General features: G+C 40.0%; 8 protein-coding genes across 17 annotated transcripts; 4 read left to right on the top strand and 4 right to left on the bottom strand.

Moving 5' to 3' along the window:
- The first annotated feature begins 24,927 nt into the window (after positions 1-24,927).
- LOC129764946 (WD repeat-containing protein 43) lies at positions 24,928-27,292 on the top strand. Its single transcript, XM_055764620.1, has 5 exons — positions 24,928-25,898; positions 25,960-26,311; positions 26,369-26,622; positions 26,687-26,836; positions 26,897-27,292. Exons 1-5 carry the CDS (start codon positions 25,075-25,077, stop codon positions 27,246-27,248), a joined length of 1,932 nt encoding a protein of 643 aa, XP_055620595.1. The 5' UTR covers positions 24,928-25,074; the 3' UTR covers positions 27,249-27,292.
- A 13,115-nt stretch (positions 27,293-40,407) lies between these two features.
- LOC129764945 (SWI/SNF-related matrix-associated actin-dependent regulator of chromatin subfamily A member 5-like) lies at positions 40,408-54,993 on the bottom strand. 2 transcript variants are annotated; one of them, XM_055764619.1, is made up of 4 exons: positions 54,731-54,993; positions 54,413-54,494; positions 53,785-54,242; positions 40,408-42,411 (listed from the first exon to the last, which is right to left on the bottom strand). In XM_055764619.1, exons 2-4 carry the CDS (start codon positions 54,443-54,445, stop codon positions 40,866-40,868), a joined length of 2,037 nt encoding a protein of 678 aa, XP_055620594.1. In that variant the 5' UTR covers positions 54,446-54,494; positions 54,731-54,993; the 3' UTR covers positions 40,408-40,865. The 2 variants fall into 2 exon arrangements, with proteins under 2 accessions (XP_055620594.1, XP_055620593.1); XM_055764618.1 differs by lacking the exon at positions 54,413-54,494 and having other exon boundaries at positions 40,411-42,411.
- Positions 54,994-68,137: 13,144 nt separating this feature from the next.
- Positions 68,138-93,105, top strand: LOC129764944 (chromatin-remodeling complex ATPase chain Iswi). Its single transcript, XM_055764617.1, has 4 exons — positions 68,138-68,302; positions 68,451-68,680; positions 68,746-71,122; positions 92,280-93,105. The coding sequence occupies exons 1-4, from the start codon at positions 68,252-68,254 to the stop codon at positions 92,688-92,690; spliced, it is 3,069 nt and encodes a 1,022-aa protein (XP_055620592.1). The 5' UTR covers positions 68,138-68,251; the 3' UTR covers positions 92,691-93,105.
- Positions 93,106-97,250: 4,145 nt separating this feature from the next.
- On the bottom strand, positions 97,251-104,846 carry LOC129764949 (uncharacterized). 4 transcript variants are annotated; one of them, XR_008741304.1, is made up of 3 exons: positions 104,607-104,846; positions 102,015-102,791; positions 97,251-101,950 (listed from the first exon to the last, which is right to left on the bottom strand). XR_008741304.1 is itself a non-coding variant. In XM_055764633.1 (3 exons), exon 1 carries the CDS (start codon positions 103,891-103,893, stop codon positions 102,715-102,717), a length of 1,179 nt encoding a protein of 392 aa, XP_055620608.1. In that variant the 5' UTR covers positions 103,894-104,598; the 3' UTR covers positions 97,251-101,950; positions 102,015-102,223; positions 102,350-102,714. The 4 variants fall into 4 exon arrangements, 3 of the variants coding, with proteins under 3 accessions (XP_055620608.1, XP_055620609.1, XP_055620607.1); XM_055764633.1 differs by lacking the exon at positions 104,607-104,846 and having other exon boundaries at positions 102,015-102,223; positions 102,350-104,598; XM_055764634.1 differs by lacking the exon at positions 104,607-104,846 and having other exon boundaries at positions 102,015-102,558; positions 102,685-104,598.
- A 1,981-nt stretch (positions 104,847-106,827) lies between these two features.
- Positions 106,828-116,417, top strand: LOC129770830 (proton-coupled amino acid transporter-like protein pathetic). Of its 4 annotated transcripts, none has more exons than XM_055773933.1 (7): positions 106,828-107,071; positions 107,272-107,325; positions 107,381-107,531; positions 114,454-114,575; positions 114,634-114,960; positions 115,014-115,226; positions 115,287-116,417. In XM_055773933.1, the coding sequence occupies exons 1-7, from the start codon at positions 107,019-107,021 to the stop codon at positions 115,696-115,698; spliced, it is 1,332 nt and encodes a 443-aa protein (XP_055629908.1). In that variant the 5' UTR covers positions 106,828-107,018; the 3' UTR covers positions 115,699-116,417. The 4 variants fall into 4 exon arrangements, with proteins under 4 accessions (XP_055629908.1, XP_055629906.1, XP_055629907.1 ...); XM_055773931.1 differs by having other exon boundaries at positions 107,245-107,325; XM_055773932.1 differs by having other exon boundaries at positions 106,829-107,071; positions 107,254-107,325.
- Positions 116,418-127,917: 11,500 nt separating this feature from the next.
- LOC129767665 (proton-coupled amino acid transporter-like protein pathetic) lies at positions 127,918-199,426 on the bottom strand. 2 transcript variants are annotated; one of them, XM_055768785.1, is made up of 9 exons: positions 199,318-199,426; positions 198,886-199,182; positions 159,470-159,582; positions 140,803-140,868; positions 140,577-140,727; positions 138,781-138,902; positions 129,022-129,348; positions 128,749-128,961; positions 127,918-128,679 (listed from the first exon to the last, which is right to left on the bottom strand). In XM_055768785.1, exons 3-9 carry the CDS (start codon positions 159,541-159,543, stop codon positions 128,250-128,252), a joined length of 1,383 nt encoding a protein of 460 aa, XP_055624760.1. In that variant the 5' UTR covers positions 159,544-159,582; positions 198,886-199,182; positions 199,318-199,426; the 3' UTR covers positions 127,918-128,249. The 2 variants fall into 2 exon arrangements, with proteins under 2 accessions (XP_055624760.1, XP_055624761.1); XM_055768786.1 differs by lacking the exons at positions 198,886-199,182; positions 199,318-199,426 and adding an exon at positions 160,974-161,081.
- Positions 199,427-215,907: 16,481 nt separating this feature from the next.
- LOC129770566 (proton-coupled zinc antiporter SLC30A9, mitochondrial) lies at positions 215,908-222,494 on the top strand. 2 transcript variants are annotated; one of them, XM_055773486.1, is made up of 8 exons: positions 215,908-216,067; positions 216,144-216,368; positions 216,427-217,129; positions 217,197-217,323; positions 220,981-221,387; positions 221,437-221,765; positions 221,822-222,010; positions 222,077-222,494. In XM_055773486.1, the coding sequence occupies exons 2-8, from the start codon at positions 216,276-216,278 to the stop codon at positions 222,119-222,121; spliced, it is 1,893 nt and encodes a 630-aa protein (XP_055629461.1). In that variant the 5' UTR covers positions 215,908-216,067; positions 216,144-216,275; the 3' UTR covers positions 222,122-222,494. The 2 variants fall into 2 exon arrangements, with proteins under 2 accessions (XP_055629461.1, XP_055629462.1); XM_055773487.1 differs by having other exon boundaries at positions 215,916-216,067; positions 216,163-216,368.
- Positions 222,495-234,992: 12,498 nt separating this feature from the next.
- On the bottom strand, positions 234,993-242,602 carry LOC129767347 (arylsulfatase B). Its single transcript, XM_055768101.1, has 6 exons — positions 242,428-242,602; positions 242,141-242,334; positions 241,737-242,067; positions 236,040-236,428; positions 235,673-235,979; positions 234,993-235,614 (listed from the first exon to the last, which is right to left on the bottom strand). Exons 2-6 carry the CDS (start codon positions 242,172-242,174, stop codon positions 235,020-235,022), a joined length of 1,656 nt encoding a protein of 551 aa, XP_055624076.1. The 5' UTR covers positions 242,175-242,334; positions 242,428-242,602; the 3' UTR covers positions 234,993-235,019.
- Positions 242,603-255,792: the final 13,190 nt, after the last annotated feature.

The following is a 255,792-nucleotide window of genomic DNA, read 5'->3' as shown; positions in this document are numbered from 1 at the left end:
TCTTGTAAAGAAAAGAGATGGTGATAGACCTGACGTCGTAAAAAACAGAGAAGATCTCAGTAAACTAATAACGCGATATTTAAACGTGGCCAAGACTCCCTCGCCCAAAAGGAAAAGACTAGACAACAATGTTCCTTAATCTTTTTCAGGTCTATTTACCTCGTTTCTTGTTTCATATAAATTGTTTTATTTTTATCAATGACTAATACAAATATTACTAACTTTTTCCATGACGATATAAACGATTTTAACATTAGTTGGAATAATATAAACGGTGACTATTTGAGAATTCTTCAATGGAATGTTCGTGGAATAAATGACTTGGAAAAATTTGACCAGATAATTTTATTTATTAATCAGTGTGGTGTGTCCATAGATGTCATTGTAATTGGCGAGACATGGCTTAAAGCTGACATTTGCTCAATTTACAATATAAATGGATATAAAGCGATCTTCTCTTGTCGTGACGTATCTGCTGGAGGTTTGGCTGTATTCGTTAAAAATTCAATTCAACTTAAAATCATTGACAATCAAAATTTAGATGGATTTCATTTCATACATATAGAGCTGTCACTTAATAGTCAGATTTTCGATGTAATAGGTGTTTATCGTCCCCCCTCTTTTGACTTTAACAGATTTTATGATTTTCTGGAGAATACATTAAATCGTTCAAAATCAAGACCATACTTCATTGTAGGTGATGTGAATGTTCCTGTAAATTTGTCTAGAAATAATATTGTAGTACGTTATAGTAATCTGTTACAATCATTAGGTTATATATGTTGCAACACATTCACCACACGTAATGCGAGTAATAATATACTGGATCATGTTATATGTAGAATCATAGATGTGGAAAATACTCGGAATGATACTGTGTTCTCAAATCTTAGCGATCACTCATTGATTGTATCTTCATTAAGACTACACGGACGCAAAGTCAAAACCAGAATAAAAAAGACGATCATAAATTACAACATACTGAACTCTCGCTTCTCGAATTTCTTGGAAACGGTGAATTGTGACCAAGGCGTTGAATTTTGTTTAACAAATATCTCGTCGACATACAATTCGATATTGGCGCAATGTTCCAGAACCATTTCTGTTGAGGTCAACACCAAAGGAAACGCTTGTCCTTGGATGTCGTATGATCTCTGGAAATTATTGAAAATAAAGAGTAAATATCTGAAAAAGGCCAAAAGTCGACCTAATGATTCACATCTACAAGAAATGTTCAACTTTATTTCAAAAAAAGTTCAAGTAGAGAAAAGACAATCTAAAAGAGCATATTTCGAACAAATACTTAACAATACGAATCAATCACGAATGTGGAAAACACTGAATTTAATTTTAGGACGCTCAAAGGAAAAAACCCAAATTGGTCTGACTCATAATGGTGTGGAATGTACAAATGACGAAGAAGTGTGTGAAATTTTTAACGAATACTTTTCAAGTATCGGAACCCAGTTATCAAACGAAATTCCTAAACGTAATGATGGTAACCCATTAATGTACTCCCATCATGTCCCAAACTCCATTTTTTTGTATCCGTCAAATCAAGCGGAGGTGCTTAGGATCATCCAAGATCTGAACAGTAAAAAAGGTTGCGGATCCGATAATATTCCAGCGAATGCTATAAAAACGAACGCAGTTGCCTTTTCCAGAATTTGTTCGGAAATGTTCAATATATTGCTGTCTACAGGAAGATACCCAAACTGTTTGAAGATTGCTAGAATTGTGCCAATTTTCAAATCCGGTGATTGCACGAACCCTAGCAACTATCGACCGATTTCAACACTATCAGTATTCAATAAAATATTTGAGAAACTTCTCATTGTAAGATTACTCAATTTTTTAAATGAAAACAATGTATTTTACAAGCTTCAGTATGGGTTTCGACGTGGCAGCAGCACTATAACTGCCATCACTGAGCTCGTGGATGAGTTGATAGATGGTATCGATCGTAAATTGATAGTTGGTGCTCTTTTTCTGGACCTTAAAAAGGCTTTCGATACAATTGATCATGACATATTATTGAAAAAATTGAATACTTATGGAATCCGAGGAATTGCCAGCGACCTCGTACATAGCTATCTCACCGGTAGACAGCAATATGTTGCATTGAATAATGCCAAAAGTGCCCTGCGTTCAATAAACATTGGTGTACCACAGGGCAGCAATATTGGACCTCTGTTGTTTCTGTTGTACATCAATGATATCGGTAATCTGCCATTGATAGGAACTGCTAGACTGTTTGCTGACGACACAGCATTGTTTTATCCATGCTCTGACTCCAGAACCGTCGTAACAAATATAGAAAATGATCTGACTGTTCTTTGTAGGTATTTTCAACAAAATCTGTTGTCACTAAATTTGTCAAAAACTAAATACATGTTCTTCCATTCACCAAGGAAAAAAATCTTCGCTTGTCCCGACCCAAAGTTTGAGAATGTCTCGATTGACAAGGTGAACCATTTTAAATACCTTGGAATACATTTAGATACAGGTTTATCATGGACACAACAAATAAATTCTTTAGAAAGAAAAATCTCCTCACTTTGTGGTATATTGAAAAGAGTATCCTACTTTGTATCACAGAGACCGTTGAAAAATTTTTATTTTGCATGTATTCACTCATTACTGCAATATGGAATAGTGGTTTGGGGACACGCATGTAAAACGAAACTTAAAAAACTACAAGTGTTGCAAAATAGGTGTCTGAAAATAATATACAAACTACCAATCCTCCATCCAACGTTAGACTTATATTCCGACGATTCTCATAAAATACTGCCTCTTCTTGGACTACGCGAATTTCAGACTATCAAACTTATCCACAGCGTTATTAATGACAATGATATTCACCATAACTTGACAATACCTATAGTAAATCATCAACACATCACACGACAAGCACAAAATTTAATGCGAAGTAGAGCAACAACTAATGTTGGTCAGCAACGCATTCTGTTTTATGGACCATCTCGTTTTAATGCCTTGCCATCTGAAATTCGAACTATCACACGTTCTGATAATTTTAAAAAGAAATTAAAACAATATCTCAAATCAATGACCAATGTTTTCGTATTATAGATCGATCAACCACAATAATCCATGTATCGTTGTATGCTTGCCAGTACCCTATTTTGAGAAATTAATGTTCCATGTTTTGTTTTTTTTTGGCAGACTTATCTCACTTCTTAACTAGGCGAACCTAGCCAGAATTTTCACCTGCCCCCGGGCTTCTGAATGCCAAAGGGGGACTAGGCTCTGCGGAATGCACGTATCTGCATGCTCGTGCTGTTTTAGTCCTGACCGAGGAATTGTCGGACAATCGCGCAGGTGCTAAGGATGACCGACTTTTGGATGCCGGCCAATTCCTTCTCGATGTTCAACACCTTTAGCGCTTCCAGAAGTGTCTTCGGGATAATTCCAGTTCCAGAGAGAACGACTGGAACAATTCTTGGGACCTCCCTTAGCCCCCACAGTTCCTTGAGCTCCACGGCCAATGGTCGGTACTTGCAGATTTTGCGACCGTGGGTCTCCTCCAGATTCTGGTTCAGTGGAATAGCGACATCGATGATGGTGACTTTGCGGTCGCTCTTGTCGTAAACCATTATATCTGGGCGGTTGTGGTGGATCGAGAGGTCGGTCAGAACAGTGCGATCCCAGTACAGCTTGAAACGGTCATTTTCCAGGACAGGTGCAGGCAGGTACCGGTAGTTCGGTACGTTGTCTTCCAGTAGAGCACATTGGAGCGCCAGTTGTCGATGAACAATACGGGCCACGTTGTTGTGGCGCTCGGTGTAGGCTGCGTTGGCCAAAACGGGACAGCCTCCCATAATGTGCTCTATGTTTTCACCTGGTTGATGGCACATCCGGCAAATGTCATCAACGTCTTGATGCCAGACGTACCGCCTGCAGTTTCTCGTCGGCATTATCCTGTCCTGGATGGCTATCATGTCGGCTTCTACTACTGAAGAGAGTTCACCACGCGTTAACCACAGATTAGATGCGGCCTTGTCGACGTGTGGCCGGTCCAGTTGATGGGGGTGGGCACCATGCACTGCCTTCTGCTTCCAAGCTGCAATCTTCTCCTCCACTGTCTGCAGATTGCAGTTGAGTTGGTACTCCGCTTGCGCCAAGTGCAGAGCGCTGTATCCTCTGTCGGCGGCGCAGACAGCCCGGTATAGCGCGTTTTGGTTGGCGCGTTCTGCGAAGTACTCGCGCAGTTGTCGTACCTGGGCAACACACAGTGCAGAAATGTCGACGATTCCAAGTCCCCCTTCTTTGCGTGGTAGTGAAACTCTCTCCAGTGCCGATTGAGGATGGTGCATTCCGGCCTCTTTGAATGCTTTCCTCATCCTCCTCTCAAGGTCCTCTAGGTTAGTTTTGCTCCATTTGACTACACCAAAACTGAAGGTCAGCAGGGGAACCGCGAATGTGTTGATCGCGCGTACCTTGTTCCCCGCGTTGAGGAAAGTCCTCAGGACACAGTTCACTCGACTCAAGAACTTGTCTCGCAGCTCCGTCTTGATGTCGGAGTGGCGAATCCCGGTGAGCTGTCGGAATCCAAGATATTTATAGGATTCGCCACGAACCATGTCTCTTATAAACTCGCCGTCATAGACCTCGTAGCCTCCGGATTCGGTAAGTTGTCCTTTCAGCAGGTGGACACAGCGACACTTGTCGAGGCCGAACTCCATACAGATGTCCCTGCTTATGTCTTCGACAACCCGGATAGCTACACCTAGACGCTGACGTGAATCAGCGTAGACCTTGAGATCGTCCATGTAAAAGGTATGGGTCACTTCTTCGTGGGCGCCGTCGCCATACCTTATTTTATAGCCATGACCGTTTCTATTGAGCGTCCTACTGAGGGGGTTCAGTGCCAGACAAAACCAAAGCGGGCTGAAAGAGTCGCCTTGGAATATCCCCCTCTTTATCTGCAGCGTTCTAGACTGCAACACATTTTCCCCATCACTGAGGTGCAGAGACGTACTCCACTGCCTCATCGCATGCTGCAGGAACCTAACGACGACGGGATCAATTTTGTAGAGCTCCAATACCCGGACGAGAAACGAGTGAGGTATGGAGTCATAAGCCTTCCTGTAATCGATGTAGGCCATACTTAGGTTCCGCTGGTTATATACCGCCTGGCCGACTATGGCTGCGTCGATGATGGCCTGGTCTTTGCAGCCATGCGTATTTTTCCTGCATCCTTTCTGCTCTTCTGCGATGATGTGATGCTGTTCGCAGTGAGCAGAAACTTTGGCGGTAATTATGCTGCTCAGTATTTTGTACAGACTCGATAGGCACGTTATCGGTCTGTACTTTGATGGGTTCAATGTGTTGCTGTCTTTCGGGAGGAGGAAGGTGACGCCACGGGTGGCGAATTCAGGAAGGTTGTGTGGGTCACGTAGCACCTTGTTGAAGCACTCAGCTATCTTTGGATGTGCGACGGTCAGCTTCTTGTGCCAAAAGTTCTGGACACCATCGGGGCCCGGTGCTGCCCAGTTCCTCAGGTACCGCGAGGCTTCGCGGACATCGTTCTCTCCGACGATGATAGCTGGCATCTCTCCAATTTCACCACAACTCTCCTCCTCCCGTCTTAACCACATTTGCCCGTCGCGATGTTCTACTGGGGTCTCCCAAATACCAGCCCAGAAGTTCGTCACATCGCTAATATCTGGCAAACCTTCGCGGTAGTCGGGCTTCTCGTCGTTAATGTGGTCGTAGAACGCTTTTTCGTTATCTCTGAACATCCGATTTTGTTCCTGGCGCTTTGCAGAGTCAGAGTAACGTTTCAGCCGTTTAGTTAGGACGCTCAATTGCTGTACCAGTGTGTCGAGTTTTTCCGTCAGCTGGTGAGCTCCCAGCTGGCGAAGTTCAGTAGGCCGCACGATCACAGCAACTTGGCGACATAATTTCGCCGATCTGCTGCCTCTTTTGTACGCCATCAGTCTTCCAATTGCGGCGCGCTTGTTTAGGATCCGTTGCTCCAATCTCCTTCGCCATGGAGGCTCACGCCTTTCACGGAGATGTTGGAGCAGTCCGCCTCTTGGCCTAATACGGTATCCTAAACTTTTGGCGGTCGCCACAGCAGCACAGTAAACTTTCAGTTGCAGCTCCTCCATGTTCTCAGCATCAACCAAGTGCAGCGGAAGAACGTGCTCGTTCATGAGCTTTACTGCACTTGTCAGCCTGCGGGAATGCTGCAACTTCGGGATCCTGGGGCGCGACAAAGGGTCCGTGTCGCGGAACTGTGAGATCGCCTCGTCGTAATGGAAGACCAGATCGCGTAGTAGTTGTTGATCTGGCTGTGGATCTTCCGGCTCAGGGGGTTGTTGTACTGTGGCCTCCACTGGTGCTGATTCGCGTGCCCCACTCGCGAATGAATTGCTCAGCCGTACTGAACTTCGTCTCGACACATCGCTTGCTCTGCTTGTTCTGGAGCTTAGTTCTCTCTGCACCTGCTGCTTGATCTCGTCGACTTGCGTTTGGGAGAGCATATTGTTGCGTACAATCGCTCTACGCCTCGCGTTCATCGCGTTTTGGTCAAGCCTCCCGACGAACTCTGGATACGCTTCCTCGAACATTGCGAGTATTCGAGGGCGACCGCTCATGTCCGTCTCCAAAGCAGTGCAGATGTAATAGGCGCGGATCACGAATTCATTCATTTCATGTGTCCACATGATCCGTCGCCTAGTAGTACCCACAAGTGTGGACGACTGTCGTCTGACAGTCGCAACACGCCTCGTAGGCGCAGCGTTTCGTTGGTGATGTCGATGGCTGCTGTTTCCGTGTGGCGGTAGCTCTTCGGGTTGAACCCGGCTGGTGGCCCGCTCTTGCACATCGCCCTCCAGCCGCTGGCCGCTCGCTCTTACGCCCGTTCCAGGACCAGCTCCAGTTCGGGGACCCTCCTCGGGCGATCGCATTCTGAGTATTCTTCGTGAACGTAGCTCCATTTTCTGGGTGTATCTCCTTTGCCCGGGAGACAGCGGGTTGGCAAGGCCTCCATGACCCGGGAGGCCTTCCCCGGGAGAGATATAGCGCTCTGACTCGCTCGCACCCCCTCACTTAGCCACTTTCGACACCCGTTCTCGGAGCCAAGACCAGGTGTGTGTTTCCAGTTCACGCCCGATCTAAAAATGTCGTCATATGATCTTCGTGGAGGCGTGAGATAGGAACATTTGAGACCAACAGGTAGGCTCCTACCCTAGTGTTGATCCCCATTTGAGAACCCGTTTTTTTTTTTTTTTTTTTTTTTTTTCTCTATTTTATGTTTCTCCTCTTATATGGATCCCTTAAAAGAAAAATTTTTTTTTTTTCACTGGGGTCCATACATTTTTGTTCTTCATGTTTTTGTCCACTCACCTCGTTACTAAATGTTTGTTTATGTCCTTTTTTTTTTTTTAATAAATGGAGCCCAACTCTAGGATCCTCAAGTCAGAGTATCTTCGAGATGGGGGTGAGTGGAGGGTATATTTATAAAAAAAAAAAAAAAAAAAAAAAAAAAAAAAAAAAAAAAAAAATGGTTCTCAAATGGGGATCAACATAGGGTAGGAGCCTGCCTGTTGGTCTCAAATGTTCCTCTATCTCACGCCTCCACGAAGATCATATGACGACATTTTTAGATCGGGCGTGAACTGGAAACACACACCTGGTCTTGGCTCCGAGAACGGGTGTCGAAAGTGGCTAAGTGAGGGGGTGCGAGCGAGTCAGAGCGCTATATCTCTCCCGGGGAAGGCCTCCCGGGTCATGGAGGCCTTGCCAACCCGCTGTCTCCCGGGCAAAGGAGATACACCCAATAAAATGGAGCTACGATCACGAAGAATAATTAGAATGCGATCACCCGAGGAGGGTCCCCGAACTGGAGCTGGTCCTGGAACGGGCGTAAGAGCGAGCGGCCAGCGGCTGGAGGGCGATGTGCAAGAGCGGGCCACCAGCCGGGTTCAACCCGAAGAGCTACCGCCACACGGAAACAGCAGCCATCGACATCACCCAAGAAACGCTGCGCCTACGAGACGTGTTGCGACTGCCAGACGACAGTCGTCCACACTTGTGGGTACCACTAGGCGCCGGATCATGTGGACACACGAAATGAATGAATTCGTGATCCGCGCCTATTACATCTGCACTGCTTTGGAGACGGACATGAGCGGTCGCCCTCGAATACTAACAATGTTCGAGGAAGCGTATCCAGAGTTCGTCGGGAGGCTTGATCAGAACGCGATGAACGCGAGGCGTAGAGCGATAGTACGCAACAACATGCTCTCCCAAACGCAAATCGACGAGATCAAGCAGCAGGTGCAGAGAGAAATAAGCTCCAGGAACAACAGAGCAAGCGATGTGTCGAGACGAAGTTCAGTACGGCTGAGCAATTCATTCGCGAGTGGGGCACGCGAATCAGCACCAGTGGAGGCCACAGTACTACAACCCCCTGAGCCGGAAGACCCACAGCCAGATCAACAACTACTACGCGATCTGGTCTTCCACTACGACGAGGCGATCTCACAGTTCCGCGACACAGACCCATTGTCGCGCCCCAGGATCCCGAAGTTGCAGCATTCCCGCAGGCTGACAAGTGCAGTAAAGCTCATGAACGAGCACGTTCTTCCGCTGCACTTGGTTGATGCTGAGAACATGGAGGAGCTGCAACTGAAAGTTTACTGTGCTGCTGTGGCGACCGCCAAAAGTTTAGGATACCGTATTAGGCCAAGAGGCGGACTGCTCCAACATCTCCGTGAAAGGCGTGAGCCTCCATGGCGAAGGAGATTGGAGCAACGGATCCTAAACAAGCGCGCCGCAATTGGAAGACTGATGGCGTACAAAAGAGGCAGCAGATCGGCGAAATTATGTCGCCAAGTTGCTGTGATCGTGCGGCCTACTGAACTTCGCCAGCTGGGAGCTCACCAGCTGACGGAAAAACTCGACACACTGGTACAGCAATTGAGCGTCCTAACTAAACGGCTGAAACGTTACTCTGACTCTGCAAAGCGCCAGGAACAAAATCGGATGTTCAGAGATAACGAAAAAGCGTTCTACGACCACATTAGCGACGAGAAGCCCGACTACCGCGAAGGTTTGCCAGATATTAGCGATGTGACGAACTTCTGGGCTGGTATTTGGGAGACCCCAGTACAACATCGCGACGGGCAAATGTGGTTAAGACGGGAGGAGGAGAGTTGTGGTGAAATTGGAGAGATGCCAGCTATCATCGTCGAAGAGAACGATGTCCGCGAAGCCTCGCGGTACCTGAGGAACTGGGCAGCACCGGGCCCCGATGGTGTTCAGAACTTCTGGCACAAGAAGCTGACCGTCGCACATCAAAAGATAGCTGAGTGCTTCAACAAGGTGCTACGTGACCCACACAACCTCCCTGAATTCGCCACCCGTGGCGTCACATTCCTCCTCCCGAAAGACAGCAACACATTGAACCCATCAAAGTACAGGCCGATAACGTGCCTATCGAGTCTGTACAAGATATTAAGCAGCATCATAACCGCCAAAGTTTCTGCCCACTGCGAACAACACCATATCATCGCAGAAGAGCAGAAAGGATGCAGAAAAAATACGCATGGCTGCAAAGACCAGGCCATCATCGACGCAACCATAGTCGGCCAGGCGGTTTATAATCAGCGGAACCTAAGCATGGCCTATATCGATTACAGGAAGGCTTATGACTCCATACCTCACTCGTTTCTCGTCCGGGTATTGGAGCTCTACAAAATTGATCCCGTCGTCGTTAGGTTCCTGCAGCATGCGATGAGGCAGTGGAGCACGTCTCTGCACCTTAGTGATGGGGAAAATGTGTTGCAGTCTAGAACGCTGCAGATAAAGAGGGGGATATTCCAAGGCGACTCTTTCAGCCCGCTTTGGTTTTGTCTGGCACTGAACCCCCTCAGTAGGACGCTCAATAGAAACGGTCATGGCTATAAAATAAGGTATGGCGACGGCGCCCACGAAGAAGTGACCCATACCTTTTACATGGACGATCTCAAGGTCTACGCTGATTCACGTCAGCGTCTAGGTGTAGCTATCCGGGTTGTCGAAGACATAAGCAGGGACATCTGTATGGAGTTCGGCCTCGACAAGTGTCGCTGTGTCCACCTGCTGAAAGGACAACTTACCGAATCCGGAGGCTACGAGGTCTATGACGGCGAGTTTATAAGAGACATGGTTCGTGGCGAATCCTATAAATATCTTGGATTCCGACAGCTCACCGGGATTCGCCACTCCGACATCAAGACGGAGCTGCGAGACAAGTTCTTGAGTCGAGTGAACTGTGTCCTGAGGACTTTCCTCAACGCGGGGAACAAGGTACGCGCGATCAACACATTCGCGGTTCCCCTGCTGACCTTCAGTTTTGGTGTAGTCAAATGGAGCAAAACTGACCTAGAGGACCTTGAGAGGAGGATGAGGAAAGCATTCAAAGAGGCCGGAATGCACCATCCTCAATCGGCACTGGAGAGAGTTTCACTACCACGCAAAGAAGGGGGACTTGGAATCGTCGACATTTCTGCACTGTGTGTTGCCCAGGTACGACAACTGCGCGAGTACTTCGCAGAACGCGCCAACCAAAACGCGCTATACCGGGCTGTCTGCGCCGCCGACAGAGGATACAGCGCTCTGCACTTGGCGCAAGCGGAGTACCAACTCAACTGCAATCTGCAGACAGTGGAGGAGAAGATTGCAGCTTGGAAGCAGAAGGCAGTGCATGGTGCCCACCCCCATCAACTGGATCGGCCACACGTCGACAAGGCCGCATCTAATCTGTGGCTAACGCGTGGTGAACTCTCTTCAGTAGTAGAAGCCGACATGATAGCCATCCAGGACAGGATAATGCCGACGAGAAACTGCAGGCGGTACGTCTGGCATCAAGACGTTGATGACATTTGCCGGATGTGCCATCAACCAGGTGAAAACATAGAACACATTATGGGAGGCTGTCCCGTTTTGGCCAACGCAGCCTACACCGAGCGCCACAACAACGTGGCCCGTATTGTTCATCGACAACTGGCGCTCCAATGTGCTCTACTGGAAGACAACGTACCAAACTACCGGTACCTGCCTGCACCTGTCCTGGAAAATGACCGTTTCAAGCTGTACTGGGATCGCACTGTTCTGACCGACCTCTCGATCCACCACAACCGCCCAGATATAATGGTTTACGACAAGAGCGACCGCAAAGTCACCATCATCGATGTCGCTATTCCACTGAACCAGAATCTGGAGGAGACCCACGGTCGCAAAATCTGCAAGTACCGACCATTGGCCGTGGAGCTCAAGGAACTGTGGGGGCTAAGGGAGGTCCCAAGAATTGTTCCAGTCGTTCTCTCTGGAACTGGAATTGTCCCGAAGACACTTCTGGAAGCGCTAAAGGTGTTGAATATGGAGAAGGAATTGGCCGGCATCCAAAAGTCGGTCATCCTTAGCACCTGCGCGATTGTCCGACAATTTCTCGGTCAGGACTGAAACAGCACGAGCATGCAGATACGTGCATTCCGCAGAGCCTAGTCCCCCTTTGGCATTCAGAAGCCCGGGGGCAGGTGAAAATTCTGGCTAGGTTCGCCTAGTTAAGAAGTGAGATAAGTCTGCCAAAAAAAAAAAAAATTTTTCCGTGCTGTGGTTCTCAAATGGGGATCAACACTAGGGTAGGAGCCTACCTGTTGGTCTCAAATGTTCCTATCTCACGCCTCCACGAAGATCATATGACGACATTTTTAGATCGGGCGTGAACTGGAAACACACACCTGGTCTTGGCTCCGAGAACGGGTGTCGAAAGTGGCTAAGTGAGGGGGTGCGAGCGAGTCAGAGCGCTATATCTCTCCCGGGGAAGGCCTCCCGGGTCATGGAGGCCTTGCCAACCCGCTGTCTCCCGGGCAAAGGAGATACACCCAGACAATGGAGCTAAGGTCAAGACGAATACTACGAATGCGATCACCCGAGGAGGGTCCCCGAACTGGAGCTGGTCCTGGAACGGGCGTAAGAGCGAGCGGCCAGCGGCTGGAGGGCGATGTGCAAGAGCGGGCCACCAGCCGGGTTCAACCCGAAGAGCTACCGCCACACGGAAACAGCAGCCATCGACATCACCAACGAAACGCTGCGCCTACGAGGCGTGTTGCGACTGTCAGACGACAGTCGTCCACACTTGTGGGTACTACTAGGCGACGGATCATGTGGACACACGAAATGAACGAATTCGTGATCCGCGCCTATTACATCTGCACTGCTTTGGAGACGGACATGAGCGGTCGCCCTCGAATACTCGCAATGTTCGAGGAAGCGTATCCAGAGTTCGTCGGGAGGCTTGACCAAAACGCGATGAACGCGAGGCGTAGAGCGATTGTACGCAACAATATGCTCTCCCAAACGCAAGTCGACGAGATCAAGCAGCAGGTGCAGAGAGAACTAAGCTCCAGAACAAGCAGAGCAAGCGATGTGTCGAGACGAAGTTCAGTACGGCTGAGCAATTCATTCGCGAGTGGGGCACGCGAATCAGCACCAGTGGAGGCCACAGTACAACAACCCCCTGAGCCGGAAGATCCACAGCCAGATCAACAACTACTACGCGATCTGGTCTTCCATTACGACGAGGCGATCTCACAGTTCCGCGACACGGACCCTTTGTCGCGCCCCAGGATCCCGAAGTTGCAGCATTCCCGCAGGCTGACAAGTGCAGTAAAGCTCATGAACGAGCACGTTCTTCCGCTGCACTTGGTTGATGCTGAGAACATGGAGGAGCTGCAACTGAAAGTTTACTGTGCTGCTGTGGCGACCGCCAAAAGTTTAGGATACCGTATTAGGCCAAGAGGCGGACTGCTCCAACATCTCCGTGAAAGGCGTGAGCCTCCATGGCGAAGGAGATTGGAGCAACGGATCCTAAACAAGCGCGCCGCAATTGGAAGACTGATGGCGTACAAAAGAGGCAGCAGATCGGTGAAATTATGTCGCCAAGTTGCTGTGATCGTGCGGCCTACTGAACTTCGCCAGCTGGGAGCTCACCAGCTGACGGAAAAACTCGACACACTGGTACAGCAATTGAGCGTCCTAACTAAACGGCTGAAACGTTACTCTGACTCTGCAAAGCGCCAGGAACAAAATCGGATGTTCAGAGATAACGAGAAAGCGTTCTACGACCACATTAGCGACGAGAAGCCCGACTACCGCGAAGGTTTGCCAGATATTAGCGATGTGACGAACTTCTGGGCTGGTATTTGGGAGACCCCAGTAGAACATCGCGACGGGCAAATGTGGTTAAGACGGGAGGAGGAGAGTTGTGGTGAAATTGGAGAGATGCCAGCTATCATCGTCGGAGAGAACGATGTCCGCGAAGCCTCGCGGTACCTGAGGAACTGGGCAGCACCGGGCCCCGATGGTGTCCAGAACTTTTGGCACAAGAAGCTGACCGTCGCACATCCAAAGATAGCTGAGTGCTTCAACAAGGTGCTACGTGACCCATACAACCTTCCTGAATTCGCCACCCGTGGCGTCACCTTCCTCCTCCCGAAAGACAGCAACACATTGAACCCATCAAAGTACAGACCGATAACGTGCCTATCGAGTCTGTACAAAATACTGAGCAGCATAATTACCGCCAAAGTTTCTGCTCACTGCGAACAGCATCACATCATCGCAGAAGAGCAGAAAGGATGCAGGAAAAATACGCATGGCTGCAAAGACCAGGCCATCATCGACGCAGCCATAGTCGGCCAGGCGGTATATAACCAGCGGAACCTAAGTATGGCCTACATCGATTACAGGAAGGCTTATGACTCCATACCTCACTCGTTTCTCGTCCGGGTATTGGAGCTCTACAAAATTGATCCCGTCGTCGTTAGGTTCCTGCAGCATGCGATGAGGCAGTGGAGTACGTCTCTGCACCTCAGTGATGGGGAAAATGTGTTGCAGTCTAGAACGCTGCAGATAAAGAGGGGGATATTCCAAGGCGACTCTTTCAGCCCGCTTTGGTTTTGTCTGGCACTGAACCCCCTCAGTAGGACGCTCAATAGAAACGGTCATGGCTATAAAATAAGGTATGGCGACGGCGCCCACGAAGAAGTGACCCATACCTTCTACATGGATGATCTCAAGGTCTACGCTGATTCACGTCAGCGTCTAGGTGTAGCTATCCGGGTTGTCGAAGACATAAGCAGGGACATCTGCATGGAGTTCGGCCTTGACAAGTGCCGCTGTGTCCATCTGCTGAAAGGGCAGCTTACCGAATCCGGAGGTTACGAGGTCTATGACGGCGAGTTCATAAGAGACATGGTTCGTGGCGAATCCTATAAATATCTTGGATTCCGACAGCTCACCGGGATTCGCCACTCCGACATCAAGACGGAGCTGCGAGACAAGTTCTTGAGTCGAGTGAACTGTGTCCTGAGGACTTTCCTCAACGCGGGGAACAAGGTACGCGCGATCAACACATTCGCGGTTCCCCTGCTGACCTTCAGTTTTGGTGTAGTCAAATGGAGCAAAACTGACCTAGAGGACCTTGAGAGGAGGATGAGGAAAGCATTTAAAGAGGCCGGAATGCACCATCCTCAATCGGCACTGGAGAGAGTTTCACTGCCACGCAAAGAAGGGGGACTTGGAATAGTCGACATATCTGCACTGTGTGTTGCCCAGGTACGACAACTGCGCGAGTACTTCGCAGAACGCGCCAACCAAAACGCGCTATACCGGGCTGTCTGCGCCGCCGACAGAGGATACAGCGCTCTGCACTTGGCGCAAGCGGAGTACCAACTCAACTGCAATCTGCAGACAGTGGAGGAGAAGATTGCAGCTTGGAAGCAGAAGGCAGTGCATGGTGCCCACCCCCATCAACTGGATCGGCCACACGTCGACAAGGCCGCATCTAATCTGTGGCTAACGCGTGGTGAACTCTCTTCAGTAGTAGAAGCCGACATGATAGCCATCCAGGACAGGATAATGCCGACGAGAAACTGCAGGCGGTACGTCTGGCATCAAGACGTTGATGACATTTGCCGGATGTGCCATCAACCAGGTGAAAACATAGAGCACATTATGGGAGGCTGTCCCGTTTTGGCCAACGCAGCCTACACCGAGCGCCACAACAACGTGGCCCGTATTGTTCATCGACAACTGGCGCTCCAATGTGCTCTACTGGAAGACAACGTACCAAACTACCGGTACCTGCCTGCACCTGTCCTGGAAAATGACCGTTTCAAGCTGTACTGGGATCGCACTGTTCTGACCGACCTCTCGATCCACCACAACCGGCCAGATATAATGGTTTACGACAAGAGCGACCGCAAAGTCACCATCATCGATGTCGCTATTCCACTGAACCAGAATCTGGAGGAGACCCACGGTCGCAAAATCTGCAAGTACCGACCATTGGCCGTGGAGCTTAAGGAACTGTGGGGGCTAAGGGAGGTCCCAAGAATTGTTCCAGTCGTTCTCTCTGGAACTGGAATTGTCCCGAAGACACTTCTGGAAGCGCTAAAGGTGTTGAATATGGAGAAGGAATTGGCCGGCATCCAAAAGTCGGTCATCCTTAGCACCTGCGCGATTGTCCGACAATTTCTCGGTCAGGACTGAAACAGCACGAGCATGCAGATACGTGCATTCCGCAGAGCCTAGTCCCCCTTTGGCATTCAGAAGCCCGGGGGCAGGTGAAAATTCTGGCTAGGTTCGCCTAGTTAAGAAGTGAGATAAGTCTGCAAAAAAAAAAAAAAAAAAAAATCTCATGTTCTCAAATGGGGATCAACACTAGGGTAGGAGCCTGCCCGTTGGTCTCAAATGTTCCTATCTCACGCCTCCACGAAGATCATATGACGACATTTTTAGATCGGGCGTGAACTGGAAACACACACCTGGTCTTGGCTCCGAGAACGGGTGTCGAAAGTGGCTAAGTGAGGGGGTGCGAGCGAGTCAGAGCGCTATATCTCTCCCGGGGAAGGCCTCCCGGGTCATGGAGGCCTTGCATACCCGCTGTCTCCCGGGCAAAGGAGATACACCCAGAAAATGGAGCTACGTTCACGAAGAATACTTAGAATGCGATCGCCCGAGGAGGGTCCCCGAACTGGAGCTGGTCCTGGAACGGGCGTAAGAGCGAGCGGCCAGCGGCTGGAGGGCGATGTGCAAGAGCGGGCCACCAGCCGGGTTCAACCCGAAGAGCTACCGCCACACGGAAACAGCAGCCATCGACATCACCCAAGAAACGCTGCGCCTACGAGACGTGTTGCGACTGCCAGACGACAGTCGTCCACACTTGTGGGTACAACTAGGCGCCGGATCATGTGGACACACGAAATGAACGAATTCGTGATCCGCGCCTATTACATCTGCACTGCTTTGGAGACGGACATGAGCGGTCGCCCTCGAATACTAACAATGTTCGAGGAAGCGTATCCAGAGTTCGTCGGGAGGCTTGATCAGAACGCGATGAACGCGAGGCGTAGAGCGATAGTACGCAACAACATGCTCTCCCAAACGCAAATCGACGAGATCAAGCAGCAGGTGCAGAGAGAAATAAGCTCCAGGAACAACAGAGCAAGCGATGTGTCGAGACGAAGTTCAGTACGGCTGAGCAATTCATTCGCGAGTGGGGCACGCGAATCAGCACCAGTGGAGGCCACAGTACTACAACCCCCTGAGCCGGAAGACCCACAGCCAGATCAACAACTACTACGCGATCTGGTCTTCCACTACGACGAGGCGATCTCACAGTTCCGCGACACAGACCCATTGTCGCGCCCCAGGATCCCGAAGTTGCAGCATTCCCGCAGGCTGACAAGTGCAGTAAAGCTCATGAACGAGCACGTTCTTCCGCTGCACTTGGTTGATGCTGAGAACATGGAGGAGCTGCAACTGAAAGTTTACTGTGCTGCTGTGGCGACCGCCAAAAGTTTAGGATACCGTATTAGGCCAAGAGGCGGACTGCTCCAACATCTCCGTGAAAGGCGTGAGCCTCCATGGCGAAGGAGATTGGAGCAACGGATCCTAAACAAGCGCGCCGCAATTGGAAGACTGATGGCGTACAAAAGAGGCAGCAGATCGGCGAAATTATGTCGCCAAGTTGCTGTGATCGTGCGGCCTACTGAACTTCGCCAGCTGGGAGCTCACCAGCTGACGGAAAAACTCGACACACTGGTACAGCAATTGAGCGTCCTAACTAAACGGCTGAAACGTTACTCTGACTCTGCAAAGCGCCAGGAACAAAATCGGATGTTCAGAGATAACGAAAAAGCGTTCTACGACCACATTAGCGACGAGAAGCCCGACTACCGCGAAGGTTTGCCAGATATTAGCGATGTGACGAACTTCTGGGCTGGTATTTGGGAGACCCCAGTACAACATCGCGACGGGCAAATGTGGTTAAGACGGGAGGAGGAGAGTTGTGGTGAAATTGGAGAGATGCCAGCTATCATCGTCGAAGAGAACGATGTCCGCGAAGCCTCGCGGTACCTGAGGAACTGGGCAGCACCGGGCCCCGATGGTGTCCAGAACTTTTGGCACAAGAAGCTGACCGTCGCACATCCAAAGATAGCTGAGTGCTTCAACAAGGTGCTACGTGACCCACACAACCTTCCTGAATTCGCCACCCGTGGCGTCACCTTCCTCCTCCCGAAAGACAGCAACACATTGAACCCATCAAAGTACAGACCGATAACGTGCCTATCGAGTCTGTACAAAATACTGAGCAGCATAATTACCGCCAAAGTTTCTGCTCACTGCGAACAGCATCACATCATCGCAGAAGAGCAGAAAGGATGCAGGAAAAATACGCATGGCTGCAAAGACCAGGCCATCATCGACGCAGCCATAGTCGGCCAGGCGGTATATAACCAGCGGAACCTAAGTATGGCCTACATCGATTACAGGAAGGCTTATGACTCCATACCTCACTCGTTTCTCGTCCGGGTATTGGAGCTCTACAAAATTGATCCCGTCGTCGTTAGGTTCCTGCAGCATGCGATGAGGCAGTGGAGCACGTCTCTGCACCTTAGTGATGGGGAAAATGTGTTGCAGTCTAGAACGCTGCAGATAAAGAGGGGGATATTCCAAGGCGACTCTTTCAGCCCGCTTTGGTTTTGTCTGGCACTGAACCCCCTCAGTAGGACGCTCAATAGAAACGGTCATGGCTATAAAATAAGGTATGGCGACGGCGCCCACGAAGAAGTGACCCATACCTTTTACATGGACGATCTCAAGGTCTACGCTGATTCACGTCAGCGTCTAGGTGTAGCTATCCGGGTTGTCGAAGACATAAGCAGGGACATCTGTATGGAGTTCGGCCTCGACAAGTGTCGCTGTGTCCACCTGCTGAAAGGACAACTTACCGAATCCGGAGGCTACGAGGTCTATGACGGCGAGTTTATAAGAGACATGGTTCGTGGCGAATCCTATAAATATCTTGGATTCCGACAGCTCACCGGGATTCGCCACTCCGACATCAAGACGGAGCTGCGAGACAAGTTCTTGAGTCGAGTGAACTGTGTCCTGAGGACTTTCCTCAACGCGGGGAACAAGGTACGCGCGATCAACACATTCGCGGTTCCCCTGCTGACCTTCAGTTTTGGTGTAGTCAAATGGAGCAAAACTGACCTAGAGGACCTTGAGAGGAGGATGAGGAAAGCATTCAAAGAGGCCGGAATGCACCATCCTCAATCGGCACTGGAGAGAGTTTCACTACCACGCAACGAAGGGGGACTTGGAATCGTCGATATTTCTGCACTGTGTGTTGCCCAGGTACGACAACTGCGCGAATACTTCGCAGAACGCGCCAACCAAAACGCGCTATACCGGGCTGTCTGCGCCGCTGACAGAGGATACAGCGCTCTGCACTTGGCGCAAGCGGAGTACCAACTAAATTGCAATCTGCAGACAGTGGAGGAGAAGATTGCAGCTTGGAAGCAGAAGGCAGTGCATGGTGCCCACCCCCATCAACTGGACCGGCCACACGTCGACAAGGCCGCATCTAATCTGTGGCTAACGCGTGGTGAACTCTCTTCAGTAGTAGAAGCCGACATGATAGCCATCCAGGACAGGATAATGCTGACGAGAAACTGCAGGCGGTACGTCTGGCATCAAGACGTTGATGACATTTGCCGGATGTGCCATCAACCAGGTGAAAACATAGAACACATTATGGGAGGCTGTCCCGTTTTGGCCAACGCAGCCTACACCGAGCGCCACAACAACGTGGCCCGTATTGTTCATCGACAACTGGCGCTCCAATGTGCTCTACTGGAAGACAACGTACCAAACTACCGGTACCTGCCTGCACCTGTCCTGGAAAATGACCGTTTCAAGCTGTACTGGGATCGCACTGTTCTGACCGACCTCTCGATCCACCACAACCGCCCAGATATAATGGTTTACGACAAGAGCGACCGCAAAGTCACCATCATCGATGTCGCTATTCCACTGAACCAGAATCTGGAGGAGACCCACGGTCGCAAAATCTGCAAGTACCGACCATTGGCCGTGGAGCTCAAGGAACTGTGGGGGCTAAGGGAGGTCCCAAGAATTGTTCCAGTCGTTCTCTCTGGAACTGGAATTATCCCGAAGACACTTCTGGAAGCGCTAAAGGTGTTGAACATCGAGAAGGAATTGGCCGGCATCCAAAAGTCGGTCATCCTTAGCACCTGCGCGATTGTCCGACAATTCCTCGGTCAGGACTAAAACAGCACGAGCATGCAGATACGTGCATTCCGCAGAGCCTAGTCCCCCTTTGGCATTCAGAAGCCCGGGGGCAGGTGAAAATTCTGGCTAGGTTCGCCTAGTTAAGAAGTGAGATAAGTCTGCCAAAAAAAAAAAAAAAAGTCAGGACTAAAACAGCACGAGCATGCAGATACGTGCATTCCGCAGAGCCTAGTCCCCCTTTGGCATTCAGAAGCCCGGGGGCAGGTGAAAATTCTGGCTAGGTTCGCCTAGTTAAGAAGTGAGATAAGTCTGCCAAAAAAAAAAAAAAAAACGCCACATGTGCCTTAATAAAATATATATTTTGGAAAAAAAAAATAAACATTCCCACCTTTCATCCTTCATTAAACACCTCGTAGTAGAAATCTGTCAGTATGCATACACTGTTCTACGAAACATAGTGAAAAAAAATATATTCGTCGATGTAAACAAGCAGTGAAAAAGGAGACACTTTTCGACGAGTGATTTGTATGAAGTTCCACTGCCGTGCATCTATGCTTAAACTTTTTTAGACCAATTTGTCAAACAATGTACTGATGTACGTTAACTATTTCAATCATTTTTTTTTGTATCTTTGATGTTTGGCATTGTTTGTCAATGTTGATAATTGAATAAAGGCAAACTAAGTGGCAAGTGGCAAATAAAACTGCCAAAAGCGATGCCAGATCTTTTTATTTTAACTCATTGTTGAAGAATCTGTGATAATCTGTGTATCGTGTATTTTCTACCTAAATTACTCAGCTGAGATTGTAATTCCTCTAATTCCATCTACCCCATTGAAATTAATCAATGAATGTTTGGCCTAAGAAATATTAATTTTTTGCAGCACATATTATTCTGTATACCTGGCATTCATGCCCGATAGTAAACATTAGTTCTACATTTCGCAATATGGCAGGAAGGTATGTTCGTAATTTTCTCTATAAGTATATTTTCTAATTCAAGATTAACTTCTCGTTAGTGGATGCGATCGAGAAGTCCATTGAAAAGGGCAATCGAACCGAACAAGCGTGGGCTGCACGTATTATGTTGGTGATTCAGCTCGAGGATGTCAATGATATTAACGAGCTGATCAAGGTGCTTAAGCCGGTTCTGTTAGCGGTCGCACACGATACGCCGCCTAGCAGGATGCGCGGACCAAGTGCTGTATGGTTTTGGGTTTGCTCAATTTCCATGGTTCGGATGATATTGAAGACTTGCTGCACCTGGTGAAAAGCTTATCCGACAGCTATTTCAAAAGAAACGTTCGAACGGTTCCAGTTACGCTCTCAGCGCTTGGGTCCTACTCCTCATGCTAGTTCCCTCGGGAGAATGCTACAGAGTTCCCATCTTGACGTAAGAATAACTGCCGGGGAAACCATCGCACTCATCCTGGATAGTAGCAGCTCTCACGAAGACGGCTTCCTTCACGAGGAACTTTCCGATTTGATCGAAGCCACAAAGAAGTTGGCCACCGATGGCCAAGTTTGTGTGTCGTATGAGCGTATAATTTAAATCGATTTACTGTAGTAAATCGTGTTGCATGCTGAAGAAAATCATGAAACAGTAAATCATATTAGATCCTAATAAAGAACATATTACATCATATTGAAATGTCAATGAAATGCTGTTGCACTCGAAAGTTTTAACCGCTGTTGAATTAAATTTCAGATAGCCGCACGAGATAGCTGGTGGATTATAATCCAGACGACCGGAGTTCAAACCCACATCGGAGCAGTTTTCACCAAACATCAATCTGTGCCATTTTAAACATTCATATTCCACTCCCAACACAAGTCAATCAAATAATTATTATTTCTACAAGCATAAATACTCATACAGTAATTTACATTTAATGCGACATTTTTTAATTGGACATACCTGTAATACGACACGTTTAATTGGACATGTTTACATCTAATTGGACAAAGATAAATCCGCACTGACAGTGGTTAGTGCCGACGTCTGGTGGCGACTTTCAATTCGGGACAAAACTCAATAGTGTAATCTATATTTTTAAATAATATATAGTTTTAAAATAATAAAATTTGAATGAAAATTTCTACATCATGTTAATAAATTTCTTGAAACACGTATTTTTGACTCTTATTTAATCGATTGTCTATACATTTCTGATATTTTGACTGAAGTCTTTCATTATATATAATATAAAATTGTCTTCAAACACGATTTTCGTATGACATTTTTTTACCCCCTGTAAAAAAAGTGTATTTCATATAAATAGAATACTAATTTGATACGAATAAGTTAATTTTTTATTCATAATTTTAATTTTGAAAACGTGTTCATTCCGCCTGAAAATTAATTACTGTCTTTGACGATCTCAAAACCATGAAACGAAGCTCAGTGTCGTCAACGCGAATATCAACAAACACAGCACAAACGAAAAACAAGTTAGAACCAGAGAAAAAAAACATCAAAATGGACTCAGAATAACATTTTGATAAATCGTGGTGAGAGTGTTCTACAAGTGGCTGGCGAAACGAGCCTCCCACGGTCGACAGTTTACGGAATTGAGAAGCAAGAAATAGCATTGCGGTATTGCAAGGCGTTGGTCGACTAAACTATCCACTGATTTCGAGATAATAATGGGAAATATAAAGGTAGAGAAAACAGATGCCGAAATCGACACAACTATCGTTAAGGAAGGATACGATGTGAAACTTAAAAATACGAATACAATCGCTCAGCCCATGGCGCCGAAGAAATTAACCGAGAACATTCATAAACTTATCAAAAAATGTTCAGATGGATATTTTAATGTTATTTCCGCATGTTCTTATCTATATTAATTAATTGCAGCCTCAGAACACAAATCTTATTTACGATATGGATTAGGTTGTTCAAGTGCGTCCGCGGAATAATGAAACAGGTAAGCAATGTGTGTATTGTGTGTTGAAATGGAGGTTGCAATTTACAAAAAAGTCTAATAAAGTCAAATATCTAATCGGAAGTCTCTAATTCGCATCTCAATTTTTACAGGATTGTTATTTTCGCTGCATAAAAGTGGAAATCATGTGTTACTTGCCAACTGTTTGTGAGAAACGCAATATCCCATATTGCTATACGCCGAGTCGGAAGACTTGGGAGCAGCAGTGGGTGTAAAATGAGGCACAGCCACAATGCTAATCCGAGAGCAGCCCGATTATCAAGAACAGTTCGATAAACTAAAAGTGAAAAATCAATGACGTCAACACGAATATACCATTGTGCGAGTTTTTACAACACGATGAATTTTTAGGAGGGTTTTCAACCATTTTTCCAATCAAAACAATTTATGGTGTTACAATCAACCATTTAGTATTTTTGTTATCATGCCATATACTTAATTACAATTCACTATTGTTATTCATCTAGGAGGCGAATAATTTCATTTTCATATTCGTTTTTCCATTTTTCGACTTCCACTAATTTATGGTCATCACCAACAGCAATAAGAACATTTTTGAGTACATCCATGATGCTGATAGCCTTCATGTAATCATTGCGTTTTTCGGATTGACTGCTCCCAGAGTACACATAACCCGAAGTACTAAGATCATCCTCAGCACTTTCGTTAGCATCGCAATCTTGCTCTTCATGGTCAGTCTCGAAATATACTGGGCTAATTGCTCGTCGGTATATATTTGCGTTACATCTATGTTGTCTATGTGGTCAATGCAATTTCTTGCTTCTTGATTCCGTAAACCGTCGACCGTGGAAGGCCCGTTTCGTCAGCCACTTGTAGAACAGTCTTACCACAATTTAGCAAGTCCAACACTATGTTCTTATCTTTGATCATGTAGAAATTTTCATTTCAATTTTACCATTTGAAAACTGCATTCGTGCCTTCTAATCTAATAGAGATTATACTATCTAGTTCGGGACCCGAATTAAGTCGCCCACCAGACGTCGACACTGACCACTGTCAGCCCGAATGTCCAATTACAGGTCACAATCTGCGACACTGAGTGGTGCCTAGGCATGTCGCATTAAATGTAAATTACTGTATATAAAAATGGCGATTCGTGAGACTATAATAAACATTTCACGAAAATAGTTTGCGCCATTTGTTTTATTTATATGTCTGTAATAAATCGTATATGAGTATGACAAAAGTCGTATTTGGTGCACTTCGTTTTACTACATGTTTCGTTAGAAGGGATGTTTGCCGTTGTCACTTTCATCGAATGTCAGCAATTTCGAGTGCTGATATTTTTGTAAATCCATAAAAAATCTATGGTTTCCTGTAATAGATTCAAATTAAACACGTTTTATGAAACCATTAAAAATTAAAAATAAATTACCATCATCAATGAAGTCATTGAATTGCTCTATTCCTGCAGTCAAATCAAAATCCAAATTGTTTTGTTTTGGTGATTCATTCAACATTCCATTTTCATCTGTTAATTGATTATGAATTTCGCTCATATTTGTTTCGATCAGTTTAGCTCCTCTCCAGCGGTTGCGATGTTTTGTGAGTAATCGACTGTAAGAGCCACTTTTTTTTTAAATTAATTATTTTATTCTTCCGTATGTGTTCACACATTGCTTTTATGAAATGAAACTTGTAAATATTAAAGCATTTCATTGACATTTCAATATGATGTAATATGTTCTTTATTAAGATCTAATATGATTTACTGTTTCATGATTTTCTTCAGCATGTAACACGATTTACTACAGTACTGAATCGATTTAAATTATACGCTTATACGACACACAAATTGCATCAGCTTAATATACGCATATGATGCGGATTAAATATATTTTTTGACAATGTACATCATGTTTATTATACCGAATTGCGACTTAATTTGATAATGATATATAAAATCGAGTTTTTACATTTTATGCGATTTCAAATATACAAGATACATACTTTGATTGATATTATATGCGACTATGATTCATTCTGATTTCATGTAAGACTTAGCACATGCAAAATTATACGATCTAATGTTTGCTGGGAATGATCGTTCGCTTAGTAGCGGACACGCAACCAATGTCGCTACGAAGACTCTTTGGTTTTGTTTACGTGTCTTCACAGAAAGTGATATTTTATGACACAATATATGTAGCATTTGTGGAACAAAAGAAGTTCAACAATGATTTATGCTACAACTCAAACTACAGCAATGGTTTCGTTCCAGTTGCCCCGTTACGAACACAGTCGTCTCCCCAAATCGTCTTTTATGCATGATGTTGAATACAAGTTCCTGTGAGCGCACTCCACATTTGACACTTCAAGTCGAAACAGCTCTCCGTTTCAAAACACGCGATTCGGCTGACAGCAATCGGAACGATTTGTTCGAATTGCTAAACACGCTGTTTTGTGTGGTTGGCGCATTATTTTTGAATTTAGCACTATTTGATAGTTTAATGAAAAATATATAATTATATTAAGCCTGAAGCGAAATGTTTGTGTCAGGTGCGCGTAAGTTTTCTGCCGGTGGCAAATATTTTGCCTTCATCAACGGTCAGGGGAAGTTTATCATATACGAAACCGAAACGAGCAATGTAGCTCAAGTGTATACCCCAAATCTGCATCTGAACGTTCCGTGCACTTGTTTCACGTGGTTGGAAATCGGGGCTGCTCCGAGTCAGAGTGCGAAAAAGAAAAAGAAACGAGTCAGCAGCCAGAGCGAGCCGCAGACGTTCGTAGCGTTCGGAACTAGTAAAGGAGGAGTGGCGCTGTATAGTTTGGCCTTGGCCAAGATAGAGAAGGTGCTGAAAGGGGCTGGTCATTCCGGACCGATCGTGGCCATATCCGCTGATTTGTACGGTGATTCGTTGTACACAGCCGGGGCTGATGGCAAAGTGATCGAATGGAGCTTGAGCGAATGCGAGCAGAAAAGCGTCCACAATTTGGGGGTCGAGAAATTGAGCTGTTTGGCAATAGCCGAACAAGGGAAGCTTGTACTGTCGGGTTCTAAGCAACTGAAGGTGTGGAATACTACTGAAGGAAGGGTAGTTAAAACTCTGGTTGGTCATACTTCAAACACGATACTGGTGGAAAATCTCATCGGTCCAGATGAGAATGTCTATGTTCTGACGGGTTCTATCAATGACCGAAATGTGTCGCTATGGTCATTGGTAGGGGACGGGAGAACTGCGGTTGGATTATTTGCGTTGGACGACGCGCCGGAGTATTTTTCAACAAGAATAATTGGCTCTAAACTTCACTTAGTTGCAGTCTCGAGAACTGGAGTGGCACATTACTACATCAAAGATTTGAACAAGTAAGCATTCAGCTAACTTAATGTCCTTCCCAACTGTACCTAATATTATACTTAACTTTAGAATCAATGCAAGTAAACCGGTCAAAGCAAATCACACATACGAAGTAGCACTAGATGCAACCGCCGCTAGTTCAAAGGCTGTTGATCGTTTACCAATCTTCACCGCAAGCATCGAGTTCTCATCCAATCAAGACCATTTGTTGGTGGCATATGGAACCGATCTTAGTCTCAAATTCGAGCAGGTTACCATTGACAAGAGCCTCAAGCACAACGTGATAATACGGACACAGCCAGCTTCGATTAACCGCAAGGGACAGGATGATAAAGAACTTAAGGCGAAAACTCCATTCGTGGACAACGCGAGCGCAGAATTTTTGAATCCGGTGAATGCCGGGAAGAAGTCACTCAAAACGGTGTGTATTATGCTAGAGCATTCCTCAATTAGCCACAAACTAATGAGCACTTTTTAGGTTGAAATCCCGATGGAAGCACGATTGGAAAACTTAGCATTGTCGGCAGATGGGGACACAAGTAGGACGAGTCAGAAGAATATGGCCCATTTGCTCATTCAAGGTTTACATAGCAAGGATGCGGCGATCCTGCGTAGCGTATTCAGTCGAAATGAGCCGGAACTCATCCAGCGAACAGCCGAAAGGATACCGGCGCAATATATTAGCGTTTTGTTGGATGAAATTTCCTCTCTAATGCAGAAAAAGACGGTTCAGTGAGTAGCTGCCAGCACGAGCTCCCCCCCTAACAGATCAATAATTATATGTGAATTTTTTTAGTGTTGCAACGGCTGTTTCTTGGTTGAAAGCAATCATTCATAGCCATGCAAGTCAATTGATGGCACTGGGCGCGGACCATCTTCTATCGAATTTGGGTACATGCTTAGGAATACTGGAATATCGGGTGGAGCACGCCAATTCGCTGTCAAAGTAAACATTTTTACCCACGAATAACCTATACGACATTTTGATATAATCTCGGATTTGTAGACTTAGCGGACGGTTAGAGCTGCTGGTCGGCCAAATTGATCGGACGGAGCGTTTGGCGAAGAACCCGGATGCGATAGCGAATAATAGTCATGTCTTGGTACACCAGGAAGATGACGATTCGGAAGTGGATTCTGTAATTGGGAAGGAACGCGACTCTAACGAGTCTTCCGAGGATGACTTTAACGGTATGATCGACGATGCTGACGATGACGACCAGGAAGAGGATGAAGCGGCTGGAAGTTTTGTGCGGTTAAGGAACGGAAACATCGGCCAAGAAAACGGATCAACTGCCAGCGATGATGATGATGATGAAGAAGAGGACGAAGACGAAGAAATGAGCGTTTCCGACTAGTTAGTGTATGTTTTCGAAATATAGATTGTTAAATATGGATCATATGAACAGCGATTTTTTTTAATTTTTATTGTTTTTTCACTTTGGAATACAGTTACGTCTCGATTATATCACCGGGCGTTTTTATCACGTCTCGTTTTTATCACTCTCGAATTAATCACTGAACTGATTTCGCTTTTATCACGTTTTTCGAAAAATGAGAAATTACATTGAAGTCGCTTTTTACGCGATTTTTTATACGCAGTTTTATTTCACGCGGCTTTTTTACGCGGATTTCGGAATTTACGTGGCATGCATTAACCTCGTAAAATTCAATGTGCTAATTGATGCGACTTTTCCCGAAATAATTTAGTATTGTATCACTGATTAGTAACTGAAAAATAGAAGAAGATACAGGTAGCACAATTGTAGCATGCAAAAAATTCAGGTAATCAGTTGTTAGAATATGGGTTACATTTTAAACTAATAATTCACTGTTCGTTAGATTTTAACACGGATTTTGAAAATTACCCGTTTTATTTTTACGCGGATTTTGGAATTTACGCAGTTTTTTTTCACGGATTTTGGAATTTACGCGGATTTCGGAATTTACGCGGCACGCGTAAAACAATGCCGACAATGCCGCGTAAAAAATGACTCCAGTGTATATGAAAAGTTCAATCTGCCGTAAAATTATTGAACAAAAAAAGACGGGTGGGTAATATCGGGGACATAACCGGAGTGACGTAGGACTATACAAAGGGGACAGCTTTTGTTAAATATATATTTTAAATATATTGTTTTATTTTCTTCTTCTACGTGAATACCTACCTATCTACCTGAAAAATGGATTAGTTTACTGTTTACTCTTTATGAATATGTTGATGGTTCTGAAAAGAACCTTTGGTGTTGTGTTTTTGTTATCACTCGATATTCCCATCTTGTTCGGTTAAACCTTCCTGTTTAGCTATTGCGTTTGCCATTCGCCACAGCTTTCACAGTTGGAAAATTTCTTCCCATCCAGCTTGTGACATGTTGTTCAGTAAATTACATTTAATGCGACGTGCCGGAGAAACACTTTGCCACTCACTGAAACTAATTGTTGCCTTGATGAGCGCCGAACCGAAGCTGCTCTGTTCTTGATGCGGGTTTTCTGATTGTCGTGAGCAGCTTTGCAAGCCAACTCGAGCACTCCGACGGCCGAAACTCTATAATCGCTGTTAGGTATACTGGTGCTCCGGCACCAATCCGTTCGGCCTAGTTACCCTTGCGGAGCAATCAGTGAATGCGACCAACAGGGAACTGGAGACCTGCACGGTTCGAGTGAGACTTTGCCTTTCCCTTAACTTGTCCTCCTTTGTTACGTCCACGATGCCGATGCCGTACAACCACACGGGTTTACGGTTTGAAAGAAAATAAGATATTTTTTTGGGGTCCGCGTGTCTGGTGGTGGTTTTTATTTTCAGCTGGTGTTTGATCCTGGATTGCAGAGTGGTGGTGTACCCACACTACGGATTCTCCGGTGCGCACAACATCACAACATCACCAAAGTGAGAGTTGACCAAGGCATATCCTACAAGGAAGCCAAACTAAGTTACCTGGCAAAGGTAAATGGATCCTCTTACGCAAGCAAAGTCCAAGAGAGACTTAATGTAGCCCAAAGCACAGGATGCAATCGCTGCAAGTGCAACATTTGAATCCTCTCTTGTGAGAGTGAATAACTGGTTGCATGATACATGCCGAACCACTCTTCCAACGATTGTACCAATTCTCATTATTAACCTTCGACCATGGTATAAACGGGAACCTCAGATTGATTGGTCAATTAAAAACTCTGTGCGAGCTGGTGAAAACAGCAGCATAGTTTTGGCCATTTTCAACAACCACATCCACAGTAAAAACTTTTTTCACCACAAGATCTTTACAGATGGATCCTTTGATGGTTTATAAGTAGGTATCGGCATTTTTGCAAATAACCTGCAAGTTAAGTTTCTACTCCCAAGTATTTGTTCGGTATTTTCAGCTGAATTAGCGGCACTTCTTATCGCTACATCAAAGTGCGAACACAACAGAAAGACGAATTCGCTGATGAGTTTGTCAAGAGCGACCGCCTTCACCACCAGCGGAGGGAGCTTGATTTTGGTTGCTGCATGGGCGTTTACATTTTCGACCGACGCGCCGAAATCGCCTACTTCGCTGTTGTTCGGTGCGGTGTCACATTCGCGAAGGCTCGGTTCAGTGCGAGCGCTTTTCACTGCACCAACACCGCGTGCATCATTAGATGACGCTTACCTCGAAATCGTTCGTTTTTTGCAGGGCTCGAGCCTGCCTTCCTCTTCTTCTTGCTCATCGCACACTACGCGAAGCGTCCAATTTATGACGCGGAAAGAAGAACACACGATACGAATAACGCGAAAAACGAACAGAAAAATTAAACGATGATTTCCAAGTTGGATTACCACTGCTGGGGTCCAATCTTAGATCGAAGCGCAGCGAAAGCAAAGTGAACTGGATTACTCAACAGTCCGATGCCGAATGAAAGTTTGCCTCAGCGAGATCCACTGTTTATACTCTAGGCAAGTATTCCTCTTCATTCTTCTTCTTTTCCTTTGTTCACGGAGACTTTAAATCCTACGATTTCCCCTCCGTTGGTCGTCGATAAGTTGCTCGTTATTGATAGCTCTGTTCGGGAAAGCACTCAAATGGACAGAACAAAGGTATGGGAAAATAGAAACACTTAAAGTTTTCATGAATTTAAACCATTTACTAACAAGGGGATTCTAATGTATTTCATATTAAACAAATCTTACGGAATTTCCGATTTAACTTGGATAACTTGGAGGAGGACAAATTACTGCATTTCCTGAAGGAGACGGATCTTTTGGAGCTCATTTAACCACTATACGATTATATGTTATATGTAATCGATTTAATCACATCATACATACTAACACCTAATGCCGGTGAGCTAATATATGTGTTACCAACGTATTACATATGTTAGGTCACACACATTTTTATTTATAAAAAAAAATTAAAAATATTATTCTTCCGCTGCACTTGGTTGATGCTGAGAACATGGAGGAGCTGCAACTGAAAGTTTACTGTGCTGCTGTGGCGACCGCCAAAAGTTTAGGATACCGTATTAAGCCAAGAGGCAGACTGCTCCAACATCTCCGTGAAAGGCGTGAGCCTCCATGGCGAAGGAGATTGGAGCAACGGATCCTAAACATGCGCGCCGCAATTGGAAGACTGATGGCGTACAAAAGAGGCAGCAGATCGGCGAAATTATGTCGCCAAGTCGCTGTGATCGTGCGGCCTACTGAACTTCGCCAGCTGGGAGCTCACCAGCTGACGGAAAAACTCGACACACTGGTACAGCAATTGAGCGTCCTTACAAAACGGCTGAAACGTTACTCTGACTCTGCAAAGCGCCAGGAACAAAATCGGATGTTCAGAGATAACGAGAAAGCGTTCTACGACCACATTAGCGACGAGAAGCTCGACTACCGCGAAGGTTTGCCAGATATTAGCGATGTGACGAACTTCTGGGCTGGTATTTGGGAGACCCCAGTACAACATCGCGACGGGCAAATGTGGTTAAGACGGGAGGAGGAGAGTTGTGGTGAAATTGGAGAGATGCCAGCTATCATCGTCGGAGAGAACGATGTCCGCGAAGCCTCGCGGTACCTGAGGAACTGGGCAGCACCGGGCCCCGATGGTGTCCAGAACTTTTGGCACAAGAAGCTGACCGTCGCACATCCAAAGATAGCTGAGTGCTTCAACAAGGTGCTACGTGACCCACACAACCTTCCTGAATTCGCCACCCGTGGCGTCACCTTCCTCCTCCCGAAAGACAGCAACACATTGAACCCATCAAAGTACAGACCGATAACGTGCCTATCGAGTCTGTACAAAATACTGAGCAGCATAATTACCGCCAAAGTTTCTGCTCACTGCGAACAGCATCACATCATCGCAGAAGAGCAGAAAGGATGCAGGAAAAATACGCATGGCTGCAAAGACCAGGCCATCATCGACGCAGCCATAGTCGGCCAGGCGGTATATAACCAGCGGAACCTAAGTATGGCCTACATCGATTACAGGAAGGCTTATGACTCCATACCTCACTCGTTTCTCGTCCGGGTATTGGAGCTCTACAAAATTGATCCCGTCGTCGTTAGGTTCCTGCAGCATGCGATGAGGCAGTGGAGCACGTCTCTGAACCTCAGTGATGGGGAAAATGTGTTGCAGTCTAGAACGCTGCAGATAAAGAGGGGGATATTCCATGGCGACTCTTTCAGCCCGCTTTGGTTTTGTCTGGCACTGAACCCCCTCAGTAGGACGCTCAATAGAAACGGTCATGGCTATAAAATAAGGTATGGCGACGGCGCCCACGAAGAAGTGACCCATACCTTCTACATGGATGATCTCAAGGTCTACGCTGATTCACGTCAGCGTCTAGGTGTAGCTATCCGGGTTGTCGAAGACATAAGCAGGGACATCTGCATGGAGTTCGGCCTCGACAAGTGCCGCTGTGTCCATCTGCTGAAAGGGCAGCTTACCGAATCCGGAGGTTATGAGGTCTATGACGGCGAGTTCATAAGAGACATGGTTCGTGGTGAATCCTATAAATATCTTGGATTCCGACAGCTCACCGGGATTCGCCACTCCGACATCAAGACGGAGCTGCGAGACAAGTTCTTGAGTCGAGTGAACTGTGTCCTGAGGACTTTCCTCAACGCGGGGAACAAGGTACGCGCGATCAACACATTCGCGGTTCCCCTGCTGACCTTCAGTTTTGGTGTAGTCAAATGGAGCAAAACTGACCTAGAGGACCTTGAGAGGATGATGAGGAAAGCATTTAAAGAGGCCGGAATGCACCATCCTCAATCGGCACTGGAGAGAGTTTCACTGCCACGCAAAGAAGGGGGACTTGGAATAGTCGACATATCTGCACTGTGTGTGTGTTGCCCAGGTACGACAACTGCGCGAGTACTTCGCAGAACGCGCCAACCAAAACGCGCTATACCGGGCTGTCTGCGCCGCCGACAGAGGATACAGCGTTCTGCAAGCGGAGTACCAACTCAACTGCAATCTGCAGACAGTGGAGGAGAAGATTGCAGCTTGGAAGCAGAAGGCAGTGCATGGTGCCCACCCCCATCAACTGGACCGGCCACACGTCGACAAGGCCGCATCTAATCTGTGGCTAACGCGTGGTGAACTCTCTTCAGTAGTAGAAGCCGACATGATAGCCATCCAGGACAGGATAATGCCGACGAGAAACTGCAGGCGGTACGTCTGGCATCAAGACGTTGATGACATTTGCCGGATGTGCCATCAACCAGGTGAAAACATAGAGCACATTATGGGAGGCTGTCCCGTTTTGGCCAACGCAGCCTACACCGAGCGCCACAACAACGTGGCCCGTATTGTTCATCGACAACTGGCGCTCCAATGTGCTCTACTGGAAGACAACGTACCAAACTACCGGTACCTGCCTGCACCTGTCCTGGAAAATGACCGTTTCAAGCTGTACTGGGATCGCACTGTTCTGACCGACCTCTCGATCCACCACAACCGGCCAGATATAATGGTTTACGACAAGAGCGACCGCAAAGTCACCATCATCGATGTCGCTATTCCACTGAATCAGAATCTGGAGGAGACCCATCTGCAAGTACCGACCATTAGCCGTGGAGCTCAAGGAACTGTGGGGGCTAAGGGAGGTCCCAAGAATTGTTCCAGTCGTTCTCTCTGGAACTGGAATTATCCCGAAGACACTTCTGGAAGCGCTAAAGGTGTTGAACATGGAGAAGGAATTGGCCGGCATCCAAAAGTCGGTCATCCTTAGCACCTGCGCGATTGTCCGACAATTTCTCGGTCAAGACTGAAACAGCACGAGCATGCAGATACGTGCATTCCGCAGAGCCTAGTCTCCCTTTGGCATTCAGAAGCCCGGGGGCAGGTGAAAATTCTGGCTAGGTTCGCCTAGTTAAGAAGTGAGATAAGTCTGCCATTAAAAAAAAACAAAAAAATTAGTTAGATATGTAGTTAGATATCACAAATCAAACACACCCACACACACACTTAGACACACACTCACAACAACATACACAGATGTTGATTTTTTGAAAAAAAAGGCTCCGATATTCGAATACAATTTTTGCGTGGATGGCACACAAGTCTATTAATATCTTTTATGACCATATAATTCTCTTTCAGCTTCCTGGGCTAGACATCTTTTCTCATTTTATTTTCTTTCAGCGTGTTTGATATAATTACTTCGCATTTCTACTACCAGGTGACCAAATACGCCTATATACATGATTTAACGGAAACGAGAGCAGAGGAAGCATGCGCGAAATTAGATAAAAAAAAAACCAAGGCCTTTCTCAAGGCTAGAGGCGAATGAACTAAAAAGTTTAAAGCCTCTTTAATCCAACATCATCATCATCACACTCACAGGATAGAGACAAATCGGCAGACTCAGCCAGAGGGGCGAGTCCAACGAGACGAACGAATGAGCGTTAAAAGGGAGCGATGCCAAAAAAATACATTCATTACGATTTATTCGCTCGTTGGATTTACATGAAGGCTAAAAAGGGTCCTTTTCAGGATCACAAAATTATCTTCAATCTAAAGAGTTTATTGTTTTGTTATCACTCGATATTCCCATCTTGTTCGGCTAAACCTTCCTGTTTAGCGATTTGTTGCCACTTGCCACAGCTTTCACAGTTGGAAAATTTCTTCCCATCCAGCTTTGTGACATGTTGTACAGTAAATTACATTCAATGCGACGTGCCGAAGCGCCACTCAGTGTTGCATTGGAGGCGATCTTAACCTGTAATTGAACATTTGCGATGACAGTGGTACAGTGTCGACTTTCAATGTGGGGTCATAATTGGATCTCTATGTTTACAAAAATGTCCAACTAAATAAGTCGCATTACATGTCCGTCCAATTAGCTAAATGTCGAACTAATTGTAAATTACTGTACTTTCAATCTGGAAACAATTTAAGAATAGGTGAAAATTGAATTATCAGGAAAGTCCCCAACTATCAATAAGCTCAGAACAACTGCCAAATTCACATACTCATCAGATCCTGGCAAACAAATGATGAAAAAATTAATTTGTGTTTTATTATTATTTTGGATAATGTTTTAGAAAGCATTGAACTGTAATTCCTAAACTCTTTTTTGGAAGGTTTAATGGCCCTGAAAAGCGCCTTGTTTTATGGAATGGTTCCAATTTAGAAAACTTAGTACTCGTGGTTTTGAAAAAAACCATTTCGAACGCCCTCGATGCCGCCTTGTTCTGGATTTGCCACCAAAGCAGATTGTGTAAAGAACAAACTTTTTTCTTCTGCTACCTGCTGCCGTTTTGCGATTGCGTTTGCCACTCGCCACTCGCTGCAACTGCCTGTTGTCTTGATGTCCACCGAACCGAATGTGTTCTGTTCCGAATGCGGGTTTTATTATCGTCGCGAGCAGCTTTGCCAGCTAACTCGATAACATCGGCGGCCGAAACTATATGTCGCCTGCTAGGCGAACCGATGTGGTGTACGGTTTGAATGAGAATGATCGTTACGGCAGCGGAGCGGGGATTTTTAAGCTGACTGGATGGCTCGAGAATTACGCATGTGTGAGACTGCGACCAATGTTTCGTTCATTTTTTCTTTTTCCTTTCCAATCGTGCTTCATTCTATTTCGCTGCTACTCTGGTTGCCCGTTTTGGTCGGTACGATTTGAGGAGCACAAAATGGACCAATCAAAAATGGGCACATAGTGCATTTTGACAATGCTTGATATTTCACAATTATTCAATTATTTATCTCAAGAAAAATGAAATGTTATTCGCTATGATAGATGCGTAGATATATTTCCTATCAATTGATGCAAAAACCTTTGCGATCTATTGAGAAATGCTCGAGTTATAAGCGTTCCAAATCTTGCATTTTTTCCTACTTGTTCAGTGTCTAGATTTCCATTTCATCCCCTATATCTTCCGGTTAGACGTAGTCCTACGTCAAAATGAAATTTAAGCAGAAAACATATTTTTGAGCATTCATGCCGCCTATCGTGATTTGTCGTATTTATGGAGAAATTTCATACTGATGGTTTGTAGCGTATACTACTTATTCCTTTGAAAGCTTGAAAGCATATTCTTTTCATAAGCTCAGAATCAAAACCCATGAAAAATTCTGAGCAGCTTTCTCTTCGATTGTTTGAAATGAGATGCACAACCTATGCCGCTTCCCAGTTTGACCCGTGGAAGAGACAATCATATTTTTTGACGTAGGACTACGTCTTTCATTTCTATACTGGGGTGTAAAATCAAAGTTTCGAAAACAAAAGCGTCACGCCGGAGACCGAGATTTTGAGCGTTAATAGCTCCTAAACAACTGAACGAAATGGTATGATAAACACTTCATTCGAAAGATAAAATGTCTACGCGTTCTATACTTGTTACTTTCTGATCCAAAAACTTGTTTCAATAGTCTTAAAATTGCTTTCAAAACAGGCTATTGAAATCACCAATCGGTATATAAGCAAGCGCCGCTCGGAAATCCACTCAGTCATAATTGAACAGCGATTGGAGCATGTTGTCGCTGTTGTGGTGAAGCTTTTCGTTTATCATGATGATGAACGGTGTCACCAAGAGCCTGTTTGTGCACCTTAGGCCAGAAGAAAATCCATCAGGAGGAGAGTGATGCCACAAACGGTTCCCCGGGAAGAGATCGGAGCAGCCGCCACACATACACGCGCGGAACTCTTCGTTTGGATGCCATTCAGCATCGAGAAAATTCCGGAAAGATTCAATCGTTGTTCAATAATCTGCCAGTTCCCCTAGGAACTGAAAAATACATTTATGCGAAAGAGTTCATTTTAATGTTTTCTAACCATATAACACAGCGACTAAATACATTTGATTTTGTTATTTTTCAATCAAGTGTAATTAGCAGGAAAGCTTCTGAAAATTATTCTTCCCCCCATCAGTAGGATATTTTCGTATCCAATATTATATGCGCGCGCAAGGGAAAATATTTCGCATCGCGAAAATTATATAATTTTCAATCGATTATTGGTCAGTCGCCGAAAGTTTCAAACTCAGAGAGTTCATTCCCCTCTAGTTTGCCTTCCAAGGTGCCATCGTAAACCACACCTTCTCTCGATTCAATCACGCACAAAAAGCATACTTAAGCGATATTCTGGTAGTGAAACGCGTTTCTAAATCTCCCCGACTTGTACCGGCTGATGATGTCAAAGTCAGACTTAGTGGTACTGCGGTGGAATGGTCTAGTGAGGTCACTTACCTCGGCCTCACCATGGACAGCAAGCTGCTCTTTGGCACGCATGTTGATAAAATTAACACCAAGTGCAATGCACTGATAAGATCATTGTACCCCCTAATAAATCGCAACTCGACTCTGTCACTGAAGAACAAGCTTGCTATTTACAAACAAGTCATCTTTCCAGTGATTGTATATGGCGTGCCAATCTGGAAGAGCTGTGCAAATAGTCATAAACTAAGATTACAGAGAATTCAGAACAAGATCCTTCGTATGATCTTAAAGAGTCCACCTAGGACACGAAACACTGAGATACACGAGTTGGCTAATATCCTGCCGTTGGGTAAAAAAATTGAACTGTTGGTAGAAAGATTCAGGGGTTGCTGCCATGCCTCCAACAATCCAATCATAAGAAATCTGTACAGCTAGATTATGGTTTAGGTTAAAATTAGTTTAAGTAGGTAGGGTTATATTTTAATAATTAAAATATACAAAACATATTGAAACGTTTAAAATAGAAATAGGATGAGTCAAAACTCATCATTAACAATAATAAATACATAAAAAAATAATAACAAAGATGTAGTGCTAGAAGTAAGGCAGATCACTTATAATGTTAAAACTTTGTATAATCAAAATCCATGGAAAATAAAGAAAATTTAAGTCAAAAAAAAAAAAAAGAAGTGAAACGCGTTCATTTTTCGTGAGGACATCAACAAGGCAACATCATGATTGAACGAGTGGAACGTGCTCGACGAGCTGGACGGCGAGGGATCGAGGGATTCATTACCTGGTCTGACCTGACCTGAAAGAGATGCAGTTTGTTTGGAACTGTGAGGGAGGGCAGAAAAGCCGAGCCATCAGAAGGAGAAGTAAAGGTGACCAAGAGAGTATCAGCATCGAAAAACTGTTCCCCGGGAAGACATCGAAGCAGCCGACACACACACACATACACGCGCGGAATTTATTTCGTTTGGATGCCATTCAGCATCAAGAAAATTCCGGAAAGATCTAATCGCTGCTGAAAAATAATCAGCCAGTTCCCCTTGTAATTGAAAATTACATTCAACAAAAGAGTTTATTTTAATGTTTTCTGTCCATATAATACTGCGACCAAATACATTTAGTTCTGTGATTTTTCAATCAAGTGCAATTAGCAGGATAGCTTCTGAAGTTTATTCTTCCCCATCAGTAGTTTTCGTATCCAATATTGGATGCATAAAACCTTGTGCCTGCAACGTAACGCTCTCGTTTTTGAAGTCCCCCAAATATTCATTTATTCATTCATTCAGAATGAATTCAGATTCAACTTCAAACAAATGATCACTAAATCAACGATAGTCCTACGTCGCCATTGTGGTTATACCATAGATATAACCCATTTCCTGTTTTTTATAATAGATTTATTCTTGCGTAGTGATAATAAGGCGATATAAGCTAATGGAAAAAAAATCAAATCACAAATCACTCAACAATTCGGAATACACCGTACGACAATCACAAGAATGCTAAAGTAGAAAGATTAATTTGTGAAACTTTATGTTTTGACTATAAGCTATATAATAAAATTTAAATATGCTGCTGAAGATAGAATTGTTTTAATGTTTAATTTAATTGAGGGAAGATATTCTATACATACTTTAAGGGAAAATACAGCAAGCTAGAAACGGCTGTATAGGCTGTATACGTCTGTGGTGATTGATAGTATCTGCGATTCTTGTGTTAATTTTAAAGTTTGTACAATTGATAATTTCAATGAACTATTATTTGAAGACTTATGATTTGACCATTGACCAGGTATATAATAGCAACGAATCTGTTTTATTTTTCAAAACTAAAGGCGTCACATGAATCAAAAACTGGAAAGGCGTCGCATGAATCAGAACTGACAAAAACCGGATAGTTTTCATGTTGAAATGTTTCTGGTACTCATAAACATCCATTGGGAAAGATGAAGATGAAGAAAAAAAAGAATAGTTACAGTAATCAACCGGAAATAGCAGCTCTGAGAAACAGAAGCTGAAACTTTGCACAGATCATTTTTTTGGGCAAATAAACGAAATGTACATGGTCGGTTTTTGAAATTCGATGATGAATTTTTTTTCATACATCCATTGCCACCCTAATATATATAGAGGAACCGCGGGTAATACGGACAGTGGGGGTAATATGGACAGGTGGTTGATTTATATAGTTACATTTTGAATTTCAGATTTCTGTTAATGAGGACACCTTCTACATGTTATTCTATAATATTTAAGCCATCCTATGGCAATGAATAATGATCAAAAATGGAAAAAGGAAACTAAAACCGAAAATCATACATGATTCCGCGTGTGTATGTAATTTTAGCTGCTTCGATATTAAGCATTTTGAGTGGTTAAATATCAAAATTTCATTCGCTGATGGTTATATTTCGGTTTGTGAGTTAACAGAGAAGTGATATTAGGTATGTACGGAAAATTAAATTAATTTTTGAGTGAAAAATTTAAATTATTGAAATAATTGTACTGGTGGGATAAAACGGACAGTTGCCAGTGGGAGTGAGATGGACTGTGAAAAGTCTGTTTAATCTGTTCCTAAGGAATGCCCTGCGCCTATAAATGGAAATCAAATTGCCAAATGTGGACTGTTTAGGGCAATTTAATTTATTTTTCAAATTTTTTTTTCAATTTTTTTTTCAATTTTTATTATAGTACAATACACTAAATTAAGATTTCTACTCTTAAGCAATGGACCGTTTGAAGCATGCAATTGACATGCATATTGTCCGAACCTGGCACCAAGCGATTACCACCTTTTCTTTGCATTGTAAAATTTTCTGGGTGATAAGAAATTGAGATGAAGAGAAGATGGTAAAAATCTATTGCTACAATTTTTGAACGGTTTTATTCAGCTTGCCCTGTAATTATAATTATCCCCTCAATATCGATATCGAATGAAATGATTTGACTAATAGAATACAGTACATCATTGTGGAGGCGATCTGGCGTAGTGGTAACATCTGTTGAGATACGATCTACTTTGTACGCCTTTCGCGCTTATGACATGCATGCATGCAAAAATACACAGAAAAGGGATCACCCCGCACTCACCAATAGTTTCCTCTCGTGGTTGTCATCCCTTGACCAATGCCGGATGAGGTAGCGTGTTGTCCGGATGCCACTCCTACTAGCAGCAAATTGTGGGGTGTTGCCGCTCTCTTCCTTCTCGTGGCGGCCGCAAACGCCTACGTCCGCTACCGGTGCTCGCGTGGATTAGTTCCACTTACACAATGCGCTCCAGCGTGCACTGTTCGCCGAATTTCCCGTCCGGCTGCTTCGGCAAACACCGCGCTGCGTGCCCGTCCGGATGGCCTCTTCCAGCAGTCCAATCCACCGAGTCGTTCGGCGTCACCACGTCCTCCACCGACTTGACTGCACCGCCAAAGGAAACCGCTCAGCGACACAACAATATTTGTCCGAATTGGACCACCAAACTCAGCGCTACTAATCCTGTCGGTCTTGCACGACCAACGGCAGATAAGTACACCACCAAAAAACAAAACGGACACTCGGCGCATCAGCGCCCAAAGAAAGAAGCACGTCCGACTCAGACGATGTGTAGTCCCGAAGAGACAAAATTTCTGCCGGTTTCTTTTTACCTCTGTGACAGTTGTGGTGGGTGCGATAGTGCAGGGGTGTACTGCATGCATGCAAGAACTGAATGTCTGATTCAGACGCCCAAAACGTTACACATCCATACCTCTCACACAGAGATCACGAGTTCAATTCTCACTCTCGACATTCTTCCAAAAATGCAAGTAAAAGTGACGAACCAGCCGAAAGTATTCCAAAAAAAAATTAGGTAAAAAATAAAAATTATAAAAAAAAGTTGAATGGTTTTATTGTAATCATACAGATGTGTACTACAAACTAGAAAATAAAAAAAAAGTAAAAGAAAACTTTTTAAGTTAAACGGTTTAATGTACTAAAAGCTAGAAAATAGTTAGGCAGGTTGCAGTTAGTAGTTATCACATCGCTTCTTAAATTAATCTATGGCAATGATGAGACAAAACTAAAATCGTGGGCATGTCGAATTTCCATTATCCACGGTTAGTTCGTTCATCATATGCCCCGCGATTTTATTTTAGTCTCATAAACGTTGAAATAAAGTAAATGACAATGTCTTGTAATGTTTTATTGGTGAGGGAATGTTTGGTTTAACAGAATAACATATTAGAATAAAAATACTCAAATAGTTCAGTAGTGGAAATAACACCTATTCTCGATATGGCAATGTATTCACGGTCAACAAAACAAAAATTTAAACGTAAAAGCAAAAAAATGGGAATGTCACACGTTCTTATTCGCGCTTTGGTTTCTTCGCACTTCGGGATCGATAAACATAACCCGAGCTATTCATATCCTCTTCAACAATATCTTCCTGTTTGATAGGGACACCCTCGAGTATACGCTCTTCCGACCGAGATCGCTTTGAACGAGACTTAAGGTAAACTTTCTTGAAAATAGATCCATTTGCTACGGTTCTTCCACCATTATCAACTTCATTGAAAATATCATCCAGCTGTTGGTCGACCGATTCAATATGGAGACTGTTGTTTCCTTCGAGCCTTTCACGGTGTAGCTTTATAGCGGCGTTTACATCGAAATGACCCGCACTTTTCTTTATAATGGCTGCATCTAGCGCTATTTTGCGCATTGAGTATTCGTACAAATGTTCATCGACCGTACCAAGAACTATGAAGCGAAACACGTGGACCTGTTTGAGCTGCCCAATCCGATGAGCGCGGTCTTCGGCCTGGAAATCCTGCTGTGGATTTGCATCGATATCGAAAAAAATGACCGTATCCGCGGTGGGCAGATTAATACCCACACCTCCGGCCCGGGTGGTGAGCATAAAAATAAATTTGTCCGAACCAGGAGCGTTAAATTCGTCCAGTGAAGCTTGTCTCTCGTCCTGCCTGGTATAGCCACTCAAGCGGCAGTAATTGTATCCCCTCCACACGAGATAGTCTTCAAGGATGTTCAACAGCATACTGAACTGAGAGAAGATCAACACTCGTGAGCCACGTTTCTTCAGTTTATGCAAAAGTTTGTCTAAAACGATCATTCTCGAGCTTGCATTCACGAGGTGTTGGCCCATTTGATGTGGTTCTGGCTCAGCCCCAGGCATCAAATAAGGATGCAGCGTCACTTCCCGTAGATACGGATATAGGTTGCACATCGAAAAGTGCGCCATAGACCCGTTCCCCTTCACAATCTGGACATCTTTGGTTAACACTTTTTTGGACCAGAGCATCATCTCTTTGGTTTGTGGCATAAATATCGTGGTTGTAATTTTTGGCGGTATTGTCAGTTCTACATCCGCTTTGATTCGACGCAGCATAATTGGTTTGAGAATGTTTTTTAGCCTTAGAGCCCGTTCGTTATTTGGATCAATGCAGTCTTCAACTTTGAACCACGAATCGAAATCATCCGCCTCGCGGAATATCTCCGGCAGCAGTACATTTAGCAATGCCCACAGTTCGTGCAAATTATTGTTGATAGGTGTGCCGGAAAGAAATAATATACTGCGGTATGTCGTACTTCGCAATGCTTTGGCGAGGAGAGTTTTCTCATTCTTGCAACGCTGAGCCTCGTCAACGACTACGTAGTGATAATTCTGTTTTCTGAAGTAGCCACCTTCGGACACAAAAAATTGGTAACTGGTTACGACAACATCCCAGGAACGTCGGGTAGCGGCCAAGACTTCGTGCATTTGCTTTTTCTCGTTTCTGTAGCAATGCCCTTGGAGAACTTTTATATCTGGAGCGAAACGCTTTAGCTCACGACACCAGTTTCCTATTGTCGACAGTGGGACAATTATCAAATGAGGTCCCTTGATGTCCCTGAAACAAGATCAATTTTCAATCAAAAAAATATTATGTTTGCATTGGAGGCATCCCACCAATCAACACGAAATCATTTCAATTTCATATTTTTGATTTTGCTGAAACTTTGCCAACTTGTTCGGCACTAGGTACGATGCCATATTATGGTATTAGTTTTCTCAATACGATCACGACTATTTTTTTAAAAGTGTTTATGCAAAAATGGTATCATTTCAAAAAATAAACTATAACGCCAAAACGGGTTATCTGATCAAAATGGTGTCTGAGGTAAAGTTATAGATTATAATTCTGCGACTCTGGAAATAAAACCCATTTGAACGAGAAAAAATGAAAATAAAGTTGAAAAATGAATTGTTTCAAAAACTACATTTTTTGAAAATCTAAATTTTCTACACAATAAAGCCCATATTATCTCCTACAACTGATATAAATTTTATCCTGGGTAAATGAAAAATGAAGGTAGTCTTCGTAGCTACATTGGTTGCGCGTTCGCTTACTAAACGATCGATCGCGAGTTCAAAACTCAGGGCACTGAATTGACCATCATTTGTGTTGTTATAGAATAACTACGTCCACGCAGCAATCATCATGCAAGCTCTGCTATTGGGGAAGCTCTGCTTGCAATAAGGAAAACAAACATCGGGCTGTCTCGATCCCACGGAAGGACGAATAGTTGAATGGCTACTAGGCAAAGCAAAAACTGGATTTCCCGTGGACACAAAGAGATTACTGTCAAGCGTAGCACATTATGTGCGAAAATCAGCTCGTTCCAATCCATTCGGAAACCACCCTTCTGCTCGTAAATGGATCAAATGGGTTCATTAAACGGCATCCAGAAATATCAAGACGGGTACCAAGCGTATTGCCAAAGCATTGTGCGGCCGTTTCCGAGCAACAAATCAGGTAAGATGGGTTCACGAAATTCGTGAGTATTTCGAGGAAAAGGCGCTGTCCAATGTTTTGAATTTCTGAAACAGATATTCAATTTGGACGAAACAGCGATACGTACAATACCTACAAAAGAATTGACTTCAGCTGGTTGCGGCCAAAAATACGTTCACGCAAACCGTAGGTAACACCAATAGAGGATCTTACACCGCACTGTTTTGTGGAAACGCAGCCGGGCAGTTAGCGCCAACGTTGATGCTATATCCGAACAAATCCAGGATGCTAAAAGAGATCTGGCAGAGATTACCCGAATGCTGGGCCACTGCAAGAACAGAATCGGGTTAGATGAACCGGGATATTCTTTACCTGTTTCTCAAGGATGTTTTTTTATCCTTGGCTTGTCCAGCAGAAAATACCGGACATAAGTCACATGTCTCATATGAATCGTTGCAGCTATGCACGGAAAAAAACATAATCCTGGTTTGTCTTTCTACCAAAATCCACTCAAATCACTCAGCCGCTGGACGTCAGCTTTTTCCGACCACTATCAAACTTTTGGAATCATGTTGTAGTAGAATGAAGGATCGACAATAACGGTGAAATACTTCCGAAGAAATCAATTGTACCTCTTTTGAAACAAGCTGTGGATAGAATGGCGAAACTACAATCGACATTGATCAACGGTTTCCGGCGATGTGGATTGTATCCGTTAGATCCTGTCTGATTGGGAAATCCAGCGAAGCATCATTCGTATTGGCAATGGCAATGAATGAAACACAGGAAGTTGATGATGAGTGCAACAACAAATCGTTTGTGAAGTACCTCGAATCGTTCTTATCATCGGATCAGTTGAGTATTTTCGAAAGTTGTCGTTCCATTGTTCCATTGGGCTGTAGTAGATACAAATCTATATCATGTGTGGGTAAAAGCCAAAGGAGTCATAGCAGTTTCAGTTGAATCACTAGTTTAAGGATTTGATGACATATTTTCAGGAGATTATTCTAAATTTTCTGTAAGTTTGTTTTTGTATACTATAACGTCCACATTTTCAGAAACTAAAAATGTAACATTCATAAAGATGAAATCTTCGATGAGAAGTAACCCGGAGAAAGAAGATCTCATATCACATCATACATTTAATGATTCATTTAGTATGCCTTCTGTATCTACAAACATTCCGACTGAACGTTGTCTTACAAAGCCAGCTGTAGCTGCCATAGTTACCAGTCAGGCTTATCGTTTGTATATGAAAAACCTCGAAGAGGTCAAGCAAAACATTGAAAAGGAAAAACAAAAAAGAGATGAAAGACAAAGAAAAAAAAGAGAAATTTTTGAAAAGTTTTGTTATTTGCAAGTGAATCAAGAATCTTGAGTGAAATTGATTGTTATTGATTGAACATCTATTTATAATATAATGCCGAGTTCTGGTAGAATATGAAAATTATAATAAAAAGAAATTGTAAAGGGCCAATTAGAGGATCAATTATAGGCGAGTTCTGCTACTGAACCCACGAACGTTCGTTTAGTAAAAAAAACGTGAATGTTCGAAAGAATTCATATCAAAAAAATAATTTTGGGCGGGACTAAGTTCGCCGTCAGCTAGTATATAAAAGAAGGTTTTTCCCACGTACGTGTAACTCATCATCACAGGAGAACGGCTGGTCAGATCTGCGTTGTCTATATATTTTGTGAGGTTGTCTTCACCCAAATTAGAATGACAAAATACTTTGGAGGATATTTTAGATAAATAGGACAATTCCAAAAAATGACTATGCATATCTTATATATACATTCGCTATCCAACTCTTGACGAGTAAAGTTCAGTGTCGGTATTGTGCGTTGCCACTTTTGCTATTGTACTATTGGTACGAGTGTATCGTGTACGAGTGAAGGTCATTGCTGTCCGCGACCTGACCTTTTGTGAAGTGGAACGAAGGAACAAAGGAAGCAGCGCTCTTGCAGCGAGCCGGATTGCGGCTGTTGAACTGATTCGACATAACGGGATCGCCATCGCGTGACTGTCGCAAACGGGATTCATCATCACGTGGCTGCGTAAGCTATTCTTGCGCTATTGTGTTGTCTCCGTAGCGCGTAGCCTCTGTCTCTCCCTGATTAGGGCAGTAGAGCGCATTATTGGAACAACTTATATATTAAGGTACACATATTTATTATTAATATTATTATTCAATTCATTTGTTCATTGTTTGATATTATTATCATAATTTTTTTTTTTTGCTATTTTTTTTTTAAGATTATTGTTAAAATCAATAATAATTTAGAAATAAGACAGAAATTTTTGTAAAATGGAGAATAGTGGAGGATCTCCAGAGATGGAGATCTCCGATAATGAATCTCATATAAGATCTGGGAAAAAACATAAACGAGTCCCTCATAAGGAAGATAATTCTTCTGGGGACGAATCCGCTCATCCTACCAAGCCCCCCTCTAAGAAAATTGCAAGCCTCCCTTCTCAACCCACTGTTACTTCCACTCCCCCTCTCCCATCATCGATTTCGCTTCCCCCTTCTGATGCTTCCGATCCAACCCAATCCTCGTCCTCGTCCTCATCCTCATCCTCGTCCTCGTCCTCGTCTTCCCCCTCTGTTGTCTCCGCTCCACGTGTCAGAGTTTATCCAGAAGATGCACCTGGAACTGGCCCTTGGATTGTTTTCCTCCGGCCAAAACCGAAAGGAAAAAACTTTAACGTGATTCAGATCATGAAAGATCTGGCCAGATACACTTCTGTATCTGAAATTCGCAGGGTTAGACCGAACAAATTGCGAGTTGTCGTGAATGAACGGAAACACGCAAACGAGATTGTTGCTGATCAACATTTCACTCTCGAATATCGAACATTTATACCCTCCCATAACGTAGAAATTGAGGGGGTGATAACTGAAACGGGTCTGACGAGCGAACAAATAAAAGCAGAAGGAAAAGGCAAGTTCAAGAAGCTCCCCTCAATGGAAGTGAAAATCTTGGACTGTCGCCAACTCGGGAAACTTTCCCATAATGGGGACCAAACTAAATTTACGCCGTCCGACTCGTTTCGAGTCACCTTTGCTGGTGCCGCCCTCCCTGACTACGTTATGGTGGACAAATTGAGACTACCTGTGCGACTCTTCGTGCCAAAGCCCATGACTTGCAACAAATGCAAGTCAGTTGGTCACACTTCGGATTATTGTGCCAACAAGGAGCGCTGTGCCACTTGCGGAGAGCAACATGAGGGGAAATCCTGCAGTGCGACTGAGCATAAATGTCCATATTGCGGGGGATCCCCACACGAGCTCTCAGTTTGTGAAAATTACAAGAGTCGCTGGGAGAAACAGAAGCGCTCTTTGAAGGAACGCTCGAAACGCACTTTTGCGGATATTTTAAAGGGCGCTTCTCCACTGGCCCAACAACAACAACCAATCAACACACAAAATGTCTTCGCCACGTTGCCCGTTGACGAAATAGAAGCGGACACAGCTATCGGGGGCACACCGTTCATTTTCCAAGGGAATTCCCGGCGCAAAAATGTGACCACTCCCAAAGTTCAAGGACAAGCCCCTCCGGTGATACCCCCTGTTAGCATGCCTAAAAAATCGAGTGCAGCGGACAAGCAAAATCAGGTTCCTCCTGGTTTCCGTGGGAATAATTCACCTTCGAATGGCCCAGCACTCGAGGGGACATCAAAAACCCCAACTGTCCCTGTTATTCCGTCCAGTTCAACTTCCCAATCGGGATTTATAAAGTTGTCTGACCTTTTGGACCAAATCTTCAAGTGTTTTAATGTTTCTGACTCCATCAGAACCCTTGTCATCTCAATGCTTCCAGTATTAAAGACAATTTTGCAACAATTGATGCAAACATGGCCCCTCCTTGCAATGATTATCTCTCTTGATGTCTAATTCAAATAGAGAGGTCGGAGATATCACTGTTTTACAGTGGAATTGTCGTAGTCTTATCCCTAAATTGGATACATTCAAATTTTTAATTCATAACTTCAATTGTGATGTTTTTGCTCTGTCCGAAACTTGGCTTTCTTCGCGAGATGATATCTCTTTCCACGATTTTAATATTATACGCTTGGACCGTGATGATAGATACGGAGGGGTGCTTTTGGGGATCAATAAGTGCCACTCATTTTTTAGAATTGACCTTCCACCTATTGGAGGGATCGAAGCTGTTGCTTGTCATGCAAACATCAGAGGCAAAGACCTCTGTATTTTCAGCTTGTATTGGCCTCCGAGAGCTGCGGTTAGCCGCAAACAACTTGATGACATGTGCTCACTCCTTCCTGAGCCACGATTGATCTTGGGAGACTTCAACTCTCACGGAACTGCCTGGGGGGAACAGTACGACGACAATCGTTCATTGTTGATATATAACCTTTGTAACAGCTTCAATATGACCGTTTTGAACACTGGGGAAACAACACGTGTACCTAAACCTCCTGCTAACCCAAGAGCTCTTGACCACTCGCTTTGCTCGAATTCACTATCGTTAGATTGCAAGTGGAATGTAATCCAGAACCCCAACGGTAGTGATCACTTGCCAATCAAAATTTCCATCACCATTGGGTTGAATTCTTCTGAATCTATAAACATGGCATACGACCTCACAAGACACATTGACTGGAAAAAATATGCGGACGCGATTGCTCTAGCCATCAATTCCAGAGATGGTTTACCTCCATTGGAGGAGTATAACTTCCTTTCTCGTTTGATCTATGACAGCGCGGTTCGCGCTCAAACGAAACCCATCCCAGGTTCCACCATTTCCCGAAGGCTTCCCAATCTATGGTGGGATAGCCAATGTTCCAAGCTTTATGTAGAAAAATTTAAAGCTTTTCGGAAACGTGGAACCCCTGAAAATTTTCAAACGTATTTAGCCCTTGAAGATCAATTTAAAAACTTAATCAAAGGGAAAAAACGTGCTTATTGGCGAAATTTCGTGGGAGGTTTGTCACGAGAAACGTCAAGGAAAAAATTATGGAAAGTGGCTCGAAACATGAGAAATCGCTCTTCAACGAATGAAAGCGAAGAATATTCACATCGATGGATTTTTAATTTTGCACGGAAGGTTTGTCCTGATTCCGCTCCTGTGGAAAAAATTGTTCGAGATATACCACAAAGTAGGTGCGATCTTGATTCCGAGTTTTCGATGGTAGAATTCTCTCTTGCTCTCTTTTTATGTAACAATTCTGCTCCGGGATCGGATAGAATTAAGTTCAACTTGTTGAAAAACCTCCCTGATGTGGCGAAACATCGCTTGTTGAATTTATTCAATCGGTTTCTGGAGCATAATATTGTTCCAAATGATTGGAGACAAGTACGAGTTATAGCTATTCAAAAACCCGGAAAACCCGCGTCCGACTTCAATTCGTACCGCCCAATAGCAATGCTGTCTTGTATACGGAAATTGTTGGAGAAAATGATCTTATTTCGCCTTGATCGATGGGTTGAAACGAATGGCCTACTCTCAGATACACAATATGGGTTCCGCAGGGGCAAGGGGACGAATGATTGTCTTGCGTTGCTTTCTTCAGAAATTCAAATGGCTTACGCCGAAAAAAAACAAATGGCTTCAGTATTCTTGGACATAAAGGGGGCCTTCGATTCTGTTTCAATAGAGGTTTCGGACAAATTACACTCTCGGGGTCTGCCGCCTCTATTGAATAATATGTTATATAACTTGCTTTGTGAGAAACATTTGAACTTTTCTCACGGAGATTCGGCAGTAAGTCGGGTCTCTTACATGGGCCTCCCCCAGGGCTCATGTTTAAGCCCCCTTTTGTACAACTTCTATGTAAGCTACATCGACAATTGCCTTACACAAAATTGCAGCCTAAGACAACTTGCAGATGATGGAGTGGTGTCTGTCGTAGGACCAAACGAATCCGACCTGCAAGGACCCTTACAAAATACTTTGAACAATTTTTCAACCTGGGCCATTGGGCTAGGGATCGAATTCTCCACGGAGAAAACAGAGATGGTGGTTTTTTCTAGGAAGCATAGACCAGCAAAACCAAAGCTTCAACTTTTGGGTAAACCGATCACTCATGCTATGTCATTCAAGTAACTTGGGGTCTGGTTCGACTCCAAATGTACTTGGGGGGCCCATATTAGGTATCTGAGTAAAAAATGCCAACAAAGAATAAACTTTCTCCGTACAATTACCGGCACCTGGTGGGGAGCCCATCCCGAAGATCTTATAATGTTGTATTGAACAACTATTCTCTCAGTGATGGAGTATGGCAGTTTCTGTTTTCAATCAGCTGCCAAAACACACCTCATTAAACTCGAGCGAATTCAGTATCTTTGTCTCCGTATCGCGTTGGGATGTATGCCCTCAACGCATACCATGAGTCTCGAGGTTTTGGCAGGCCTACTCCCACTAAAAGATCGCTTCAATTTATTATCTCTTCGGTTCTTCATCCGGTGTAAGGTCATGAACCCATTGGTGATCGGAAATTTTGAGCAGCTGATCGAGCTAAATTTTCACTCCGGATTCATGAGTTCATATCATGAATTCATCTCCATGCAGGTTGATCCTTCTTCGTATATTCCCAACCGTGTTTGTTTCCCTGACTACATCAATTCCTCTGTGCATTTTGATCTGTCCATGAAGCAAGATATCCATGGATATTCAGATTACCAACGATCGAGGATCGCTCCAACGATCTTCGATGAAAAGTATGGGGGTATCAATTGCGATAATATGTACTTTACTGATGGGTCCACTATAAACGAGTCCACAGGATTTGGAGTGTTCAACGAATTTTTTAGCACCTCACACAGTCTTCAGAATCCTTGCTCAGTGTATATTGCTGAATTGGCAGCAATTCATTGGGCGCTGGACAGCGTCGCCTCACGACCTGTTGAACACTATTACATTGTAACGGATAGTCTTAGCTCTGTCGAAGCTATCCGTACAGTGAGGCCGGAAAAGCACTCGCCGTACTTCCTTGAGAGAATACGAGAAATTTTGAGTGCTTTATCCAGACGCTGTTATGTCATTACCTTTATCTGGGTCCCTTCACATTGCTCCATTCCGGGTAATGAGAGGGCTGACTCATTAGCAAAGGTAGGTGCAATTGAAGGCGATATTTATCAGCGTCAAATCGCCTTCAATGAATTTTATTCTTTAGTCCGCAAAAATACCATCGCTAACTGGCAACGCAAGTGGAATGAAGATGAATTGGGCCGGTGGTTTCACTCGATTATCCCTAAGGTTAGCCTCAAACCGTGGTTCAAAAGTCTAGACTTGAGTCGGGACTTTATCCGCACCTTCTCCCGAGTCATGTCCAATCACTGTTCGTTAGATGCACTACTCTTTCGTTTCAATCTTGCCGATGGCAATATCTGTGCTTGTGGCCAAGGTTACCACGACATCGAACACGTTGTTTGGTCGTGCGAGGTGTATCTGGTCGCCAGATCGAATTTAAAAAACTCCCTTCGGGCCCGAGGAAGACAGCCCAATGTGCCGGTGAGAGATGTGTTGGCTCGGTTAGACCTTGATTACATGTCCCATATATATGTTTTCCTTAAAGCTATAGATCTTCGTGTGTGATTGCCCCTACATCCTTATACCCTCCTTTCCTTCCTTTGCGGGTAATTCGTCCCCTTGCTATAAATAGTAGAATAAGTTGAAATGTAAATACACTATAGATATACGAATAGATTTATAAATTGAGTGTTCATCAACATTGTTACAATTTCCTTATATCCCATCCTTCTCCTAAAAATATGTCACCCTTCTAAACTCGAGTACACCGCGAGTAATCGGTTTTCCACCTTACTAACCATAGATGTAAGAAAATTGTTTATATATATATAGTTTTAAAATTATATTTAAGAATTCGGCTCCTTTAAACTTAAGTAACTGAGCCTGTAAAAATAAACGAATTAAAAAAAAATCTTATATATAGAACAAGAATATATATATATATATAAATACAAATGTAAGGCAAAATCTGTTGGTAAGCGGAAAACCCGAAGAAGGGATGGTCCGATTTTAGCCTCCTGTATTTAGTTGTATTGGTCTCTTCCTGTAGATCAATATAATGAAGAGAAAATTCCGAAAATTGAATTCCCACATGTTCGAAAATTACATCATAATAAGCGTTGTTAGTTCATTCGATATTTGCGCTATCGAAATTGATATTTGTTCGTAAGTGGAAATGGATTTTCAGGCGAAATAACGCATTTCAATATCATATATCTATAAAAAACTGGAAGGCCAAATGTGTTGGTAAGCGCAAAACCCGACGAAGGAATGGTTCAATTTGAGTCATCTATATTTCGTTGTATTCGTCTCTTCCCGTAGATCAATATAGCGGAGAGAAAAATCGTGAAATTCGGAAAATTGAATTCCCATATGTTCTACAATTAGCTAAGCGTAGTCCATTTGATGTTGGCGCTAATGAAATTGATTTTTGAGAAGGAAGAAGATTTTTGAGAAGGATTTTCAGACGGAATAACGCATTCCTATATCTTCTATCTATATTAACAAAAATGGAAGGCCAAATGTGTTGGTGTGCCCTAAACCCGAGGAAGGAATGGTCCAATTTGAGCTGTCTTTACTTTGTAATATTCTCTGTATCAAACATGTATTCCATGCAACGGAGAAGCATGTTATGTCCAAATGCTTGAAGAATCTTGAACGCGAATTGTGTCTGAAAATAATTTTATATTATACAAAAGTAACACAAATTTCAGCATAAATCGAGAATTAATCAAGCAAACGAACCCGAAATTGGCATTTGGAGGTCAGGGGAGATTCTTCAGAACTCGAGAATCAATGAATAATAATAATATAAGGGGCAATAAATGTTTCTTTAATGGTTTGACACTCGCATAACTCGAGAATCAATCAAGAAAACGGAACCAAAATTGGCATGTGGTGGCACGAAATGTTTCTATGGTGGTTCGACACTCCTCTCCCCTCTCTAAGGGGAAAAGGGCTGCCATACAAATGAAACACAAACTTCTGCATAACTTGAGAACTAATCAAGCAAATCGAGCCAAATTTTTGATGTGAGGGTTTTTGGGTACGAGAAATCCTTCTATAAAACCTCTCCTTCCTCTGGAATGGAGAGGGGGTCCCATAAAAATATTACATATATTTCAACCAAACATGACAATTGAAAATTTTCGGAAAATTCAATTCAATATGTTCTATAATTACATAGTAACAAGCGCTCTTAGTCCATTTGATATTTGCGCCAACGAAATTGATTTTTGTTGGAAAGTGGAAATGGGTTTTAATGTGATAAAACGCACTCCTATATCTACTTCTATCTATATAAATAAAAATGGATCGCCGAATGTGTTGATAAGAGCAAAACTCGAAGAAGGAATTATCTAATTTAGGGCTATCTTCATTCCATCAATGTTTGGAGGTATTGATAACAGAAAAATAAATTTTGGGTCGGACGAAGTTTGCCGGGTCAGCTAGTAAAATATAAAAATGATAAATGTTTTCCCGATTTTCTTCATCAGTCAAATCCGTGCAAGAAAATCAATGCTAAAATTAGTGATTATTATAGCTAAATTTCTGCTGATTTCGTTTTCTTCTGGTGGGAACGAAGAGTTCATTGCATCCAACAATGAACGAGAATTTCTCATTTGAGCTTTGAGTTTGTGTATCTACGAATGAACGAACTACGAACGTCGATAGTTGATGAAATAAATAGCAATATTTTGGGGAAACACATTCCAGCGATCGCACACGAGCGGGCACCCACTTTAATACAGATTTGTGTGATTTCAAGTGATTTTGTTTTCAAAGCAATTTTTAATCTATTGAAAGAAGCTTTCGGTTCAATATGTAACAAGCATATAACTCTTAGGGTGGGTTTAGACTAGTGATAAATTCATGTGAAGAAATATGATGAGATTTATAGAAATCGCATCAACCGTTTACACTAGCGTGAACTTCTATAATGAATATATTCATATCTTAGGTGAATTTATTCACCTGAAGTAGAACTGCATCCAATTTTAGTGATTTCTCACCAGTGAGAAGTTCACAAGCGTTTACATATGCTGAATTTATTCAAGTTATATATACCTCGAATAAGTGCATCATATTTATTCTCACCCGTTTACACCTATTTTCACGTGAATAAATCCATCTATAGCTATAGATCTCCCTAATGTAAACCCGCCATTATACATTTTATCTTGAAGTGATTATCATACCACTCCGTTCATCCTGCTAATAGGTATTAATGTTAAAAACCTTGCACTTCAAATGTAATGCCCTCTTTTTCAAAACTTTAAACTTACACACTGGTACAAAAATGAAAGGCGTAGTCTTACGTAAAAATTAGTCTTGATCGTATTTAAAAAAAACTTATACCATAAAATGGAATCGTACCTAGTGCCGAACAAGAAGGCAAAGCTAAATAAAAAATAAGAAATTGATTGCCCTTTCCAAAATTCGTATCGATTGGGGGAATGCCTCATTGCTTCCACTGGTAATTGCACTTACTTGTAGTGTTTCAGAAAACCTAACATCGAGATAGCTTGAACGGTTTTTCCCAAACCCATTTCATCCGCAAGGATGCCATTCATGCCGTTCTCGTAAAGCGATATCAACCAGTTCAATCCATCCACTTGGTAGTCACGCATGGTTCCCCTGATGAATGACGGAGAATCGGTAAACTGGATTACCTCATCATTTTTCAATTGGACTTTCTGTTGACGTTTCCTTCCTTTAGGAGTTGTACTCTTGTGGGCATTCTTCTGTTTGCCCCTAGGCAGTCCAGCCTCACGGTCCAACATACGTTGCTGAGTGAAACTTTTGAACTGAGATAGTTTTTGCTCAATGAATTCCAAACGGCGCAAACGGACTCTCGATATTTCTTCGCTGTATTCCGTAATACTGCTGGAACCATCCGATGCGTTACTTTGCTCCAGAACATCACTGGGCGTAGGTGAGTGCTGGCTCTGAAAAATATTTCCATGCTATAATTAAAACTGACTTAAGGTTATTGTTTTAGTGCTTTCTGTGTAAATAAGTTTTATATTTACAAACAATTATCGGCAAAGCGGAAATCCAAGCGCATTTTCGAAGAAGAAACCACCCGGGTGGAACGACTCATTGATCTCAGACTTACCACCCGAAATGCAGCCGGGCTCGAATTGCTCATCGCAAGCACTGATATATTTCGGAGTAACAATAACTCAAATAAAATTGTGCTAAAAAAAATTGTGAAAAAAAAACCCAAAGAAAAAAAAAGGATCTGTCAAAACTATTTGATGTGCTGTATATCTAAATAGGCCATGGAATTTCAATTATCAACGATATTACTATGCTGCTATGTTATTCAATACACAATGTGAAAAATAGTACCTGGCGCATTTAATTTCAATTTCATCATAACAATTTGGCACAATAAGAACTGGACCAAAAAAATACAGGAATTTCGTCTCACCCTCTTTTCGGCAGCAGGATCAAATGCTGAACTTTCCGTTTGTTGTTGAGCAAGGATTTCCATTGTGAACACCTGACAAATTTGTGGTTTCGGCTTTTCCGGTTCTGATTATCAACTGGCGACGAATGAAACAATTAAAGTAAACGAAACTACATCGAACAACTGAAACATGTATCAACAAGTAGCTTTCCAGCTAAATAACGTCAGCCTTGGGAAAAATGCGCGCAGTTCGCACGCTGCTCGGTTGCTATGGTTACGTAGAGGGTGGCAAGGCGCCTAGAAGTATATACTAAGGTGGGCCAACTTGCTAAAACCACTCTTCAGCCATCTTGGAAGTCTACTGTGTTTTGTTTGTAAACAAAACACAATACGCTATCCGCGTTGACGGCATTGAGCTTCGTATTACGAAATGGGGGAGCAGGCATGACAATATGGGTTTGCAAAAGACATAAACGTGCTTTTAAAATAAAAATTATGAATGAAAATTATTTTTACCAAACCAAATTAGTACTCTAGGTAAACTAAAATCACTTTTGCTTGCAAGTAGTAAAAAAATATCATACACAAATTGTGTTTAAAGATAATTTTGTATTATAATGGCAAGTTTTGGTGAGAATATCTGAAAATTGATAGAAAATAGTTTAAATTGGGGTCAGAACAGCGTACTTATAGAAGGCAAATAACGCAAAGAAAAAAATTTCATTCAAATTTTAGCAATTTAAAACTGCCTTAGGGTCGACTAATCTGATAGAGAATAGTTGACCTCATACAAACTAATATCGTATCCAGATGTCGACACCATTCCGCCGTCAACGCGAATTGCCGAAGCTCGCTCGTGATCAGTCTGTCTCTTTCACGCTACAAGCAAATAATTCCCCTTCTACTTTCTTCCGTGCTGTTTTCATATACCGCTCCCCTAACCAACTTAGTGACGAAACGGCCTCACCTAGTACCATAGACCCGTCTTGGAGGGTGGTACACTTTGGACTTGTGTAAGATGTAGGATGTCAATGACTATATATCTAGGTGGAGTAAAAGGCGAAGTATACTCGTATTAATTAATAACAAAATTGGTGTTATAATCCGCGTTGACGGCATCGAGCTTCGTATTACGAAATGGGGGAGTAGGCATGACAACATGGGTTTGCAGAAGAAATGAACACACTTTTAAAATTAAAATTATGAATGAAAATTATTTTTCCCAAATGAAATTAGTACACCATGTAAATTAAAATCTTATTTGCTTGCAAATAGTGAAAAAATATCATACAAAAATTATGTCTAAAGATAATTTGGTAAGTTGTGGAGAGAATATCTGAAAAATAATAGAAAATAGTTTAAATGAGGGTCAGAACAACGTACTTCTAGTAGATAAATAACACCAAGAAAAAAAATTTCATACAAATTTTAGCAATTCAAAACTGCCTCAGGGCCGACTAATCTGATAGAGAATAGTTGGCCTCATGCAAACTAATGTCGTATCCAGATGTCGACACCATTCCGCCGTCAACGCAAATTATTTGCATTCAATATGAAGTGTATAAGGTAATTCAAACCCGAAATCGTACGCCACCATGCAGATTTCTTTTCCCTTCTTTTGAAAATCGAAAACAAGTTTTTTAAACATTCTATTTAGATAAAGTCATAGTGTCATATGAGAGTGAAAAGGTTTGCGAGTGTACGAAAATTGCCTCAAACTCATATTCGTAAGGTGGTTAAAATTTCTACTCGATTTCAATGGCATTGAACAATTTCAGAATTACATCAATAGTATGTTTTGTACCGCGGAACCCTGGACCTGCACTGGGATAATATCACGACAGGACCCAACAAACATTAAATCGTATAACTTTGCACATGATAAGTTACATATAATTTCGTATCAAATCACAATCGCATAAAATATGAATCAAAATATCGATCATATATATCTAAAATCGCATAAAATGCAAAAACACGATTTTCCATGTCATCGATGGATTGAGTGGTAACGTTATTGTATCAAATCGCATATCAGTCCAAAAAGCATCGCATATCGTTATATACGGCTTTATATGCGTACAAAACATGGCATATACGTATATCGCCTCCACTTTTGTGTGTATATGCAAGTTATCTGCATCATATATCATACAAATGTGTCTTGGTTGTATGTATATCGCCTCCAATTATAGCTATTCATACGACTTAATGTTTGCTGGGGATTATCGAAACGCGCACGGTACAATTAATAAAAAGTTACTTTATTCACGACATAACTAAAACGATACATTTGGTGATGGACGATAAACGATTGACTCTATCCACAACAATAACAATGTAAACAACAACAAGTGACAACCACATTAAAAATACATATATGCGCATCTCCTGCATCGCTCAGTGACAGTCATCCTGTCGCACGCGAGCCCTGCGGTTTGAGCTGCGTCGGATGAATAACGTATACGAGCGCGGCAAAATAGGGTTGTCCACAACATCCACAATGCGTCGACGTGGACGCGTTGCCACGGAGCGGTCGATTTGGACCACGGCACCGGTGGAGAGTGAGGAGGTGATCGAGCTACAGACGCACACTGCTGGCATACCTTGACGAAGCTGACGATGTCGGCATCCAACGTAGGCCACGGTGCAGCTGTTCGAGGCACCGTTTCCGATGCAGCGACGGGATGATCGTTCGGCAAACAAAATACACCCATCCACCACAGAGAGCGACTCCTGCCTTGATTGGAACCGGCGAAGTTCTGACCCATCGAGTGTTGACTGGGGCCAGCCGTTCTGAACGTAGCGGTGGACCTGACGGAGCAGTGGATCTGCTTGGGAGCTTTGCGCGACGGCTCTGAAATTGAGAGGCAACACTTTAACCGTATTGGTTACTACTGACCCAATATCCTCTTCTAGATTGAGACTCGCGATGACGTAGTCCTCTTCAGGCTTTATGTGCTGGCCGATCAACCGGGAGAGCAGGTCTGCGTTGCCGAACTTCTCAGTGGACACGTACTCAATCTCAAAGTCGTAGAGCAGCAAGTTGAGGGCGAAGCGTTGCAGGCGATTCGCAGTGTACACTGGAATTCCCTTCTTAGAACCGAAGATACGAAGCAGCGGGCGATGATCGGTTTGCAAACGGAAGTGCCGTCCGAAGAGCATTTTGTGGAACTTCGTAACGGCGAAGATGATGGCTAGACCTTCGCGATCGGGCTGACTGTAGCCCTGTTCTGCCTTCATGAGCGCCCTGGATGCATGTTGGATCACCTTGATGGTTCCATCGGGGAACCTATGGCTGATGGTAGCTCCAAGTCCAACGGATGAAGCGTCAGCAGAAACGATGATTTCCCGCTTCGGATCGTAGTGCATGAGAAGAATATCTGACGAGAGAATCTGCTTGAACCGGTCGAGCGCTTTCTGGCACTCCGGACTCCAGCTGAACTTCGTCTCCGCCTTGAGGAGAGTGTCGAGCGGGTAACGTAGCATGCGTATTTTGGGGACGAACTTGCCGTAGTAATTGATCGCCCCAAGAACGATCGCACACCTGATACATCGGCAGCTTGGTGATCACCTCGATTTTTGCCGGATCTGGTCGCAACCCGCGATTGTCGACGATGTGACCCAAGTATCGGATTTGCTGCTTGCGAAACGAACACTTGTCCACTCGAATCGTGAACCCAAAATCTTGGATACGCTTCAAGACTTCTCGCAGATTGCGCTCTTGCCTCTCTTCCGTATCTCCGCCGACTATGACGTCATCGAGGTAGCCAGAAGTGCCCTTCAGTTCGGCAAACACTGCGTCGTTGAGCTGCTGAAATGCGCCAGGTGCGACCATCAAACCCGGCGGCAGGCGGTTGTAGAGGTAGATACCACGATGTGTGTTGATCGTCAGCAAACTATGGTACTGCTCGTCAACTTCCACCTGAAAGAAGGCGTCGGAAAAATCTATCTGGCTGAAGATCCTGCACTTAGCCAGCTTGGCGAAGATGTCGTTGGGAAGTGGAAGTGGATACTGCTGTGGTTGAAGAGCTGCATTCAGTTCCGTTGAGTAGTCTCCGCAAACCCTGATGGAGCCATTGGATTTGCGGATCACGACGATCGGAGCGGCCCACTCCGAATCGCGATCAACGGTATCATACATAGCGTGAGCATCCGGACGCTTCGGATAGAAGACGGTCGAACGTTTTCTTTCAACTCCAACTTCATTTTTGTTCTGGTGCACAAGCCGAGCTGAAGACCTCTGGAAAAGACGACTTGAGTGCACCTGTCGACACTGGCGTTCCAGACACGTGGCAGCAGAAGGTGTCCATAGGGACGGACCAAAGGTTGAAACTGTCGACCAAATCGGATCCGAGTAACTGCAGCTGCTTCTCGGGGCCACGAATGAGCTCACGTCGTGTACTGCTTCCGATGGTGACGTCGCATTTTTTTTATTCTTTATTTGAGAGGCTTTCAGCCTTCTGGGCTGGTTCGCCTCTGTAGTGACGGCAGTAAATATTGCCGCAAGGAACAACAACTTACATAAAATGTACATAAAACATTAACGTAAAATGACTACATAGACTGGACCTTGAAATGACGACGAAAGAAGTACGCATTAAAACATTTTTAAATAAATTGAACAAAAAATAATAGTTATTCTCCAATTGCTGCTTGCTTGCTGGACCAGATGGTAAGGATGTCCTCGGACCATGGCTCCAGCCCAGTGGAGAGGAAGCCGTACCGTTGAAGATGCCGAGAAGTTCTTATTCCCCTTCATCGTGGAGGGGAAGGAACAAGGATCATCGTGGCTGATCCATTGTTCACGCGTTAGACTCTGAAGAATAGTTCGGCATCTTTTAAGTAGCAGAAAAGCGCTGCTACTTTCGCATGTTCGTCGCTTAAGATATCTCGCACGCTCCCGCTGATTCCATAAAGATTTCGCAGATCGTCGTATTTTGGGCAACCACACAGGAAATGTTCGACAGAGTTGTGGATTTGGCAGTGATCGCAGAGTAGTCGGAAAGGTCCTCCTTTGAAGCCATGCGAAACCGAGCAATGACCGGTCCTCAGTCTAGACAGGATATGTTATTCTCGCATCCTTTTTACGTCCTCGAACCCTGCAATCGAACCCTTTACCTTTCTGAGGAACAGCCCTCTCTCTGCCAGCCACATTTCAGACCAAAAGGAGCGGAAGGAATTGGTTATCCACAACTTCGTGTCGTCAAGTGGCACCTCCCGAGTGAAAAACGGTCTGGTGTGACCGATACCGGCAAATCGATCGGCCGCTTCCCTGCAATGCCGCTGTGTCCGGGAACCCACATGTACACAGTGTCGGGCAATAGGTACTTCCTGACGGCCTGTACCCATGGGTGTTTGGACCTAGCGGCACCGATGGCATCAATGGCACTTGCCGAATCGGAGACGACCAGCAGCGGCTTAGAGGATGGGATTGTGGTTGCCTCTAAAATGCCGGCCACCTCTGCCGAGAAGACCTGGCAGATGTCCGCCACTTTTTTGCTGGAAATCAGCCTGTTATTACCGTCGCTTACCCCAAATCCAACTCCTGATGGTCCTTTTGAGCCGTCCGTAAACCTGATTTCGTGGAGGCGGTATTTTTTTTGCTATGATGGCCTTGAAATGTTCTGGCAGACCGGCTGAGCTCACCTCGGCGTTTCCAGATACCGTTCTCCACGAGAGTCGTTGGGAACCTCCAATCGTTCGCCCCAAACCAGGATTGTTTTGCCACCGCGGGAAGGTTGGAATGCACCACCCGCTGCAGGATCGTGTTGCTAAGGGCGGTCAGGTGAGTCTCCCCCCTACCGCTGGTTTTCGACAAAGAACTGCCAGTCCTAGATACGATGGCCAAGTCGATGATTAGGTCGAAAGGGGGTTCCCCAATTTCAACGCAGACAGAGGCAGCTGGTGTTGATGGCAAGAGGCCGGAGACAGTCCGTAGTGCCTTATTACAAATCGGTGCCAGAGTTTTTGGGAGCTTGTCTCTGGCCAAACACGTCAGCTCGAGGCCATAGGTGAGGCGGCTGCTGATGATAGCTTTGGCCACCCGTAACCAGATCTTCCTGTTGTTGCTCCGGTGCGGTTTGGAAATGGTTTTCAGAAGGTTCAACCGGGTGGCACAGCTCTTCTTAACTTCCTCGAAATGGCGGAGGAAGCTAAGTTTGTGGTTAACCAGCACTCCGAGGATCTTTAATGTTTTTCGACGAGGAATGTATTCTTTGTATAGATGGTTCCTGAAGTGGGACCCTGATGTCTGTGGCTGCATATCACCATATGGGCGCTCGTCTGCGCTGGAAGTTTGAATCCTCTCCCGGCTGCCCACCGGCCGATGGCATTGGTAGCTGCCTGTATCCTGATGCGTGGAATCCTGTGGGTATCACCCACTGCTATCAGAAGAATGTCGTCCGCGTAGACGAACAAGAAGACACCCCTAGGCAGGACCTGGAACAGGTTATTCATGGCGACGAGAAAGAGGGTGACGGCTAGAACGGAACCTTGAGGTACTCCTGTCTCCTCGTGGAAAACTCGGGAGCTGGTGTTCCCAATTTTGACTTCAAAGGTTCGGCGTGTGGCGAAGTTCTTGATGAATTGAAGTAGTTTACCGTCAACACCCCAGTCTGCCAGAGTTTTCAGCACTAACGGGATCCATGTTCTGTTGTACGCCTTTTCCAGGTACAGTACTACCATCTCCATGTGCTGACGGTTCCTGTTGGCTTCGGCTATCACGTCTCCGAGGGTCGCGAAGTAGATGTTGGTACCCATACCTGGCCGGAAGGCGAACTGCCGATAGTCCAATTTCCTGTTTACGGACAGAAAGGTAACCAGGCGTCTGTTCGCCATTCTTTCCAGGATCTTGGATACACAGGAGGTTAGGAAAATTGGACGGTAGCCTTTGACGTTGTGCTGCTTTGGCCGACCTTAGGTATGGGTATTACTAGGCTGTGCCTCCAACCCTCGGTCGACGGATAAAATCGGGGTCATATTCGGAGATGGAGGACTGAGGGTTTTACCGTCCACTTGAAGAATAGGGTTTTGTAGTCTCCTCTTTCCATTCAGCGCGTTAACTCTGCGCCAAAGATCCGCCGAGGACTGGTTCTCGTTGATGGACTCAAGAAAACGAGTCGAACTGTCTAGTTTCGCCTTCCGGATTAATCGACGTACCCTGATGTGTTGCGCTCGATATTTGTTCATGGCAGCTTCCTTCATAGGGTCTCCGAGTGGTAGTCGTTTGGTCGCGCGGAGGAACTTCCTTCGCCTCCTGACCTCCCCTTTGATGTCCTCGGACCACTAATGCAACGCTTTTTTGCCCGGAGTGGTCTTCGTTTTTGGAATAGAGGCTTCGGCTGCCTTCATTATGATTTTGTTGAAAGTGGCGATGGTGGTCGGGTTGTCCCTAGTTAGCAGGAAGTCGGAGGTTGTTTGGTAAGCTGCCCAGTCAGCCCTTTCGAAGATCCATCTGGGTTTTCGAGTCATTAGCGGCGGCGGGCTGTTGAAGCTAATGGTTAACGGGTGGTGGTCGCTATCCACCAAGTTAAGACTGGCTGCTGAAACATCAATGGCTGTGTTGATGATTCCCTACGAAAAGTATACGAGCCGTCGTTTAGTACCGAGAGCTCCTGCTCCTCCAGGAGGTCGGCAATGATATTCCCCCTGACGTCTGGTGTTTGCATACCCCAATTGCGGTGATGAGCGTTGGAGTCCCCCAGAATGACTATGGGGTCCTCCAAGCCCTCTAATGCCTCAAGCAGCCTGGTATGGGCTTCCAGTGGAATTGTTGTGGCGACCTGACGGCGAGGCGAGCGGATCTTCGGCGGATTGGGACGTCAACTGTGGATGGTGCTGGGTCAGCAGCTTGAAGGACGGCAGTGGCTCCGATGGGCGGTGTTGTCAAACGAGACAGCGGTACGCGGCAACTGGGAGTAGAAGTCTCAACCAGCGTTCGCTCACTTGACCCAACGGCGGGAAAAAACGGTTCGGCGTCACTGCAATCCTCTGTGCTACTTTGTGGCTTGGTGGTGAATACTTCGGTGATGACAGTACAGGGTAGCGGGAGTCGAAAAATGTCGGTAGAAGAAACTCCAGTGAAATCAATCGGCGAACGAGTGTTTCCACGCAGTCCTTCGGGGAACAGACGTTACCACCCTTGTGCGTCCCGATTTCTGTTACTGGTCCCACGTGGTCCTTCGGGGAACAGGTGCTGCCACCCTTGTGCGTCCCGAGTTCAGGTACAATTCCTACATAGTTCGTCGGGGAACAGGTGTTGCCACCCTTGTGCGTCCCGAAAGCTGGATCGTTGAATGCTGCATCTCCCTGGTGCCGGGGGTAGTCCGCCAGTACCGGTGGGGGTATAGCGGCCGCACTGACGGGGCCTCGACTACCAGGGAATATCACTGGGTTTCGTTCTTCATCGACGTTGGTTTGTTTCTTCGTCCGCAGGCTGCAAAGGTTGTCCAGCAGTTCCGGTGGGGATGTAACGTCCGCAATGCTGGGGCCCTGCATACCTGGGGCGCTACTGCTTCGGTCAGCGACAGTTCGCGGCGAGGGATGCCGGAGGTTGTCATCGATTCCGGTGGGGCTGTAGCGTCCGCATCTACGGTGCCCCAACTATCCCTACCGGAGAGCTGATTGGTGGAGTGGTGGCTGGCGACAGGTGAGGTTGGATTTGGACGAGACACTATTTGGGCTGACGATCCTTTCCATCGGTCGGCAGCGAGTATGGAGAGTCTGATCGCTGATTGGGTCGAGGGGTATTTGGAGGCAATGCGGTTTGCTTGCCTACTGTAAGCGATCTCTGACGGATGTCCTTCGGTGGTTGGATAAGTGGAGACTCTGGTTTTATTTTATTCGAGGGCGTTGCATTTGTAGTGGTTCGATTTCCGGGCTGGACGATTTCCGGGTGTAGACGGAGAGGGTGTTTTCGTAAGCGTGTCATCTAGTTCGTTGAATTCTATGTCGGAGTCGGAAGAAATTACCAAGCTGGAATTTTGTGGTGATAAATTTGTTTTTTCCTTCGGTGTTTTTGGAGATAAAGTGGATTTGACCGGTCGGGAGGATGTAGGAGTATTTATCAAGGAGGAGTGGCTGGAATGAGTGACTTGTGTTACCCCGGATTTTTCAACACTTTTTGTTTGTGGCAATGATGACCTGGCTTTATTTCTTTCTGTTGAAGATTTATGATTTTATTCTTCTGGGCTAGTCGTTGCTCCATGGCCGCTAGTGAGTTGGCCATCTGGTTGATTTTATCCACCAGAGACTTGATCATTTGCGTGTTATTCAACGCCTTGACGCGGCCATGTTCGCGATGGTAAGGTCTTATTCGCCTATTTTTTTTACCAGGTCATTTAGCCTTCGATCCGGGGCTGCCTCCTTGTTTGGTGTGTGGTCAGGAGCTCGGTCATCTCTGACAGCTTGGGCATAGCTTACTGACCGACCATTTTCTGCCTCAAAGTTCAATCTTGCCATTTTATAGTCGACGTCCCGGTCTACTTTAATCTTTTGGATTGTATTCTCCTTTCGGTATTCCGGACAGGAACGGGAGGCAAGGTTGTGGTCTGCGGATTTGCATCGGCTGCAGAACGAAGGCTGCTGACATTTGAGATCTTCAGCCGGGATCACATGGTTAACGGAACAATTTCCACAGGTTGGCGTGTTTTGTCTGCACCTTATTTTTGTGTGACCGAACGCCCAGCATTGGAAGCACTGCATGGGCGACGGGTAATACGGCCTTGTTCTGACTTGAAGATATCCGAAATAAATAAATTCAGATGTACATGTGCCATTTACTGTCAGGATTAACGCAGGGGTGTTTTCTACCGTGTCTGGACCGGTCCGCCGCTTGAGTCTTCTGGCCGCTGTCACTTTTTGATCTTTGAGGTAGTCCACAATGTCCTCCTCCGACATATTTATTGTCTGTGCGCAGCTGACCACACACTTGGTACTGTTCAAGTGTTTATGGTAGGTGATTTTAACGTTAGTTCCTTCTGAAAGTTGTGTCAATTGTAACAAAGCCTCCGCTTTTTTTATTTCTAACTTTAAGAGCATAAGCCGCACCATTGCTCTCAGGGAAAGCACCCTCTATTTCGCCAACACAGTTCTCAACAGACTTGCGAATGAGAAAGGGAGCGGGGGGAGGTCTTTATCTTTACCGTCATCGCCTACACCAGAAATACGCAATATGATAAGCTCACCGTGTTCACCAGTCGGATCCATATATCTTGGTAGTGTTGCCCCCGAATAACTGCCTCCAATCTTGCGGTGGTTTCCACCGCCTTTATGGCCCCACAACGTTAGTGCGGGGCCGGGGTCGCCCACCATAGCGGCGGCCCAACGGCTACTCAAACTCTGGCAGACACCACTAGATGTTTTCGTTAGCGCGCACTACGGGGGAAGCCTGACCCCTATCCGACGACCGGTACGGCTCCTATGTCCACAAAGAGCAATAAAATTGTTTATTTTACACAATTAAAAAATAATACAATTTATCCACAAAAAAATTAACACACTCGAAACGTCCAAAAACTTGTGTGCGGCGCTGTAACCACACCGGCGCTAGATACACAACAGACGTAAACAATTGTTCACAATGCCACCGGTACAAACGATATTCGCGACGAATAAATGGACAATACGGACACAAATAACGACGGTAAAATCACTTCCACTGCCTGCGTGGTGCCCCGAGAGGTTTACACGTACAATGAGATACAACGATAAACAATATAAACGTTAACAACGATTATTCGCAGCGGGAGAAAAAAACAATGTCTACTCCCTTGCGATATAACAAATGGTGACGTCGCACTTGAACTCCCCATCGAGCGATAGTATGCTGCTCCGCCTGCTAATGACGGTGATGTCTGAGGCGGTGTCGAGTTGCAGGCGAATTTTTGTTCAGGAAAAGCCCACGGATGGATATCTGCGTCGTTGCTGCACACTGCACACATCGACGACCACCACCTTGGCGCTAAGAGGTAAGAAAATAACATGTTATATATGAAATTGCGCAGAATTAAATTTCTTCCAAACTCATCGCAATCAAATAATCGTTTATGTTTATAATACGGTGGAACCTCAATTATCGATTATGAACCGCAGTGCGGATTATCCGCGAAAGCGAGTTTCATAGTAATTCTCGTGACCTTCTCGAAATTCGTCAGTGAGTGGTAGGCTCTTGCTCTTTTGATTTGGTGCTGCCTTTCATATCATCTGAACGCTGGTGTACACGAGCTTATAGATGGATACTCCAATGATTTCTGTATTGATATAACACAGTTTTCATACTGAAATATCTTTTTTTGTGTTTGAACCTCATTTTTATTGCGTTATCCGCGATTTTCGTTATCGCCAGACTATTCCGCGGATAATTGGGGTTCTACTGTATTGTAATTTATAGAAAGAACTACAAATCTTCTATTCGCGTCATCGAAGGTACGGTGTTGCTACCTATGAATGTTTCGCGTGTGAGTGAAAAATATGTAAACAAACCGCTGCATATTTTCTCTGTAATTAATATACTGATTTCACGAAAACTTGTACCGTGTTTATCTTACAATTAGTGGAAATTGTTGAAAAATAGTTTTTCTTAGCTGTTTCGATGCTCCGAACTGAAATTTATTGTCATTTAGTAGTGAAAAAAAGCCGTTGAAGTACACCCTCTGTCAATCTACCTGCGAGAGAGGTAAACCGAATTAATGAAATTTTATATAAAAATATCCGCTTAGTGTTCATAAAATACCTAAAATACAAAGATCTGGCTTCTATTCAATCAGTACTCTAATATTTTTCAAAATATTTTCCTTAGAACGTGTGAAATATGGACGTCAAAAGCTGCGCAAATTACCCGGAGAACATGCAAGTCGGACGAAATTTGCTTGAAGCTGACTCCGACCAATCTGCAAAATTCAAAAGCCGTATCGTTTGTGTCGTCCCCGGATGTAAGCAGAGATATCGCCCCGGAATTTCAAGAGAAATGCTCGAATCTATTGTCAAAGCAGTGACTCTCGTGAAGCAGTATCGTCAAAAGCCTAAATCTACAGTGAAGCTAGAAGAGGAAATACCGGATTCCTGCACAATAGACATGTTAAGAATATATTTTTTTAAATAAATAGGCCTTTACTAAAGTGTTTCTTCCCTGAAACTACCTTTATTAAACAAGTCGTTTATTAGTAGCCTCTTGATGAGTTCAAAGTAATTCCTTAAGCACAGAGGCGAATTAATTACTTATGATTCAAAACACGTTATTGCGCATTTTGCACCAAGTTGGACTGTTTCGGCCTTTTCCATAAGTGCGAAAATACGAATAAAAGTGCGCTCTAACATCGAATCATGTTGGTGTCTTCAGCGCACTTATTCTTCGATTGATAACGAATAAGTGCGCTGAAGACAGCAAATCGATTTGATGCAAGGTCGCACTTTTATTCACATTTTCGCACTTTTGAAAAAGTGTGAAACAGTCCAACTTGGTGCAAAATGTGCAATAATAAAGAAATAAAATAAAACATACTTAAGCAAATGATACAAAACAGCCATTACGTGTTTGCACTTCCCTTTGCCAGCTTTACAGGAACACGAAAACAACCATTTGGAGAAGGAGTTTTTCGTACGAAGTTTTATTGTATGGGGTTCCGAGCTTGGAGATGATGACTGGAGGCAGGACGAGAAAATACTGAAGCCTTCATCGTGAACTTCTTCAACACCAACTATTAAAAGATGTCCAGCTTTGAATACTCTTTCCCCTTCGACGACTAAACGGCTTCCACCCGCAGCGTAATCGAACACATCCGCAAACTCCACAGCCACGTAGCAGGTTTCACTTTCTCCGACTGATGGCTCCTGATAATGCATGAAACAAGGTCACAGAAAAACACTTATAAGTTAAATTCAGCTTAAGCTACGGCAAAGTTTTTTTTCACTGCATAAGGAAAACTCATTTTCCAACCGTTTGGAAGATAAATTTTGCACACAATTATTAATTTTTATTGAAATTTAGTATCCTGAAAGTTTGTTTACTTTTTCACAAGTCCACAGTGTCCTTTGGAAGCGGTAAGAAAACGTTTTCCCCTGCAGTAAATTTATGTGATTTAACTAAATTAGCATCCTAGAGGATAGTTCTTTCGATACATACTCACCATTACGAAATTTTCTGCAAAAAACGTTAAAAACGGTGCGTTTAAAAATCACATTCTTTTTGCAATTCTTTGTTGACATTCGCTTCACGCACACAAGCTGTCAAATTCAGCTTCGTAGTCGCGAATAAACTCACATTGCAAAATTTAAAACCCTCATCACTTTCACCGCAGCACAGCGACGTTAGATCGCCAATAGAGAATTATATTATCGCAACTGGCAACCCTTCCTGGATCATTTTACTTTTCAATCTGAACGGTTGGTAGCTTTGACATTTCAATTTAGTTAATTTTTTCTTCTAGTGCACATACGGCAATCGGCGCTCTTTTCCTGAGGCTGTACAGTGTTTGTTGAGAGATTGAAACAGTTTTATTTCGGTTTTTAATACTTGTGTAGCGCTCAAAATCAACCGAAACCATGTCCAAAGAGGAGGAGAATGTGGAGACCGGCGATACGAATGAAAATTCGGTGAGTTTTAGGCAAATTAGTCTGTTTAGGTTTACAATCGCGAAACATCTATCGTGCGAAAAAAGGACGCTTTGCCGTTCTGAGCTCGGAGAAAAAAAGTGACAGCTGATTAAGTCTTACCTTTTTGTTTTTTCTGACTCCAAATTAGAACGAGTCCACTTCGGATACTACTTCATCCCACACGAAGGAACCTGACTACGATGCAACGCTGGAAACAGACCGCAGCAAACGATTTGAGTTTTTGCTTAAGCAGACGGAGATTTTTGCTCACTTCATGCAAGCAGCTCCGACGAAGAATGCAAGCAGTCCCCCGGCAAAGCCCAAAGGAAAGCCGAAAAAGGCGGAGAAAGCACCAGCGGCAGTTGATGATCCTGGAGAGTAGGTTTAGATCAGTAGAAAAAAAACATGAGCGAGATAATAAAAAAAACATGTTTTGATTTCAGTCACCGGCATCGTAAGACCGAACAGGAAGAAGATGAGGAATTGTTGGCGGAAACCAACGTAAAATCGAAAACTGTTTTTCGCTTCGAGTCGTCCCCACCGTACATTCCGGCCAAAACCGGTGAGATGCGTGACTATCAGGTTCGTGGTCTCAACTGGATGATTTCGCTGTACGAGAACGGAATCAACGGGATACTGGCCGACGAAATGGGTCTCGGTAAAACGCTGCAAACCATTTCGCTGTTGGGTTATTTGAAGAACTTTCGGAATAATCCGGGGCCACATATCGTTATTGTGCCGAAGTCGACGCTGCAAAATTGGGTGAATGAATTTGGCCGATGGTGTCCATCGTTGAGGGCCGTTTGTTTGATTGGTGACCAGGAAACGAGAAATGTTTTCATTCGCGATGTGCTTATGCCTGGCGAGTGGGACGTTTGTATCACTTCGTATGAAATGTGTATCCGAGAGAAGGCGGTTTTTAAGAAATTCAACTGGAGATATATGGTCATTGATGAAGCGCATCGTATTAAGAACGAGAAGTCGAAACTGTCGGAAATATTGAGAGAGTTCAAAACGGCCAACCGTCTTCTGCTCACGGGAACACCGCTACAAAATAATTTACACGAACTGTGGGCTCTGTTGAACTTTTTGCTGCCGGATATATTCAACAGTGCGGATGATTTCGACTCGTGGTTCGATGCAAACGAATGCATTGGCGATAATAAGCTGATTGAGCGTTTGCATGCGGTGTTGAAACCTTTTCTGCTGCGTAGATTGAAGTCGGAAGTCGAGAAACGTCTTCTTCCCAAGAAGGAAGTGAAAATCTTTGTGGGCTTGTCGAAAATGCAACGCGAGTGGTATACCAAGATTCTCATGAAGGATATCGACATTGTGAATGGAGCGGGTAAAATGGAGAAGATGCGTCTGCAAAATATCCTGATGCAGCTGCGAAAATGTACCAACCATCCGTATCTGTTCGATGGAGCCGAACCTGGACCTCCCTATACAACCGATTATCATCTTCTGGAAAACAGCGGAAAGATGATCGTTTTGGATAAGCTCCTCCTGAAGCTCCAAGAACAAGGTTCTCGAGTGCTCATTTTCAGTCAAATGACGCGCATGCTGGATATTCTGGAGGATTATTGCCACTGGAGAGGATACCACTATTGTCGTTTGGATGGTCAAACTCCACATGAAGATCGTACCAAAATGATTGACGAATACAATGCGGAGAACAGTTTGAAGTTCATCTTTATGTTGTCCACCCGTGCTGGTGGATTGGGCATCAATTTAGCAACTGCTGACGTTGTTATCATATACGATTCTGACTGGAATCCCCAGATGGATTTACAGGCCATGGACCGTGCCCATCGAATTGGCCAAAAAAAGCAAGTTCGCGTTTTCCGTTTGATCACTGAGAATACGGTTGAGGAGAAGATTGTGGAGCGTGCTGAAATCAAGTTGAAATTGGATAAGCTTGTCATTCAGCAAGGCCGTCTCGTGGACAATAAAACCACCCAACTCAATAAGGACGAAATGTTGAACATTATTCGCTTCGGTGCAAATCATGTTTTCCAGTCGAAGGATTCCGAAATCACCGACGAAGACATCGATAACATTCTGCAGAAGGGCGAAGAAAAAACTCAGGAACAAAATGCTAAGCTGGAAAAACTGGGTGAATCATCGCTTCGTAGTTTCACTTTGGATACTGAGAATTTGGAAAATCGTTCCGTCTATCAGTTCGAAGGTGAAGACTATCGTGAGAAGCAGAAGCTTCACGCTCTGGGCTCCTGGATTGAGCCTCCAAAGCGTGAGCGCAAGGCAAACTATGCGGTGGATGCGTACTTCAAAGAAGCACTTCGAGTGGCCGAACCGAAGGCTCCGAAAGCGCCTCGCCCTCCAAAGCAACCCATCGTGCAGGACTTTCAGTTCTTCCCGCCGAGGCTGTTCGAGCTGCTCGATCAGGAAATCTACCACTATCGGAAAACGGTCAACTATAAGGTACCGAAAAATCCCGACCTCGGCCCGGAGGCGAACAAAGTTCAGCGCGAAGAGCAGCGCAAGATCGATGAGGCTGAACCGCTGACCGAGGAAGAGATGGCTGAAAAAGATTCCCTACTGACGCAGGGTTTTACCAATTGGAACAAACGAGATTTCAATCAGTTTATCAAGGCGAATGAGAAGTACGGTCGAGATGATATCGAGAATATTGCTAAGGAGGTCGAAGGGAAATCATCGGAAGAGGTCATGGAATATAGTGCAGTGTTTTGGGAACGTTGTCACGAGTTACAGGACATTGAACGATTGATGGGTCAAATTGAGCGAGGCGAGGCGAAGATTCAGCGAAGAGTTTCGATTAAAAAGGCACTCGATGGAAAGGTAGGTTTTTTTTTTGTTTGTTTCTGCAATTACTAACTGGATTGTCTTGCGAAGATGGTAGCTTGTGTGCAAATTAAACTCCGTGCGTTATAATATTTTGTCTATGTGACATTGTGCAAAAAAATGAGTTCAACGTTTAATTGACTCGGTGATCCAGATAAGTATAAGTGCATGCTTACATGCTTACATTAGGATTAGGCGATCTTGGATCGATTTTCAGAAGATCGATCATTTCCATTTCGATTTCCGATTTTTTGGATCGATTCATTGTACCCGAAAAAATCGTGAAGATCGATCTTTTTCCTACGATATTAGAGTTTTTTTTCCGGTGTACATCAATTTTTTTTTTCGCTTTCTTTCCGATTTTTTTGATCGTAGAAAAAAATTGAAAATTTGTTTTCAGTCAACATTGATTCACTTGACAAATTTCATGGACATTGCATCTCTTCAAGGTCGTCAAATTAGTGGTCGTTAATTTACGAGAAGCAGTTTTGTAGGTTGAATCATTACAAAGCAAGTGATCACATGTTATATTTACACCATCTCAGTCCATGAAAATTGGGATGGTGACATCGGGTCCAGCTGAAGCATTCTTTTCTAGAACTGGGAGTACTACCAGGACTTCGATTAAATGCCAGACGTATGATACGATTGGATTCAACGGGAATCTTGTCACCGGAGTTCTGGATGAATATCAGTTTTTGAATTTCTAATAATAATTTTCAATTAATTTAAACTCCTTGACGGTTCAAGATAAATGTCCTGGAAAATGCATTTTTCCTTGGCTTTCAAGTTTTTTTTGTGACTTCCATTCTGAGAATCAAACTTAAATTCTATCGATGTTTGAAAAGAAATGAGAAATGTTTATTTCATGTTAAAGAGAAAAGACAATACTAATATAGAACAAGTAAATAAATGGGCAAAGAGATTTTAATCAGTTTATCAAGGCGAATTAGAAGTACGGTCTAGATGATATTGAGAATATTGCTAAGGAGGTCGAAGGGAAATCATCGGAAGAGGTCATGGAATATAGTGCAGTATTTTGGGAATGTTGTCACGAGTTACAGGACATTGAACGACTGATGGGGCAAATTGAGCGAGGCGAAGATCCAGCGAAGAGTTTCGATTAAAAAATCTCGATTCAGCAAAGATCGGTTCTTCGGTACTGATTTTATCAGTCAATCGATCATTGCGCTGTATAGAAAATCGATCCACAAAGATCGATCTTTTTCTAAAGATCGCCAACTCATAGCTTACATGCAAACTTTTCTATTGATACAAAGGAGAACAACAATGGATGATATGTTAAAAAGATCTGTATCTTTTTCCCTTGTAGCGGGTGATTCTAGTTATTCTTGTTAGCTAAGCTGGTTCATTTTCAATCTCGATTTTCGATACAATATATACAACGGTGTCCCAGTCCAGCTACGTTATCACAGCTGGTGGTTGTTTTCAAAGCAATACAAATTTTTGCTGGTAGTTGGCAGATATGTATGCGTAAGCAAAAAGTTACGTTAGAGTCATGATTTTTTTTGGCATTCTTTTCCAACTGGTAACTGAAGCGAAAGTATGGATTTTTGGCAATTTTCATAGTCAATTTTGAAGTTATACATTATCGTTCGTTTCTACGAGTCTTTGAACAAGTCTACAAAGAGTTTGCAAATAGATCTGAATGTCAGATTTTGAGATGAAGAGAAGAAAGGAAGCCTGGACTTTCAAAATGGAGAAGCAAAGCTTTTGAATTTAGGTGCAATACACAATACTTCACATGGTGCAACCAATGATGGATGGATACAAAAAACTCGTCAACATTTTATGACAGACAAATCCTGTAATTTCGTCTGATATGCGAAGGGATGTTACTGGTTTGCGTCATTGATTCCGATAAAAAAATGACTGGGAAACTCTGGCTGGATCCCGATATTCTCATTCTCTTTATCTAAAAGACAAGGAATGTTGGTGAAAAGAAGGTTTTGCAGTATCGTGAAATTGATCAGACAGACCTTCGAAATTTTCTTCGTTTAAGCTAACAAAATGTTCTAAAAACTATAAGTACAGAACTAGTAGAAAATTTGATTGCTGGTAGGCATCTGGATTTTTTTCTGAAAAACTACTGGAAAATCAGGGAATATCAGGGATTTTTTTTTTGGTTTTGAGTCGACACCCTGGTTAAATCACACGTAATTCACACAAGAGGTGGAGGAACAAATATAGCCTGGGGGTTTAGTTGTAGTGTCTGGTTTTCTGACACCACTGCTCGAAGAAGATTGTGACAGGATCATGTAGTTTCAAGATAGAAGTAGTGAGGAGTTGATAGAGAGCGGTCGAATATACGCTGTGTTGTAGTGCGCAGAATAAACGTTATTACTATTTTAAGTTCTCCTGATGTTTCTGTTTACTACAGCAGTGTGTGTCAAGAACAAAGGTACATCACGTGCATTGGCAATAGAGATACGAAAACTTCGGCATATAGCCATCTTGTGTATTGTTCTCGCAAGAACAATAAGAAATCATGAATCAAAAAATTTTCAGGCGATTCCATAAAACCACGCATACTATCGGTCCTTCTCAAAACATCAATACATTCCACTAAAGAGATTTTATTTAAAGTTTGATGTTTGAAATTGTTTTTTTTTGCTGGGAGAGAGCTTGTGTGAATTTGGGAGTATGTTCGGATTTCTTGGTGACTTGTTCCGATCGCTCAGTTAGTTTTTGTGAATTCCATAATTACAGATTGATTGGTTTGTTTTCAAATATAGTCTTTAAATTATAATGTTCCCTCACATCTAGCATTGGAATATGCTGATTAAGAGATACTCAATGGAATGACAGAGATTGTTGTAACGACCATTCGCATAGATAATTTTGTCATATTAACAATTATACCACTATGCACATAAAACAGAACAAAGAAAACACGAAAGTGGACTTTGGATACTTTGCACCAAACAACAGACCTTAGAACAGTGATTGCCTTGAAATTGACACGGGCGAATACCTGCAATGGAGCAGAATCAAATACATATTGAAAAAAATAATTTTAAAAATATTAAATTTATTTTAAAAATATTAAAGTAATTTTTTGAACAAAAATTTAAACAAAATAATTTAATGGACTTAAATTAACATATTTTAAAAAATCTTCGGAAATGCTCTCTGCTCTCATGGATTCGCTTGCATGATCTGCTGCAGTAATTTTGGTATCTCATCTGTGAGAAATGAATAATAATGTTACAAATTTGCAAATCATATTACTCTGGAATAAACACTCACGACATATTTCGTCAGTGATATAGGCAATCCAGTGGGTCAAAACTATGTACAGGATATTCGCCTTGGAAGCTCGTAAATACGCAAAAAATGCAAGAAAAAATAATTATAAAGTTATCAACAAAAAAACAATACAATAAAATAGTATAAAGTATGAATCAAGAACATTATTATCATCAAATGGGTTATTGTAAATATTCCATGAAATATATAACGAAAATGGCATCGCAACATTCAATAACAATGTAAAGTTTAACAATACACAGAAAACGATAACAGAACAAATAATGAAAAACACTACAATGAAAACAAAAACGAAAATAAATCAACTAAAACCATAATGTAGAACTATAAGTAAAAAAACATAATAAAAGCAGAGGTTACAAAAACAAACATCACTACAACGAATCAATCAAAATCAACAAAGGAAAAATCTAAAACCGCAATACAGAAATCTGAATTAAAAAACTGCAACAGAATACAGAAATATATTAAAACTAAACGAACAAAAATAAACGAAACAACTCACAACAATAACCAAAAACCATAACATAATATTGATTCCGCTACCTCGCCTATCATTAATAGTAAGGATTCAATACGACAAGAATTGATAAAACTTACCCCTTTTGTTGCTTTCAGTCGTTGATTTTCCTGCCGCAGTTTGATATTCTCTGCTTGCGCTTTCCGAAGATCTCTCTCAATCTTCATTCTCTGGAACACCGCCATCTCCATCTCCGTTGCATCCAATGGCTCCCAGTCGAATAAATCCTCGTCATCATCAACGAGAATTACTTCACTGGGAACCAGAGGTGGAGGCGTTTCATCTTCAATCATCCTCTCGTTCCACTGCTGCATCTGGTTTGGCTTTGAAATTGGCTGCAAAAAAAGAGTTTTGTTAGTACCATACAACACACTCATTAATGATTTTTGTTACCTTGATGACGGAGCGTTTTCCACTCGATTCTCCATGCTCTCCGGGTTCCCGGTTGGCCCAAGAGCGTTTTGGGACCATTGACCCGGTGGGAATCCTCGACGTGAATGCCGCTCGCTGCATATTGAATGGTGATGGGATTTATACTTGCTTCAATCTTCAAAGTATAAACCTCAGTGAGAAAACGTATTACACAAACAAAAAGCTTGCTTAGATTGAATTAGAAATTAGGAAATGAAATCGGGTCTTCATTGTTTTTTCGTCACCATGACATTGTATCTTATGTCATGTTTAAGATGATTTTGTTTTGATTCTGGTGATGGTATGCAAATTAAGTTATTTAATAACTAGTTTAAAGCTTTTAATATAATTTCTTGCAGGTTTATTGAGCATGGTGGAATTCATCTCCAATGGGAAATTGAAATGAACATAGCAAGAATCTTCATTGAAACTGCCGAACCCAGTGAAACCATATTGATTATGTCGCGCGTGCTCTGGTGTTCAATCCGGAAACCGGATTGCTCTTTCGATAGTGTTCCGATACCAGGGTGTCGACTATCTTGATAAACCTTGAAAATCAGAGAATATCAGACAATTTCGTTACCAATCAGGAAAAAATGAAATTCCACCAATTACAATTTTGATTATTGCAGCAATTAGAAACATAATGATACATAACAATTGTATTTGACTAGTTTGACTCTTTCTATGTTTTTCAGTATATGTTTGATTTTCCCTGTAGGTGAACTTAGTCATTCAGAAGGGTAAACAACGCAAAACTAGACGGGTTTCACATTCGCGCTGTTTTTGTTGCCATTTGGCATCAGTCCTGTAGCTCAGCTACAACCGATTCCCTTCCTTTCTTATTCTTCGAAAACTATCGATAAATTCATGCTTGAAAACCATACTATCAAAGTTTAGATCCTGTGGGGTCTGGAAACAGTTATGTGTCACAACTTCTGAAAAAGTTGTGGTTGTATTGGAAAGAATGGTTCACGACAGCCAGAAAGCTGAAAAAAACTAACTAGAGCGTGATAAAATGAGCTTTAGGCCTTGTTCTCACTGCAGCGGGGCGACAGAGTGGCTTGGGCGGGGCGTGTGACGCTTACGATTAATCGTGTGTGTTCTCACCGATGTGTTCACACCAGGCTGACGTGTCGTGAGCGTGGTTTTGACGTGTCGTGAGCGTGGTTTTGACGTGTAACTGGCGTGCAAACGAAAACACTTCACTCCGGCGATATTGGTACTTCTCCGCTTCTCTCTAGCATATGTTTGTTTGTAGTGGTGACATAATTTAATTTTTTTAATTTTGTACGTTTTTCACCCTCCGAGTTTTTAGCCGAATACGTCCAACGATGTATTGAAAACTAAACCAGTTTTCATTCTTTCATTCGAAAACACACATTGACAATTTTCATAACACGTCGCTGGCACGGTGCAATGTGAGTGAATTAGAATAGCGTGGCGAGAAGTGAACACGCCCCGCTCACACCACGTTGACGTCCCGTTGATTGCCCGAATTCTGAATCTAACCTCGATGAAACTTTGCAAGCGTTGGTTTCGACGAGTCGTTGAACAAGACTATGAAGAGGCTGCAGATGGATCTCAGATGTCAGGTATCGGGATGAAGAAGAGAAGGAGGTGGTTTTCTGTCTCTCGTGTGGAAACTCCAACGTTGAGTTTTCCATTAAAAGCGAATGGTTTTATGAAAACATGTCGAAGGAAATGGTTGTGCTATGTGACTAGTTTATGATGCTATACTTCACTTTGGAAGGATGGCATCAATAAAAATGTTGCGCTAGTTAATTCAACTAGTTCGAAAATCTCATCTTCTTTATCTAGAAGACACGGAAATTCAGAAGGAATATGCGTTGTATGATTTTTTTTTCAGTTTAATTTAAATTTATTTTAATCATTTTGTTTGAAGATTCAGTGAGACATATACAAGTGATTCAATTTACATTTTTCAATCTTTTGCTCCTAATTTAACATCCTTGATGTATTCGCAGTTCTCGTTGTGGCATAAATTCTTTTTCCGATACTTATATATCGTTGGTAATTTTAATTTGATAACCTAACTAAAAATAAATATTCAAAAAATCCTAGTTTACTATCGCTCGAATAAGCGGAAATTCTGAATGAGTGGCACTAATTATAAAATTTTCTTTCGAGGTTACAATGCGCTCTTGGACTGTTTTATATTCAGCAGCTTGGTGTAAATCGCTGATTCTGGTGTCGAATGGGGCATCACATATTGTTCTGAGTATCCGATTTTGGGCCACTTGTAGTTTCTTTATGTGGGTTGTAGCACACGTTCCCCACACCGGCTTAGCATAATTCACAACTGGACCGATTGTCTTGATTGTCTTGATCACAGCTAGTTTATTTCGTCTTGATAGGCGGGATCTTCTGCATATGTGTGGGTACAGGGATTTTAGCAGTCCAATACTCCAGTTGTTTACGGTCGATAGAAACGCCAAGGTAAGTGACCTGATTCTGCCATTCGATTGGACGACCGTTCAATTTGATGACGCAGTCTGGTGGTGGAAGCAGCTTCGGGGATAATCTGTGCCGGAAAAGGATCGCTTGACTTTTTGTCTCGTTAACTTAGATTTTCCAGCTGGTCAAGTATCAGACATACGTCGTAACGCTTCGCTGGAGTTTCGATCGATATTCTTTAGGTTGACGGCCTCTAGCTATTATTGCATTGTCGCTATGATTGCAGCTATTATTGCAGCATACAGCGCCAGATTACACCCAGTAGGAAACTGCCGAACATCTGATGTGTATATCACGTATAATATTGGACCTAATAAACTTTCCTGTGGTACGCCAGCGGAGATTATTTTCAGCTCGGAGAAGGCACCAGAAAGATGTATTCTGAATGTCCTATCTGATAAATAACTTTTTAATATGCTTGTGAGGTATAGTGGAATGTTTGCTTGCATCAACTTGTGGATAAGTCCTTTGTGCCAGACGTTGTCAAAGCTTTCTCAACGTCGAGGAAAGCTATCGCTGTATTTGCGGAGAGTGCATTGTTCCTCTGAATAATGTTCTTTACCCTGACCAGTTGGTGGACGGTATAGTGCCCCTTCCGGAAGCCGAATTGCACTGCAACTATTAATTCACGCTCTTCGATTTGCGTCATTAGACGCTGAAGAAAAAGCCGCTCGAAAACCTTACTAATAGCCGACAGGAGCGTAATAGGTCTGTAATTTCTTGACGAAGTTGGATCCTTTCCTCGTTTCAGGATGGGGATGATTTTCCCTGTCTTCCATCTAACCGGAAAATGGTTGAGTTGGAAGCATCGTGTAAAAATTTGTGCGAGGAAGCGATATACTTTACCAGGGAGTTTTTTCAGGATCAGATTTACAATACCATCATTACCAGGCGCCTTCAAATTTTTACCTCTCTTGACTGCAGTACGCACCTCATCCTCAGTGACTTGGCCTGTGAACCCAGTATCGTATACCTGCTCATTTAGTAGTTCAATAGAGCGTTACACCACATGTTCATGGGGGCTCATTATGCTAGCACCGATGTTGTGCGCCTCGACGATAATGTTGGCGATAGCATTTGACTTATCGGCAGGGGATACTGAGATGTCACCCGAGTTTTCTTTCTTCAGTGGCGGGATCATCGTGGGTCGTTTTTTGAGTATTTTTGCCACCTTCCAAAATGGCCTCGAATGATCTTCCATTTGTTCAATGCTGTTGGCAAAACACTCGTTCCTTATCTCCAGGTGACTTCTTGCTTCTGCCAATGATATCCAGTTCGTTGGTATTGGCTCCTGATGGTATTACGCTGTTGGATTAGCCGACGAGTGGGTAGATCTATTGCAATGAACTGATTTCTGATCGTAACCCAGTGAACAAAGGAATCTTCTGCAGCATGAATGACTTCTTCTATAACGCTGAGATTATTCTCGATGGATGATAAATCTGTAGTATCAGGGAGGCGGGATTCCACAAGGCGACTGAATGCAATCCAGTTCACTCTCGTCTCTTTGCAACCGGTGCTGACGCGGGATGAAGTTGTAGCTGAGATATAACCGGATAATGATCAGAGCTCAGGTCGAGATGGCTAACGGGCTTAAAAGGTTCATGTCCGAGAGGAAAACATCCAGAGTTGATGTTGAACGGTTGGAGAGAGGAACGTTGGATCATCAGGATAGTAGATGTTGCATGTCACTTAGATGGTCTGCAAGAATGTTTCCATTCTTGTTTGACCTATGATTACGCCATAGGATGTGTCGAGCGTTGAGATCGCCAGCTATCGCGAAGCCAGATTGGTTATCAGTGAGTATTTGTGAGTTATTCGCAAACAATGCACACCTAGGAGTTTCGGTAGGAACTGGATTATGAGCAAGAGCCGGAAAATTTTGCTCTGTGAGGGCTGGAGCAGCTGGAGCTTTTGTATTTCTATCCGGCTGGTTCACTGACGTTGCTTTTTGTCGTATTTGTATATATTCGGCTCGTTTCGGGCAGCTACGGTCCGTTGTATGAATTGTTATGAAACGGCTACGGGAAGCAGAAGCGAAATCTCTGGAGGTGAAACGAAGAAAATTTTTGAAAAACGCACAGAAGGTAGCTGATAGATTTTTTTTTTGTTAAAAACAGGAAGTGGGTTATATCTATGGTATAACCGCAAGGGTGACGTAGGACTATCGTTGATTCAGAGATCATTTGTATGAAGTTGAATCTGAATTCATTCTGAATGAATGAATATTTGGAGAACTTCGAAAACGAGAGCGTTATGTTGGAGGCACAAGGTTTTATGCATCCAATATTGGATACGGAAATATCCTACTGATGGGGAAGAATAATCTTCAGAAGCTATCCTGTTGATTGCGATTGATTGAAAAATCACAAAACCTAATGTATTTGGTCACAGTGTTACATGGATAGAAAACATTAAAATAAACTCTTTCATATGAATGTAATTTTAAATTCCCAGAGGAACTGGCAGATTATTTTCAGTAACGATTAGATATTTCCACATTTTCCTCGATACTGGAATCCCACCAGTGGTTAATGCTAACTCGATAACCATCTGTTAATAGCACTTGATTGAAACATATTTGGTCACAGTGTTACATGGATAGAAAACAACCAAATAAACTCTTTCACATGAATGCATTTTTAAATTCCTAGAGGAACTGGCAGATTATTTTCCGGATCTTTCTCGATCCAAACGGAAAGAATTCCGTGCGTGTATGTGTGTGTGTGTAGCGGCTGCTTCGAGATCTTCCCGGGGAACCGTTTGTAGCATCACTCTCCTCCTGATGGATTCCCTTCTGGCCTAAGGTGCACAAACAGGCTCTTGGTGACACCGTTCATCCGCGCTTTCATGATAAATGAAGAGCTTCACCACAACAGCGACAACATGCTCCAATCGCTGTTCAATTATAACTGAGTGGATTTCCGAGCGGCGCTCGCTTATATACCGATTGGTGATTTCAATAGCCTATTTTGAAAGCAAATTTAAGACTATTGAAACAAGTTTTTGGATCAAAAAGTAACAAGTATAGAACGCGTAGACATTTTATCTTTCGAATGAAGGGTTTATCATACCATTTCGTTCAGTTGTTTAGGAGCTATTAACACTCAAAATCTCGGTCTCCGGCGTAACGCTTTCGTTTTCGAAACTTTGATTTTACACCCCGGTATAGAAATGAAAGACGTAGTCCTACGTCAATATAGTTTATTTATTACAAGTATTATTTACATCACAGATTTTAAGATATAATTAATTATTCAAATCCAAATTGAATTCTAATTCGTTAACATCGATTTCGTTGTTGTTATTAATATAATTAGTGTATTCAATGAAAAGCTTCAATATTTTAATTCTTTGTTCTGGTGCTATGTTATCTAGCGTCGGTCGTAAAAGTTCCTCAAACGTTAGTTTTCGCCAACCGTTGAGTGCGGTTGTAATTTTTGGTGGATGTGACTCCACGCTGCCATCACTCTAGTACACTCAGATAACTTATGTTTAAGCGTCTCGATTTGCGTCAGACAGTGCTGACAATGTTGGTCGTTAGCTCTTTCGATGATGATCAATAATCTACGATGTTCTGTTTTTTGGTTCACTAGAAGGTAAAGGTGACTACACTGATTCGACGACATTTTTTTTTATTGAAATGTTTCCCCAAATCTGTTTCCAGTTCAGGGCCGGTTGGTTGCGTTCAACTCTCGGTTGCTCAATTTGATTAAGATAAAACCAGTGTATTTGGTCGCTCGTCGGATTTTGTCTTACGTGGTGCGGCAGCAAAGAAATTTGTTGACACAACATTTTCAAACACGGACGTTCAACAGGAGGAGGGTAACTCTGAAATACGCAAGACTGGTAAAATGGCATAGAATTTATCTCTTTCAGGCGACGGTTAATCAGAAGCGCTTTACATTTTATAGCTGGTAACTGCAGTCCGCCTTGCTCTTTCTTTCGCGCTAGCTGTTGCATTGGCACACGTGCTGGTAGGAATCTTCCCATCATCGCAGTCAATTTAGCAATGTGTTTTTTTTTGGGTGGTATTATCGATGTGACATACCACACTTTCGATGTGATGAACGTATTCAGAAATACTACCTTCTGCTCCAAATTTAGAGATAGCATACTATGTAACCACATAATTTGGGCGATTCTGGACAGTAATTTGTCCCAGTTGTACTTTGCCATCAGTGGCACTGAATTGGAAAGATTGTAAAATATAGCATTTCGTTAAAACCGTAACAGTTTCATGAAATTGATCCGAATCAAAATGAACATGACTCATTCTGTACAAGTGTTTAAGACTTTTTCAAGATAACTTTGAACTTTTTTATTCTAGTGTAGAGACACGATTTTCGGGCGTTTGTTCGAGCTACGTCAAAAGTAAACGAAGTATATTTTCAATTTCCATTATATCATTATTTGTACATCTATCTTTTCAAAATAAAAAAAAACGAACGGAGTAAAAATAACTAAAATTTAGAACAGTTACAAGCTGGTGAAGTGAGGGAGTTAAAAAAAAAAGTTGTGCCATGACATACACGATTCTAGCCTTTCTGGTTATCTGAAACAAAAAAAAATCGAACAGATTCTGAATCAGTAAAGATGCCGCTATCGCATGAACCTCGGACAAGTCAAAAACATCTTTTTTGACAAAATGGCGGCCGTTTGAAAAACAACATGATTTTTCTTATGTTCACCGATTTTTGAAAAATAGTAAAATTTAAAAAATATTATTTTTCAGAGGTTCATGTGATAGAGAGATGCATGCAGATTGTATTCATATAAATTCGACATAAATCGGTTCAGCAGAACTTGAGATATGTACGCCTGTTTGAAAAAACTAGTTTCGAAAAAACGCGTTTAAAATTCATTGTTATGGCCGTGTACCAGATTGGATACCGCTTCACTAAAATGGCTAAACTTGGTAAATAATAGGATTATCGATAAGTCCTTTCTAGAGTATATTCCCGAATGTCTAAACTACAGAAATCAAAAGGAAACAATTTTTGGTTTCTTTCAAATTTCAAGACTAGAATACTGCCTTAATAAATCCATTTTTCAAAATCTTTGACTCAGTCGTCGTCTAGGTCAAATAAAAATCACAAACAATCCATTTATTGGAGGTTATCGATAGACGTCATAAATGTCATTGTTTAAGCTAACTAAATGTTTTAGAAACTACAACTAAAGTACTAGTGGAGAATTCCAGAACTAATCTACATCTGGATTTTTTTCTGGCAAACCACGTCTGACATGTTCGCTCAATGGGAGCATGATCACCATGAACTTCAACCAAAATGCGATGACTTTCCACAGCTTTTTTTCTTCATATTGAAGTAATGAAGTAACACTCCCCCCAAAAACACTCGTTGGTGCGAAATTCGACATGTTTGAAGAGGCAAAAAACTATGGTGTTTACGCTTCAACTTTTTGACATATACTGAAAAAGACGCCCAATGACAGTAGTTTTCCAACGAATGTCTGGAAATTTGATTCACTGAAATAATAATCAAGTTATGCCATCTGTTGTAAAACTGAAGAAACTTACAGGTACACCTAATAATAACCGACATTTTTTCAGAAGACGCTTTGTATGACGCCCGCTTAATATGACGCGTTTGTCAATTCCTTTCGATGTCATTATAAACGGATTCCACTGTAAATGGCTGTCTCCACCCTCTGCGATTTTTTTTAAATTTTAAACATACTAGAATCTAGAACTTATTCAAATTATAAATTTAAATTTTATTTTTGAGTTATATGATCAATTCTAATGATCTTTTTTTATATATGTGCGCGTCATTGATTGTCGATATTGACCTTTTGAAAAAATCAATTTGTATGCGATATTTGACAATGTTTTTGGAAAATCAAGGAGTTCTATAGGAAAAATATACGTTGTTGAGGAATTTACTCAAAATTGAATTTAATATCAAAAGTTTTAATGTCTCAAAACGACGATTTTTGTTGTTGTTATAGGTAATAGGGGAATGGGGGTATGCCCGACCCCCTAAGGAAAAGTATTGTTTTGTGAGATCTGCGGGTACATATTTATATGTTTTCTCCACAGAATCATTGTCTAGTTTATTTGCCATGAGATATAGGGAATATCAGTAAATTTAAACGGTAATTTTCTCAAGTAATAGTCAATTTAAAAAACTGCCATAAAAATGAAGCTCATCAACCAGTGCGGGTGAAACCGGCACCCCATGGGGGTAACACCGGTACCCTATGGGGTAAGACCGTCATCTCAATTTCTCAATATATATACTTGGCAACAGATGAACCAGTTTGAATGTGACAGTCAGCAAATAGAAGGTATTCTAATTCTAAATGTCGCTGTCGAGTATAGTTCGAATCGCTCAACCGATTCCGGAGATATGGTCGGAACAAGTTCCGATGAACATGGAATATGGAGAAGAAATCCCAAACCACACCACAATTCAATTACAAGTTTAATGGAATCTAGGACCACATTGAACACTTATCGATGGTCAGTTTTTCTTCTTACTTGAATCAATATCCGTCATACGACGCTTTTAATCACACTAGGATTCGACTTGAAATCACAGAGAAGAATGAGTTCATGACTGTAGGTAATTTTTTCAGGTTTTTGTGATTATGATGGCAATAACAATGATTAAATTATGTTTAGTTGTCATTAGTTTATTATTTTTTTTGTTTTCGTAGCCATTATTTTTCGTTCAATGATGAAGTTCATTTAATTTTATCGAACAGCTTAAATCCAACATTAAATTTACATCAGTAGTTCAAAAGTCGTGGAAGCACGTTTGATAGAAACTCCACTAACAATAGCCTCTTTGGCAAGGGTGAGGTTCTCCTGGGACCAACTCCCTCGATTCGTTTTCCTTTGGTAGCTGCGAGGCATCTGAAATTGATGGAAAATATGTCTTAGAAACCTTCAACTAAACGCAAACCATGCCGGGATCCCCCACTCAAAGGGTGACGGACTTATCCCGACAGCACACATTTTTCAAGAGAACTATTTCTATTAACTTATTGCTTTAACTTACCTCAACTCGAATCCCAGTGATTGCTAACAATCCAGGGGACAAACTGTAGAGCAACGGAAAAGAATTTGAAACCGCGTTCAACAATAAAAGCTTAAACTTCACTGACGGAAAATTACATCCGGCTACATATCATCGGCACGCGCGTTTGTTTTGATTTATATTCGGACAGTTGACGGATCACGATGGGTTCGATGTGATTGAAAATGTCTAAAATAATAAATACTAACATGTAGAGTATTCAAAAACGTAGTTAATCAGAGTTTTCTAGTAAAACTCAGGGGGTGACGGTCTTATCCTCAGTGGCGGGCTTACCCTCCCTTCCCCTACTGGCTCAATTTTCGAAAGTAAGTGTCCAGTAATGGCTAATAGTGAAAAAGGTAAATATAATTGTGTTAAAATTGATGAAATTTTAATATTGTTAAATACAGCGCGGACTCGATTATATACAGTCTCCGATTTCTTTACGCTGTATATAATCGAATCCTGTGTATACAGGTAAACTTCGATATAACGTACATTTCACTTTCAAAATTGTACGTTGTATCGAATTGTACGTTACATCGAAGCATAATATTCCCTTCGTACTGTTGATTAAAGCTTGATTCATTTAGAATCCGCAATCACAAAACCAGCTGTATTTCGGGATTGATCGAAGGTAGAAAACTTGTTTTAGCATCACAATACAGGTAATTCATTGTTCTATCAGAAAAAAAATTGAAAAAAAAATTCCTTTACACTTTGGAAATGTGTACGTTATATCGAGGTAAAATGTACGTTATATCGAGTGACGTTATATCGAGGGTACGTTATATCGAAGTTTCCCTGTAATGGAGTCAAAAAACAAATTTTTATTTGTTTTTTTATGCATATATTTTTCGTTTATAGAAGAAATAGAAGAATTTAATTTTTGATTCATCCCCTTAAAGTCAGAAAACACCCTTCTCACATGAACAAAGCATTTTTTCCAGAATCTCTCAGGAGATGTGATAGATGATCATATTTGATGGAAAAAACCCTTCTACGCATATGCTCGAATTTCAACAATGACAGGGTTATAAATTTTTTTTTGTTTCTGACTCTGTTGCCTCAAACTGGCTCTACACTGAAAAGTACGCTACGTAAGCCAATTCTGTTGCCTTCATTTAAAAAGTGAGACAATTTAGTAAGGATATAGTAGTGGAACATCTAAATTATTGTATTTAAATAACATTTTGGAAGTAAAAATTTTAAAAGTTAATGTGAATTCCAAATCCGTTTTCGATTCAAATAAAATGTTGGTAGTAATGTTTAAAAGCGGTAATTTTGATGTGAGCGATGTGAAAAATCACCAAAAGTGTTTGAAGACGCTGAATTGCACACTTTATTAGACGAAGACGATGGTCAAACTCAATACCAGTTTGCAGAACAATTGAGTATTGAGCCAATCAACCGTTTGTCGTTTGAAAGCCATGGCAAAGATCCTGGAGGTTGCAAGATGATTTGATCGACAGACAGTAAGAAAATTTAAAAAAAATTACGAAAATTTTCTTTCCAAATACAAAGACACACGAGGGTAACGTCCAAATTGAACCTCTATTGAGCTTGAGATTTTCCTAATGATCTTAGCAACTTCTTCACTGGAGTGGGTGGGTGGAGCTGACAGTACGAACTTTTTCTTTCATACGTTAATTAAGTTCAAAATTAGTGGGTTTGGTTATTTTTTTCCCAGAAAATCTGATTGTCCTGATTAACATAATAAATACTTGGGGATTATTTTATTACCCCTTTTTTAACGGCAAACTGCTATATCTTTTACTTCCGCTGCAATTTCATAATTTCATTCAAAGCATGTATTAAAAGCTGTTTTTTTAGTTTCATGATATGTTTAGAGCAATAGTGGCCAAGTATAGGCATGATGCGGGCTGAATCAGAATTTTCAACATAGCCGCGGGCCGCAGTCGTTTTTCCGCTAATGTTCATAACAAAATGTGTAATATATAGATTGAACTGATACTTTCTATGACTCTCTACATAGTGACTTTCAACACATTTTGGCTGGTTCGTCACTTTTACTTCCATTTTTGGAAGAATGTCGGGAGTGAGAATTGAACTCGTGATCTCTGCGTGAGAGGTATAGAGTATAGGTATAGACTGCGCCTCCACGCTTTCTATGACTCACTACATCATTTCAATTAGAAAACATTCAAAAAAATCCTGAATTACGAACAAACTTCAATACATACTATTCGAAGCAATTTTCCAAATGATCATAATCATAATGGAAAACATTTGCTCACAAATATATTTGAAACCAAACAATGAGCGAAAATAAAGCTTCCTATTCGTTTTTCGAACAACATGAGTTACGAAGGTTTTGATTTGATTGAGTTACGTAAGATATTGGTTCACAACATACTAATTTACGTCTATTTTTCAGGTCCAAGTTAAATCATTCAGTTGGCTTGTGGTGTCATCAGTAAAGCTAGACTTCTCGTTTTTGGAATTCTCATCTGGTTTTCTTTACTTTCCATGCATTTCGCAATTTCTCTCCGTCTAAAGCTCTTTGCAATACTTTCCCTCTACTATGCCGTCATACGTCAGTAAAATATACCATACTGTGCATTCAAATCTTCAAGAAAAGCTTAGAAACCATGAGGGTTCAGTGCGTGTGATCTGATGTAATTGACGATTTTCATGAAACCCTTCATGACATCCTTCAATTCTACATTTTTGGCGCAGATATTCTCCTGATGTTGTATGATCCAATGATAAAACATGATTTGCTTCGACCCTTCTAGTTGTTTTCGAAGATTAGCAATAGCACCTTTGTTCTTTCCTAAGGTAGAAAGTTAATATCAACTTACCACCCATAGTAAGAGCTCCGTCAACAACTGCACCGGACATGTTATTCAACGAACGCAGAACATCGATGATATCGATGCCATTTATCGTTCCTTTCATAGGAAAAAGGCAAGTCAATTCCTCAGTTACTTCAAAATCCTTGGATATACCTCGAGAAAATATAGCTAATTATAACTGTAGATATTTTCACTCTCATCTATCGCCACCGAATAGAATACAAAGGCAGCTGCTAATTTTGTTCAACATTTTAAACCTCAAAACAAATTTTCTGCTACGTCCTCAGCCCACCTCGTGATGGTTTTCCGAGATAAGCTAACTTGTGTAGAAATACAATTTCTTCAGGGCATATCGTTTGAGACACAGTCTTCTTCACAACTCCATCAATCCTTCACAAACTCAAATTTTGAAAACGTCTTTGATTGAGCAGCTTTTTTTCTACAATGGAGCTTGCCATGCACAATACGTTTTCTTGTTCCGGTTTTACAATAAAAAGTTTTACTGACTACTTAATTTTCATCTTAAATCAGTAAATTTATATATATATATATATATTTGATATTTGTTTATCATTGCATGAATCGGCTGATATCGACAATGTCAATGCGAAAGTGATACAAGAATTGAATTCATGTTGTTCGCTACGGAACGGGTGATATCCGATCGCGGCTCCTTGCACGCGATGGTACGGTGAAGAAATCCCGTCGGTGGGTCAGCGACACAGGCTGAAACAAATACTGGATGTTGCTGGGAATTTCCTCAGGTGGGGGCAGTAGAACTACTGCAACGGTAACCAGTGGACTGTAGAAAACTTTACTATTTACTCTTTAGTCTTAAAAAAGACTTTTGTGGCGAGAAAGGCCTGGCAAGCTACACAATAGAAACACGTGTGTGACAATTCAACTATTATATATATTTCGATGTTCACTTTACAGAGTTTGGATGTGGAATGAATTGTTCTCGATTGCGCTCCTCTATTTATACCAATTTGTGTTGGGGGGATTTATTTCGTCGATGATCGGATGTGATGTCTGTGTTGGGGAGATGGATCGGCTGGCTGTTGGTTGGTTCATTCCATCTATATTGCGTTGTACGCAACACATGTTATTGTACACGAATTGCTGGGTTTGATATCTTGTGAGACCGCACTAAACCTGGTGGTGGCAAAGTGGAAAGAGAATGTCGAGGCTAAATAAACTATTTTTGTGGTGTTCTTGGATTTAAAACAATTTCTAGGGCCTTATTGTTGCAAACGTTGAAGTGCATTGGAATTGAAGGGAGACCATACAAATGGTTTTGTAGCTACTTGTGGGATAAAACTCATCCGAACAATTTTATTTCTGTTCCCATCGGTAACACACTTGGTGTACCATAGGGAAGTATGTTAAGGCCCATTTTATTCATATTATACAATAATTCTATGCGGTGGGTTTTACGTTTTTGTGATGTCAACTTGTTCGCAGATTACATTGTTCTGTTCATCGCAGCTAAGGAGTTAAATGAAATCGCGGAGCACTCAAACGAAGATCTTCATTCTCTCGCTCGGTGGTTGAAATTCAAACAATTGAAGTTAAATGTTAGTAATACTAAATACATGCTCATTTCTTCAGCAAACTCCAATCGATGGTAACATTACTGAACGTGTTAAAGAAATCAAATATCAGGGAGTCATTCGGCCTTATTCTGCGTGGCGTGTGAGGTGAGATGACAATTGTCACTTATGTCACGCGATTCCACCAGGCGTATGCCGTGAGAAATCTCACTTGAATGAACTCTCACTTTATTCCCGCTCTCAAATATACGTGACGATTGTCACATGAACTGGGATTTCTAGGTGACAATCGTCGACATGTCTTGAGGTGTCGACAGTGCATGAAAACAAATGAAAAAAGGAAGAGGAATAATAAGTGTTTTTTTGGGTCGTATAGAATCGATAGTAATGGTATTATATGTATCAATAAATTCAATTTATCTTCAATTTTCACAGTACGAAAGACAAATTGCAAGTAGTTTGTTTTTTTTGTGAAAGCGGTAGTGAGTCTGTTATTCCTCAATTGGACGAATAAGCACACCGAAATTATTTTCATTTCATGAAATCTATTTATTTTCTCTAAAATATATCTATCATATGGGTCTTGTGTTTCATCTATCTATCCGCGAGTCATCGTCACCGAACTGCATATCCATTTCAGAAGCCGTGGTATATGCCCGAGCCGGAGCCAGAGCAACAATTTAACACTGAGAGTGCAGAGAGCAGCAGCAACTACGACCAAAACAAACAAAAATGCTAAACTTTACAGGATGCAATCAACTGTTTCACCAAATCTAAATCAAATACCTGCAAATTCGGCAGAATGTCCTGATACACTAACAACAGGCCAGGTTAAATCAGATCTATAGATACGGTACTGACTGCAGCAAAACAAATATCTGACCTCTCTGAGCGAAACAAATAAAATTCTGGGATGCCAGATGTTTTTTCTCAAATATATGCGATAAAAATCTGAAATATTTGTAAATATGTGCTAATGTCTGACATACTGACCAGCTTCGTTTATCAATATGGAATCAATAATGTTTTGTCACTATTTTAAATAGCCTGCAGCAGGAATAAAAGGTTATGATAAAAGTTAAATGTCTACAAATTCGTGAACACATGTGCGAATGTGGCATCTCTGATCAGATTTGGCAACCAGCAGAATGAACGCCTTGTCACTTGCTGTTCATCCTCTCACATACATCAAATGAACCTCTCACGGCATCCAAAACGACTGTAGGAATAGAGTGAGGAGAGTTGCGTGATGGTGATGTGACAATTGTCATCTCACCTCACACGCCGCGTAGAATCAGGCCGATTGATGAGAGAATATAGTGTGAACATATTGATAGTGTCATCAAAAAGGCGTCATGTGCCGTTTGAAGAACGAGTTAAGTGCGCTACACATACAGCGTCAGCGTCACCGTCCCTTCAACTATTTTCTTGGACTTATTTTGCCGACGTCAAAGTTGCCGGTGATTGTGTATGTGAATGCTACCATGCGATTTCCATGGGAGAATATTTGACATTTCATTCCTTTACGTTGACTTCACGGTGACGGGACGGTGTATGTGTAGCGCACTTTAAACGCAACTGGTAAAGTCAAACTGTAAAAATTACTTGGCTCACCACATATACGGCCTGATTCTACGCGGCGTGTGAGGTGAGATGACAATTGTCACATCACCATCACGCAACTCTCCTCACTCTATTCCTACAGTCGTTTCGGATGCCGTGAGAGGTTCATTTGATGTATGTGAGAGGATGAACAGCAAGTGACAAGGCGTTCATTCTGCTGGTTGCCAAATCTGATCAAAGATGCCACATTCGCACATGTGTTCACGAATTTGCAGACATTTAACTTTTATCACAACCTTTTATTCCTGCTGCAGGCTATTTAAAATAGTGACAAAACATTATTGATTCCATATGATAAACGAAGCTGGTCAGTATGTCAGACATTAGCACATATTTACAAATATTTCAAATTTTTATCGCATATATTTGAGAAAAAACATCTGGCATCCCAGAATTTTATTTGTTTCGCTCAGAGAGGTCAGATATTTGTTTTGCTGCAGTCAGTACCGTATCTATAGATCTGATTTAACCTGGCCTGTTGTTAGTGTATCAGGACATTCTGCCGAATTTGCAGGTATTTGATTTAGATTTGGTGAAACAGTTGATTGCATCCTGTAAAGTTTAGCATTTTTGTTTGTTTTGGTCGTAGTTGCTGCTGCTCTCTGCACTCTCAGTGTTAAATTGTTGCTCTGGCTCCGGCTCGGGCATATACCACGGCTTCTGAAATGGATATGCAGTTCGGTGACGATGACTCGCGGATAGATAGATGAAACACAAGATCCATGTGATAGATACATTTTAGAGAAAATAAATAGATTTCATGAAATGAAAATAATTTCGGTGTGCTTATTCGTCCAATTGAGGAATAACAGACTCACTACCGCTTTCACAACAAAAAAAAACAAACTACTTGCAATTTGTCTCTCGTACTGTGAAAATTGAAGATAAATTGAATTTATTGATACATATAATACCATTACTATCGATTCTATACGACCCAAAAAAACACTTATTATTCCTCTTCCTTTTTTCATTTGTTTTCATGCACTGTCGACACCTCAAGACATGTCGACGATTGTCACCTAGAAATCCCAGTTCATGTGACAATCGTCACGTATATTTGAGAGCGGGAATAAAGTGAGAGTTCATTCAAGTGAGATTTCTCACGGCATACGCCTGGTGGAATCGCGTGACATAAGTGACAATTGTCATCTCACCTCACACGCCACGCAGAATAAGGCCGATAGACGTCTGTTCATCCATCTTGTTCCTTGCTAATAATACACAACTATTGAGATTGCCTATTGTTTCCTATCGTCTATCGTTCAATATTCTTATGATAGTCGATGTATGTCTGCAACAAAACCATGTGCATTTTGAAATTTTAAAAATTATAATTATAAATCGTTCTGTTCAAACCATCATCCTTTTTTGTTCGATAATTAGCATCCAATTTTTATATTTCTTCCTCAGATGGCTCGTTATCGGGCCCCGTTCCATCAGCTGCGCATTTCCTACGGTAACAACAAAGGCAAAAACTACACTGAAGAGGAGGACCGTTTTCTGGTGTGTATGTTACACAAGCTGGGCTTCGACAAGGAGAATGTGTACGAAGAGCTTCGTGCGGCGGTACGTTCGGATCCGCATTTTCGCTTCGATTGGTTCCTCAAGTCTCGGACGGCTCTCGAGTTGCAACGCCGTTGCAACACCCTGATTACGCTTATTGAGCGTGAGAATCAGGAATTGGAGGAAAAAGAACGACTGGAGAAGAAGAAAAAGACCGGCGCATCTGGAGGAACACAGAAAGCCGCCACCGGTAAACGAAAGGCAGAGACGGCAACGACGCCTAGTGATAAGAATACGAAGAAGAAAAAGAAAACATAGGCGTCATAAGTTATCTTTTCTTTTCACGACTGGACTATAAAGTCAAGAAATCATCCATAGTTTTTAGGGATAATAGCTCGGATAGTGTTTTTAACATTCAGTTATGCTAAGAACTCTTTTATAACTCAAACAATGGTTCTCATACGGAAGAAATATTTGCACAGAAATTAGTTTGTGGCTTACAATAGCGATTAATTTATTTCGAGTATTATTGTGTACGCTAGTTTAGCAAGTTGACACTGGTGAAGTATATGTACAATTAACAACATGTGTATTGATATTGACATACATGACTATAATACTGCATATTCTATGATATAATTGAGGCAGATTTGTGTCTAGTTAACCATAAACTTGAGAGTGTAATCAATGAGCATCATGAAACAGGAGCTGACATGCAATGATATAAATGCGATCCTCATGGTCATATTCTTTTGTGAAATCCTTGTTTTTTGTTGAACAGATTTTTTTTTATTTCATTAAGACCTTGACTCGCTTCCGGAAACGAAATTGTCGCCCGATAAATTCAAGATGCCAAAATCAAATCGTCCTTTTGATCTCCCGGGGCAACCCTTTATAAGGCCGTTGAAACTATGCAAGGAATCGACTCACACTTCAGTAAAACAAATTACTTACGTGAAGAAGAACACATATTTACATTAAATGAAAACTATTCAAACAGTTGAAGAAATTGTGACAATATAGTTCCCACTGCCCGTTAACTGCCCTCAGAATGGATTTAGATTCAACTTCAAACAAATGATTTCTAAATCAACGATAGTCCTACGTCACCCTTGCGGTTATACCATAGATATAACCCACTTCCTGTTTTTTTAGAGTCTTCCCGACTTGGCGAAGCAGCGTTTGCAAAAATTGTTTCTGGAGCTGAATATTGTCCCGCAAGACTGGAGACAAGTGAGAATGATAACCATACGAAAACCCAACAAGTCGGCTTGCAATCACAATTCGTATATACCGAATGCAATGTTATCTTGTATTCGTAGATTGTTAGAGAAAATGAGTAAAGAAAATTTCGAGAAAATGGTAGAGAAAATTTGATTAAGTGGGTATGAACGATCAATTTTCTGTCAAATACGTAGTTTGGCTTCCGCCGAGGTAAATGGCGCTATCTTCTGAAATCCAAATTGCATTTGCTCGCAAAGAACAAATGGCTTCTGTTTTTCTTGATATCAAAGGGGCATTTGATTCAGTTTAAATTTAAATACTTTCGGAGAAGCTTCATAATCGTGGGCTTAAGCCAATCCTGAATAATTTTCTCCCATGGCAGCTAGAAATCTTCTCGATACACGGCCTTATTCTGCGTGGCGTGTGAGGTGAGATGACAATTGTCACTTATGTCACGCGATTCCACCAGGCGTATGCCGTGAGAAATCTCACTTGAATGAACTCTCACTTTATTCCCGCTCTCAAATATACGTGACGATTGTCACATGAACTGAGATTTCTAGGTGACAATCGTCGACATGTCTTGAGGTGTCGACAGTGCATGAAAACAAATGAAAAAAGGAAGAGGAATAATAAGTGTTTTTTTGGGTCGTATAGAATCGATAGTAATGGTATTATATGTATCAATAAATTCAATTTATCTTCAATTTTCACAGTACGAAAGACAAATTGCAAGTAGTTTGTTTTTTTTGTGAAAGCGGTAGTGAGTCTGTTATTCCTCAATTGGACGAATAAGCACACCGAAATTATTTTCATTTCATGAAATCTATTTATTTTCTCTAAAATATATCTATCATATGGGTCTTGTGTTTCATCTATCTATCCGCGAGTCATCGTCACCGAACTGCATATCCATTTCAGAAGCCGTGGTATATGCCCGAGCCGGAGCCAGAGCAACAATTTAACACTGAGAGTGCAGAGAGCAGCAGCAACTACGACCAAAACAAACAAAAATGCTAAACTTTACAGGATGCAATCAACTGTTTCACCAAATCTAAATCAAATACCTGCAAATTCGGCAGAATGTCCTGATACACTAACAACAGGCCAGGTTAAATCAGATCTATAGATACGGTACTGACTGCAGCAAAACAAATATCTGACCTCTCTGAGCGAAACAAATAAAATTCTGGGATGCTAGATGTTTTTTCTCAAATATATGCGATAAAAATCTGAAATATTTGTAAATAGTGCTAATGTCTGACATACTGACCAGCTTCGTTTATCATATGGAATCAATAATGTTTTGTCACTATTTTAAATAGCCTGCAGCAGGAATAAAAGGTTATGATAAAAGTTAAATGTCTACAAATTCGTGAACACATGTGCGAATGTGGCATCTCTGATCAGATTTGGCAACCAGCAGAATGAACGCCTTGTCACTTGCTGTTCATCCTCTCACATACATCAAATGAACCTCTCACGGCATCCGAAACGACTGTAGGAATAGAGTGAGGAGAGTTGCGTGATGGTGATGTGACAATTGTCATCTCACCTCACACGCCGCGTAGAATCAGGCCGACAGTTGCCCATACCACAAGGTTCCTGTCTAAGCCCCTCTTGTACAGTTTTTGAGTGAATGATATGATATGGATGGTTGTCTAACTAGAGACTGCACGCTGAGACAACTTGCATACGATGGAGTTATTTCCATCACAGGTACTAATCCCGTCGTTTTGTAAAAGTCGTTGCAAGACACCCTGAACAACCTGTTCACATGGGCTCTCAAGCTGGGTATCGAATTCTCTATGGAGAAAACCGGAATGGTCGTTTTTTCTAGGGAGCATGAACCTGTTCGATTCCAGCTTCAACTATCCGTCAAAACGACCAGACACTGTTTTTGATGTTTTTGAAATATCTGGGTGTATATTTTGATTCTAAATGTACCAGCAAAGGATCAATTTTCTACAAACAACCGGAACATGGAGGGGTGCCCATCCATGAGACCTCATTAAGCAGTTCCACATTCCTCGCAGGAACACACTCGTAAGTTGGCAGCGCATGTGGAGCGAAGATGAGTTCGGTCGTTGGTTACACACGATTATCTCTAAGGTCTCGACGAGTGCATGGCTCAAGGGATTGATTGTAGGTCGTTAGTTCATTCGCGTGATATTTCGGCTTATGTTCTAAATCTATAACCTAAACGCAGCACCACGCTAGATACAGTAAGCAAAAAAAGTTTATCCACCCCCAGTGAAAAATTAGATTTCTTCCAAAAACTCATCAGAAAATTAAAACACGGTTAATTGTTGTTCACTTTATTAATATTTATGTAATAACAAAACCAATTCATGCGAGTTCAAAATAAAAGGTTATGTTAAAAAAATGCTCCATCGTATTAAGGTCATAAAACTGTGCTGGCCACTTCATAACCTTGATACGCTTTCCCTTGAACCACTGCGAAACCAGCTTTAAGGTGTGCTTCGAATCTCCGTCTTGTATGCTGCATGTAGTTGGGACGCGTATATCAGCGTCCCAACTTTAGCTTTTGTGCAGACGCTGGGAGTTTTGTGGTTTGTGGGTTTTGTGGTTTTGGAAAAACTTTTTTTTTCATACTGTATGTGGTACAGACGGGGGGATTGCTGATTAATGATCAGCTGAATCCCAATAGGAAGTGTCCCGTGTCGGACATACGTACAGAGCATTCGAGACTGCCACATCCCAGTAATGAGAACACATTCCCCTTTATTCTGCACGGTAAATGACGTGAGATGGTTAAAGTCATGGTGTTCCCGTAGGTGAAAGGCATGACTATAGTTTGTCACTTAGTTGAGATCTGAAGTCTTGTCCTCATATGTACCAACTCAAATATCAAATAGGAGCTGAACAGTAAAAAAGCGAGAAACTTTGCTATGATCACTTTGCTATCGTTCACCGCACGAAATCAAGGGGATTGTAATACTGACCTCGAGCCAATCGCGATTAATCGGTTACATACTACTAACATAGCTGATAAGAAAAACTGTCGAAATATTGAACTCCCGGCCCCGGCAGGCTAGCGCCATAAGGGCCTTAATGAAAATATAAATATTTTGGGAAAAACACTACTGTACGCAATGTATGTTTTCAACTGCAACCATTAAATACAATTTAGTAATTGTAATATTTAACAGATTTTCAAATGGGCCTCTTCCAAACAACACAACCAAATCTAAAGATTGAACTCATATCCAGGGATGCTAGATGACTCTTGAATATATTAACACGGCACGAAAAGGGTCTTCACATATTGAACGAAAATGAGTAATTCAAAACAACTATTTTATTAGAAATACATATATATATATATATATATATATATATATATATATATATATATATATATATATATGTAGGGGACACTTTTTCCAGTGTCGTCCCTTTCTTCGGGAGGTCCAGATTACTGAACTTCACACACTCCATTCACCGCACTCCAACTTCACTTTTGCCGGATCAAAAACGGCTTCCGGTTCAGTTTACTGTTCTAGAAACCGCTAACACAAACGGGAACACTCCTCGATTCTTGGAACCGAATTCTCTGGAAACTATCCGGGCGGTCGGAAAAATATATTCAAAAAGAAAAACAATGTTTTAGAATGACTGTCTTCGACCGTGTCTATTTTATTACTCTCCCTGTTAACAACTTTCATCTTACCAACTAATTATTCGTACAAATCCCTATGGGAGGTGCTTGGAGTCGTTTTTCGAGAGAGAAAATGCAATTAACTAATTGCAATCGAATTGGCTATATATAATCGTAAACTGTAATTTGTTTACGCGGAATTTTCGTCGCGTGAACAATGAACTGTCGCCACGAGCCACATAGAAACCCGAGCTTATTTTTTTATACTCGCGACACTGGAGTTCGTGTTGGAAAAAAAGTTAAACCTGGTCAGCGACACTGGCTGACGAACAAGATTGTAATATGAGATAAATCGAAGAGGTGGATGTACTCGCGGGCTTGAAATTGGCTGGCGCTTCAGAAAATATAAAAATGTAAGGAATGTAACTTCCAAGCACCTTTACACAATGTTTGATGATCAGGGGCGCTTCATCCCCCCTTACTTACAGAGCTTGAAATAATCTTGAAGAGGTTATTGCAAGCAGATTATACAATAATGTAATAATTAGATAAATGTATTTGATTTTTTGATTTTTACTTTTCAGTCATAGGAACTTAAATGATTTTTTTTCGGTTGTAATTAAAATAAAGCATCCCTCAACTCTGTAATTCCCCAATTCTAAATGGAAACAAAAATGGTCATATCTCCTTAAAGCTTCCCCGAAAGTCTTATCGATCATTATTGATGAGCTTCATTAAAAAAATTCTTGGTACATATTGCATTATTTTCATCATTCTTGCTGAATATATTTCCTTCTCATTAATTCTTTAATCTTTCATATTCTTTTAATCTTTAATCTTTCATCTTCTTCAATATTTAGTTTTCTTCATTTCAATCTTTATTGTTGGAGGTAAATTCTTCTCCCATGATTCTTCTTCGCTTTTATAGCGCTACTTTGTTTACATTTTTATTCTCGATAATCCCACATTTCAGTTACTCATGAACTGTTAAGTAAGTATTGGGGCATACATGTCCTTACAGGAATTCATTCCTGGTTTTCCAGCCCTTCGGTACATTCAAAAGCTATTATTGCGATTGATGGACACATTCTTGTTATAAATTGGCTGTAGACAAATATGCCTCAACATTTTACATTTTGTTAAAATCCCACTTCAAAGTGTGTATGTAAAGTTTAGAATCACACCTATTCAAATTATCGATAAGTACATTTCCCCATTCTTCCCTGTCCATACAATTAAAGTACGGGAGATATGATTGTGTCTTTCTAAACAGAATAAGCAGTCTTCCCAGAATTGACGGAATATTGTTAAATAATAATTATCCCTTCTTTGATTCATATTTTGATGCCGGGTTCAAATTTCTCTGCTAAATTAATTCAGTCTGTGAATTACATTCTTGAAGCATGAGAAGAATTAGATCGTACTACTTTCTTCTAGGTGAATAATTTCCTTTCACACACATTTTATCGCCCTTATTCTAAAAATCTCCTAATTTATTTAAAAATTGATTATCCTTCCAACAGTCGATTTGAATTGATTAGGAAAAGGCTTTTCGGCTTCACCTTTTTTTTAAATTTGGTTGTTTTGAGAGGAAGAAAAAATAATTGGTCATATTCATTTTCTCACTGCTGTCCTAATTTTTTACAATGAAATAGTTTGCAGTCGCCAACAACTGTTTTTTTTGTTTATAGTAGTCTAGCTTTTATATAAATTTTTCATATATTAGGCTGTCAAAAAAGTCCTGCGGTATTTTTTTTTAATTTTCATTTGTTCATAAAATTAGTTACAATCATCTGTTTTATGTCAAATATGCGCCGTTTTGTTCGATGACTTGTTCCCAACGAGATGCCAGCTTCATAATACCCCTGTTACAGAAGCTCGCTTCCTTATTGGCAAAAAACTCGGATAGCCAATTTTCACAGGCCTCTTTTGTGGCTAACTTCTGACTACCTAGCTCGTTCGCCATGGACAAAAACAGGTGGTAGTCACTTGGTACAAGGTCCGGACTATACGGCGGATGCAAAAGAACCTCCCATCCGAGCTTCCGGAGCTTCTGGCGCGTCACCAAAGAAGTGTGTGGCCTGGCGTTGATCTGATGGAAGACAATGCGGCCTCTGTTTATCAAAGATGGCCTCTTCTTCATGAGTGCTACCTTCAAGCGGTCCAGTTGTTGGCAGTACAGGTCCGAATTGAGCGTTTGGCCATAGGGAAGCAGCTCATAATAGATTATTCCTTGACAATCCCACCAAACACACAGCAGAACCTTCCTGGCCGTTAATGAGGGCTTGGCCACCGTCTGAGCCGCTTCAGCGGGCTTCGACCATGACCGTATGCGCTTCACGTTGTCGTAAGTGACCCACTTTTCATCGCCAGTCACCATCCGCTTCAGAAACGGGTCGATTTTGTTGCGATTCACATGCGTCGATACGGTCAAAGATGTTTTTTTGCGTCAACGTGTGTGGCACCCATACATCGAGCTTCTTTGTGAATCCAAGCTTCTTCAAATGGTTAATAACGGTTTGATGACTTATCCCCAGCTCTTTGCCGATGCTACGGCTGCTACTATGCCGGTGTTTCTCGGCTAACTCAGCGATTTTGTCGCAGTTTTCGACGACAGGCCTTCCGGAGTGTGGCGCATCTTCGACGACCTCTACACCAGAACGAAAACGTTCAAACCATCGTTGTGCGGTGGAAATGGAAACTGCATCGGGTCCATAAACTGCACAAATTTTATTGGCAGCTTAAGATGCATTTTTGCCTTTGTCATAGTAGTACTGTAAAATATGTCGGATTTACTCTTTATTTTGCTCCATATTTGCGACACTATAACTCACGAACGACTTCACCAAACAAAACACTGTGAATACAACTAGAACTACGCGCTTACAACGACACTTCGCGGAAATACCGCAGGACTTTTTTGACAGCCTAATATTATATCTGTTTTTTCCACTTTGAACCAATGATTTGCAAGGTTTAAATCGGTCTCACATTTGCTCTTCCGAGAACTGACGTTTGTTCCTGTCTTCCTCCTTTGACCAACGGATAGTTTACCACATTCGATCCGATGTAGATAGACATCTCGGGGCCACAGTCCAGTGAAAACATCGATCGTGAATCAAGCTTCTCAGCAGACAACGATGGCTCAACCAAATGACCTTCTCCATCGGTTGTCTTCCGGGAATCACTGAGAAACAACTCGTCAAGCCCATGAAAATCCGGATAAATGTAACGTATCAGCTGTTCCAGCGGCATGGTTTTCATCTCACTCATAGCGAATACGCGTTCACCCAAACTTGCTTTTATTGTTTTCATTCTGCCTCCACACAGTATCACAAAAAAATTGCGTTTAAACACTATTCCAACCGCACTGCATACTAAAGCAGACATGATTCGTCTCCTCCGTTGTTGTGGTATTGCGCTTCTGTTTGTGTTCCTCCAGTTTCCATCTTCATCGGTTTGTTTAGGATTCCTGCATTCTCGCTTTCGTCATGGGAGTCCTTATCGCTGCTGCTTAGATTGTTGTTGGCTATTTGCAATCTTTGGCCTATCTCATGATCCTTGTCATGAATGCGTTGAGAGCATGCATCTTCTAATGTTCCCATTCTTTGTTAACAGCCAGATGTTTCCTTAACTTCTCCCTTCTCCGAGTCTGAAACGTCCCGTTTCAGTAGGGTTTTGACTGCGTTTTCATCATTTTTTGACTGCGAAGTGTTATGCCTCTTTAATACAAACAAGTTCAAGTCGGACTCAATATAAATCCATGGCAGAATGTCCGGTACAATCATCAGCTCGTGTAGAGTAGTCCTGAGCGGTACAATCATCGGCTCTAGTTGATGAGTTAGGGAAACACTCGTTCTTGGTGAAATCTTCAAGACGGTTCTTATCGGATATGCGGCTACACTTCTTAGTGGGAAAATTCGTCCGGTTTTGTTGATGATGGCGATGGTGGCGGGCATTTTTAGTGTTGTGTTTCTCACTTGTAAAGGTTTAACAAAAAATATATAATAACTCGTACTATCTAATTGTAGAATCGATACAATGCGAAAAATTTCCATATGATCGTGAAATGCTGATGGATTTAGATTTGAGAACTCATAGATTTGATCTAAATTTGTTAGAAAAAAAAAATTTTTTTTTTTACTTTACTTGTTACGAAATTCAGTTTTTTTATGGGAAAAATTGTCAGGTAAATCGAAGTTTAACTAATTATATGTTTGGAAGATATGCTGTACGACTCTAGGAATACTCAATTGAAAATAATTTAAATAATTCAGTCAAATTTAATAATTCAAATTCGGCAAAAAAATCAGCCCTTTTTCTGCTTCTTTTTGTTTCATGCTTATAGGAATAATTTTAAACCTAACTTACTCATTGTTTTTCAGAAGACTTTCAGTCTGTTAGACTATTTATGATTTCGCTAAAATTATTGTTATCTAGATGTTTTATTATTTCTTCAGTTTATGATCTTATACAATTCGGTGATTTTGATCTTGTTCTATTTTTGGCAATAGAATGTGAATTGAAACATGGATGTTTTTTTTTTAAATTTGCCGTTCTATTTTTATTTTATAAGGTACTAGAAGAGTTTTTTTAGTCGATTTTAGGGCACATTTTATTGACTTATATCGCTGGGGCTTTTTTTATGATTAGTAGACCAGAATTTCTACTAGAATCATTGGATTGTATGGATATAGTTGATAGGAGCGGGCAGAAAGAATTTTAGAATTTCCTGGAAAGGGAAAGAATATGATTATTGTTATGGTTGTTTTACTTTGAGATTTGTCTTATTTTACCACAACATTCATATCGCATTCGTTTCGATATCAAAATAATTTTGCCAAGTTGAATGATTTTTCTTCACTATCCTTGATATCGTAAGGAGCTTCTAGACGCTTGAAATCTGGGGGAGATAATATTGTATTATTATGTAATAAAGATGATTTTATCATTGGATTGTATGGATATAGTTGATAGGAGCGGGCAGAAAGAATTTTAGAATTTCCTGGAAAGGGAAAGAATATGATTATTGTTATGGTAGAAGTAATGTTTGGTTCATTTAACATTTTAGATGTGTTCGGTTCGCATTTATTGTGATGGTTGTTTTACTTTGAGATTTGTCTTATTTTACCACAACATTCATATCGCATTCGTTTCGATATCAAAATAATTTTGCCAAGTTGAATGATTTTTCTTCACTATCCTTGATATCGTAAGGAGCTTCTAGACGCTTGAAATCTGGGGGAGATAATATTGTATTATTATGTAATAAAGATGATTTTATCATTGGATTGTATGGATATAGTTGATAGGAGCGGGCAGAAAGAATTTTAGAATTTCCTGGAAAGGGAAAGAATATGATTATTGTTATGGTAGAAGTAATGTTTGGTTCATTTAACATTTTAGATGTGTTCGGTTCGCATTTATTGTGATGGTTGTTTTACTTTGAGATTTGTCTTATTTTACCACAACATTCATATCGCATTCGTTTCGATATCAAAATAATTTTGCCAAGTTGAATGATTTTTCTTCACTATCCTTGATATCGTAAGGAGCTTCTAGACGCTTGAAATCTGGGGGAGATAATATTGTATTATTATGTAATATAGATGATTTTAAAAACATTTCATTAGTTGTCAATTTTCCGAATTTGTGTCTGTAGCAACGAGATATTTCGTTGCTTGTTGAGCGGAACCTTTCAACGGTTCCATCGCTTCCGTTGTTTTTATCAAGTTTATGTGAGGGTTGCTGAGTTCTGGATTTCGTATAAGTAAAATTTTCGATAATTTCTGTGTGATTTTGATTGATTCCCGTTTGTACTGTTCTATTTATTCGCTCTTTCCTATAATTATGCTCTTGTTTGTTTTGGAGATTTGTTCGATTGCTTGAATACATTTTGTTGTGTAAGTCAGTTTCTAGAATAACTGGATTACTACTCGGGTTGAATAATGAAACATTTTTCGTATTAATTATGCTTGGATCGATTTGAACATTGTGATCAGTATAAGAATTTTGTGTTTTGTTCGATATTAGTGTTTTTCCGCCATGAATATTATTGATCTGAAAGTTCGTTTCAGTTCCGTTAAAAGTTTTTCTGTTCATAGGAATTCTCAAACTTCCTATTAGTAGCTCGTTGGATACGGTATCGATGATAGCGCCCAATGATTTTAAAGATTCGTATCCGATTAGACCATCAAAAAATTTATGAAATCGAAATAAAAGAAATTTCTGCCTTGGTAGTGATTTATAGTTGAAGAAAATATTGAGTTCACTAAATTTGTCTATATTATGCGATCCGGAAATGTTTTTAATTAGATGAGGTACGCAATTAATTTTCATTGTGGGGTGAATATGCTCTGGTGAAATATAGTTTTTATTAGAGCCAGTGTCGACAAGAAATTTTAGATTTCCAATTTGTGTTTTAATATTCAGATATGGGAGAAAACTGAAAGGTTTTTTGTGCATGAAATATGATTGCTGCTGTGATTGTTCTCTAAATGAATTGTTTTTCGTAAAAGGGACCATTCTTTGTGGAAAACTTTCACGTCGTCTTTGTATGGCGTTGTATTGATCTAAAGCACTTTCGTAGGCTTTTAAAAGACTATCAGGTCGATAAATGCGAGTTAATGACGATAAATTCGCATGTAAGCCATCTATGAAAGCATTTGTAATCATGCTCTCGTATGTTTTTATAAGAACTACAGCGCATACTTTTGTCTAGTCGTTCAACAAAATTTTCGCCTTTATATCAGCTAATAAGTTTCGGCACTCTTCATAATACGAAGTTAAATCTTTTGAACCTTGTTTCAAGTAAGGGATACTTGTACAAAGTGTGGAAAGATCTCTTTTGTCGCCAAAAGAATCTTTTAAAGCAGATTTAATTGCCGACCAGACTATTTACAAGAGCGTCATTAGCTTTATCTATAATTTTGTCTCTGATGATGCTCACCCACAAAGGCATTACATCATTAATCAATTGTTCATTGTTAATTATGTTCTTGATGAGTTGGATTTTTTGATCCACCGATTCTAGCCATGAAACTAGCATTTTCGGCTCTCCCGCGAAATTTGGGATCATTTTAATAGGATCAGGGATCCTTAATTTATCAAAGTTATTAACCGCGTTCTGGGAGTGATTACCCACTAATGGTAATTCCAAATTCGAAAGTCGCATATGCTGTTTTTCAAGCAAAAGGATTATTTCCTTTATTTGTTTTTGGATTGATTTCGCCATTTTGCGAGTAATCATCCGTTTATTAAGCTAGTTCTATTTGTATAAAAAAAAAGCATAAAACTTTAAGACTGAATACGCAATAAATGCGGTAAATTGGATCACGTTTTTATTGGTCTTAGTAGTAAATAGTAGAAATATATAAAATATTACTTACTTGGTGCTCCGGCGAAGGCGAAAGATGTGTTTTCCTCACTATATCACACTCGTTTTACACGTTTAATGTTTAACACACACCACAGTTCAATCAGTTCTTAAAGTTCATCGGTATTCCCCCGATAAAAAACACACTTAAACGTTTCGCGGCCGGAACTACCGACTGCGCCAGTTAAAGACCCGATCCGGGCTTTCGGATTTAAAGAGTACTCTACTCTACGACATTAGGACTAAGACTAATTTATTTACAGATTTGCTACAACGTTCAACCTTTTCTTCTCTTGCCACGCCAACATGCTTATCTCCGTCTTCTCCGTTGTTGTGGTATTGCGCTTCTGTTTGTGTTCCTCCAGTTTCCATCTTCATCGGTTTGTTTAGGATTCCTGCATTCTCGCTTTCGTCGTGGGAGTCCTTATCGCTGCTGCTTAGATTGTTGTTGGCTATTTGCAATCTTTGGCCTATCTCATGATCCTTGTCATGAATGCGTTGAGAGCATGCATCTTCTACCAAATAAAACATTTCAATGAAACTCGTGTACTGGAATGGGATGTTTTGCTCGTCTCGACAGTGACTGAAACCGAGACGAGACGAGACGAATTGCTCGTCTGCGTATCTTCATTCAAAAGACTGGCCATTTGTACTTTATTGTTGTGTTCAGGCGTGAAATATTCAAAAAACTAAAATTCCAATGCTTCATAACTATAGAACCAGATGGAAAAACTCTGCCTCCTTTACAAAATTATCGTCAATTTCACATGAATTACAATGTGTTTCGAATTCGTAGATAATCTTTAGTTCTCAATCAGTTCAAATAACCCTTTCGGGGTTGTTCCGACCGTGCTGCGCGATGTTGTAGTGTGTATCTCGTTCTACGCAGAGGATACTGCTCGTTTAATCTCTTCAAATGACTCATACTGCTTGTAAGCTGCATCTACTATTCGTCCTATCACTCCTCATAAGTTCCTGATAGGGTCTTGATTTGGTAAACATGTTGACCAGCATATAATCTGAAGCTCCTATTCATTAAACCATGCCCAACTCAAGGTGCATTCATGATAATTTTTATGTTTCTTCCAGATACAAAAAATAATTAATTTTAATTATGATAATTTCGCAAGGGTTGCACATTAAGCACGTTATAGTTATCTGTAACCTATAAATAATACCTCCTACTCTTGTCACACTTGATCTAAAATACAACGACCTTGATATGTAGCACAATTTTGCCGGAAACAATCATCTTCTAAAAGCCTAGATTCACTAGTCACTTCATGTGACCATCTCACCCTTAGTGGTGGCCAACTTAACCCGTCATGATTTTAGTAGCACCTTTTTCATACCTTTTTTAATTTATCATATAACATTATGAAATAAAAAAACATTTGGAAGTCGACGTGATTGCGGAAAACATCCTAAAGATCGATGCTGACATAATGAAATGCCTCAATTTTGTATGCATTGTGTTTAATTGTACTCTATACTTACGGTGGCCGTCTTACCCCGTCCTCCCCTACTTATCCTGTTCGAAATTCAAGAATGAGCAAGAGGCAAAAAAGTCCCTTTGTACACTCTTGCTGTTGCTTATGTGATAAAACTGATAATACTAGCTATGCACGGTTAACAACACAATCTTCTCTGGTGTTAAGGATATTTCTGAACTCAGGTGGGTTGGAAACATATAAGGCAGATTACCGTAGTAGTGTTAACGCAGCGTATTTTAGAGAGAAATAATGTACTGTAACATGTTTTACAATGTTTTGCAATGTCTCTAACTTATACTAGGATCCCTTGGACGTTCAACGTTCTTGGCATAGAGACATATTTTCGTTCGAATTTCTCCCCTTCAAACCACGCGATATGATGGATTGACTCTGTAAACATATATACTTCCCAAATACGAGATCAGATATGCGAGATAACAATTTGCAGTATAACTGCCTGATTTTCGCGCTTATCTCGTGAAACAACGAAGTAGTTATCTTCAGATATAATAATTAGAATATTTGATACAAATCGGCCGGGAAGTAGCAGCCAAATATTCCGAACAATTAACTCCGAGGTACCTTATCAGCGCCAGTGAAGTGTCGAATAGACATTGATGACATGATTGTGCCGTCAACTATCTCGCGCACGAGACACTGCTACGCCTCACCGCTGTGTGCACTTCACCATGAGAGAATAGATAAGCACCAGACGCTCGCACATGTTCTCTCACCGCAGACTCTCACTGCCATCCATCGAAGTTGCAGATATGAAATGAAACGTGCGGCGGCAGTATACCTTTGTTTTTGTTGCGTTGCTGACTTACTGCGGAGGAACGGGTAATTTCTATTGATCCACGTTTGAATCGTGGGTCACCTCCGATGTGGACACATTGCAGTCGCTTTAAATCGGCATTGTTGTGCGTTTCGCCATGAGTCCGGGTCAGGAGACACTTTCAAAACTCGACGTTGCAGCCGGCGAAATGTAAGTAACAGAACGTGATCAGTCGCTATATATCGTGAAGAATTAACTGAGAATGATAGCACCGTTCTGGGAATGCTTGTTTACGGTGATTTACATGGTTTCATTAGCATTAGGAAAAACCAACAGAGTTACCCTTATGTCTCAAACGTAGCTGCACACATTTAATAATGCAGGTTTCTTAGAGGTCCTAACATTTGCAGTGAGGATGTTGACTACAATCCATTCGAAAACCGTCAAATGCGAAAGGCTAACTCGTAAGTGTGTTCTCCCTGATGATGAACAAATCTGAGAGAATTTTTATTACAACAGATCGCTCGGAACGCTGATACATCTCATCAAAGGGTCGCTCGGAACGGGAATACTTGCGATGCCGGTGGCGTTCAAGAACGGTGGATTAGCATTTGGAATACTGGGAACTGCACTCGTGGCTATTATCTATACACATTGTGTTCATTTGCTGGTGAGTTGCCTTTTGTTTTTAGCGGAGCTGAGCTTCTTTTCGGTGTATCGACAATTTCTTTCGAGAGCGCAGTTACTTCGCTGTTGTTGCTCGCAGATGTCGTGCTCATAATGATAAAACTAAACCTCAAAACTAATGTCCATAGAAAAATGCTTCTAATCTTATTCGAGTTATAAAAATAGATTGCGATAGTCACTGGCAGCATGCGTGTTCGCTTCTCTACGCGCCGAACGACGTCTGATTATATTTGACTACTGACGATTTTAATATGATTGATATGAGATTTTACTCTCTAAAGAATCATTACCGGCAATATTGAATTTTGCGTCAGTAATTCACAGGGGATAGACAAGAAAAATAGCACTAGCAAAATTTTGCCAATAATCAAACGGTTAAAGCTATTTGAAAAAAAATGTACTGACATAGACGCAACTAGATGTTTTGATGGGAAAATTTTTCTAGTTTCATAATGCTGTTTCTCACTTTGGGGTTAACCAGTGCCAGATGGAAACTATGGTTGTTGCCGTACATTCTGTAAATCATGGAGACGAGCTGCGGAGGAATATAGTTTGCCCAGGAGAACATTGGCCAAATATGTACAGAAGTTAGGCCGTTTTAAAACTGTGTTTTCTAAACAACAGGAGGAGTAACTCGTGAGTCACATCCTTAATATGCAGAAGTTATTAAATTATGGGCTGACAACACACGACATCCTGAACCTAGGGTATGAAATCGCAGAGTGAAATAATTTAGATCACTCTTTCGACAAAACATCCAAATTGACCGGAGAAGATTAGCTTGCCGGTTTTCGTGAACGCCACAAGAATTTGAGTTGACGTTCTTTGGAATCACCGTGAATTTCACAGTGCTTTTTTCATCAACAATTATATTTTAATAAGATTGGCACTCTTGCCCCGTACTGGAAAAATACAAGCCAAAAACATAATTTTTGTAAATGAAACATTTTCATAGTAAACATAACTTTTGAACAATTTGATGCATAGCTACACCTAAGTATGAGTATAAATGAACAAACCAGCAAAAAAAAAGGAAAAAATATAACAAAAGAGCATGTTAACTTAAGGTGGCACTCTTGCCCCGGGTTCCCCTACCCTCTAGAAAATACGAAACATCTCTGGTGTACACTAATAACCCTACAGTCATAAGTAGGCTCCTAATACAAGATTAATTTTCTTGAGAAATGAAACCAGTTGCATCTATCTCTTCTAGCGTGATATGTGCGAGTGACCACAAACATAGCCACAGGTCACCACTTTACCTCCTCACTAAAAAAATGTTTGATAATAAAAATAATAAAAACCGCTTACTATCTTGAACTACAATAAGTTGAGCTACAATATTCTTCGAGGAACGGGAATTTTAGTGATATGTGGACACAGGAAATGGGCTTGTTCCTTAGGGTGACCACATTACTCCCAGTTCCCCTATATTGATCAATTAATATTGGTAAAATATCAAGCATTATCTAAACGCGATAAAATCCACGTTTCGATTGGTCCAATTTGTACTCCTCAAATTGTACCGACCAAAGGAGCAACTAGAATAATAGGGGAATGCAATTTGAAAAGAAACATAGCTTTCCACCGTGCACAACATTCTTTTCAAAGGGAATAGGGAATAACACAACGAAGCCAGCTTATGCACAAGCTAGCGAGCTGTTGTCTGGTTTCGTATCCTTTCTCAATGCTGCTGGCTCGATACAGTAGTGAGAAGCAAACACTGCATCGCAAACTCCACCCATATTTGATTCTTCAGCCAGTCAATACGGATAAATTTTGCTCCGAAGCGATCATTCGTTTTCTAACCGGGAAAGAGTTCACGTCAGGAGAAGCGGTAGCATGGCATCAACAGACAACCTTAACAGTAGCAGCACTAATATCGTCAGCAGCAGCAGCAGTAGAGTTTCAATTTCTCTGCACAATCTGAATCATCCGCCTCGTTCCTGTCACAAACACATCATCACGATTTCGGAGTCATTTAGCTAGGAACCAGACGAGGGCGTCCAAAAGGCCATTCTTCAGGGGCGTGAGTTTAGAATAAGTTTTCTGAATTGACCTTTTTCGAGACTAGAGACGAAAGAACTGCAAAAGTCAAACTCACCCCGAAGCGATTATTCATGTTCTGGCCGGGAAGCAGTGTACATTAGCAACAGAAGTGGTAGCAAAGCAGCAACAATATTCAGGAGCAGTAGTAGCAGCAGCAAACGAGATTCAATTTTCCATGCATCCAGAGCTGAACCGTGACCAGTGTTTGGATATCGATCAATATCGAATGATACACAATGTATCATACAAGTAACCTCTCACGAACATATAACCAAACATGAGTGGATCATTCCGATACTTGTATGAATGACAGTAATCACTTGTGTTACACTAAACTATTAAATAAAGAGAGGAACGAAGACTGTTGATTGCATATCCGAGCTGTACCAAACATCGCACACCATTTTCGTTCTCTTTTGTGTCGTGATTTGTAGCACGTAAAAGCAAAAGAATGTCACTGGGGGAAATGATTTCTGTAAGATCATATTTGCACGAACGAAAGTGATTTATTCATTACAATTATCAATCGGCAAACACTGACCGTGACCCATCGCTCTCGTGTTTATCAATCCATCAGCGACATGTGGAGAAAGCCTAATGAATGAATCAATACAATAAACTCAAGCAGTGATAAATGCAACATCTTTTTGAATTTTTTTTCATTTAAAAATAGTGAGTTCAAAAACCGGACAAACCATGATCATTTTTCGGACAAACCATGATCAAAATTTCTCTTTGAATAAAACATTAATAAACATAAAAAATGAACAATTTGAACACCTTATGGTATTATTAGCAACTAGAGACTCAACAAACCCAAACTCGTCTTGATTGCATGTGATTTTCATGAAGAAAAATCGATTTGCTAGTTGCGTGAAACACCCAAAATCGGACAAACCGACATCATTTACCTGAATATCCTTAATAATAAAAGGCAAAATGACAAACAATGTCGGGAGCAGGGATGCCAACTATAATTTTTTAAAATCAGGAAGAATGAAATTGGAAATCAGGAAGAAATAAGAATAGCCTTAAACGAAAGCATAATTTTTATAGACAGATAAATGTACAATTTTGCCCCACAATCATTTGTCAACTTTCAAGTAACTTAGAAACTCTATCCTCCCATAAAATGTTTGCCTTTGCATCGAAAACATTTACATTGTTACCCTGATGGAACACGACGTCTATCACATTGACTTATTATGGATTTTGTTTCTGGATCGCTGCCTTTAAGTTGTCCAGTTGTGAGCAGTTTTATTCTATTTACTATGACTCTACATCCCATTGACATAAGATCCTATTCACTACTTTTCGCTAATAAACCCGGCCCATGGCTGCAGTTCTCCAACTCCCGGCTGCACCGATTCTTGCCAAGTCCTGCTCCATCTGGTCCAACCACCTCGCTCGCTGGGCTTCTCTCCTTCTTGTTCCTATCGTATTCGATGCGAACACCATCTTTGCAGGGCTGCTGTCCGGTAATCTTGCAACATGCCGGGGTCGGTATTGGAAGTTGTGCTGGAAGAAGGTGCTACGTATGGCCATGTTCTTGGAGGCAGCAAAGTCGGTAAGTATGAAGCCGTTTTCGTTGGTTCGCTGATGGGCGCTGAACCTACCAATTACCGGTCTGAACTCCTCCTCTTGGCCGACCTGAGCGCTTAAATCACAGATGCCGATTTTGATGTCGTGTTTTGGGCAGCGATCGTATTCACGTTCTAGCTACGTGTAGAATTCTTCTTTATCATCATCGGTGCCAGCTAGATGGGGGTTGTGGACATTGATAATGCTGATGTTCAAAAGTAGCCTCGCAACTTCAATCTGCACATTCTTTCATTGATCGGCCACCAGCCTATCACCCGTTTTTGCATCTCACCCATCAATATGAAAGCTGTACCCAGCTCGTGTGTGTTGCCGCAGCTCTGGTAGATGGTATACCTACCTTGGAACGATCGCACCATCGATCCTTTCCAGCACACCTCCTGCAGCGCTACGATGTTGAAATTGCGGACTCTCAATATATTCGAAAGAATTCGGGTACTCACAAGGAAGTTGAGAGACTTGCAGTTCCATGCTCCGAGTTTCCAATCTCTAGTCCGTGTTCTTTGCGTGAGTCTAGTCCAATTGTCCAGTCTCGAACTTCTTTGTGAATTTTCCTGTGCGTTTCATTTTTACTGGTGGCTTGCAGGGCCTGCACCAATCTCCTGTCTCTCCGGAGGACCGGCGTGCACAGCTCATTTTAGAGTCCCCACTGACACGAATACAGTAATCAGCCGCACCTGACATGGGGATCAGACATTGTTTTAAGCCGCACCTCCATGGTGAACAGACGCTCGGATAGGCCCTCTTCCCTGTCAGCATACGACCAAGATCCCACCGGGGTTGGTTACCCGATCTTCACTATGGTTACTCGTACCCGGCACCGGCACCACGGGGAGGTAGGGATAGGAATTACTGAACAGGAAGCTGAAGACCACGAATGGGGTTTATTTTATGCCTGCAGGTATGCGAAGTACCGATGGTACGCTTAGTCCAGTCATTTGCCAACCATCGAACAGTACTTGTGCCTATGTATCGACTGGTTGCATTGTATGACTTTCTTTGGGTGAAGATTGGCTTTGGGATAGCTAGTTATTTCGCTTCCTACAAGTTTTCAGCTGCTCAGCACTGTTGTAAATGACCCATTTTCATCACCTGTCATGATTTGCTTCAAAACGGCACTTTCGTTGAGTTCTTGAAGAGCTACAGCTAACTTGTTCCGATATGACAGTTGTGAGTATTATCGGATACAGAAATTTAAGTAGTCCGATGTGCCTAGCCATGCATTAGGTTGTCATTGTGGGAGCGACATAGCAGCTTGACATCGATGGTGATGCCAAGGTAGACAACTTCGTTCGACTAGTTGATGTGGCAACCGTTTACATTGATGAAGCATTCGGCAGGCGAAAGCAGTTTCTGTAAAAGGCGCTGAACAAACAGGAACGAAACGGCTTGGTGTTTCGCCTCATCAACTTTTATCTTACAGTTCGTCAAGTAGAGACGAACGTTGAAATTTCACATTGGGGCCTTGACCGGTAGTGCTTTGGGAGGCGCACATTCGCTACGATTGCGTTATCGACTGCATACAGCGCAAGCTTGCAGTCAGCAGAGTGTGGCGGGTCTTCTGATGTGTGCAAATTCTACAGAATATAGCCTAGAATACTACCTTGTGGTATTCTATTTGGGACCCCTTTGAACTTCAAAAGCTATCAGAAAGCTATGGACCGATCGATAAGATCCGTAGTGCCAGACGTTGTCAAAGGCCTTTTCAATACCCAAAAGGACCATGGCTGTATTGGCAGACAGTGCTATTTCACATTGAACGATACTCTTTACAGAAATTAGTAGGTGGATTGTTGAGTGTCTTTTCGGAATCCAAATTGCTCCAGTGCGATGAAATTGTGTTCCAAAATGTATTGTAAAATAAACAATTTAGTCAATTCGAAACGTCTATAAGAACCTGATGTTATTCTTATTTTTCGATACATGAATGGATGAACTAAGCTTTTATCCGTGTTAACGAATGTTTCATCTTTATCACTTCCCGCGAGACCTTTCTGAAGAGGTGTTGGCAACGATCGCTTCATTCAACTGCCTGAAGCTCTCCATATAGATATCTCAATTTGCATGTTGGTATTATGATTTTGAGAACCCTGACTTATAACTAGGTCTGGAACCCTGGCAGCAATTGTCTACGGACCTGTTTATATGTTGGAAAAAGTTTCTTTCTTCGAATAATCCACAGTGAACGCCATCAGCCTAACACTGTATTTTAAAATACTATTTGCTTAAGGTAAATGATTTTGGTTTGCTCGATTTAGGGTGTTTTCACGCAACTAGTAAATGCAAATCGTTTTCTCTTTATGAAAATCCGATATAATAAAGACGAGTTTTGGATTGTTTAAAAGGCCCAAGTCTTTAGTTGCAAATAATACCATAAGGCGTTCGAATTATCCATTTTTTTTTACAATATTTATAAGTGTTGTAATCCAGAAAAGGTCTGAATACGTGCCAAATAATCATCTGGTGATCGATTAAAAGTTAGCTCGAATGAGGGGCGCATTGACACAAATAGAAGGTGTATTTTATAATCCCTTAAAACATGTGATTTCGTAAAAATATACTATCAAACTACTATAAATCATGTGAAAGGCAATTTCATTTATATGTTTCGAAACATTCGAAAGCCTTATTTGACACAGGAGCGCTGAATTAGAGCATTCAAAAAAGTGGACAAACCATGATTATATTTTCGACGGGACAAACCAAGATCATTTACCCTACGCACGAAGGACAACATAAACAAACTACAGCGCGCCAAGCGGCTGCTATAGTAAAAATGTGGACAAACCAACATCAGCGCATTGAACAAACCATGATCAGAATTGTGTTCATCGAGATGCCTTAATTACATGATTTATATGTTTAAATCTGATCTAAATGGTGTGCAAGCATAATGTTCACAATATTTGGAAGTGTTATAATCCAGAAAAGGTCTGAATACGTACCAAATAATTATCTGGTGGTTGATTAAAACTTAGCTCAATTTAGGGGCGCTTTGACACCAATAGAAGGTGGACTTTATAAACCTTAAAACACGCGAATCCGTAAAAATTTCCTATATAACTACTATGAAGCATTTGAATACCTGATTTGACACAGGTGCGCTGAACTAGAGCATTCAAAAAAGTGGACAAACCATGATCATATTTTTGACTGGACACCAATACACCTTATATTAGACTGTGCGCTCCTGTCTCAACCTGTACTAGCTCTAGGTTTGATCAATCAGTTCTGTACTCGCTCGGTTCTCATTCTAGGTCGGTACTTCTCAAAAAGCTTGCAAACGAAGTAAGATCCCTCTGCTCGGGTTCTCGGAGACTGCCGAGAATGTTTGTGCGAATGGTCCCCGGGGCGCCCGGAAGTTCGCCACCTTTGCAAAGTAAGATTTTCGTAATAATTCCGTAGCGAAGTGATACTAGTTTTGTTATTTTTCTCAGGGCTTACATCGATTACATGCTTCTGGTGGTGAGCTTCTTCTCGGTTTGCGTATACTTGGTGTTTATCTCTACGACGCTACGGGATGTGCTCAATCATGAGCTGGGTATTGATTGGTCCATCCGAATCTACATCCTACTTATGGCGGTGCTGACAGCCATTATCACACAGGTCCGCGAGCTGAAATACTTAGTGCCGTTTTCGCTGATCGCGAACACTTCCATTTTCGTAGTGTTCGTCATTACGCTGTATTATATCTTTAAGGAACCGGTGCAATTTCAAGGTTGTCATTTCTGGCCAGAACTGAAAACATTACCTTCATTTTTTGGGTAGTATCATTCAAATTTCGTGATAAGTTGGTGTTCACTCGATATCTTTTTAGGACAGTGGTTTACGCGATCGAAGGAATGGGTATTGTACTGCCAGTGGAGAACAAAATGAAACATCCCCAGCATTTTTTACATCCTTTTGGGGTCATTAACATTGCGATCAGTTTCATTTCCACAATGTACATTATAACGGGTTTCTTTGGGTACGCGCGTTACGGACCTGACACCAAAGGATCCGTTACGTTGAATCTACCCAATGATGAAATGTGATTATTTTGGTCGATCTCGGCTGCGATTTATTCTGATTTAGTTTATTTTATCCACAGCTTAGCAAAATCGACACAGTTGTTGGGAGCAATAGCGATACTGTTTACAATCGGTTTGTACTACTATGTCCCGATGGAGATTTTGATGCGAAAACTTGAGCACAAAATCCCACCACGAAAACATAATCTCGCTCAGGTGTGTTTTCGGCTGTCAATTGTGGTGGCGATGACGATCTTGGCGCTAACTATACCGGAGTTGGAACCGTTCATAGGATTCGTAGGGTCGATCGGATCGGCAACGATGGGTTTGATGATACCGATTGTGCTGGATACCATCTTCCGCTGGCCGAACAATTTTGGTAGGATGAACTGGCGTCTGGTGAAAAATGCGATCCTGGGAACGTTTGGCTTGTTTATTCTTGCCGTTGGGACGTATTTCAGTATGATGGATATCGTTGCAATTTATGTGTAAAAAAGTGTGATGTTTTAGTCAGTTTGTGTGCAGAATCAATATGTGAAAATGTGTTGAATGTTATTATTGGTCAATTATATTAGTTCTTATTTGTATTGTATATTATTTAAGTGCGTTAGATTTTATCAGGTTTTCATAGAAAATAAAAATTTGGTCTGCAGCACAGTAAAATATTCCACATACATTAATGCTCTTTTTGAGCTGCATTGGAGGGTATTGAGAACATTCAGGGCCACGGACTCTCCCAACAGTAATATTACGGAAATCCCCATTTTACTGGTAAGAAGACATCATAACTGGTGAAGAATCATGGGTTCATGGCTATAACGTGAAAACCAAACCTCAATCATCCCAATGGAAGCAGCTGAGTTGGCAAAAATCGAAGACGAGCCAAAACACGTGCCATAAAAGTAGCTGTCAAAAACTGAATGAACATTCAAAATGGATGTTTCGAAAACATCAAACAATAGAGATTCACCAGAGAAGTGGAACTTCAGAGAGAAAAGTGGCAACGATTTGTGGTACAAAAATATAAACAGTGAAAAAATTGACAGATGGTTTACGCTCTAAAAATTGAACAGAATGTTGAGAAGTCTCTATAACGGTTGGAGGTTTGTATATGTTATTAATGTTAGCATCATCATGATAAACACGGCGAATGGGATAGGAATTACGAACTGAACATTGAATAAAAAATATATGTAGACGCTGAAAGAGCTATGGACGAATATTATAATGCATTTTTATCGGTTTATGTATAATGTCGTTAATATTTGCATTATGAAAATAAACACATATGTATTGTAATATTAAATTGCTGTGCTATTCATAAAAACATTTATGGTCGTATTCCACCAATGATGACATTCTCTTTCTCCATACTCCGTTTGTCTGTACACCACCGTATATTATTCTGAGCACTCGGCGTTCGAAAACTCCGAGCGCTTGTGAGTCCTCTTCAAGTATCGTCCATGATTATTGCCCATAGAGAACAACCGGTCGAATTAGGGATTTGTACATGGTACACTTCGTACGGGGTCGGAGCTTGTTGGACCTCAAGGATTTGCGAAGCCCATAGTAGGCACAGCTTCTATTGACAATGCGTCTTCGAATTTCACGGCTGTTGTTGTTGTCAGTTGTTATCAACGAGCCAAGGTAGACAAATTCCTCCACCACCTCGAGCTCGTCGCCGTCGATCGCAACACTACTACCAAGAAGAACTCTGTTGCGATCAGTCCCTCCAGCTAGCATGCATTTAGTCTTAGACGTATTGATCCTAAGCCCAATCAGCCCTGCTTCGTGTTTCAGTCGGGTATACAAGACGGCTACCGTCGCATGTGTTCTTCCGATTATGTCCACGTTGTAGGCGAAGCAGATAAACTGACTAGACTTGTTGAAAATCGTTCCTCGCATGTTGAAGCCCGCTCTCCGCATAACAACACCTTTCAGCGCCACGTTGAAGAGCAGACAGGAGAGTCCATCGCCTTGTCGAAGCCCCCTGTGAGTCTCAAATGATTCCGACAGCTCACCTGAGATCCGCACATCTTTCATCGGTATCTGAATCAGTCTTGTCAGCTCCAGCTTTCGGGGAAAGCCGGGTTCGTCCATGATCCTCCATAGTTGTCGTCGGTCGATTGTATCACATGCGGCCTTGAAGTCGATGAAGATGTGGTGTGTAGGGACCTGATACTCGCGGCACTTTTGGAGGATCTGCCGCAGTGTAAAAATCTAGTCCGTCGTCGAGCAACCGGACATGAATCCGGCCTGATAACTTCCCACAAATCTACTTACTATTGGCGATAGACGGCGGAAGAGGATCTGAGACAAAATTTTGTAGGCACCATTCGGGATTGTGATGGCACGATAGTTCCCACAATCCAATTTGTCGCCTTTTTTTTAGATGGGGAAGATTACCCCGTCCTTCCACTCCTCCGGTAGCTGTTCTGTGTCCCAGGTCCTGACTATCAATCAGTGCATACACTCTACAAGTTTTCTCGGACCTCCCTTGAAGAGCTCCGCTACGAGGCCATCCTTACCAGCTGCTTTGTGGTACTTGAGCTGATTAATGGCCTCCTTAACTTCACCCATCGTCGGGGGTGGTACGTCTTCGTTGTTCATTGCACCGGTGTAGTCCTCTTCAACGCCATCTTGGTCTCCTGTATGCGCGCTTTTCAGGTGTTCATCGTAGTGCTGCCTCTACCTTTCGATCACCTCGCGTTCGTTCGTCAAGATGCCTCCTTCCTTGTTTCTGCACATTTCGGCCCGCGGCACAAAGCCTTTGTGCGAGGCGTTTAGTTCTTGAAGAACTTCCGCGATTCTCGAGAACGATAAAGCAGCTCCATCTCTTCACACTCTTTCTCTTCCAGGCGGCGCTTTTTTTCCGAAAGAGATGTGTTTGCTGCCTTCGCTTCAGTTTGTATCGTTCCACGTTTTGTCGAGTCGCTCGTTGCAGCATGGCTGCGTGTGCTGAATCCTTCTCGTTCAGGAGCGCTCGACACTCGTCGTCATACCATTCGTTCCGTTGTCCTCGTTGTTCATACCCGATGACGGTCTCTGCTGTGCTGTTAATTGCTGCTTTTAAGGTGTTCCAACATTCATCGAGGGGAACAGCATCCAGTTCGTCTAACCCCGGTAACGTAGCTTCAAGACGCTGCGAGTACGTTGCAGCTACGTTCGGCTTCTGTAGTCGTCGTAGGTGGTACCGTGATGAGCGCTGGTGTCTTATGTTATTGACGCCTGACAGTTTAGAACGCAGTTTGACCATCACCAGGTAGTGGTCTGAATTGATGTTAGCGCCACGATAGGTTCTGACGTCGATGATATCTGAGAAGTGCCAACCGTCGATCGAAACGTGATCAATTTGTGTTTCTGTTTGCTGTGCTGATCTCCAGGTGTAACGGTATTGGAAGTTGTGCTGGAAGAAGGTGCTACGTGTGGCCATGTTCTTGGAGGCAGCGAAATCGATAAGTCTTAGGCCGTTTTCGTTTGTTCGCTGATGGCCGCTGAACCTACCAATTACCGGTCTGAACTCCTCCTCTTGACCGACCTGAGCGTTCAAATCACCGATGACGATTTTGATGTCGTGTTTCGGGCAGCGATCGCGTTCACGCTCTAGCTGCGCGTAGAATTCTTCTTTATCGTCATCGGTGCTAGCTAGATGGGGGCTGTGGACGTTGATAATGCTGATATTGAAGAAGTGGCCTCTCATTCTCAATCTGCACATTCTTTCATTGATCGGCCACCAACCAATCACCCGTTTTTGCATCTCCCCCATCACGATGAAAACTGTACCCAGCTCGTTTGTGTTGCCGCAGCTCTGATAAATGATATACCCACCATGGAACGATCGCACCATCGAACCTTTCCTGCACACCTCCTGCAGCGCTACTATGTTGCAATTGCGGTTTCTCAATATTTCCGAAAGAATTCGGGTACTCGCAAGAAAATTGAGAGACCTGCAGTTCCATGTTCCGAATTTCCAGTTGTTGTTTTTGAAGTTCTTCTTAACATTTCCGGTCCGTCTTACCCCCACTTCCCCTATACTAAATAGGTTGGAAAGTCTCGGGATTTTAAATGTTAAAGCTGTATTTATTCCTCAACTATATTTCTTTCGAGAGCAATACACTTGGTATAGGAAATTTCCGATTCCCTTTATGTACACTGCGTTTCACAATTATAGAACCACTCCATTTTTCTATATATATATATATATATATATATATATATATATATATATATATATATATATATATATATATATATATATATATATATATATATATATATATATATATATATATATATATATTTAAGAAGTCGGTTCAATCGAAGTATATAGTGTAGGATATAATAAGTGTCTTCAATTATAAGACTGGCTATTTGAACCTTATTGTTGTGTCCAGGCGCGAAACATTCAAAAAACGAAATTTCCAGTATTTCATAACTATAGAACCAGATGGAAAAACTCTCACTCTTTCACAAAATTAACGTTAATTTCACATGAATTACAATAAGTTTCTAATTGTTAGGTCATTTTTAGTTCTCATTTCGCCCAAACTGTGTCATGTTGTAGTGTGTATCTCGTTCTACGCAGAGGGTACTGCTCGATGAAACTCTTCAAATTACTCATACTGCTTGTAAGCTGCATCTACTATTCGTACGATCACTCCTCATAAGTGCTGGACAGGGTTTTGATTTGGTAAACAAGCTGACCAGTCCAGAATCTGAAGCCCCTATTCAAAAAAAAAAAAACATGCCATGAGTTTCCGGAATTATCCAATTATTACGGTGTTTTTGAAGCAAAAACAGAAGTCAATGATTCTGAAGCACTTCATTGCACTTCTGACTGTGTATTCGTGTTGATGGAAAGCTATCTAAACCAGGCAATGAAGTGCGAAACGTCTAAATTTTCGTAATATGCCTCACTGACACTCAGTGGCGGAGTTCCTCTAGGAACGTTAGTGCCATTTAAGAAGAATTCTTCTTCTTCTTCTTAAATGGCACTTAAATGGCAGAAGGAGAAGAAGAAGAAGAAGAAGAAGAAGAAGATCTGACTTTTCAGTCCATGTAGTGTGTCAGTGTCTTTCGAATCTTCCACAACAAATTACTTACGAAGAGAATCGTAGAAAGCTATTAGCGCTTTTCGTTTATTAGGTTACTTTACGATTTAACTCGCGCCACATTTCCAACTTTCCCCTCATATATCGTTCACAAATTACAAACATTTTTCCTCCTATATTCCGCTTGAGGTGTGATCGTACTCCAGAACATGCAACAGTAAGGTTTTTCTTCCATGAAAGATACGTTGTAACGTTTGCATTTAACAAAATGGACGAATGTTGCCGATTTTTCATGGGTTTACCTTCACACGCACTGACGAAACTACCCATGCAGCATCAATCATAGTAACTCATGAGTCAGCAGAAGAAAAATTGACAGCTCTATCAGTCGAACTCTAACCGTGATGGCGAAATCAGTGAAGCTACTCAGTTCTGAAGTGTGCGCGCTCAAAGAACTGTACCCAGCCGCGTCGAAAGCGGATATCGTGCGGCACTTTGTGGACGCCCGATACGCCCATTCCGGCATCTTCAACATCTTGGCACTATTGGACAACAATCAGAGCATCGAAAAAAAGCCCGGTTCGAGACGGTCGACGACCCTGAACGACAAGAAGCTCCAAAGGATGCTGAATAGGAAGTGGCTACATTGCTGCGTGCGCTTGGCCGGGAGGTCGGTGGAACCGCCGTGAAACAGTACTTGGCGAACATGAACATACATGTCAGGAATCGGAAGTCCCGTCCACTGGTCTCGGAGCTGCAGGCAATGACGCAGCGGCAGCGGCTGAATAAGATGGTCAAGTCGATTTTCCCGGCGAATCGCGACATGGCGGTGAAGATGAACGACGAGACCTATCTCACTCCGGATGGCAACGACTGGCACGGCACTCCGTATTTTACATCCCCTACGAGAAAGTGAGCTACGAAGTGAAGTTTATTTCACACATCAAGTTACCCAAGAAGGTGTTGCTGTGGCTGACAATCAGCGAGAAGGGGATGCCAAATTAGCTCCGGACTGGCCGTGAACGGGGAAATTTATAGTACGAAGTGCCTGCCGAAAGTTGTGCCGTTCTTCAAGAAATATCATAAGGGCGAAGACGCGGTGTTCTGGCCAGATTTGGCGTCGGCCCCCTACTCGAAGCGATCGTTGGAGGAGATGGAGCGGCTGAATATCGATGTGGTACCCAAGTCGGCGAACCCGCACAATGTCCCCCAGTTGCGTCCCATCGAGAATTTCTGGGCAAACCTGAAGCGTAAGATCAACTCCAACAATTTTGTCGCGAAAACTGAGAAGGAATTGATAAATAAAACGAAGAAAGAACTCAAAAACATGCCTACACGCATCTTTTGTCCGCCATGGCGAATGTTCCGGTTAACTGCCGGAAGGCCGCTCGCAAGGGCGTAGAATTTGTTTTGCAAGTAAGTTAATATAATTACCTTCCATGGGAAATTTATCAAACTCAATTATCTGTCTTAGTTTTTTATCACCATCCGAAAAAAAAACATTTTTTTTAAATGCAAACGTTATCAATGCCAATGAAAATGATCATCTCGAATTCCAAAAAGTTATCCCATACAAAATGTTCACCACCTTGAAAAAACACCCTATGCAAAATTTCAGCTCAATCGGACATAAGGGAGAATGGGGCAAATCGGTCAAAGTTTGAATTTTCTGGAAATCGAAAAATCACCCAAGGGCGGTAAAGGAAATCGGGGTTTTCAAAAAAAAAATATACAAAATGTCTTAAAATTGCATGAAACGTCGAGATCTACTGTCATCTCGAACATTTTTTTTTTCGAAAAAAAAATCATCATTAGGCATGAATGTCCTTTCGATGTGTTGTGCTTGCTGTGCAATTCCAAATGAAACGATCATAAAAATGCAAATTTTAAAAACATGTATTTTTAATTCGAATGAAAGTTTGTATTGTTTGGGTTGGAGGAAATATGAGTTTCCACAGTTGTTGGAAATTTTTGGCCAATGCCTGTTTGTCCGAAAAATGGAGGATAACTCGTGATACTCGACTCACATTGTGAGCTAAAGCCGAAATGCAAGCAAATAGATTGTTCGGGAAGGAAAGCGAGTGATTAGTGCAATCGAAAAAAAATATCCATTTTAATCGTCGAATCGTTTACTTTTTTACAATATTTTCTGTTGATGTTTCAAGCAAAAAAATGCTGGATAAATTTCCTGTCTAATGGTATATAACACAGCATATGTTGCAATAACGATTTTGAGTAATATGCGTTTGAAATCTCTTAATTACATGTTTCGTAGAGTAACCCCCTTATAGAAATCAAAGACATAGTCCTATGTCAAAATCAGTAAAAAGTTGAAAACTGAAATAGTCCAAAGCAAATTCGCGCTCAGCATCAAATCAGGTGAATACAACAGCGATACAAAATCTGAAGGAAGGTCATAGAAATTACCTGTATTTTGAAGTCATTGAAAAAAATGTATCATATTTGACCAATTTTCTACCGTTTCACTCTTTAATTCATGCAATTTCTACAGAACGAATTTTTAAAACAGTCATCAAAAAGTGGCGTTACCATAATGAACCCTATGATCAGAAAGTAGCGGGATTTTTTTTTATTTAAATGTACCGTGTTTGCGGGAACCGTTTTATTTATTTTTTCTTATGTTGGTACAACCATAAGACGCACATCGGTCAGGTTTTAGTGCCATTCGATTATTAGTGTCTGTCGGTCCGCCGCAAACGACCGGAAATATGGGCCGAAAATTCTTGGATTTTGCATGATGATAACGCGCCATCGCACCAAGCCCGAATTGTATTGAATTATTTGACCAAACATCAAGTAAACACCATCGAGCAAGCACTGAGTTCACCTGATATGGCCCTATGCGAGTTATTCTTGTTCCCCAAGTTGAAGTCGCCACTTCATGGAAACAGATTTCAGTCGATCGAGGAGATCGAAGAGAATGTGACAAGGGAACTAGAGGTCATCCCTTCGTCGGCCTACCATTGGACTACATTGCACTATGGTCCAGGAAGTGCATTTAAGTGGAAATTAGCATCTAGAGCTCGACAGTGATTCTCTAGACAAAAACTGTCTTCGACAAAGTTGTTACATATAATAGAGCGGTCATTTTTATGTTATCAAAAATAGGGTGACCAAAATTTACGATGAAATAAAAAATCTAACTTTCTTATCTTTATAGATAGAGGTAAACATAGTTCGACAATATTGTAGCGCTGGTTATTTTAAGTAACTTTGTGAAACAATATTTCTTTCTATCTCTTCAAATAACCGATATAACGCTTTTTCTCTAGGTTGAGTTAGGGTTACCATGAAAAAAAAGTTTTTTTTGCTCTAACTTTTATATGTAAAATTCTACATCAAAACTGTCTTTGAATGATCTTTAGAGCTTTGCAATCCACGCATTTTACGGTGCATAACTTGTATGTATCTTAATTCTACTCAAAGTTGTTGATGTTTTTTCCCCGAAAACACGACCTTTTCATTTGCTGGTCGTTCTTTTTGGGGCAAACATAACAAAAATTATTTATAGCATTTTAAAGAGCACATTTTACTCTACATAAGGTGAAACTTTCAAAAGAGTGTTGTTTTTTGTATTTGAGTAAATTAAATTTGAAATTATGAGTTTTTGCATATAAATGAACAAGTTGCAATTTTTAAATGCATATAGTAAGCGTAGACTTTAAAGCAGCATCACTTCAGTTCAGTCTTATAGCCACTCAACATGGAGGTTCAAAGAAGACACATTTTTGTTCTTGTTTTCGGTGGACGAAATATAGAAGGAGTTATACAATTATTACGAGAAAAATTTCTGACTATTTTCTTTTCCTAATTTAGTTATATATTGACATATTTTACTGGCGATGAGTTTATTGATGACATTATTTTACCAAACTTTTGTTGTTCCTATTGTTTTATTCAAATTTATTTTTATAATCTTCCATATGTACATATTAACCTGCTTTAGTTGTTATAATGGAAATTAAATTCATAGTAATAAATAAAAATCATACAAATAAAAAACTACAAAATCAAATGCTTAGCATTTTCCGGAATCAGAAGATCGGAATACTCTGGTGTTTGCCTATTACTAAGAGATAATACTGGATCCGAAGCTTTTGCGAAGCCCAGTTCTTCAGCAGAAAATTTTTCTGTAATCTCCCGAACACGGTTACGCTTCATCCTTTGGCTCAGCTCAGAGCTTCCTTTCTTGCTCAGCTTCCTTTCTTGCCTTCTAGTAGTATTAGAAAAGGTATTTTTTGAGAAAACCAAGACTTCTTCGAGCCACGTGGCATTTTGCCGTTCAAATCGGGAGAGTGTACGAGCAAATTTCGACCACCGGGTTGAGAACTTTAACTTCTTAAATCTCAGGCACTTTCTGGCACTCAAAACACATATATCTTGGCTTTTTTTGACGTAGGATTACGTCTTTCGGGAACATATTGGGGTACAAATTGAAAATCGAGAATCGAGCACATCGCGAAAATTGTCCAATTTCAAACGCTTATTGCTCAGTCATTTCATGATGCATTGATGAAGTTTTTGCGTCAATCGATTTCGGCACTCCATAACAATTTTTTATATTTTGAATAAAATAATATATATCATTAAACTAACTATCAAACAATTGAAAAATCTCAACCCCTATCCTAACGGAAATATCCACTTCTGATTGGTCGAAATTGACGACACATGCGGCGGGTCCCTAACAGAGACATCAAAACCAAGCTGCCTAGGGAAAATCGGCATTGCAAATACATGAAAGTAGGGGGCATTTACATATAATATTAGGTGTACATATACAGGGTTTTCCATTTCGGGCTTCCGAAAGTATACAGCCCTGCCCTGACAACCGTTTGACATAGCTGTCAACCAAAGCGTCATATGGTAAATGAATGTCTGCCATTTTACAATATGGATCGTTTTAGAATCGCACAACGTGTTAATTTTGTTAAATTATACTATAAAAATGATGAAAAACCGGCAAATGTTTTTCGAACATTATGGACGGATTTTGGTCGTCATGGACGGCCTACAGAGCACACAATCGCTAATGTAGTGCGTAAATTCGAACAAATTGGATCCGTAGCGGATATTGTGAAACCTGTGCATCATCGTAATGTGCGTTCGGCCGAAAATATTGCTGCTGTTGCTGCCAGTGTGGAGGATGACCCGAATGTTTCGATTCCACGGCGTGCTCAGCAATTGGGCTTGTCAAACACATCATTGTGGCGAATTTTGCATTTGGACTTGCACCTACATCCATATAAAGTCCAACTGGTACAAAAATTAGAGCGTGGTGACCATGGAATGCGTCGGGCATACGTCGATTGGGTGAACGAACAACAGCAGCAAAATGCTGAATTTTCGTATCAAATTTTCTTTAGCGATGAGGCACATTTCGAGCTCGGTGGCTATGTGAACACCCAAAATTTCCTTACATGGGGCTCAGAAAATCCACACGTGATTGTTGAGAGGCCATTCCATCCGCCAAAAGTCACTGTTTGGTGCGCATTATGGTCTGGTGGAGTCATCGGGCCGTATTTATTTGAAAATGAGGACGACGAGACGGTAACTGTGAATGGTGAGCGCTATGGCCGCAAGTTAACCGATTTTTTTTTACCACAAATTGAAGATATGGATACGGATGACATGTGGTTTCAGCAGGACGGCGCCACGTGCCACACAACACGACCGAACATGGCCATATTGCGAACGAAATTTGAGGGACGCATAATTTCGCGTTTTGGTGATGCCAGATCATGCGATTTGAACCCACTAGACTTTTTTTTTGTGGGGTTATGCGAAAGACCGTGTCTATGCCAACTCTCCGCAAACTCTTGAACATTTGAAAGACAACATTCGTGAAGTTATGACCGAGATACCTCTTCATATGTGCCGAAAAGTCATCGAAAATTACCTGTTCCGGATCAAGGTGTGCGAGGAAGCCCTAGGTGGACATTTGAATGATGTTGTATTTCACACATAATGGCATAAACCAAACTTTAATTTGAAATAAAAGTTTCATCGAAATACGAATTCTAAGTGTGTTTTATTTCAATTTACTTTCGGAATTTAAAGTTGGAAAACCCTGTAGTATTAGGTATTGTTAGTCCAATTAAAATTCGCATTGGGTTAAATAAACAATCAGAAAGTAAAAATTATAAAAGAAAATTACCTTTCCCATTTCAAATATATTTTCGCTATATTAAAGTAACATGTTTTTACTGATAAGAAAAATTGATAATTGTGTTCGGTATTAGTAATTATCTTGTATTACATTGGTGATTTTTTTTCTTTATTTCATCAATACATATCACAAGAGGCATCTCTCTAGGATCATAGAGGGCGGTTCTCATCATATCTCGTTCCACTTCGGTATCCTTTATCTGATACGCACCATCCAACGACTGTTTATCATCCTTCTGTCATCATCACCCGTTAAACACTGGTGGAATGAACAAACAATACCCAACAACCAAACAAAACGGCCCTTTTCAGGTCCACCTAATCATTATCAAAGAGTTTAACGATGTAATTATCCAAAATCAACAGATAACCTAACGGAATCCTACGTCAATTATGCGGTCGTGTCTCGGACACAACCCTCCTGTGATTTTTTTTCGTAATAATTGTATAACGTCTTCTATATTTCGTCCACCGAAAACAAAAACAAAAATGTGTCTTCTTTGAACCTCCATGTTGAGTGGCTATAAGACTGAACTGAAGTGATGCTGCATTAAAGTCTACGCTTACTATATGCATTTAAAAATTGCAACTTGTTCATTTATATGCAAAAACTCATAATTTCAAATTTAATTTACTCAAATACAAAAAATAACACTCTTTAGAAAGTTACACCTTATGTAGAATCAAATGTGCTCTTTAAAATGCCATAAATAATTTTTTATTATGTTTGCCCCCAAAAAGAACGACTAGCAAATGAAAAAGTCATGCTTTCGGGGAAAAAACATCAATAACTTTGAGTAGAATTAAGATACATACAAGTTATGCATCGTAAAATACGTGGATTGGAAAGCTCTAAAAGTCATTCGAAGACAGTTTTGATGTAGAATTTTACATATTTTACATAAGTTAGAGCAAAAAAACCTTTTTTTTTCATGGTAACCCTCACTCAACCTAGAGAAAAAGCGCTATATCGGCTATTTGAAGAGATAGAAAGAAATATTGTTCCACAAAGTTACTTAAAATAATCAGGGCTACAATATTGATGAACTATGTTTACCTCTATCTATAAAGATTTTTTTTTTTCTGTATTATAGTGACTTTCAACTCATTTGGCTGGTTCGTCACTTTAACTTCCATTTTTGGAAGAATGTCGGGAGTGAGAATTGAACTCGTGACCTTTAGCGTGAGAGGCATGGATGTTACCACTACGCCAGATCGGCTCCCTATCTATAAAGATAAAAAAGTTAGATTTTTCATTTCATCGACAATTTTGGTCACCCTATTTTTGATAACATAAAAATGAGCGCTCTATTATATGTAACAACTTTGTCGAAGACAGTTTTTGTCTAGAGAATCACTGTCGAGCTCTAGATGCTAATTTCCACTTGAATGCACCTCATGGACCATAGTGCATTGGGATACGTTTTGTAGATGCATGTGAATTTTGGTCTAAGATTAATACGAAAACAAAATCAATCGTTAATATGTTGAAATATATTTTCTCACCTATCTACATTTAAAACTTATTGTGTAATCTAACACATGTGCAACAAATGCTATATTCCACTAGAATGTAGAGTTAAAAATACTGCGGAGAACGCCATCTCAGCGCTCCTAGATCACTGTAAGTCCCTGCATACATTTAATGAAATCATTCGTTACCTTTCGAACAAAAAAAAAACGCACAGCTTAAATCTTCTACGAGAATGTTTTTCCATTCCGTCGAGACTATCTTAATGTAAGATGGCATGTTAAAGTTGAACTTTTTTTTTCACCTGTCGAGGAATAAACTTCTACTTCTCTTTACTCGGTATGTTCTTCTCCGGTGTACAGCTTTATAATTTCCTCAATGCTGACGTACGATCCCGCGATCAAGGCGAAAATCGAAAATGCTCCGAAGATGACGTTCTTGATCAGCACCCACTTGAAGGTTCCGAGCTCGTTGGGCCACAAGAAGACGGTTTCCACCACGCAAGGCACCAGCAAGCCCAGACTGGAGAAGAAAATGGCACCCACCAGCCCGATAAATGGTTCTAGATCGGGCACAGCGAGCGCAACGCAGCCCATCAGAATCATGATTCCAGTGCGAATGGCTATCTGGGAAATGTTATGCTTGTCCTTTGGGATTTTATCGTGGATCTTCTTCCACAGAATGTCCATTGGGACATAGAACTGAAGACCGAAAGTGAAGAGGATGGCTGCGGCGATTAGCAGTTGAGCGGCTTTGGCTAGACTGTGTTCAAGAAACCGCACGTGTTAGATTCAAATTAGTTGACGGGCTCAATGTGGTGGCTTAACTTACGCATCTTCGACTGGCAGATTCAATGTAACACTTCCGGCAGACTCCTCTCCATATCGCACATAACCGAAGAATCCAATAACGGCGTACAAAGTGATGACTGTTCCCATAGCGGTGTTCAGGACTCCCGGGCATCCGAGAAACTGCTGTGGCTTAGCCATCGAGTTTTCCACAGGCATGACGACACCGATACCTTCCATTGCAAAAATAACGGTACTGTGTGAAGAAATAAACCATTAGGGTATACAACACTGTAGCAAAAATGCACAACCATACCTGAAGAACAGAGGCAGCGTTGCGAACGATGCGAAGCTAGGTTTATCGTCGAACTGCAGGGGATCTTTGAAAATGTAGTACAGCGTGATGCCGAAGGTTACGACGATGAACAAATTGGCCAGCGCCGAGAATGGAACGAGGAATTTCAGCTCCCGAATCTGACCGATGGCCAGTATTGGAATCATGGTGAACAGGATGTAGATGCGGACGCTCCAGTCAAGCTCGGCGGCATCGTTTATCACCTTCCCCAGCGAGCTCCCGATGAAGACGATATACACGCAGCCAGCGCTAAAGTACGTCGCCATCAGACCATAGTCAACGAAAAGTCTGTGGGTTAGGAGAAAACATATGATCAGTCGTTAAAATATTGTGCACCTGTGCAATTGCTAGAAGTATAACATTCAGAAAATATCATGTGTAGGTGTGTCGTTTAATCGTTTCCCGGAAACGATTCATTGTTCCGAGAAATTGTCATAAACATAAATGCTTCAGCAATATAAAAACTTGCGCATAAAATTAAATGAGCTTTGAATCAGCTGTGTTAATTCGTTTTTTTTCAGAAACGAACAATGTGGGAACGTGTTTTTGTTTGGGATGAGTAAATTTGTGAATGTGACAAACAAAATGATTGCTTCCCTTTCGGCATGTTCGACCTTGATGTAATCTACAAAATCGAACGAATGACGGTACGGTAATGGCAACACATTTCAACGAGACAGGTTTAGCGAAACGAGATACACGCGTTCGTATTTTTTTTCTCACCGGGAACAACTGGTATCGAGGAGTATTTTGGTGGTCAACGTTGGTTGGAATCCCGTTGGCATTGACATTGACAGTTGCTGCTAGTCAAATGAAAAAAAATTGTCTAGTTGGCATTGACATTGACAGTTGCTGCTAGTCAAATGAAAAAAAAATTGTCTAGGCGGCATACCGTCCACCTTTTTGGAATTTAAATGTGTACAGAGAATTTTCGGTCAGAATGACCTGTAAATATTAGAAATTTAAATCAATTTTTTTATTTGAAAGAAATTTCACATACCGTTTTGTCTCATATTCCAAACAGTCTCAAATTCCGAACACTTCATTTTTAAATGTAAATTTACTAAACTTTTATGTTATAGATAATTGAATAATGAAAACACAAACATTCTTTCCGGTATAGGCTTCATTTTGATATCATTTACAGGTATCGATACAGCCTCTAATTTATAATATTAAGCGTTTGCAACAAAGTGATAGTCAAAACCAATGATAAAATGTTTGCGTTAGCAAATTCTGTAAAAAAAAAGCATCGTTAATTTTTTAGTTTTTGTGGTTTTTTCAACTACAGTGGTAGACATTCGTTTAGCCGCCCCCTATTCTTTCTCAATATTTTTAAAAATAAGTCAATTATTAATAAAAGACAATTCTTGATTATTTTCATCGAATTCATTCTAAAAAAAAATTTAAATTCATTTTTTGTTTTCTAAGTAATTGAAATATGTGGAATCAGGGTGGACATTCGTTCAGCCGTATCCTAAAATTTCAATAAAAGAAAATTTGTGCGGCAAATTTCGAGTCAAATCGGTAGCTAATGTCTAGTATGTCCACCTCCATTTCGGATCACTTTGAAACTCGTTTTGGCATCGAGTCAGACAGCTTTTAAAGTGTTGCCATATTGATTATAGCCCAACACTCCTGAATTACTGCCTTGAGGCTAATTGTCATTCGTTTGCATAGACCATCTCGGCCAAGATTCTCCATAGATTCTCTAGGGAATTGCAATCGACTGCCGGCAGGTCATTCAAGAAGCGGAATGTCCTTCTCGGCAATCCATGCTTGGAAACGTGGATCTATGCATAACCCAGTTGAAAAAACGACATCCTCGGTAGCGCTATTCTCGATATGGCCAATCAAAACGTCCTCCAGTTATAAAAGATACTTTTCGGAGTTCATTCGGGTGAAAATGAAACAAATGAGAAGCTTGCTGTGATAGGAAACGGCTCCCCACACTGTAAAACTTCCGCCCCCAAAGTTTCGCTTCGATCTCACGGCATGCCGTTGACTTAAATTCTACCAATAGCAACTGTAACAGTCCGGACCATCCAAATTGAACCTTTTTCGCCGGAAAATACAACATTTCTCCATTCCAGTTTCCATTACATGTATTGCCGGGTAAAAATGAGATGGTTCTGCTGGCGAACTTCGGCTTCCCTTTAAGCTTCTTCCACATTATGTTTGGTGACTCGTTCAAGATGCGCGCAATATGCCTCTTCGTTACTGGAACAACCGATTCTGCCTTGATGTATGACCAGGACATCGTTTCTTGGTTGCTTCGTGTCTTATTCGACCTTTAAGACGCAAAGTAACTTTGGTGTTCCCATTTGTTGGACGTTATATCCCATATTTCAGGCACTATTTAAAGAAATTCCGTACCACTTTCTCAGATCGACCAATTTTTGTTACGATCGAGCGATTAGAAAACTTTTGTTCACTGAATATCTTTATTATTTTCCGCCCTTCTTCCGTCAATAGAATACCTTTCGCCATTCCTTACTAACTTCTTACGTTGCACATCTAATATTTGCCTTGTAAATTGAACATTCTCAAGTATTTTTTCAAAAAAGACAGATAAAGGCTTGGTGATTATGCGAAAACCTGATTTTTATGCCCTGCGGCTAAACGTATGTTTTATTGATACCATAAAAGTTCAGTAAATTCAGTTCAGTTCATATGCAATAATCAAAACCATGAAATTCTTTGGGTTATAGCCTTCATTTTAACATCATTTACAGGTATCGATGCAGCCTATAATTTATAATATTAAACATTTCCAAAAAAGTGACAGTCAAAACCAATGATAAATTGTTAGCGTTAGCAAAATCTCTAGAAAAACAAGCATAGTTAATTTTTCAGTTTTTGTAGTTTTTTCAACTATTTTGTTTGTATTATTCATGTTAAGTGCTAGAAATGGTAAGAATATACAATAAATGGATGAAATAGAATGATATTTTACGCAGAAATCATTAAAATTAGTGTTCGGAATATGCATCAAGATTTTACGCATGATTCAAATTGCGAACACTGCCTTTTTAAATGTGAATTTACTGAACTTTAATGTTATAAATAATTTGAATTCAAAACTCTGAAATTCTTTAGGTTTTAGACTTCATTTTCACATAATTTACAGGTATCGACACCGAAATAGCGCTCTTAGACCCGAAACCATGTAAACTATAAGAAACCAATACAATTAATAATTACAAAAGCAAATTCCATTTTTTTTGCGAGCATCCCAGTTAACTAGTAAGCACTTAGAAATGGTCTTAAATCAGCACTGTATTCACATATAAAATACTGAATGAATGATTATCAAGCGCTATAAACCAATATAGGGTGGATATAATGCTAAAAAGGCGAAATATAGAGCTCTTTTAATGCTTAAGTTACAGCTTTAAATAAGCATTACTAAATCATACTTATGGCTATCTGAAAATATCACTTGAAAACTTGTTATGGCAGGCTTAAATAAGCATCATTCATGCTAAAATATGATTTCATAAAAACGTCAAGATGTTTTTCTTCCGTTTTTTCTAGGAAAAAGCCATTGAAATCAATCGACAGAAAACAAAAAAAAAACATACATTTTAGAGTCCACCCACACATATTTATTACAGATTAGTGCAAGTTGTTATTGAGGTTATAACAGTATTCTTCTTTATTTAGAGCTATGGCACACTGTTTGGAATGAGAAATAATTATTATATTAAGTTACCTTATGAGATTCGAACCGGGGTACAACATGTGTGTTTCTCTGTTATGCTTTCGCTATCAGGATATAGATGAATGAGTTGAAAATAGTTATATTAAAACAACCGCTCAGGTACCTACTCAAAAAGATCATGTATGAGCGGGTTTTGCTGGCCGGCTTGGAAGCATATTTTTGGCCAAAATTATCCATGTTATGTTTATTTTGAGACAAACGCTTGCATCCGGATATCTAATGCTAAATGGATGAGTGTTTTATCCTAATGCTTAGAAGCATTATATGATAGCACTAAATGCGTATATAGGGCTTTCATTAATGCTTATTTTCATATGTTTTGTCCTAATGCTTGTAAGCACTATATGGTAGCAATTAATGGACATATAGGACTTTCATTTATGCTTATTTTCATTAATGTTCATATGCATTAATAATGTTGATATAAGGCCTATAAGCATAAAAAAAGCAGATATACTGCCATTTGGCATTAGAGATACTGAATTAGTACTACAATAGAGCTTAAAGTTAATGCTTATGGTTACCTGGGATTACATTTTTCCAAAAAAAAGACTAGCTAATTGACTTTAATTTGACATATCGATCATATGAATTGGTTCAGTAGTTTAAAAGTTATGATTATTAAAAAAATAATTTTTGCTGTTCGGAGTTTGAGACAGAGGTGTTCGGAATATGAGTCAGTGACAAAAATGGTGTTCAGAATTTGAGACAAAAGTTTTTAGTTTTTCACCATGAATATGTATTTGTAAATCAATTTTATTGTAGTCAAATGAAAAAGAAGGCTCTATTGTATCCAAAAATCAAATTAGTTTCGACAAAGAGTACCATTTTGAGTAATAAGACATTGTTTAATGACCATCAAAGCTTAAGTGTTCGGAATATGAGACAAAACGGTACGTATCTGGTTCAGAAGCCTGAGTATTTTCAATGAGGGGAAATACTTCTGTGACAGTGATATATTTTTTTCCAGTCTTCTGGCTTGATTTCTGATTTATTTATATATCATATTATTTACTATGTAATCATCGATCGAGTTTCCACTTGCTGCAATTACGGCCTTCACACGCGTCCGGAACGCACGGCAGGTCCTAATCCTGTAGCCTGGATTCATTTCTCTCCAGGTACGGGTCAATATTTGTCTGAGGCTTGCTGCACTCGGGTGGCGTTTAGAACAGGCCTTGGCCTTCATGACGCGCTATACTGAGTAATCCAGCGAATTAAGACCGTAGCTGGATGGTGCTCACATATAATCAAAAATCAAAGATGAACCAAAACACGTGCAAGAATAGCAGTTGTCAAAAATTACCTGAACATTCAAAATAACCGTACTTGTCAGCATAACTGAGAGACATGAGTACCAATATAATGCCACAAAAAAATCTAGAATCGAAAATACGTAACCCGCGTAAATTCTAAAGTACTTTCTGAACAGACAGACGTGTATTCGAAGCCGTTTCGGAGATACAACTTTCTAAAAAATAGTAAAAAATACAATTCTTTAAAAACATGCTAAAATATCTTTATTCGCGTTTGCATTTCATTTTTAGTCCTTTATTGCGTTATCCGTGATTTTCCAAATTTGCCAAATTGGTCGAATTGCACTACGAACTGATGCCCCATCCACCGTAATCTCAAGATTTGGCCCCGTGCGCCTTTTTTTTGTTTCCAAACTCGCCGGGCAGAAATTTTAGTCCAATGAGGAGGTCATCGCCGCCACGGAGGCCTACTTTGCAGACCTCGAGAAAACGTATTTTTCGGATGGATTAAAGAAGTTGGAGCTTCGCTGGGTCAAGTGTATGTACTTATCGGACTGTCCTCGTACAGTCAATCGCAAAATTGAATATAAACATGCTACTTGACGATACTTCCCATTCTTTTGGTACAAAATATTTTTAATATATTTGAGGGGCTTAGAATGTAAGGGGTGTAAGTGACTTGATCGATTTCTCTTCATCAACTTTTTCTTCAGTTAATAACTCAACTGCAAAAACGTTCCAATTTGAGTTTGCTATAGAATCTGATAGATGAGGCTCTGACCTGTCTTCCACATTGTCAAATACAGCTGGGGATGTATTTGCAGCTAAATTACGACCAATAGAGAGAGTCGATGTAGAGAAATCGATGAAATCATTTACACCCCTTTCATTCTAAGCCCCACATTTATTCGTTTGATCCATATTAATTACTCACACATTTAACTAGCTTAACGCACAATAAAATTCCGCGAAAAGCTAATTAATTTAAAGATGGAAAAATCTTCATTTTAGGCGTTGCAAAATTGAGTGTACACCTTAAATTTCTCCTATCAAACAAACCATGTAAGTAAGATCATTGCGAATTAACTTACTTTTTTTTCGTCAAGGTGTAATGTTAACACCCGACTACTACTTAGGCAGTGTTGGTTTTTTTGTTTTTTATTGATGTTTGAACAAGTTTTTTTTTATCACAATGGAATAGATATTGTTACTAGCAGTGTTGCCACACGTACAGATTTATCTGGTAAGGTACAGATTAATTTTTTGTTATTTTTGGTAAATGTGATATTTGTAGTAAATAAATGAGTATTTTTTATGCCATAAAATGGATTTTTCTATACAACGAATATTTTCGATGGTACAGATTTTTGGTATAAATTTTTGGAAGAAAAAGTACAGATGAGTAAGATTTTCAACCCCTCTGATACAGATTAAAATGTGGCAACACTGGTTACAAGTACAATGCTAAAAAGTAAGACTTTTCGAAGACATTGCGATACATAGCAGCTACTGTCGGAAGAACCCACTCTTCTTCTTCTTGAATGGCACTAACGTTCCCAGTGGAACTTTTGCCTTCTCAACGTAGGTATTAATCGCGTCATGTTTGTTAGTGTACCTAGTTGAGATTTCTATGCCGGATAACACGCCTTGAATGTGTTCTGGAGTGGCAAGCTCTAGAATACGCGTGATCACAGTGCAAGTCGGAGGAAATATCTTTGATGAAAAATCCCCCGGCCAGAACGGGAATCGAATCCGAACCCCCGGCATGATAATGTGGGACGCTAACCATCCGGCCACGGGAGCACAACCCACTCTAGAGTAAACAAAATCATAAACATGTGGAAATACGAAGGAATCATGGAAAATCTCCCGGGTAGAGGACACAAGCCTGTTTTCTGATGATGAACGGTTGATAATGCGAATATTTCGAAAGAACCCTAAAACAAACATTCCTTAATTGACTACCGAAGTGACCGGCAGATGGAGTTTGATAATGGTACTAACTTCCGGACATTTTTCAGAAGCTTATGCTGTGGATAATGGATTTTTGTAGAACGATGATCAGTTGGTCGACGAATTTTTAAGAAATTAAGTGCTTTTTTCCCAGAGCGAGAAAAGGTGCTTAATTTATATCGGAAAGGAATGTTCTAGATAACGTTGTATGCATAAAAAAGGCATAACCTAACGGAATTCATGAAATATAATGGAATGCCGCATGTATGGCGGGATGGTGTTCGGCCGATACGAGAAGGTATTTGTATTGCAGCGCAACATATGCCACCCATCGTTTGCCTAGTTATAAAATGTAAATAAAAATACTTATACCAAGCCATTTTTTATATGCATTGAATGAAACAATGTAAAATGATGATTTTGTAACCTTTTCAGCATGAAAAGACTACTTAGAACCGGGAAATTTGAAGAAAAAATTGATTGTTCTCAAAAATTTAACGAATTTCAAACCAAAAAAAAACAAAGCATCATTATTTTACTCGCTGCGTATTTTGGTTGAAAATATAACGTCAATTGTGTACAGAAAAAATTGACGGCGTTATATGTTGTAGCCAGGGTTGCCAACTACTATTTTCAAAAATCAGGAAGAATGAGAATAAAAAACAGAAAGAAATCAGGATAGCTCATATTGGGTTGTTCCGGAAGTTGTTGCCGATTTTTGAGAAACCAAAAGTATCATTTTTCTAGGCAATCATACATTTATTTAATTTTATATGCACAGCATATAAAGTTCCACAATCATTCGCTTTCCTTCACGCAGGTTACACGTTATTTTCTTCCAAAATGTTCCCTAACTTCGTAGAGTCGAAGGTCTTTGCCATTGAGAAAATTGTGCAAGGACCTGAACATGTCAGGAAGTGCAATTTTCGATTAATTTAGCTGGTAGGATAGCACCACTACGCCAGACTACAAAATAATTTATCGTTTGTTAAAGAGACATTAGTGGATAATACTACTCTTTTAGGTATTTTCAAACAGCAATAAAAATCACTTCGATGACGACTGTATTTCAACGCAGTGTCTTGAAAGTTCGAAAATAATGAATAAATTCTGCTTCGAGATCAAATGCGAAAGATTGAGCAGAGACATCCGACTTTTTCAACTGTCTGTCTGCAACTGTCTGCAATTGTCTAATCTCAGCGATTAATTAGTATCGAAATTTCTTTGATGTTTGGGGCGAAGTGGTCATTGGTGAATAACTACTTACAATATTCTGTTTACTAAAGCTGATATACCTCATCATATTCTACTCTTGAAGAGGGTCCTTTGTGACTTTGACCCTGGAAAAATATTTCACTCCAACTAAATCAAGTATGCATGAGAAAATTTCAATTGAGATTGTAGGTGAATGCGCCAAGCTTACTGCATACATATGTGAATTGAACAAATTTGGCGAAAAAACGCATAAATCTATCCCATTTAGCTTGATATTTGCAAGTGACCACTTTACCTTCAAGCAAAAAAAATGTACGATTTTTCAACTTTTTTTTCTAATGATGAGCCTTCGTATCCCGGATAGCCAATGTACGGGTAACTAGTTTATTATTGTCATCCACGGAACGAATGTTAACTCCCAAGTAATTGACCCGATGTCGGATACAGGTTTGGCGGAGGTTCGCTTTTTTGCGTTAGCTTATTCAATCATCATGCGTCTGACGCTTTGGCTTTGATGACAAATTTTAAGTTGATATTTTGATTTTATTGGGTCATTGAACTGGAAGGCGGAGTCGGAGTCGGTAAAAATTTTCCGTATCCGACTCCATAACTGCAACTCCTGCAAGCAACTCAACTCAAAAATAATTTTTAGCACATGTTTTGACATCCTAATTTATATCATTATGAGCTTAAAAATTACAAAAAATGTGCCACCCTCCCATACTAGTAGAAAGAACACATTGCAAAAAAGTACGCATCAATCCTTTCCGCATACTTTATCACATTAACGTCCTATGTCCGGAAGGGAACCATCTATCTATGCCTTCCTTTTCACTCTTACAAAACACTTCCCATGCATACTTTTAGGATCCAACATCATTTTATAATGTGGTGTAATATTCTCGCTTATTTGCACAACAGCACGAGTGGCTATGTAGGTAGCTTAGTCCTTTAAAACAGTCTTGCGTTCCGGCCTTGGTCCGATCCCTGCTTGGCTTCGTTTGGACTTTTTTTTTGGGTACAATTCCAAACTGACGTTCTGTCTGACAGGTCTGCTCCCATGCATACAAACATGCATACAAAACACAGGTGATTTCTATGTATATGCAACAAATGATTAGTCTGAAGCGATTATTGATCAAGCAACAGCCAACATATGCAACCAGACGCGCGACCGTAGTTTTCCAGCATGACAATGCTTGACCTCATATTGCTACACCGGCTGGAAGTTATTTGAAAAATCGTGTATGACAAGTCACTTTATTACTCAGACTCTTATGACTATAACTTTTTTTTCGATCGAGCCAGAGTGCTTTTATCGGGTTGCCTTCCATTTCAGAAGCAATACATTCTTGTTTTTAAACGATAAAGATTCATTTTAACAGGGAATCGATAAATGCAGGATGGTAGGAGAAGTAAACCCACCACCAATTCAATCGATTTTTTGGCGAATGTGTTTGATGATAAACATCGAATGTACAATTCATTCCCAATGAATTAAACAATAATATAAATGCATATCACCAGGCATCATACTATGCCTAAAAACAAACAAATAATCATTTGACTTACTTCGAGAATTTGGCCATGCCCCGCAGTTTGACCGGTCCGTACTCGAAGACACGTTCGGCGGTTTCGGCGAAGCCCAGCACCGGTATCCGCGTCCTTTGGCACACCATATGTGAGGTTTTGACCTGTGAACACAAAAATGGCAGGTGATTAGCAAACTTCGTTCGAAGACGCGCGGCTGCGAATATTGATTTATTCTCAACAGTGAAGGTCTCTTCCTGGTCTTCCGAGAGTTCATCGGCACGACGTGTCCGGAAGCGCGGAACGTGATTAAGACAATCGGTTACACCTAGTTAGGGAAGGTGGTTCAGCGACTCGAGATCTACCTGTATGTTAATGAGGGAGAGGTGTCGTCTGTACCGTTATGGAATGGGATGTTGGATGAGCGTGCGGATCGAAGGTGAATGTGACGATAAAGTTATCACCATATCATTTTTGTTTTGATTCGCGCCACACGTTCAACTAAAGGTCGTGCGAAAAAACGCGCATCTCGATCTACCGTAAACTGGCGCTGGGTTAGTGTCATGTGCTGATTTGTGAAGGTTACGTGGGAATTATGTATGTTCATGAGTAAGGTGATAAAACAATCAGAACTAAGGTAAGTTTGTTTGAGCGGTATTTCAATGAGGAAATCTACCCGCAGACACGTACAGTGTCTGCTCGGTATCTGTCTGTAACTAACCAAATAAATTATGCCAATCAGATATTATTTATATTTGGCGGTTCATTACTTTGACGCGTGTAGGATATGCAGATTTATTATTCATTATATCAGGTAAGGCAGGGAAGACGTAATGAAACGGACGCTACTTAAGATCAACAGCGATGATAAATCTCCGAATTCTTCCCAACCACGTAAATATGAACTGAATTCTACGAACTGTGGATTACGTTTTGTTTATGTTGTTCTGCTATTCCGGTCTAATTCACTAGAGCTGTCGGACTTAAGATTGAAATTACGATGTTTCGAATCACAAATAAAATTGTACGGAAGCATTCGCCAGACACAGTATGTCGAAACTTGTCCAAGTCTTAGAAAAGTGCGTCACTTGCCATATTCGCTTACAACATTTTAGAAAAATTGAAACTACTGAAAAAGTAGCAATACTAACAATTACTTCAATAAAAAGATTATATTCGTGCACATTGTCTCTAACTGATACTAAGTCTGTGAACTCTGTCCGTGTACAAACGAGCTCTCAATAACCTTGTTAATTAGGGAAACATATGTCGAAAATTAAATTAGTTTATAGGCGATATCAATTTGTAAACGGTAGCGTATTGACAAGAGTTTTTTTTTCTATCTGTATCAGCACTCCAATTGACATTAGATTGTGAGAGCGTGTTTGCAATCAATTGCCGGAAGATAACATCGAGAATCGTCTATTCCACACGAGAAAATTATCGTAACAAATAACTACCAATAACAGACTTTTTGTTAATCCATCCAAATTAAATTCTTTGGAGCTGAGCCACTTTCGCCAACCAAAAAGAGCTGCTCGATGGCAATGACGACGAGCATAGATAGGGATAAATCCGGCTCATAGCCTGTGCGGTGGGCAGCTTATCTTTGAAGTAGTTCTTATTGCTTGTAATTGATTTACTATCGACAACAAAGTGTTCGAAAACAACCTTTGTCAAGATCCGCGCGCACCTTCGGTTGTTTTGCTGTTTGATAATTAAATCTCATTTTGACGTTGGTATCAATCAAAGTATTTGTATTCGAACTCGAACGAGATAACGATTTGAAGATCGACATTGATGTTTTTTTCGTATCGTATTGCTTTTTGACTACTCACCAGAATATGTACACAATGTGTACAGATTAGGCCAATTATCACGGTACCTAAGGCGCCGAACAGAAGACCGGCATTTTTGAAGGCCACGGGCATGGCCAGAATACCGGTACCCAGGGAACTTTTCAGTAGATGTATGAGAGAGCCACTTGTGCTGCAATTTACAAATGAAAAACGATATGCTGATTAGACGACCATTGTAAAAACTCGCAATAACTATGAGTCATACCTGTTTGGCTTTTCGAGCTGCCGATGCTCGAATGGATTGTAATCGTCATCATCGGCGAGTTTTGTGCTGAAAATAGAACAAGTTTAGCGTTAGCAAAGTGGCTAAAAATAATGTCGATTCAGTACTGCTTAGAGGTTGTTGGAACAGGAATTGGTTCATAATTTAAAACATCACCACCAATGAAGTAAATGACTGATTTGAGATTACAATTTTATTGCCCGGTAAGCGCTAGCATTTGTTTCCGTCGCCAATCTATCGGCTGCCGTATTGTGTTGTTCAGTAATATAAAGAGAAGCTATGGCCGCGATTGATTTGATTACATTTGTACTGGGCTAATTGTACCCCAATTTAGATAACCGGAAGATCGAAGTTTTATTTGTTTCGCCTAGTCATTTATGACTTACACCAACCCCACAAAAATGTTTCAGTAGGTTTGTTTATGGTTTTTTTTTCAGAGAGGACAACAATACCGAGCTTTAAAGCGGGTAAATTTGTCAGTTGCTTTTTTGCCTTGTTTGGTTCCGTTTGGTCAGCTTATACTTGAAGAGTTTCATGACTTTTGAGTCACCATGTACTTCGGTAGAGCTGTTGCATATCAAAATGTAAATAAAAACAGAGATCGCTCTTTCGGTGGTAGTTTTGTACACATCGTATTTAACCTATTTCATGCGACGCGTTCGAACAATTGAACAGCAACTTCGATAATTATTAATATGGTAAAGTTTTGGCATCAAATAACAGCTTAATTTCTTACTTACCACTTACTATCAATTCCAATCAATTTTTTATAACTTTATTGAGCAAAAAATCGGTTTAAAGCAACCATGTGCGGAAAGTAGATAACCCAATATAACCTAACAAAAACAAAACTTAATAAAATGCAAAAGTATGTAAGCTTTTTTTTCACCTTTTCCTACATCACAATGTGTGTTCTTTTACACATTGTGATGTAGGAAAACATCATTAGATTGAACCTTCTACAGGACGAAAAATGTAGGTTTTGGTCATTGTTTTTGTTCGGCGATTTTACGATTTTTTGTCATTTTCCGGAAAACTGAGGAACGGAAAAACATCAATGGCTTTCGTTGAAAAATATTTTCTCTGCTTGGTCGTTAATGGGTTAATGAATTTCTCGTGAAATTAAATTTCTTCGATCTGATATCTCTGTCAGAATATGTGCAGAGGTGAACAGATATTTTGTTTAATTTGAGCGAAGAATTCGCATAGAAATTATTTTGTTGTGAGGGGACATCATTCATTCCTAGTGCTGAGATCATACACAGCTCGATACAGAAAGAAATGAATGGATGAAATTTAGGAATAGCAGTGCAATTTTGTTCGGTGGAAACAGCGCATCGATTTTCATATCGTTGCATATCATTAACTACAATACGCCTCGAAAAAGAGGAAGCCCGAAGTTGTCACATTACTTCCTCTCGCCGTTTCATCACTACATTGGGCTGAAGCGAAATTTTGATAATGTCACCAATAACGGCTCCTTTAGACGCTCAGTGAAGGCATTCATAAACGTGAGCAAGAGATTTTACCGGTTACTAGGTTTTTTTTCGAAACGATTGTTATGTCCGAAATATGGCGAGGAATACCATCAAATGAGCGTTATCTTATGTGAGAGGATTGAATCATCTTTCCTCAATAATTTTGCCTTCCGAAAGGCGCTGAAATACAAGTGATAACGAATCAAATGTAGCGTACATTCTACGGGCAATGTGAAAATATATTAGGAAATATTGCAATTTAAGCAACGACATTTTTCGATAGAGATATTTGCATCATTCGATAGATATTTTTTCTACGTACCTATTGAAGAAAATATTACATTCTTTGAAACTAACTCTTGTGCAAAAAAAACAATAATTTCTCATTAACGCAAGATGAGTCATATTTATTTCAAAATTTAAAATTTAATATTAACTCATAACATGGTCTAGTATCAGGACACTACCCGAATAAATACCATCTTAAAAACATAGGTTTAGCACAAGATGATATTTGTCGCTTTTGTAAAGCCGTAAGCGAAACCTCGGAACATTTGTTCTGTAACTGCGGAACTCTAACTAGACGCAGACTTCAACACCTTGATAAAGCTATTCTGGAGCCCAAGGAAATTTGGTCTGCGTCGCCGATCAGGATTATAAATTTTATCAAACAGATTATTCCTGTTTGGCACCTATCACGCTATAACTTTCAGTCTACTTCTTCATCAATATGTAGTAGATAAGCTAGAAGTGTAGTATAAAAAAGGGGTATACAACAATAGTTCAAAATAATGGACGCAGTGGTTCACACCCAACAGGGAGAAAAAAAAACTCATAACATTAATTAATCAACACTATTACTTTTATTATAATTTTATAATTTAATAACGCCTTGCTTCGTACATCAGGCCAGCTTCAGAGAACAGTTTTCACTGTAAACACTACTGCAAGGAGCTGAATGATAAACTATAGCAAACCTTGTCAATTGGGGGTACTGCTTAGAGTTTAATGGCCACTAAACGTAAGGCACGTGATTGCGATCGATTCGAAGTGTTTTCGCATTTTAGTCGATTACGTTAGCAAATGAATTTTTCTTTTGATTATCATTTTCGTTTGCCGTTTCGTTGAATCAGTCCCAAAAGGTGTCGTAAGCTTCGAGTGTAAGGTTTAATTCAGTTTCGTCTCTTTTGCTTCGTTCAATTTGATTTGTGGTGAAGTTGCCGGATATCAGGTATCCGGTATCCGCCCAAACTACTATCCGTTTCATCACTAGTATAAATTATTTGATTAAGTGACTTTCTTTTTTTATGTTTCAATCTAGACTACGATCAACCAACACCATCTGTTTAATTCCTATGCTGTTTATTTTTTTAAATTCGTTTATTTTTACAGGCTCAGTTACATAAGTTTAAAGGAGCCGAATTCTTAAATATGTTTTTAAAACTATATATATACTAAAAATTTTCTTAAATCTATGGTTAGTAATGTGGGAAACCGATTACTCGCGGTGGACTCGAGTTTAGAAGGGTGACATAATTTTTCAGGAAAAGGATGGGATATAAGGAAATTATTACAATGTTGATAATCACACACACTCAATTCTTAAATCTATTCGTATATCTATTGTGAATTTACATTTAAACTTGTTCTCCTGATTAAAGCAAGGGGACCAATTACTCGTAAAGGAAGAAAAGTAGGGTATAAGGATATAAGGATCATCACACACGAACATCGATAGCTTTAAGGAAAACATATATTTGGGACATGTAATCAAGGTCTAACCGAGCCAACACATCTCTCACCGGCACATTGGGCTGCCTTCCTCTAGCCCGAAGGGAGTTTTCTAAATTCGATCTGGCAACAAGATACACCTCACACGACCAAACAACGTGTTAGATATCGTGGTAACCTCGGCCACAAATGTAGAGATTGCTACCGGCCAGATTGAAACGAAAGAGTAACGCGTCTAACGAACAGTGATTGGACATGAGTCGGGAGAAGGTGTGAATAAAGTCCCGACTCAAGTCCAGACTTTTGAATCATGGTTTGAGGCTAACCTTAGGGATAATCGAGTGAAACCACCGGCCCAATTCATCTTCATTCCACTTACGTTGCCAGTTTGCGATGGTATTTTTACGGACTGAAGAATAAAATTCATTGAAGGCGATTTGACGCTGATAAATGTCGCCTTCAATTGCACCAACCTTTGCTAATGAGTCAGCCCTCTCGTTACCCGGGATTGAGCAATGTGAAGGGACCCAGACAAAGGTAATGACATAACAGCGTCTGGATAAAGCACTCAAAATTTCTCGTATTCTCTCAAGGAAGTACGGCGAGTGCTTTTCCGGCCTCACTGAACGGATAGCTTCGACAGAGCTAAGACTATCCGTTACAATGTAATAGTGTTCAACAGGTCGTGAGGCAACGCTGTCCAGCGCCCAGTGTATCGCTGCCAATTCAGCAATATACACTGAGCAAGGATTCTGAAGACTGTGGGAGGTGCTAAAAAGTTCGTTGAACACTCCAAATCCTGTGGACTCGTTTATAATGGACCCATCGGTAAATTACATATTATCACAATTGATACGCCCATACTTTGCATTGAAGATCGTAGGAACGATCCCCGATAGAAGATAATCTGGAATATCATGGATTTTCTCCTTCATGAACAGATCAAAATGCACAGAGGAATTGATGTAGTTAGGAAAACAAACACGGTTTGGAATATACGAAGAAGGATCAACCTGCATGGAGATGAATTCATAATATGAACTCATGAATCCGGAGCGAAAATTTAGCTCGATCAGCAATGGGCTCCCCACGAGGTGCCGGTAATTGTACGGAGAAAGTTTATTCTTTGTTGACATTTTTCACTCAGATACCTAATATGGGCCCCCCATTTGATGTCGAACCAGACCCCAAGATACTTGAATGACATAGCATGAGTGATCGGTTTACCCAAAAGTTGAAGCTTTGGTTTTGCTGGTCTATGCTTCCTAGAAAAAACCACCATCTCTGTTTTCTCCGTGGTTGAAAAATTGTTCAAAGTATTTTGTAAGGGTCCTTGTAGGTCGGATTCGTTTGATCCTATGACAGACACCATTCCATCATCTGCAAGTTGTCTTAGGTTGCAATTTTGTGTAAGGCAATTGTCGATGTCGCTTACATAGAAGTTGTACAAAAGGGGGCTTAAACATGAGCCTTGGGGGAGGCCCATGTAAGAGAACCGGCTTACTGCCGAATCTCCGTGAGAAAAGTTCAAATGTTTCTCGCAAAGCAAGTTATATAACATATTATTCAATAGAGGCGGCAGACCCCGAGAGTGTAATTTGTCTGACAAAACCTCTATTGAAACAGAATCAAAGGCTCTCTTTATGTCCAAGAAAACTGAAGCAATTTGTTTTTTTTCGGCGTAAGCCATTTGAATTTCTGAAGAAAGCAACGCAAGACAATCATTCGTCCCCTTGCCCCTGCGGAACCCATATTGTGTATCTGAGAGTAGGCCATTCGTTTCAACCCATCGATCAAGGCGAAACAAGATCATTTTCTCCAACAATTTCCGTTGCAAGACAGCATTGCTATTGAGCGGTACGAATTGAAGTCGGACGCGGGTTTTCCGGGTTTTTGAATAGCTATAAATCGTACTTGTCTCCAATCATCTGGAACAATATTATGCTCCAGAAACCGATTGAATAAATTCAACAAGCGATGTTTCGCCACATCAGGGAGGTTTTTCAGCAAGTTGAACTTAATTCGATCCGATCCCGGAGCAGAATTGTTACAAGAAGAGCAAGAGAGAATTCTACCATCGAAAACTCGGAATCAAGATCGCACCTATCTTGTGGTATATCTCGAACTATTTTTTGCACAGGAGCGGAATCAGGACAAACCTTCCGTGCAAAATTGAAAATCCATCGTTGTGAATATTCTTCGCTTTCATTCGTTGAAAAGCGATTTCTCATGTTTCGAGCCACTTTCCATAATTTTTTCGTTGACGTTTCTCGTGACAAACCTCCCACGAAATTTCGCCAATAAGCACGTTTTTTCCCTTTGATCTAATTTTTGAACTGGTTCTCAAGGGATAAATACGTTTGAAAATTTTCAGGGGTTCCACGTTTCCGAAAAGCTTTAAATGCATTCGTTTTTTCTAGAAAAAGCTTGGAACATTGGCTATCCCACCATGGATTGGGAGGCCTTCGACGAATAGTGGAACCTGGGATGTCCTATGCTGTTGATCGTATTATATAAGCGCCATTATATTTTCTGACATCGATGGTAAGCAGTGTTCAGAAAACAAACGCAGCGCTGCGCTTTAGTTTAATTTTCATCAGCGCGCGCTCAAAGAAAACTCGTATTCTATCTTGGTGCGAAGAGCACAAAATTCATAAGCACGACAGCGCAAAATGTACTCGGCGCAGAACTCAAATACTAAACATTTCTTCTGACTTGTGTGATGCGCGACTTATTCTACACACACACACACACACACACACATACACATCAAATTCTAGCGCTCGCTTTGTCTTCGTTCGTTCTAAGCAAAGCATAAAATCAACAGCGCGCCCCCATTTGAACCGTATACGCTCAGAGTTGCCAATAATATTTTTCAAAAAACTGGAAGATTGCTCTCACAAAAACTGGAAGAAAACTGGAAGATCCCGTTTTATTTTAAAAAGTCCGGTTTTGATATATCTAAAATGATTTTTTTATCCATTCCAATTCTTGAGAAAAAGAATTTCCTTCGAATTTTCCATCGTGTAAAGTTATATTCGAGTGGTGGGAAAAGTCATTTTGATCTGTTCGTAGGGTATAATTAATTAATGGTTGATTTCATCATTTTATGAACAACAAATAAATACTATGTAGTTAATAAAATCAACCATTACTAATACCTTTACCTGATCTTATCCTTCGAGCAGACCAAAATTACTTTTCCTACCACATCCTACCGAACATTAGTGTGAAAGAATATTTGAGGATATTTTCCTCTAGAATCTTTAGAACATACGGTTTTATTTGGCTCTCATTTTGAAAATCCCATAGTTATTACGTCATGTTCATAAAATAGTTGATAAAATATGTCGAGAAAACTGCTCGACAAAGTGATTAGAGACGGGGACATGGTTTCTGGTTATAGATCACTGCATCGAACCAACCCTCAATCCTCTCTTCTTTTTCTTCTAATGCTAATTTTGACATTTCTGTAGTGTTTCTTTTTACCATCTTCGTTGCTATCTTTTTCAAATTCAAGGAGAATGAAGAATAAAAGAAATTAATCAATGCACAGTACCTAACCTTACCTTCTATTTGGCGTTTTTGCGTAGTTTATTTCAGTTCCCATTCGTTAACATTTTAAAGAGACCTGTAATATTGCAACAAATGAGAGCTCAAATGAAACTCAAATGAAACACAAACTTGCAAAATAAACAATATAGTGCATATGCATTTTATGCAAAGTATGCATTTCTCATTTTATTACAAACTATGCGTCAAATAAGAAAGCTTAGATCATGCGTACTATTAATGCTTTTGAATCTTTGAGTGACCATTAGAACCTAATATCCCATTGATGTAAAATGAAGCAAGGTTGCTTGGTTCATGGTTCATATCAATTAAAGTCTGTGTAGCACATAGACTCTATGATTTTCTAAACTTTAGAATGATTTGGAAGTACTAGAACATCTAATATTTATATAAATTCGAAGACAGTGTAGCACATTAGTGCTTGGGTTGACACTACACGCACTGCGCGCTAACCGAATTGAATTCTGAAGTGTAAGCAAAAGCAAAATAACACTGTAAGAAAAGAAAGATCTATCCAAGATCTATAAAGATGTAGAATTGATCGAACGGTAAATGTCAAAAAACAAAATTGTCGAAGGTATAGGAAGGATGAGGGAGGGATAATATTGATTTGTTAATATTGGGATAGTATTTATTTTACATAAAATGGATAAAACTGAAGCACACATATAAAAAAGAAAAATAAGATTTTGGGATTTAACTGTTTGACTGGATTGAGAGGAAAAAACTGGAAGATACTAGTTTAAACTGGAACATTGGCAACGCTGTATACGCTTGTGTGAAGAAAAATATCTCAACAGAGAGAGCAATCCAGTTTCAATCACGCAGTATAGAAATACGGTGCAAGCACGGCGCAAATTTCAGCGTAAAACTCAGCTTAACACTGGGCGCAAATCTCTGCGTAAGAACGGCACTGACAACCAAACATTCATCTGTGCTCATTCGCCAGAGCACATGCGTGCACAAGGAGTGGGAGCTCAACTGGGTACAACAATCTTGTTGCGCATCAGCACTGAGTTGCATTCTGTAGACTGATGATAAGTACCTTCGATCAATGGTGTTCCCCGAATTCCAGATATCATTCTCATCATTCACAAGCTTGTTCTCTACGGGCAAGAAACGTGGACAACGCTCGAGGAGGGCCTGCGAGTGCTCGGAGTTTTCGAAAAACGAGTACTAAGAACGATCTCCGGTGGCGTGTAGGAGAACGGAGTGTGGAGGCGAAGAATGAACCGTAAACTCGCACAGCTCTTCGGCGAACCCAGTATTCAAAAGGTGGTTAAATCTGGAGGGATACGGTGGGGAGGGCATGTTACAAGAATGCCGGACAACTACCCTGCGAAGATGGTGTTTGCCTCAAATCCGGTGGTTGCAAGACGACCAGGAGCACAGCGAGCTAGTTGGTTAAACCGGGTGGAGCGAGATCTGGCGTCGAGTACACGATACCCAAGTAATTGGAGACCGGCAGCTCACAACCGAGTGAATTGGAGGAATATTGTTCATGAGGTCTTGTCAAAAGACGAAAAGCCAATTAAATAAACAAATAAATATTCACAAGCTTCTTTTTGGTAACATGGTCTCGTCTGAACAACTCCTGGTATTTTGAAGCGATGCACGCCATTGAGTGTTGTACAGCGGCCTCGTCGATTTTGTTCGCCGCAGAATGCAAGTTGTTTTGTACTGTCTTTCACTCTTCACCATTTTTTGGGACTTTTTGAAGTTCCGCTTGGCGATCGTGCAACATTATCTGGCTCTGGAGTGTTGGGAGGGTTGCGATCTTTGAGTACCCCCATCGCATTATTCTTGGCATACCATTCCATTACCTTTATTTCATAAAGACAGTATGCCTAATCCAGCCGAAACAGACCGTGTGAGGCCGGAGAAAAATCAGCAGACGTTTCTCCAGACATTCCTTGATGTATTTGTTCTTTTTTGGGGAACTTCAACAGCTTCATGGCCTTGCAAATGTCTTCCAGCTTTTCCTTTTCCGGCACCTACAAAACTTCTTTTCCGAAAGCGGACTGGTTTACCCAACATTGCTTGCGAGAAGCTTGGAGCGTTTCTCCTCTTGTTTGGACGCCATTTTGAGAAAAGAAGAGCAAACGTCAAAAAAAGTTTAATCGGTCCACCCTTTAAACGCAGCGCAGTCAGCTTCGTCAACAGATACTGGATACGATATTATTTGTGATGACTTTCGATTTGTACAGTGACGGACAAACCAATAAGACCACAAAGGGGGTTTGACGTAGGACTACGTCTAGCCTTCCAATATAGGGAGGAGCTCATTCCAATGTTTCGGGTGGAAAAAAATGGAATGTTTAGAACGTTAGTGTCTCTTCAATTGATTCATGGATTTTGATTTTGATGAAACATAAATAATAGGAAACATCCCCAGCTATGTTTTTGCCTAATACATATATAGTGCACAAAGTAAAAAGAGTAACCAATGTAACGTATAAAATAGGTAGGTTTTGACGTAGGACTACGTCTCTCATTTCTATACCGGGGTGTAAAATCAAAGTTTCGAAAACGAAAGCGTTACGCCGGAGACCGAGATTTTGAGCGTTAATAGCTCCTAAACAACTGAACGAAATGGTATGATAAACACTTCATTCGAAAGATAAAATGTCTACGCGTTCTATACTTGTTACTTTTTGATCCAAAAACTTGTTTCAATAGTCTTAAAATTGCTTTCAAAACAGGCTATTGAAATCACAAATCAGTATACAAGCGAGCGCCGCTCGGAAATCCACTCAGTTCTAATTGAACAGCGATTGGAGCATGTTGTCGCTGTTGTGGTGAAGCTCTTCGTTTATCATGAAAGCGCTGATGAACGGTGTCACCAAGAGCCTGTTTGTGCACCTTAGGCTAGACATGAATCCATCAGGAGGAGAGTGATTCCACAAACGGTTCCCCGGGAAGATCTCGAAGCAGCCGCTACACACACACACACACACACATACACGCGCGGAATTCTTTCCGTTTGGATGCCATTCAGCATCGAGAAAGATCCGGAAAATAATCTGCCAGTTCCTCTGGGAATTTAAAAATACATTCATGTGAAAGAGTTTATTTGAATGTTTTCTATCCATGTAACACTGTGACCAAATATGTTTCAATCAAGTGCTATTAACAGATCGAGTTAGCATTAACCACTGGTGGGCTTCCAGTATCGAGGAAAATGTGGAAATATCTAATCGTTACTGAAAATAATCTGCCAGTACCTCTGGGAATTTAAAAATACATTCATGTGAAAGAGTTTTTTTGAATGTTTTCTATCCATGTAACACTGTGACCAAATACATTTGGTTTTGTGATTTTTCAATCAATCGCAATTAACAGGATAGCTTCTGAAGATTATTTTTCCCAATCAGTAGGATATTTCCGTATCCAATATTGTATGCGCCCGCAATCGATTCTTGCTCTGTCGCCGAAAATTCCGAGCTCAGAGAGTTCATTCCCCTCTAGTTTGCCTTCCAAATTGCCATCGTAAACCACACCTTCTCTCGATTCAATCACACACAAAAAGCATACTTAAGCGATATTCTGGTGGTGAGACACATTCATTTTTCGTGAGGACATTGACAAGACAACATCGTTGCCTAACGTGCTGGAAGAGGTGGACGGCGAAGGATCGACACATACACGCGCAGAATTCTTTCCGGTTGGATGCCATTCAGCATCGAGAAAGTTCCGGAAAGATCTAATCATTGCTGGGAAATAATCAGCCAGTTCCTCTGGGAATTTAAAAATACATTCATGTGAAAGAGTTTATTTGAATGTTTTCTATTCATGTAACACTGTGACCAAATATTTTTCAATCAAGTACTATTAACAGGTGGTTATCGAGTTAGTATTAACCACTGGTGGGCTTCCAGTATCGAGGAAAATGTGGAAATATCTAATCGTTACTGAAAATAATCTGCCAGTTCCTCTGGGAATTTAAAATTACATTCATGTGAAAGAGTTTATTTTAATGTTTTCTATCCATAAAATATCCATATAATACATTTGGGTTTGTGATTTGTCAATCAAGTACAGTTAGCAGGTTAGCTTCTGAAGATTATTCTTCAGAACAAGGTTTTTCGTATCCTATATTGGATGCATAAAACCTTGTGCCTCCAACGTAACGCTCTCGTTTTCGAAGTCTCCCAAATATTCATTTATTCATTCATTCAGAATGGATTTAGATTCAACTTCAAACAAATGATCTCTAAATCAACGATAGTCCTACGTCACCCTTGCGGTTATACCATAGATATAGCCCACTTCCTGTTTTTTCCCATTTTACTCACTAACATTCTCTCACAATGTAACGAGTAGCATGCTTCCGTGCCATTCGGGCGTTAGTCTATATGGTATGTGTTCTTTCTTGGATGTCACGTTGCATCAAAAGAGAGGAGGTACGAATGAACGGTAAAACCTAAAATTAGTCACACTCTAGATAGCGATCAGCTAACACCACGTATTAAAGTTAAGAGTTAATTTGAGAACTATGCTGTTGTATCGATTGCTGGAGCCGCTGTTATTGTTTTGACGTAGGACTACGTCTTTCATTTCTATACCGGGGTGTAAAATCAAAAACGAAAGCGTTACGCCGGAGACCGAGATTTTGAGCGTCAATAGCTCTTAAACAACTGACCGAAATGGTATGATAAACACTTCATTCGAAAGATAAAATGTCTACGCGTTCTATACTTGTTACTTTTTCATCCAAAAACTGGTTTCAATTGCCTTAAAATTGCTTTCAAAACAGGCTATTGAAATCACCAATCGGTATATAAGCGAGCGCCGCTCGGAAATCCACTCAGTTATAATTGAACAGCGATTGGAGCATGTTGTCGCTGTTCTGGTGAAGCAGACTTCGTTCATCATGAAAGCGCTGGTGCGCTTATTACCTGACCTGACCTGACCTGACCTGACCTGACCCTACCTGACCTTACCTGACCTGACCTGACCTGACCTGACTTATGTTTTCTAACCATATAACACTGCGACCAAATACATTTGCTTTTGTGATTTTTAAATCAAGTGCGATCAACGTAAGACCACGTCTTTCGGGATGTTTACCCAACAATTTCTCAAAAGAGAAATGGGTGTTCTGAGAAAGGATGAGCGCACGCAAAAATAATGTAGACTAATTTGATGCAACAGTTATTTTGTCTATTGGAAATGTAATACAAATCATATCACAATACAAGCAATGTATTATGCATTATACAACTTTCGTGTGATTGCTTTTTTTGCTAAATATTGTGCCTTCAACGTAACGCTCTCGTTTTCGAAGTCCCCCAAATATTCATTTATTCATTCATTCAGAATTGATTCAGATGCAACTAAAAACAAATGATCACTGAATCAACGATAGTCCTACGTCACCCTTGCGGTTATACCACAGATATAACCTACTTCCTGTTTTTTCTGTTCTGATTTGAGTTTTGATTTCACACATATCACGTTGCATCGTGTGAGAGGCATAAATTTTCCGCATTGTAGTTTCAATTTCACGATCGATCTACCAGCAACCAGTCGGCGGCGGCGGCGAGGGCTTTCGAATTGCTTTTCTCAAGGCCAGGAGATGAGAGTTTAGGTTTAGTTTTACGAATTTGCCTTTTTCGAGGCGTATGAACTGGCCACAACAAAACAAAACAAAACAAGAGGAAAAAGATTTCAATAAAAGTGAGAAGGAATTGAGTAGCGGCGTAGGAATAAAATGAAAGCACATCAGAATCCAACGAAAATCGAATCCAGCAACAATAACGCCAACACTAAGTTATGATCCAGCAACACGAAAGCCAATGACAACATCGAAGATTTTTTTCAGAACCATCAAAACTTTTATGAAGAGTTATTTCAACTAAATCATTTTCCGGGTAACCCACAAGTCACATTCTCATTTGAAAAATTCGAATAAATGAAAATGAAACAATATATTTAAATTGACAGCCCATTTGACATTAACAGTTCAACAAAACGATACATAAATCCCAAACTGGAGCTGGAATCAGAAAAATAAATAAAAAGAATCATTTTCATGGCCTGAAAATTAGTGAACAAAATAATATGACCAGTACAAATTAAATTTCCCGAAGCGGATTGTTCATAGTAAACAGATCAGATAATCAGTATTTTGTCATAAAATCCTTATCCGTGATAAAGGCCGTTTTATATTATCCAGCACGTAGCGTGAACGGCACGTACCGACACCGGCAGACAAATGCATGATGTATTCATATCATCAGACATAGCAACTTCTCTGTACGGACCGGCAACGCGGACGAAGCGGAGAAATGCTACTGGTGATTGAACCGATGTCGTACCGAAGAGCGACGAACGCACCCATACCACGAACTTCGACGTTTGATTTGTATGTATGGTGCTACTCGCCCGTGTAGTCGTGCCCGGCACCGGCAAAATATTCTTTTCGAGAAATCCTTCATGCATTTGTCTGAAACGTGCTGTGTATGTTCGGAGCCGTTCCGCTATATATACGTATATACATTTGAAACACACGCAATAATATTGGTCTTGCATGAAACGTGCCGTGCCGGTTACGCTACGTGCCTGATAATATAATATTACCTTAATTTCGCCAAATGTCTTCCGCATGGAATCGACATGAGCTTGATATGTAGCAACTAGAATGGCACAGGGTAAATGATCTTGGTTTGTCCAATTTGGGGTGTTTTTACGTAACTAGTAAATGCAAATCAATTTTTCTTCATGAAAATCACACATAATCGATACGAGTTTGGGTTTGTTGAAAAGCCCCAAGTCTCTAGTTGCTAATACTACCATAAGGTGTGGAAATTATTCAAATTTTTATGTTTTTTAACGATTTTCCTTAAAGAAGAATTATGATCATGGTTTGACCACCTCTGATCATGGTTTGCCCAAAAAAATTATCATGGTTTGTCCGGTTTTAGAAATCTCCATTTTTGAATGAAAACATTCGAATTCACAATTAGACGTTGCATTTATCATTGCTTGAGTTTACTGTCATCATATTGATTCATTCATAATTTAGGCTTTCTTCAGAATATTGCCTTTTCTTGGGAATTTTAGAAGTGTTCACCTCAACACAATCAACACAGAAAACCCATACTTCTGCTATGCGCGAAGCACACCATAAACAAACATAAACAAACTGCAGCGCGCCAAGCGGTTGCCATAGAAATCATGTGGACAAAACAACATTATTGAATTGGACAACTCTAGATCAGAATTGAGTTCATCAAAATGCGTTAATTTAATGGTTTAGCTATGTAAATCCGATACAAATGGTGAGCAAGTATGATGTTTACAATATTTATAAGTGTTGTAAACCAGAAAAGGTCTGAATACGTGCCAAATAATCATCTGGTGATCTATTAAAAGTTAGCTCGAATGAGGGGCGCATTGACACAAATAGAAGGTGTAGGATTATAAACCTTTGAAACATGTGATTTAAAAATATACTATCAAACTACTATAAATCATGTAAAAGGCAATTTCATTTATATGTTTCGAAACATTCGAAGGCCTTATTTGATACAGGAGCGCTGAATTAGAGCATTCAAAAAAGTGGGCAAACCATGATCATATTTTCGACTGGACAAACCAAGATCATTTACCCTACCATGCTTCTGGAAATTTTAGCTCTTCGCTATTTACTCGATTTAAATGTGCCAACCGCCATAGGCTCTCGACGGTATTTAGGTTTGGATATTGAGCTGTCCTGCACATTACATCAATTTTCCGATTAGAAAATCGTCGTTTCACTGACCGTGCATTATGCTTAGGGTCGTTATTCTGCATCACATTTAATAGCATTTCCCACTCTGTATGAGGAAGCATAACGCATACCAATATTCCCGTGTAGGGGAGCCGCGGGTAATACGGGCAGTGAAGGTAAAATGGGCAGGTGTTTGATTTGTATAGTTACATTTTGAATTTCAGATTTCTGTTAATAAGAACACCTTCTACATGTTATTCTATAATATTTAAGGCACCCTATGGCAATGAATACTGATTAAAAGTGGAAAAGGGAAACAAAAACCGAAAATCATACATGATTCTGCGTTTGGGTGTAATTTTAGCTGCTTCGATATGAAGCATTTTGAGTGGTTTAATATCAAAATTCAATTCGATAATGGTTATACTTCGGTTTGTGAGTTAACAGAGAAGCGATATTAGGTATGTACGGAAAAGTAAATTCATTTTTCAGTGGAAAATTTAAATTATTGAAATAATTGTACTGGTGTGGTAAAACGGACAGTTGCCAGTGGAAGTGAGATGGACTGTGAAAAGTCTGTTTAATCTATTCCTAAGGAATGCCCTGCATCTATAAATGGAAATCAAATCGCCAAATGTGGACTGTTTAGAAGCTGACTGGAACCAAAAGCAAAATAGTGGAGGGCCTGTCCGTTCATACTGCTGAAAAGCACCATATCACTTCTAGGTGGATTAATTGGTTGAATAAAACTATCCCTCGTGATCGATAAACCTCTACGTTTCATGTATTACAAACCTGTCCATATTACCCGCATCGAAAAAAATGTTGTACTTTTCGGTCGGACTTTTTTGTAAAATATTTGGCCAATTAGGTATATTGAATAGGAAGAAACTGCATCAAAGTTTTGGGAAACATGAGTTTCCAAAGATATAATTGAAGATCTTCTTAACATGTCCATTTTACCCCCACCTACCGTCCCCTATAGATATTGGAATCCAAAAGATCGATCTAACTGCGTATCATGAGAAACAAGAAATGATATTATCCCTTTACTTCTTAATTGACAATTATTGGAAAATTTTTATGGAAGGTTCTATGTTAAATGGTTTTCCCCTGTTTCATATAAACAAATAAACATACTGTATATATTATTTGAAACTCAATGGAAATCCAAAATTGCTCTCAAATTCGTGAAATATCGAAAATTCAAGAGCAATTGAAGCAAGGAGACACAGCTCAATGTTTCGGCCAGTTTGTGTTGATGACCTTGCTGCCTTCAGAGTCGGTTCCCACGGTAATAGTTTCACTACAACAAATCAGATAAAAGTGCAACCGAATTTCAAACATTTACATGCAAATACAGACGTATATCATTCGTTGGAATAGAACACACACTGCAAGGCATATCAAGGTAATGAAAACATGTATGAGCATGTTCAAAGACTTCTGGCTCTAAACAAATCCATCACCCGTGCTAAAAAAACTCAAAAACTCCAGTGACTTTCATCACTATCGTCCGAAAAGTGAAACTATTTCCATTCTTCGGGCCTGATTCTCGAATACACTTCACGGTGGAAACGAAATAAACGGCACGCCATTGAACTACGTTTTACGAGTTAGTGAAGTGTCGAAGATAATGATGAGTTTTCATGCAGAATGAGCACTTTTCAAATAAAAAATCATTAATGAAAATTAACTTCTTCGTATCAAACTGGTATTCAATGTGAGTGTGAGTGGAAAACTTTGTTTTCTTCATGTGATATAATAATCTCATACAAAAATTTAATCTGAAGATAATTTGATATTATAATGATAAATTTAGTGGGAAACTAATCTCGCATCCAGATGTCGACACCGTACCGTTGTCATCGCGAATGCGTTTCATACCGTTTCCACCGTGAAGTGTATTAGTAGTGTATTCGAGAATCAGGCCCTTCTTCCTATGTGAATAACACTCGACTCGATTTCACTGCTGCAATAAACACAACCATCTGAAAAGGTTTGTAATCTATTGCTCAAGCCCGTCATCGTATATCTCACTATCCCTCTGCTGTAAAAGTTCATCATCGACATCACGACATGTCAGATGGTGGTAAATTGGTAATTCGCGATGGTGTCGACGTCTGGTGGCGACTTCAAATTAGGGCCATACTTTGACCATAAACCCAAACTCGTTAGTGTAATCTCTATCAAATTAGAAAATACGAAACCGGTTTTTAAATTTCAAAATTTGAATGAAAATTTTCACATCATGTTATTTAATTACTTGAAACACGTATTTCTGACTTCCATTCAACCATATGGCTATACAATACCAAATTTGTTGCTGATTTTTTTCATTATAATATAAAATTATCTTCATAAACAATTTTCGTATGAGACTTTTTCACCACCTGCAAACAAAAATGTTTTGTAATCAAATAGAATACTAATTTGATATGGAAAAGCAAATTTTCATTCATAATTTCAATTTTGAAAACATTCATTCTGACTGAAAATCAGCTTTTTCTTGAGGCTCCCCTAAACTAGTAAACGAAGCACAATGCCGCCAACGCGGATCGCTGTTTTGAAGAAAACAAATACTTTTGACGTTTCAGATGTTGGCACCAAAAACATGACGGGTGTCATACAGCTGCTCAAGCCCTAAACTGGCAATTTGCAGAAAATTGAGCAAATTGAGAAAAAAATGCAACCAGAGTAAGTGGATATATTCATTATTCAACATGCCAACGCTGAATCTAATACTGCAAATATCGTTATGACATATCCAAAGAGCTAATTGGCGTATTCTGTTTTTAGGTTTAAAATAAAATACACAAATATTGCAAAAAGAGTTTGAAACTTTACAGTGGCGTGAAGTGAGTGAAGTGGAGTGAAGTATTCGCACCCGGGGCGGAAGTGTCTGGTTGCACCCCCTCTCTCTTTGCTATCTGTATATGGTGTATGGAGAGAAAAAGGAGAAGTATTTGTTAATGTAGGGGTGTTTCTGCACCCCTAAAATCGTGTACCAGGGGGCGGTCCGCATCCCCCGCGCCTCTCAGTCGATGCCACTGAATTTTCATTTGCACGGATAAATTGGTGTCAGCCGTTTACTTCTTTGAAAATCATTGCATACAAATGCTGAGCGCAACTACGCTTGAATAATTTAATTGTGAACCACTTTTTCATTTCATTTCGTATTTTGGCTGATGAGCCGTGAACCGTGTAATATTATCTGTCAATGATTAACTTGTTGGTTTATCCGTAACCGTATGGACGAGAGACTCTACACAACTCTACAAAAAGGAGTCTAGAGGTGTCAAATCTCACAATCTAGGCTTCACCTCTTGAATGGGCCTTTTTTGAATACAGTGTTAGCCCAAAATCTTTGAGTCGAATCTCCTATGTGGTCGAGACAATTCCAATTGTTAAGAATTGGTGGTTACGGCACCGATAGCCTTCCCTGTACGTACACCCAAAATTAGTTTTTAGCACATGTTTTGGCATCCCGATTTGTTACGTGATATGAGCTTAAAAATAACAAGAAACGTGCTACTCTAAGTTTGGGCGTACTCTTCGGACAAGGATCGATGGTGTGGTGTTTGATAGAGTAAAATTTCGGCGGAATTTGGATGTTACGTTCACTAAGCTGATAATGGAATCCATTAAGTGGTCCGAAATAATGAAACATTTTTTATCACAGAGCAAGTTTTCAAGTTGCAAGTTTGTATGTTTGCAATACTAATCAAGCATTTTTTACTTTGACACATGACATCAAGTGTGAGTTGTGAGGAATCAAACAATGAAAAACGAATCTAAAAAAATCGCTGTATGTAAATAAATATTCCATTTCCTAATCGAGTGAATGTGTTCTATTTTCTAACAAAAAAAGGAAGGAGTTGTAACCCTAACAATTTTATGGGGAAGATGTTTACGCTCTTCAAACGATTACGTAGAACAACGATTTCAAACACAGCTCGTCCAGTTTGTCCCGGGTACCGTTATTACCAAATTAAACATTGGCACGACCACCATACTTTAGAAGTTTCAATGAAGCTACAATAATTTTTATTATGATTTTGTTCACCCATTAATGTTTATGATATCACCTCAGACTCTGTAGAATTAAGGCCAAATATTCATTTCGTTTCTATCGTAACACACTCATACTCACGTGGAATTAAAATCACTCGCTACAAATTGGGTAGCCGTTGTTTCGGGGCTCGATTTCGCCTTTTCCTCAGTCATTTTGTGAACTACTTGGTTGTTCGCCGGATCGTCGAATGGCTGCAAAAAAAGAAAACATCGTACATTAATGAATTTTGTTAGTTTCTTGTTCTAGATAGAATGAAAATATGTTGTATTTGCAATAGAGAAGCTTTCCCAAATTGATGATATATTTTCCAAACCATATATTTGTCCTTCACAAATGCTAACCGTAAATGTCCAAGTTCAAGTGATATTGACTTGAAATGCCACCCGGGCGGATATAAACACGTGAACGACAAAGCCGATTTCAACTTTTTGCAGTGAATACACTCGAAATGAGAAAATGAGAAACCCAGCACATCCTGCCGTGTGTCATAAATTGGAAAAAAATATCTCAATAGTGTTTTTTGCTACTGTTATTGTACTCATCATCGCATCACTCGGTGGAATACAACACAAAAAATGAAGTAGAAACGCGTTTATTTTATTTTTCATTAATTGACAAAACAGATCGCTAAAGGTTACACACTCCGGAAAACTGATTTGAGGTGTCCATCGCAAAATGCAGTTTGCATTTTGGTGGAAGCTTAGTGTTCCATTTCTGTTGAGAAAAAAAAACAAGTTGAAGGAAATTCACGCTGTAGACACTGTTACGCAACGCCCTTGAACTTGTCACTCAAAACACAATCAAAGCGTTATATTTGGCATCGGAGTCTCATAAAAGTACCGATTAAATTGACGCAAATGATTCTGTGTAGTAAAGGTTGGATTTTCGATGGTAAATATCTCCAAAATATTGATCAATTGAACAACTTAGAGGAAGTTGATAATTCAGGTTCAATTTTGCCTGAATTATAAATTTCGAGAGAAGTAAGTTCAATCGCTTATGTTAGAAATTAATCGATGAAAAAAATCAATAACCAGGTCTTGGATAAGTTTCATGTAAGTACGATCGACCAAGAAATGTCTTGGCCAGAAAAAAAATATTGGATTGTTCCAATCATTTCCAATGACGAACTTCATGTTAACTAAAACGTACAAATAAAAATCGTAAAAAACTGTGGTAATGGTAGACTTCCCATTAAACGATAACGATATTCCTATCATAAACGGACTTAAAGTCTCAAGTGTATTAAATTAAATAATTAAATAGTACATCTAGATTTCTTGCTTCTCTGGTCGAATGATTTTTGTAAAGTTAAAAACTGATCATTTCAACTGCACCCCATCTCTCACAAAACACGTGGGCCTCTAGATCCACACACATTTCTATCAGTTGAATTCGAATATATTGAATTTTCCAATTTGAAGAGAACCCAGATATGTTCTCGGTATGCCCTGTACATTTTTTTAAAGAGATGATATTGATCCTATGATGAACATATTGGCTACATTTGGACAACGTATGATTCATGTAGAAATAAGTGTTTACTCCACACAGTGTTTACTATTGCACAAATTGTTTTCACCTTTCGGGTAATACTCCAAACTGTGAGTGTTCTTCCTGAAATTCGTTTACCACCGTGGTTCCTCAAAAGCGACTACACACGATAGAATTCCGCGAACAACTGATCGAAAACATGTATCAATTGCAAACCGAATCAAAAATTGCACCTCGATAGCTGATAGCGATTGAGTAGCTCTGGTAGCTAGTAGTATATATTGGCAGCAATGTTCACAGATACAATGGGCTCCCGCGATTATAGCTCAAGCTATTATCTGTCATCGAGATATCACCCCCGGTACTATAAATAATGTCAATCCGGCGGTCGTCTTACGTACCTGCAGGAATGTTTCAATTTTAATCTTATTCTCTGCAGACTGCGGGGAATGAGCCGAGGCTGCTGAGAAGGCTTCATAAGGCTTTCGAGTGCCATTGAGCCATTGCTCGACCTGGAATTTTTGCGCAGAGTTTGCGTTGGTACAATAAATTCTATTGCGAAGATAGAATCATCTAACTGGCCCATCATTGTATACAGCATAAAACATGCTTCAGTTAGAATCTGCACGCAAGCAATCAGATCTATCTCGGGAGAGATTTGGTAAAACTAAACTGTTCTGGAATCAAAATGAAGCATCATATTGCACTATCTGGAAATAACATCGAAGAAATATTCTGGTTTGGTTACAATTATTTTTTTCAGGCACTCTTCCCTATAAATTTTCTAGTTATTAATTAAATTTATTGATTCGGATTTGCTTGGCACAACTCCCCATGGAACTTTTGGCATGAAATGTGTGAAGAATCCTTCTTTACGTCCATTGTAAAGCTTCCTTGGTACTTCGTTAGAATCTTGACTTCCCAGCGTCCGTTTTGGCCATTATAGATTCAGCGTCCGACTTTGAGAGCGATAAGCTCCACGCAGACGGATTCTCAAAATATTGTATATATATATAGATGGATTGGAATGTTTTTTTTGCGACATCAACTCAATCAAATGAAAGGAACGGGACGCATGTTCGGTATTCAAAATTAACAGTAACAGTAGTTAACAGTAATCGGTAGATTCTAATAACATAGCATGACAAATACGCACCCATGTTTATTTCAATGTACCGTGCTCTTATCGCATGTCACCCACTCAATTCACTATTTAAAAAATCGTTCTACGATAATTGATTACCTTTAGATCAATCATCTATTCGATTTGGTGTGAACTCTAAGAAATCTTATCGATTGCCAGTTTTTTTTCTCTCTCTCTCTCTCTCTCTCTCTCTCTGAAATGGGCTTAATACTGCCTTGAGGAACCTTGAAGCACAGCTCATTGTTTGTATTAGGCAAAAGTCATGATTTTTTATTGTTCGCACAAAGTCACGAGATACATGGTATATGTTATTGTATAATCCTAGAGTTGATATGATGCCGACGATTGAACGGAAGTGTGACGTTTGAGGAGCTTATTCATCTTCATCATCATTTTCCAACAATGAGCGAAGGGTTGCTTAAGTCTTACTTATCGTAAATTGGGCAATTAACTTTGAGGATTAATTTCGATTGTGATTCTCTTGGATAATTTGGATGGCTAAATGACGAACACGCTGAAACAAACACAAATTGTGTTGAGAAAATAGACTACCCATTTTTCATTGAATGACATTAAGGTGCGTTTCGACAATGAAGGGTCTCCCGAATAGAGCGATAGAAATTAAAATTGAGGGGCTTAGAATGCAAGGGGTGTAAGTGACTTGATCGATTTCTCTTCATCAACTTTTTCTTTAGTTAATAACTCAATTGCAAAAACGTTCCAATTTAAGTTTGCTAAAGAATCTGATAGGTGAGGTTCTGACCTATCTTCCACATTGTCAAATACAGCTGGGAATGTATTTGAGGCTAAGCTGTGACCAAAAGAGAGAGTCGATGTAGAGAAATCGATCAAATCAATTACACCCCTTTCATTCTAAGCCCCTCAATTGAAATAAATCGAAGAACTTTCCGTCGGAAATAGAAAAAGAGCTGTCTTTGCTGTTTATGAAAAAGCTGTATTTGATCGATATTCATATTTTGTATATCATTTATATCGTTTATGATTCAAACAAAATATCGTTCAATCGAACACCGTAATTGTTATGCATTGTTGTACACGTGAGCTCCGATTTTCGATGTCCCGGGTCACAATTTCGTTGAAATGGCAGCAATAGTGACTCATATGTCGGCCCTAAGTTTATCAAGACTTACATTTGTTGACACAACGTAGTCCCGAAGTAATCGACTTAATGAGTCACACGAATTCTTTAAACAGTTGTGTGGACCAAATAAATCCATCGTAACGGTTATAGCATTTTTTTAAAGAGAGTTTCTTCGCCTGAAGTTGTTAATTTTCGGAAATTTAAAATCCGAGACAAGTATTAACGGTAACCTTGCGCCCTTCAGCATTTTTGAAAAGGTACGTCCCGATTATCATGAAGTTTGCCAATAAGGAATTGCGGGTTTTTTGTTATACCTTCTGATTATTTTATGCTCATTAGCATTTTAGCTGTAACATAGCCGAATTTTCATTGTGTACATGTCACATGTTTATCATATCTATAAATAGGACATTACACAGTTGCCATTTTTCTGCGTAAGAGTATTCCTTCTATACCATTGGATATGGTACATTTACACAGTAGCCATTTAGGCGTAAGAGTATTCCTTCTGTTCTTCCATTATCAAGTTAGACCATCGTACAGCGGAGACGGAGTTGATATGATCAATGTTGAGTTATTAATAGAACAGCAGCCCGATGTTTCTTGCAGAGCAGAGCAGTTATAAGGATGAATCGAGCTTATTTTGAACGTGGATCGATCTTCATCGCTGATGATTGTTGCGTGGACGTAGTTATTCTGTAACAGCACAAAGATGGTCAATGGGGGCCCTGAGTTTTGAACTCACGATCGATCGCTTACTAAGCGAACGCGCAACCAATGTGACTACGGAGACCCCCGCGGGTTTTCTTCGCGCATCAGAGAATACAAGCACAGTATACCACAGCATATAGGGGAAATCAGGGAAAAACCGACACTATGGGTAAAACCGACACTCCCTGATGTTTTCAGTTAGAAGCAATTTTTTGAAAATTTTCTGATGTCCCCTGTACACACTTGTCATTTCTTACGTTTCGAGGTACCTCACATCTGCGGAAGTCGCTTTGCAAACAATAAAACAGAAAATTTCGCACGTGGAACGTAAGTGTTTAAGTCGGAAAATTGTGGAAAATTCCACACTTTTATGATCTTAATGCATCGTAGATCATTGTTCTATTTAGTTTGTGAGACGGTGGTGTTTTTTTTTTTATCCAAAATATATATTTTTATTAAGGCTCATATGGCGTCAACCTGACGGGGCCGGGAGTTCAATATTTCGACAATGTTTGCCTTATAACTATGTTAGTAATATGTAACCGATTACTCGCGGTTGGCTCGAGGTTAGTATTACAAGTGTTTTCGTAATTGTGATGTTGCTGTCTTCAATGATCTGTACCTGTGCCCGACACGGGATACTTCCTATTGGGATGCAGCTGACCATTAATCAGCAACGCCCCCCTAGTCTGTACCCCATATCTAGCGTGGTGCGTCTTCTCGAGGAATCCAGGATAGAATGGTCACTAGCCGGCGCAATCATCAGCTCGTGTAGAGTTGTCATGAGCGGTACAACCTTTGGCTTTTGTTGAATCATCAGTGGACTGCACAACCTTTGGCCCGTGTATCTGTAAAGAGTGTGTGTATGTATTGCCGCGACTAAGTAAAAGTTTATAGATCGAACAGGAGGGATACGAAACAGGGACACAACGAAGGAAAAATCATTAAACGTTGACATCGGCGTTCCTGAGGAACACGTATAGATGAAGCAGAAGATCAGGATCACGGCTACCTAAGATATCCCGGACGGGGATATCCGATTGTCTGCCTTTTGCTCTCAGTGCTCTAGAGAGCTGAGAGCGAGCAGCATGGAACCGGATACACGACCAGACAATATGCTCGATGTCGTGGTAGCCATCGCCACAATCACAAAGATTGTTTGCTGCGAGCCCAATTCGATAGAGATGCGCGTTTAGGTTGTAGTGATTGGACATAAGCCGAGATATCACGCGAATGAAATCACGACCGACATTCAATCCCTTAAACCAAGCTTTCGTCGAAACCTTAGGGATAATCGTGTGTAACCAACGACCGAACTCATCTTCACTCCACATGCGCTGCCAACTAACGAGTGTGTCCTGACGAGGAATGTGAAAAAATTCGTTATGTGTTGTTGCTTATCAATTCTCGAAAACATTGTTTTGAAATTTCAAGCCCATTAGGGGTAACACCGACACCTTCGGTCAGGATAAAACCGAGACCATTTTTCCTGTGTTTCACAGACAGGGGTTTCACTATTATTTCATATGAAAACTACATTAGAATTATAACATAATCGGCAAAAATATGACAACACTACTCATTATTGTTTGTGTTTGACGTTTGCTCAACGTGAGCACGTAGAATTTACCCGTTCATTAATATTTAAATTTTAATTTAAATCAACAGTTTACTGTGATTGATTGGTAAGTGTTTTGCAGTTGACTATAAAATATAATAAAGTGTAATGTAATTTTCGTTCAAAAAATTACAAAATAAAGTGTCCGAAATTTGATTTAGTGTCCGAAGTTTGATTGTTATTCGCTTCATTTGAAAAGCATTTTATTCGATGATTTTTTAATATTATCAACCAAATAGGTACCAAAGTAGAAAGCTTAAAAGCATATTGAACTTATTTGTTACAAAAATCAACCAAATAATGCCTGGGCAAAAAGTTTAGATCTGTTTTCTGCATCTGCATCCGAAATATGATTCGGAACGGTATTCCTTCGTACAACGCCCATCGGCACATTTCACGTGGATGCTCACCAAAACTGGAATCTTAAAGTGTCCGTTGCCGTTGTGTCTCAAATTCCGAACACTTAAGCTTTGATGGCCATGAAACATTGACTCATATTCCGAACACTTTTGTCTCAAACTCCGAACAGCAAAAATGCAATTTAAAAAAAATCATAACTTTTGAACTACTGGACCGAATGTTACACTTGTAAAAAAAAATGGATTTTGCTTTCGTAATTATTGATTGTACAGGTCGGACTGGATTATCCGGAGTATTGATTTTTTTTTCACTCCGGATAATCGAATCCTCCGGATAATCGAGTCAAAACAGTTTTTTTCTTTATTTGTTTTTTTTTGCATGTATTTTTCGTTTTTTGAAAATAAAAGAGGAATTTGATTTTTATTCCCTTAAAGTCAGAAAACACCTTTCTCACATGAAAAAAATTAATTTATCCAGTTTCTCTCAGGAGGTGATAGACGATCATATTTGATGAAAAAAATCCTCCTACACATATGTTCGAATGTCAACAATGACAGAGTTACAGAATTTGTTTTTTGTTTCGGACTCTGTTGCTTCAAACTGGCTCTATATTAAAAAGTACGCTACGGAAGACGATTCTGATGCTTTCATTTGAAAGATGAGAAAATTTAGTACAGGATATAGTAGTGGAACAACTAAATTAGTGAATTTTAATAACATTTTGGAAGTGAAAGACTTAAAAGTTAATAATTTTTAATGTGTTATTATTAATTTTATCCTTTTATCCTTAGATTTTTTTAATATTAAACTTGTTTCTATCAATTAAAATGAATTTCTTGAACCGCTCCATAATTTGTTCATGAACGCACAACTTCTATCTTTCTTAATTTGGCTGCAATAAACAATTCCTGCTGAAAATTCAAGCAAAATCTTCAAAAATCACGATTTTTACCCCATTGTACATGTAATAGCCACTTAAACTTCACCTTAACGTTGAAAGGTTACACTTCTTCATGAAATAAGCCATATTTGAAATATAAAAAAAATTCCCAAACTGAATATAATCGAATCACATATAATCGAGTCTGTATATAACCGAGTCTAACCTGTACTGTGTTCTATTAGTCAAAACATTTCATTTGATACCAATATTGAGGGGATTGCAAAAAATACATAGTCGACCATTTTGTGACGGCGACCTTTTCGAATTTATGTTGTTCATAGTGTAGTGTATTCTCCAAATCAAGCCATTCAGCCATTTTTTGGCGGCGGTCAAATTGAATTTTACAAGATCATGGAATACGCAGTTTTATAATGACAGTGGAATTAAATGTATGTGTAAAATTTCAGATCAATCATTCAACAGGGACGGGGTCAATTTTCTATTAATGTGGGACAACCCAACAAACATTTAAACATACATAGAAACAGGTCAAGCTGAATGAAACCATTCAAAAAAGTAATTAGTTGTTTGGGGATCTTGAAATTGGATTTTTCATTATCTGCTATGTTCTATTAGTCGAGAGCTTTCTGTTGATACATTTTTGGCCATTTTTCATGAATTACTGTGTTCTACAAGTCAAGCCTTTTCATTTGATACCCATATTGATGGGGTTCTGAGAAAATAGGCAATCCGTCATCTTGTAGTGGCCGCCATCTTAGATTTGCATGTTTCATAAATATCTGTATTTTACTAGTCGAGCCCTTTCATTTGATACCCATATTGATGGGGTTGTGAAAAAATATATATGGCGCCATCTTGCGGTGGCGTTCATTTTGGATTTGCATTTTTCATAAATAACTGTGTTCTACTAGTCAAGCCCTTTCATTTGATACCCATATAGATGGGGTTCTGAGAAAATATGAAATCCGCCATTTTGTAGTGGCCGCCATCTTGGATTTGAATTTTTCATAAATAACTTTGTTCTACTAGTCGAGCCCTTTCATTTGATACCCATATTGATGGGGTTCTGAGAAAATATGAAATCCGCCATATTGTAGCGGCAGCCATCTTGGATTTTCATTTTTCATAAATAACTGCATTCTACTAGTCAAGCCCTTTCTTTTGATACCCATATTAGCTATTCAATATAGAATTATTACACCAATTATTCAAAATTTCCGAAAATCAAAAATAAAATACTCCGGATAATCGAGTCTAAAATTCCGGATAATCGAATCCCGGATGATCGAGTCTCCGGATAATCGAGTCCGACCTGTATTTGTTTTTTATAGTTTACATGGTTTCGCAATATCGGTAGCGGTATTGATATTAAAATGAAGTATATAATCCGAAGAATGTCAGGGTTCTGATTATTACAATATTTTTAACATTAAAGTTCAGTAAATTCACATTGAAGAATGAAGTGTTCGCAATTTGAACTAATCGTAGAAACTTGATTTATATTCCGAACACTAATTTAAATGAAGAACATATTTTAAATGAAGATTTATGCGTAAAATATAATTTTTTTCATCCATTTATTGTAGATTCTTACAATTTCTTGCACTCAACATGAAAACAACAAACAAAATAGTAGAAAAAACTACAAAAAAAAAATTAACAATGCTTCTTTTTCACAGATTTGCTAACGCAAACATTTTAACATTGGTTTTGACCGTCACTTTTTTGCAAATGCTTAATATTATAAATTATGTATCGTTATCTGTAATTGATGTTAAAATGAAGGCTATAACCCAAAGAATTTCAGGGTATTGATTATTCAATTATTTATACCATTAAAGTTCAGTAAATTTACATTCGAAAATGAAGTGTTCGGAATTTGAATCGTGCGTAGAAACTTGATTCATATTCCGAACACTACTTCAATATTAATTTTAATCAAGATTTCTGCATAAAATATCATTTTTTTCAACCATATGATATTATAAATTATAGGCTGTATCAATACCTGTAAATGATGTCAAAGTGAAGCCTATACCTCGAAGAATGTGTGTTTTTATTATTCAATTATTTATAACATAAAAGTTTAGTAAATTTACATTAAAAAATTAAGTGTTCGGAATTTGAGACTATTCGGAATATGAGACAAAACGAGTTTTTTTTGCATCTTTCGATACCAGGCACTTGCCAGATGGCAAAATTAACGGAACGCAAATAATCTCGGGAGTTGGTTATACCCTACTATTCCCAAAGTTTCGACGTTGGTTAATGATTTCAAATGTTGATAGAAATTTTATTGGAATGATATTCAGAGAGATGTTCAATCGTTCACGCTCAATGCACATCTTTATCGTGTAGATCTTCCTACTAACATTTCATGGTATTTTGATCAAGGACACAGTGATATTGAATTCGTTGTTTGGTCATGTAGCGAATTTTGTTATGAAAAATCTTAACTGATTGCGGTTCGTCATAGTTCGTAATAGCTCAGTTAGTCGCGATCTTTATATTTTGTTTCCCATATCTGTCTCTCTTTGGAATACTACATCAAGCTTCCGTTCATGTCTCTAAGCACAGACTCTTTTACTTTTTTTAAATTTTGGCAGAATGATTAGACAAAAATAATACGAAAAAAAATTCGAGTCTTCTCAAAAAAAATTATTTGTTCCATTCACTTCCAAATAAAATGCGCTCAAAAGTTCTTCAAACATAGTTCCCATAGAATTAATCTATTAGCTACTATCTACCTATTATAAAATGAATGTCTCGATATCAATGACGAATCAGCAATATACCAGTGTTAAACCGAGAGTAGACATTCTAATGGCGGCTCGACACTGTCTTCGGCAGCACCTGTTACACGCAATATACGAAAAAGGAGAAAAAACGATGCAAAAACGGCAAAAAAAGGTAACACCAATTGCTCTACCGTTTTCAGCACCGCCATCGTCACCGTCAACGAAGCGAAATCAGTTCAAGATCAATGGCATCCCCTCCCGCGCAATCGTCGTCTCAGATCTACCTCTGCAATCTACTGTTAAACCCACCCATCGAAAGCACGCCTCTTCTAAATTGTATGACATTATCGGGTTTTGTTTTGCTATGGAACTGGTTTTTAGAGTACAGCGGCAATCCTTTCTAATTTATCGACTTCTACGACGAATGTGACTCATTTACATGCGAACCTTGAACGTGAACTCTATCCAATTCGAACAGCTGATTATCTTCGATAGTCATTAGATAATCGTCTGTTTTGCAGCCTCTTTTCCCCTTTTTTGCATTTTCCAAAATCATAATAATTTTTATAGGTAAAGCCTATTCTTCCTTATGAACATCCATTCAGAAGCTTCGCAGGGTAGTGCAGAGGAATGAGTGAATCGTACGATTCTTCAATCACCATAATTAGGCAAGTACACGAATCAACCGGTTTGTAGTATAGCCCATAACCGAAGATGAGATGCATTCGAATTAATCTTTGGCCAGAAACATCAAATGTCTATAGCCCAAAAGGGAATTCAGTGAACGTTTTGCACTGGAGACGAGCCTCCAACTCAAGGTTGTCAATCATGGGCCTGGGAAGAATTTTTTCTCTCCAGCGGGGTTCGCTTTCATCAAACGACAGCCGAAACCTGTTGAACTACTGCAATTACCGAGCGGTGTATGCTTTGTTGGTCAATCTTCTTTGATCGATAACACGCGGCTCGAAACCCCAATACTGGTTCGAGATGGCACAGGGCAGCACCGCTGGCTGTTTTCGAGTGACGTCGTATATGTGGTCCGAATGCTACAGTTATGCATGGGTTTCCGTGGTAGAGATCGGTGCAATTGCATATCATTATGCTTGTCATTATCCTTGTGTATAGTGGTTGCTTCATGAATGAGTTTGTACACTCATTCTTCGGAAATGGAATTTTCCACTGCATTTTGTGTTGGGTCGAAATCGGAATACCATATTGAGTTATCAATAAGAAGAAGGTAACCGACACTAATTGCTGTTGACATTAACCAGTACTCGAGTCAGTTGGTCAGTTGGAAAACGACGACGACGTCGTGGAAAGCATCAGCCAGCGTTTCTTCAATTCGAATCACCGATGAGTGACACACGCAGCCGGACTCGACTGCCATAGATTACAAAGCCAGATAATCGTCGCTCGTTAAGGAGGTGCGTGTCCTTGGGTGGCATAAATCGATCGTTCGATCGGTGAGTAGGTGGGAATCAATCGATTAGCTGCGGCAATTTATGTCGTGTGAGAAAGTTAACTGCGCAGTATATTACCGCTATAGGGCCCACCTGTGAGATTGAGAGCGCTACCCTTTGAGAAAGCACGTGCTGTGCAAATCACGTTTAGTCTCATCGTAGAGCTAACGCAGTTTACGCGGCGAATGATGTAAATGTTCATAGCTCGATACGACATAAATTAGTGTCAATCTAGTTTTTGGCATAATTAAATGCAAATCGTACCTCAGTGCTCGCATAAATTACGCAGCTTGAGAAATAGAAGAGATGGATTTGCGTAGTTGTGCGATGAAAGTTTCTAAGAATATTTGATAACCCAATGCGATGAAACTCAACTGAGCTAGAAACAATATTTCTCCTTTCCGTCTGAGTTATTATCTATTTGAATGTGAACTGTATATCATATGCCCAATATATAAAATATCATCTAACTAAACCTCAAAACGCTATCTGAAACCTAAAATTTTATACAACGTTTCATTTAAAGCCATTCGAATAGCTCAAAATTCGGAAAGAGACATAAAAAAGCCACAGAATGCCGAATCAAGTGGATATGGCGAATGATTTTGAACATTGATTTGAACACTGATATGTATATTTCTGTTTTACATAACATGGTCAGAAATTAACCATGTTATGTAAAAAACCTCAGTTTTCAAGAGAGAATATTAAAAAAATGGCGCCCACCATATTTTAACATCAAAGCTATAGAAAACAAATACAATCGATAATTACGAAAACAAAATCCAATTTTTTCGCATGTGTTATATTTTTTTCAGACTAACTCATTAGTCTCAATTTGATATGTCGAACATCCCAATCGGTTCAGTAGTTCAAAAGTTGAGAATTAAAAATTAGGTCTAAGAATGTCTAAGAGAAAAAACTTGATTTTTCGAACCATCGGTTCACTTTGAGAAATCATAACTCACAAACAAAACGAAAAGCCTCTCTGATTTTTGAATATGTTATGTAAAAAAACATCGGCTTTTAAGAAAAAAATGATTATTAAAAAATATAGAGCCCTCTATCTTTCACCGAGTACACGTTTGAAAACAAATACTATCAATAATTACGAAAACCAAATCCATTTTTTGTAACAGCTCATTTCCTTTAATTTGATATGCGAATCATTTGAACCGGTCGAGTAGTTCAAAAGCTGAACAAAAATTTTTCAAAAAAGGCATTTTTGGAAAAAGTGAAAAAAATGATTTTTTAACCACCCTAAAATGGAAAGGGGCATCCTAATAATAGAATAATGAAAAACGGGTCTAACATTTTGTGATAAGGAACAAAATTATCACTTTTCATGGAAATCCAAGAACCATTATATCGATTTGGCATGGAATGGCTGTATAGACACTAATCCCATTAACAAGTAAGTTCATTGATCGGACTTCCAGATTTCTGCTGGACCCAGAGTCACTCTTCGTAAGTATTCTTGTTTGAAAATCTCCATAGCCGAAATGGTTGCACGTCTGTTACTAATTGAACAATAGTGGGTTGAATTTCAGGACTCTTCCTTGATTGATTGGCCTTTTTCAAGCACCATTATTCCACATCTCATAACCACATCAATCTTTTTTTGGCACCGCATGGAAACAACAACTTGCACGTATCAAATATCATGCTACATGTTACTCAGTATTGTCTCAGTGGAATAGACATAGTTCGTACAACGTAAACCAACCAGCACCAAACAAGCGTTCAACATAGCATGCATATAGAGCCATACATTGGTGGCTTGAAGCGACTAAGAATATAAACATTTCTCATCATTTTGCGCTATTTTCAAAAGAAACGCTTCTGTTAATATTACTGGCCTAGAAAGAGTTGCATTACTCTCTCATGCTCGAGATAAGCGCAGCTGTTATTCTTAGTGGAGAAAGTTTTGCTACTGGCAAACAAAACCCAATCACATAAAAAATCTAGAACGATATTTACTTTCTTGATGACTATATAAACGAAATAAATTCTGTCTGTTAATTTCAATAATCTCGAAAAGAGTTGATAGCTTGCGTCCACAGCTCAATCCGAAACGAGAACATGTGAAGACACAAAACAAGGAAGAACAAATGATGTTCATTGCTTCGTATCTAGAACGATACTGAAAGTTTGCTTCAGCGAGATCCAATATTTATGCTCGTTTTTAATATTCTTCTTTTCTTTGTTCACGGAGACTTTAAATCATTCCTCTTCAATGCTCGCCGACAATTTGTTCGCATCAAAAATAGTTATTGACATTAACTTTATTTCATAAAAACGTTGCAACGAAGCTATTTGTTTAGAATACGGCTAGTTTCTGGTAGAATTTTCTGATTCTGAATTAATCGAGTAGTTGAGTAGTTTTTATTTAAATATTTAAAAATCCGTTTCCGTTTGTGAATGTTGTCTACCGCCATTTCGCTCTAAAACTTTGTTTATCTCGCTTCAACACTTGTCTAACTAAACTCCTTCAACTTAATTTCCGGTCTATTAGTGCCGTTTTCAACTAACCGGATGCCACCATGTTCTATATTCGATCTCTGCTGTTATAGTCCTTTCACTCAATACCCATATCGAAATATATCGAAATACCCAATATTCAAATGAAACACCAATCTCTGCATAATTAGAGAACTAATCAAGTAAATGGAATGCAATTTGGCATGTGGAGGTTTCAGGAGGTAAGAAATGTTTCTATGGTAGTTCGGTAATCCTCCATACAACTGCTGCTGCCATACAAGGCTGCCATACAACTAAAACACAAATTTCTGCATAGCTCGAGTAATTCGAAACTTCTCCTCTCTTTCTAAGAGAGGGATGGGTTGCATAACACGCATAACCCTCTCTAAGAAGATGGCTGCATAACTCGAGGACTAATCAAGTAAACGGAACCAAATTTGGTATGTGAAGGTTCAATTCAAGCGGAATTCAAGAATTAATAGAGCAAATGGACCCAAAATTGGGATTTAAGGATATATAAGTACCAGAAATGTAATGTAAATCCTCTAGAAGGAGAAGGAGGGTCCCATAAAAATATTACAAATATTTCAACCAACCATATTAACAACTAAACATGACAATTGAAAATTTTCGCAAAAACGGAAAAAACCAAAAATTGAATTCCCAAATGTTCTAAAATTACATCTTGCTAAGCGTTTCTAGTTCATTTGATGTTTGCGCTAACGAAATTAATCTTTGTTCGAAAGCAGAAATGGTTTTCAGGTGAAAAAAAAAAGGCGCTCTTATATTTTTTAACTGTATAAATAAAAATGAATCGCCAAATGTGTTGGTAAGAGGAAAACTCGAGAAAGGAACTCAGTTCAGACTCGATTATTTACAGAGTCGATTATATGTGATTCGATTATATACAATTTTGGACTCGATTATGTACAGTTTGAAACAAAAAATTGAATTTTTATATTTGAAATGTGACTTATTTCAAGAAAAAATGTAACCTTTCAATGTTGAGGTGAAATATTTAAGTGGCTGTTTTGAGTACAGTGCACAATGGTGCAGGAAATGCATTTAAGTGGAAATTGGCATTTAGAGCTAGACAGTTATTCTCTAGACAAAAACTGTCTTAGACAAAGTTGTTACATATAATAGAGCGCTCATTTTTATGTTTTCAAAAATAGGGTGACCAAACTTTTCGATGAAATACAAAATATAACTTTCTTATCTTTATAGATAGAGGTAAACATAGTTCGACAATGCTGTAGTCCCAGTTATTTGAGACATCTTTGTAGAACAAAGTTTTTTTTTCTATCTCTTGAAATAACCGATATAGCGTCTTTTTTGTATGTAGAATTTGAAATATGAAAGAAAACAGTTTTTTTCATGGTGACCCTAACGTAACTTAGAAAAAAGGCGCTATATCGGTTATTTCAAGAGATAGAAAAAAACTTTGTTCTACAAAGATGTCTCGAATAACTGGTACTACACCATTGTCGAACTATATTTACCTCTATCTATAAAGATAAGAAAGTTATATTTTGTACTTCATCGACAATTTTTGTCACACTATTTTTGATAAAATAAAAATGAGCGCTCTATCATATGTAACAATTTTGTCTCAGATAGTTTTTGTCTAGAGAATAACTGTCGAGCTCTAAATGCTAATTTACATTTAAATGCATCTCCTGGACCATTGTGCAGTGGGGTGAAAATCGTGATTTTTGAAGGTTTTGCTCGAATTTTCACCAGGAATTGTTTATATCGATATTGCAGCCAAATTAAGAAGTATAGAAGTTGAGTGTCAAAGAACAAATTGTAGAGCGGTTAGAGAGCTTTAATTTAATTGATAGAAACATTCAAGTTGATTATAAATTTTTAGGATAAGATCGATAGCAACACATAAAACATTATTATCTTTTAAGTTTTCCACTTCCAAAATGTTACCAAAATCCACTAATTTAGATTTTCCAATACTATATCCTGTACAAAATGTCCTCATATTTCAAATGAAAGCTACAGAATCGTCTTCCGTAGTGTACTTTTTAATGTAGAGCCAGTTTGAGGCAACAGAGCCCGGAACAAAAAAAAATCTATAACTCTGTCATTGCTGAAATTCGAACATAGGCGTATATGGATTTTTTTCATCAAATATGTGTTTTCTGACCTAAAGGGGATGAATCAAAAATCAAAAAAAAAAAAAATCAATCAATTTTATACTCAAAAAAAACGAAAAATACATGCATAAAAAACGAATAAAAAAATTTTTTTTTGACTCGATTATATAGGGGAGAGTGAGGCAAGTTGGCGAGGGAGGCAAGATGACGAATCGGTAATTTGACCCGTTGTAATGAAGGTAGCGCCACCTACTGTTTTACTGAAGATGCATCATAACAAGGCCAAACTTTGTACTCGGTAACTCTGCCGAAAACGTTATCACAAAAAAGTGAAAAATAAAAATGAGAAAAATCGTGGTTTTGTTATTTTTTTCCGTTTTTTCAAATTTCATTATCCACTTTATGAGAAAAGTTAAAATTTCAAAATAATCTTATACATGATAAAGGTACTCTATTGTACGTAATCTGTTTGTTTCCGGCGATCATGAATTTTTTCAGCTAATTTAAAATTTATTGAAAAAGTAGCTTTGGGGGCAAGTTGGCGAACTGCAACATAATGTTAATTTTTGGTTTTTTATTGCAGATGGTTAGAGCTTATAAGCGAAAAAGAGACCAATATTGGTCGGACACCAGTTTGGAGAATGTTATGAAAGCTATAGAAGAAGGTTTGTTTGTTCTGGGTGTGCCAGAACCAACTTTGAGATGCTATCCAGATATCCAGACATGGAGGTTAGATTTTCAATTCAGCATTTGCGTTTCCATGTTCTTTATGCAAGAAATATTAAATCTGTATCAATTTCAGGATACGTCGTCCAATAAAGACCGCTTTAAAGCCATATTCAGGTCCAGCTTCGAAGATTTGCCTATTCGTTTGCGGTAAAAATGGCGTAGAGTATCCTTTCAAAGGAACATGCGCTGGACGGACATAGGTTGAAATGTTTATGAAGGCTCATAAGCTATCTTTGAGAAAGCCAGAAAATACTGGCGTTCAATGAAAAAAATTGTGACTTATTTTTTCGAACTTTGGAAGACATATGAGCTCAGTATCGTTTTCCTGCGTGTGACATTTACAGTGTTAATGAAAATGGCATTTCCACTGTTCCAACCAAGGATAAATAAATAATTGTTATTACATTTTGTTGATTTTTAGGTGACCAAACCGTATTCGCCAATTTGCCTCCAGGCATTCGCCATCTTGCCTCCACGTGGAGGTAAGATGGCGAATTCGAAGCTTTTTGCGCAAAACTTTTGGGTGGACAAGTTTTTTAGTTTTTTTGCCTATCCAATAGATAATATGATAGAAAACACTTCAGGCTATATGAATCAGCATCAACATTAAAAAAAAGAATTCCAAGATCCAGGGCTCGCCAAAGCTTAACGTCGCCAACTTGCCTCCCTCTCCCCTACAGGATTCGATTATATACAGTGAAAATTTATTTATTTATCACCGTCTCGAATTGTTTGTAATTCCACAGACTGAAATCAGAAACTGTGTAGAATCGAGTCCGTCCTGTAGTCCGATTTGAGCTGTCTTCTCTTTATTACATTTTTTGTATAAGACGTGTATTCTACGTATCGTAGAGATATGTTATTTGCAGGTAATTGAAGAATCTTGAACGAGAATTGTGTCTGATAATAATTTTATATTATAATTGTAAAATAATTGTAAAATTGTAAAAAAGGAAATTATAAAGGGTCATTTAGAAGATCAATAATTGAGTATTTCTGTGATTGGTTCCATGAACGTTCGTTTAGTATAAAAACGTGAATGTTTGAAAGTATTGATAACAGAAAATCAATTTGGGGCGGGACGAAGTTTACTGGGTTAGTTAGTAACTCTTAAATTGACTGACTTAGAGAAATTTTGCCAAATTTACTCAGGGTTAGAAAAAAGTTTTTTTTAATTCAAATTGCTCAACACAGGTGTCTTTAGAAGATTTTTAGAACTTTGGAAAACGTAATTCTTCACGCTGAAACATCGCTCAGCTCTCTAGAGCACTGAGAGCACAAGGCAGACAATCGGATACCCCCGTCCGGGATATCTTAGGTAGCTAGGATCCTAATCTTCTGCTTCATCTATACTTGTTCCTCAGAAACGCCGATGTCAACGTTTAATGATGTTTCCTTCGTTGTGTCCCTGTTTCATATCCCTCCTATCCGATCGATAAACTTTTACTTAGTCGCGGCAATACATACACACACTCTTTACAGATGCACGGGCCGAAGGTTGTGCAGTCCACTGATCATTCAACAAGAGCCAAAGGTTGTACCGCTCATGACAACTCTACACGAGCTGATGATTGCGCCGGCTAGTGACCATTCTATCCTGGATTCCTCGAGTCGAGAAAGACGCACCACGCTAGATATGGGGTACAGACTAGGGGGTCGTTGCTGATTAATGGTCAGCTGCATCCCAATAGGAAGTATCCCGTGTCGGGCACACTTACAGAGCATCGAAGACTGCAACATACCAATTATGAGAACACTTGTAATACTAACCTCGAGCCAACCGCGAGTAATCGGTTACATATTACTAACATAGTTGTAAGACAAAAATTGTCAAAATATTGGACTCCCGGCCCCGTCAGGCTAACGCCACATGTGCCTTAATAAAATATATATTTTGGAAAAAAAAACGCTGAAATCGATGTGGTTCAACGGGAAAATTGTACTCGAAGCCAAGAACATCGCAGAGAAGAAATGAATGTATATGGTAATCAAATGTTTCAGAGTGAAATGTTTCGTTTTCTATAGTTCTAAAAGTCATCTGAAGACGTATGTGTTAAGAAATTTGAATTGATCAATAACAGAGTGAAAAAACCGGTTTTTGCGATTCACCCTTCGTTAATTTGGCAAAATTGCTCTAAATCAGTCAATTTATGAGTTACAAAATTTTTGGCGTGGGACTACGTCTTACATTAAGGGTGTCAAATCAGAAAACAGGTCACGTTTTTATGAAATAAAGTTAACGTTAAAAACTATTTTTGCTCCGAACGGATTTTAACGATTTGCATACCAATCGAATCGGAAATTTTCTGAGATTTGTTTGATATGCTATACATTACAATCCCATAGTCTGTATATGGTTTTAATTGATGAAAATTAAAAGCATTCATATTTCCCCATACATTTGTTCTGTCCATATGTGTGCTTTTCCGAACAGAGCTGTCAATAACGGGTCACTTATGCAGCCGCTAGAATAGAAACAACGAAGGGGCGAAAAGCGAATAGAGAATATTTGGGAAGTAAACTCCACCCTTGCATAGTGAGTAAACTATCGCTGGCGTATAAGTATTGCATCTCCTCTGAGGAAAATTCTCAGAATCTTTCGGTGCCCGAAACAACAAAGGTCGCTTATTCTGCTCGTTTTGTGTTTTATGTTTCCCTTCGAGCGTGAACGCTAGCGAATATTTCACTTGAAGTGCATCTAGCATTGTAATTAACACAACCATCCGAGTCATGTACACCGAGCCAATATCACACCTTCGATACTTTTAGTTGCCATTCGTATTTGCTCTCGTGCGCATCGGTTCTGTTCTGATGCAACAAGCTCCTAGCTTTGTTGACGGTTGTGACCGAGAGTCGAGAAACCATTTTTCATAAACGGTCATTCTCGCGATGTTTCATTTCTATCGCTGCAACTGTGTGCATCTGTTAGACGCGTGTTTGATGCTTGTTTGATGCTTGTTGAATGGCGATGCACGGAAGATGTCTCTCTTTAAATACTCAGTGAAATGCGTGCATTGATGTAAAGAAACAAATTGTGACATATGATCAATTAGTGTATTGTTCTCGCAAAGGCAAGAAAGAATCGTTGCTTCTCGAAATGATTCTACAAAACCACGCAAGCCATTAAAACTTTTCAGGGTCCCCGGAACTTTTTACTAAAGAGTTACAGGTTGTGCCACAGGTTGTGCAGTCCACTGATCATTCAACAAGAGCCAAAGGTTGTACCGCTCATGACAACTCTACACGAACTGATGATTGCGCCGGCTAGTGACCATTCTATCCTGGATTCCTCGAGTCGAGAAAGACGCACCACGCTAGATCGGTTCTCTTCTTACTAACAATAGAATAAGTTGAAATGTAAATACATAGTAGTTATTAGATAGGTTTAAGAGTTGAGTGTGATGGGTGTGAGTGAGAGTTTGAGTGTGAACATTGTCAACATATCCTTATATCCCATCCTATTCCTGATAAAAATATGTCACCCTTCTAAACTCGAGTCTACCGCGAGTAATCGGTTTCTACCTTATTAACAATAGAATGAAGGAAAATTGTTCATAGATATATAGATATAATTAATATGTTTTGTTAAGAATTCGGCTCCTTTAAACTTATGTAATTGAGCCTGTAAAAATTAACGAATTAATAAAAAAAAATGACATAAGAATGAGTGTATAGCCATGATGAGTAACTTTTCCGAAGAAAGTATAGCTTTAAAAGTAGAAAAATGGGTCGAAAAGCTCATGTCCGCCTAAATTGTCCATCGGTATTACTGTGAACTGGATGCACTGAAGATGTTGAACATTCAGAGAGAATTAGCCGGTATCCATAGGTCGAACATCCTTAGCACCCGCGCGAATATCCGACAGTTCCTGAGACAAGACTAACCAAATGTATATAGGCAGGAGCATGCTGACACCGGCACTCCACAAAGCTTAGTTCCGCCTTTGGTATGGGGAAGTCAAGTAGCAGGTAAAATATTGAGGCTAGACGACACATAGACAAGAAGTGTTGAATCTCTGCCAAACAATCCAATTTTGTGTATTGTGCCATCGCAATTAATTTGATTTGGTTCTATCACCATGATTTTAAATGAGAACATGAGGAAAAGGACTGGTGTAAATCCGGTAATTCAGCTCCGAAGCGAGTTAGGGTTCAGAAATCGGCCAATGAGATGGGAGCATCAGTGTTGTAGAATACATAAAGAAATTTGCTCGTGGGCTATTTCTAGAATGGCAAAATAATAATATCAGATTATTATTCTAGTCTTTGGACCAACTGGTTATAAAAAATCTTGAGAAAAAACATAGTTTGCAGAAGACGAAAACATATTTATCAGCAAAACAACGCATCATCTCACTCAGCTCAAAAATCCAGCGGGATAATCGATGAATTTGAGTACGAATTGTAGCTTCAATCATTTTAACCAAATATATTTCGCTTTGGTTTCTTGCAAATCTTAATGTGTGGGAAACGATTTTCATTAAACGAAGAGGTAATAGCAGCAAAGGAAGATCTCTGGATCTGGATCTTCGACTCTCGTAATGTTATGTTATTTGACATTGCTTGAGATTTTACCCCAAACAAAATGATTTAGTCTGAAATGAGAAAAAATCAACTGGAAGTGTTCAGTTGCGTAATGCTGTCGCTTGCAACCTGATCTACGTCGCAATTTTCAATTGTATGACCGTGTTACACTTACTGTAAACTAACTAAAAGTTCTCGAAACCCATAAATGACAGCGATATATATTTTGCTCAACGCTTTGTTCGTCGGTCAATACACAGGAATGCATGAAAACATTCGCGTCATGCCGGTTTGACGGCATGTTCGACAAATTAGTATTGCCATCAAGCCATTCATCCCATATTGCATTGAAGCGCAGCTAAATCAACTTTCGCGATCACATCAACGGCTCCGAGCGCCAGCTAACCAGAACACTAGGTCTTATATCATCCAATTGAAAGCCATCAATGAACGAGAGTATGCATAAAATTGCAAAAATAGTCGCAATGGTTCCCCAAAAAAAAATTGCACCAGAATCCAGTTTGGAACCGATCGAAACGAAAAATGAAAACTGATTTCCATTGTGACTGCATCGCCCAATAAAGTGAGGAAACCGGAAATTTATACCCAGTGCCAATAAAAGCACTCCCACTAGTAAATGATTGTACATTGTATCTCGCGCGAAAGCGTAACCATCGCCATGCCGATGATTGCCCCGATGATTGTGGCGATGATGATGCTGATCGAGCGGATGCCCCACTGATTGACATTGGATGCGGTCAAGTTCAGCCGGGTGGTGTTATTTCCTCAAACTAATAAATTCCGTTTGGCCACTAGCCATAAAGATAAACCACTTTTCCCATTTGTACATTTTTCATGTGCATAACACTGCACACAGCCTACGGAACCGAGAGAAGAAGATTCGCTAATGTCAAGTTCATTCACAGCAACTGCGTAGAGAAAACCGAGCCACATGTCTAATTTTTTGCTCCTCCTTCCCCGAAACAAAAAGTTTTGAAATTTTATGCATTGGCACGATAGTGGGTCCAAGGTGATTGGTATCATTATACTGAAGAATACTACTAACGCGATGGAAGTGAATTGTTAAAATGATAATCGCACTGCCGAAAGCGGTAGTGGAGGTGTTAATCACAGCACATGTGCAAAAAAAATACTCATGGAATTATGGAAAAACAGTGGAATTACTGTACAAATGAAACAAAACAAAAAAAAAACATGTCACAACACAACACTGTTTTCTTTGGCCTTTACCCCATATGTTAATTAAATTTTAATGTATAATTAATAGCTCCTGTCAATAAGGTGTTCAATGTTGACACAATATTTGCGTGTACGATTTATCTTATTTTGATGTCAAACGTTTCCAATGAGAATTATAAGATCAAATATGAGGCGATTCGATGCGTGTTGCCAGCGTCCTACGTGTAGAGATTTATTGGGTCGAGTTCAAAGTTAATGCAATGAAATTAATTACCTATTTATTATTATCAGTGTGAGCACGAAGCTGAATAAGCGAATAAGCTAATAAGCTGAGAAGCTTCGGGAGTAATGTAGGGTTGGGCAATCTTGGATTGATACTTAGATAATCGATCTTTTTTCTCCGATTCCCGATTCCTTGGATCGATTCTTTGTACTCAAAAAAATCGCGAGAATCGATCTTTTCTTTTCGATCGGAAGATCGGAAATCTTTTCGACCGTAGAACATTTTATGTAAGTTGTTTTTCAGTGAACATTTATTTTAATCTCACCAACAAAATTAATTAACATTCAAAGATCGATTCTCTGGTACCGATTCAATCAGTGAGTCGATTCCTACGCCGTTTAGAAAATCAACTCGCAACATCGATCTTTTTCTAGACATCGCCTAATCCAAGAGTAATGCAAATTCCGTTCATGCTTCGCAATATACAGAATGTTTCAACGAGAGATGTAGGGTCCAAAAGGATTTTTATTTGACAACCGTCGCACTCAATGTTGCCATATGGTGAGAGATGTCATCGATGAACATGAACAGTCGTTCTCTAATTGGATGTTTTTCAACTAACTAACTCTTCTAGGGCGTGCGTTAACAGGGCTGAAGCCCAGTTAAGAAGCAACTATGTATCAGAAATACACGTCATATTCATATGCTGACAAAAATGTAAGGGACATTCGAAAACAATTTGATACTGTAAAAATTCACATTATATTCCCATGACAAAAACACTAGATGAAATTGCATTTTAGAGAAAACCTTCTGTATTTTTAACGATGAGAAAATGTAATTAGAAATGTTACAATCAAGAGAACGCACCAGCTCTCGTCTCACCAGTGGTGATCGCAAAACTAAGGGAAATAGGGTTCCACCTCGTTTCACATTCCCCTATTCTCCAGGTTTGGCTCCCTCGGTAGTTCCCCAATTTGAAGAAACGGATGATGGGAGAAAGATTTTATTAAAACGAGGAGGTGATTGCAGAAAAGAATGGCAATTTTTCAGGTTTATAAGTCTGAAGGAGACTGTGGTGAAAACTAATAAAAGGTTTACCCCAAACAATTGAGTAGTATATAGTATAGAGTTTCATAGAATACCATATACTACAGAGCGTAATTCAGTAGAAGGATTTTATTGCGGGAATTCACGTTCAATTACAAGCACAAGTCCGAAACATGGGTATGTGAAGTAACAAAAAAAAGCTAAGTAATGCTATGACGCCGAAATATATTTGTCTTGTAGGTTCAATGAAAAATATCTCAGCCGTTGAGGAAGTGTCTGAAATAACCTCATCTCGCCATCTTCACAGCCTCAACACTCTATTGAATTTCCTGAAAGTTTAAGCCGGTCAACCGCGTCAACAAGTGAAATTACCCGAAAATCCAAGAAAGATACAGGTGACGCCAACGCACTATCAACGAATCACTGTTTAGTAAAATTAGATCTCAGAGATTTCATTGGACCGAAATGCGATACCGAAACATGATATTATATTTTTGTGGTTTGATTTCTAGAATCTGGATACGAACGATCTTTATTTTCAGCAGGATGGCGCTATGCAAGTTGCGCAACAATCGAGTTATTGCATACGATCTCAAGACATGCCGTGGCTTAAATTGTACCAATTGCAACTGTAACAGTCCGGACCATCCAAATTGACCTTTTTTTCGCCGGAAAATACAACATTTCTCCATTCTAGTTTCCATTCCATGTATTGCCGGGTGAAAATGAGATGGTTCTGCTTATGGGTGGCGGTCAGTTTCGGCTTCCCTTGAAGTTTCTTCCACATGATGTTTGGTGACTCATTCAAGATGCGCGCAATATGCCTCTTCGTTACTGGAACAACAGATTCTGCCTTAATGTATGAGCAAAACATCGTTTTCTGGTTGCTCCGTGTCTTATTCGACCTTCAGGACGCAAAGTAACTTTGGTATTCCCATTTGTTGGTCGTTATATCCCATATTTCTGGCACTATTTAGAGGAATTCCGTACCACTTTCTCAGATAGACCAATTTTTGTTGCGATCGAGCGATTAGAAAACTTTTTTGTTCACTGAATATCCTTATTATTTTCCGCCCCTCTTCCGTCAATAGAATACCTTTCGCCATTCCTTTAAATTCTACGTAAATCACTAATCTGACCAACTTCTTACGTTGCACATCTAATATTTATCTTGTAAATTAAACATTCCCAAGTATTTTTTCAAAAAACACAGATACAGGCTTGGTGATTATGCGAAAACTCGATTTTTATGCCCTGCGGCTCCCCAATCTTGCATGCATTTGTAATAGCAATTTACACAGGCTCCTTGGTTTTAATGACTGTATTAGGGAAATCGTAAATAAAAACGGGGCAGTTAGGGCGTTTAGGTCATTTCACAGTTATTGAAATGCTTATTCCAGGACAAACATATTTTATTAATTGTGATAGATGCGTAGAAATCCTATCAATCGATGCAAACATATTTCCTATCTATTAAGAAACGTTCGAGTTATGAGCATTCGAAATCTTTCATTTTTTCCTGCATGTTCTGTGTTTAGGTTTTCATTTTACCCTCATATATTCCGGTAGACGTAGTCCCACGTCAAAAGTGGCCATCGCTAGTCACTACTTTTTCCCATCTTTCTTGCAATTTACGGATTCCGTTTCAAAAGAAGCGTTCGTCTTTTGAAGCCAAGCCAGCCAATTTTGATACCCTGTTCTGAAGTAAAGAGTATTCCATTCAAACCGATTTGTATCGATCAAAACAAATGGTAGTCCGAAGAGGCAGGATCTAGGCTATAAGAAAGGTGAACAAGAATTTTCCATCCGCTATTTTGCAAATAGTTTTTAACTCAAACAGCAACACAAGGCCGAGCATTGTCATGATGGAATATGTATCTAGATTGAATACTATGAACAAAATTGAATACAAATGTGGAGTTTATGAGCAACATTCGAGATGCGTATAAACGAAATTTTTAAACAATACTATTGTATCGTAATTGACTGCTAGATATAGACTGCACAGATTGTAGAAACTTCCCATTAAACTTAACAAGAATGAACAAAACAAGCTGTAGTAAATACATGAAAATAACTCAGTGAAGCTGATGCATATAACTGAGAGAAATGAAGATCTGTTCGCACCTGAATTGTGATTATATTTAGAATTTTCTCATGTAATGATTTTTATCCCGATAACACAGCTCATTCTGTGTAGTTATAAGCCTATGCACCTGGTTATAAGATGTACCTGGAACGCTAACAATGCGAGTAAGTTTATTCAACTATTTCATTGATGTAGGGAACGAAAATCCATCGAAACAGTTCTGATGAATACTGATGTCATGAATTATATAAAATATGTTTCATTTGGGAAATCATATTCATGATGATGATTATTCATCGTACAACAGAGTATAGGTATGGCATATTTGCTTCGAGGACGGCCGTGAAGATAAAAGAGATGATCACTTGATGTGCAATCCGAGTTTGTGATGAATGAATAGAGGGGAAGATAGGGTGAGGACAGGTTAGAAAGAGCTTCGATTGAATCCTAGAAAACTTAAATCCGTTAATCATTGTGCCCCATGTGATAGAAACTGATAAATAAAAAAAGTGATACATCATTGCTAAGTCAAGTCTAGTACATCGCGTATGGAACAACTAGGTGACGGTAACCCGAAAGCAATTTCCCACAAAAAAAGTAAACTGCTTTCAATTCTTATGTTTATACAACTCATGCCAAGTCGCGACAAAGCCTAATTTGAAATCAATTTTATTCTACCCCCAGTCATACCAAATAATCCTTGAAGTGTATAGCACTAGAGCCTTCGCGAATACTTTCACATTTTATTTTCGAACAAACCTTTTGCATGAATGAACTTTTTTCGTCGTCTTCAATCGGAACAATGACCGTTCAATGAAAACTGCTGATAAGTGGGCCGGATAAAAATTATCCTCATAGCAGCTGGGGAGAGGGGGTGGTCACTTGTGGTGGCGGCATGCGAATTGCGCCTCTGATCTAGTGGCTAACTATATTTTGGATGGCTCCCTGATTGAAAAGGTGAACTGCATGTTTCTTGAAGCAGGTGCGATAGAGAATGGAACGTCTGAATTCGGTCTCTGCGTCTCTGCGTGGCTGATGTCAAGGTCAAGCTTCAACGGAAAGAGGAAAAAACAACGATCGGAACATCAATTACGTTTAACTGTGGATTCACACGGCAAAGGGAATCGTTCTGCTGGTTAACTTTTAACCTTCCGACAAGTGGTATTTTGTACTGTCACTTCCAATTGTAGAATGAGAGACGGTAAAGTTATGTTGCCGAAAGTACGGTGTGGGATGTGAAAAATGTATATTTATATTTCGGTTCAAGTATTTTTGAGGCTCATTCACCGAAGCTTTACGGTATAAATTTCCGTTTTTATATCGAATGTTGATACAGTGATTCATACTGTCTCTGTTATGGTTCTTGATTATCGATCTCCATTGCGGTTTGTGAACATATTGGCGGTAATTATTTTGAGTCTTTGAGTTCAGTAGATTTAATTTTCAGTTGAATGTTAACTTCTCCCACGTTTTTTTACGTATATTAAGTAATGTCTGGTATGTTGGAAACTCTTAAAAAAGTAAATATGCTTCAATAAAAATACTCAATTGTGATCAAATTGTGCAATAACAAATCAAGTCATATATTTTGCATTTAGTTCGATTTGCCATTTCATCATGAACAGACTGACCTTGCACAACGCCTGCATACTGTGCAGATTTTTAACATAAACGAGAAACTCATTGCGCTTTTCGTCCGTCTTACGTTCGACATAATCGTTGCACTATTTTTGTGGCTCTATGTCTGATTCATTCAGATGAGCCGTAGGCGATTGACGCCTTGGAAGGCAACATTCGCAACGTTATCACGGCCTCCATTGCTGTAAGACGGGATCGCAGATTGGACTTCCCGATGGACTGAAAAAGACAAAAAAAAATCAGTGCCACTCCATAGGGACGGAATCGATCTCGAACATCTCGAGTCAACGGTATCCTCTGCAAGACAACTGAGACGCACGCTGAGAAGCTCTTTGGGAGCTCCCTCTGACCTCGTAACAGTCGAGCCATCTTCCACCACATTTTCAAATTTCGATTGTCGCAGTCGTTCCGACCCTGTATACGGAGGTTTAGAAGGGGTCTTCCAGCCTGCACCTCCATGTAAGTATATGTGCGATAACAGTCGATCTGTCCCTGATGGCTCTTGTAATTTCAGTTCCATTTGTGACACTCGTAATGTTAATGAACACGTGGCATGCGATAGCCTCCAGAGCCTACTCCTCTCAGGGTGTGGATCAAAAGAAGATAATCCTGATTTTGTGGCAGAAATCACCATCTCACAACTCTACACGTGTAGGGGAGGTGCGGGTAAGATGGACAGGTGGTTGATTTGTATAGTTACATAATGAATTTCAAATTTCTGTTGATGAGATGACATGCTATTCTATGATATTTCAACCACCCCATGACAATGAAAACTGATCAAAGGTGGAGAAGGAACATAAAAAACGAAAATCAAACATTGATTCCGCGTGTGGATGTAGTTTTTGCGACTTCGAAATTAAGCATTTTGAGTGGTTTAATTTCAAAATTAAATTCGTCGACGGTTATATTTCAATACGTGAGTTAACAGAGAACTGATATCAGGTATGTACGGAAAAGTAAATTCATTAGTGAGCGGAAAATTTAAATTATTTCAATAATTGTACTGGTGGGGTGAAACGGACAATTGCCAGTAGGAGTGAGATGGACTGCGAAAAAGCTGTTTATTCTATTCCTAAGGAATGCACTGCGTCTATAAACGGAAATAAAATCGTCGAAGTTGGACTGTCTAGAAGCTGACTGGAACCAAAAGCAAAATAGTTGAGTGTCTGTCCGTTTATACTTCTGAAAAGCATAATATCACTTCTAGGTGGATTAACACGATTTTTTTATCATTGAGCGGACATTCGTGATTCTACGCTTCATATATTACAAACCTGTCCATATTCCCCCACTATATGTCCATACCACTCGCATCGAAAAAAAAAGTTGTATTTTTTGGTCTTTTTTAATATCAATAAAAAAGTCACAGGAGGGTTGTGTCCGAGACACGACCGCATAATTGACGTAGGATTCCGTTAGGTTATCTGTTGATTTTGGATAATTACATCGTTAAACTCTTTGATAATGATTAGGTGGACCTGGAGGTTCCAAATTTAAATTTTATTTGCTAGAATTATTTGTATCATTCTTCTTGCTTGCAATATAAAAATGCCCCCGACTTTCATGTTTTTGCAATGCCGATTTCCATCAGGCAGCTTGGTTTTGATGTCTCTGTTTGGGAACACATCTCGGCGGGAGCAAAAGCTCCCCCTACTTTCATGTATTTGCAATGTTGATTTCCCCTAGGCAGCTTGGTTTTGATGTCTCTGTTAGGGAACCGCCGCATGTGTCGTCAATTTCGACCAATCAGAAGTGGGTATTTTCGTTAGGATAGGGGTTGAGATTTTTCAATTGTTTGATATTTAGTTTAATCATATATCAATCAATATCGTTAAACTAAATATCAATATAAAAAATTGTTATGGAGTGCCGAAATCGATGTGTTCCCGAAAGACGTAATCCTACGTCAAAACATTGTAAAACACTTTTTTGAGAAACATTTGGCCGATATTTCGAAAAACAGTATATGTATTTATTTTTTAAGGCGTTGTTGGTATTTATTCAAAGGAAAAGGTATAATTGAGTGAAAAAACTCCAGAAAATATTTTTTCTTCAACTTCATTCAGTTTTAAAAGTCATTTAATTCAGCCACCTCATTGGTGCTCGGTCGAGTATAGGAAGGTTAAGGATCAATCACGAAATCACGGTATCTAAAAAGCGAATTCGGAGTTTAGCGGGAGAATAATCAGTTGGCTGCGGTCATACCTCATCGATCGTCAGCTAGCAGTAAAAATTGCTGATCCTTCCTTTCCAAGTAAATGTGCCATTATTTCCTATTCAAAATAAAAGGAACTAATCTTGTTCGAATATAAACCCTTGGATACTTCCATCGAGAGAACCAACTATATCAAAGATCTAGGCGTGCTTCTAGACAGCAAACTATCGTTCCAGGAGCACATTTCGTATATTGTTGGCATAGCTTCTAGAATATTGGGCTTTTTGTTTCGAATCGGTAAAGATTTCAATGACATCTATTGCTTGAAGTCTTTGTACTGCTCGCTGGTGCTTTCGAATCTTGAGTACGGCTGTCAAACAGAATTGAAGCTGTATAGCGCAGGTTTGTGGGCTTTTCTCTTAGACGTTTGCCGCGGAGGGAACCCAGCTATCCAGCTACCCTGCTATTGGCTACCCAGCTATGAAAGTAGATGTCATCTAATCAATTTAGACACCTTAACTGTTCACCGCAATGTCACCCGTGCTCGTGCCCGTGATGTCCTGATGGCGAGTACAGGGTGTCGGGTATTTCTCAGTTCATTCCAACTACAGGTGCCTCCAAGAAGTCTACGGAACCGAAATTTCGTACAAATTACGCGACCTATGATAGTATATCCGGTCTGCTCAGAATGTTCAACAGATTTGCAGAGAGCTTTGATTTCAACTTATGTAGGAAAGCTATTAAACGTAAATTTATTAGAATTTAATTCAATTCGAATTTCATTAGGGCATAGATTCAGCCTGTTAATTATTGTAAATAAATAAATAAATAAATAAAGAAAGAAAGAAAGAGTGCTTTTGGTAGATTACATAAATCTTCGCTATGGATTCACTTCGTCTATACTCATCGAGTAAGTTGTTGCTCTGCTCCCGGGCGAATCAGCGCATTTTTGGAGAGCTCAGGATTTCGATAAGAATTTGTTTCGTTTGTAAGGAGTGTATCGCTCTACCTACACTACACTACTACACCCACACCTCGCTATACGGCCGCTCTTTATACGGCATTTCGCTACGGCGGCATGCCTTAAGGCATGTTTTCGATTTACGGCCTTTAGGCCTTTAGGCCGTGTTTCGCTATAACGGCAATTTTTTTTCTATGTCGATATATCTAGATAGATTCATATTAGAGTGTCAACGAAAATGGCCATCTCGAATTTTTAAACGGAACTTTCTTAAAAATGTTGATTCTCTCGAAAAGCTACCCTGTGCAAAATATCGGCTCAATCGGACTTCATTTATTTGTGTCGCACGGCCGTCAAAGTTTGAGTTTTTTTGTAAATCGAAGGAAAAGATTTTTGACGTAGGACTACGTCTAACCGGAATATATAGGGGGTTAAATGGAAATCTAGGCACTGAACAAGTAGGAAAAAATGCAAGATTTGGAAGGCTTATAACTCGAGCATTTCTCAATAGATCGCAAAGGTTTTTGCATCAATTGAGAGGAAATATATCTACGCATCTATCATAACAAATAACATTTCATTTTTCTTGAGATAAATAATTGAATAATTGTGAAATATCAAGCATTGTCAAAATGCACTATGTGCCCATTTTTTATTGGTCCATTTTGTGCTCCTCAAATCGTACCGAACAAAACGGGCAACCAGAGCATCAGCGAAATAGAATGAAGCACGATTGAAAAGGAAAAAGAAAAAAATGAACGAAACATTGGTCGCAGTCTCACACATGCGTAATTCTCGAGCCAGCCAGTCAGCTTAAAATCCCCGCTCCGCTGCCGTAACGATCATTCTTTGTGTGGACACCGACTGGACAACATCGTTGCTGGACGAGCTGGACGGCGAGGGATCGAGTGCCTTTCTCAAGGCAAGAGGGTGGAGATGGTAACGCTGGAGTAGAGTAGAGTTTTCAAAGGGCCTTTCTCAAGGCTAGAGACGAATGAACTGCAAAAGTTTAAAGTCTCTATAATACAATACCTTACCTTACCTTACCGTAACGATCATTCTCATTCAAACCGTACACCACATCGGTTCGCATCACAACACATCAACAAACCAACCCAAGCAGCCATGTCTGGACATAGTAAAGGAGGAAAAGTGAAGGGAAAGGCAAAATCCCGCTCGAACCGTGTTGATCTGGAGTTCCCCGCAAGGGTAGCTAGGCCGAGCGCGTTAGTACCAGTGCACCAGTCCACCTAGCCGGCGTTATATAGTTTCGGCCGCCGAAGTGATCGAGTTGGCTGGTAAAGCTGCTCGCGACGATAAGAAAACCGCATTCAGAACAGAACACATCAAGACAACAACAGGCAGTTGCAGCGAGTGGCGAGTGGCAAACGCAATCGCAAAACGGCATCAGGTAGCAGAAGAAAAAAGTTTGTTCTTTATACAAACTGCTTTGGTGGCAAATCCAGAACAAGGCGGCATAGAGGGCGTTCGAAATGGTTTTTTCAAAATCACGAGTACTAAGTTTTCTTAATTGGAACCGTTCCATAAAACAAGGCGCTTTTCAGGGCCATTAAACCTTCCAAAAAAGAGTTTAGGAAATACAGTTCAATGCTTTCTAAAACAATATCCAAAATAATAATAAAACACAAATTGATTTTTCATAATTTGTTTGCCAGGATATGATGAGTATGTGAATTTGGCAGTTGTTCTGAGCTTATTGATTTTCACCAATTCTTAAATTGCTTCTAGATTGAAAGTACAGTAATTTACACTTATCTCGACATTTAGCTAATTGGACGGACCTGTAATGCGACATATTTAGTTGGACATTTTTGTAAACATAGAGTTCGGGGTCCAAATTATGACCCCACATTGAAAGTCGACACTGTACCACTGTCATCGCAAATGTTCAATTACAGGTTAAAATTACCTCCAATCCGATACTGAGTGGTGGTAATGCGACGTGCCATTGAATGTAATTTACTGTAAAATATGTCACAAGCTGGATGGGAAGAAATTTTCCAATATCGAGAGATAACAAAACAATAAACTCTTTAGATTGAAGATAATTTTGTGATCCTGAAAAGGACCCTTTTTAGCCTGCATGTGAAGCCAACGAGCGAACAAATCGTAATGAATGTATTTTTTTGCCATCGCTCCCTTTTAACGCTCATTCGTTCGTCTCGTTGGACTCGCCCCTCTGCCTGAGTCTACCGATGTGTCTCTATCCTGTGAGTGTGTACCGCTAGAGTATAAAACACGCGGACCCCAAAAAAATATCTTATTTTCATTCAAACCGTAAACCCGTGTGGTTGTACGGCATCGGCATCGTGGACGTAACAAAGGAGGACAAGTAAGTTAAGGGAAAGGCAAAGTCTCACTCTAACCGTGCAGGTCTCCAGTTCCCTGTTGGTCGCATTCACTGATTGCTCCGCAAGGGTAACTAGGCCGAACGGATTGGTGCCGGAGCACCAGTATACCTAACAGCGATTATAGAGTTTCGGCCGTCGGAGTGCTCGAGTTGGCTTGCAAAGCTGCTCACGACAATTAGAAAACCCGCATCAAGAACAGAGCAGCTTCGGTTCGGCGCTCATCAAGGCAAAAATGAGTTTCAGTGAGTGGCAAAGTGTTTCTCCGGCACGTCGCATTAAATGTAATTTACTGAACAATATGTCACAAGCTGGATAGGAAGAAATTTTCCAACTGTGAAAGCTGTGGCGAGTGGCAAACGCAATAGCTAAACAGGAAGGTTTAGCCGAACAAGATGGGAATATCGAGTGATAACAAAAACACAACACTAAAGGTTCTTTTCAGAACCATCAACATATTCATAAAGAGTAAACAGTAAACTAATCCATTTTTCAGGTAGATAGGTAGGTATTCACGTAGGAGAAGAAGAAAACAATATATTTAAAATATATACTTAACAAAAGCTGTCCCTTTTGTATAGTCCTACGTCACTCCGGTTATGTCCCCGACATTACCCACCCGTCTTTTTTGAAAATGCATTTTTGATTTAAATGAAATAGAAACGTAAAGTGTCTTTATAATGATAAACCATGTTACAAACAAATTTGGAACCGATTCGATTGAATTTGCATGAACTTGTATTAGAATAATTGATTCCTTATACGGCTTTTCGCTTTGCGGCCGATTTTCGTGGAACGTATCTAGGCCGTAAAGCGAGGTATGGGTGTACTCAATGATCGTACCTTAGATTTGACCCATCCCATTAAGTTCTGCCGGTAGCCTTCCTGCATTTCCTGGATCGCTGTTCATGAATATAACCATAACAAATCATGTTGTGTTGTGTAGAATAAAATGACAGCACTATCAGTTCATTGGCAATAGCCATGGTGAAAACAGTGAGGTAACTACGCTCGATGCTTCGTTCGTACTGCTTGCTCCATTCCAGAGCAAATAAGTTGGATATCGTGAGGATCTACGTGAGGAATTGCTGTGATAATAGCCGATCCGGCGTTCACAACATCTTCTCGGCAAACGAGAGGCAAGAGCGTCGAACCGAAGCCTGGTTCCGGCTGCCCGACGGTGCTGCGTAAAGTATAGCAGAAGCTGATAAGGAAGACCGAGAACTAGGTGGATTCATAATATACGAGACCTACTTGACGTTGGGAAATAACGACTGGCAGTGGTACGGGTACTCTACGTCCGCGGCGTAGTGTGCGGGTGGCAAATCCGGCATTTGCCGGGGGCGCTGACCCTTTGGGGCGCCAAAATCCTGGATTTTTCAAAAGCAATTTTATTCCCCGAATTATATTTCATCTTCAATTGAGTAAAAAGACATCCATCATGAGTAGTTGCTTCTTTCCGTACATGAAACCAATAACCTCTCTTTGATTTTCGAAAAATTTGAACACCCAACATCATATTACACCAATATCTTTTCGATTTTTCCGTTACGCATGCCTGGGCCTAGGCCTGGGCACTGAGGGGCCTATGCGATGTTTTACAATTATTTAAGCAATAACTCGTTCCTTGTTCAAATTTAATAGGATTTTTAAAAGAAATTTGATAGAGTAGGCACCTAAGTGTAATTATAGTGATAAATTTAAAAAAAATGGTATTTTTTGGGGCGCCATTTTCATAGTTTGCCAGGGGCGCTGCCTACCCTCACTACGCTACTGCTCTACGTTCCTCAAAAAGGAGATATACGAAGACGTCAAATACATCTGCCATACAAAATAGGCAATTTTGAAACGTTAAAAGACCAATGAAAATAATAAGTAATGGTTTTTTGAATTCTCGAAATATGTAAATTTTAACCATTTTTGAAGAATATAATATAAATATAAATCAAATTTTTGAAATTATTATTAGAAATCATAATCATTTTTATTAATACATTTCATTTCGAAATGTGTTTATTTCTTTCACGGATACGCTACATTCAAAATAAACTTTTAGCACATGTTTTGACATCCTGATTTATAACACTTTAAGAGCAATATAAGAGACATATTGCAGACAAGCATACATTAACCCTTTCCGCATATACTTTGCCACATACAAGGCCCCCGTCCGAAAAGGATACAGATTCATGTTTATGCTATACTTTTTGCTCGTAGAAAACACTTTCCATACATACTTTTCAAATCTAACTTCATTTTATAATATGGTGTAATATTCTCACATATTATATTTGTGCAACAGCACCAGTGGCTATTTGGACAGTGAAGTCGTGTTATAAAAACCTTGCATTCCAGCCGGTTCATTACCTGCTTGGCATCGTTTGGACTTTTTTTTGAGAACAATTCTAAGCTGATGTTCAGCATGAGAGAAAGAGAGGTTTGCTTCCCTACATACAAACATTTTAAAACACTTGAAAAAGATGCTTTTATTAGTTCATTTCAACCTAAAGCACACGAAAAAGCATTTTTTCGGCCGGAGATATTTTTCTGCCAACGCTAGTTTAGGTGTAGAATTGTTGCACTAGTATTTTGAGCTTGAGCTTGATCTTGGGTAGACTGTACAATTCGTAGTTGCTCTCCGTGATTGTCCTGAACCAACCAAATCGCACAAAGAACACACAGAATGACGCTTGAGACCAACAAATCATTCTCGTTGTGCAGTGATTCGCGCTTTAAATGATCAATAACGACGCCGGCCACGTCATTACAGTCACTAGGGGAAGGGAAGAAATGTTAGTATGATATTCGCCGCCCGAAGGCAAGAAGGGTCGCCTCTATAGCGTGGTTCCCTAGCGAATATCATGGATGGGATAGTTGTTAATGGGCAGAGGTAATAATCAGGATTCACCGAGGTAAGTGATGCGATTATGTAAACGTGAACTATCGACCACTCGACGAAACGAAATTCCGAAAAGCTCATGTTTCACAACATTCATCTTTTAATAATCGCGCGTATTTTTATCGAACTCCAATCGAGACGACAGAAAATCGTTCTTGGGAAATCTGACAAGGTAATCCGGAAAACTTCTTTAAAACTTATCAGACCGGTAATATACTTAGTTATTTATCGTGCTTACTCTTTATTGTCCCTATTGTTTATCTTCATTCATTTGAAATAATCGAACCAGTGATATATTTTGTTATATATTGTGCCTACTCTTTATGAAACTCAATCGCGGCGGCAGAAAATTATCGAAAAATATCGTTTAAAATTAATCGTTCCGGTGACATATATTTCGTTATTCATCTTGCCTACTCTTTATAAAACTCCAATCGCGACGGCGCCGAAGAATTAAAGGATACAAAGAATTATAGAAATATAAAATTGAAGAATTACAGAATTATAGAATCATAGAATCATAGAATTATAGAATTATAGAATTCTGTAATTATAGAATTAAAGCTTTAAAGAATTAGAAAATTAAACAATTGAAAAATTTAAATAATGTGTATGAAAAAATTAAACATTAAACTTATTAGTAAATAAGCAGCTTAGTATTTTGAGTAAAAACTTCGTAGCTCTACAAACTGTTTTCATTTGTGTGGGTAATTTTGGTGTTCCTATTCTATTTGCTGTCTTTTTCTAGCATACTCGTGGAAGCTGTTAATTTACGTTGGTCGTGAATTACTCTTACAGACACCATGACAATAATAAAGGAAAGTAATGACAATGGAGATGATTGTGCAGGGGGGAAAAAATGTAATGTGTATTGAAATGAATCACGAATGAATATCATTAGGGTAACACGGGGTGAGTTGGACAAACGGGGTGATTTGGACCACCCCTTTATCTCTAAAAGTATGGCTCAACTTGGATTTTTTATAATGTCATCTCCTTTTATTGTTGAACCGTATATACTCAGCATAGAAAAACTTCGGTAAAATTTAACAGGTGGAGGGAAACGGTAGAATGAACACATCAAGCACTTCGATTGTCAGAAATTGTGAGTTTTTCAATCGTGGTTTTTGAGGTTTTTTCCGCTGATTAAACGAACTCTTCGTGTATTGTGTAGTAAATCTGTTCGCCTACAGAAGAGAAACATTTTGATGCAGCGAAACTGTAAATTCGATAAAAATAAAGGAAATTAATTGCATTTTAATTTTTGCATGTTGTGTGGGGTGACTTAAACATGTTTCTATGGGGTGAATTGGTCCTACAGGTTTGAGGCTTTTCATTGGTCTAATTGATTCCAGATGTCGCAGAATAAAAAAAAAGGATGGACAGACAACGTTGGAAGAGCAAGGAGCTTGAAAGAGCAACGCAGGTCATCAAGAACGGATTTTCTTTGACCAAGCATCGAAAGTGTTTGAAAATGTTCGAACAATAATGAAAAGATACATGTAGAATTCGGAATGGCCAATTTTTCTGGTCTGGAATCTGGTCAAGACACCTGGTATCGATCCCAGAACACTGTTACTGATTGTAATATTATCTTGTATTCCTTTACATAAACATAAATATGTTTTTTTTCAATGAAATAACACTGGACCAAATCACCCCACAGACGGTCCAAATCACCCCGCATCAAATTTTAATGTCCAAAAATCATCTCTTTTATTTTATGATATATTCGGTAGATTGAAGCTTTATATAATGATTAAACGTTATTGACTGAGAGAAAACAAGTGTAGCTCAGTGTTCAATGTGCCATTTTTCGTTTAGACTGCATTGGTTTGGAAATATTAGGCGATTTGCTTAGGGGAACCAAAGTCCCCTCTTTTACCCTACTGGTAATGTAATTGTTGACGATCGTGTGAGGGACGCTTGAGTATTTGAGCTCAGTGATAATGATTTTTTTCGACACTGTTGCGTGGCAAGATCGCCACATTTGTAGAACGCGATTGGATTCGACTCGATCGGTTTGCAGAATGTACAATTGATATCTGTTAAAGATTAAAGCTTTTCGGGTACATGAATGGTGATGAGAAAGCTATTCTGCAACAACACGACGCTCGACCATATGTTCCAAAACCGATGAAAATCTATCCGGAAACGCCTAAATGCTTCTCCGTACACTGCATTAACCAGCTAATGCCTTTTCCCATTATCACTAGTTCCAAACGATGAAACATGGGCTGGGTGATCACCGTTTAAGTTTCTCTGAAGATTCCGAAAACGATAGATTCTTGGATAGCTTCTAAATATATGTCGTTTTCCCAAAATTACATTCAAATGCAGCCACAAAGAAGAGAAATGCAGGAAAAAATGGAAGATTCCGAATTCTTATAACTCGAATATTTCTTACTGGATCGGAAAGATGTTTGCATCAATTGATACGTTTGTTCTCACCGAAATGTGTTCTCTAGCACAGACTTCAAAACCAAGCAGCGTTAGAGAAATCGGCATTGCAAATACATGAAAGTTGGGGGTATTTTTGTTCCGACTGAAATGTGTTTCCCTAACACAGACTTCAAATCCATGGAGCGTAGGGAAATTGAGATTGCGAATTCATGCAAGTCAAGGGCATTTTTGTTCCGGCTGAAATGTGTTACCCCTACACAGACCTTAGAACCAAGGTGTCTGAGGTAATTGGCATTGCAAATTCATGCAGGTCGGGGGTATTTTTGTTCCGACTGAAATGTGTTTGCCTAACACCGACTTCAAAACCAAGATGTCATCATACCAAACGTTAAAGGACTGTCAATAAATTTACTTTTAACGAAGAACAAAATCTATCGCAATGCATAAATTGACCTTATATAGCATTATACAGTCTTTTTACTCAAAAAGCAAATATATTGAATTCAATTGAATTCGGAAATTGTTTCATTCAATCAAAAATTAAATCAATACAAACAAATGATTGCTAAGCTAAGATAGTCCCACGCCAACCTTGCGGTCATATCATAGATATAACCCACTCATTTTTTTTCAATGAACAAAGCACCCATTTTAGCGAAAAATCTGCTGAAAGTTATATCAGTTCCCAATAATAAAAACTGAAACCAGTAACACAAGGAATTTGTGCTCAAGAATTCTCTAGGAAGACATGAGTTAGATTCGTTAACGTGTTTGACGTCATTCGTATTGATTCGATCACACGTGTAGCTATAAATATCAACATATATTTTGGACATAGTTTGGGGATGTTTTTACGTTTGTAAAAATTTGTTTATTCGAGGTTTGATCATCTCCAGATGAAAAACTCTAGAATTACCACCAGTAGAACTTTATTTCTCAAGATTGACCCTATTGTAAGCACCAGCTTTGTCTGTTTTCATTGTAAAGGATGGTATTTATCTGCGTGGATCATTCATTTATTGGTAACATGAGAGTTGTAGTTGTAAGGTAGAAGGTAAATAAGTGAATCTGATAATTCGTATTGTAGTACCAAAATGAATCGAAAAATGTTTTTAAAAAGTTGATACTCACCAGCTTTTGCTATTTTGTATATGTACTTGTATTCGTTAAGGCTTGTAATAAATTATTTACGTTTTCGATGCACTTTGCTGTTTAAATTTCTTTTTTCTCTCTCACTTTGCCATCAATCACAACAAATTCAATTTTATTCCAATTTTGCTCTTGAAATCACAGCTCGAAATGCAGTGACATTGATTGCACCAATGTTTCACCAATGAAGATCTATCGACATATCACAGTTCAATGCACCAATGATCCAAATGGAAAGCCACTTAAAATTTGCTCCGGCACATGATTTTCCGATTTTCGCTGTAAATCATAAACAGAACAAAACAAAGAAGAAAAGATCGAGCTCAATCACTTCTTGCACAGAACAGTAATTAGCAAATTGAATCCAATCGGCGACCGTTTGCTGATTGGCGCGTGTGCGTTTGCACAGTTTACCGGAGCGACGGGAAAACACGTCTAACGTAGTCCTCTGGTGGAAGACAACTGATCGTAGCGAACCTTGTGGGGCTACCGTTTCAACGCTAGGAAGCATGTCTCCCAACAACCCCAACAGACAGCGTGTGGTGGCGCGCAAAGTTCTGATCGCGCTATGGGCCTCGCAGCCAGGCGCGATCGCGAAGTTGGGTGAAGTTGGTTTGTTGTTGCGCGATTGCTGCCACTTTGTGCACGCGCAGCAAATTCTGGTTTGTTTTTGAAAGCTTCCGAAACGTGAGAAAATGTTTTTTTCCTCTGTTCAGGCTTTTTGGGTACGTTTGTTTTCATTCCGTGCTGGCGGAGAGCTTTTGTCACGTGGTGAGCTGGATAGTACTGGGTTATAAGGCAGTGGAACTGCAGATTATTCGAGCATATTGTACTATGCTCGTTGTGCAGTAAAAAAATGTCGGTACGTATGGAACGGACAATTGCGGGCACTCTGAGAATCATCCCTACTAATTGTTTCTGAAAACTGATAGCCAATAATAGAATTTCTCGAGGTGTGGTAGTATAACAATAATCATATTATGTGTACATGGATGAGTAATGTAACTTTTCTTCGATTTAGTTTTCTGTGATGTTGGTATCCTTCTTTTTTCGTTTTGGTATGATATTCTATCTAAATTAATATTGATTTCGGAAACCAGAACAAAAACAAAATTTATTAAGAACCAACCGACAGTTTTTGAAAACAAAACAATGAAACACAAATAAAATCTCTAGTGAGAGGAAAATACAAGCAACGGGAAAAAGCAGCTTATATCGCCAGAAAATCTGGAACAACTCCAATAGCCACCTAAATGTCAGGAATAGTCTAATAATCTGTATAAATGAAAATGTAAGGCAAAATCTGTTGGTAAGCGGAAAACCCGAAGAAGGGATGGTTCCATTTTAGCCTTCTTTATTTTGTTGTGTTCGTCTCTTCCCGTAGATCAATATAGTTGAGAGAAAAATCGGAAAATTTTCGGAAAATTCTGAAGGAAGGTCGGAAAATTCGGAGAATTGAATATCGAAATTGATCTTTGTTCGTAAGTGGAAATGGATTTTCTGGCAAAATAACGCATTTCCATATCCTATATCTATATAAATAAAAATGTAAGACAAAATCTGTTGGTAAGCTGAAAACCCCAAGAAGGGATGGTCCGATTTTAGCATTCTTTATTTTGTTGTATTCGTCTCTTCCCGTAGATCAATATAGCGGAGAGAAAATTCGGAAAATTGAATTCCCATATGTTCTACGATTAGCTAAGCGTTGTTAGTCCATTTGATGTTCGCTCTAACGAAATTGATTTTTGTTCGAAAGTGGAAAAGGATTTTCAGACGGAATAACGCATTCCTATATCTTCTATCTATGTAAACAAAAATGGAAGGCCAAATGTGTTGGTGTGCCCTACACCCGAGGAAGGTTTGAGCTGTCTTTATTTTGTAATATTCTCTGTATCAAACATGTATTCCATGCAACGGAGAAACATGTTATTTCCAAATGCTTGAAGAATCTTGAACGAGAATTGTGTCTGAAAATAATTTTATATTATAAGGACGAATTTTTGTAGAAGTACTAGACAGTTTATAGTAAAAGGAAATTGTAAAGGGTCAAAGGGTAATCAATCAATGAAGAGTTCAGTGATTGGACTCACTAACGTTCACTTAGTAAGAAAACGTGGATGTTTGAAGGTATTCAAAACAAAAAATCTATCTTGAGCAGGACGAAGTTCGTCGGATCAGCTAGTACTAGATTAAGTTCTTCATTATTAACAACCACCATTGTATCTACCGTATGCGTGATAATGTTTGCACCATTGAGCAATGGCAAAATTTAAAAAAAATCTCAAAAGTTTCGGTTTCGATTATTTTTATTTATTCAAAAGGGGGATATGTCTGAAAGTCTTAAACTTTGTTAATCATCGATCTAGTCCACTTGCTGCAATTACGGCCGCCAAGCGCTTCCGGAACACACGACAGGTCCTAATATTGTGGATACTGGTATTTCTCTCCAGATACTGGTAAATGTTTGTCTGAGGCTTGATGTACTCGGGCGACGTTAAGGACAGACCCTGGCCTTCATGAAGCGCCATACTAAGTAATCCAGCGGAATAAGATCGGAGAAGCCATGTGAGTGCGGTTCGAGGTGTGGCACGGAGCCTTATCTTGATGAAATAAAGAAACATTTGGCTTCGGGCCGTACTGCTCTTTGACCCACGGAAGAACATACTTTCTTAAAATCCCGATGCAAGCCTCCGTGTTTACTTTGTTGCCTTCTGGTATGAACACCGGGTCTTTCCGGGGCCTCAACTTCGTCCGCGACCTTCCTTTACGATCTTTCCGTGCCGTAAAATCGCTGAGTCCCGTGTTCCTTCGCCATTTTCCTCATTGAATGCACTGGATTCGACCGAATCTTCCTTTTGATGGCAGCGATAACCCCCGGAATCCGAGCTGACATCGGACGACCTTTGGCCACCCTCGCGGATAGTTGTTACTTCTTTTCTCGGTCTAAGACCCTTTTCATGGTCCACCGGGACTTTCCCACAGTGATTGAAATGTCTTTTTGCGATATTCGCACGTGGGACAAATCATGAATATGCTGCCACTTCGTCATGGTGCAGCTGTCGAGCTAAGGAAATCTGCTTCTGCATGTACAATTTATTTACATTGCAAACCATAATAACTGCACTAGTTTCAACCGCACTTATTCCTACTGTCAATAAGATAATAAAAATGCATCACAAAACAATTTTGTGATATGATTTTTATTGTGAATTTTGTGATTTGGAAGCATTAATGGTTCCGGAAAATTTCATTGACTGGCACTATAGTGGCAGATTGGCGTAATTTTTAAGTATTGTTGATATAAGAAACATTAAGAAAATTGACCGGTCATTTTTTTCAAGAGACTTCAAGAAACTGAAAGCTATATTCGGTACATCAAATCGGTTTATCCATCCGCTAATGTGATCACTTTCTATTTCAGACAGCTAAGCAATAGCTGGCTTATTCTAGACGATTTTTTAAATAGGTTATAGGAGTCCATAACTTCATAACCTAGGCTATAAAATTAAAAAAAATTCACAATGTAAGAATTCAGAACGATATTTTTGCAGACATATTTTGAAAACATAAATTTACGGTTGAGCTACATCACGCTTCAATCCAGTTGTCTCGGTTCAATTCGCATGTATCTTCTGTTTCTTTTAGCGTCACTAACGTTTCTAGTAGAACCTCGCTGTCTCAACGTAGTATCACTTGCGTCATTTTCAGTACTTAGTTGAGATTCAAATACCAAATAGCATAGAGATGAATCGAACCGGAAAACCTTCATCATGGTAAGTGTGACGCCAACCATTCGGCCATGGGTGCCATCAAGAGTTTCTACGTCCGATGAATATACTTTTTCAACATCAAAAAGGGTCAACATATTTTAGAATTAGTCCGCAATAATTGAAAATATTTTGATGTTATACAGCTTGCAAAATCCGAAAATTCCGCCTTGATTCTTCTTGTTTTATGATCAAACACGTGCAATGAAACTAAAGCTTTCACTGAGTGCGGATGGACACCACTTCGGCACGATAAACAAATGTGACTGGTTATCGAAACATAGGCTTTCAGTCACGTTATTTTCTCACAAGGTTTCCGCATTTTGCGTTAAAATATGATGTAATGTAAATTCTTACTAAATGCACGAAGTGGTATGGGTACGTAGAGATATTGAAATCGTAATATGAATAAAGCATTTGTATTTGTATTTGTATTTATACAAACAAACAAATTTATACAAACTTCGTCTCGCCCAAAATGTTTTTTTTTGTTATAAATACTTTCAAACATACACGTTTTCTTACTAAGCGAACGTCCATGGGTTCAATCGTAGAACGGTTCTGTCTCCACCCAGAAAGGTATCTGAACAGAGTTCTGAAGAGTTGTGCTCGAGGTTAGTATTACAAAGATTCTCATACAGAGGCGAACCAGACACTCTGTCCATGTTACTTGTACCAGTATCGAACAAGTAATTGACCTCTAACTTGAACAGAGTGTCTGTTCTCTATTCACTGGATACTTCAACTAGAGCGCTGACTGGCATCGTCTAAATCAGCCTTTAGGGATAATCGTGTGTAACCAACTGGCTACCCGTTGAATGATGAGATGATGAGATCGAATACAGTCAAAACTGACCTATACTGATCGAAGGGTTTATTTGCAACTGACTCTGTTCTGAACATTTCTTGCCCTAATTATACCATTGGTCCCATAGTCATTTGGATAGCGCAATTGTTGTATGGGTTGCGTCTAGAATATTCGCCATAAACAAATACACTTTGTATAGCGGGTTCGTTTCCATCCGTTCCAATCTTTTGACGATTTGTTTGTTATTGTTTTGTATGTTGAGATTGTTTGTTTTGTGTTGTCGTTCACCGCTAGTGGTACACAACACAACAGTACATATTCTGTGTTGTACAATTATGTGCAATCAATAATTATCCTTTCAGGTGATTGTTCTGGACATCCGTGGACGATGATAAAAGGTTAGTGACAATATGTATTAGAATGTGTATAACAAACTAATTATTCTTTAAGTATTTTGTGTAATATGTGAAGTGTTTGAATAAAGTTGTTTGTATTTAAATCGAGGTGTCTTTTTTCTAGTTTTCCGTCCGGGCCGTAACAGGTTCATTGATTAATTTTGACCCTTTACAAATTCCTTTTACTATAAATTTCCTAGTACTTCAACTAGAACTCGTCATTATAATATCAAATTATTTTCAGACACAATTCAAGATTTCTAGATTCTTCAATCACTTGCAAATAACATGTTTCTCCATCATATGGAATACATGTTTGATACAGAAAATATAATAAAATAATGACATTTGAAATCGAACAAACAATTCCTTTCTCGAGTTTTACCCTTACCCCTTTGCTTGATTAGTTCTCGAGTTATGCAAAAAGTTGTGTTTCATTTGTATGGGATCTTGCAATCTGCAACTTATCGAATTGATGAGATTGTTGTATCCATAGAGTGTTCGTCTCGGTGGTTGGTACTGCAAATGGTTGGATCGGTGCACTCGTTCGGGACCGTAGATATCCAGTTAACGTAGCAATGCGAATTTCATTGAAATGGTTAACCGCGTTGACTACGTGAGAATATTGAACAACTTAACAACGCAGGAACGTTAGTGCCATTTAAGAAGAAGAAGCTTAACAACGCAAACAGTCGGTTTAGAGAGTGGGAATATATAGTACCATTCGCACTACCGCACTATCATACCACAACCCATTTGCAGTGAAGTATCCTGTGCCGACTATCCAACGAGTTACGGCCCACTTACTCAATTGATTGACAACATTGATTTGAAGCAATGTGCAGACTGGAGAGGCGAGGCCACTTCTTCAACATCAGTATGATCCACGTCCACAGCCCCCATTTAGCTTGCACCGATGAGGATGAAGAAGAATTCTACACGCAGTGTTACAGTGCCCACCCGCGGACCAATGGAAACGACCTCCGACTTATCGACTTCGTTGCCTTCAAGAACATGGCCATACATAGCACCCTCTTCCACTACAGCCTCCAATACTGTTATACATGGAGATAACCTCAGCAAACGGAAACACAGATGTTTGGAACTTCTCGAATATCATCTACGTCAGAACCTCCCTGGCCACTAGCATCGATTCCGATCTGGCGATGGTCAAACTGCGTTATAAACTGTCAGTCGTCAATAATATGAAACAACAGGGCTCACAACGGTACCTACGATGACTGCAGGAGCCGAACGTTCTTGCAATATACTCGCAGCGTCTTGAATGTGCTTTACCGGGGGTAGACGAACTGGATGCTGTTCCGATGAATGCTGAGCCTTGAACACCTTGATAGCAGCATTAAGCAGTACAACGAGCGACTTCACAAAACGTTGAACGATACCAATTGATGCGAAGACCGAAACACATCTCTTTCGGGAAAAAGCGCTGCATGGAATCGCGAAAGTTCTTCAAGAAACTAAACGCCTCGCACAAAGGCTTTATGCCGCGTGGCGAAAAGTACAAGGAACAAGGAAGGAGGCATCTTGACAAACGAACACGAGGTGATCGAAAGGTGTAGGCAGCACTACGATGAACACTTGAACAGCGCGCAGACAGGGGACCATGACTGCGTTATTGATGACTTCACCAGTGCAGTGAACAACTGTCTCGGAACCTCCTTCGGCGTCTATTGCCAATAGTAAACAAATTTGTTGGAAGTTATCAGGCCGGATTCATTCCCGGTTGCTCGACGACGCACCGGATTGTTACAGCACCACATCTTCGTCGACTTAAAACCTGCATATGATACAATCAACCGACTACAGCTATAGAAAACCATGGACGAACCCGGCTTTCCCAGAAAGCTGACAAGTCATGCGACAGTAGCGGACTTGTATACCCGAATGAAACACGAAGCTGATCTGATTAAGCTTGGGATCAATGCTAGCAGGAGGGACTGATCGCAACAGAGTTCTTCATGGTAGTAGTGTTGTGATCGACGGCGACGAGCTCGAGGTGGTAGAGGAATTTGTCTACCTTGGCTCATTGATCAATGGAAGTCGTGCCTACTATAGGCTCCTTGAGATCCAACAAACTCCGACCCCGTAAGAAGTGTGCCATGTACAAATCCCTAATTCAATCGGCTGTTCTCTATGGGCACGAAGCATGGACAATGCTGGAAGGGGACTCACAAGCCGTTGGTGTTTTTGAACGCCGAGTGATCAGAACAGTATACGGTGTTGTTCTGGGGAACGAAATTTGGAGAAGGAGGATGAATCACAATCTGAACCAGCATCCAGAAAGTCGCCGAGGCTGGACGAGTGCGATGGGCAGTGCATAATGCAAAATTACCGGACAGCAACCCTGCAAAGATTGCATCGAATCCAGGGGGAACAAGAAGAAGAGGTGCCCAGTGAGCGAGGTGGTTGGACCCCGTGGAGGAGGTCGTGAATAAGATCCAATCTCTTAATGTAGCGTAGCATCATTGTAAACAAATAAATATTCGTCTCGACAGCGATTGGTGCTGGGGAACACGACGGACGACAGGTCAGCATTTTCTTACCAAGATCTGGAACGAAGTGTAGTGCCCCATTTCTCCCGATTTAAGATAAGACTACCAAAAAACAAGTGACCGGTTCGGAGAAGGACGGATGAAAGTAGCTTCTCCGCTTCTTATAGGCACAGGAAGGGGAATGGGAAAAACGGGAAAAAGAACTGTCACTATATCAAATTATTAAATATGCCATTGTCATACCCACCCCGAGACCTAACTACAGTCAACCGGGACCTGAAGCATTTTGACCGATTTCGCTTACTAGACGCATGGTAAAATAGTTCGAACGCATCACCAACTGACGTCTAATTACCGAACTAGAATGAGAAAGGGGAATTATTGATGAACGACAGCATGCATTTCACTTTGAGTGCAACATATATTAATATTTGGTAGAACTGGGAGGATTCTTCCATTAAGAACCGGACATAGCCTCATAGAACTAATGGATCCGTCCAAGATGTTCGATACAACTTGGTGGCATGGTGTGTTACGTATACTGGAGTCGTGACGGATCTGTGATCGAATGATGATTCTATTGCTGTTTCTTTTTAGGAACGTTCAGGTGTGTGTAAGGCTTGGCGCAAATTGAGAAGCATATAGCCCTCGTGAACTAACACGAGATTACCAACACGACTCATATGTCACGCGGTGGTGCACATATTGAGTCGCAGGTTGGTGTAAATAACGTGCCACTCGCATATAATGTCTGACTCACACATAGCTGAAAGATATATTTATCAACTAACACAACCACCACACCCGGCACGACCAGCACGAAAACTGTGGTTCAGGAATGCTCCTGCGCCATGTCGCGTCACCTGACCAATATGCGTCTTTCTATCTGTTTTCATTAGCCACAAAAGCAGGCACTATGTCGCACCAAGTTACTCGCGCTATACGCGTCTCAATTTGCGCCTATCCTAAAGGGCATCTGTCGCGTGTGCACCACATAGAAAACAGGGTTCCACAAGGTTTCGTTTTTATCAGATACACTGTTCCTCATTGCGATGTAACCTGTATTTTAAGTTACATTGATCAGAGTTGATTCGACGAGCATTGCATCGTTACCTATCTCGAGAATGGCTGCATTTAGAAGAAGTTTGATAATGAGCTTCTTTGTTTTCAATCACATCGAGATTCATAATTTGTGGCTTAAAATGATTGTTGGTCAAAAATAGTTTTGACGTGGGACTACGTCTAACCGGAATATATGGGGGGTAAAATGAAAACATAAACACTGAACATGCAGGAAAAAATGCAAGATTTCGAATGCTTATAACTCGAAAATTTTCTACTGGATTGGAAAGATGTTTGCATCAATTGATAGGGAATATTTCTACGCATCTGTCGCAATTAATGAAATGTTATGTTTCATTAGATAAATAATTGAATAACTGTAAAATGTTAAGAGCTATCTCAACGCCCTAACTACCTCGTTTTGATTGGTCCGCATTACGGTTTCCCCATCACATACTTCGAAACCAAGCTGCCTTGGGGAAATCGGAATTGCAAATACATGAAAGTAGTGGGAGCTTTTGTTTCCACCGAAATGTGTTTCCCTAACACAGACTTCAAATCCAAGGAGCGTGGGGAAGTTGGCATTGCAAATTCATGCAAGTCGGGGTCATTTTTGTTCCGACTGAAATGTATTTCCCTAACACAGACTTTTAATCCATGGAGCGAGGGGAAATTGACTTTGCAAATATATGCAAGTCGGGGGCATTTTTGTTCCGACTAAAATATGTTTCCTCAACACAGGCTTCAGAACCAAGGTGTCTAGAGAAATTGGGATTGCAAATTTATGCAGATCGGGAGTATTTTTGTTCCGACTGAAATCTGTTTACCTATAAAGACTTCTAAACCAAGGTGTCTGGGGAAATCGGCATTGCAAATACATGCAAACTGCGAGTACATTTGTACTTGCTTGCCTTTGTGCAGACTAGAGCATGTTTCCATAACACGGTCTTTTAAACTTAGGTACCTGGTAAAATCCTGCAGACACTAGAGACATGGCATTCGTTCAAACTTTTTACTCACAACGCAAATATATTGAATTCGGAAATGGTTTAATTTAATCAAAAATTTGATCAATACAAACAAATGATTATTAAGCTAAGATAGTCCCACGTCAACCTTGCGATTATATCATAGATATAACCCACCCTTTTACTTTCTTGGAATTTTTTTTTTAAATTTTGACGTAGGACTACGTCTTTCATTTCTATAACGGGGTGTAAAATCAAAGTTTCGAAAACGAAAGCGTTACGCCGGAGACCGAGATTTTGAGCGTTAATAGCTCCTAAACAACTGAACGAATTGGTATGATAAACACTTCATTCGAAAGATAAAATGTCTACGCGTTATATACTTGTTACTTTTTGATCCAAAAACTTGTTTTAATAGTCTTAAAATTGCTTTCAAAACAGGCTATTGAAATCACCAATCGGTATATAAGCGAGCGCCGCTCGGAAATCCACTCAGTTCTAATTGAACAGCGATTGGAGCATGTTGTCGCTGTTGTGGTGAAGCTCTTCGTTTATCATGAAAGCGCTGATGAATGGTGTCACCAAGAGCCTGTTTGTGCACCTTAGCTAGACATGAATCCATCAGGAGGAGAGTGATGCCACAAACGGTTCCCCGGGAAGATCTCGAAGCAGCCGCTACACACACACACACATACACACGCGGAATTCTTTCCGTTTGGATGCCATTCAGCATCGAGAAAGATCCGGAAAATAATCTGCCAGTTCCTCTGGGAATTTAAAAATACATTCATGTGAAAGAGTTTATTTGAATGTTTTCTATCCATGTAACACTGTGATCAAATATGTTTCAATCAAGTACTATTAACAGATGGTTATCGAGTTAGCATAAACCACTGGTGGGCTTCCAGTATCGAGGAAAATGTGGAAATATCTAATCGTTACTGAAAATAATCTGCCAGTTCCTCTGGGAATTTAAAATTACATTTATGTGAAAGAGTTTATTTTAATGTTTTCTATCCATGTAACACTGTGACCAAATATGTTTCAATCAAGTGCTATTAACAGGTGGTTATCGAATTAGTATTAACCACTGGTGGGCTTCCAGTATCGAGGAAAATGTGGAAATATCTAATCGTTACTGAAAATAATCTGCCAGTACCTCTGGGAATTTAAAAATACATTCATGTGAAAGAGTTTATTTGAATGTTTTCTATCCATGTAACACTGTGACCAAATACATTTGGTTTTGTGATTTTTCGATCAATCGCAATTAACAGGATAGCTTCTGAAGATTATTTTTCCCCATCAGTTGGATATTTCCGTATCCAATATAGTATGCGCCCGCAATCGATTCTTGCTCTGTCGCCGAAAGTTCCGAGCTCAGAGAGTTCATTCCCCTCTAGTTTGCCTTCCAAATTGCCATCGTAAACCACACCTTCTCTCGATTCAATCACACACAAAAAGCATACTTAAGCGATATTCTGGTGGTGAGACACATTCATTTTTTGTGAGGACATCGACAAGACAACATCGTTGCCTAACGTGCTGGAGGAGGTGGACGGCGAAGGATCGACACATACACGCGCAGAATTGTTTCCGTTTGGATGCCATTCAGCATCGAGAAAGTTCCGGAAAGATCTAATCATTGCTGGGAAATAATCAGCCAGTTCCTCTGGGAATTTAAAAATACATTCATGTGAAAGAGTTTATTTGAATGTTTTCTATTCATGTAACACTGTGACCAAATATTTTTCAATCAAGTACTATTAACAGGTGGTTATCGAGTTAGTATTAACCACTGGTGGGCTTCCAGTATCGAGGAAAATGTGGACATATCTAATCGTTACTGAAAATAATCTGCCAGTTCCTCTGGGAATTTAAAATTACATTCATGTGAAAGAGTTTATTTTAATGTTTTCTATCCATAAAATATCCATATAATACATTTGGGTTTGTGATTTGTCAATCAAATACAGTTAGCAGGTTAGCTTCTGAAGATTATTCTTCAAAACAAGGTTTTTCGTATCCTATATTGGATGCATAAAACCTTGTGCCTCCAACGTAACGCTCTCGTTTTCGAAGTCTCCCAAATATTCATTTATTCATTCATTCAGAATGGATTTAGATTCAACTTCAAACAAATGATCTCTAAATCAACGATAGTCCTACGTCACCCTTGCGGTTATACCATAGATATAACCCACTTCCTGTTTTCTACATGACTTTTGTTTTACATGAAAAAAAATAAAGTTTTTTTTTCATAAATAAAAAAAAAAAGATTAACTAATTATTTCTCTCAGTGTATATTTTTTCACGTTTAAACATCAATACTCTATAACTCTTTCTAAGACCCTATTTCGGTACGACTCATACTTTTTGAGATATGAATTATCAAAGATTTCTCTCACTAATATCGATACGCACTTTTCGAAAGTTACACTTAAGTCAAAAAATCCCAATTGCGCAATATAAGCTTTCATTCGAATCGAAAATACATGTTTTTAAGAAATCTGCATTTTTAGAACGATTTCATTTGGAATTGCACTGCATATACTATATAGGACTATGTCAGGGTTCTGCTCAATGGATTTTTTTTCTGCTTTCGAATGAAAGATTTAGAATTGTGCTAAGAAACGTATTTTTCTATTTGGAATGAGTTTTAGACACAGTATTTATTTTTGTTATAAATATAGATGTAAATGTATTAATTCAAAATGTTGATTTCACGTGTCCATGCGGACATTATTTTTTTCTGTATTATAGTGACTTTCAACACTTTTGGCTGGTTCGTCACTTTTACTTCCATTTCGAAAGAATGTCGGGAGTGAGAAATGAACTTGTGACCTTTAGCGTGAGAGCTACGCTATGTTACCACTACGCCAGATCGCCTCCTCAACACCTGGACATTATCTTTACTCCCTCCCCTCTCACCGTGGACAAGCGCCCTATCCACCTAAACGGAAGGTTTGTTCTGACTCCGTTCCTGTCCAAGAAATTGTTCGATGTATACCACAAGATAGGTGCGATCTTGAATCCGAGTTTTAGATGGTAGAATTCTCTCTCGCTCTCCTTTCATGTAACAATTCTGCTTCAGGATCGGATCGAATTAAGTTCAACTTGTTGATAAACCTCCCTGATGTGGTGAAACATAGCTTGTTGAATTTATTCAATCGATTTCTGGAACATAATATTGTTCCGGATGATTGGAGACAAGTACGAGTTATAGCTATTCAAAAACCCCGGAACACCTGCGTCCGACTTCAATTCGTACAGCCCAATAGCAATGCTGTCTTGTATTAGAAAATTGTTGGAGAAAATGATATTGTTTCACCTTGATCGATGGGTTGAAACGAATGGCCTACTCTCAGATACACAATATGGGTTCCGCAGGGGCAAGGGGACGAATGATTGTCTTGCGTTGCTTTCTTCAGAAATTCAAATGGCTAACGCCGAAAAAAAAGGCTTCAGTATTCATAAACATAAAGGGGGCCTTTGATTCTGTTTCAATAGAGATTTTGTCAGACAAATTACACTCTCGGGATCTGCCGCCTCTATTGATTAACATGTTATATAAATTGCTTTGTGAGAAACATTTGAACTTTTCTCACGGAGATTCGGCAGTAAGTATGTTCTTTTACATGGGCCTCTCCCAGGGCTCATGTTTGAGCCCCCTTTTGTACAACTTCTATGTAAGCTTCTATGTAATGTTAGTTTAAGTTAGTTTAAGTACTAATGTCATTGGGATGGAAATCATCTGTTAGCAAATATAAAGAAATACCAGGTAAAAAAGCGATATCGACGATTGCCTTACACAAAATTGCAGCCTAAGACAACTTGCAGATGAAGGAGTGGTGTCTGTCGTAGGATCAAACGAATCCGACCTGCAAGAACCCTTACAAAATACTTTGAACAATGTTTCAACCTGGGCCATTGGGCTAGGGATCGAATTCTCCATGGAGAAAACAGAGATGGTGGTTTTTTCTAGGAAACATAGACCAGCAAAATCAAAGCTTCAACTTTTAGGTAAACCGATCACTCATGCTATGTCATTCAAGTATCTTGGGGTCTGGTTCGACTCTAAATGTACTTGGGGGGCTCATATTCGGTATCTGAGTAAAATATGCCAACAAAGAATAAACATTCTCCGTACAATTACCGGTACCTGCTGGAAAGCCCATCCACAAGATCTTATAATGTTGTATCGAACAACTATTCTCTCAGTGATGGAGTATGGCAGTTTCTGTTTTCAATCAGCTGCCAAAACACACCTCATTAAACTCGAGCGAATTGAGTATCTTTGGCTCCGTATTGCGTTGGGATGTATGCCCTCAACGCATACCATGAGTCTCGAGGTTTTGGCAGGCGTACTCCCACTAAAAGATCGCTTCAATTTATTATCTCTTTGGTTCCTCATCCGGTGTAAGGTTATGAACCCATTGTTGATCAGAAATTTTGAGCAACTGATCGAGCTAAATTTTCACTCTGGATTCATGAGTTCATATCATGGATTCATCTTCATGCAGGTTTATTCTTCTTCGTATATTCCCAACCGTGTTTGTTTTCCTGACTACATCAATTCCTCTGTGCATTTTGATCTGTCCATGAAGCAGGATATCCATAGAATACCAGATTATCTTCGATCGAGGATCGTTTCAACGATCTTCGATGACAAGTATGGGGGTATCAATTGTGATAATATGTACTCTACTGATGTGTCCTCTATGAATGAGTCCACAGGATTTGGAGTATTCAACGAATTTTTTAACATTATCCGCAGTCTTCAGTATCCTTGCTCAGTGAATATTGCTGAATTGGCTGCGATACGCTGGGCGTCGCTTCTCGACCTGTTGAACACTGTTACATTGCAACGGATAGTCTTAGCTCTGTCGAAGCTATCCGTTCAGTGAGGCCGGAAAAGCACTCGCCGTACTTCCTTGAGAGAATACGAGAAATTTTGAGTGCTTTAACCAGACGCTGTTATGTCATTACCTTTGTCTGGGTCCCTTCTCATTGCTCAATTCTGGGTAATGAGAGGGCTGACTCATTAGCAAAGGTGGGTGCGATTGGAGACGACATTTATCAGCGTCAAATCACCTTCAATGAAATTTATTCTTAGTCCGTAAAAATACCATCGCTAACTGGTAACGCAAGTGGGATGAAGATGAATTGGGCCGGTGGTTTCACTCGATTATCCCTCCAACCGTGGTTCAAAAGTCGTCTGAACTTGAGTCGGGACTTTTTTCGCACCTTCTCCCGACTCTTTCGTTTCCATCTCGCCAGTAACAATCTCTGCGTTTGTGGTCAAGGTTATCACGACATCGATCACGTTGGTTGGTCGTGCGAGGTGTATCTTGTCGCCAGTTCGAATTTAGAAAACTCCCTTTGGGTTCGAGGAAGACAGCCCAGTGTACCGGTAAGTGATGTGTTGTTTCGGTTAGACCTTGATTACATGTCCCAAATATATGTTTTCCTTAAAGCTCTCGAACTTCGTGTGAAATTGTCCTTATATCCTTATACCCCTCTTTTTCCCCTTGTAAGTAATTCGTCCCCTTGCTATAAACAGTAGAATAAGTTGAATTGTAAATACACAACAGATATACGAATAGATTTAAGAATTGAGTGTTCATCAACATTGTTACAATTTCCTTATATCCCATCCGTTTTCCTAATAAATATGTCACCCTTTGGTGGCTCTGACCGTTGACGGGAAATTGATAGCTCTGGAATTAACACTTTGATTTTGAAAAAATACCATTTGGATTACTTCATCTGTAGAATAAAAAGCACTTGTAATATATTAACACAACAGAATTTATTACGCGATGCTACACGTTCGGAAATTGGATTGGAATGAATGTTTTAATATCCGCGTGGACGGTATTGAGCTTGGTATTAACAAATGGGGGAGTAGGCATGACAATATGGGAGAACACACTTTTAAAATAAAAATTATGAATGAAAATTATTTTTCCTAAATCAAATTAGTACTATATGAAAATGAAAATCATTTTTGCTTGCAAGTAGTGAAAAAATATCATACAAAAATTGTATCTAAAGATAATTTGATATTATAATGGTAAGTTTTGGTAAGAATATCTGAAAATTCATAGAAAATAGTTTAAAATTAGGGTCAGAACAACGCACCTTATAGTAGGTAAATAACGCCAAGAAAAAAATTCATATAAATTTTAAAACTTTGAAACTGCATTAGGCCCTTGACCTCATACAAACTAATATCGTACCCAGATGTCAACACCATTCTGCCGTCAACTCAAATTGGTCCTTCTACTTCTAAACTCGAGTACACCGCGAGAAATCGGTTTTCCACCTTACTAACCATAGATGTAAGAAAATTGTTTATAAATATATATATATATATATATATATATATATATATATATATATAGCGCCGGCTAGTGACCATTCTATCCTGGATTCCTCGAGTCGAGAGGACGCACCACGCTAGATATGGGGTACAGACTAGGGGGCGTTGCTGATTAATGGTCAGCTGCATCCCAATAGGAAGTATCCCGTGTCGGGCATACGTACAGAGCATTGGACACAGCAACATCCCAATTACGAGAACACTTGTAATACTAACCTCGAGCTGACCGCGAGTAAGCGGTTACATATTACTAACATAGATAATAAGAAAAACTGTCAAAATATTGAACTCCCGGTCCCGTCAGGCTACCGCCATATGACCCCCGATAAAAATATAAATTTTGAAAAATATATATATATATATATATATATATATATATATATATATATATATATATATATATATATATATATATATATATATATATATATATATATATATATATATATATATATATATGATAGGGCAGGATCGTGATTTCCGGCGGATAATTTATCCCAGGAACCACACTCGGATCACAGATAAAAAAACCGAAACTTATGACGACGAATTCAATTTGCAATCTTTATTCCTCGAAGTTGGATTAGGAAGAAGGTTGTTTCGTAATCTACTGACTGTTTACCCTACGTTGTGTTAATACAATGCAGTACTAGAGCTGTGAACATTGGGCAACAACAGTCTTGAGAACTGTCAATATATATATATAGTTTTAAAATTATATTTAAGAATTCGGATCCTTTAAACTTAAGGCTGATTTAGACGATGCTAGTCAGCGCTCTAGTTGAAGTATCCAGTGAATAGAGAACAGACACTCTGTTCAAGTTAGAGGCCAATTACTTGTTCGATACTGGTAAAAGTAACTTGAACAGAGTGTCTGTTCTCTGTTCACTGGATACTTCAACTAGAGCGCTGACTGGCATCGTCTAAATCAGCCTTTACGTAACCGAGCCTGTAAAAATAAACGAATTAAAACAAAACAAAAAAATAGGGTAAACTAAAATTGTGATTTTTATGTCCATGTGGTGTGTGGACTGCCCCTGAGTAGAGTTTGGCTTGAAAAGTGCTCGTTTCCAAAGGGTGCACATCAGCTGATCTCCTTCTAGATAAAATTTGCAACGCACCACGGGAAGTGTCAAAGTTGTGCAAATTCGAAACACAAAAGAAAATGTAGAAAAATCAACACAAAACCGAAACTGGCGTCGTTATTAGCTAAAGTTTTCAATAATCTCGCCAACAATTGATTGTTGATCATGTAATAGTAGCTGGGTGAGTTAGCATTCAGTGTGATTTTTGATATTCTTGTATCGACCATAATTACGTCTGCGATTGAATTTGCTTGCAGTCTCATTTCTCTCACCTAGAAAACAAACAAGAGCTCGTTCCGGTCGGATAACCTGCTAAGGTTCATTAGGCGTGCAAAATCCGGCTAGTCTGCGTAAGGACTTAGAAAGTTGGGTGGCTTCTAGCACTGAAAATGATTTTTCGAGTGGTGGAAGCTGCCAAGGTGGCCCGCAGTCCACATTTCGTTTCCTATTTTATCTTTTGTAAGCAGAAGAACACCAATCAGGTTAGATACCGCTGGGAGGAACTGTGTTCTTGCTAATGAAAATTTTATGTCTCCATAGATTGGAATTCTTTCCCTGCGAGCGCTCTCCGTCTTGACTAGGTCGAAGATAGTCCGGAGCACACTTGTTAATAATAGTAGAAGACCACTTTTCTACAATATCAACCGGAATTTGAACACTGCGGGATTTTTGAACAGGCCTCAATCGACCACAACGAAAGAGGATAAAAACAGTGCTTCGGCTGAGAGTCAAACGCAGGAAACTACCTTGGAAATTAACACCAAAGCCGGGAAGCTAATCGTGACCACAACGACTGCCGATTCGAAACTGCAAGAGGTGATAATCGAAAAACCAAAACCGGAAGATGTCGCACAGGACATTGATGCGGTTTCACAGCAAGCTGACCAAATTGCTGTTCCGAATGAAGAACAACTCAAAGCCCAAGAAGCGGTTGCGAAGGAACAGCTCGCTGAGAAAAATAGGCAATTGGCCAAAAAGCGAATTCGTGTGGATTTTTCCCGTTCTTCGCTCGAGAGGAACTTCATAACGCCTGTTCGAGCGATGACCGATTTCCTGTTGAAGCCGTCCGATTTGGAAAACTTGGCCAAAACCAAGCGAAGGTCTCCTTACGAACAGGAACCCCCAATCACCGTTTACTGGCGGAAGGATGTCGAGGCGAAGGCAATCGAAGTTTGGGGCACAAGGGAGAATTTGCTGAAGGAATGCTTGAAGCGAGAGATCGAGAAAAAGCGGCACCAGCAGAGTGAGATGCGCCTGGATGTGATTAATGTTGCCTGAGGTGTGCTCAATGTTTATGGGTTTGGTTTTAGATATTTTCACGGTGAAACGAAGACTGCGGGATTACCGGCGGGAGATCGGAAGCCGAACGAATGTGGTCGATTCTGAGCCGGGGCTTTTCGGTAATTCGGGAAAGGTGGTACTGACAGCAATTGCTATGTAAGTATGAGAATATATTTCATTATATGGTTGTCCGCTAACTGGGCGGTAGGCGCAGCCCAAATAACGAATTCCGCGCGTTAACTGGGCTGTCTTTTCAAACGTCAAAAAACACCGAGGGGAACGTTAATGGATGAAAAATATGGAAACGCAAAATAAAAACTACACTGATAGAAATAATTAGTAAATATAATGAACTTCTTGATAAATGCAACCAATCTAGTCATCTTCTACCTTGCTAATTATTGATTTAGTTTACGAGGAGAAATCGGTAAACATATATGTCAAGCAGCACCATGATTTGTAAGCTGAATATCGGCTTTATCAAAACTCTTACCTCCGTATTGTCTTATGGCAACAATAAAAATGGTTAATGCGTGCACATCCAAGTTTACTTATGTTACCGAGTAAAATATACTAACCTCTGGTAGGGATTATCATTACAGTTTATGTCTTAATTCGGTGTAACAAACATCGATTTTATTATAAAATTGTAGAATTTTATTATCTATCGTAAAATCGATCTATACAAAATCATATATGCATATCAGGCTGGTGTAGTTTGTAAGGCGCGTGAACATATGAATTAAATCCGTGCAGTACTGCGAAAAATTGTATAACATACTGTGGGGAATCGTTCTACAGTAAATCATATTAGATCGTAATGGAGTCTAAATTACATCGTATTAGTAATTTAACATACCAAGATCCGCGATGTCGTATGTGCAGTGTCGACGTTTGGTGGATATGGTGATTTAGGGAAGCAAATTAGGCCTGTGAGCAGCTTTAAATTGGTAAAATGTGAATGGAAATTTTTACTTCATGTTATTTGATTAATTAAAACATTGACCATTCTATATAAATTTCAAGACATTTCCATTAAAATACAATAAACATATGCTCACACCGAGCAACTGTGCCCATCATGCGCTATCGCTATCATTCGCAGGCCACTCGGTGACCTATCGTATGCACGAGACCGTCATGTAGGTTTACGAGACTGTGCTCCATCTTGCGTTCCACCATTCGGTGACCGCATCGCATGCACCCTTTATGCGTGCTATCGTACCTCTGTTACGCAGGCCACTTGGTACCGTATCATGAGCGTTATCGTATGCCTCTCTTACGCAGGCTGCAAGACTGTGCTCCACCTTGCTTCCAACATCTGTGACCACATTGAAAGCACCCATCATGCTCTCGTTCGTACGGAACCACCTGGGACATGCAGACTCAATCAAATCTATTTTTCAAGTGCATTTTGCTTGAAAAAAAAAATCTTGCAACTGTTTTCTCCATGCTGTCTGTTTTTCCCATGCTGTCAAACGTTTCTCCTATAAAAGGAGTGAACGTTTTCGTGACTCGGGCTTTGTTTATTTAGCTTTTGTGACCGAGCTAGAATTGGAAAAAGTGTTGTAATTTGGGTAATTCGTATTTTCTAGTTGTTCAAATAAATTCTAGTGTTCAGAATAATAAAAACTTGACATTTGACGAGAAGTAAAATTGGATCACAATTGAGTTTAGAAGTCAACAACACTGAAAATTCAGAACCTACCAAAATGTCAGTTGTGGTTTTATGATTTCAAACGCTAGCATTAATTCTAGCATTCATTTTATTTTATTCGACTATTTTTGCCTTTCATACCAATACTTTCTCTATGTAGTGGATTATTATAGGAAAAGTAACACTTTTTTCCCCTCCTGATTATTGGACATCTTTTGACATTTCGATTGGATTCTTTTTGACAACCAATTTGATTCTATCCGATTGGCCCAGGGAACCACCAACGCACAGATGGGTAGAAACTTTGCATCATTTATATCCCATAAATATTCTCATACATAAAAATGACGATAATTACAGTTGACGTAAATATTTTTCGCCATTTTCTTTTTTTTCTATGTCTGTAATACTATTTGAGTATATTCGTATGACAATAGTCGTATAAGATGCATATAATAATCGTTTATTTATCCAAACTCATTCGCAAGGATTTTCCAAGTATCATATACCATCCAAAATGCTGAATAAATGATGATGTACGAGGGCAGTCCGATAAGTACTTAGCCTACAAATAAAACAAAAATTTTGGAAAAGTAGCGATTTATTTCTCAACATAGTCTCCTTTTAGTTCGATACACTTGACCCAGCGATGCTCTAATTTTTTTAATCCATCTGAAAAATAGGTTTTCTCGAGGTCTGCAAAGTAGGCCTCCGTGGCGGCGATGACCTCCTCATTCAACTCAAATTTCTGCCCGGCGAGTGACTTTTTCAAGTATGGAAACAAAAAAAAGTCGCACGGGGTCAAATCTGGAGAATACAGTGGATGGGGCAGTAACTCGTAGTGCAATTCGACCAATTTGGCCGTGGCGACGGCGGAATTTTCCTTTTTTTCATTTTTCTAAAATCCGCGGACGCGTCCGCTTCTACACACGGTCAAAACAAAACTACGAGTCCGATTCGGCTGAAATTTTGACAATAGCCGTTTACGAGAATGTACTACATGATACGTAATCTCTCTTGCAATACTGACACCATCGGGCGAGGAGGCTGAGTACTCATCGGGCCGCCCTCATATATACGCTGGTTATAAGAAGTAATGTATGCTGGGTTCTTCAATAAGTCTTCAGTTGGTCTGCTTCATCCACTGCACAAGTATGGTGCCAACGAAATTCATCCAATTCTTTTGCTAATCAAACACTCTAGACGGCACCGGCAACAAAACACCAGCGCAGATTATTCATTACCAACTCGCCAATCACTCAGCAGCAAATTGCTTTGAGCGTCGAAGTGAACCCATCTGCAAATTGTGCTTGCATAAACAAGTGTCCGAAAAGTCACGGACCATCGCCACACAGTTCATTTGCACCAAGTTCCGATTTTCTGTTTCTCAAATTAATCGATCACATTTTGTATGTTGAAATCTTATTTGATGGAAAGAAATGAACAAAACATAACCTTTTTTGTCATTGTTGCAAGATCTGAAAATACAATAACAATACGAAAACAACCGTATATTGATTGTACGTTTGACGTTGGTTGGAAATCCTGAACGATGAATCGATGTTGAGCCGATATTCTGCTATAGATTTGTACACTTGTATTTATTTGTTCATGTAGAATGTACGAATACAGTAGCACCTCGATTATCCGCAAAATAGTCGGGCTTGATCAGCGCGTGTAACGAAAATCGCGGATAACGCATTAAAGGGCTAAAAATGAGGTACAAATACGAAAAACAGATATTTTAGCATGAAAACTATGTTTCATCAATACAGAAATTATTGAACTATCCATTTGTAAGGTCGTGTACATCAGTGATCAGATAATGTGAAAGCCATGACCAAACCAAAAAGCAAGACTCTATTACTCACTGAAAAATTTCGGGAAGGTTTATAGAATTACTAGGGAGCTCGCATTCGCGGATAATCGAGGCTCTACTGTAGTTAGTACGGTAGAAAATGACTATCGAATTGGTACTAGTCTCTATAAAATTTGTTATACAAATACAATTTTGTAAGCAGTTTATATTTGACGTTTAACTAATTTTTAACTGGGCAGTTAGCGAGCCCCCAGCTAAAAGGGCAGCCCAGTTAAAGAACGCCCAGTTAGCGAATTTGTGCATTAACACAATGCTCCATGTTTCGATCGATTTTCAGCAACGCAACCAATTGCTTGTTCAAATTTGGCGCCTGGTTGTACACCGGTTCGCATAGTATGTTCGCCGAAACCATCCATTCGCTAGCCGACACCATCAATCAGTTGATTTTGGCCTACGGCATCCACAAGAGTACCCAAATTGCCGATCCGGATCATCCGTACGGGTACAGTAACATGAAGTACGTGTCTTCACTCATTTCGGGAGTGGGAATTTTCTGTGTTGGGACCGGATTGTCGTTTTACCACGGTATTATGGGTTTGGTAGATCCTCATCCGATCGATGACTTCTACTGGGCTTTTTTCATCCTCGGTGGTTCGATGGTGTCGGAAGGTGCAACGCTTTTGGTGGCCATAAACAGTTGTCGAAGTGGAGCGAAGGCGCTGGGGATGAGTTTTAGGGATTATGGTAAGAAGTTTCGAATACTGGTTCCACAATTAGATTCCAATTTTTCTAGTCGTCAGAGGACAGGATCCGTGCGTAAATGTGGTGCTGACTGAGGATGCAGCGGCAGTTTTGAGTGTTGGTCTCGCTGCCACCTGTATGGGTTTGTCGACATATACGGGATCACCGATTCCGGACGCGGTTGGATCGCTGCTGGTTGGATGCATGCTGGGGGGAGTGGCTTCATTCATAATCTACACTAACGTTGCGGCACTCGTGGGGCGATCTATCCGGCAGGAGAATCTCGATAAAATTAACGCTGAGCTGGAGAGTGATATAATGATAAGAGCCATCCATGATGTCAAAGGTATCGACATGGGGAATTCTTTGGTTCGATACAAGGTTCGTTATGAATATCCAATTTCCATATTCACATGTCATCACCTTGTGCTTTCTAGGCGGAAATGGATTTCGATGGTCGGGAGCTGACGCGAGTCTATCTCGATAAGCAAGACCTGAATGTGTTGCTCGATGAGGTCAAAACGTTCCAGACGACCGACGAGTTGGAGGCGTTCCTCTTGACACATGGCGAAAGCATTGTAGATTTGATGGGTGGCGAGATCGATCGTATTGAGATGAAGTTAAGGGTATGATGTTAATCAACATTTGTAAATGGAAACTGTTTCATTAACTGCAATTATTTTCTCCCATAGAAAAAATTCCCCGAAATTCGGCACTGTGATCTGGAAATTCTGTAAGTTTATAGATAAGGTAACTGAGACGCTAAAAGTGAGTATAAAATAGAAAGGATGCTTCAATTATTTACAAATAAAACAATAATCAAGAATTCCTAATTTGCGGGGAATCTTCCAAAATGTGTGGTGATATATTACAGCTAGAAACTTTCAAGAAATGTGACAAATAAATGAAGCAAAATACAACACAACAGTGTTGGAAAGATAACCTCATAATAACAGCAGAAAATCAAATGGAAGCTTACCCTCCTCAAATACACAATTTAAAAATGGGAACATTGTTCCTGATCTCAAAATAATGGATCTTAAAACTCACTGTTCACAGTATTGAAAACTAAAACGAAAAAAAAACCTGGAGATATTACAAATAAATATCTGTCTGCAATCCTACGCAACTGATCTTTTATTGAGCTCGAAAATGCATTTTTGTGTGTTATAACGAAACTTTCAAATTTCGTTATATTCTATGAAACAGGGACAGAGCCAAAGAGTCAGAGAGTCAAAAGTACCAGGTAATATTAAGTAATTTTATTTTTTTTATTTATATAAGTATTTAATCTAATGGTGGGCAGCCCTGTTCAAAGCGTGGTAAGTTGGTGGGATTATTCCATGTAGACTCGTTCGAATGTTATGCGAACTCAGAAACTCAGGAACTTGTGGAAGTGCAGCTAACCGTAATGAACAATTCCTGAGTCTTCGATCAGATTGCCTGGCAGTAGAGATTCATTTCAACGGTTCATTTCAGTGAGCGGCTCAGAGTTGTGCGCTCAACAGAATTTATTTCACAACAGAATTTATTAATTAATTCATCAACAGGCTGTAAGGGCCCTAATGATGTAGCTTAAATCCAAACACGAATAATGCATTAAAAAAAGGCGTCACATAGTCATCACATAAAACAATAATGACATAGAAGTCTGTTCATCAAAGAAAGAACTAAATATCCGACGAAGAAGCATTCGGGATAGATGAAAGTTGAACAGCCTAGCTATCCTGTTAAAAAGTCTCTGCAAACCGTTGATTCCTCCAAACATGCTATAATTTGTGCGTTGTACGGGTGATCGTAGCATCGCATTATTCCTGAGAGCTCGAGGTCGAACATTGATGTTGATGTTTTCCAAAAGAACGGGACAGTCGACGCGTCCTTGCAAAACATCAGCTATCAGCAAAGCTCTGGCTGTGTCTCTACGGACCGACAAAGATACCAAGTCTTCTTCTTTTTGGCTTTAAGAGGGTTTAAACTTTTCAGTTCATTCGCCTCTGAAAAAGATATCAAGTCGATCAGCTGACAACGACTTTCGTAACTCGGTAATCGGAAGGGGTCTTTCCACGGCAAACTACGAAGTGCGTATCTCACGAATCGTTGTCGAACTGATTCAATTCTTTTGACGCCGTTATTATAATGAGGAGTCCAAGCTGCTGAACCGTACTCTAATACAGAACGAGTTAGAGAGCAATAGAGAGATTTAAGGCAGTAGATGTCGGTGAAGTTTTTTGCAATCCTGGCGATGAACCCCAGAGTTCTGGACGCTTTTTTGACCATAAACGAGATGTGCGGTTTAAATGAGAGTTGCGTGTCCAAAATAACTCCCAGGTCCTTGACTTCGCCGAACAAGACATATTTGTACAATATTGTTGAGAACAGCTCCAGATCCTGAAAATAAAAATATAAAATTAATAAAATACGAAAAAGAAATCAAACACAAATAACTCACGAATAGTACTTACCTCTATTTACTTACCTTTTATAAAACGCACCAAAACGCAACCATCACACAAAACGCAAACGTCATACAAAAACATAGAACGGAAACAATTATTGTCATAAATAACATTGGATAATCGCCACAAAGGTCATTCCAATAAAACCCACCAACCAGTGAAGTGCGCAGTTGAAATTCGTCTTTCTTTTTTGATCCGAAGTGGATAAAAATTCCGTGTAGCGATTGAGACGGTCGATGTATTAAAAGTGTCGGAAAGTGACCTTTTCTGTTCCGAGTCCGCCAGATAGCAAATATTCTCCCGTAACAAAATATGTTCTGTCTCGTGCGCGCAAACGCGATAACGGATCATTCAGCGGGGTTTACATCCATTCGGTTGAGAACACACCAATCGGCAAAAGCATCCAGAGGTCGTTGAAGAAAGTAACAGTCTTCAATTGAGCAGACCCGAACAGGGTTGCCACAACTACAATTTGAAAATAATCAGGATTAATCAGGATAGCTCATATTGGGTTGTCCAAAAAGTTAAACAAAAACATCATTTTCAATCAAAGCATTATAATTTAATTTTTATATCCATAGTTCTGTTTCAAAATCTTTTGCCATCTTTTACACAGCTTAAATATTCTATCCTCCCAGAACATGTTTGCTTCCTTGTCGAGCCATACATTTGAGAAACAGGTTTCTTGGTAGTAGCTCATAATACAGAATCCAATCCAAATCTCACCAGAAACTGAGTATATCTTCCTTCGGGCGAAGACCGGATATGTCAAAGAAATAATAAGCATGGTATAAATCCTCGCATAAGCGGAAATGCTAGTGTTTCGCCTGACTTTTTGATTGTTTATATTTTTTCCGAGAAAAGAAATGTGTCTTGCCCCCTAAAACCTACACATGCCAAATTTGGTTCTGTTTGCTTTAATAATTCTCGAGTAATGCAGAAATTTGTGTTTCATTTGTATGGCTCGTCTTGACGTTTTGAGCCTTGAGAATGACCTAGAAATCATCTGCGTATTGATGTCAACTATACTCAAGGTTTGGCTAGAAATAGGGATCAAACTAGCAGAATTCCCGTTGTGGTCGTCGCTTAATCTTTCGTCTGTGAAAACACTGAAATTTTTTTCTGAAAATAGGTTGTAGATATCCTGCTGGGTAGAAGCCACGCTTCCGTTGAAAGTCATAGATGATGGCAGGAAAGTTTCAAGGCGCTGCTCGTTCACAAAATTCCAGAACTGCTTTGGGCGTGGTTTGAGTTTCCTTTGTATTCCACGCTGATAATGCTGGAAAGATTGCTTAGCAATATGTCTATCGATGACATACGTCAGAACGTTGGAAAATGTTAGGGCAGCAGCCTCGACATTATTGGTGTCTAGTATGTCACTCCAATTGAAGCTAGATAGCATCTGGCTGATGCATTACGGAAGTCATTAAAAACGACTGTGGCTGGAATATCGAAATCTCGTAACGTCTTTGTGTCAACGGTAACTAGAAGGGGTAGATGATGAGGAGTTAGTTTCACAAGAGGAGCAGAAGCCTCGCATAAAAATGGGGCTGTGCCCTGTGCACTCACAAAGCAGAGATCCAGGCTACGGCCATTCTGATTGGTTACGTTATTGATTTGCGAGAGAGAAATCCGGATAAAGGAAGCCATTGCGAGACTTCTTCCACGAGATCCCTGGAAGATCAAAGTCGTCCATAATGATAACTTCGTCTGTTGTTTTGGCGATTTCCAAAACGGAGAAAACCGGCTGGCAGTGGATCTCGAATGTGCTCCCGTGGCCGAGTGGTTAGCGCCATAACTAATATGCCGGGTGTTCGGGTTCGATTCCCTTTCTGGTCGGGGGAATTTTTCGTCAAAGAAATTTCCTCCGACTTGCACTGTGATCACGCGTATTCTAGAGCTTGCCACTCAGAATGCATTCAAGGCGTGTTATTTGGCATAGAAATCTCAACTTAGTACTAATAAAAATGACGCAAGTAATACTACGTTGAGATGGCGAAGTTCCTCTAGGAACGTTAGTGCCATTGAAGAAGAAGAAGAAGAAGAAGTGGATCTCGAAAAGCTCGCTTTCTCGTATTCGTTCAGGAGGAATATACAACGCACATAGATATAGAGTACGGTCGCCAAGTGTGATCGTCGTCCATACCTGCTCCAAGCAAATCCATTTTAGGTTTTCTACAGCTCTCGCCTTGAGTCTGGAGTTCACAGCCACTAATTTCCGTACCACCCCTCCACCTCTAGCTTTACGGCTATTATCGGTATTCCTATCACAACGAAAAATTTCGAAGTCGTAGCCAAACTTGTTGAGAAAAAGGCAATGGCAATTCGTTCCCACGAATGGGAAGGAAAATCCTTCCGAGCCATCGATTCTGGTGGATTAGGTGCAGACACAAGGGTACACCCGCGGCAGGCCTTTACATACTTTTCGAGAAAATGCCACACGTACTTGGTTTGAATCCGGATCCTCCTGACTGGCAGATTGTACTTCTTACTGTGGCTACTGTAGTCGCTGTGAAAGACAAAATCTTTTGGACAGCTAGTCCTCCGATTCGTCAAAACGCATTGGAGCGAACGTAAAGAGACATGACAAAGCCATCAACGATGTGAGATTGGCCGGGAATATGAGCTACCTTATATTTGAAACTCCGCAATCGTAACCCCCACCGTACAATTCGCACACATGGTAGAGGCGTAGGAGTGAACAAGAAAGTCAGGGCTTTACAATCCGTAAGAAGATTGAATTGAATTAATTGGGATAATCGAAAACCGCCTTGAACCGAAAAATTTTCAGATGCTCTGCGTGGGAATCAAGTGACACTAAAGTTGCACGTTTCCGAAGTGCATTTGGTGTGATTCCCACCGTGTGTGAAATATTCCGAGCAGAAATTAGAAAAATCTGATTTTTATTGAAGTTTGTATGTGCAAAAGGGCAGAAAAATCTTTTGGGGGAACGACTTAAAATTACATGAAGACATGAGTGGTCAGCCCAGACTACCCTGTTAGCGAAATACTACAAGTAGCAGAACTATCCTACCATGGGAGACGTGAAAGTTTTCAGTAAGTAAATGATACGTGTGAAAAAACTGTAAATTAAATAGCATGGTTTGCAGAAAGATAGCAAAATTGAAACTTGTTGCCAGAACTGGGCATGACACACACAATAGAAATGTCAAAAGAGATCCAATAATCAGGAGGGGAAAAAAGTGTTACTTTTATTATAATAATCCACTAAACAGTGTAAGTATTGATATTAAAGGTGAAAATAATCGAATTAATTCAAATGAAAGAACTACATTTTACAATCAATTAATGCTAGCTTTTAAAATCATAAAGGCCCAACTGACATTTTGCCAGATACTGAAACTTTAGTATTAATGACATCTAAACATACAAAAACTTAATTATGATTCAATTTTACTTCTCGTCAAATGTTAGGTGTTTATTATTTTGATCGATACAATCATATCATTTGACCTTTTTTCTTTCATTAAAACAACTAAAAATATGAATTACACAAATCGCAACATTTATACAATCTCTGGTTCGGTCAAAAAGGTAAGTAAACAAAGTCCGAGTCACAAAATCGTTTGCTCCTTTGGATGGAGAAACATGTAGAAAAAAAGACAGCATGGGGAAAAAAGGTAGAAGAAATTTATTTTATAAGTAAAATTCACTTGAAAAATAAATTTCATTGACTCCGCATGACCCAGGTTTCCAGTATTCGTTCAATATTCCTATGCGAATAGACTTGATACATGCGACCAAAATCATTTTTTTTGCAAGTGTATTTTTTCATTGGTTTCAATTTCATACGTCGATCATCTGAATCGGTTCAGAAGTTCAGAAGATATATTTTTTTGAAAAAAGTCATCGGACCACCTTAAAATGAAGATGGGTACCCTAATGAAAAAAAAACGGGTCTAATATTTTGTGATAAGTAACGAAACTACCATGGAATGGATGTATATTGAAAAAAATGTTTCGTTGCAGTTTTGATGAATTTGCGTAATTTGCGGATACTCTCCATCAAAGTTTGGACTCTCTGTAGGTTTTGATTCTCTACTAGCAGACCCGACGAACTTCGTCCCGATTTTTTTATTTGAATACTTTCAAACATCCACGTTTTCTTACTAAGTGAACGTTAGTGAGTCCAATCACTGAACTCTTCATTCATTGATTACCCTTTGACCCTTTTACAATTTCCTTTTACTATAAATTGTCTAGTACTTCTACAAAAATTCGTCCTCATAATATAAAATTATTTTCAGACACAATTCTCGTTCAAGATTCTTTAAGCATTTGGAAATAACATGTTTCTCCGTTGCATGGAATACATGTTTGATACAGAGAATATTACAAAATAAAGACAGCTCAAATCGGACCATTCCTTCCTCGGGTTTAGGGCACACCAACACATTTGGCCTTCCATTTTTGTTTATATAGATAGAAGATATAGGAATGCCTTATTCCGTCTGAAAATCATTTTCCACTTTCGAACAAAAATCAATTTCGTTAGCGCCAACATCAAATGGACTAACAACGCTTAGCTAATTGTAGAACATATGGGAATTCAATTTTCCGAATTTTCCTATTTTTTTCTACACTATATTGATCTACGGGAAGAGACGAATACAACGAAATATACATGACTCAAATTGAACCATTCCTTCCTCGGGTTTTGCGCTTACCATTTAGCCTTCCATTTTTATTTATAGATATAAGATATGGAAATGCGTTATTTCGCCTGAAAATCTATTTCCACTTACGAACAAAGATAAATTTCGATAGCGCAAACATCGAATGGACTAACAACGCTTATTATGATGTAATTTTTGAACATGTGGGAATTCAATTTTCCGAATTTTCCGACCTTCCTTCAAAGTTTTCCGAAAATTTTCCGGTTTTTCTCTCCACTATATTGATCTACGGGAAGAGACAAATAAAACAAAATAAAGAAGGCTAGAATTGGACCTCCCCTATTTCGGGTTTTCCGCTTAGCAACAGATTTTGCCTTATATTTTTATTTATATAGATTGGATTTCATTTCACGATCCCTTAATGTCTGCAGCATCCCGAGTCACATTGGCACTCTTCTTTGATTTCCGCTTGACAATTGCCCAATATTTTTCGATTTTTCAGTACCACGTCGTGTTTTTAATGTGGGTATCCAAAATCAAATTCTTCTCTCGACTTCCATCCTGGCCAACTTTTTCAAAAGAAAACGGATCAACGTGAATTATTTACTGTCGAAAGATACTGGTTTTCCAAACAATTTTCTGTCAGAAGATTTCTGAATTGCCTACTACGATCGTGGTTATAAATTTGAAAAAGATCTCGAGTTCTAAATGTTTTAAGTTTTATCTTTCTCAAAGGGTTTCGATGCTATACTGCCGTAATCTCGCAAAGTGACGCAAGCGCCAGAGGTAAGAATTTTCAGTACGAGACTTTTTGTAAAATTGCATGTATAATCAGCATACGCGTACATTACGAAAATCTGATCTGTACAAAATGTGTATTGTTGATGGAAAAACATTGCCATCGGCTTGATTTTTGAAAAAATGCAGTTTTGTTTAAGCTATGCCACCAACGCCAATTTGTTTTGGAAACAGCAAATTTAAATCGCTGTTTCCACAACCGATTGGCGTTCATCCATCAAAGTATGTGAGAATCTGTTTCCAATTATTTTCTCCAACATGCTGCCGTTGAGCGAAGCATCAGGGAGAAGAATTCACATACTTACCCAACTTTGTAGCATGAGTCGAGCAGGTCAACGTAGTTGAGAACCCGTTTGTAATAATTATGGACAGCACCGATTTTTTCGAATTCAAAATGCAATTGAAACCATCCGTGTTAAATAACATAATGCCGTCCGAAATAATCCGAAGTAAAACAGATTCAGTTTACGCGAGGATGTTTTGAGTTATGTTACAAGATGTGTTTGGTTTTGTTTGGAGCATTTAGAAGAGTGCAGCTGTTCACCAAATCCGACATTTATCCTTCAATCAACACTCAGCTTCAATTTATCCGAAAGAGAAATTGAACAGGCGATGAAAGTAAACATCGTCAAGAAGCTTTGTCCCTTGATGCCTGAAGAAAAAAGACATTACATATTAGGGAATCCTTGTAATCAACAATTAAATTGATGAGTTTGAACTATTTAGTTCTAATATTTATGAGCTATATGTGAGAACAGCAATACACTTCAATCTAGGATAACTGTACTTTAAGATGAGTTTGATTTCATGAATTTAAAGTACATGGTTTTGTGAGCTTCTTAGTACATGATTTCTAATTCTGAAACAAAATTGCTATTATAAAAGTAACATTACATGGGGATGGACTGTTTTTGATTAAAATACTTGGCATGACAAGCTTCTCGGAAAAGTGTTTTTTTACAAGAAAGAAGGCATGTGACTTTTATTATGCTAAACGTTCATTACGGAAGAAGTTGTTATGTGAATATTGCTGTCCCTGCTCGTTCATCGTACTCTATCAGAACAGATAAAAAAAATCACATCACATCACTATCAAATTACGTCACAACATAGAGAAAATGGCGCTTGCGCCCCATCACAGTGGAAATGGCGCTTGCGCCACTCCGTTTTCAAGCTTTCACAGGGTCTTTTTCTCACATTTCTGTAAATTTTCACAGTTGTTTGGAAGGATTTGGTATTCTTTATCGATCTATAACAAAGAACGTAAAATGTCAATGTTGGCGCTTGCGTCACTTTGCGAGATTACGGCAGTATACTGCCGTTCCACGCATAGCTGTCCCATGTTCCAAAATCAGCAACTGCGAAAAATGCAATCAAAGTTTTTTACCATATTTGTCCTCCAGAAGCTTTAAGCATTCCAGTTCAGCAATAGACCGGGTTTTTATAAGCAGTTAACTATTGTCTAATGACATTTGAAGAGTTCCTCTCAAGCTTGTATACAGGTTTATAAATTCATTGCGGGACAGTTATGCTTAGAATATCAATATGGGACTATTGAATTAAATGTTGTTTTCTGAAATAAAATGGCAACAAACAATTAGGATTTTGTGTTTTTTTTCCGAATGATGTATAACAACATTGTTTTATGAATAAAGGAGTGATCTGCAGCACCTTTTCAGAATATAAATATCACTGTTACTAGGGGCATTTGCCAGGTGTACACGTGCTAGGTTAAACTTTTTTGCGAATTAGTACATAAGCCCAGAAATGAATCTGACGGCGTGACATAAAATTCTTGTACTTGAAACGATTCATTTACTATGGATCTAGAAAAAATACATGGTGGGACAGTTATGCCTAGAATATCAACGTGGGATAATTGAGCTTTTTCGAAGCTGGGAACAAACAATATTTTTTTTCTTGTTCATCCGGAATATTAGGCATAAAAACATCGTTTTATGAAGAAAAGTGAAAATTGTCAAAAAGTATTGTGTGTACCGGTAATTTCTTCGGTTCTACAATGGATGGCGAAATTTGATTATTATTCCAGTGAATCAAATTTCCAGACATTCGTTGGAAAGCTACTGTCATTGTGCGTCTTTTCCAGTATCTGTCAAAAAGTTGAAGCGTAAACAACATAGTTTTTTGCCACTTTGAATATGTCGAATTTCGTACCAATGAGAATGTTTTTGCGGGAAGTGTTACTTCATTACTTCAACATGAAGAAAAAAAACTGCGGAAAGTCATCACATTTTGGTGGAAGTTTATGGTGACCATGCTCCAACCGAGCGAACGTGTCAGTCGTGGTTTGCACGGCTTAAAAGTGGTTATTTTGACTTGAAAGACGAAGAACGTTCCGGACCGCCAACAAAGTTTGATGAAGGAGGTGATGATTGGAGGCTTTACTCGATCAAGATCAGTCACAAAGCAGTAGCTCAGCAAATCATATCCGATCGTTTAAAAGCAATGGGAATGATTCGAAAGATAGGACATTGGGTACCGTATGAATTGAAGCCACGAGACGTCGAACGCCGTTTTTTCACGCGCGATCAACTGCTCCAACGGCATAGAAGAAAGATTTTTTTTGCATCGAATCGTTACTGGCGATGAAAAGTGGGTCCAAAAAGAGGCATCTACATCGACGACCGCGCGGAATATTCACGGCCAGAAGGTTATTTGGTGGGACCAGCTGGGTGTATACTATGAGCTGCTAAAACCGAACGAAACCATTACGGGGGACCTCTACCGACGACAATTGATGCATTTGAGCCGTGCACTGGAGGAAAAACGGCCACAATACGAGCAAAGACACGATGAAGGTATCTTGCAGCACGACAATGCTCAGCCGCATGTTGGAAAACCGGTCAAAACATACTTGGAAACGCTGAAATGGGAGGTTCTATTCCACCGCCGTATTCTCCAGACATTGCTCCGTCCGGTTATATTTGTGGTATAACCGCAAGGTTGACGTAGGACTATCGTTGATTTAGTTATCATTTGTTTGAAGTTGAATCTGAATCCATTCCGAATGAATGAATTAATTAATATTTGGGGGACTTCGAAAACGAGAGCGCTACGTTGGAGGCACAAAGTTTGATGCATCCAATATTGGATACTAAAATATTCTACTAATGCGGAAGAATAATCTTCAGAAACTTTCCGTGATTGAATCGAGAGAAGGTGTGGTTTACGATGGCAATTTGGAAGGCAAACTAGAGGCGTATGAACTCTCGGAGTTTGAAACTTTCCGCGATTGAGCAATAATCGATTGAAAATTATATGATTTTCGCGATGCGAAACATTTTCTGTTGCGCGCGCATCCAATATTTGATACCAAAATACCCTGATGGGCAAGAAAAATCTTCAGAAGCTTTCCTGCTAATTATACATGATTGAAAAATCACAAAACCAAATGTATTTGGTCGCAGTATCATATGGATAGAAAACATTAAAAATAAACTCTTTCGCTTGAATGTAGTTTTCAATTCCAAGGGGAACTGGTGGATTATTTTTCAGCAACGATGACATCTTTCCGGAATCTTCTCGATGCTGGTTAACAACCGAACGAAAAGAGTTTCGCGCGTGTATGTGTGGCTGCTGCTCCGATGCCTCAAGCGGAACCGTTTTTCGATGCTGGTACTTTCTTGGTTGCTTTTTCAGTGGTATCACTCTCCTCCTGATGGATTCCCTTCTGGCCTAAGCTACATAAACAGTCTCTTGGTGACACCGTTCATCAGCGCTTTCATGATGAGCTTCACCACAACAGCGACAACATGCTCCAATCGCTGTTCAATTATAACTGAGTAGATTTCCGAGCAGCGCTTGCTTATATATCGATTGGTGATTTCAATAGCCTGTTTTGAAAGCAGTTTTAAGGCTATTGAAATAAGTTTTTGGATCAAAAAGCAACAAGTATATAACGCGTAGACATTTTATCTTTAGAATGAAGTGTTTATCGTACCATTTCGTTCATTTGTTTAGGAGCTATTAACGCTCATAATCTCGGTCTCCGGCGTAACGCTTTCGTTTACGAAACTTTGATTTTACAACCCGGTATAGAAATGAAATACGTAGTCCTACGTCAAAAAACTGAAGCATTTCGGGCAGTGATAAAATGTAATTGGTAGAATAATACAAGCAGTGATGCCAAACTATGAGATCGAAGTGTCCTACTATGTATTGAGGCCAGTAGAAAACGAAAAACACGTAAAACGTAAAACTTATGCTGTAGCGCACACGTTTGAAACATTGGAAGATTTCGCGTGTGCAGTGCTGCGCTCATGGCCGTCTAAATGTTAAAATGCTTCTTATCAGATCTGAAAATGCCCAGTTTGAGGCATTTATTAGTTTTTATATCTACATTATTCAATGATGAATCACTCACAATCATAGCACAAATTAGGACACTCCAGGTATTCGTTAATGTTGTTCTGTAATCTCCAACACAGTGTTGGAAAAAATCATCTTCGCTAAGATCAAATGTATGGGGGTCTCCGTAGCCACATTGGTTGCGCGTTCGCTTAGTAAGCGATCGATCGTGAGTTCAAAACTCAGGGCCCTCATTGACCATCTTTGTGTTGTTACAGAATAGCTACGTCCACGCAACAATCATCAGCGATGGAGATCGATCCACGGTCGAAATAAGATCGATTCATCCATACAACTGCTCTGCTCTGCAAGAAACATCGGGCTGCTGTTCTATAAATAACTCAACAATGATCAATCAACTGTCTCCGCTGTACGGTGGTCCAACTGGATAATGGAAGAACAGAAAGAATAATCTTACGCCTAAATGGCTACTGTGTGAATGTACCATATGTAATGGTATAGAAGGAATACTGGCGATTGACAACTGTGTAATGTGCTAATTATAGATATGATAACCATGTGACATGTACACGATTCAAATTCGGCTCTGTTACATCTAAAAAAAATGCTAATGAGCCTTAAATAAATAAATGGGATAAAAAAAAAAGATCAAATGTATCCAAAGTATAAATAACAGCAAAGTTATGAACCCCACTCAATGTCGCATTCATTCATTATAGCAAATTTGCTCATGCAACAGCGATATGAACAAAATGAACTCGTTTGTGATTGTCATCAACATAATGAGGGCAGTGTGTTTCAAGCTGAAAAAAAGTCATTTACACTGGAACAAAATCATATTCATTTCTCGTGAATATTTGTTGATATTCTAAGACACTGCTCCAACATACCCTTACGCTTCGCTCACTTTCCTCGCTTAGGTCTCCAATCCCAACCAGGCTTCCAGCTTTTCCCTTCTGTATCTTTCACGCACTACAAAATGGGACGGTTTTGATTAAATTTGGTTAAACTGATGAAACTTTAATTTTTTAATGCAGTACTGATGCTTGCGCCAGTAAGTTGCGTCTCAGCATCAATACTATAGTCACAGCCACAGCCACTCTTTATGACGAAAATATCGTTGCTGGAACGCAGAATCAAGTATTTTTATAGATAGAATCCTCAAGTCCGATTGATTTTTGAAATATATCTGCCGTTGAAATAAGCGGGTTGGTATAAATGGAACAGAATATACATAACATTGAGTTCGTAGATTTACTCCAAAGACTTCTTCGTAAAGTATTGATGATCAAAACTTCCATTATACAGCGTGAGTTTATGTAATGGGATTCTCAATGGATTACATTCTAGGTTTTGTCCAGGTTAAAATGAATGAAAGAGAAAGATCGTACATAAATAGAGCGTAGAATTGGATTTTATTCATCATTTTGCAGTATTTTGGGTGTCAGAAGATCATCACCAAAGTTATGCCACGTGTATCCCCAAAACTTGGGATCACCCCTCCGATCCAGCGGCTGATTTCCTGGTGGAAGTGCAGTTGCGTTGTACTCATCCAGTTTAACCAACATCATTTCCAGAATTTCAGGATACTGTCCCGCCAAATTTTCATTCTCACACGGATCCCTTTCAACATCGAACAGACATGGTTTTTCCAGTGGTTTGCAACCATTTCTTTTTTCGTTCGTACATTGGATGGTTGCCTCTTCGCGAAGTTTCAGAATCACATCTTGTGATGGGAGCATTTTCATTGCATTTAACACAGTTCCCGTTGGACTTGACGTGATTGCCGATAAATTGTACGACTTAATGTCACGATCACCAGCTGGTCCATACCATTGATCCCACTGCCCATTGTAGTTTGTGCCTTTCAGTAGCTTCCAATTGTTAACGGTTAACGCTGCACTTCCCCAAATATCATCAATGTTATGCAGAATTTGATTTCGTTCAGTGCGATCTCCGTTTTGCAGCTGCTTCCAAACATTAATACCACCGAGATCGCGGGGAAGTGCTCTGAAAATAAAATGTTGTCAGGGTGATAATAGCTCACTTTTTTTGATTCTATATTTACGTTATATTATATCCTGCAGCCTTCAGTAATGTCGGAAGCCAATCGGTGATGTGAATAGTTTGATGTGAAACACGTCGACTTTCCTCAATCAAGGGGCTCCATATGAACCCCGCAGCTCTGACTCCACCTTCCCAAAGTGTGTTTTTGACTCCTCTCAGTGGCCAATTAGAAGCCCAGTTATCATTGAATCCATTGGCCGGACCACCATTGTCCGTACTGAAGACGATTATTGAATTTTCGAGCATACCGCGCGATTTCAAAGCCTTGATAATGGCTCCAACAGAATCATCTAATTCCTTCAGCATTGCTGTGAATAATCCAAACTATTTTAGAACTCGTTGGTAACATTGGACAAGCTTTTAGTTACCTGCGAATTTCCTTCTACGATAGTCATTGATTGAAGTTAGCTTATCGACAGTATCGTCCGGTGCAGGATGAAAATCGTAGGGGTTCGCCGAATGAACCGCTCCGTGGGCTACGTACAGAAATAGTGGATCCGACACGGGATGGGAGCTAATCCGCGCGACTGCTTCTTCTCGAATCACGTGAGTTGTGTACTTCCCATGTAGATCATAAGCCACATCATAGCCCCGCCGCATGTCAATACCCCAGGTTTGTGTTTCAACAGCGGTGTGATCGAACAAATGATGATGGCCGGTCCAGAATCCCACGTGCGAATCGAATCCTCGCTGCAGAGGGGTATATTTGCGCGTGTAATGACCAAGGTGCCATTTTCCGACAATGTGATTCTTGTAGCTGCAAGTGGAAAAAACTTTTGTTAATATATTCTATGTAAACTAAAATGATTTGGGTTTTTCGTGCAGTTGGGTAAAAGTGGTTATTAGCATCACTATTGTTATCCCCATACTGATGAAAAATAATAATGATGGAAGTAATACCTCCTACGTTGGGAACGTTAGGCTCATTCAAGAAAACCATCTTCTATTGTGTTTGTTTCGGGATAAGGTTGGGGAGTTTGCTTTTTTTGTGTCCGTTACTACAGATGTAAATAAGTTGAGATGTTCCTATTTTTTATTTTTCCATTAGAATGCCCATTTCCATTTTATGGTGGTCCGAAAAAAAAATTTCCCCATTTTTCCGAAAAATCCTTTTTTCAAAATTTCATAACTTTTGAACTTCTAAACCGGTTCAGATGATCGACATATCAAATTATAACCAATGTGCTAGTCTATAACGGGATATCGAGGACAAGGTGGCGATACAATATCCTTTTGAGCTCCAGGTAAGCCATTTCTCTTGCCGTGAAGGAGCGAGATTTGTCTCTCCAGTTTTTCGTGTCCGACCGTGAGACCTCAGGGCGAGTTCCTGTCTATGATCTGCAACCCATACTTGGATTATCTTTTTTTTTATTAAATCGTTTATTTTTACAAGCTCAGTTACATAAGTTTTAAGGAGCCAAACTCTCATCTGTATTGTTACATGTATATATAAACATTTTTCATTAATTCTAATGTTAATGAAGTCGAGAACCGATTACTCGCGGTTTGCTCGAGTTTAGAAGGGTGACATTTTTTCTTCAGGAAAAGGAAGAGGTATAAGGAAATGTTGACAATGTTCACACTCACATTCATCACACTCAATTCTTAAGCTTATCTTATATCTAATATGTATTTACATTACCTTATTCTATTGTTAGTAAGGGATTTGATTTCTCGCGAAGGAAAAGGAAAACGAGAATATAAGGATATAAGGACAATCACACACGAAGATCTACATTGGGCTGCCTTCCTCTGACCGAAGAAAGTTCTCTAAATTCGATCTGGCAACAAGATACACCTCGCAAGACCAAACAACGTGTTCGATGTCGTGGTAACCTTGGCCACAAGCACAGATATTGCTATCGGCAAGATTAAAACGAAAGAGGAGCGCGTCTAACGACTTACTTTTTAGTTTTATCTCAGAAAAAAAATCCATATAAATATACTGGGAATTTTGCTGGTTGTGTATGAGAATTGTCATTATAGTCTACATTAAAAAGCTTTCCGCTCCGCGCTTATATAATGCTTACTCTTCTTTTCGATTCTACTTCATCTGTTCGCATTTTCGAAGGTACAGTGTCGACATTTTTTGAATTTTGAAGTTAACGTGAAGGAAATACAGGGTTTTCCATTTCGGGCTTCCGAAAGTATACAGTCCTGCGCTGACAACCGTTTGACATAGCTGTCAACCAAAGCGTCATATCGTTAGTTGAATGTCTGCCATTTTACAATATGGATCGTTTTAGCATCGCACAACGTGTTAATTTTGTTAAATTATACTTTAAAAATGATGAAAAACCGGCAAATGTTTTTCGAGCATTTATGACGGATTTTGGACGTCATGGACGGCCTACAGAGCACACAATCGCTAATGTAGTGCGTAAATTCGAACAAACTGGATCCGTAGCGGATATTGTGAAACCTGTGCATCATCGTAATGTGCGTTCGGCCGAAAATATTGCTGCTGTTGCTGCCAGTGTGGAGGATGACCCGAATGTTTCGATTCCACGGCGTGCTCAGCAATTGGGCTTGTCAAACACATCATTGTGGCGAATTTTGCATTCGGACTTGCACCTACATTTATATGGATCCAACTGGTACAAAAATTAGAGCCTAGTGTCCATGGAATGCGTCGGGCATACGTCAATTGGGTGAACGAACAACAGCAGCAAAATGCTGAATTTTCGCATCAAATTTTCTTAAGCGATGAGGCACATTTCGAGCTCGGTGGCTATGTGAACACCCAAAATTTCCGTATATGGGGCTCAGAAAATCCACACGTGATTATTGAGAGGCCATTGCATCCACTAAAAGTTACTGTTTGGTGCGCATTATGGTCTGGTGGAGTCATCGGGCCGTATTTCTTTGAAAATGAGGACGGCGAGACGGTAACTGTGAATGGTGAGCGCTATGGCCGCATGTTAACCGATTTTTTTTTGCCACAAATTGAAGATATGGATACGGATGAAATGTGGTTTCAGCAGGACGGCGTCACGTGCCACACAACACGACCGAACATGGCCATATTGCGAACGAAATTTTAGGGACGCATAATTTCGCGTTTTGGTGATGCCAATTGGCCGTCCAGATCATGCGATTTGAACCCGCTAGACTTTTTTTTTGTGGGGTTATGCGAAAGACCGTGTCTATGCCAACTCTCCGCAAACTCTTGAACATTTGAGAGACAACATTCGTAAAGTTATGATTGAGATACCACCCCATATGTGCCGAAAAGTCATCGAAAATTACCTGTTCCGGATCAAGGTGTGCGAGGAAGCCCTAGGTGGACATTTGAATGATGTTGTATTTCACACATAATGGCATAAACCAAACTTTAATTTGAAATAAAAGTTTCATCGAAATTCGAATTCTAAGTGTGTTTTATTTCAATTTACTTTCGGAATTTAAAGTTGGAAAACCCTGTATAATCTATAAGAATCATTTGCCCGAAAAGTCTCGCAATTCAATATCAATAAAACGAAGATTAGAAACATAATAGGAACGGAAACGATGAAAGGAATATTAGCAACCAAAAATTATGTACAGTTAAATAAAAACGATACCTACAAGTTTCATTACATGTTCGCAGCAAATAACATCCAATGTACAATATTTATAGAAGTATGAACGTGTAAGCATCTTTTTTTTTATTAAACTGTATTTATTATTAAAAAGTGTTTTATTTCTTGAAGAATATATATAAAATTGTTTGTAAAGCAAGAAGTTGTAAGAATGATCCGTGAGACACGACAAATGAATTAGCAGGTACACTACAAATGTTTAAAATCTCCGTTCATGTGCATCAGTTGAAACATGGTTACGTAAATCGTTACGACTTGTGCGTTTCATCTATGCATCGATTTTTTTTAAAGCAAAACGTGGCGGGTGATGAAAACAGGTCATTTTAAACAATCAGACTGACCCAGTCTTCACCTGAAAAAAAATTATGATCTGGTTCAGGTGGTATTGGAGAGGAATTCTGTATTGTGAGCTTCTACCAAGCAACCAGATGATACATTCCCACAAATACTGCTCGCAACTGGACAAATTAGCTTCCATAATTAGATAATGTTTAGAATTGTTAGGCTACCTGAAAGATTTCAGAACCTGAATTGATTGCAAAACAACACTGTGCATATAAAATTCGAAAAATAATACTTTTGTTTCCTCAAAAATGGGTAAGAACTTTCCGGACAACCCAATATGAGCTATCCTGATTTTCCCTGATTTTTTTTTCATGGCAATCCTGGTAATGACATAACAGCGTCTGGATAAAGCATTCAACATTTCTCGTATTCTCTCAAGGAAGTACGGTGACTGCTTTTCCGGCCTCACTGAACGGATAGCTTCGACAGCGCTAAGACTATCCGTTACAATGTTATAGTGTTCAACAGGTCGTGAGGCGATGCTGTCCAGCGCCCAGTGTATTGCTGCCAATTCAGCAATATACACTTAGCAAGGATTCTGAACACTGTGTGGGGTGCTGAAAAATTCGTTGAACACTCCAATCACGTGGACTCATTCATAGAGGACCCATCAGAAAAGTACATATTATCACAATTGATACACCCATACTTTGCATTGAAGATTGTAGGAACGATCCCCGATCGAAGATAATCTGGAATTTCATGGATTTTTTTCCTTCGTGAACAGATCAAAATGTACAGAGGAATTGATGAAGTCAGGAAAACAAACACGGTTGGGAGTATACGAAGAAGGATCAACCTGCATGGAGATGAATTCATGATATGAACTCATGAAGCCAGAATGAAAATTTAGCTCGATCAACTGCTCAAAATTTCCGATCACCACTGGATTTATAACCTTACACCGGAACCGGAGGAACCGAAGAGATAGTAAATTGAAGCGATGTTTTAGTGGGAGTACGCCTGCCAAAATCTCGAGACTCATGGTATGGGTTGAGGGCATACATCCCAACGCAATACGGAGACAAAGATACTGAATTCGCTCGAGTTTAATTAGGTGTGTCTTGGCAGTTGATTGGAAACAGAAACTGCCATACTCCATCACTGAGAGAATAGTTGTTCGATACAACATTATATTAAGATATTCGGGATGGGCTCTCCTCCAGGTGCCGGTAATTGTACGGAGAAAATTTTATTCTTTGTTGGCATTTTATACTCAGATACCTAATATGGGCCTCTAAGTACATTTCGAGTCGAATCATACCCCAAGATACTTGAATGACATAGCATGAGTGATCGGTTTACCCAAAAGTTGAAGCTTTGGTTTTGCTGGTCTATGCTTCCTAGAAAAAAACACCATCTCTGGTTTCTCCGTGGAGAATTCGATCCCTAGCCCAATGGCCCAGGTTGAAAAATTGTTCAAAGTATCTTGTAAGGGTTCTTGCAGGTCGGATTCTTTTGATCCTACGACAGACACCACTCCATCATCTGCAAGTTGTCTTAAGCTGCAATTTTGTGTAAGGCAATTGGCAATGTCGCTTACATAGAAGTTGTACAAAAGGAGGCTTAAACAGGAGCCCTGAGGGAGGGCCATGTAAAAGAACATACTTACTGCCGAATTTCCGTGAGAAAAATTCAAATGTTTCTCACAAAGCAAGTTATATAACATGTTATTCAATAGAGGCGGCAGCTCCCGTAATTTGTCTGACAAAACCTCTATTGAAACTGAATCAAAGGCCCCCTTTATGTCCAAGAATACTGAAGCCATTTGTTTTTTTTTCGGCGTAAGCCATAAGAATTTCTGAAGAAAGTAACGCAAGACAATCATTCGTCCCCTTGCCCCTGCGGATATTGTGTATCTGAGAGTAAGCCATTCGTTTCAACCCAACGATCAAGGCGAAACAAAATTTGATTAAATCTAATTTATTGTATTTTTCAACGTTAAGCGTGATTTTTAATGAATTTCAATAAGCCGTGATAATGGATAATGACTGTAGATTCCTACAGTCTGCACAGAGGCACGTGTTAATCAGCCGCATTTCAATTACAAATTGCTGAATTAGAATAACAACAAAAAGCCAATTAGTGCACTGGGTGTATCAGATAAAATACCTGAAACAGCAAATTAGCGCTACTCACCCCAGCTCTCTCAGGTACTCCGGCAGTAATTTCTCCGTCAGCGGTAATCCACGCGGTTCCATGCCATACAAAACGGCGTGTTGCATTCCGTTGTGAATCGGATATTTCCCTGTCATCAGAGCTGCTCGCGACGGTGTACATATTGGCGTCACGTAGTATCGATTGAGGATCACTCCGGAATAGGCGAGGGCATCGAGGTTGGGAGTTGGTATCTGAGCCGATCCATGGAATCCAACGTCGTTCCAGCCGAGATCATCCGCAAGAATGAAGATAATGTTTGGTGGTGTAGGATTTTGACTCGAAACCAAAACGCCAATCGCAGTAAGTATTGCTTCCGATAAAATAAAAAATTGTGTTTTCTGATAATAAATTGTCTAACCCTTTTTGCATATTACATAACTTACGTATCAATAATAAATATCCCTTTGTAGCAGCCATTGCTTCGTGGTCTTCAGTTTGATAATCACAAGATCATTGAGGAAAATGTTCAAGTGCTATCAATCGATATCAATAACAATATTTGTTAAATAATCGAAACTTCCAACGAACACAATTACACAAAATCGCACGACCGCGTGACCTGCGCAGTGGACTTTAACTGGAAAAAGACAAACACCAACTGATACGGACTGACCTTCTCCAGACATCGAAAGTGGGACCATTTTCGAGCGGAGAAATTATAAATTCTTACCTTTTTATTCCTGCTTTCACGAGCTGATTCTCGTGTTCGACACGTTTCTCGTATATTGGCGGGTGTCAATGATCCTGACCTATTTATCATACAACTAAAATGCAGACCGCGTATTGTCAGCGTGGTATTGTACGATGTCGGTCACAGCAGATACGGGAATTATGGTGATATCATTTGTCACATCCGTCAGTGGCAGATGAGAGTGCGATGGGCGCTGAGCAGGGAATTTCCAGATGAATATGATACAATCATGAAAGGTGCGTGTTGAAATCATGAATGTTTTTGCTTTTGGGTAGCATGCAAGTGGTACGGGTATGTCATACTCATTATTTGTATATCAAAAAAAGGATTCGTAAGCTTTATTTTCATTAATTGTGAATGTTGTTTCCTGTCGGAATATTTTGCTTTGAATTGTTCTGTTTGAAAGTAATGTTCACTTGGAAATGGTTATAGTGACACCTTATTCCATTCTGGTTTGAGATACTTTACAATGATTTATTAATTTTGATCGGTATAAAAATATTCATCAGAATTGCTTTGATTTACTTGCGTACTTAAGTGCCCTTAGCCTCCTCTAATTGTGAATAGGGTCAACGTAAAAGATTTCCATCCTAGACGGTTGCCTGCTTGTGACTTGACATGGACTAAAGTAAGATTTCGGTTAGCTTGCTTTATTTCTCTATTGAGACTACCGCACTATGAATCTCTGTAGCGATGTTTTGTTCGATTTTGTTGTAGTCCTTATTTACAGTAATTGTTATAACATGTAACAGGTGTACAAGTATAAAGTAGAATTTGCCTTGAAAGAAAACACACGTTTATTGCATTAAAATAAATCCATCAATAGCTGCACATTTTTCCCATCTCTCTGGTAATTTGTGGATGCCACGCGCTAAAGGAACTGTTCCTTTTAGAAGCAAACCATTCATCAAGCCTCTTTCTCACATTTTAGTGATAAACATCCCAACCGAATAACTCAATCGTTTCCTGAACCGGTGTTGCAGTGTGTGGTTTTGCTACATGATAATGCTTCATATCATGTAACAAAACCAATTTGTGTTGCGTTTTTAATACTCTGGTCATTTTCCATCCAAAGCTCAATTCAAATTGATGATACATTCGATTGTTTCGCCAGGTTGTCCCATTAAACACAAAGCTTTGTCTCCCGTCTAGAGCAATTTGGTCGTGCTACCGATGTTGATGGATCCCTCGGATCAATCCATGATCTTTGACGCTTGGTATTCTCGAAATAAATCCACTTTCCATCGCCAATCACAATTACTTCCTTTTGTGCCTGGCGATCAGCATTTCATATGTGGGTTTTCATCAGTGTGCTGCTGTCTTTCGTTCAGTTCACATGGAACGTAATTTCCGATCTTCTGGGTTTTTCCCTTGGACTTCATAAGAATGGAGATGGCTTCTTGAATCTCATTTTATTGATCCGCTCGTTATTGTTGCGTTTGAATGTCATATTCGTGAAAAAGTGCTTGCTGTTTACTGCCCTCGAACTATTTCGAAGGTTTTCCCCGCTCTTCGTCAAGAACGCTCACGTCAAGATCACAATTTTGACGTAGGACTACTTCTTTCATTTCTATATCGGGGTGTAGAATCAAAGTTTCAAAAACGAAAGCGTTACGCCGGAGACCGAGATTTTGAGGGTTAATAGCTCCTAAACAACTGAACGAAATGGTATGATAAACACTTCATTTGAAAGATAAAATGTCTACGCGTTATATACTTGTTACTTTTTGATCCAAAAACTTATTTCAATAGCCTTAAAATTGCTTTCAAAACAAGCTATTAAAATCACCAATTGGTATATAATCGAGCGCCGCTCGGAAATCCACTCAGTTATAATTGAACAGCGATTGGAGCATGTTGTCGCTGCTGTGGTGAAGCTAACTTCGTTTATCATGACAGCGCTGATGAACGGTGTCACCAAGAGCCGATGGCGTTTGTGCACCCTAGGCCAGAAGGGAATCCATCAGGAGGAGAGTGATGCCACTGAAAAGGCGACCAAGAGAATATAAGCATCAAAAAACGGTTCCGCTTGAATCACCGAAGCAGCCGCCACACACTCACATACACGCGCGGAACTCTTTTCATTTGGTTTCCATCCAGCATCGAGAAGATTCCGGAAAGATGTCATCGTTGCTGAAAATTAATCCGCCAGTTCCCCTTGGAATTGGATAATACATTCAAGCGAAAGAGTTTATTTTAATGTTTTCTATCCATATAGTACTGCGATCAAATACATTTGGTTTTGTGATTTTTCAATTAGACTATTATAGATTATTCTTCCCTTCAGTAGGATATTTTCGTATCCAATATTGGATGTACGCGCATCGGAAAATGTTTCGCATCGCGAAAATCATATAATTTTCAATCGATTATTGCTCAGTCGCTGGATGTTTCAAACTCAGAGAGTTCATTCGCCTCTAGTTTGCCTTCCAAATTGCAATCGTAAACCACTCCTTCTCTCGATTCAATCACGGACAAAAAGCATACTTAAGCGATATTCTGGTGGTGAAACACATTCATTCTTTGTGTGGACACCGACTGGACAACATCGCTGCTGGACGAGCTGGACGAGCTGAACGGCGAGGGATCGAGTGATTCATTACCTGACCTGACCTGACCTGAAACGCATTCAGTTTGTTTCGAACTGTGAGGGAGCGCAAAAAAAAGCGATGCTTTTTCATAAATAACTGTGTTCTACTAGTCAATCCCTTTCATTTGATACCCATATTCATGGGGTTTTGAAAAAATATGTGATCCACCATTCTGTGGTGGCGGCCATTTTGGATTTGCATTTTTCATAAATAACTGTGTTCTCCTGGTCAATCCCCTTCATTTGATACCCACATTGATGGGGCTTTGAGAAAATGTGTAATCCGCCATTTTGTAGCGGTCGCCATCTTGGATTTTCAAGATCATGAAATACGCAGTTTTATAATGACTGCAGAGATAAAGGTGTGTTCCAAATTTCAGATCAACTGGTCAACAGGAAAGGGGTCAAATTTCAATTCATGTGGTACAGCGCCATAGACAAACATTTTACATACAAATATGTCACAGCTAAATAAAACCGTTTAAAAATTTCAGCATTCTATCAAATCGAGCGCGATTAGCCACTCATTCACTCGGCGCGACGCTTCCACGTTTCCCATTGAAACTCCTGCCTCTCACTCTTGCGGTATCGCACCGCATACATCCCCGGCAAATGCAGCTATATCTCTTATGCTGAAAATCAATCTCAAGATTCGTCTGCTTGGCGTCCGATGATAGAATGTGGTCCAGCACCACCATCGCTCACTTTATATAACCATATAGTTAACGTTGTAGCGACCGCCTATATTGACGTAGGACTACGTCTAACCGGAAGATATAGGGGGTGAAATGGAAATCTAGGCACTGAACAAGTAGGAAAAAATGCAAGATTTGGAACGCTTATAACTCGAGCATTTCTCAATAGATCGCAAAGGTTTTTGCATCAATTGATAGGAAATATATCTACGCATCTATCATAACGAATAACATTTCATTTTACTTGAGATAAATAATTGAATAATTGTGAAATATCAAGCATTGTCAAAATGCACTATGTGCCCATTTTTGATTGGTCCATTTTGTGCTCCTCAAATCGTACCGACCAAAACGGGCAACCAGAGCAGCAGCGAAATACAATGAAGCACGATTGGAAAGGAAAAAGAAAAAAAAATGAACGAAACATTGGTCGCAGTCTCACACATGCGTAATTCTCGAGCCAGCCAGTCAGCTTAAAAATCCCCGCTCCGCTGCCGTAACGATCATTCTTTGTGTGGACACCGACTGGACAACATCGTTACTGGACGAGCTGGACGGCGAGGGATCGAGTGCCTTTCTCAAGGCAAGAGGGCGGAGGTGGTGGCGCTGGAGTAGAGTAGAGTAGAGTTTTCAAAGGGCCTTTCTCAAGGCTAGAGACGAATGAACTGCAAAAGTTTAAAGTCTCTATAATACAATACCTACCTACCTACCGTAACGATCATTCTCATTCAAACCGTACACCACATCGGTTAGCATCACAACACATCAACAAACCAACCCAAGCAGCCATGTCTGGACATGGTAAAGGAGGAAAAGTGAAGGGAAAGGCAAAATCCCGCTCGAACCGTGTTGATCTGGAGTTCCCCGTAAGGGTAGCTAGGCCGAGCGCGTTAGTACCAGTGCACCAGTCCACCTAGCCGGCGTTATATAGTTTCGGCCGCCGAAGAGATCGAGTTAGCTAGCGACGATAAGAAAACCCGCATTCGGAACAGAACACATTCCGAACCGGACATCAAGACAACAGGCAGTTGCAGCGAGTGGCGAGTGGCAAACGCAATCGCAAAACGGCATCAGGTTCGAAATGTTTTTTTTTCAAAACCACGAGTACAAAGTTTTCTAAATTGGAACCATTCCATATAACAAGGCGATTTTCAGGGCCATTATACCTTCCAAAAAAGAGTTTAGGAACTACAGTTCAATGCTTTCTAAAACATTATCCAAAATAATAATAAAACACAAATTGATTTTTTCATCATTTGTTTTCCAGGATCTGATGAGTATGTGAATTTGCCAGTTGTTCTGAGCTTATTGATAGTTGGGGACTTTCCTGATTATTATATTTTCACCAATTCTTAAATTGTTTCCAGATTGAAAGTACAGTAATTTTCAATTAGTTCGACATTTAGCTAATTGGACGGACATGTAATGCGACTTATTTAGTTGGACATTTTTGTAAACATAGAGATCCAAATTATGGCCCCACATTGAAAGTCGACACTGTACCACTGTCATCGCAAATGTTCAATTACAGGTTAAAATCACCTCCAATGCGACACTGAGTGGCGATTCGGCACGTCGCATTGAATGTAATTTACTGTACAATATGTCACAAGCTGGATGGGAAGAAATTTTCCAACTGTGAAAGCTGTGGCGAGTGGCAAACGCAATAGCTAAACAGGAAGGTTTAACCGAACAAGATGGGAATATCGAGTGATAACAAAAACACAACACCAAAGGTTCTTTTCAGAACCATCAACATATTCATAAAGAGTAAACAGTAAACTAATTCATTTTTCAGGTAGATAGGTAGGTATTCACGTAGGAGAAGAAAATAAAACAATATATTTAAAATATATATTTAACAAAAGCTGTCCCCGAAATTTTGAGTGCTTTAACCAGACGCTGTTATGTCATTACCTTTGTCTGGGTCCCCTCACATTGCTCAATTCCGGGTAATGAGAGGGCTGACTCATTGGCAAAAGTAGGTGCAATGGAAGGCGATATTTATCAGCGTCAAATCGCCTTCAATGAATTTTATTCTTTAGTCCGTAAAAATACCATCGTTAAATGGCAACGTAAGTGGAACGAAGATGAATTGGGTCGGTGGCTTCACTCGATTATCCCTAAGGTTAGCCTCAAACCATGGTTCAAAAGTCTGGACTGGAGTCGGGACTTTATTCGCACCTTCTCTCGACTCATGTTCAATCACTGTTCGTTAGACGCGCTACTCTTTCGTTTTAATCTTGCCGATGGCAATATCTGTGCTTGTGGCCAAGGTTACCACGACATCGAACACGTTGTTTGGTCGTGCGAGGTGTATCTTGTTGCCAGATCGAATTTAGAAAACTCTCTTCGGGCCAGAGGAAGACAGCCCAATGTGCCGGTGAGAGATGTGTTGGCTCGGTTAGACCTTGATTACATGTCCCAAATATACGTCTTCTTAAAAGTTATCGATCTTCGTGTGTGATTGTCCTTATATCCTTATATTTTCCTTTTCCTTTTCCTTCGCGAGAAATTAAATCCCTTCTTACTAACAATAGAATAAGGTGAAATGTAAATACATATTAGATATAAGATAGGCTTAAGAATTGAGTATGATGAATGTGAGTGCGAATGTGAGTGTGAACATTGTCAACATATCCTTATATCCCTTCCTTTTCCTGAAAAAAATATCACCCTTCTAAACTCGAGCAAACCGCGAGTAATCGGTTCTCTACTTCATTAACACTAGAATTAATGAAAAATGATTATATATACTTGTAACAATACAGATAGGAGTTTGGCTCCTTTAAACTTATGTAACTGAGCCTGTAAAAATAAACGATTTAATAAAAAAAAAAAAAGCTGTCCCCTTTGTATAGTCCTACGTCACTCCGGTTATGTCCCCGACATTAACCACCCGTCTTTTTATTTATAATCTCTATTTTGTCCCCCTCCTTCACCTTGTCCATACGTTTCGCCCGTACCCGTGGTGGCTTGTAATTAATGGCTATTTGCTGCGGGAGCGCAGACAAAATGTATGGGAAAGTAGGGAATTCTTTCTTCCAATTTTTTATCAATTTGAACTGTATATGAGCTGGAAAACCGTAATGTGTAGCATATAAGCAATTGCTGAGGATATTTCCTATCAATATGTGTATTTGGAACCAAAATCCATTCATTAATTGAGGAGGTATTAGCGTTCAAAAACTGAACATTTTTTCACTCCGAAATATTGAAATGGGCCCCTATATTGAAAGGTTAGACGTAGTCCTACGTCAAAAATCCCAGAGAACAGTGTTATTCTCAGTCCTCGAAAATGGCAGAATTTTCAATGAAATGTTGCTTAATTGTAAACTATTTTCCTCAAATCACATACACCTGTACTGGGAGCCTCCAAAATATCATCAAATTATGCGAAAATAACGAAAATTTGTTTGTTTCTATGAAGGTGAGAAAGTGAAAATACGTGAAGTGAAATAAAAATATCACTTTTATTCATCTTTTCCGACATCATTTTACGAATATCCACTGCTCACTGTCACATTATATGTATATTCAATGGGAACTCCACGAAAAGATCTATTTTTAATTGATAAAAAACAGGAAGTGGGTTATATCTATGGTATAACCGCAAGGGTGACGTAGGACTATCGTTGATTTAGAGATCATTTGTTCGAAGTTGAATCTAAATCCATTCTGAATGAATGAATAAATGAATATTTGGGGGACTTCGAAAACGAGAGCGTTACGTTGGAGGCACAAGGTTTTATGAATCCAATATAGGATACGAAAAACCTTGTTCTGACGAATAATCTTCAGAAGCTAACCTGCTAACTGTACTTGATTGACAAATCACAAACCCAAATGTATTATATGGATATTTTATGGATAGAAAACATTAAAATAAACTCTTTCGCTTGAATGTAATTTTCAAATCCAAGGGGAACTGGCAGATTATTTTCCAGCAACGATTAGATATTTCCACATTTTCCTCGATACTGGAAGCCCACCAGTGGTTAATACTAACTCGATAACCACCTGTTAATAGTACTTGATTGAAACATATTTGGTCACAGTGTTACACGGATAGAAAACATTCAAATAAACTCTTTCACATGAATGTATTTTTGAATTCCTAGAGGAACTGGCAGATTATTTTCCAGCAATGATTAGATCTTTCCTGAACTTTCTCGATGCTGAATGGCATCCAAACGGAAAGAATTCTGCGCGTGTATGTGTCGATCCTTCGCCGTCCACCTCCTCCAGCACGTTAGGCAACGATGTTGTCTTGTCGATGTCCTCACGAAAAATGAATGTGTCTCAAAAAAGGAAGGTCTTGTATTATAGAGACTTTAAACTTTTGCAGTTCATTCGTCTCTAGCCTTGAGAAAGGCCCATTGAAAACTCTACTCTACTCCAGCGCTACCACCTCCACCCTCTTGCCTTGAGATAGGCACTCGATCCCTCGCCGTCCAGCCCGTCCAGCAACGATGTTGTCCAGTCGGTGTCCACACAAAGAATGCCTGAAAATGAATGTGTCTCACCACCAGAATATCGCTTAAGTATGCTTTTTGTGTGTGATTGAATCGAGAGAAGGTGTGGTTTACGATGGCAATTTGGAAGGCAAACTAGAGGGGAATGAACTCTCTGAGCTCGGATCTTTCGGCGACTGAGCAATAATCGATTGCGGGCGCATACAATATTGGATACGGAAATATCCTACTGATGGGGAAGAATAATCTTCTAAAGCTATCCTGTTAATTGCGATTGATTGAAAAATCACAAAACCAAATGTATTTGGTCACGGTGTTACATGGATAGAAAACATTCAAATAAACTCTTTCACATGAATGTATTTTTAAATTCCAAGAGGAACTGGCAGATTATTTTCAGTAACGATTAGATATTTCCACATTTTCCTCGATACTGGAAGCCCACCAGTGGTTAATACTAACTCGATAACCACCTGTTAATAGTACTTGGTTGAAAAATATTTGGTCACAGTGTTACATGGATAGAAAACATTCAAATAAACTCTTTCACATGAATGTATTTTTAAATTCCCAGAGGAACTGGCAGATTATTTTCCAGAAAAGATTAGATCTTTCCGGAACTTTCTCAATGCTGAATGGCATCCAAACGGAAAGAATTCCGCGCGTGTATGTGTGTGTAGCGATGTCTTCTCGGGGAACCGTTTGTGGCATCACTCTCCTCCTGATGGATTCCCTTCTGGCCTAGGGTGCACAAACAGGCTCTTGGTGACACCGTTCATCCGCGCTTTCATGATAAACGAAGAGCTTCACCACAACAGCGACAACATGCTCCAATCGCTGTTCAATTAGAACTGAGTGGATTTCCGAGCGGCGCTCGCTTATATACCGATTGGTGATTTCAATGGCCTGTTTTACAAGCAATTTCAAGGCTATTGAAACAAGTTTTTGGATCAAAAAGTAACAAGTATAGAATGCGTAGACATTTTATCTTTCGAATGAAGTGTTTATCATACCATTTCGTTCAGTTGTTTAGGAGCTATTAACCCTCAAAATCTCGGTCTCCGGCGTAACGCTTTCGTTTTCGAAACTTTGATTTTACACTCCGGTATAGAAATGAAAGACGTAGTCCTACGTCAAAACTTGCCGAAAAAAAAGCGTTTTCATATGGATGTGGAAGGCAATTGAACATAAACACAAATATAAACGTCAAAATGTGAAAAGTAGCTATGGCAGCGCATGCTATCACGCACACTACGTTCATCATCGGAGCAGCCGCCAGACACACACATACACGCGCGGAACTCTTTTCGTTTGGTTGCCATCCAGCATCGAAAAATTCCGGAAAGATGTCATCGTTGCTGAATAATAATCTGCCAGTTCCTCTTGGAATTGAAAAATACATTCAAGCGAAAGAGTTTATTTTAATGTTTTCTATCCATATAATACTGCGACCAAATTCATATGGTTTTGTGATTTTTCAATCGAGTGCGATCAACTAAAGATCACGTCTTTCGGCAACTTATTAGAGATGCAATAAATCTCAAGAAGGAATTCCCGTTCTACGCGCACTGGCAAACGATGTTTACCCAACAATTTCTCAAACGAGAAATGGTTATTGTGAGAAAGGATGAGCGAACGCAAAAATTATGTAGACTGATTTGATGCAACAGATATTTTGTCTATTGGAAATGAAATACAATCAATCACAATACAAGCAATGTATTATGTATTATACAATTTTTGTGTGATTGCTTCTTTTGTTGAATATTGTGCCTTCAACGTAACGTTCTCGTTTTCGAAGTCCCCCAAATATTCATTTATTCATTCATTCAGAATTGATTTAGATGCAACTAAAAACAAATGATCACTAAATCAACGATAGTCCTACGTCACCCTTGCGGTTATACCACAGATATAACCCACTTCCTGTTTTCAAAGTTTCTGAACCTACCAAAGCACTGCGGTTTTCCAAGAACATATTCACTATAAGTTTCCACAAGCATTCGATGCGACTCTGCAGAAAGTATCTTCATGATAGCAGAAAATCTATGCTGACCGCAAATCTTTCTTTCTTGGCATAAAAGTAGACATGTTCAAACCTCTTGAAACCTATGCTGCTATACTATTGTTTTGTTTTGAATTAAAATCCTTTATTAGATGTAAAAACAAGGCAATATTGTCAGTAATGCATTATGATGAACAGTCTTCCGAGAAACACTTACACTTACATGCGGTGTTCAAATTTCATGTTTTTGTTCTACACGACCATGCTTTTCGCTAGTGTTCAATGTTTATCCCAAACACGCACAATGACACACAAACATAAACATATGGAGATGACACATTTCTTTGTAGAATACTTTTTCACAGAAACTCGTTAGAAATTCACTATGAGTTCATGCACATTTTGCAAATCTGGTTAAACAAGTTTTTGTTTCGAAAAAAGAAAACATTCTTTGAACAGAAAGAAGTTTTCTATGATTTTTTTTTCTTACGTGCATGTTGCCAATTGAGGTCCGGGGGATCGAGTGCACAGCGGGGCGACGTCATACGAATGCTGGCCAAATAATTAAATAAAGACCCAATCATTTGTTTTAGGTGCATGTTTTCAGGATAGTTTACACCTATTCTTGGTATATTGATGTGGGTAACTAAACATCTCCGCCGCGCTCTATTCAATTTTAGTACTTGTTCAAATAGCTAATGATAGCGGATGTTACATAAATTCGATTTATAAATTGTTGCGTGCATTAATTAATGATATTAATTGTAATGAAATCTGATATTAATTGATGCTTATTTTGTTCAGAATAGATGAAGAGGTGCATTTTATTTGTTCAAAATTTTGTACGCAGCACCCACTGTCATGTTAGTGAAGCATTTTTTCCATGTCAACACACCAACACACCGTGTGTTGAGTGGTGGTGATGCCATAATAAAATCTGTGTTTTTAGTATCAAAAAATCTTTTTATTTTGTTTTTTTCTCTGAAAATCTGTATTGAAATCTGTATAAAAAGTCTAAATTTGAAGCATCATCTAAGCTCTAGTATCATTGATTGGCATAGTTATTATGAATTCGATGAACTTGATGGTGTTCACATAGAGCCAGGACAGTAGTAAAGATTCAATGCATCATACTTAAGGTGGCTGTACACTGTTTGCCCGGAGGTCAAATATTTGATATTTTTTGACAGATAAGGTTTGATTTGATATTTGTACAAACACTATTTTGTTTGCCACTCTTCAATTTTCAACAGTAGTAAACAATATCAAACACCGAACATGGAAAAAATCAACTGAAATATTCAAGGTAACCTAACCATGTACCGACAGGTTCGAAGAACAGACTGATAAAATATTTTAGGCATCCAATAATTGAATATTTGCTTGTCGTGTTTTGTGTAGAATATATTTGATCAGTACACGTTGACCAAATTTTATCTGTCAAAAAGAGTCAAATATTTGGCTTCGGTCAAACAGTGTATGAGCACCCTTAGGCATACTTAGTTTTCTTTAGTTTTCTGAAAATTTATCTAGACTAACATATGGAAAGGGCCAAATATTTCTGACCATTTTTTATATTTTTTTTTACTCGAAAATTATAAGTCCTACAAAAAAGTGATTTATGGAAGAGTCTTAGGAAAATAATTGAATTTTCAGAAAAAAAACTGAAAAAATATAGCAAAATATCAAGAATAGATATTTTTAAAATCCTACACTGAAAAAAATCAATTTCAAAAACTAAAAGTCGATTTCCTCAGAATGGTTATCTCAGATTTTGATGAAATGGTAGATAAATAAGTGATGTATGTTCCATACATCGCAACCTTAGCATATTAAAGGCAAAAAAAGTTTTTCCCACAAAAACTTCCTTAATATTTTATTGAAATTAAGTCTATTTCTTTTTTCAGTGCAGAAAGCTGACCCAAAAAAAAAAATAATAATAAAAATGTTGAATGAGTGTTTTAGAGGTCTTTATTTCAAACCAAATGTAATAAAACTTATGACATTTTTTGACATAAAATTATGTTTTTTTCATCTGATCTCATACCATATATATGTTAACTTATATTCTGAGAGATACAATCATCATATTTTTCCTATTGTTTCTTTTTATCTAACATTTTGAAGATTTTGGGATCATTACTGAATTTGAAAACCTTTTAGCCGCGATTTAATTTGATTTTGTTTGGCGACCATGATTTAGAAAGTATCGATAAAATTCTTTGGTCGCTGGTCGTTTCTGTCAGAAGTCGGTGAATTGAACTTCTCTTTCAATTTTGACATTATTTCGTCGAAAGCGTCTGAAACCTCCAAACCGAAAATATTTTCCCGCACTGCTTGTGTGACCTTGTGGTATTTCTTCAGAAAAAAAATAAAGAATGTTTGTGTAAGAAGATAAACGAAAAGTGTAATGTGCGTGAAATCTCATTTCAAATTTTCTTACCTAACTGTTGCACTAGTAATCGGACAGACAGAAAATACGATTTCCGATTTTGTTACTCGTATATTTTCAGAAGAAAAGAGTTATAAATTCTCTTTAGGGAGAAATACAATACATAAATTTTGGTTTAATTTACAATTCATGTCTAGCATTGGGAGAATAATTGTAGTTAGATATTTTGATTTTGGATACATTGTAGGAAATGTTTTGAATAAAAAATACATGCCAACCACTCACGTTTAGTTCCCTTCAATGTTAATTTTGACCACTTTTACCATTATGAATCTCGAAGCGAGCTCGAAACAAGCGGAATGAATAAGGCAGTAGTAGAGTTTCGGCAAAGTTTGACATTACGTAAAATTGTATTCGAGCATTTTTTTTAACTCGAAACGAGAACAAATGTCTCGACAAGATATGGTTGATCGTCATATGGGAAAATGCTAGTAAAACGTTAATACTAAACCTTACATCAAAGAAAATTTCAATTGCATTTCCTTTGGTTTTGACGTCTATTTGTACAAGTATGTGAGTATAAATACAGGGTTTTCCAACTTCAAATTCCGAAAGTAAATTGAAATAAAACACAATTAGAATTCGAATTTCGATGAAACTTTTATTTTAATTTAAAGTTTGTTTTATGCCATTATGTGTGAAATACACCATCATTCAAATGTCCACCTAGGGTTTCCTCGCACACCCTGATCCGGAACAGGTAATTTCCATATGGGGCGGTATCTTGGTCATAACTTCACGAATGTTGTCTCTCAAATGTTCAAGAGTTTGCGGAGAGTTGGCATAGACACGGTCTTTCGCATAACCCCACAAAAAAAGTGTAGCGGGTTCAAATCGCATGATCTGGACGGCCAATTGGCATCACCAAAACGCGAAATTTACGTCCCTCCAATTTCGTTCGCAATATGGCCATGTTCGGTCATGTTGTGTGGCACGTGGCGCCGTCCTGCTGAAACCACATTTCATCCGTATCCATATCTTCAATATGTGGCAAAAAAAATCGGTTAACATGCGGCCATAACGCTCACCATTCACAGTTACCGTCTCGCCGTCCTCATTTTCAAAGAAATACGGCCCGATGACTCCATCAGACCATAATGCGCACCAAACAGTGACTTTTGGCGGAT

The sequence above is a fragment of the Toxorhynchites rutilus genome, chromosome 2, assembly GCF_029784135.1.
Source record: "Toxorhynchites rutilus septentrionalis strain SRP chromosome 2, ASM2978413v1, whole genome shotgun sequence".
In the NCBI taxonomy this organism is placed as follows: Eukaryota; Metazoa; Arthropoda; class Insecta; order Diptera; family Culicidae; genus Toxorhynchites; species Toxorhynchites rutilus.
Note: the sequence above shows the minus strand (reverse complement) of the source record. Positions and strands in the feature narration are given on the sequence as shown.

What these genes read in the sequence shown, in the direction of transcription:
- LOC129770830 (XM_055773931.1), top strand. Translation starts at nt 107,019, where the DNA reads ATGAGTCCGGGTCAGGAGACACTTTCAAAACTCGACGTTGCAGCCGGC. An exon ending in CACATTGTGTTCATTTGCTG is followed by an intron (nt 107,532 to 114,453) that starts GTGAGTTGCCTT and finishes TTCTCATTCTAG; the next exon opens with GTCGGTACTTCTCAAAAAGC. An exon ending in AAGTTCGCCACCTTTGCAAA is followed by an intron (nt 114,576 to 114,633) that starts GTAAGATTTTCG and finishes TATTTTTCTCAG; the next exon opens with GGCTTACATCGATTACATGC.
- LOC129764946 (XM_055764620.1), top strand. Translation starts at nt 25,075, where the DNA reads ATGTTTGTGTCAGGTGCGCGTAAGTTTTCTGCCGGTGGCAAATATTTT. An exon ending in ATGCAGAAAAAGACGGTTCA is followed by an intron (nt 26,623 to 26,686) that starts GTGAGTAGCTGC and finishes GAATTTTTTTAG; the next exon opens with TGTTGCAACGGCTGTTTCTT. An exon ending in CACGCCAATTCGCTGTCAAA is followed by an intron (nt 26,837 to 26,896) that starts GTAAACATTTTT and finishes TCGGATTTGTAG; the next exon opens with ACTTAGCGGACGGTTAGAGC.
- LOC129767347 (XM_055768101.1), bottom strand. Translation starts at nt 242,174, where the DNA reads ATGGCTGCTACAAAGGGATATTTATTATTGATAC. An exon ending in GAGTACCTGAGAGAGCTGGG is followed by an intron (nt 236,429 to 241,736) that starts GTGAGTAGCGCT and finishes TTCCACTTGCAG; the next exon opens with CTACAAGAATCACATTGTCG. An exon ending in TCGTAGAAGGAAATTCGCAG is followed by an intron (nt 235,980 to 236,039) that starts GTAACTAAAAGC and finishes GATTATTCACAG; the next exon opens with CAATGCTGAAGGAATTAGAT.
- LOC129764949 (XM_055764632.1), bottom strand. Translation starts at nt 103,893, where the DNA reads ATGATTACAAATGCTTTCATAGATGGCTTACATGCGAATTTATCGTCA.
- LOC129767665 (XM_055768785.1), bottom strand. Translation starts at nt 159,543, where the DNA reads ATGACTGAGGAAAAGGCGAAATCGAGCCCCGAAACAACGGCTACCCAA. An exon ending in CACATTGTGTACATATTCTG is followed by an intron (nt 138,903 to 140,576) that starts GTGAGTAGTCAA and finishes TTGTGTTCACAG; the next exon opens with GTCAAAACCTCACATATGGT. An exon ending in GGCATGGCCAAATTCTCGAA is followed by an intron (nt 129,349 to 138,780) that starts GTAAGTCAAATG and finishes CCTAACCCACAG; the next exon opens with ACTTTTCGTTGACTATGGTC.
- LOC129764944 (XM_055764617.1), top strand. Translation starts at nt 68,252, where the DNA reads ATGTCCAAAGAGGAGGAGAATGTGGAGACCGGCGATACGAATGAAAAT. An exon ending in GCGATACGAATGAAAATTCG is followed by an intron (nt 68,303 to 68,450) that starts GTGAGTTTTAGG and finishes ACTCCAAATTAG; the next exon opens with AACGAGTCCACTTCGGATAC. An exon ending in GCAGTTGATGATCCTGGAGA is followed by an intron (nt 68,681 to 68,745) that starts GTAGGTTTAGAT and finishes TTTTGATTTCAG; the next exon opens with TCACCGGCATCGTAAGACCG.
- LOC129770566 (XM_055773486.1), top strand. Translation starts at nt 216,276, where the DNA reads ATGATTTTTCGAGTGGTGGAAGCTGCCAAGGTGGCCCGCAGTCCACAT. An exon ending in GTACTGACAGCAATTGCTAT is followed by an intron (nt 217,324 to 220,980) that starts GTAAGTATGAGA and finishes ATCGATTTTCAG; the next exon opens with CAACGCAACCAATTGCTTGT. An exon ending in GTATTGAGATGAAGTTAAGG is followed by an intron (nt 222,011 to 222,076) that starts GTATGATGTTAA and finishes TTTCTCCCATAG; the next exon opens with AAAAAATTCCCCGAAATTCG.
- LOC129764945 (XM_055764618.1), bottom strand. Translation starts at nt 54,793, where the DNA reads ATGGAAATCCTTGCTCAACAACAAACGGAAAGTTCAGCATTTGATCCT. An exon ending in ATCCTGCTGCCGAAAAGAGG is followed by an intron (nt 54,243 to 54,730) that starts GTGAGACGAAAT and finishes AATATTTTTCAG; the next exon opens with AGCCAGCACTCACCTACGCC. An exon ending in GGTTTTCTGAAACACTACAA is followed by an intron (nt 42,412 to 53,784) that starts GTAAGTGCAATT and finishes ATCTTGTTTCAG; the next exon opens with GGACATCAAGGGACCTCATT.